At 62.1% G+C, this 211,380-nt stretch overlaps 11 protein-coding genes across 23 annotated transcripts; 6 read left to right on the top strand and 5 right to left on the bottom strand.

Moving 5' to 3' along the window:
• The first annotated feature begins 26,076 nt into the window (after positions 1-26,076).
• LOC120374724 (tubulin alpha-4A chain) lies at positions 26,077-31,499 on the top strand. The gene is made up of 4 exons (XM_039494834.1): positions 26,077-26,203; positions 29,134-29,356; positions 29,984-30,132; positions 30,452-31,499. Exons 1-4 carry the CDS (start codon positions 26,201-26,203, stop codon positions 31,424-31,426), a joined length of 1,350 nt encoding a protein of 449 aa, XP_039350768.1. The 5' UTR covers positions 26,077-26,200; the 3' UTR covers positions 31,427-31,499.
• On the bottom strand, positions 31,406-46,347 carry STK16 (serine/threonine kinase 16). 3 transcript variants are annotated; one of them, XM_039494841.1, is made up of 7 exons: positions 46,219-46,347; positions 35,455-35,674; positions 34,473-34,606; positions 34,043-34,163; positions 33,627-33,722; positions 33,403-33,524; positions 31,406-33,306 (listed from the first exon to the last, which is right to left on the bottom strand). In XM_039494841.1, exons 2-7 carry the CDS (start codon positions 35,557-35,559, stop codon positions 33,168-33,170), a joined length of 717 nt encoding a protein of 238 aa, XP_039350775.1. In that variant the 5' UTR covers positions 35,560-35,674; positions 46,219-46,347; the 3' UTR covers positions 31,406-33,167. The 3 variants fall into 3 exon arrangements, with proteins under 3 accessions (XP_039350775.1, XP_039350774.1, XP_039350776.1); XM_039494840.1 differs by lacking the exon at positions 46,219-46,347 and adding an exon at positions 43,709-43,861; XM_039494842.1 differs by lacking the exon at positions 46,219-46,347 and adding an exon at positions 41,932-42,142.
• Positions 46,348-53,125: 6,778 nt separating this feature from the next.
• Positions 53,126-65,606, top strand: GLB1L (galactosidase beta 1 like). Of its 4 annotated transcripts, XM_039494826.1 has the most exons (18): positions 53,126-53,176; positions 55,834-55,905; positions 56,661-56,833; positions 57,489-57,639; positions 57,986-58,046; positions 58,388-58,482; positions 60,390-60,570; positions 60,942-61,000; positions 61,339-61,460; positions 62,353-62,393; positions 62,788-62,906; positions 63,256-63,330; positions 63,406-63,495; positions 63,660-63,773; positions 64,155-64,286; positions 64,510-64,582; positions 64,649-64,725; positions 64,861-65,606. In XM_039494826.1, exons 2-18 carry the CDS (start codon positions 55,852-55,854, stop codon positions 65,086-65,088), a joined length of 1,845 nt encoding a protein of 614 aa, XP_039350760.1. In that variant the 5' UTR covers positions 53,126-53,176; positions 55,834-55,851; the 3' UTR covers positions 65,089-65,606. The 4 variants fall into 4 exon arrangements, with proteins under 4 accessions (XP_039350760.1, XP_039350758.1, XP_039350759.1 ...); XM_039494824.1 differs by having other exon boundaries at positions 64,510-64,725; positions 64,861-65,604; XM_039494825.1 differs by lacking the exon at positions 53,126-53,176 and having other exon boundaries at positions 55,790-55,905; positions 64,510-64,725; positions 64,861-65,604.
• A 64-nt stretch (positions 65,607-65,670) lies between these two features.
• Positions 65,671-78,916, bottom strand: ANKZF1 (ankyrin repeat and zinc finger peptidyl tRNA hydrolase 1). Of its 3 annotated transcripts, XM_039494809.1 has the most exons (17): positions 78,834-78,916; positions 77,777-77,915; positions 76,875-77,017; positions 76,302-76,411; positions 75,478-75,580; positions 73,462-73,664; positions 72,843-72,958; positions 72,216-72,369; positions 70,720-70,942; positions 70,302-70,403; positions 69,863-70,003; positions 69,559-69,690; positions 68,316-68,640; positions 67,719-67,830; positions 67,230-67,397; positions 67,039-67,109; positions 65,671-66,660 (listed from the first exon to the last, which is right to left on the bottom strand). In XM_039494809.1, exons 3-17 carry the CDS (start codon positions 76,999-77,001, stop codon positions 66,540-66,542), a joined length of 2,208 nt encoding a protein of 735 aa, XP_039350743.1. In that variant the 5' UTR covers positions 77,002-77,017; positions 77,777-77,915; positions 78,834-78,916; the 3' UTR covers positions 65,671-66,539. The 3 variants fall into 3 exon arrangements, with proteins under 3 accessions (XP_039350743.1, XP_039350744.1, XP_039350745.1); XM_039494810.1 differs by lacking the exon at positions 77,777-77,915 and having other exon boundaries at positions 78,834-78,902; XM_039494811.1 differs by lacking the exons at positions 75,478-75,580; positions 76,302-76,411; positions 76,875-77,017; positions 77,777-77,915; positions 78,834-78,916 and adding an exon at positions 74,136-74,195.
• Positions 78,917-78,986: 70 nt separating this feature from the next.
• On the top strand, positions 78,987-92,633 carry ATG9A (autophagy related 9A). Of its 3 annotated transcripts, XM_039494808.1 has the most exons (16): positions 78,987-79,111; positions 80,114-80,249; positions 80,589-80,632; positions 81,208-81,272; positions 81,645-81,806; positions 82,264-82,405; positions 83,463-84,124; positions 84,167-84,211; positions 85,545-85,698; positions 86,125-86,304; positions 86,897-87,142; positions 87,476-87,693; positions 88,301-88,418; positions 88,778-89,000; positions 89,530-89,672; positions 90,317-92,633. In XM_039494808.1, exons 2-16 carry the CDS (start codon positions 80,147-80,149, stop codon positions 90,320-90,322), a joined length of 2,511 nt encoding a protein of 836 aa, XP_039350742.1. In that variant the 5' UTR covers positions 78,987-79,111; positions 80,114-80,146; the 3' UTR covers positions 90,323-92,633. The 3 variants fall into 3 exon arrangements, with proteins under 3 accessions (XP_039350742.1, XP_039350740.1, XP_039350739.1); XM_039494806.1 differs by having other exon boundaries at positions 83,490-84,211; XM_039494805.1 differs by having other exon boundaries at positions 83,463-84,211.
• Positions 92,634-97,391: 4,758 nt separating this feature from the next.
• ABCB6 (ATP binding cassette subfamily B member 6 (Langereis blood group)) lies at positions 97,392-126,240 on the top strand. The gene is given in 21 exon segments (XM_039495856.1): positions 97,392-97,448; positions 101,205-101,736; positions 104,407-104,544; positions 110,502-110,691; positions 113,243-113,335; positions 114,948-115,140; positions 115,822-115,838; positions 115,841-115,942; positions 116,428-116,537; positions 116,870-116,935; positions 117,269-117,394; positions 117,604-117,680; positions 118,388-118,451; positions 118,876-118,961; positions 119,852-119,909; positions 120,219-120,323; positions 121,745-121,919; positions 122,273-122,385; positions 123,627-123,721; positions 125,128-125,196; positions 125,519-126,240. Coding segments are annotated over 20 exon segments (2,535 nt in total). The 5' UTR covers positions 97,392-97,448; positions 101,205-101,220; the 3' UTR covers positions 125,661-126,240.
• Positions 126,241-126,667: 427 nt separating this feature from the next.
• On the bottom strand, positions 126,668-136,366 carry LOC120374803. The gene is made up of 9 exons (XM_039495072.1): positions 136,359-136,366; positions 135,227-135,320; positions 133,217-133,499; positions 130,258-130,458; positions 129,515-129,685; positions 128,921-129,052; positions 128,252-128,424; positions 127,514-127,768; positions 126,668-127,106 (listed from the first exon to the last, which is right to left on the bottom strand). Exons 1-9 carry the CDS (start codon positions 136,364-136,366, stop codon positions 126,909-126,911), a joined length of 1,515 nt encoding a protein of 504 aa, XP_039351006.1. The 3' UTR covers positions 126,668-126,908.
• Positions 135,523-144,207, bottom strand: ZFAND2B (zinc finger AN1-type containing 2B). Of its 4 annotated transcripts, none has more exons than XM_039495921.1 (10): positions 144,154-144,207; positions 143,559-143,638; positions 141,707-141,801; positions 140,502-140,633; positions 139,529-139,680; positions 138,873-138,992; positions 138,553-138,622; positions 137,849-137,925; positions 137,301-137,385; positions 135,523-136,967 (listed from the first exon to the last, which is right to left on the bottom strand). In XM_039495921.1, exons 2-10 carry the CDS (start codon positions 143,611-143,613, stop codon positions 136,923-136,925), a joined length of 831 nt encoding a protein of 276 aa, XP_039351855.1. In that variant the 5' UTR covers positions 143,614-143,638; positions 144,154-144,207; the 3' UTR covers positions 135,523-136,922. The 4 variants fall into 4 exon arrangements, with proteins under 4 accessions (XP_039351855.1, XP_039351854.1, XP_039351856.1 ...); XM_039495920.1 differs by having other exon boundaries at positions 144,104-144,200; XM_039495922.1 differs by having other exon boundaries at positions 137,301-137,382; positions 144,104-144,200.
• A 4,087-nt stretch (positions 144,208-148,294) lies between these two features.
• Positions 148,295-169,534, bottom strand: RETREG2 (reticulophagy regulator family member 2). The gene is made up of 9 exons (XM_039494713.1): positions 169,125-169,534; positions 165,496-165,602; positions 160,186-160,216; positions 159,207-159,342; positions 157,587-157,671; positions 155,354-155,491; positions 154,829-154,923; positions 153,642-153,777; positions 148,295-152,584 (listed from the first exon to the last, which is right to left on the bottom strand). The coding sequence occupies exons 1-9, from the start codon at positions 169,316-169,318 to the stop codon at positions 151,851-151,853; spliced, it is 1,656 nt and encodes a 551-aa protein (XP_039350647.1). The 5' UTR covers positions 169,319-169,534; the 3' UTR covers positions 148,295-151,850.
• Positions 169,535-170,278: 744 nt separating this feature from the next.
• Positions 170,279-181,194, top strand: CNPPD1 (cyclin Pas1/PHO80 domain containing 1). The gene is made up of 8 exons (XM_039495845.1): positions 170,279-170,973; positions 172,483-172,585; positions 173,605-173,686; positions 174,569-174,689; positions 174,773-174,901; positions 176,272-176,333; positions 176,962-177,079; positions 179,306-181,194. Exons 1-8 carry the CDS (start codon positions 170,905-170,907, stop codon positions 179,999-180,001), a joined length of 1,380 nt encoding a protein of 459 aa, XP_039351779.1. The 5' UTR covers positions 170,279-170,904; the 3' UTR covers positions 180,002-181,194.
• Positions 181,195-183,467: 2,273 nt separating this feature from the next.
• On the top strand, positions 183,468-201,029 carry SLC23A3 (solute carrier family 23 member 3). The gene is made up of 12 exons (XM_039495066.1): positions 183,468-183,647; positions 185,194-185,351; positions 185,560-185,645; positions 193,788-193,861; positions 195,290-195,471; positions 195,791-195,914; positions 197,550-197,697; positions 197,789-198,042; positions 198,908-199,013; positions 199,311-199,478; positions 199,823-199,918; positions 200,492-201,029. Exons 1-12 carry the CDS (start codon positions 183,540-183,542, stop codon positions 200,815-200,817), a joined length of 1,830 nt encoding a protein of 609 aa, XP_039351000.1. The 5' UTR covers positions 183,468-183,539; the 3' UTR covers positions 200,818-201,029.
• The last annotated feature ends 10,351 nt before the right edge of the window (positions 201,030-211,380 follow it).

Raw genomic sequence — 211,380 nt, 5'->3', positions numbered from 1 at the left:
CAATATGAAAAAGCTTTTTGTTTGATCAGTTTTGAATTTCCCACCTTTCCATTTCATCCATTGTCCCTTGTTCTTGTTCTATGAGGCGGGAGAACAGACACTCCTTATCTCCCTTCTCTCAGCCAGTCGGTATTGTATAGACTTCTGTCACGTCCCCTCTTCTCCATCTCCTCTCCAAGGGAACAAGCTCAGTCTTTTGAATCTCTCTTCACAGGAGAGGTTTTCCGAGCCCTTGGTGGTTCTTGTCACCCTCCCCTGGGACCCCTGTAGCTGTGAGACAGGGTGAGCAGTGCCGCACTGTGTCCAGATGAGGCCACACCAGCGATTTACACCAAGGCATTAAAATATTCCCCTCCCATTCCTTGGGCTTCCAACACCCTCTGCTTTTCTGACACCAGCCAGACATTCGCAGAGTCAGTGATGTTAAGGCAGAACGGCCCTCCAGGGTCATCTAGTCTGAGCCCTCCTGCATCACACAAACCAGGGACCCTCTCCAGGATTCCTTCAGCCAACCCAGACCTGCTGGCTGAGCTAGGGCAGAGATGTCAGAGAATCCACCCAGGGCCGCCCAGAGGATTCAGGGGCCTGGGGCAAAGCGAGGGAGCTGCAGCGCTTGTACTCACCTGGTGGCGGTCTGGGGCTTCGGCAGCACTGAAGGGCCCCCCGCCGCCGAAATGCCGCCGAAGACCCAGAGCGACAGAAGGGTCCCCCGCCGCCGAAATGACGCCGAAGACCCGGAGCGACAGAAGGGTCCCCCGCCGCCGAAATGCCGCCGAAGACCCGGAGCGACAGAAGGGCCCCCCGCCGCCGAAATGCCGCCGAAGACCCGGAGCGACAGAAGGGCCCCCCGCCGCCGAAATGCCGCCGAAGACCCGGAGCGACAGAAGGGCCCCCCGCCGCGAAATGCCGCCAAGACCCGGGCGACAGAAGGGCCCCCGCCGCCGAAATGCCGCCAAGACCCGAGCGACAGAAGGGCCCCCGCCGAAATGCCGCCAAGACCCAGAGCGACAGAAGGGCCCCCGCCGCCGAAATGCCGCCAAGACCCGGAGCGACAGAAGGGCCCCCCGCCGCCGAAATGCCGCCGAAGACCCGGAGCGACAGAAGGGCCCCCCGCCGCCGAAATGCCGCCGAAGACCCGGAGCGACAGAAGGGCCCCCCGCCGCCGAAATGCCGCCGAAGACCCGGAGCGACAGACGGGCCCCCCGCCGCCGAAATGCCGCCGAAGACCCAGAGCGACAGAAGGGCCCCCCGCCGCCGAAATGCCGCCGAAGACCCAGAGCGACAGAAGGGCCCCCTGCCGCCGAAATGCCACCGAAGACCCGGAGCGACAGAAGGGTCCCCTGCTGCCGAAATGCCACCGAAGACCCGGAGCGACAGAAGGGTCCCCCGCCGCCGAAATGCCACCGAAGACCCGGAGCGACAGAAGGGTCCCCTGCCGCCGAAATGCCACCGAAGACCCGGAGCGACAGAAGGGACACCTGCCACCGAAATGCCGCTGAAGACTCAGAGCGCTGCTGGGCCAGGGCTCGCGGGGCCCCTGCAGAGCCTGGGGCAAATTGCCCCACTTGTCCCCCCTCCCCTCCCCCCCGCAGCCCTGAATCCACCACCTCCTTTGATAGGTTGTTCTGATGCTTAATTACCCTCGCTGGTAAAATGTGCAGCTTACTTCTAGTCTGAATTGTCCAGCCACTGCATCTTGCATCCTTTTTCTGCTAGCTTAAAGAGCCCTCCACTCTCCAAAATCTCTCTGCCACGTAGGTACGGACAGACTGTACGCGGGTCTCCTCTGGACCTTCTCTTGGATACACTAACCAGACTGACCTTCTTTAGTCTCTCCCCTAGGGCAGCCCTCCGAGCCTCTTTTCAGAATCCTTCCCAATTTTCCAATGCCTCTTACAGCGTGGAGACCAGAACTGGCCGCAGGATCCAGAAAAGGCCTCGCTAATGCCGTACACTGAGATAATAGCCCCTCCCTGCCCCCAACGGGGTGCACCCCAGCTTCTCAATCCAAGCATCGTGTTCGCCATCGCAGCTCCAGCACTGCACTGGCAGCGTGCGTTCAGCTGCTTGTTCTGTGACGAGTCTCTGCTGTCCAGGGTACAGCCCCCTCCCGTCTTATACGCATGACCTACATGCTTCGTCCCTAGATGTTTGACCTGGAATTTGCCAGGTGAAGCCACGTGTTGTTCAGATGAGCCCTACCCTGAGCAGACGTCCTGATTGCTCTGTCTGCAGTGACAGCCAGGCCCCTTTCCCGAGCGGATACCGTTCATTTATCCCCCGCCCCGGGAGGTGTCCAAGGAGTTTGTTTTTCCTTCCATTGTGCATGTATTGACAGGACATTTCACGTGTCGTCATGCTGCCCGTGGGCCTGGCTTGGTTAGTTCTCTCTGAAGTTCCTCTCTGGTCCTGACTAACCTAAAGAATTTTGTGTCATCAGCAAATGTTGCTATCTCGCGCCCCCACCGCCCGCTTTCCAGAACGTTAATAAATATATTACACAACAGCCTGGTGGCTCCTGCCGTTACCCTTTGGCCATGATGAACCTCGACCATGTTCTACTCTTTGCTCTGTCTCCTGGCCGGTTTTTGATCTTTGCCTCTCACCCCGTGACGACCTAGCTTCTTGAGTAGCTTCTTCTGCCAGACCTGGCTGAAGGCCTTTTGGAAGCCTCAGTAGATTATGTCACTGGAATCACCTTTATTCACGGCTTTATTGGCATATTCAAGCAATTATAAGAGATTAGAGAGATGCAACTTTCCCTTTGCAGAATCCCTGCTGGTTCGACCTGTCCTGGCATGATCTGCTGGGGCTTTGGTTGTTCTGTTTTTCATCATTATTATGGCTAAACACAGTCCGGAGAAGCCAGAAACACAGGGCCCCAGTACACTCGCAGGGGCTGGGGGAGCTGCACACTCCGGCGGCTCTCTGAGTTCAGGGCCTAAATTCAGCCATTGGACCCGTCTGCTCTGTGCATGTGGCAGGGTCCTTGGATTCTGCTTGCTTCAGGGCTTCCCCCACAGCTAAGGGCTCCAGCCCTGCCCCTCAGTTCCCAATGAAAGGTCCTTTCTGGAGCGACAGGAGAAGCTGCGTCCGTGCTGAGCACTGAGAGGGCTCGAGAGACACAGCCCGTGTCCAGTCGTGGTTCAGTTTCACAATCACCGATTCGTTGTTCAGTGTCAGGACGCTGGCAGTGCCTGGGAGCACCGGCACTGCACCAGGGTGGGAGGTTCTCTTCTCAATGCCACCAGCTAGAGCTGGATGAGATTCTGGAGAACTGCAGCATCTTCAGCAAGGCGCTGGTGCAGCACACCTCATGCTCTGGCTGTTCCCGAGCCCTGGCCCTAGGAGCTAGATCGTCCTGTCTCTGGGGCCCATTCACGCCTCGGCCTCTCTGGGACTCACTACGGGGGCAGCTGGTGCCAGTTGTGACACAGCTGCGCTGTGGACAGCTGCCTGCTAGCTCCGAGACCGAGACGCCCCCCAAACTCATCTCACATGGTGGCCGCCGCCCAGCTACAGGGTGGAAAGGACTTTGTCATGTGGCCAGCACCTCTCCCAGTTCTCAGCACTGGAGCTAGATCCTACTGGGGGAGCAGTCGAGTTCCCCCTTCTCTGCAGTGTTCAGCAGCTGCGTCAGGCTCCCAGGATCCTTCTTACACGCTATGGGGGTGGGAACAAACCCCAGAACACTGGCAAGGGACTCGGACTCCCCTCCCCCGCCCCCCGGGCAGTGCCATCAGCACAGTGCGCACTGGGATGCCCCTCACAGCTGGGCACTGGTGACTGCACGGGGCAGGGCGTCACTTGGCAGCCCTGCGAAGGAGGTGCTGACATGCTCCTTGTCTAGTTTATTCACCCGTCACACCAGGGAGCTCCTGTTTCCAGAGCCCGGTGTGTGCAGATCGCTCTCTGCCCAGCCACACAACACAGCTAGTGACAGGCAATGACGGCAGACTGTGCTGTCACCCCGTGCAGCAGGCCAGCTAAAGGCCTCTGCTCCCCTGAGCACCGATGCGCTCTGCCCCAGAGGAGCTGCACAAGGTGACCAAGCCAGGGCAGGAGAGTAACAGAAATACCCCGGTTGCCACAAGCCTGGGGGCTTCTTGGCCATGCCAGGTGGGCCGGGCTCGGCCTCGTTTGCACAGCGATTCCCTCAGCACGCGGTGACTATGGAGATGCAGCCTGTGATGGGGAAGGTGTTATTCCTGCCTGAGGTAAGGCGGGTGGGGCAGGCTCTGGGTGCTGCCTACAGGCTGGGCAGTGCCCTAGGGTCGGCGATGTCCTCCCAGGACCCAGGGGCCCAGCAGTCAGCATCAGCAGCCTCCCAGTCCTGCTGGGCGGGGAGCACCAGGGTGACCGAGGAGTCCCCACCGGCCAGGAGCCGTGCCTCCGGAGGAGGGGGGCAAGGGCCATGGTTCCTTGCGTGGGGCTGGAGCACCCTCGTGTGGTGGTGAGCAGTACGGTGCCAGAGGCTGGAGTCTGCAGCGGTGCTGAGACGCGTGGGTCCCAGGATACTAGAGAGACAAGGCAGGGGAGGGAATATCTTTGACTGGACCAGCTTCTGCTGGTGAGAGAGACCCGCTGTGGAGTCACCCAGAGCTAACGAGAGCCCAGGGCAGGCTGGAACGCTGGGCTCTCTCCCCAGCAGCAGCTGTTCGCTCACCCACCTTGCCACACAAGGCTGGAGGGCAGCTCAGGAGTCAGCAGATCCCACGGTGCCTGCGCAGGGGTCCCTGTAACGGGAATAAAGGGAAACACGGAGGAAGAAACGTCCCACTCAGCCACTGGGATGTTACTATTGCATGTCTCTCCCTCTCGCTACAGGGGTGAGCCGCTCTCAGCTCCGGGGCTGAGGAGCTTCTAAAGGGCTGGGCCTGGCTTCTGGACCCTTCTCGGAGACAAAACAGCAGCAGGATTGTCCGGCCATGGCTGGTTCGACGCTCACAGGAGGTAGGTTGAGTACCCCCAGGCCTGGCACTGGACAGCAAGTGGCTAGTTATTGCTGATTCTCCGGTAACTTGGCAGCATGGATGGATGGACAGATGTGTCCAGGAAGTCCCCAAAGTGCCTCCCTCAGGCCTGTTCTTGTCTCACTTTTGTGGCCAGGACAGGTGCACGTGGTTCAAGGGAACAGGTGCGTGATTCCTCCAGGGCTGCTCAGCTGCTGGTGCAGAATCATAGACACGTAGCTGGTCCCTGTGGCTAGACTGAGCCCAGCGCCCCGGACTGGAGCAGGGGAGCCCAGTCCAGCAGCTAAGAGGGCTGGGCTGCACCAGGCCCTAGAGAGGGCTGCTCAGGAGCAGCTGGGAAGGAAGAACTGAGAGGCTGAGCCCTGGGGAGGGAAGGTCACGCTGGAGTGGAGCTAGCTCCTGGGGTGAGTCCCTGGAGCAGGGGGCCAAGGGCTCAGGGAAGCAGCCCTGCAGCTGCTGCTCCAGGAAGGGAGCAGAGCCGGCTGAGGCTGGGGGGCTGCCGGGGCCAGAGACCCGTGGGAGGGGCTGCCCTGAAGCCTGGGGCCGCGGATTGAGTGAAGACTGTGTTCTGCTTGTCTGATAACCCCTGGGTGAAGAAATGCAGCTCCTGGGACAAGCCGGCCGCGGCAGAGCAGGCTTTGGAGCTGGGGAGGAGAGATGCCCCAGGGGACAGGCTGGAAGGGACCTCGGGAGGTCATCAGGTGCAGCCCCCTGTGCTGTGATAGGGCCAAGAAAACCTGGAGCAGCCCTGACGGGGGTTTGTCCAGCCTGTTCTTAAAACCCTGCAGCAATGGGGAGCCCACAGCTCCCTTGGGAGCCTGTTCCAGAGCGTAACTACCCTGAGAGCAAGAACGTTTTCCCTGGTATCTAACCTCACGTTCCCTGGCTGCAGGTTAAGCCCATTGCCGCTTGTCCTGCCTCCAGTGGACACAGAGAACAACTGATCCCCGCCCCCTTTAGAACAGCCCGCAGCGTATTTGAAGCCTGTTATCAGGTTCCCCACAGTCGTCTTTCCTTAACACTAACCATGCCCAGGGGGTTTAGCCTTAGGTCAGGGTTTGTAAAGTTTGTATCGTTTTTGTAACTCGTCTCTGGACTCTCTTCCTGCAGTGCAGGGCCCAGAACTGGACACAGGAGTCCAGCTGAGGCCTCACCAGTGCCAAGTAGAGCAGGACAGTGACCTCCCCTGTCTTACCTACGATGCTCCTGTTCCTACTCCCCAGAATGAGATTCGTTTTTTCACAGCTGCATCACATTGCTGATTCATCTTCAGTTTGTGATGCTCTGTAACCCCAGATCCTGCCCAGCGGTGCTACACCGAGCCAGTCAGTCCCCAGTTTGTACCTGTGCATCTGAGTTTTCCTCCCCAACTGTAGTACTTCACACTTGTCTCTATTGACTTCGTCTTCCTGATTTCAGACTAGTTCTCAATTGTCAAGGTCGCTTGGATTCTGATCCTGCCTCCAAAGTGCTTGTGACCTCTCCCAGCTTGGGGTCGTCTGCACATTTCATAAGCAGCCTCTCCACTCCTTTATCCACGTCATGACTGAAAACATTGACTAGTGCCAGACCCAGGACTGACCCCTAGGAGGCCCCCCTAGCTCTTCGTTGAGTGACTGCACATGTGCATTGCACTCTTGGCGTGTGCTCACCTCCAGCATGGGGCTTGGACATTTTTCTCTCAGCAGCACTCGTCGGGGGCGGCTTGAGCACCCTTTGCTGCCACATGCCACTGCAAGCAGGTATAAAGGGCGAAACCATCTGTGATGGGGTACACCAGACCCTCTGAGGCCCCCTGCTGGAGGCCTCGTGGCCCTGCCACACCCTGCCCCAAAAAAGGGCAGTGGAGAGAGTCCTCCAAGCTGCCTAGAGTGGCTGTGTGGGACACAGCCAATCAGGGCCCAGCAGCCTAGTATAAAAAGAGCTGCAGGGCCAGCGGGAGTCCAGTTCCTTGCTGGAGCTGAAGAAGTGTGGATAGAGTGTGGCTGGCCGACAGCTACAGGACCCCAGACAGGGCAGCGCAGCCAGAAGCCAGGGAGAGCGAGAAGGAGCCCTGAGCTGGTTGCAGGGACTCCATGAGGACAAGGCCCTGAGGTACAGGTGAAGATGGCACAGGGAATTAGAGCAGCAGCATGACTTAGATAACAGCAGACAGCTGCTATCTACAGGGTCTCTGGGCTGGGACCCAGAGAAGTGGTGGGCCTGGGTGGGCCTAGCCCCCTGGGGGAAGTGGCCTGGACAGTGAAGCACCCCAGAGGGGGAACTGAACTGTAGTGGCCCAGCTGGAGAGCTGTGGCCAGGAAGCCCCAAGAGGGTGAAGCCATTGTCTCTGGGAGGGAGCCCTGGGGCACTGCTCTATCCCGGAGCAGGGACAAACAGAGAGAGAGAGCGTGCAGGCACATGCACTCGGCCAAGGGGGCACTCACAGGAGGTGAGCGCACCCTGTCACACCATCCCTGACCCCCCTCACTTCCTCCCTACCACCCGTAACAGTTCTTGGAATCTGTTTAACTTGCTTCAGCACGTTTTCTCTGCATCCAGAGGCAGAGTTACCTGTTCATAGACTCCTTTTTTGGTGTTAGTTGTAATAGGTACGTTTTTGTTTAGCAGAAGTTAGTTTCTCGGTTCCCCAGCTCTGGGGCTCTGTTTGTCGGTACCAAGGAACACCTGGGTCACCGGGCTTCAAGCTCTGCCTTCCATGCTGTGAGCCTGTGAGCAACCCCTGCTCTAGTTTTCTAGTGTGCCTAGGTGAGTCCCACATTAGGGATCAGGGCCAGATTTGTATGGACTTCAAGCTGAGGACCAAGAACGAGAGAGAGGCCAGGCCAAAGTTTCCTTTGTTGAAGGCTGCTCGTGAGACCATCTTCAGTCGCAGGGGTACTGAGCACTTCGGACTGTGTGAGAAGGGCGCCTCCAATACTGGCTGAGTCCCAGCACCGCTCACCCTTGCTGGTGCCCAAGAAGGAACATAAGGCTTCCAAGGATGCTGCCAGGAGAGGCAGATCGCCGCCCCTAAATCTACCAAGCAAGGGGACGAAGGGTCGAGTAGAGTGCAGGCAAAATCGAAGCACTCCTGCACTCGCTCATCGGGTGAGATGGCACCATGACTCCAGCGCAGGGCAGGCACTGGCAGACCAGGGCCCAAAGCGGCACCTTCATTGTCTGGGGCACCGTCTTCATCTCTTGTGCATTGGTCAGACTATTCCGGGACTGTCCATGCCAGAGGCATATGCAGCAGCCAGGGACTTGTTGAGTTGTGCCCAGTGGTGCAGATTCCTTCAATGGTACCAGCAGAACACACGGCACCAACCTCCTCAGTGCCGCACCCGGTACCATGTCATCCTCCAGCCTCCCAGAGCTCTCGGCCATCAGTACCATTGTTGATGGCTTCTCTTCATTATTCCCCAGATTCTTGGTACCAGTCTCCAGCACTGAAAGATTTAGTCCCTCCATGGGTGTGAGAAGATGATTCTTCTTCTTCAGATTCTTACGTCTCCCAACCCAGAGTGTGTTTCGCCGCCCCTGTGACGTGTCGTTCCATAGTCCTTATGAAAATATGCTTCTGATATGAATATGACATAACTGAGATGTACATTATGCAAGATGGCTCATGTGAGATATCACTGGAAAGGTTCTGATTTGCTGAATGTGATTATCCTATTTGTATTTCTGTATCATTTCTGTATCTGAAGTTAGGAATATTGACTATGTATCTGGGGGAGGGATGGCTCAGTAGTTTGAGAATTGGCCTGCTAAACCCAGGGTTGTGAGTTCAATCCTTGAGGGGGCCACTTAGGGATCTGGGGCAAAAATCTGCCTGGGGATTGGTCCTGCTTTGAGCAGGGGGTTGGACTAGATCCCTCCTGAGGTCCCTTCCAACCCTGCTATTCTATGATCTGTATTATCAGAGAGGACGAAGGACTGTGAAAAGCTTGGCCTTCCTGTGGACACTCCATATTGCCACTGACTGACGGACGCTGTGACCCTGCAGTCAGGGGATCTTATCCCCTGACCCGAAACGTTACCTGGGACTTCCGGTAACTGTCCACCGGAAGGGAAGGGGGGGGTCAAGTTTGGGAAACAAGATTCTCGCCTCATGTAAATCCTGTTGAAGGGTGGGGAGGGAAGCACAGGGGACGACTCCGCCTCTCCATGGCCTGGCTGCCCAAGAAGGAAACCTGCGGGGAAGGGGGAGTCGAGCCTGAGACCGGGGGCCAGTCTGAAAAGGAACAGAACCGGAACCCTGAACCACAGGAACTTTGCAAACTGCCTGCAACAATATTTAGTCCAGTGGCTCTCAAACTGTGTTACTGGTTCCCCCTTTCACACAGCAAACCTCCGAGTGCAACCCCCCCCCCTTTGTAAGTTAAAAACACTTTTCATATATTTAACACCGTTATAAATGCTGGAGGCAAAGCAGGGTTTGGGGTGGAGGCTGACAGCTCACGACCCCCCTTGTAATAACCTCGTGACCCCCTGAGGGGTCCCAACCCCCAGTTTGAGAACGCTGATCTAGGGGGAGAAATACTCTTTGTAACTAATTTCTTTAGTGAAACTAGCTTAGTTTGCGTGTTTGATTTCATCTGCTTAGTAATCGGCTTTGTTCTGTTTGTTACCCATTTTACCACTTAAAATCTGCCTTTTATAGTTAACATTTGTTTTGTTTATTATTAAACCCAGTTTCTGTCACTTCTAACTGGGCTGGGGGGGTAAGAAGTGTGCACACCTCTCTCCATATAGAGGGAACAGGCAAATTTCATACTATATCTTTGGGTCTGCACGCCAAGGGAGGGGGACGTCCGAGTGCTGCACAAGTCCCTGGAGCCGAGTCTGCCCAGAGCTGATCTGCGGCGGGGGGTGGCCCTGCCTGTGAGGGTTAGAGGAGGTTTGAAGAGCCTGGCTCAGCAGGACAGGTGAAGGGGGCCCAGGCTGGCAGAACAGGCAGACTCAGTGGTATCTCAGCACATCAGGTGGCTTCCCAAGGGGTCCCGCCCATCACAACCCCCTTCTAGACCTCACCACTCGGGGTACTAGTGAGAGTCTTTCTGCCAGCGCTGGCATGGAATCGTGGCAAGGAAGCCACTGGGGTGCAATGCCCTTTCAGTGACCACCCCCCCATTTCCAGATCCTCCCCATGCCATTCACATGCAGTTTCTTCATCTAGACCTGGGGAGTCGTCGCATCCAGCTCCTCCTGACCCTGCGCCGGGCTTGATACCGAGCAGAAGGAAGACGTTCAAGAGGCCCTAAGGGGCAGTTGTCAGAGGAGGCCCAGCCTCACCCCTGTTAGCTTCACCCACCTCCTCCCCGCATGAAGCCGCTTGCTCTGGGGTGTCTTCGCCCCCACAGGAGCTCGCCAGGAGCCCTCAGAAAGTTTACCTCTGCCTTGGGCATCCAAGTAGCGCTGAGGAGTCCTCTCATCATCTCACTGATGTTCCGGCATTGGCTGCTCCATCTTGTGCCGCTCGTCTGATAATGAGGTGATCTTGGAGCCCGCCAAGATTCAGTGGCAAACTCCCTCCCACATCAAATTGTGCAGTGCACAGAGATTATGAACCGTACCGAGGCTTGGAGCATTTTCACCCCTACCCCTCTCCAGGGTCACTCGTCTCGGCTGTGAGTGAGAGGGAAACGCCATGGGCACCAGGCGTCTACCCCTAAGTCAAAGGATGCCAAAAAGCTCAACTTGTTTGGTAAAAACATGTATTTTATGGTGAGGCTACAGCCTAAAATCACCAACCCCGCGGGTGACATGATTTAACATCCAGGACTCTGTTCTGAAACGCAAGGATGAGCCCCCCGAGGAGGAGTTCCTTCTGCTGGTGGAGGAAGGGAAGTTAGTGGCAAGAACTTTCTTTCAGGCCAGTTTGATCACGACTGATTTGGCTGCTAGGACTGTGGCCTCTGCCCTCGCTACGCGCAGCTGCTCATGACTTCAGTCTCCGCGGTTGCCCCGAGAAGTACAGCAGACAGTGCAGGGCCTGCCACCGAAAGGTTGGCCCTCTTTGCAGTGCAGGTGGATGATAAACATCTGAGTTTCAAGGCTCCCAGGAGATGCTGAAGTCTGGGGGTACATACTCCTGCCCTTTCATCCTCAGCAGTCCCACCGATACCCCAGTCTTGCGCCTCGCCAGGACCTATCAAGGCAAGGGAGTAGGAGTTAAAAGCACAGGCTGACCCCTTCTTCTGCAGCAGCTCTTGGTCTACGTAGGCCCACTGGGGGACTCAGCAGCCATTTTGATGGGTCAGTTGAGATGCCAGGCCTGTCTTCCTCTGTGCTTGGTGCCAAATTGCATCAGACCAAAGGGTCTAAAGGAGCGTGGAAGTGGGATACACCCTTCGATATGTTTCTTCCCCTCCTTCCCACCCACCCATGCTTCTTTGGACCTCCTGGAGTGGCCCCCGTCTCCACTCTGGGTGGGAGCCATAGAATAGGCCCCACAGTGTCATAGAGGAATGGGATTGTATTCCTGCTACTTCCTTATCCCAAAAGCAAAGGGAGATCTCAGGCCAATTTTAGACCTATGTCAACTCAACAGGTATCTAAAAGAGATGAAGGTTTCACCTGGTCATGCTGGCTACCATTACCCCCTGCCTGGATCCCGAAGACTGGTATGTCATTCTCAGCTTAAACTGTCCCATGGAAGTATGTTCCTTTATCAAGGCCAGAGGGTGTATCTGATATTCTTGGCAAACCAATCTCATTCCCAGTTCATGGTGCTGCCTTTCAGCCTGTCAGCAGCTCCCTGGGGCTCTACAAAATGAATGGTGTTGGTAGCTGCCTTCCTGAGAAAGTTAGGGGTCAAGTTTGTCCCTATCTGGCCCACTGGCTTGTGAGAGGACTGTGACGGCCTGGATCACGGAACCCTCCCTTGGGAGCTGCCACCTGATGTGCCAAGACTTCTTCTGCCCCTGCTTTTCCTGCCAGCTCAGGACTCCAGCACCATGTCTTGCTGAGCCAGACACGCCTGTCTGCTCCAGCAGAGACCCAGGGTCCGAATTACTTGCCCCAAAGCTGCAGGTTTACCTGAAAGCAGCTCACAGAAGTGTGCTTGTCTTTAGCACTCAGATGCCCAACTCCCAGTGGGGTCTAAACCCAAATAAATCCGGTTTAGCCTGTATAAAACTTACAGGGTATACAGGGTAAACTCATAAATTGTATAAAACTTATACAGGGTAAACTCATAAATTGTTCGCCCTCGAGAACACTGACAGCGAGAGATGCACGGCTGTTTGCTCCCCCCGGTATTAACACACACTCTGAGTTAATTAATAAGTAAAAAGTGATTTTACTAAACACAGACAGTAGGAGTTAAGTGGTTCCAAGTAGTAACAGACAGAACAGAGTAAGTTCTCAAGCAAAATAAAATAAAATGCACAAATCTCTGTCTAATCAAACTGAACACAGAGAATCTCACCCTCCGAGATGCTTCAGTAAGTTTTTTCCTCAGACTAGACACCCTCCAGGCCTGGGCACAGTCCTTTCCCCTGCTACAGCTCCTGTTCCAGCTCAGGGGGTAGCTAGGGGAGGCTTCAGGATGGCTCCTCTCCCCCTTTGTTCTGTTCCACCCCTTTGTGTCTCTTTGGCATAAGGCAGGAATCCTTTGTCCCTCTGGGTTCCCACCCCCTCCTTCTCAATGGAAAGACACCAGGTTAAAGATGGATCTCAGTTCAGGTGACATGATCCCATGTCACTGCAAGACTCCATTGCCCACTTGCCAGCACACACGTCTACAGGGAGCCTTACAGGTAAAACACACCCGTCTGCAGACAATCGTCCTGGTTCATGGGAGTCACCAAGATTCCAAAGCACCGTTAATGGCCCTCACTTTGCATAGTTACAATAGGCCCTCAGAGTTATATTTCTAGTGTCAGATAGAAGAGTGGTACATGTATACAAATAGGATGACCACACTCAGTAGATTATAAGCTTTGTAACGATACCTTACAAGAGACCTTTTGCATGAAGCATAGTCCAGTTGCATTATATTCACTCATTAGCATATTTTTATAAAACCATATAGACTGCAGCGTCACGAGGCCATTCCAGGCTTCAAGTACTGTCCAGTGTAACTCTTCTCCAGTCAACTTTCAAGGCACCGCGACTCTTGATCAGCTCCGAGAAGTCGGTCCTTTCCCCCGTTCTGAGGAGATGATTTATTGGGGCGGTGCTGGGCTCCACTCAGGCCAGAGCTTGCCTACTGGGCAGGATGAGTTTCTTGTGAGAGCTGAGTGTCCTCGATGGGACATCCACACACAGCTACTGGCCCTACTGTCAATGCACCTGGTGGGTGTCACCCAGGAATACAACTCTACAAAGACACAGCCGATAGTCCTGACTTCTGATACAAAGCTGATACAGGGATTTAACCAGGATAATGGTACGTGATAGATTGTAACGTTTCCACTGACACCGGACATGACACTTTGTATAAAATTTATGGAAATTGTGTAGCAGTGGTAACAAGAGTGATAAAAGAGAAGTGACCGTGTAGACACAGCATCCCAGTTTATTTAGCGTGGAGAAGAGAAGACTGGGGGGGGGGACATTGTTTATAGAGGGGAGGGTGATAAATTGTTCTTATCCACTGAGGACAGGACAAGACGCAATGGGCTTATTGCCGCAAGGGCGGTTTAGGTTGGACATTAGGAAACACGTCCTGTCGGGGTGGTTAAGCTCTGGAATAAATTGCCTGGGGAGGTTGTGGAATCTCCATCCTTAGAGGCTGTGATGAGCAGGTTGGACACACACCTGTCAGGATGGTCTAGATAATCTTTAGCCCTGCCTCAGGCAGGGGACTGGACTAGATGACCTATCGAGAGCCCTTCCCGTCCTACATTTCTGTGATTCTAGAGCCGACGCCAGATGTGGGCAAGTTATTATCTTTCAGTCGGTGTTCAGCTAGACTCCCATCTCACCTGCTGATTTGTGGAATGCGCATGTGCCCTCACTCCAAGGAGAAAAACGGTTCCTTAGCTGTCCCATAACTGTTGTTCTTTGAGATGTGTTGCACACCTGTTCCACGACCTGCTCTCCTGCCCCTCTGCATCCGAGTTTTCCAGCAAGACGGAACCGAGGGGGCTGGGGGGGGCTTCTCTTTATACCTGCACAGCGTGGTGCACGGCAGCAGAAGGTGCTCGACGTGCCCCCATGGGTACCGCTCAGGGAAAATCTCTGACAACTGTGCTCAGGGCGAGCCCATGCCGAGAGTGGAGTGACGTGCAACACCTCTTGACGAACAACAGTTATGGAACATGTCTGGAATGTTTTATACGTCCTCCCTGGGTGACAGTGAGCCTGGTCATCAGCCAGTGGTGCACCCACCGGACAGGAATCTCATCTAGACCCCATTCCCCTAGTTCATACAGGAGAATGTCACGTGGGACTGCGCCAAAAGCCGTACTGCCATCCAGACAGATCCCGTCCACTGCTTCCCCCCGCCACCGGCCAGTGACCCTGTCAGAGGAGGAAGGGAGGTGGTTTGCCAGGATTTGTTCTTGGCAAACCCATGCTGGCTGCTCCTAACCCCATTAGCCGCCGGGTGCTGACAAACCGATTGTTTCATACTTTGGTCCAGGATCTTTCCAGGTTTCGAAGTTAGGTTGACTGAGCTATAACTCCCTGGGTCCTCCTCGTTCCCCTTTTTACAGATAGGGGCTGTGTCTGCCCTTCTCCAGTCCTCTGGGCCCTCACCCGTCCTCCCCGAGTTCCCGAAGATCATTACTAAGGATTCCGGGAGTGAGTCCCTCAAGAACCCTGGGATGAGTGTCCTTGGCACCTGCCATCTTCTGTGCCTCTAACTCATCTAAATATTCTTTCACCCGTTTTTTCTATCATAAGCCTGGATGGTTTCTGAGGTCTCCATGTCAGGGAGATCTGAATCTGTGGCTTCCGAAACTGGCTAGCGGAGCTCTGTGGTGTACAGGCCAATCGGCATGAGTCACCACTGCCTTCTCCGGGATGGAATATGTCAGCCCTGCTGCCAAAGCAGGTCACTCACCAGTGGCCCACAGAGACAAGGCCTAGTAGCCGCTACTGCTAACGAAGAGTCTTCTGCAGCTCCCTTGGGGCCGGTGTTTCTGGAACAGTTTCTGTGAGTTCCACCCTGGCTGGTGGCCATGGGCTCCTGGCAGCATCTGGAGTGGGATTTGTAAGTCCTCTCTGGTTAAGGAGGTTAAGCTCTGAGATGAAATGAGGAGACTTCGCTCTCCCACACTGAGCTAGGAGAACAACGGCCAAGTCTGCCAGGGCTCCTGCCTTGGTTCCCAGGGGAGCGCGGGGCTCTCATACTGACCTTGCTGTGGGGATTTCCTGGCCTAGGGCCGGGCCGTTCCTTGATACTCTCTGCAGCAGCGTGGGTGGCCCTGTGCCACTGACCCCTCGCCTGCCATTCCCCTGGGGGCTGACTTCCCTGCCAACCGTTCTCAGCCTGGGGTCAGAGATTCGCATGGTCTGTTCTGTCTCAGGGGCATTGTCCTGCTGCCTCTTACTTGAGGGGCAGCAGGACCGGCAGGTTTCGGGGATGGGGATCATGCCCTGCTAAGGTCTTCAGGACCGGGCAGAGTCCTTGTGCCCTGAAAGGGTAACGAATAATGGCCCCTGGGTGGCTCTGAGTGAGGGCCTTGTCTTTCACCCCTTTGCCCTCAGAGCAGGGGGCCTCGGCCTCCCTGGTCCTGTCACTGTGGCTGTGATAGTCCAAAGGGACGAAAACAGGCTCGGAGGAACCTTGGTTCCCAGGCCTCGTGATCTGCGCCTGGCTATGTGCCAAGGGTCTGGTGCAGCCCTGGAAATGCAGCCCGCTCTGAGTCCGGCTCTGGGGGCTGGAGGTGAGTCACGCGGGGAGGTGGCAGGGCACTGAGGACTCACAGCAAAGCCATCCCCATGCCCAGTGCTCCCCTAGAGATTCAGCCTTCTACATCCCTCGTCCTTTGTGCCCACGTCCCTACGGCAGCGCTGCTCTGCGGGGGCGCCAGTCCGTGTGGCTAGCTCGGGCTAACACCTTCCAGCAGTGGGCTCGTCTGCCCGTCTGCGCGAGGGAGCCAGCCAGTCCCGATGCCCCCCACCCCCACCAGTGGAACCCAAAGCGCCCCCCCCCCTCTGGTTTTCCCTGTGAAATCCTGTCAGTCATTCCTGGCTGGCTGCCAGCACTGCCATTCCAGGCCGACCGGCCAATTAAAATCGTGACTTTCTACACCCCCTTCACACCTGTCTGCAGCTGGCACTCTCCCCACGAGTGGCATCTGCAGGGGGCAGGCTCTGGCCCTGCCTGGCACAGACCCTGCATCCAAGGACGGGCTGGGGAACTGGGCTTCCTTTCTAAGGGCCGGTGCCCTGCCCCCTGGGGAGCCCCAGCCGCTCACCTCCCCAGCCCGCCAGGGAGCGAGCAGAGACAACTTCCCACCCTCCCTGCTGGGCACCATCTACAACCAGCTGGGCAGGAGTTTCTCCTGGAAGCCAGGCGCTCCCAGCCCAGGGGCTGAGCAGGGGCATCACACAGCGCCCTGTGATTGTTCCCACACTGCAGTCGTTCTTTCAGAGGGACCGTTCCCCCTTCTGGCCTGTTTGGCTGCATCGTTCCTGTTCACAAACCTGACACCTTGGACGGTTCCGTGTGTCACGGGCGCGATGAGTCACGGTGAGAAGCTAGAAGCAGAACTTCCTGGCCACTAGGCACCAAGCTCTCGCTAGCTGTCAAGTGAGGCAGCAGGCGCCGAGCCGAGCCGGAGAACGGCCGTGAGCAGGACCAGGTGATTATCACTGAGATGCTGGTGCAGCAGCACCGCTCCCAGACCTAATAAGCAGCAGAGATCTGTGCGCCGCCGGGGGCAGGCTGCACTGACACCGCCCCTCCATGGGGTTTTCTGGGCCCACGACAGAGCTCGCTCTAGCCAGACACTGCTGAGTGGGTGCAAGCCACCCCCAGCTCTCCTCGTCACAGCCTGCAATGCCAGCCCCGCACGCCCCTGGCTTTGGGAGGGGCACCCGGCAAATTCACGCTGCCGTTTTTGGACATAGCTTGGCTAATACACGTACCAATCGTACCGCCGGGAAGGAGCTTTGTGAATTCGCATTGTCCCGAGGCTCCATTTCCAGCGGGGGGGGGCTCAGCACCCTGGGCTCCAGAGTGACCTATTCACCGCATCCCCCGCTGCCCCCTCTGCGCTGACGAGCCCTGGAGTCTCGTCCCAGTCCCAGCCACAAGCGCCCGGATCCCAGGGCCCTGGAAGGGAGAAGCCGGGTCAGCGTTTGTGCCTGTGCTCACCAGCTGGAGCCATTCCCTGGTCTCTAACTGGCAGGATTTCTCCACCTGTTCCAGGGCCTGAGGCAGGGTCAGGCCAACGGTGCGTCCGGGTGTAGAGCTGGGAATTGGTGTCACACACACACACACACACACACACACACACACCCTCTGGGATACGCTCTGGCCCCTGGCAGGAGAACACCCTGGGCTGCAGTTCAGTACCCAGCTGCCATGGGCTCTGAGTGTGGAATCGGGGAGCTCTGCCACCCCCAGCTCGTCTGTCCGTCCCTGGTCCTACTACAGCTCCCATCACGCTGAGGCCAAGGCCCAGCTCCATGGAGTCACCTCGAGGGAACAGAGCCGGGACCCCTCTCCTAGCAGCCCCGAGGCGGAGAGATGGTCACAGCAATAGCAGATTCCAGCCCAGTCACTGGCACATTCGCTCTGGGCGTGACGCTGAGAAACTGACCGTCAAGGGGACGCTGCTGGAGGAGGAGGAGTGGCCTTCGCTGCACTGAAGGGGGCAGGTTCCCAGCGGGTGCCCAAATGGGGACCGTGCAGCCCTTCCCCGAGCACTTGCAGAGGGGCAGGCCCCCGGGCATGGCTGTGCGACACCCAGGCCAGGGCAGCCGCTGAGCCTCCCCCGCAGGGCACTGCTTTTCTGCCCACCACAAAGGCCTGGCCTGGCCTGGCCAGCACAAAATCCACCGTGTGCTCTGGGGGCTTGGCTGGCCCCTCAGCGGCCAGGCCAGGGCTAAGCTCTCTGCCCGTCTCTCTCGTTGTGCCGCAGCTCCAGGCTCCTGCCTGGGGGTGGGCACCAGGAGTGCTCCTGCTGAGCTGGGGACCAGTGAGAGCCCTGGGAGCTCGCTGCGCTCAGCTTTCCGCTAATGAACCATTTCCTCTGGAAGGCCTCTGCCTGGCTTGGCCGGCTGCCCAGCCACTTCCTGCGGCTCCCAACGGCTCTGAGCGCCCATGTGACCGGGCTGGGTGCACCAAAGCCAGGGCTCCCTCTCGCTTCACACCCGGGTCAACCAGCTGTTTGCACAACGGGGCTTCTGCCCAGTCTGCAAAAACACACACACAATAAACGCACCGGGGGGGGGCGGGATCTGGGGTTCCTGCAGGGGGAGGCAGAGGGCCAGGGTTCCTGCGGTGTGGGGGGGGGATCAGGGGTTCCTGCGGGGATCTGGGGTTCCTGCAGGGGAGGCAGAGGGCCGGGTTCCTGCGGTGGGGATCTGGGGTTCCTGCGGGGATCTGGGGTTCCTGCAGGGGAGGCAGAGGGCCGGGTTCCTGCGGTGGGGATCTGGGGTTCCTGCGGGAGAGAGGAGATCCGGGTTCCTGCACGTGGGGAGATCTGGGGTTCCTGCACGGGGATCCGGGGTTCCTGCGGGGAGGCAGAGGGCCGGGTTCCTGCGGTGTGAGGGGAGATCTGGGGTTCCTGCACGGGGGGGGCAGAGGGTCGGGGTTCCTGTGCGGGGGGGAGATCCGGGGTTCCTGCGCGGGGGGGGCAGAGGGCCGGGGTTCCTGCGCGGGGGGGAGATCTGGGGTTCCTGCACGGGGGGGGCAGAGGGCCGGGGTTCCTGTGCAGGGGGGAGATCCGGGGTTCCTGCGCGGGGGGGGGGCAGAGGGCCGGGGTTCCTGCGTGGGGGGGATCCAGGGTTCCTGCGCGGGAGGGGGGAGATCCGGGGTTCCTGTGGGGGGGCGCTGTCTGCAGGATTCTTCTTCCCCAGCAGGCGTTTGTAGGGGGGCTCTGGGGGAGCTCCTGGGGGACTCTGCTTTTGGTTCCTGCCTGGGATGCTCTACACACTCCCTGGAGCTAGGTCAAGGCTCCCAGGGGAGAGAGGCACAGGGTGTAAACACGCTGTAATGAACTGGCTAGTGTGTCTGCGTCCCCTCCGCCTCTGCTGTGTGTCATAGGCCCTGTACTAACGGCGATTCTCCTTTAGCTCAGGTGGGCGGGGCTTATGCCTCTGGGGAAGCAGGGACGGAGTTCTGCCCCTGCCCCCCTCACTGGGATGTCCCACAAGAGCCTGCTGTGCAGCATTGCGACACTGGGGAAGGCCCAAGTGACCACACGTTTGTTGCAATAACAATATCCCAGAGCAATGGAGACCGAGAGGCATAACAGCAACGAGTCCCTGTCCCGCTGCCCTGCTGGAGCCGGCTCCGGCGCCGGCTCCCGGGGAGTTCACTCCCCCACCCCGTGCAGTGCAGGGCTTTCTCCTGGCTAGCCGGACGCAGAGCAGCCCCAGCCCTGCCTCTGTACCTAGTGCTGGGGGAACGCAAATCCCTCGTTGCTTTTCTAGCCCCAGGCAGGCTCTGCTGTCGCTTGTGCGCAGTGAACTCCAGTTCGATTTCCAGTTGTGCGTTTGTGGCCTGCCTTGATGTCACCACATGCTGTGAAACCTGCAAGAGAAGGGGAGAGGGTAGCGTTAGCTCGCCCCATGGCACACTGGGGCCTGCCCCCTCTGGGGTGCACAGAATACGCCGGGGAGCACATCCATCCACTGCAGGGGCCCTCCACTCAGCTGAGTCTGCTCTGGCTCCGGGGGACCTGTCACACGGGGCATGCGCAGAGGAGCCTGACCATGAGCATCGTTTACTTTTCCTTGGAGGTCACTTTCGTTACCCGTTGCCATCTATTGCACTGCTCTGGGCATCCGCCTGCTCGTCCCAGGGTGTCAGTCACACCCAGCCCCGAGCAGGGGAAGGCGTCTGGCTCCCCTGGTTTGTGAACTAGCCCCAACCTATCCTCTAATCCTTTCAGACTGGCCAATGGGTGAGCAGTGTTTCTCGGGTCCCTGCCCGCACCCAGCCTGGCAGGGGTCAGGGGCCAGAGGCAGAGCTGGACATCGCTTTCTCCAGATGTTTTATCATCTCCGCAACTCTCTGCAGATTTCACTCCTGCTTTTACTTGATCTAAACCAGCACTTAAAGCTGCATCTGCTCAGTCTGTGTCCAACAGAGAACGTTACTGGCAGAGCAGGGGCAGATCCTCCATCTCTTGGTGGCTTCAGAGCCAGGCTGGTGCCTTCCTGGAAGATGCTTTAGTCAAACACAAGTTCTTGGGCTCAATATAGGAGTGTCTGGGTGAATTCTCTGCCCTGTGCTATACAGGAGGTCAGACTGAGAAATGGTTCCTTCCCCCCTTAAAATCTATGGGTAACTGGTTTGGTGGATGGGGGAATGCGATGGAATTCAGCAAGGGTTTTGACACAGTCCCACATGACATTCTGATAAGTAAGCTGGAGCAATGCGAGCTCATCAGAACCCCCGCAAACAAAGAGTCACTAGTCATGGACTGATGTCAGGTTGGAGGGAGGGCTCAAGTGGGGTTCCACAGGGATCTGTTCTGGATCCAGTGTTGTTTAACATCTTTATCAATGCCCTGGAGGTAGGACTAGAGAGCAGACTGATCAGATTTGCACATGACACAAAGCTGGGAGCAGGGGCGGCTCTAGCTTTTTTGCCACCCCAAGCACGGCAGGCAGGCTGCCTTCAGCGGCTTGCCTGCGGGAGGTCCCCGGTCCCGCGGATTCGGCGGCTTGCCTGCGGGAGGTCCCCGGTCCCGCGGATTCGGCGGCTTGCCTGCGGGAGGTCCCCGGTCCCACGGATTCGGCGGCTTGCCTGCGGGAGGTCCCCGGTCCTGCGGCTTCGGCGGCTTGCCTGCGGGAGGTCCCCGGTCCCGCGGATTCGGCGGCTTGCCTGCGGGAGGTCCCCGGTCCTGCAGCTTCGGCGGCTTGCCTGCGGGAGGTCCCCGGTCCTGCAGCTTCGGCGGCTTGCCTGTGGGAGGTCCCCGGTCCTGCGGCTTCGGCGGCTTGCCTGCGGGAGGTCCCCGGTCCTGCGGCTTCGGCGGCTTGCCTGCGGGAGGTCCCCGGTCCTGCGGCTTCGGCGGCTTGCCTGTGGGAGGTCCCTGGTCCCGCGGCTTTGGCGTACCCGCTGCCTAATTGCTGCCAAATCCAAATTGCTGCTGAAGGCTTCCTGACTGCTGCCCTCACAGGGACCGGCAGGGCACCCCCCACGGCTTGCTGCCCCAGGCACGCGCTTGGAGCACTGGTGCCTGGAGCTGCTGCTGACTGGGGGCAGGGGGTGCCAACACTTTGGAGGCCAGAGCTAGAATTCAGAGGGATCTGGATAAATTGGGGAACTGGGCTAGAGACGACAACATGAAATTCCCCGCAGCCAAACGGAAGGTGCTGCACGTCGGGAAGAAAAGCCAAATGCACAAATACAGACGGGGGGAGACCTGGCTGGGCAGCAGCGCTGCTGAGAAGGAGCTGGGAGTCGTGGTGGATCACAGCTGCAGCATGGGTCAGCAATGCGATGCTGTTGCAAAAAACTCCAATGCAATTTTTGGTTGGATTAAGAGAGGCAGAGCCTGCAAGTCACGGGAGGGGATAGACCTACTCCTCTGCACTGGTTAGGCCTCAGCTGGAGAACTGGGGCCAGTTTTGGTCACTGATGTATTGAAAGGATGCAGAGAAACTGGAAAGGATCCAGAGGTGAGCGACAAAGATGATCCCAGGGCTGGAATGCAGCCGTACGAGCAAAGGCTGAAGGGACTGGGTATGTTCAGTTTGGAAAAGAGGAGATTGGGGGCAACATCATAGCTCAGTGGTTTGAGCATTGGCCTGCTAAACCCAGGGTTGTGAGTTCAATCCTTGAGGGAGCCATTTGGGGAACTGGGTAAAAAATCTGGGGATTGGGCCTGCTTTGAGCAGGGGGTGGGACTAGATGACCTCCTGAGGTCCCTTCCAACCGTAATATTTCTATGATCATAGAGGTTTTCAGATACTTGAAAAGCTGCAATAATAAGATGGAGAAAAGTTGGTCTCTCTTGCCACAAGGGGCAGGACAAGAGGCGATGGGGTCAAACGACAGCAGAGCAGAGTTAGAGTCAATCTCAGGAGAAACTCCCTCCCCGTAAGAGCAGTCGGACAGTGGCACAGATGCTTTGGGGGGTTGTGGAAGCCCCTTCACTGGAGGTTTTTGAGAGGAGGCTGGAGCCGTCTGTCTGGGATAGGGTTAGACCCCACAAGTCCTGCATCTCATGAGGGGTTAGATGAGATGATCCGTGCGGTCCCCTCTGGGTATTACCCAACCGTCTTGCTGTCTGCAAAATGTGCCAAAGTATTTGATGATGGTGCTTCTGAGCCCTAGCCCATCGTAACGTCACTAGCAGTAGACTAGGCCATTTGCTGCTGGCCCTGTGCACAGGGGCAATTTCACTCAAAAATCCCTGGGCAACGACTCTTTGAAATGCCTCCACAGCAGAATTCACACCAGTGGGGACCTGGGCTGCACTTACAACACCCAAAAGGTATCAGGCACTTGTCAGACTCCACCTGTCAGTGTGTGACCTGCATTGTGCTTCTGAGAGGTTAGCAGCTGCAGCTCCTTCCACAGCTGAGTGCTGTGGGATCCTGGGGGTCAGATTTGGGGGGTTTCATTTACTGCTCACGTACCAGCGCAGCCGGGCCCAGAGGGTCGAGTGTCTGGGAGCTGAGGCATTGCCGTCTCCTGGGCTGTGCAAGACACCGTGTCCCCTGTCTCATACACAGCCTGGTCCCTCCCCAACCAAACCCCCCCCCCATTTCCACCCACAGCCCCCGCTCCTGATTCTCCCCACATCCCAGCTCCTGTTCCCCTCTCGCCCAGCCCTGACAGGTGTGTGTCCAACCTGCTCTTAACAATCCCCAGTGATGGAGATTCCACCACCTCCCCAGGCAATTTATTCCAGAGCTTAACCACCCCGACAGGACGTGTTTCCTAATGTCCAACCTAAACCGCCCTTGCTGCAGTTTAAGCCCATTGCTGCTTGTCCTGTCCTCAGAGGTTAAGAAGAACAATTCTTCTCCCTCCTCCTTGTAACAACCTTTCATGTATTGGACAACTGTTCTCATGTCCCTCTCAGGCGTCTCTTCTCCAGACTAAAGAAAACCAATTTTTTCAATCTCTCCTCATTTTTGTTGCTCTTCTCTGGACTTTCTCCAATTTGTCCACATCTTTCCTGAAATGTGATGCCCAGAACTGGACACAATACTCCAGTTGAGGCCTAAGAGCAGAGCAGAGCGGAAGAATCACTTCTCGTGTCTTGCTCACAACACTCCTGCTAATACATCCCAAGATGATGTTTGGTTTTTTTCAACAGCGTTACACCGTTGACTCATATTTAGCTTTTGGTCCACTAGGACCCCCAGATCCTTTCCGCAGTTCTCCTTCCTAGGCAGCCATTGCCCGTTGTGTATGTCTGCAACTGATTCTTCCGTCCCAGGTGGAGCACTTTGCATTTGTCCTTATTGAATTTCATTCTATTTACTTCAGACCATTTCTCCAGTTTGTCCAGATCATTTTGGATTTCTGTCCTATCCTCCAAAGCACGTGCAAACCCTCCGAGCTTGGTATCGTCCGCAAACTTTATCAGTGTGCTCTCTATGCCATTATCTAAATCACTGATAAAGATATTGAACAGAACTGGACCCAGAACTGATCCCCACTCGTTATGCCTTTCCAGCCTGACTGTGAACCACTGAGAACGACTCTCTGGGAACGTTGTGTTGACTGACTTAACTGCTTATCACCTCGATTGTTATGTTTGCACCCGTTGGTGACATCTGCAGTCCAGCAACCTTCCCTGGGTTTAAATTCATCCTTCGTTGTGTCAGGATGAATTTAAGCATTTCTGGGAAAACATCTCATTGCTGCTAGACCCTGTTCAGCTCCGGCAGCATTCGCAGCACTGGGACCCCCCTGCAGACAGCCCACTGCTGCGTTTTAAGCACCGTGTCCATTAGACCTGCTCTGAGCGTTCATGGCCACAGTGCTGATGGCATGAATGACCTGAGAGGTTTAAATCACTCACGTTCCGCACTTTAATTTTTCCAAAAAAGAAGCAGTGGAGACACTTTTCATGGGGTCCCAGTGACTTAATGAAAAAGCAAACGCTTACAGTGCCTCTGCAGGTCTGGCTTTGAAGTTACGACGCGGGTGTAAATGTCTGCAGAGAGATGACCCAGCCTGTCACTGGAAATTCGTAAGTCAGGGTGCTGAGAAAGGCTGGGGTTGATTTGTAACATGCTGGGTTTGACTGGCTGGTGCTCGGGACAGGTGAGTTATACAGGTCATTGCAAATGGGGGCTGATAAACCTTCCTAGCAGCTGCCCAAGCCCTGCTCACAGAGTCCGAGAGCAGCCTGTATTGCATGGAAACACAGGGCTGCAGGATGTTTCCAAGCGTTTTAGGAAATGATACGTTTTTATTAAGAGTAGGAAGGAATTAGCAGAGTGGGTGAGAAGTGCAGCCCAGGCACCAAACGCAGCTCAGGGAGTGATTTTGGGGGGCAGCCGGGGGCTGCCCTGTCTGCAAGGGGACCTGCCAAAGGAACGGACCTGGAATGGGGCCCCTTTTTATTACCGCCTTCTCTCTGATCTTCAGAGTTCTGGGAAATTCTTCTTTGCTTCTAAAGTGTTTTCTCTGCTTGTGTTTCCTTTGGCAATTCAGGTCTTGTCTCACCTGGTTTTCCTGGGAGGCTCTATGGGCGACTGCAAAACGGGAAGGTTTGTGGCATCACGGATGCCGAAGCAGCGATCCTGGTTAGGTGGGCGAGGGGTAAGTGAAACACATCTCGTTGGCTTTGTTAACCTGCTTGTAACTCAGATCCCCAGCAAAGCTGCCTCGGTTGAAGGCGGAGTACTCCACACCTTCAGTGAGCAGAGGCGGATTAGGATTTATTGGCACCCTGGGCACAAAGAATATTTGGGCCCCCCGACACTCTGAGGCCCCCAAATTGTCCGGGGCCCTTGGGCACAGGCCCTGTGGGCCCGTGTGTCAGGGCCGCCCAGAGGATTCCGGGGGCCCGGGGTCTTCGGCGGCGGGGGGCCCTTCCATTCCGCCCCCCCCCCCCCGCCGCCGAAGTGCAGCCCGGTCTTCGGCGGCGGTAATTCAGCGGCGGGGGCGCCCCCGCCGCGGGTCTTCGGGGCACTTCGGCGGCGGGTCCCGGAACGGAAGGCCCCTCCCGCCGCCGAATTACCGCCGAAGACCGAGCTGCGCTTTGGCGGCTGGTCCGTCTTTGGCGGTAATTCGCCAGCGGGGGGTCCTTCCGTCCCGGAGCGGAAGGACCCCCCGCCGGCAAAGACCGGGAGCGAAGAAGCTCCTGCGCCCGGCCCCGCAAGAGTTTTCCGGGGCCCCCGGAGCGAGTGAAGGACCCCGCTCCAGGGGCCCCGAAAAACTCTCGTGGGGGCCCCTGTGGGGTTCGGGGCCTGGGGCAAATTGCCCCTCTTGCCCCCCCCCCTCTGGGTGGCCCTGCCGTGTGTTAATCCACCACTGTCAGGGAGGGGTGAGAGGATCAGCTCCCTTCCCCGAGAGACCTCCCGGGACTGGGAGACCAGGATTCACACTCCAGATATTTCTAAGCCATATGACCCCAGAAACAGAGGCTGCCCGAAGGTGGGGGTGGCTTTCCCATGGAGCCAGGGCCCGGGGGCTGCGGCACCTGTCATGGCAGGCCATGCAGCCCTCTGCAGGGAGCACGCTGCAGCCATGCACGCTGGGGGCTGTAGTCTCTCCCGGCTGCACCGCTCCCCAAGGCTGCAGGTGACTGCAGCGGGCTCCTCCCTGCTGCCGGCCTGGAGCCAGCGTGGAAGGGGCTCCCCATAGATCCCCTGGTTTTGCTACATTGAAGCACATTCCCCCTGTGCTGTGCGGGGTGGGGCGGGGGAGGAGGGTAACACCATGGGCCTGGGGGGTGGGGGGAATCTCTTTGGTGGCACAGTCTGTTACGAGGCCCCCCGCTATAAAAACAAACCACGCCCCTGTGCAAATCTGGAAGTGGGGGCGTGGTCATACTCGTCATCCCGCCCGTGGGCGTGTCGCAGCCCCCCCCCCCCCGCCGGTATATAAGGCCGGTGCGCCAGGACTGCAGCAGGAGAAGCTTCTCACCGAGACCTCGTCGCGCAGACTCACGTGAGATCCCGGCCACTGCTGCGTCATGGTGAGTGCGGGGCCCGGGGGCCCCCAGGGCGCTCGGCGGGGCAGGCGGATGGGGGGGACGGGCCGCATCCTCTGCGGGACTTCGCGCCCCTCGCCTCTGCCCCGTGCGCTCCCGGCCGCGCTGCCCGGGCCGGGGCGGCAGGTGCGCTCCGCAGCGGGCGCGGAGCGGGGCTGGAGGCGGTGAGCCCCTCTCCCGGGGCGGGGAGCCTGCGGGGGGGGGGGGGCCGCTCTGGGGGGGAGGGAAGGGCCGAGGCTGGCGCCAGCGCAGTGAGGCAGCCCCGTGTGCGGGGACCCCCCCCGCCGCCGCCGGGCCGCGCTTGCCCCTCCAGACGGGCAGGGGCAGCTGCACCGGGGGGGGGCATTGGCGCCCGGCCCGACTCGGGCAGGACACGAGGGTGCGGGGGGGGTTATTAATAGGCCGGGGGCTCTCCTGGAAATAGCTCGGCCGGGCTCCTGGCCAAACTAGGTAATCGCAGCCCTGTCCCGGGGGGGGGGAGCTCGCGGACCCCCTCCTACCCCCCCGTGCCTTGGGGAAGGACCCCGCTGCCCGCCCAGTGGCTGAGCCGGTTTCCCCGCCTCGTGGCGAGGCCGCGGCGTGGGCCCTTCCGAGGAGACTCCGGCACCTGCCCCACCTCCCAGCCGCGGTTCCTGGCCGTCCCTGCACGGGGGCTGGGGGCTGGCCGGGCTGCGCTCCTGGGGTGGGTGCGCCCCACCCCGGCCCCTTTGCTGGGCCCTGCGGGGAGCCCTCGGGGGCCGGCGGCGTGAGTGCAGCTACGCGCCCCTGCCCCGGGCTCCCCCAGCGCCGGGCCGGGGCCCGGGGGTCCCGTTGCGGGCCGGGCGCGGGGGGCTCAGAGCCTGGGGAAGGGGCTCCCCCCAGTGCGGGTGGCGGGAGCCGACGCCTGGCTGCTGGCGGTGGCGCGGTGCGAGGCCGGAGGTGGGGCTGGTGGTTTCCCAACCCTGGTTGGTCTGTGTCTGTTCAAACTCTGCTGCGTAGCGGGGCTGGGACTTCCGCGGGGCGGGGCGGCCGGAGCCGGCTGCGAGCTGGGAGGTGTCACCTCCCGGCAGCGCCCGGGGGATGGCACCGGCTCCGCTGATGGGCCCCCGCCCCCGGCAGAGCGGTCACCCCGCCCGGCAGGCACGGGTCCTGGGACGGGCCGCAGGGTCGCACGGCCCCGGCGGCCGGGCTCGGAGGCCTGGCTGGAGGCTGCGGTTGGTGTGGGTCCATCGAGCGCTGTGGCGCTGCCCCCCGGGGGGGACCCGGTGGGTGACGGGTACAGCGGAGCCCTCCACGGGCTGCAATCCGGGAAGGGGAAATGCAGCTTCGCACTGAGGAAACCGCGGCCGGGGGGGGCTGGCTGCTTCCTCCTTCCTCCTTGTGGCTTCCCATAAACATCTTGAGTTTGGGGCGGATGCTGCGGAGGGGCCTCGCTGGCTTGGGCCTCCGGCTGCTGCAGGAATCCAGGCTCCCATCCCAGACCTGCTAGGGCTCCCCTGCTGCGCCTGCGGCCTGCTTGGGGGGGGCGGCTCCCTGGGAGCCCCATGGCTGGTGCAGCTGCCTCCCTTGCTTGGGGGAGGGGCTGTGACCCAAGGTCTCTAGCCGGCCTTGCCGGCCTGGGGCTCAGAGCTGCTATGGGGCAGGAGCCGGAGGGGGAGGGGAGTGTTCAGCAAAGGGGGATTCTGCATCCCCCAGTTTGGGGGGAGCAAGGCAGTGTCCACCTAAGCTGTGCAGCAGGGCTGTCCCCTGCCACCAGCGCCCCAATGCAGCTGGCTCTGTGCGAGCAGCCCCTGTGCTGGTGTGGGCACAGCTGAGCCCGCTGCCTCTGTCCCCCCGGGGGGCACAGCTCTGCGCCGCTGGGCGGAAGGGCCTTATTGCCCAGTACAGCTCTGGTGGGTACTGGGCAGCCTCCCTGCCCTCGCCACAGCTCTGCCGAGGCCCCTCAGCCCTGCCTGCTGCTGGGTTCCCGGGGCATTGGGAACGGCGCGTGCCCAGGCTGGCTGGGAGCAGTGAGGGTGGGACTGGAGCTCATGCATTAGGTATGTGCCTGTCAGCTCAGCACCTGCCTGACGCTGGAGCCCTGCTGCAGTCCTGCTCCTCCCCTCTTGCTGCAGCCAGCGGCTGGGATCTGCAGGCCCAGAGCTCGCCCCAGGGACAGCCAAGCCTCCCACCTGACCCTGGGGGCTCCAGGCAGCAGTAAGCTGCCAGGGGCCTGGGCACCACCTGGGAGGTCGATCCCAGCTCTGCCACTGAGGCGCTGTGTGGCCTTGGGTGAGTCACTCCCCCTCCCTGGGCTGCTGTGCCTCCCCTGCTCCTGCCCTGGCACGTGCTCGATGCCTGTCCTTGGCTCCGAAGGGGGCAAGTGCCCAGCACGGTCCCTGTGGCAGGGAGCTCCCACAATGCTCTGCGGCACCTTCTCCCGGGGTTCTGCCAGCAGGGTGTGGCAGACACAATCCTCACGTGTGTGACTGCTGCTGGATCTAGGGCAGGGCCTGCTCTGTGTGCCTGCGCGGGGAGGCACTGCTGTGCTCCTCCCCCACACCTGCAGTCTGTGCGGAGCTGCAGCGTGGCAGCCATTCGCAGCCTGCAGCGTTTTCCTCTGCAGCGCTGGGCACCCGGGTCGGTGGCTGCAGGGAGCGAGCAGCCCGTGGTTCCCCCCCACCCCCAGTGAAATGGAATTTCTGTTTGAGAATCCTGGGCTTGGGCGCTGCCCGGGCAGGGGGAGCTGGTAGAGGGACTGGTCTCTTCTCCAGCTGTGCTGAGCAGCAGGCACTAAGTCCTGGGCTGTCTGGAGCCCTCACTGAATGGAGACTGGCTGCTGTGACTCCCCCGGGAGTGTGGGGGAGCTCTGGGCCCCACCTTGCCACCAACGCTGGTGTGGGGCTCTGGGTTCACTGGCCCGGAGAGGCACCTCAATGGCTCTTCTCTCTCTGCAGCGTGAATGTATCTCAGTCCATGTCGGCCAGGCTGGCGTCCAGATGGGCAACACCTGCTGGGAGCTGTACTGCCTGGAGCACGGCATCCAGCCGGACGGGCAGATGCCCAGCGAGAAGACCATTGGGGGAGGGGACGACTCCTTCACCACCTTCTTCTGTGAGACGGGCGCCGGGAAGCACGTCCCCAGGGCGATCTTCGTGGACCTGGAGCCCACCGTGATCGGTGAGCGGAGATGAGCAGGGTGCCCCCCACGCTGACACTAGTGAAGGGTTTAGCCCCCAGTTAGAGCCGTGTCTGCCTCCTGGACTGCCATGCACAGCAGCTGGCTAGTGCGGCTTCGCCCACTCCTGCCAGCTGGGCAGCACTTGCCCAGGCCATTCTGCCTGGGCCTGGCCTCCCCGCTGCAGGGGAGTGATGGGAGGACGAGACGCGCTGTGTACGCTGATGCCCAGATGCTCCTGCAACACCTGGCACTGCTGAGCTCAGCTGAACTCCCTCGGGGCAGCGGGTACCACTCCCTGGTGGTGGTGAAATGCTGTGCTCCGGGGCCTCTGCCATGCCCTGGTGGCTTCCCCAGGGCATCCATCTGGCAGGCTGCCCCGGGCCCTCCTGTTGGGTGGAGGACAGCCATCCCCCACCCCCAGTGCCTAGCAGGCCGGCTCAGCACCCCCCCCTCTGCTGAGGTCAGTGGGGTGCACACAGGAACATTCAGAGGGCATGAGCAACCCTGCTGCCGGGGCCAGGCTGGGCTGTGCAGTAAGTGGGGTGGGGTAGAGACAGACTGGAAAAGTGTGCGCACCAGTGGCCGAGAGTCCTGTCCCACCCCCTCCTCCTCCTGTCTCTCTCCAGATGAGATTCGGACCGGCATCTACCGCCAGCTCTTCCACCCGGAGCAGCTCATCACGGGCAAGGAAGATGCTGCCAATAACTATGCCCGTGGGCACTACACCATCGGCAAGGAGATCATCGACCAAGTGCTGGACAGGATCCGGAAGCTGGTATGCAGCCTGTCCGGTGGGATCGGGGGGGGCCTGCGCTCTGCCCAGCCAAGGAGCTGCTGAGGGCTCCAGCTTCCTGCTGGCAGGCCCAACAAAACATGGCTAAATGGGCTCGAGAGCTGCACTTGGCAAGGGGTTTGGGGGGGGGGATGTCTGACATGGGGCTTGTTCTTCCTGTGGGTCGGGCGGGCTGGCCAGGGAATAGGTGAAAGTCTCCTCCCTTAGCTGGTTCTCTGCCTCAATCCTTCTTGGCCATGCGCTGCAGCCTGGATTGGCTGGTACTTCGTCTAATGAGCTCTGATCTTTGTTTTCCCTGCAGGCCGACCAGTGCACGGGGCTCCAGGGCTTCCTGGTCTTCCACAGCTTTGGGGGTGGCACCGGCTCCGGATTCACCTCCCTGCTGATGGAGCGTCTCTCCGTTGATTATGGCAAGAAGTCCAAGCTGGAGTTCGCCATCTACCCAGCGCCTCAGGTCTCCACCGCGGTGGTGGAGCCCTACAACTCCATCCTGACCACCCACACCACCCTGGAGCACTCAGACTGTGCCTTCATGGTAGACAACGAGGCCATCTACGACATCTGCCGCAGGAACCTGGACATCGAGCGCCCCACCTACACCAACCTCAACCGCCTTATTAGCCAGATCGTGTCCTCCATCACCGCCTCCCTCCGATTCGATGGTGCCCTCAATGTGGATCTGACCGAGTTCCAGACCAACCTGGTTCCCTACCCCCGTATCCACTTCCCGCTGGCCACCTACGCCCCCGTCATCTCTGCAGAGAAGGCCTATCATGAGCAGCTGTCTGTGGCTGAGATCACAAACTCTTGCTTTGAGCCAGCCAACCAGATGGTGAAGTGTGACCCCCGCCATGGCAAATACATGGCCTGCTGCCTCTTGTACCGCGGGGACGTGGTACCCAAAGACGTCAATGCTGCTATTGCAGCCATCAAAACCAAGCGCAGCATCCAGTTCGTAGACTGGTGCCCAACTGGCTTCAAGGTTGGTATCAACTACCAGCCCCCGACTGCCGTTCCCGGTGGCGACCTGGCCAAGGTGCAGCGGGCCGTGTGCATGCTGAGCAACACCACGGCCATTGCCGAGGCCTGGGCTCGGCTGGACCACAAGTTTGACCTGATGTATGCCAAGCGGGCCTTCGTGCACTGGTACGTGGGAGAGGGCATGGAGGAGGGGGAGTTCTCTGAGGCCCGGGAGGACATGGCTGCCCTGGAGAAGGATTACGAGGAGGTGGGCCTGGACTCCTATGAGGATGAAGAGGAGGGAGAGGAGTACTGAGGTGCTGGCTGAAGGACTTTCATGTTGTGTTAATTGCAAAATCCTTTAAACAATAAACCGTCTCAAACGCAAACCCAAGGCTGTGGCTGTTTCTTGCCAGGTGCAGGGCTGTGAGTGTCCCAGGTCTGTGCTGGTGCTGAGTGGCTCGTTATAGCCCTGGGAGCCAGGCTGGGTTGTGGTTGGGAATGGGGTCGTAAGACATCCCGGGCAGCACAACAGCAGGGAGCAACCTGCCCTCCTGATGGCCCCAAACCAGATACGGGGCCCCTAGCTGGGCTGTGGGCGAGTGGTAGCTGCCAAGCCCTAGGCCTGGCCAGGTGCCTGGTGTGGATCTAGGGTCGATCCAGCTCTCGCTGGAGGAGGGGTGGACCCAACTCCAGGTACTGGGGGCTGCTCCCCCCCCATGACCCACTGAGGGCCAGGGCCCACCAGGGCTGCTCCCCCTCCTGGCACAAAGCCAGCGCAGCAGGGCCAGTTCTGCTTAATGATGGGCAGCGTCATTGTGGTGCCAGGACTAACGGAGGGGAGCTCCCTGCCTGTGCCTGGGCTCTCAGGGAGCAGCCCCGGGGCTCGGGCCTGGGCTAGCAGGAGCTACACGGGAGAAGGGGGCATGTTCAGCTCCAGAGGTTTGCTACTGTCTGCCCCGCCCTGCCCCCAGGCCTGGCTTGGGAGGGCTCTTGGCTCAGCAGCTGTAGGACTGGAGCGGTGCCCCTGTCTCCCAGGGGGGGGAAGGTGAGCTGGCAGCTGGCTGGGCCACACCCCTTGTGCCCTGTTCCCCTCCCAGGGCCAGGCTCTGCCCCTGCTCCCAAGGCCCCACATGGTGCCAGCCCCTGGGCACTGGCTCCCCCACAGCCCATGGGGGAGGGGGCGGCCTGGCTCAGGATGGGGGTTGTGGTTAATCCTTGACTTGTGCTCTGCCCCTGCCCAACATGGCCAAGCCCCAGCAGCCTGAGCTGGGCTCCCAGTAGCACTCGCACCTGGAACTACGGGAGGCTGCCTGCCCCCTGGTGCCCAGATGCCAGGGGAGGGCTCTCAGCCAGACCTTCGGGGGGGGGATATTGTACTGCCCAGAGGCTGCTTCATCCCTGCCCTGATGGCAGCCCCAGCCCAGCAGGAAACCCTCCACCAGGCTGGAGTTGCAGCCAGAGATGCTTCCTCTACACCTGTCACCAATTCCATGTGTCGTGTGTCCCCCCACCCCAGTCTCTTCTCTCTGCCCCCACAGCTGCCTGGGGGTCACAGGAATCCCACAGAGCCAGGCCATGTTCTCTGCACACACTTTACTGAACAGACAACCCCTGGGGGGGGCACAGGCTGGGCCCCACCTCCCTTCCAGCAGGAGGAGGTGGCAGCAGCCCTGAGGGAGGGGGAAGGCTGGGCCCAGGGTGGTGCTGGGCAGAGCCCAGCTCTCCCCATGGCCAAGGGAATGCTGTGAAGGCCCCGCTTGCTGGAGGCAGCCCTGGGGAAGGGGAAGTGGTGGCACCATCTTCCCCTCCCCAGCCACATGGAACTCAGGCAGGGCCTGGGCCCCCTCCTGCTCCGGGCATGTGCCCTGGCTGAGTTCCTGGGAGTGGGGCATGGGCCAGCCTGGCACGGCGGGGAGGACTTGGCACCACAGGGCTGGGTTTGTGTTTTCACCTTAAAATTCCCTTTTAAAAGCAGTTCCGTGACCCTGCCCGTAGGGCAGCAGCCCCCCCACCCGACACGCACCAGTCCCTGGGGCTACAGAGCTGGGCAGGGCTCAGATCCGGGTGGTGTCCTGGCCCCTTGGTGCTGGCTGCAGCCCCTCCAGCTGGTCAAGTATGTGGCAGACGTGGGGCCGGTCCTGAGGGTTCACTGCCATCATGGAGGAGAGCAGGTGCTCCAGGGCAGCGGAGTACCTGCAAGAGGCACAGGGGGGCTGTGAGGCAGGGGGCTGAGCACAGAGGGGGGGGGCCCTCTTCCCGCCTGGGCAGGCATCAGTGCCTGTTCCTCACCTGCCACTGGCCGGCACGCGGAGCTGGTTCTGCACGGCCAGAGCCACGCTGTCACCCTTCTGGAAGATGAGGTCATAGGGGCCCTCGCCGAACATCATGCAGTACAGCACGCAGCCTAGGGACTGAACCGGGCCAGGCCAGTCACTGCCTGAGCGCCCCCAGCCAGCATGGGGGGGGCTGGCCCTGGCAGGGGAGGGGAAGGGGTACAGCGAGCAGTTCCTTACCCAGATGTCTGTTCGCTCGTCGATGACGCACTGACTCTCCACGGTGAAGAGCTCCGGTGCCCGGTAGGAGATGGTGCAGCGCTGGGCCGCCCAGTCCTAGGAAGGGCAGAGCACAGGGTGAGCCCAGCACCAGGACCCCTGGGGCCAGCAGGCCCAGACAAGCCATTTCCCACAGGGACTGAGCCCAGCTGGGGAGGGGCCATTCTCCTGCACTGCTCAGAGCTCCCTGCAAGGCTGCACCTTGTGCCCAGCTCTCAGCAGTGAGGGGCAGGGCAGGAGGCCCGTGACTGGTGTGGGGCAGGGTTAGACGGGGCCTCAGCCCCAGGAGTGAGGCTGGAGAGCCCCAGCTGGTGAGCAAAATGTTCTCAGCCCCCACCAGCTGATCCCTGCCCTCCCCCAGGCAGGGAGCCTGGTACCTGCAACGCCATGGCCTCCCGGGAGCTCTTGACCTCGATGCGGGCCTGGTTCATGGAGCCCAGGTCCATCAGCACGGGCTGCTCCTCGTCATCCAGCAGCACGTTGGTGGGCTTCAGGTCTCTGTGGGTCCCAAGAGCCGGCAAGTTCCCTTCAGCTGCCGGGGGGCACAGAGCCTCCTCTGCAGCTCTGCTAGCTCCCCACCCTCCCCCCAGGGCTGGGGCCCTACTCTGACCCAAACCCTCCCCCACAGGTCCAGTGCCCCCCTCTGACCCAACCCCCTGCTCTGACCCAACCCCCCACCCCCGCAGCGGTCTGGGGCTGGCACTCCAGCTCTGCATGTGAGGATCTTGTGCTCCTGCCTTCGCAAGGGGGCCAGGTCCCCGGGGGCCAGACTGGTGGCCAAGAGCACTAGCCCCCAGCTGGGCTCACCTGTGTGCATAGCCCTTGCCATGAATGGCCTCCAGCCCCCGGCAGATGCCAAGGAGAATGGGGACAATCCGCTCCTCGGGCAGGAAGGTGCCTTTGTCTCGCAGAGCTTCCACCTCGCTCCACAGGGTCCCTCTCTGGTGAGCAAACAGGCGGCCGGTTAGTGGGAAAGCAGGCGCTGGCCAAGGGAGCCCAGACCCTGCAAAGGGCTTCCCGCACCAGCTCCAGCTCCCAAGATTTCTCAGGCCAGTGACAGCAGGGGAGCGGGAGCAGCTCTGGAGAGTGACAAACTACAGCATCCTGCCCCAGCCTGAGGCTCCCAGCAAGCAGCTGCTCGAAGCCCCGGGCCCCGTCCCGTCAGCAGCACCACTGATGCTGCCCACGGACACCCGTCACCTGTGGAACTCGCTGCCGTAAGAGACCAGTGGGGCCCAGGGCTCTGCCAGACTCCGCAGGGGCTGGAGGGGTGGCTGGACAGTGCTGGCCCCTTTCTAAAGGCTATTTGCCCCAACTCAACACCTCTGCTGCGGCCATCTGGGAGTTGTACACCTTCCTCTGCAGCGGCCGGGCCCAGACCCTGCTGGAGCCAGGACTCAGCTGCCTGAGCAGTTCCAGTCTCCAGCTCCTGGCCCCAGTGCAGTCCCTCCCAGAGGTGGCTCTGACCCAGGTGGGCAGGGCAGGGCTGGAGTAACAGCTGCCTGGAGGGACAGTAACCACCCCCCTCCTCCCCAACAGAGCCACAGGCTGTCTCCCCAACTCCCTTTGCCATTGGCCTAGAGTGCTGGCCCACAAAGACTACCACTCCCAGCATGCATTGGGCCCCAAGGCCAGCTGCAATCTGACCCCTTGGCTACACACAGAGCCTGGCACTGGCGGCAGGCACGGTGCCCCTGGGGCAGCCTATGGTCAGCAGGAATCCAGCCCCAGGGGATGGGGATGGGCACCTCAGGCTGTGTCTGGGTTCTCCTGTGAGTGGTGGCCTCACCCTGAGAAAGGGCAGCAGCAGCCAGGCCTCGTGCTTGGGCCCTTTCTCCACCATGCAGTGGGCCTCGAGCCGCAGGATGTTGGGGTGCTCGAAGAGGCCGTGCATCTCCACCTCGCGCAGGGCTTCCCGGCGGTCCTCCTTGTCATGGCACAGGATGCGCTTCAGGGCGTAGAAACGGCCGTCCTGCAGCCCCTCCACCAAGTCCACGTAGCTGAAGCCCCTGAGAGGCAGAGAAGCATGAGTGGGGCAGGAGCAGCTCCCTGGGCTCCCACCACCCCAGGGCAGGGGGCCACAGACATCATCAAAACAGCAGATGAAATTCAATGTTGGTAAATGCAAAGAAATGGGGGAAACGTAATCCCAGAAATATCATGTTGCCTCTCTATAAATCCATGGTACGTCCACACCCTGAATACTGCGTGCAGATGTGGTCGCCTCATCGCAAATAAGAGATATTGGAATGGGAAAAGGTTCAGAAAAGGGCAACAAAAACAATTAGGGGTGTGGAACAGCTTCCGTATGAGGAGAGATTAAAACGACTGGGACTGTTCAGCTTGGGAAAGAGACGACTACGGGGGGATATGACTGAGGTCTATAAGGTGATGGCTGGTGTGGGGAGCGTGAAGAGAGAAGAGTTATTTGCCCTTTCCCATAACACAAGAACCAGGGGTCACCCAATGTAATTACTGGGCAGCAGGTTTCAAACAAACAAACAAAAGGACGTATTTCATCATACAACACCCAACAGCCTTTGCCAGAGGATGTTGTGAAGGCCAAGACTAGAACAGGGCTCAAAAAGAACAAGAGAAGTTCTTCTTCGAGTGATTGCTCCTATGCATTCCATGTAGGTGTGCGCGCCATGCGTGCACGGCTCTCCGGAACATTTTTACCCTAGCAACTCCGGCGGGCCGGCTGGCGCCCCCTGGAGTGGCGCCGCCACGGCGCCCCTTATATACCTCAGCCGGCCCGTCCGCTCCTCAGTTCCTTCTTCCCGCCTGTGACGGCCAGTTGGAACAGTGGAGTGCTCCCTTACCTCCACAACCCTAGTGTTTCTCCATAGTTCTAGTGTAGATAGTGTTAGTAGTTAGTTGAGTTCTTGTTATAGTTGTATATATATATAGTGTATAGAGTTAGTAGTTAGGGAATTAGAGGGTTTACCCCTCTTCTTCCGCCCCGGTGCGGGCTTATGCCCGGAGCACCGGGTTTCAAGCCCTGTGCAGCTTGCCAGCGGCCCATGCCGGTTAGCGACCCGCACGACTCTTGTCTCCGCTGCCTCGGGGAGTCGCATCGCCCAGATAAGTGCTCTATTTGCATAGCCTTTAAGCCTCGTACGAGGAAAGAGAGGGACTCTCGGCTGAAGCACTTGCTGATGGAGTCTGCGCTCCAACCTCCGGCGCCAGCTCCAGCGGCACCAAAAACCGCCTCGACGAGCAGCGCTCCGGCTGCACCGAGCCGCTCCGGCACCGAGCCGACACCAAAGACCCGGCACCGCTCCCTCTCCCCGGGGAGGAAGCACAAGGCGCCGAAGACGGCCACCGCGAAACAGCAGCGGAAGCCGTTAGCCCAGCCGCCTCCGACGAAAACGGTGCAGGCTGAGGCAGTGCACGCCGGCGCACCGCCGTTGACTCCGGCGCCGCAAGGCCCGTCGAGTCCGGCTCCGCCCAGCTCCCCGGTGCCCACCGAGGAGGAGCTGAGGATCCCGTCGACGCCGGAGGCGTTCGCGACGGCGAGAGAACTAATCGAGGCGACGGCCCCGTCATATCAGCCGCCGGCACCACCGGTGCGGACATTTAAGTCCCTCGGCAAGCCAGCGATGATGCGCCCTTCATCCCCGGGCGACCGAGGCGACCGCTGCTCCAGAATCCGGACTCGATCCCGGTCCCTCTCGCGGAGACGGTCACCGCCGCACCGCTCCCCATCTCGCCGGAGATCACCATCGCGACGCCACTCAGCGTCTCGGCACCGGTCGCAGTCCCGGCACCGCTCTCCATCGCGGGGCCGGTCGTACTCCCGGCGGCGCTCCAGGTCCCGGTCGCGCAGTCACCGGCACCGCAGCAGGTCCGCGTCCAGGCACCGCGGACATCGGGACTCGCGCAGCCATTCAAGGCGCCGCAGATCTCGATCAAGGTCCGGTTCCCGGCACCGCCGGTCGAGCTCCCGCCGCCGCCGAAGGTCGAGCTCCAGGCGCCGTCGCTCCCCTTCCCGGCACCGGAGATCCAGCTCCCGGCACCGGAGATCTGGCTCCCGGCACCATGCGCAGCGAAGGTCCCGCTCGCCACTGGGCCCCCGAGACGCCCGGCACCGACCTCCGGCACCGGAGGCTCGTCTCACGCCGGCGCTGGACGCCCGCCCAGGCACCGCCACGGCTCCACCCTGGCCTTCAAGGGAACCCTCCGTGGCCTCACCTCAAGGCAGTGCGGTGGACTTCAGAGCCGGTTCGATTCCGCCGGATCATGGACCCCAGTATTGGGGACATTGGGTACCCTGGGCGCAATATGAGCAGGGGCCTCCCCTGCCACCCAGGCAGCCGGGCTCGGCACCGTCGGTACCGGTGGCCACCGTCAGTAGAGCCCCCCCGTCTCCACCGACGCAAGCCGCCGCCCACGGCCCATCTTTAGGGCAGGACTCACTGCCACCAGATCGCCAGGCGGTGGAGCACCAACAGGAGGAGGTGCTGCCGGGCCACTCCTCGTCCTCCTCTCCAGATGAGGCGGTGGCAGGGGCCTCGCCATCAGGGCCCCCGCCCATTGACCTCAGGGCACACCAGGACCTTCTCAGAAGGGTGGCAAAAGCCATTAATTTGCCCATCGAGGAGGTCCAAGAGGTCGAGGACCCTATTACGGATGTTGTGGGAGATGAGGCCCCTGTCAGAGTGGCGCTCCCGTTTATCCGCACCATCCAAAAGAACAATGCCACTATCTGGCAGTCGCCTTCCTCCGTTGCCCCCACGGCGCGCGGCGTGGAAAGGAAATATTCCGTCCCGCCCCAGGGATACGAATACTTGTATGTACACCCCACCCCGGACTCGCTGGTGATCCAGTCAGTCAATGACCGCGAGCGTCACGGACAACCTGCCGCTGCGCCGAAGTCCAAGGACGCCCGGCGCATGGACTTATTAGGGCGTAAAATCTATTCGGCGGGAGGTCTCCAACTCCGCATCGCCAACCAGATGGCCCTGTTATCTAGATATGCATTTAATATCTTGGGGTGCCTCGCAAAATTCACGGAGCTGACCCCTCAGGACTCCCGCCCCGAATTCTCGGCGCTGCTGGAGGAGGGCAAGTTAACCTCCAGAACCCTGATTAAAGCGGCCGTGGACGCAGCGGACTCAGGGGCTCGAACGGTAGCATCCGGGGTGACGATGCGCCGCATTGCGTGGCTACAGTCTTCCACCCTCCCACCGGAGGTCCAGTACACCCTCCAGGACCTCCCGTTTGACACGCAGGGGCTGTTTTCTGAGAAAACGGATGCCAGAATTCAGACCCTAAAGGACGGGAGGGTTGCGATACGGACGCTGGGCATGCACACGCCGGCCACGCAGAGGCGTTCGTTCCGTCAGCAGCCCTACCGCCCCTTCAACCAGGCCAGGGCTCGGCCGTTTAACAATCGCCGAACGGCCCCCTTCCGCCGTAGACCGTCGGGGGGACGGCGCAACCAGGCGCAGAGCTCGTCCAAGGCCCCGCAAGCTCAAAAGCCGGCCTTTTGACGGGACGCCCGAGGACGGCCCATCACTCTCCCCCCAGGATCCATCCCTTTTGTTTTCCAGTCGCCTTGCCCGCTTCCTTCCGGCGTGGTCTGCTATAACATCGGACAGCTGGGTCCTCAGCACCATCCAGCACGGCTACCGCCTACAGTTTATTTCGCCCCCCCCCTCCCACCCACCTTCCCCGTCCCTCTTCAGGGACCCCTCTCACGAGCAAGTCCTCACACAGGAGGTGCAGTCTCTGTTGAGCGTGGGTGCCATCGAGGAGGTGCCTCCCTGCAGGCGGGGCAGGGGATTCTACTCCAGATATTTCCTCATCCCCAAGGCGAAAGGAGGTCTTCGTCCCATCTTAGACCTCCGGGAGCTGAACAGATACCTCTGCAAGCTCAAGTTTCGGATGGTAACCTTGGGGACCATTATCCCTTCCTTGGATCCGGGAGACTGGTTTGCCGCCCTCGACATGAAGGATGCTTACTTTCATGTGGCGATTTACCCCCTCCACAGACGCTTCCTGCGCTTCACGGTCAACGAGACCCACTACCAGTTTGCGGTGTTACCCTTCGGCCTCTCCACTGCCCCGAGGGTATTCACCAAGTGCATGGCGGTCGTAGCCGCAGCTCTCCGTCGTCGCAGAATCCACGTATACCCATATCTCGACGACTGGCTGATCCGTGGACGCTCTCAAGAGCTGGTGACAGCTCAGGTGTCAGAGATACTGCACCTGTTCCGGTCTCTCGGCCTCCTCGTCAACACCGAGAAGTCCCAATTACTTCCGGCACAGCGCTTGGAGTTCATAGGAGCGGTCCTCGACTCCAACCTCGCCAGAGCCTGCCTCCCTCGTTCTCGACACGAGGCGATGGTCTCGCTCATCCGAGCCCTGCAGGCCTTCCCTTCCACGACGGTACGGTCCTGCCTCCGCCTGCTGGGTCACATGGCGGCGTGCACCTTTGTGACCGCGAACGCGAGGCTGAGGCTTCGTCCGTTCCAGATGTGGCTGACGTCGGTGTACCGCCCCCACCGCGACCCTATAGATATGGTGGTCACGGTCTCAGACCCCACTCTCCAGACGCTCACCTGGTGGCTGCATCCGGAGGTGGTCTGCGCCGGGGTTCCGTTCCGCCCCCCTCGCCCGTCGGTCACCCTGACCACAGACGCTTCGGCGCTTGGATGGGGGGCTCACATGGGAGACCTGCAGACTCAGGGTCTCTGGTCGGCCCAGGAGCTCTCCCTACACATCAACGTACGGGAATTGAGAGCGATCCGCTTGGCCTGTCTCGCCTTTCTTGCACACCTCCGGGACCGCTGCGTCGCGGTATACACGGACAACACGGCAGCCATGTTCTATCTGAACAAACAGGGCGGGGCCTGATCCTCCCCGCTGTGCAAGGAGGCGATGCTCCTATGGGACCTGTGCGTGACCCACTCGATTCGCCTCGAAGCGTTCTTTCTACCAGGAGTGCAGAACACGCTGGCCGACCGTCTGAGCAGGTCCTTCGCCTCCCACGAGTGGTCCCTTCGCCCCGATGTGGCTCACACCATCTTCCGGAGGTGGGGAATTCCCCAAATAGACCTGTTTGCCTCCAGGACCAACAGGAAGTGCCACAGGTTCTGTTCGTACCAGGGTCGGGCTCCGGGCTCCATCTCCGATGCGTTCCTCATGCCCTGGACGGGTCCCCTCCTATACGCGTTCCCTCCGTTCCCGCTAGTCCACCGAGTACTGCTCAAGCTGCGGAGGGACAAGGCCCGCGTCATACTCGTCGCTCCGGCCTGGCCGAGGCAGCACTGGTATACCCTGCTCCTCGAGCTCTCGATCCGGGATCCCATTCCCCTACCGTTATGGCCGGACCTCATCTCTCAGGACCTCGGCAGGCTTTGTCACCCGAACCTGCAGTCGCTGCATCTTACAGCCTGGTTCCTGAGTGGTTGACCGACGCAGAGAGGAGCTGTTCCGCGGCGGTGCAGCAAGTTCTGCTTGAAAGCAGAAAACCCTCCACACGCTCTACCTACCTCGCGAAGTGGAAACGCTTTGCCCTTTGGTGCGATCAGCGAGGTCTTAACCCCTTCTCGACCCCGATCCAGACGGTCCTCGACTACCTCTGGTACCTGAAAGGCCAAGGTCTCGCGATCTCGTCCCTGAGGGTACACCTGGCGGCACTGTCGGCCTTTCGGCCCGCTGTAGATGGTCGCTCCGTGTTTTCCAACCCCATGGTTGCCCGCTTCCTCAAGGGGTTAGACCGCCTCTACCCTCAAGTGCGTCCGCCTGCTCCAATGTGGGATCTGAACCTGGTTCTCACCCAGCTGATGCGCCCGCCCTTCGAGCCCCTGGCCACGTGCTCTCTGCTCCATCTCACCTGGAAGACGGCCTTCCTCGTGGCAATCACATCCGCCAGACGAGTCTCCGAACTCCGCGCCCTGACGGCGGGTCCCCCATATACCGTCTTCCACGGGGACAAAGTGCAGCTTCGGCCACATCCGGCCTTCCTCCCAAAGGTGGTGTCGGCCTTTCATCTTAATCAGGAGATCTTCCTCCCGGTCTTCTTTCCAAAGCCGCACGCCTCACCTCGTGAACAGCAGCTCCACACCCTGGACGTCCGTAGGGCCCTCGCCTTTTACATCGACCGGACTAAGTCCTTCCGGCGTTCCTCCCAGCTCTTTGTGGCAATGGCGGAGCGCATGAAAGGCGAGCCTGTTTCCTCTCAACGGATTTCATCCTGGGTGACATCCTGCATAAGGGCGTGCTACGAGCTTGCTCGCGTCCCCCCGTGCCGACTCACCGCACACTCGACGAGGGCGCACGCCTCGTCAGCCGCCTTCCTGGCCCATGTTCCCATCCAGGACATTTGTAGAGCGGCCACCTGGTCTTCCGTCCACACCTTCGCTTCCCATTATGCGTTGGTACAGCAGTCCCGAGACGACGCAGCCTTCGGCTCTGCGGTGCTACACTCCGCCACGTCTCATTCCGACCCCACCGCCTAGGTAAGGCTTGGGAATCACCTACATGGAATGCATAGGAGCAATCACTCGAAGAAGAAAAGGCGGTTACTCACCTGTAGTAACTGGTGTTCTTCGAGATGTGTTGCTTCTATCCATTCCAGACCCGCCCTCCTTCCCCACTGTCGGAATAGCCGGCAAGAAGGAACTGAGGAGCGGACGGGCCGGCTGAGGTATATAAAGGGCGCCATGGCGGCGCCACTCCAGGGGGCGCCAGCCGGCCCGCCGGAGTTGCTAGGGTAAAATTGTTCCGGAGAGCCGTGCACGCGCGGCGCGCACACCTACATGGAATGGATTGGAGCAACACATCTCGAAGAACACCAGTTACTACAGGTGAGTAACCGTCTTTTCCTGGAGGACAGGTCCGTCAATGGCTGTTAGCCAGGCTGGGTAGGGATGGGGTCCCTGGTATCTGTTTGCCAGAAGCTGGGAATGGGCGACAGGGGATGGATCACTGGATGATTCCCTGTTCTGTTCATTCCCTCTGGGGCACCTGGCACTGGCCCCTGTCGGCACACAGGACACGGGGCTGGATGGACCTTTCGTCTGACCCAGTCTGGCCGTTCTGACGTTATCTCCGGGGGTCTCTGTGCCACTCCCGGGTGCAGCACAGGCTGCTGAGGGAGGGGGCGACATGCCAGAGATAACCAGGCCCCTTCCCCCCAGCCGCACAGCAGGTGGGCACATCACCCACTGCTCCAACCCCCTCCTCTGCCATCCACTCCCTGGCCTCATGGCCAAGGGACCCCGCCCAGCTCCGTGCCGCCTACCCGTGGGCAGCCTCCCCTCGTGCCCGGCGCCCCACCCGAGCGCAGCCTGGGGCCGGGTTCAGGCACGGGCGAGCCGCAGCGGCTCCTGTCCTGCCGGGCTGGACCCGGCCCCACTCGAGGTGGTGACTGGCCCCTGGGCTCACAGCCCGGCAGGCAGGAGCTGCTGGGGCCTCCCCCCGCCCCCGGGCTGGGAGCCAGGCAGGTCAGCCTGGCCCAGGGAGGGTTTCTGCTGGGGAGCCCGGGGGACCCCCCTTCCCAGAGACACGCCAGGCCCCAGGACCCCCCAACACGGAACACGCGGCCGCCGGTCCCTGCTCAGTGCCCAACGTGGCACCTTCCCGCCTCAGTTCCCCCATCTGTGCAGTGGGGGAGGGGGGCCCCGCGCTCACCCCTCCCCCAGGCACCTTCCCGCCTCAGTTTCCCCGTCTGTGCAGTGGGGGAGGGGGGCCCCGCGCTCCCCCCTCCCCCAGGCACCTTCCCGCCTCAGTTCCCCCATCTGTGCAGTGGGGGAGGGGGGCCCCGCGCTCACCCCACCCCCCGGCACCTTCCCGCCTCAGTTTCCCCGTCTGTGCAGTGGGGAGTCCCCAGGCACCTTCCGCCTCAGTTCCCCATCTGTGCAGTGGGGAGGGGGCCGCTCACCCTCCCCAGGCACCTTCCCGCCTCAGTTTCCCCGTCTGTGCAGTGGGGGAGGGGGGCCCCAGGACCCGGCCCCCCCGCGCTCCCCCCGCCCCCAGGCACCTTCCCGCCTCAGGTTCCCCCTCTGTGCAGTGGGGGGGGGGGCCGCGCTCACCCCTCCCCCAGGCGCTGCAGCAGCAGGTAGCGCTGCCCCTCGATGCTCAGGCTGCCCCGCGCGCAGGCGCAGAGCGCGTGGCCCATGGCCCGTCCCGGGCCCGGCGCTGGCGGCGGCTGCGGGTGGGGCGGACCCCGGCGGGGACGTCATGACCCGCACGCCCCGCCCCTTCCCGGCCGGCGCCTCAGCCGGAACTACCGCTACGTCATCACCCTGCGCCAGCGGCCCAGCAACCGGGCGGGGCTGTGGGGGAGGAGAGGAGGGGAGGGTGCAGGAGAGGAGAAGGGGCGGGGTCTGGGAGGGGCAGAGGAGAGGAGGCGGGGCTGGGCTGTGGGGAGGGAGGGGAGGGTGCAGGAGAGGAGAAGGGGCGGGGTCTGGGGAGGGGCAGAGGAGAGGGGCGGGGCTGGGCTGTGGGGGAGGGAGGGGGAGGGTGCAGGAGAGGAGAAGGGGCGGGGTCTGGGGAGGGGCAGAGGAGAGGGGCGGGGCTGTGGGGAGGGGAGGGAGGGGAGGGTGCAGTAGAGGAGAAGGGTGGGGTCTGGGGAGGGGCAGAGGAGAGGTGGCGGGGCTGGGCTGTGGGGAGGGGAGGGGAGGTGCAGGAGAGGAGAAGGGCGGGGTCTGGGGAGGGGCGGAGGAGAAGGGCGGGGCTGGGCTGTGGGGAGGGGAGGGTGCAGGAGAGGAGAAGGGCGGGTCTGGGGAGGGGCGGAGGAGAGGGGCGGGGCTGGGCTGTGGGGAGGGTGCAGGAGAGGAGAAGGGGCGGGGTCTGGGGAGGGGCGGAGGAGAGGGGCGGGGCTGGGCTGTGGGGAGGGGAGGGGAGGGTGCAGGAGAGGAGAAGGGGCGGGGTCTGGGGAGGGGCAGAGGAGAGGGGCGGGGCTGGGCTGTGGGGAGGAGGGGAGGGTGCAGGAGAGGAGAAGGGGCGGGGTCTGGGGAGGGGCAGAGGAGAAGGGGCGGGGCTGGGCTGTGGGGAGGGGAGGGGAGGGTGCAGGAGAGGAGAAGGGGCGGGGTCTGGGAGGGGCAGAGGAGAGGGGCGGGGCTGTGCTGTGGGGCAGGGAGAGGGGAGGGTGCAGGAGAGGAGAAGGGCGGGGTCTGGGGAGGGGCAGAGGAGAGGGGCGGGGCTGGGCTGTGGGGAGGGGAGGAGGGTGCAGGAGAGGAGAAGGGGCGGGGTCTGGGGAGGGGCAGAGGAGAGGGGCGGGGCTGGGCTGTGGGGAGGGGAGGGTGCAGGAGAGGAGAAGGGGCGGGGTCTGGGGAGGGGCAGAGGAGAGGGGGCGGGGCTGGGCTGTGGGGGAGGGGAGGGGAGGGTGCAGGAGAGGAGAAGGGGCGGGGTCTGGGGAGGGACAGAGGAGAGGGGGCGGGGCTGGGCTGTGGGGGAGGGGAGGGGAGGGTGCAGGAGAGGAGAAGGGGCGGGGTCTGGGGAGGGGCAGAGGAGAGGGGCGGGGCTGGGCTGTGGGGAGGGGAGGAGGGTGCAGGAGAGGAGAAGGGGCGGGGTCTGGGGAGGGACAGAGGAGAGGGGCGGGGCTGGGCTGTGGGGAGGGGAGGTGCAGGAGGGGAGAAGGGGTGGGGTCTGGGGAGGGGTAGAGGAGAGGGGCGGCTGGGCTGTGGGGAGGGGAGGGTGCAGGAGAGGAGAAGGGGCGGGGTCTGGGGAGGGGCAGAGGAGAGGGGCGGGGCTGGGCTGTGGGGAGGGGAGGGTGCAGGAGAGGAGAAGGGGTGGGGTCTGGGGAGGGGCAGAGGAGAGGGGCGGGGCTGTGCTGTGGGGCAGGGGAGGGGAGGGTGCAGGAGAGGAGAAGGGGCGGGGTCTGGGAGGGGCAGAGGAGAGGGGCGGGGCTAGGCTGTGGGGAGGGGTGGGGAGGGTGCAGGAGAGGAGAAGGGGCGGGGTCTGGGGAGGAGCGGAGGAGAAGGGGCGGGGCTGGGCTGTGGGGAGGGGAGGAGGGTGCAGGAGAGGAGAAGGGGCGGGGTCTGGGGAGGGGCAGAGGAGAGGGGCGGGGCTAGGCTGTGGGGGAGGGAGGAGGGTGCAGGAGAGGAGAAGGGGCGGGGTCTGGGGAGGAGCGGAGGAGAAGGGGCGGGCTGGGCTGTGGGGAGGGGAGGGTGCCGGAGGGGAGAAGGGGCGGGGCTGGGCTGTGGGGAGGGCAGGGGAGGGTGTAGGAGAGGAGATGGGGCGGGATCTGGGAGGGGCAGAGGAGAGGCGGGGCTGGGCTGTGGGGAGGGTGCAGGAGAGGAGAAGGGGTGGGGTCTGGGGAGGGGCAGAGGAGAGGGGCGGGGCTGGGCTGTGGGGAGGGTGCAGTAGAGGAGAAGGGGCGGGATCTGGGGAGGGGCAGAGGAGAGGGGGCGGGGCTGGGCTGTGGGGGAGGGTGCAGTAGAGGAGAATGGGTGGGGTCTGGGGAGGGGCAGAGGAGAGGGGGCGGGGCTGGGCTGTGGGGGAGGGTGCAGGAGAGGAGATGGGGCGGGATCTGGGGAGGGGCAGAGGAGAGGGGGCAGGGCTGGGCTGTGGGGGAGAGCCCACAGGCAGAACCACTTACCATCAGTCCCCTGCTTGGGCTGCCACCTTGCCGTGGTGGAGAAGCTTGCGTATACTTAAGACCCTCAGAGCGATGCCATCTGGAGTCTTGGTAGGGTCACCGAGGGCGGTAAGGTCGAAGGCGAGGTACCAGACAAAGTGCAGCCCAGCACAGCACAACCCAGGATAAGACCTCAACGGCAGAACAGGTGGATGAAGCAGGATCACCTGTCAACGGCTGTGAAGGCGAGCGAAGTCTACAACGGAGGAGAAACCCCTAGTCATCTCGGAGCTCCTTGCCACTGGACACAGGTGCCTCTTCCGCCAAGATTTGTGTGGCTGCTGCTGTGCATCAGCTCCCCCACATTAAACTACTCACGCGCAGGCTTCTTTCCTAGGAAGACCATTTTTCCCCACCCCATCCATAAAAGTCCTGTGGCGATGGGCGAGTGGCGATGGGGATAGGTGAAATGATCACCAGGAGTCCCTAGTCACAGACCCACACGCAGGAGGTGACTGTAAGATGGGCGTCATGTGCCCCTGGACTGGGATAGGGGGCATTTTCGGCATCAGCGGTCACGACTGAGCAGGCCTTTTTAGGAACCCCTCTGCTCACCCCATACGTGGAAGGGGCTAGAAAAGGTGCCCACATAGGCTATCCCACCATACCCAACTGGATAACTGCTGTGATGGGTTCAGTCACAGAGATCACCTTGGGACTGTCACCTGATGTGCTGAAATGACCTCTGAGCCCATTTTCCCTGACAGCTTGGGACTCCAGAACCCTGCCCTGTTGAGCCAGACACGCCAGCCTGCTGCAACCCAGACCCAGGCCTGGGCCATGCCCCCAAAGCTGCAGACTTTAACTAAAAACAGCTCAGCACCTGTCTCCAGACACCCAGCTCCCAATGGGATCCAAACCCCAAATAAATCCGGGTTACTCTGTATAAAGCTTATACAAGGTAAATTCGTTAATTGTTCTGCCTCTGTATCACTGATAGAGAGACATGAGCAGCTGTTTGCTCCCCAGGTATTAATCACTTACTCTGGGTCTATTGATGAACAAAAGTGATTTTATTAAGTATAAAAGTAGGATTTAAGTGGTTTCAAGTAATAACAGACAGAACAAAGTACTGTAAGTCACCAAGCAAAAACACACAAGTCTGAGCCTAATACATTAAGAAACTGATTACAGGTAAATCTCCCCCTCAGAGATGTTCCAATAAGCTCCTTTCACACACTAGACTCCTTCCTAGTCTGGGCCCAATCCTTTCCCCTGGTACAGTCCTTGTTAGTTCCCGCAGACACCTCAGGTGGTCAGCAGGGGTCTTCTCATAACTGGCCCCCCTGTCCTGCTCCACCCCTTTTTATAGCTTTGGCACAAGGCGGGAATCTTTTGTCTCTCTGGGTCCCCACCCCTCCCTCTGAATGGAAAAGGACCAGATTTTAGATGGATTCCAGGATCAGGTGACATGGTCACATGTCACTGTGAGATCCCCCCCAGTCTCCATTCCCCACGGGCTGGCCCCCACGTACACAGGAAGGCTTTCACGTGACTAAGGCAATTTACAACTGGTTGTTTCTGGAGCACCCTTAATGGCCTCCACTTAATATGTTTACATCAGTGATACAAGTTTATATCTTATTCTCCTAACTCTAACTATAGAAATAATACAAGCAAACAAATAGGATGAACACACTTAGTAGATTACAAGCTTTCTAATGACACCATGCAAGGGGTATTTAGTGTAAAGCATATTCCAGTTATGTCATATTCATAAGCATATTTCCATGAAGCACATGGAGTGCAAGGTCACAGCTGTGGCCAGAGGGATCACTCCCGATGCACAAGGTACCCACTCTACTAAAGGGTTTATCTCCTGAATTCGTGATTGCAGACCTTTGTATGCCCCTGATGTGTTACTAGCATTGTCATAACACTGACCTCTGCAATTTGCTCTGTCAATGTCCTTCTTCTGCAAAACTGGCAAACCTGAATTACAAAGCGATTCTCCAGTATGACTCGTTATTGCGAGAAATTTAAGAAAACGCTCTTGAATGTGCCTCTCTTGCGACACATAGTGGACAATGAATGTAAGTTGATCTATGTGGGATACGACAGAAGTGGAATCTACAATAATTTAAAAGTATTTTGCAACCTGCAACTGTCTGTTTATTTCTGAAAGCACCCCTTGTCCCATTACAGTTATACATTCCTCACAAATCACTGAAGAAAGGTATGAAGGCCTTCCTTTATCGGGGTGCCCATATTTTTTATAGGTTCATTTAGAAAAGGATCAAAGTGACTCAATAATTCCAAGGTGCCCAAGTAATGCCCGTTACTGGGGGATCCAGCAGTTTCGCTGGCTGTCTCCTCTGACAGAAAGCCCACACTCTGCCAGGCACTTAACAGCCCGTCTGAGGCCTCTTCCCAATAAGCAAGGTCAGTTTCAAACTGGTTTTTCAGTTCTGAGGCAATTTGCCCTTTGGCTTGTGTGCGAGAGATCCAGGTGAGCGTTGCATTTCTGTGACAAATGTTGCTCTCGTGCTCAACAACATGAACTCCAGCATGTTTCCAGTCATTAAAGCTACAACCACTAAATGCCGCTGTATCTCCAAACAAGTGACACACAAAACAAAAACCAGACCCTGTCAATGGAGAATAAAGAAGCCGCTCATGAGGGACAGATTCTCCATTGTGAAGAGGGTTTTCAATAAACGCCTTTTCTGCTGCTTGTATTGTTTTTCAGACACTGAAAAATCACAGTTTTTGTTTTGGCAAAGTGTTGGCCCTTTTGTGATCCAGTAAGATCGCACCATTTCATTTATTGGGCTCCAGCATGCTGCATCGGTCAAAGTTAGCTGCGTTTTTACCTTCATCACCTACAGCTATTTCACTCTAGTCCAGAACTGACTGGCTGGCTGACTGTTATGGCTGCTGTTGTTCCCTCACGTGAACTTGTGACGCACGTTGACTTATTTTCCAAATCACTGATATCTGGTGCATTTATTGGTGGGTTACTGAAACAGCCTGTCAAGTCTGGTATTTTGTTTAACAGCTGTTCCTCATGATTCGTTTTTAACTTCTGCACTTTCCTCTTTTCAGCTCCACTGTCATATTTTCTAGGTGCACACGCACCGGCAGCCGACATTTTTATGAAACCCCTGCACAGACGCACAGATCCAAGCAATAAGAAATGCCACATGATTGGATTTTATCACATGATAATTATGATCAGGAAGGAAGTTGTTTTAATAGGATATGTTGGTAAAATAGATTTGTTCTATGCTCTTGTTTCTTTGGCTATTTGCACATGTAATTGCAATAACTGCCCATGTAAATTGGGTATGCAAGGACACATGCATTTTGCATGCAGAATTGTCCCATCTATGCTTTCAGAAATTCAGGCCCTGGCTCCAGGTTAACATGTCATTTAGATAAATTTTGGGTGGGGGAGAGGATTTCACATCTCTCAACGCTGTAGCTTCACTCTAAGACCATGCTACATTGCTTGATGTTTGTTAGGTTTTCTTAGTGACTGTAAGAGCCAGAAAGTTTTATTTTTAAAGAAAACCTGGAATTTGGCAGAATCTCAGTCTGCTATGAGGACCTAATAATACATTACATAGGCCCAGTCTGATCTGCTTACCCCATACCATAGTTCATACATTTTTTCAATATATGGGGTCGGCAACAACCTTTAGCCAGTTGCCCATCAGGATAATCCGCTGGCGAGCCGCGAGACAGTTTGTTTACCTGACGGGCCGCGTCCCATTTTTTCATATACACCTCTACCCCGACCGAACGCGGGTTCGCAGACAACGCGGTAAAGCTCTGACACACTGCTCTGAGCAGTGTGTTAAGGGTGCCGGGCCAGGCCAGGGCTGAGGGGTTCGATAAGGGGCAGAGGGTCTCGGGGGTGGTCAGGGGCTCCCCCCCCAGGGACTGGGGGGCAGGAGCTGTGGGAGGGCACTTTTGGGGGCCCCACAGTCCCAGAGTGGCCCAGAGGATTAGCAGGAGGCCGGGAACAGCCCGCTCTGCTTCCTTTGCCCTGGCCCCAGCCATGTCGCTCGGGGCAGGGGGCTTGGGGGAAGGGGTCCCCGCCCCCCGCTCTCCAGCAGCGGGAAGCAGAGCAGCCCGGCCCCAGCCAGCTCCCAGCTGCAGCGATCTGCTTCCCACCGCCGATGAGTACGGGGAGGTTGGGGAAAGGACGCCCCCCGCACTCACCTGTGGCGGGAAGCGGAGCGCTGCGGCTGGGAGCTGGCGGAGTGGAGCGGACTGGGTCCTGCTGCTGCCAGTGAGTGCCTGTCGGGGGGCGGAGCAGTCAGGAGACAGGGGGATTGGGTAGGGGGTGGGGTCCTGGGGGTGATTAGGGATGGGGGTCTCTGGGGGGGGCGGCCAGGGAACAAGGAAGGGGGGGCAAAGCAAGTTTGATATAACGCGGTCTCACCTATAACGTGGTGAGATTTTTGTCTCCAGAGGACCGCGTTCTATCCGGGTAGAGGTGTATATAATGGGATTTATTTTTGTGGGGCTGGGGCTCCCCTTAGCCCAAGGCCCTGGGCTGCAGCCCCTAAGCCCCTGCATTAATCCGGCCCGATACCAGTGTCCTCACAGAGGCCAACTTCTTCAGTGTTGAGGCCCTGATTAGCCAGCACCGGCTGAGGTGGAGCGGCACTGTGTGCGCTTGGCTCATGTGCGCTTACCAGAACAACTGCTGTATGCCCAGCTCACCAAAGGGGAAAGGAAACGAGGAGGCCAAAAGCGCTATAAAGACACCCTCAGGCTGATCACGCGGTGTGTGGCATCGAACCACACACCACGAGACAGCAGCCCAGGAGACGGGTAACTGGCCAAGACTTGGCAGAGAGGGAACGTCCACTTTGGAGGAAAATCGCCGTGCCCTGGTCGCAGAAAAATGCCAGAAAAGAAAGGACAGAGAACGGTCACGCAGCAATCACGGGCCAACCCTGTCTTCTAACACCACCTGCAATGTCTGCCAACGAGCCTGTGGCCCAAGGATCGGACTCCTCAGTCACCAAAGGACCCATGAAAAATAAACCCTGTGACAGATCATCCTCGAGGGATCATCGGCCCCCTCACTTCCACAGTCCCTCCCAGTCCCAGGTGCTCTGCTCGTTAAGGAAAAGGAGGCAGAGAGCGAGGATGCAGACACCCTCCCTGTATACCTTCGGCTCCAAACATCAGAGAGGTTTCAGGGAGGTGGGTGTTAGCCCTTTTGAATTCAGATCTCCTTTCTAGTCAGGCTGTTTTGAAGCCCTTTTCTTTGGACTCAATTCCCTCCCCTGGGAAGGAAAACTTCCCCTTGCTACTGGGGAATCATGTACCTGCTGCAAAACGAGCTAGAAGACAGTGTGATCTGAGCCAAGTGCAGGGTCACCCGCCCCTAGCATTGAAAAAATCCCCCGTCAGGCCCCCAAAATCTGAAGCGTGGCTTAAAGATCACAAGATTGTTGTTAACAACAAACCACCTTGGGTTCTTTCTGTTTAGCCCCTGGTTTTTGAGCCACGGGGGGTGGGGTGGTTTTAAGCTTTTCTCCCCATTCAGGAGGGCTAGAAACATACTTATTTTTCAAACAGAAGCTGAGATTCTCCCATCATCAGCTGACACTGGGGCTTTAAGAAAAACATAGACTGTCCCAAGACTCCTGCTAAACTCATGAGAGTTGGCAGCCTGCAAGTGTCACCTCTTGCCCAGAAGTGCTCCGGGAACTCATGGCATGAGTGAGGGCCGGCTAGTGAGAGCGGATGGCACCGAAGGCCCCAGCGTAGAACCCTCCGTGTGAACACGGCAGCACCTGTCAGGCCGGCAGCACCCAAGGGCCTGGCTCTCACGGGAGCTCCCATTAGTGAGAATGGAAATCTACCCGCCTGTGCTGTACAGTGCGAGAGCCCGGAGGGCTGCTCGTGTGTGGCCCTGCCGGCTCCAGCTGAGCTGGGATTCTCTTCTCCTCGCCAGGGATGGTCACGGCCCCGGGTGCCTGTTTCAGCCAGGCTCCGCTCTCACCCTCCATGGGGCTGCATCCAGTGGCCTTCTGAACATCACCACTTGGCTGCTTTCAGCTGCATCCTGCAGCTGCCAGTTCCGGCTCTGCACCCACCCTTCCCGCTCTGGATTGAGAATTGTTTGCTAATGGGGGTGGGGGTGGATGGCAGCAAGGCCGTGTGTCAGCCAAAGATGCTCTCCTGGGGGTGGCCCTATGTGGAGACCCACTCTCTGCTGTGGCTTCATGATGGCAGGACAGCTGCTTGCGGGCTGGGAAGGGTGGGCTACCGGGATGCAAGAAGCACAGTGTGTGAACCTTCAGCATCTCTGCTCTCTGCTCCAGAAGGACCCGCTCCCTCACCCCGTTCCTGTCCCTTACAGGTCAGTGAGCAGGGGCAGACCCCGCCCAGTGGCACCGTGCCCCACTCTGGCTGGGCATGTCTCCTGAAGGGAGTGTACATTTGGTCTGGAGCTCCAGCCTTTTGCCAACCCACCCCGAGGTGCTGGGAATGGCGGGTTACTGGCTGGTGAGAGCGATGCCTTGGGGCCGGTTTTGGCACCGCGGGTAACGGCGTCCCAGGCAGCACCACGTTCCAGGCAAACAACGCAGGAGCTTAGAAGGGCGAGGCTGGCAGAGCGGGTAATCCCGGCCACAGGCCCCACTGGTGATCGGTGCTGTCGTAGCACCAGGCGCGCGTTGTGCTCAGTGGCCAGCACCCCCTGGCCTTGCTGCAGAGCAGCTCGCTACTTACCAACGGGAGCGCGAGGGAGGGGAGTGGGGGAGAGGAAAGGGGGCAGAGACGGGCAAAGAGCCACGTCCTGGGGGATGGGAATCTACCCCGGCTGCGCCCCCATTGTGAGCTGTCATGGAACGTGGTGATGCCCTGCTCTGGGGGGCACCAGGCAAAGGCACCGGGCAGCGTCCAATGGAGTCATGGGCCTCCCGCTCTCCCGGGAGCCAGCCTCGACCTGGTGAGTAACGGGGCAGCGCCGCTGGCCAAGGGGCTGCCCCACCCCAGCCGCTGGGACACAGGACTCCATCCAGGGCACAACCCCCTTCACCAGGCAGCTGGGCTTCACCTGGCACTGCCCAGAGGGACACGTGTGCCTACAGCGCACTGCCTGTGGCTGGCACCTGGTTACCAGCCCTGCCCCCGGGAGAGTCCCAGGGGATCCCCAGCAGAGGGAGCCCCCTCCCCGTCTGCCCCCAGCAGAGACCCCCCGCAGAGATCACTGCTCCCCTGGGCCCCACATGGGCCCCCAGCACAGACCCCCCAGAGATCACTGCTCCCCTGGGCCCCCATTGGCCCCCAGCACAGACCCCCCAGAGATCACTGCTCCCCTGGGCCCCCATTGGCCCCCAGCACAGACCCCCCACAGAGATCACTGCTCCCCTGGGCCCCCAGCTGCCCCCAGCACAGACCCCCCAGAGATCACTGCTCCCCTGGGCCCCACATGGGCTCCCAGCACAGACCCCAGAGATCACTGCTCCCTGGACCCCCATAGCCCCAGCACAGACCCCCCAGAGATCACTGCTCCCCTGGGCCCCCATCTTCCCTGGCACAGACCCCCCCCAGAGATCACTGCTCCCCTGGGCCCCCATCTTCCCCAGCTCAGACCCCCCACAGTGTTAAAGGCTCCCCTGGTCCCCAATAGCCCCCGGCACAGACCCCCCCCAGAGATCACTGCTCCCGTTGTCCCCCATAGCGGCCAGAAGAGACCACCCCCATAGTTCACTGCTCCCCTGGGCCCCCATCGGCCCCCAGCACAGATACCCCCAGAGATCACTGCTCCCCTGGGCCCCCATCGTACCCGGCACATACCCCAGAGATCACTGCTCCCTGGGCCCCAGCTGCCCCCAGAACAGACCCCAGAGATCACTGCTCCCTGGGCCCCACATGGGCCCCCAGCACAGACCCCCCAGAGATCACTGCTCCCCTGGGCCCCACATGGGCTCCCAGCACAGACCCTCCCAGAGATCACTGCTCCCCTGGGCCCCCATCTTCCCCGGCACAGACCCCCCCAGAGATCACTGCTCCCCTGGGCCCCCATCGTCCCCGGCACATACCCCCCCAGAGATCACGGCACCCCAGGGCCCCCATCTGCCCAGGCACAGACCCCCCCAGAGATCACTGCTCCCCTGGGCCCCCATCTTCCCCGGCACAGACCCTCCCAGAGATCACTGCTCCCCTGGGCCCCCATCTTCCCCAGCACAGACCACCCCAGAGATCACTGCTCCCCTGGGCCCCCATCTTCCCTGGCACAGACCCTCCCAGAGATCACTGCTCCCCTGGCCCCCATAACCCCCAGCACAGACCCCCCCAGAGATCACTGCTCCCCTGGGCCCCCCATTGGCCCCCAGCACAGACCCTGATGCTGGGACCGGGACATTCCCTCAGTTGGAGTCCCTGGGGGCCCGGGGGCTGCAGCTGCAGGCGTGTCCCATGGTTCTCAAGCCGGGGCGCACAGGGGGTTTCCGGGGGGACATCGGTTCCCCTAGAGATTTGCCGAGTTTCAGACGCACGAGCGAAGTCAGCGCAACCTGACATTTCCTTCCGACCGTGGCTTGTTTGTGGGGCTCTGGCCAGGCCTGGGGGCGCTGCCCGGTGGGTGGGCAGGAGCCTGGGGCTGGACACTCTGGTGTCCTTATGCAGGGCCGCCCAGAGGATTCCGGGGGCCCGGGGTCTTCGGCGGCGGGAGGCCCTTCCGTTCCTGGACCCGCCGGCGTGCCCGAAGACCCGCGGCGGGACTTCCGCCGGCGCAGCCCGGTCTTCGGCGGTAATTCGGCGGAGGGGGGACCCGCTGCGGGTCTTCGGGGCACTTCGGCGGCGGGTCCCGGAACGGAAGGGCCCCCCGCCGCCGAATTACCGCCGAAGCGGGACCCGCCGCCGAAGCGCAGCCCGGTCTTCGGCGGTAATTCGGCGGAGGGGGGGCCCGCCGCGGGTCTTCGGGGCACTTCGGCGGCGGGGCCCGGAACGGAAGGGCCCCCCGCCGCCGAATTACCGCTGAAGATCGGGCTGCACGTCGGCGAAGACTGGGAGCGGCAGAAACTCCTGCGCCCGGCCGCACAAGAGTTTGCCGGGCCCCCCGGAGGGAGTGAAGGACCCCGCTCCAGGGGCCCCAAAAAACTCTGGTGGGGGCCCCCGTGGGGCTTGGGCCCTGGGGCAAATTGCCCCTCTTGCCCCCCCTCTGGGCGGCCCTGTCCTTATGTCGGAGTTTCTCAGCAAGTCGTTTTGCAGGGAGGTGAAACGTGGGGTCCGCCAGACAAATCCGCCTCCTGCCGGGGGGCTGAGAGTGGGGGGCTGGGCCCGGCTGGCACCGAGGGGGGGCTGCTGTGGGGGTCGCGGTGCCAGCCGGGCCCAGCCCCAGAGCCCAGGACGGGGAGCGGGGGGGGGAGCTCTGGCCTTGGCAGCAAGGGTGAAAAATGGGGGCGGGGGTGGGGGTCGTAGGAGCCTATGTGAGAAAAATCCCCAAATATCGGGACTGTCCCTTTAAAACCAGGACGTCTGGTCCCCCCCCCGCCCCCCGCGTGGGGCTGGTGCCCGGGACGCGCCTGAGTCTAGGACCCGGGGGGAGCGCGGGGCTGGAGCCGCCACGGGCGGTCACGTGACGCTCCCGCTTCTCCCCAGCTGCGCGGGGCCGTGACCATGGGGCCCGCGGGCCGCGTCCTGCTGCTGGCGGCGGCGCTGCTGCGGCTGGAGGTGAGTCGGGCCGGGAGCCGGGAGGGGGAGCCCGGGAGCCGGGAGCCGGGAGCCGGGAGGGGGCGGGGCTGGATCCGCTTTATCAACAGACCCGAGTCTGGGTCCGTCTGTCCCCGCCCCCCCCCCGCCACTCCGGGCCCCCAACCCGCCCGAGCCTGGGGGCGGCCGCAGCCCTGGGGGCCTGACCCGTGCCCAGTCCCGGGTAAATCCCGGGGGGGGGGCATCGCCCTGTCCCGGCCCGGGGCAGCCCCAGTAACACGGGGGAGCGTTTCCTGCTCAGCTGGATCCGGCTTTTCCTACAGCCGGTTGCGGGGATCAGCGCGTTTCATGGGGAATGAAGTAACAGCGGCCCCGACGCGGCCTGAGCCCCCTGAACTGAGCGGGGCCAAATCGGGGCGGCACCAGCACAGCCGGGGGGGCTCTGCCGGCACCGCGAGGGCGGCGGGCGGGTTCCCTTCCGCGGCAGCCTGCGGAGAGTCCGCTGGTCCCGCGGCTTTGGCGGACCTCCCGCGGGCTCCCGCCGCCGAACCCGCGGGGCCGGGGACCTCCCGCGGGCTCCTGCCCCCGAAGGGAACCCGCCTGCCGGGCGTGGGGCGGCAGAATGCCTAGAGCCGCCCCTGGGCAGCCGGCAGCGTCTGCACCTTCCCTTCGAGCCTCCCATCCGGGGCGCCCCCCCCCCCCCGCGGGAACGCCCGCCCCCCGGGTAGCGCAGCCGCCCGGCCCTCGGCCGTGTGCTCACAGCTCCCGGGGGCCAGGCCTGTGCCGGCGCCCGCTCCTTCCAGGTGGATTACGCCCACGACTGCTTCCGCAAGGACGGCGCCCCCTTCCGCTACATCTCGGGCAGCATCCACTACGCCCGCGTCCCGCGCCCCGCCTGGCGCGACCGGCTCCTCAAGATGTACATGAGCGGCCTCAACGCCGTGCAGGTGTAGGTGACCCGCGTGCCCGGCCGGGCCCCCACGGGGAGCGCGGCCCCCAGGGCGTCACTCACATGGTCTCTCCGGGTCACGGCTCTCGCCCTGGGGTCCCCAGTTCCTGCCCCAAAACCAGAGCCTCGGGCGGGGCCGACGTGAGCGCCGGTCCCTGAGCCGGGGGCTCTGATCCCAGCCCTCAGCTGCAGCGTCCAGCGGAGCCGCCGTGGCCCCTTGCGGCTGGTGACAGCAGCTTGGCACTGGCCGTTGTGATGGCCAGGCCCCTCCAGCTGGGCTGGGGCTCACAGGGGACACGTGCCCCCCCCCCAGTACCCCAGTATGGCCAGTCGGCCCTCGGATCCAGAGAGTTAATGCACCAATCACTGGATCAGGGCCCCCAGTCCTGCGCCACGACGGGACCCGCCTGTGTCCTTAGGGATCTCCCTGCCGTGCTGTGGTGCTCGGCCTTCGGCCACGTCCCGGCCCCCCCAGGGCGGGCAGACCCCGGAGGCTGCGCCCCCCCCCCTTCCCCCCAGGGCGGGCAGACCCCAGAGGCTGGGCCCTTCCCCCCAAGGGCGGGCAGACCCCAGAGGCTGCGCCCCTCCCCCTTCCCCCCAGGCCGGGCAGACCCCAGAGGCTGGGCCCCTCACTGATCCTGACTCTCGTCCCCAGCTACGTCCCCTGGAATTACCACGAGCCGCTGCCCGGGGTCTATGACTTCTCCGGGGACCGAGACCTGGGACACTTCCTGGACCTGACAGCAGAGCTGGGCCTCCTGGTGATCCTGCGGCCCGGGCCCTACATCTGCGCCGAGTGGGAGATGGTGAGGGCTGGGCAGGGGCTGCTCTGCCCTGAGTCTGACCCCAGCCCCTGTCTGTCTGGCCCAGGCCCCCCACCTCTGCTGGTGCCCCTCACTCCCGACCCACAGCCCCTGCTAGCCCAGCCCTGCCCGTCCACCCCCCAGCTCTGCCGGCGCCCCTCACTCCTGACCCGCAGCCCCCTGCTAGCGTAGCCCCCTCCTAGCTCTGCTGCTGCCTCTGAATTCTGACCCCTTCATGGTGGGTCTCTGATGCAGGCCAATGAGACCTTCCTGCTCCTTCCACTTGACCCAGATCCGCCAAGTCTCCGGGGACTGACGAGTCTCTTTGTCCTCTGGGCTGTTTCTCTAGGGCGGCCTCCCTGCCTGGCTGCTGTGGAAACCAGACATTGTCCTGCGCTCCTCTGACCCAGGTAAGGGGCGTCCCACGGGGACCAGCCCACTGGGCTCCTGCGCTCAGCCACACAGGGCCACTTAGTTGGTGCCAGGACGCTGTGGGGCTCTGGCATTTACCTGCTAGGCCTCTCCCCATCCTCGGAGCCCCGAATGCAGAGCAGCTGGGCTCCTTCTCGTCCCCGCCGCCCCCTGGAGACGGGCATCAGCCTCCCACCCTGGGCGAGCTCGGCGAGGCTGGCGGGCTCTGCCAGCGCCCTGTGCACAAACCACGGTGGGCTCATGGCTCTCACAGGAACCCTGGGCCTGCCAGTGCAGTCAGAGACGGGGGGCTGAGCCCAGTTGCTGTCTCTGCTCCCAGATTATCTGCAGGCCGTGGATTCCTGGCTGGACGTCCTGCTGCCCAGGATCAAGCCCCGGCTGTACCAGAACGGAGGGAACATCATCAGCATCCAGGTGGGTGGGGTGGGGGGCTCAGGGTCCCTTCCCTGGCTCACTGCTTCTTTCCAAGCCTATCCCAGCACCCAGAGCCCTCTGTCCTGTCCCCCACGGAGCCCCCTGCAACCCCCATTGCTCTGGAGTCCCCTGTTCCCCACAGAGCCCCCTGGCCCTGTTGTTACCTGCACAAAATTCTCCGTTACTCGCACTTTCTGGGACATCCCACCTCTACCTAGTCCCTAGGGCTCAAGGTGTAACCCGGTTCATTTAGGCACCCCCGCCTTTCCCAGTTCCTAGGGCTCCAGGCGCAAGGCACCGAACTTTACCCCTCCGTGGGCCCCGGGCTCAGAGCACACACCCACTCCCTGGCCACTCAGGGCGTAATCCGTTGTGGGTTTAGGGTCTTTTACCAGTGAAAGAGCCTCACATAGTAATATCCCACCTAACCTGTAGCACACGCTACACGTACGCTGCTCCCCACTCCCAATAGGACAGATGAACTCTTCCCTGCTGGCCAGTCAGGATCGGGTCCATCTGGGGACTCCAGTTTCTGCCCAGTGTCACTGGCAGGTGTTGAGGCAGCTCTGGGAGCTCTGACCTGGGGCTGTGTCCTGGAGCTGGTTCCCAAGAACTTCCTTTTGGAGCCCAGGTTCTAGAGTGAAACTTGAGTCTTGCTTAGCTGCACCTGAACCAACCATGATACTAACATTTTACTCACCAACCCTCACATTGTAACAAAATTCTCTAACCAATCCTGCCCCAGCGCCTGCATGGATTCACACCAGCCACATTAATCATGTAACAGACAGAAACAATCAAAGCACCAGACGGATGAACCATAGGGAAGTGGGGACCGTAAAGATAAAACACTGAAGAAATGAGGATTTCACACCCACAGCTACTGCTCGGTGGTTTCTGTAACCAGCTTCAGATCCGTTTCTGTATCTGGTGACGTGGGGGGGCCATCGGACGGAGTCTCCTTATCAGCCCGGTGTGACATTGTTTTAACGTAATTAGATAGAATGTGAGGACGAGACTTCCGCTCATGGCTGCTGCTCTCCTAATATGGCAGCAGACAAAGGCCGTAGGCCGTGCACTGTAACCCCAGAGCCCCCTGCCCCTGTACCCCCCCCCCCCCCAGGCTGAGCTGAGCCCTCCAGCTGCAGGTCACGGTACATGAGACCGAGAGGCTGGGGCTGTGCAGGGGGAGCCATGCGTGGGGGGCACTGGGATGGGAGCATGAACCGGAGCTATTAGCCAAAGCCTGCCCCTCCCCCCATCTGTCCCTCTCTGGGACCTGGATTCACCTCCAGCGGGTGGAGGCAGGAACCATCGCCCGGCCATAGGGAGGGACTGAAATAGCAGGAGGGATGGGGGGGGCTGCAGGTCGGGAGTGAGGGGCATAGTCAGAGCTGGGGGGAGCCCAGAGCTGGGCTCGCAGGGGCTGAGAGTCGGGAGTGAGGGGCACCGGCAGAGCTGGGGGAGGGGAAGCCCAGGGCTGGGGCAGCGGGTCGGGAGTGAGGGGCACCGGCAGAGCTGGGGGACGGGGGCTAGCAGGGGGCTGTGGGTCGGGATTGAGGGGCGCTGGCAGAGTTGTGGGGGGAGCCCAGGACTGGGCTAGCAGGGGCTGCAGGTCGGGAGTGAGGGGCACCGGCAGGGCTGGGCTAGCAGGGGGCTGCAGGTCGGGAGTGAGGGGCAACGGCAGAGCTGGGTGGGGGGTCAGGGCTGGGCTATCAGGGGGCTGCGGGTCGGGATTGAGGGGCGCTGGCAGAACTGTGGGGGGAGCCCAGGGCTGGCAGGGCAGCGGCAGTGGGGCTGAGTGGGGGGGACTCGTCCTGTCTCTTAGCTGGGACCGTGCAGGTCGCCCCCCCCAGCAGCGGCCCAGGTCCCACGGTGCCGCCCCCTCACGGCTGCCCGCCCCGCAGGTGGAGAACGAGTATGGGAGCTACTCCGCCTGCGACTACGACTACCTGCGGCACCTGCTGGCCGCCTTCCGCACCCGGCTGGGGCCCGACGTGCTGCTCTTCACCACCGACGGCAACAGCGCCGCCGAGCTGCGGTGCGGCACCCTGCAGGGGCTCTACGCCACCGTGGACTTCGGGCCAGGTGCCCCTGGGCGGGGGCTGGCTCGGGCAGGATGGCGGGGGGGCTGCCTCGGATGGGGGACAGAATGGCAGGGCCTGGCTCAGAGGAGGGGCAGGAGGGGGGGGCAGGACGGTGGGGGGGCTGGCTTGGACGGGACAGGCCGGGGGGCCTGGCTTGGAGGGGGGGCAGGATGGCGGGGGAGCTGGCTCGGATGGGGGCAGGATGGCAGGGGAGGTGGCTTGGGCGGGGCTGGCTTGGATGGGGGCAGGATGGCGGGGCTGGCTCAGATGGGGGCAGAACGGCAGGGGCTGACTAGGACGGGGGTGGAGGGAAGGGGGCTGATGGACGAACCCGATGGGGCCCGTTCTGACCTGCCCCCATCTGTCCCCCAGGCCCCAACGTCACAGCCGCGTTTGCCCCTCAGCGACTCTATGAACCCAAGGGACCTCTGGTGAGAGTGGGCCCCGTGGGGGGCAGGTGCTGCCTGGGCCTCTGGGGGCTGTAGGGCTTGGGGGGCTGGTTGTGGCAGGAGCTCTGTGCTCAGAAGGGCTCTGGGGATGGGCGGCTCTGTGGGGTGTGGGGCCTGGGCTGGGGGCTCCGTGGGGCACAGGGGGCCTGGGCAGGGGGCTCTGGACTCCCTTGTCTCAGAAGCCCCTGCTGCAGGCTCAGGGCTGGGGGGCGGCGCTGCCCTGGGGCGTGGGGGGCCCTGGGGCGGGGGGGGCCCGGGGGCGTGGGGGGCCCTGGCTGGCCGGCTGCCGGGGGCGGTGGGTAACGGCCCGTCTGCCCCAGGTGAACTCGGAGTACTACACGGGCTGGCTGGACTACTGGGGAGAGCCGCACGCCGGCAGCAGCCCCGCGCAGGTGGCTCGGGGTCTCCAGGACATGCTGCAGCTGGGAGCCAACGTCAACATGTGACTGTCCGGCCGCGGGGGGGCTGGGCCGGGCCAGGGGGGCCCTGGGCAGGTCACGGCCGCGGGGGGGCCGGGCCGGGGGGGGGCAGAGCCCCAGGCCATGCGGCGCCTGCTGCTGCTGCTGGATGCCAGCGGGCGCCAGGCCCCCAAGGCCTGGGGGTTCCTCTGCCCAGGGCTGCGTGGGGAGGTTCTGCTGGGCCCGGCCCCAGGGCTGTCGTGCTGGAGTTGGGGGGCGGAATTGGCGCTGCCAGGGCCCTCCTCTGCTGGGGGTTGGCCAGCCCCCCATGAGCTGCCCTCGGCAGTGGGGTGCGGCTGGCCCTGCCCCGGGAGCCCCATGCGGCCGGTGCTCTGGGGCTGCTGCCCGGCAGCCCAGACGTTCCTTTATCCCTGGTTCCCCGTCTCTGCGCCACCCCCCGCGCCCAGGTGTCCCCTGGCTGAGCCAGGTGCCAACCCTGCCGTGCTGGTCGGTGCCACAGCCCTGGCACGATTCTGGCCCACGCTGCGCTCCCTGCACGGGGGCTCCCCCTTCCCTGCCCTTGGCAGGAGGCCCCAGTGCAACCCGTCCTCTCCTTCCTGCCTCCCCTCTCCCCCACCCCAGGTCTCTCGGTCCCCTGCCCCCTCCCCCCTCCCATGCTCCCCAGAGGCTCTGGCCCTTTGCCTTGGGCAGTAGCCGGTTTACGGGCTGGCTGCATTTGGTGATTTCCAGCCCACGGTGCTGGCTGGGTCCCTCTGGGAACCGGGGTTCCCCCGTGGAGTCAGGCCGGGTGGGCTCAGGCAGGAGGGGGGTGACGGGGGGAGCTGGAGGGAGGGTGGCAGCCAGCCCTGGGCCTGTCTGGGCTGGTCGCTGGGGGCTCGGCTGGGCTCTGATGGCCACCTCTGGGTTATCACCTAGGTACATGTTCCAGGGGGGCACCAACTTCGGCTACTGGAGCGGTGAGTCCACCCCTCCCCCGCCCGTGTGGAGCAGGGGACCCATGGAGGTCACAGGGCTGGTGGGTGCTGCCTGGCGGGTCCCTGCAGGGCTGTGGTACCTGGGCATTCGCCCACCCTACCGAGCCCGTCTCTGCCCACCCCTGGGTGCTCTCGGCTGTCAGCAGCGCTGCACGGGGGCTCCTGCGGCCCATGCCAGCCCCGGCCCCCTCCTCCCGGAACGCGCCAGGCCACGGTCCGTGTGGTTTCCGTGCCGTGGGCCAGGCCCCGTTCCCAGGGAGCTCCCAGCAGCCCCTGGTCCTTGCCCCCATCTCCCTGGGCGCGCCTGGCTGCAGCCCCGAGCCGGTGGGGGGCACGGCAGGGCCCAGCCCTGGCTCACGGCACCTGCCTTGGCCAGCTGCCGACTACAAGGGCCGCTACAAGCCAGTCACCACCAGCTACGACTACGACGCGCCGCTCTCGGAGGCCGGCGACCCCACCGAGAAGCTGTTTGCCATCCGGACGGTCATCGGCCAGGTACCGAGCCCAGCGGGCTGGGGGGGGGGAACCACCCTCGCCACCGCCTGGCACCTCGGGGAGCCCCGGGCAGAGCTGCTGCCTGTGTCGGGGGCAGGGCCCTGTCCTGCCAGCGCCAGCGGTGCCAGCACCGTAAGGCCCTGCTCGCTGCAGGGACCGCTGGGGCGAGGGCAGCTCTGCCCTGGCAGGGCAGAGGGAGGGGGGCGCCCCCGGCAGGTGCCCTGGGCTGATGACTGAGCCTCAAGAGCTGGGGTGTCAGGCATGGCTCTGGCCCCCTGCCCCCCTTCCATGGCATCGGGGGGGTGCCCCGACCCAGCCTGGCTGGCTCCTAACGGGGTTTGCTGTTCAGTTCCAGCCCCTGCCTGAGGGTCCGATGCCGCCCGCCACCCCCAAGTACGCCTACGGCCCCGTGCCCCTGCGGAAGGTGAGTGGCTGCCCTGGGAGCTGCCCCCCCACCCCAGGAGGCCCCCACCCACCCTGCCCCTCTCCTCTCTTGCAGCAGGGCGAGGTGCTGGAGCTGCTGGACGTGCTGTGCCCTGGCGGGCCCATCCGGAGCCGGTTCCCCCTCACCTTCGAGGCCGTGAAGCAGGTGAGGGGGCAGGGGTGGGCCCAGGCTCCTCGCCTCTGCCAAGGCTTTACCTGGGCAGGCAGGAGCTGGGCCTGCTGCAGATGGGAGGCCCTGGAGAGGGTTTCCCATGGGCAGCTCCTCGGCCCCCTGCTCCCATGGGGCTCTCACCCTCCAATCTGCTGCAGGCTCACGGCTTTGTCCTGTACCGGACGCGCCTGCCCCGGGACGTCTGGGATCCGGCCCCTCTGAGCGCCCCTCCCACCAGCGTCTGCGACCGCGCCTACGTGCTGCTCAACGGGGTGCGTCCCGTCCTGCGCCGGGCCCCGTGGGGCCATGCCCAGCCCCTCTGTGCTGCAGGGGGGTTAGTGCCTGTGGGGCGGGGGGTGGCAGTGCTGGAGCCAGCCTGGGGTGGGGACTGTGCCACCCTTGCAGGGGTCCCTGCTTCTTGGCCCCCGGTGCCTGTTGGCCTTTGCCCTGGTCCCATCTCCGCTATGGGGCGGATCTGTCGGGGGCGGTCACCCCACGGGGTATCCAAATGGGAGGGAGCCCTGGGAGCTGGTTCCGCCGGCCCCCTGCTGGGGAGAGTCCGTCGGGTCGTGCCGGGGGGGGGGGCAGACCGAGGGGGCTCTGGGGAGGGGAGGCTGGCGCTGACCCGATTCCCCACCCCTGCCTGGCGCCAGGAGTACCAGGGGAGGCTGGAGCGCGACGGGCAGACGACACTGAACCTCACGGGCCAGGCTGGCGCCAGGCTGGACCTGCTGGTGGAGAACATGGGCAGGATCAACTTTGGTGTGAACGCCAGCGACTTCAAGGTGAGGGGCGGGCGCTGCTGCCAGGTGCCCCCTGGGCCGGGCATCCTCAGAGCAGAGCTAGGGCGGGGCTGGGCAGCTCCCAGGTGGGAGGCCCCTCCGGGCATGGCCAGGGAGCGGGGTTCGCCCTGTGCGGGGAGCAGGGGGCATGGGGCAGCCGAGGGGGGCAAAGCCCCGGGCAGGGCCCTCAGCTCCCTCCCCACTGGCTCCTGTCCCGCGTCCGCAGGGCCTGCTCCAGAACCTCTCCCTGGACTCGGCTCTGCTCAGCGACTGGCTGATTTACCCCCTGGACGTGGACTCGGCGGTGACAGGGGGCTGGCCCCTGCCCCCCCCCCAGGCTGAGGGGAGCAGGGCCGGGCTGGGGCCAGCGCTCTACACTGGGGCCTTCCAGACCCCTGGCGTCGCCTGGGACACCTTCGTGAAGTTCCCCGGCTGGAGCAAGGTACCGCGGGGGGCGGCTGGGGGCAGTTCTCCCACTGCCGGGGGGGTCAGGGGAGAGGGCGCCGGGGGGGCACGTGGGGTGGGGGCAGAGGGCAGGATGCCCCCGCACACTCATGCCCCCCCTCTGCCCCTCCAGGGCCAGCTCTGGATAAACGGCTTCAACGTGGGCCGGTACTGGCCGGCGTGGGGCCCCCAGCAGACGCTCTTCGTGCCCGGCTCGCTGCTGAGCGCCTCGGCCCCCAACAACATCACCCTGCTGGAGCTGGAGGGGGCCCCCCCCAGGCCCTTCGTGCTGTTCCTGGACCGGCCCCTGCTCAACCAGACCGTCAGCGGCCAGGCGGGGACTGAGCCGCGGCCTCCCTAACGCACCCCCCCCCCCCAGGGCTCAGACGGCTGCAGCTCAGGTGCCTTTGGGCATCCTGCCCTGGCGGTGCCCAAATCCCCTGGCCGCACCGGGCAGGGGGAGTCCTGCCGGCTGAGCAGAGCCCAGGGGCTGCGGGCTGCCCCCTCCCTCCCTCGCAGCCAGAGGAGGTGGACAGCCTGGCTCCCGGTGACGCAGCTGGTCCTGGCTGGGGCAGGGCTGCCCAGAACAGCATCACGGGCCCCCAGGGCCGGGCCGGCCCCCAGTGGCAGAGCCCGAGTGTAGCCCCTGGGGATGGGCAGGGATCGGTCCCAGCTGCCTGCAGCAGGCCGAGCCGAGGCCCCGCCGAAGGGAGACACGGCGTTCGCTGCCGGCAGCTTGCCCTTTATTGCCAGGTTCAGGGTGCGTTGTGGCTGTGTGCCGGGGGGGCAGAGGCAGCACGGCCGGGGAGCCGGTTTCCTGCCTGCCGGCTCGTGCCCCCCAGGCTGGGCACCAGGGGTTACATTTTATTACCCGTTAAAAATCTTGTGCCTTCCCTGCCCTGTCTGGCGTGTTCTGTCACCCTGGCGTTGCGCCCACCCCAGCGTGGTTCACAGCAACCCTCATGGGCCGTGAACAGCTCTGACTGACCATGGGGGGCCCGGGGGGGCTGGCCGAGCTGCTCTGAGTCAGAGCCTGGGGTCAGAGCCCTGGGGAGCACACGAGGGCCACTGGGGGGCTTGCTCGGGGTACTGCACCCTGGGGAAGAACCGGGCACCCGTCTGCAGCATGGCCCCCAGCATGCAGGGGGTGACGGGGGGGGGGGGCTATAGCACCTCCCCCCCTTCCCCAGGCAGACGCAGGCTGGGCTGAGCTGCGGGCAGCGGCCCGAGTCAGTCACTTCAGCTACGCCAGCCCGGAGCGGGGAGGGGGCCAGCGCACCCCCTGGCTAAAGGGGAGGGGTAACGGGTGCCAGGCAGGGCCCGTGGTGCTGCAGCGAGCTCCCACCTAAGGCAATGAGCTGCTGCCCATGGGGGGCGCTGTTCTGAGCCCAGCTGCCCGTCCCTAACCACCCACTCCCTGGCTCGTGGGCCCCACCGGTGCCTGGCCCCGGGAGCTGGAGCCGGAGCCCCTCAGGCGTTTGCACAGCACCAGTGTTGTGCCCACAGGGCACGGCTGCCTGGTCCCTCCCCCAGCTGCAGCCTCTCCCCCTGCCCCAAAACAGGGCCCTCCCCCGTGTGTGACTGTGACACTCCTGCCCCAGGGGTGGTGCTCATCCCCCCACCAACCCCCCCTGGGCTCTGATCCCCTGCTCCTCTAGGCAGAGGCAGGGGGCTGCCCCCTGGTCTGGGAAGGAGGCTCAGCCCCCCCAGGAGTGCCCAGCGCCTCCCCCCCAGCAGGCAGGAGGCAACTGTCCGTTTCCACCTAAGCCCCCTTGTGCGTGGCAGCCCCCTGCCTTCCCGGCGGCGCGGGCGCTAGGGGGGGCCGGCGCGGCCCCGGCGGTGAGTCTGCAGGCAGGCCGTGGAGCAGAAGGAGAAGTCAAGGTAGTGGAAGGGGATCCGGCCCAGCAGGGACTCCCCGCACTGCCAGCAGCGCCTGCACAAACCAGAAGGGGCAGCGTGGGCAGGGCCCTGCCAGCAACTGGAGAAGGGAGCTGGCAGCCCCCCCCGGGGAACGGTGCCTGCCCGGTGCCTGCCCGTGGCCCCAGCCCCGGTGCCCCCCCAGTAGCTCCTCCCCCCGGTGCCTGCCCCGTAGCTCCTCCCCCCGGTGCCCGCCCCGTAGCTCCTCCCCCTTGGTACCTGCCCAGCCTCCCCCCGGTGCCGCCCGTCCAATATCGCCTCCCCCAGATACCTCCCAGCCCCACAGTGCCCGCCCTCCTCCCAGGTACCTCCCCAGCCCCCCTGGTGCCCGCCCAGTATCTCCTGCCCCCGGTACCTCCCCCCCAAGCAGGTTCAGTGCCCAGGGCCCCCTTACCTGGTGTTGGCAAGAGCTGCGCCCGTGTCCGGCAGCTGGGCAGCCAGTCTCCGCTCGGCAGCGAGGGCCCTCTGAGGAGCAGAGAGCCGGAGCCTCAGTGAGTGGGGTGAGCCCTGCCCCCCCTCGGGGCCCTGGCTGGGGCAGGGTGCCCCCCATGCGGGGACGGGGAGTCTGGGCGCCCCAGGCCTCACCTTCTCTCTGTCTGGCAGGGCCGCAAAGCGCCGCTTCTCCTCCTGCTCCTGCGCCAGCCGCTGCTGCTGCCCCCTCAGCTCCTGCGCCCGCTGCTTCCGCTGCGCTTTCTGTGCCCGCTGCTTCTCCAGCTGCCTGGCCTCCATCTCCGCTGTCAGGGGCCCGGGCACCTGGGGCAGGACGGGCTCTGTCACCCCAGGCGGGGGAGGTCCTGACAGCCCCTCCTTGTCTCTGCTAACAGCCCCCACAACCAGCTTGCACCAGACGGGCTGGGTTCCTCGCACTGCTCCCTCCCCCCAACTCAGAGCGGGGCAGGTGCAGCCGAGGGGCAGGGCCCTCGAGTGGGTGAGGGGGACCAGCAGCCTGGAGCCGAGGGTTGCTCCCCAGGGAGGGCTCAGGCACCCCGGGGTGGGGGGATTTGAGCTCCCCCCAGCTGCCCTAAGGTGCCAGGGAGGGATCTCAGGGCTGGCAGGGCAGCGGGAGGCACCCACCTTGGCCCGCCCGTAGTCGTACTTGGCTGGGTGATCCACCATGAACTTGCGGAAGACGTTGCGTGTCGACTTGTCGGCAGAGACACAATACGGGGGCCGCTCCTGCCAGTCCCTGGGAGCCAAGCGGAGAGCGGCTCAGGGCCGGGACAGGCCAGGGCTTGCTGCTTCCCTTTGGCAGGCGGCCCCCCCACCCCCCACAGGACAGGCAGCCCCACGAGCCGCTGAGTTCTGGGGAGAGCTGGGAAGGGGACCCCGCCCCACCCAGCTCCCGGACCAGCCCACCCGCCCAGCTCGCTAGAGGCCCTGGGGCGGGGGAGGGTGAGCTCAGTGGGTTGAGCATGGGCCTGCTAAACCCAGGGCTGGGAGCTCAATCCTCGAGGGGGCACAATCGGTCAGGGCCAGTCCTTGGCCCTGCTGTGAAGGCAGGGGCTGGACGCGCTGACCTCTCAGGGTCCCGTCCAGCGCTGAGATTGGCATAGCTCCGTCGATGTATTTTTGAAACAGGCTGCAGGCAGAGGGCAGCTTCCCGCCGGCCCCCGGCCCACCGGCAGGGCCAGGGAGCGCCCCCCGGCCAGCCTTAGGGGTGGGTGACTGTACCTGAGCGCAGGGTCGGCGCCAGCCTCCAGCAGCAGTCGCACAGCCGCCCCCTTCCCTGCCGCAGCCGCCACGTGCAGCAGGGTGAAGCCGGTCCCGGCGATGGGCTCGCTGAGCAGCGAGAGGAGCCCCGGGGCTGCGCGGTTGGGCTCCGAGCCCTCACTCTGCACCCTGCCAGGGTGGCCTTGGGGCTGCCCCATGGCACCATCCTCGCTGCCTGCCGGGGGTGCCCCGCTCTCTGCCACACCCAGGAGGCGCCGCAGCGTCCCCACGTCCCCCGTCTTGCAGGCCGTGAACAGGGCGTCGCGGAGCTGGCCCAGGAGCGGAGCTGGCAGGAAAGGACAGATGGGATCAGAGCCAGAGCCAGCCCCAGGGCCCCCCCCAGCCCGAGCAGCACAGGGCCTGCACCTCTGGCACTGCCTGAGCCGGCTCCTCCCCGACCCCAAAGCCAGGAATCCCCCCAGGGAACAACCTGCTCAGGGACCCACAGAGTCTGACCCGCGTGGCACACACCAGAGTGCCCCCCTCCCGTCACCCTGGGTGTGGCTAAAGCGTGGTCCAGGATGGCACCAGGCCGGATGCGAAGCCAGTGAGAGACGCTGTGGTTAAGGACCCGCAGGGTTAGCGAGGGGCACCAACTTCTCATTTGTCTGGCCACTGGCTCTGCCTCTGCCTGTCTGGGCGGGGCTCTCCCCCAGGGGGTGACACCCCGCGATCACCACCTCTCCATAAGGGATGCAGACAGCGCTCCCTACAGGTCTCAGTGCAAGGGAGCGTCAATCGTTTCTGGAGCTCTTCTCTGCACCGCTCCAGTTTTTCCACGTCCTACTTAAAATGTGGACCCCCAGAACTGGACGCAGGACCCCAAGGTCAGTCTCCCCAGGGCCGTGTACAGAGGTCAAATCCCCTCTACCCTGTTCACCCCCCAAGGCTCACGTTAGCCCTTCACTCAGCCCTTTACCACTGACCCCCCAGTCCTTTCCAGAGGCCCAGCTGCCAGGCTCCAGCCCCCCCGGCACGGCGTGGCCTGCAGCCCTTGCTCGCAGGGGTGGTATCACAGCGCAGACTGGGCGAGCCGGATCGCTCTGTACAGTCACCGATCTGCCTCTTTGGCTCCCCAGCCCCTACTCGCAGCCAGCAGCACATGGCAGGGGGGAGCTGGGGGAGGAGCAGCCTGTGCCCACGTAACCCCAACGTGGCACACGCGGGCAGGGCAGAGGCAGCAGCACGGCCCGGCCTGACTTACCTCCTTTCTCCCAGGGAGCAGGCTCTGGCCCAGGCCCTTCCTGGGGGTCTGTCACCGTCTCTGCTGCTGGCTGGGGTGCTGAGCCCTCAGGCTCCTCCTGGCCTCCTGGCCCCTCGGCGCGGGCCCCTGCTCCTGGAAGAACGGGAGAGGGATAGAAACCGGGTCCGGGGCCAACACCTCCCTGCCATCCCAGGGGCGTGTAGCTGCCCCCAGCCCCGGGGCAAAGGCAGGGAAGCCAGCAGCTTCCACCTGCTCACACTGCCGCCACCACACCAAAGGACACCCATGTTAGCCCCGTTCTCACCTCTCCCCACTTTGTCTTTCCTCCTCCTCCTCTTGCGGCTTCGCTTAGGCGTCACCTCAAACTCCCGGAGCTGCAGGGTGCTCAGCGTCACCTCCACCGTCTCCAGCTCCCCAGCCTGGCTCTCCTCCTCCTCCGACGGGGCTTTGGGGGAGACAGGTGGGATTGGGGCTGCTGGGCCCGCCCCAGTGCGCTCTGCCAGAGGCCCCACCCCTTCTCCGCAGGGGAGTTGAGGAAAGGGCCCGCTGGGGATGACTGTGCCCGGACCAGAGCTGTCCACGACTGCCCCCTACCTCCACCCCCACCCCGTGCCCTGCAGCAGCTGCTGCCACACAGGGTCCGGTGCTGGGCACCCTCCCCCATCCAGGAAACCCCCATGAGGGTGGGGGGGCGAGTCAGCCAGTGCCCTCCCCACACGCCGGCGCCCTTCCCCCTCACTCACTGCTGGCGTCACCCTGCTGGGGCTCTTCCACCCGCGCACACGGCACTTTCCTCCAGCCCTTCCGGGGGGAGCCAGCAAGATCTGCCACCGCTGTGTCCTTCCCTGCGAGACAGGAGCCTTGGGTCTGCGAGCCGCCAGCTGGGCCCCGCAGAGACCACCCCCAGACAGAGCTGAGAGCCACCCCACCCCCTTCCATAGCGCATGGGGCGTGGCAGGTGCTGCAGACAGAGTGGGGGGAACCCACTGCCCCCCACCTAGGAGAATTCCTCTGAAGTAGGCAGCTTGGCACTGATCCCGGCCTGGGCAGTCTAGAAGCAACGCAAGCCTGGCCTGGTGGCCAGGGGAACAGGCCATGGGGAAGCAGACCACTCACACCTCACCCCCCCCAGCACCAGTGTCCCCACGCCCCAGTTCTCACCATACACCTGCAGGGTGGCCAGGGCCGCGTGCACCCGCAGCACCTCCCTGAAGGTGGCTCTGCGGGTGCTGAAGGGGATGTTGCAGACGCGGGGGTCGTCCTTGTGCAGAGGGGGGTTCCTGCCACTGAAGAGCAGTGCCCGGTTGGCACGGGGGGCACGCAGGAAGATGCGCTGGGCTCCCTGCAGATGCTGCGCCCAGCTGGCCAGTAGGTCCTGGATGTCCTGGGGGTGGAAGGGGAGAGATCACCACTAGCTCCCAGGCCCCACCTGCCAGCCCTCCTCTGCACTGGGGCACGGCCAAGCACAGCCAACCCTCTGCAGCTGTGGGGTGCTGGGGCCGTGGGGCCGGGGACTCAGGCGTACAGCTTAGGGGTTCTGACATTATCAAGGCATCAGTATGGTGGTCGCTGCATCGTGGAATACCAGGGTGTACGTGCAGGATCCCCCCCCCCATGTGCTGCCCCCCAGCCTAGGGACAATGGGACGACGGCTCTGATGCCTAATGGGTACGCGAAGGCGCTTGGCTGAAGCCAGGCGGGGGTTTTCTCCACAGCCGCTTTGGAGAGTGGGCACGTCCCAGAGGCAGAGGTGGCAAAGCAGGACTCCTGGGGAGAAGCTTTGGAGAGACAGACCCAGGAAGACAGGGCAACAGGGGGCCCGGTGCAGCGGTGGGACCACCCGAGGACTGCGAAAGCAACCTGGCCATGACGGGGCGAGAGCGCCGGCCTGGAAGTGAAGCCAAGCTCTGCAGCAGGAGGATGCTGGACCCCGAGGAGCAGGGCCCTGCAGAGTGCGCTGCAGCAGGGAGATGGGAGAAGGGATTATCGGGTCGATCTAGATCTCGTGCTGTGAAGTGAAGAGCAGTGGTGGGGTAGGATCCTGTGTGGGGTGCGTGGGGGTGACCCCAGAGCGCAGGGCAGGAGATCTGCCAGGGGCGGAGTTTAAGCGATGGGGCCGTCGGAGGGGCCAGCAGCGGTCCCCAGGGGCTGGGCAGGGGCCCGTGAAGTCTCAGCTCTCGGGAGGGGGCGCTAGAGAGGGCTCTGTATTTCCATTGTGCGCTGGACACCCCAAGCCGGGTTCAGATGCCAGCGTTTGAACCCCTCACAGCAGCCTGGGGAGCTGGCCTGGGATTGGGGCGTGTTATCCCTAAATGCCTCTCTCAGGCACTGCCAGAGAGCCTGGGGAGGGATCCCCAAGCACAGGGGCGCCTATGTCATGCCCCAGCCCCTGAGCAGAGGGACTGAAAACCAGGGTGGCATCCCAGTGGGGAGCGTGGCACTGTACCAGCCCCACGTGCCCCCTCCATCCCCACTCCCAGGCGCTCCAGCCACAGGACACCCCCTGTCCTGCCTCGACCCACGGAGCCAGCGGCAGCCAAGGCCTTGGAGGGGCTGCTCACTGCCTAGGCACCCCCGCCCCAGAGGCTGCCACAGAACTGTGGCGTGGCCAGCAGCGAGGGCCCAATCCTGAACTGGGCCCGTGCGCTTGCCCTCACCTTGAGCAGAGCCGCCTCGTTGTAGCGCCGCAGCGAGGCGCCGGCCGATTTGGGCATGGAGGCCTGGCCCTGGGCATCGCGCGCGCCCTGCACCGTGCCCCGGCGGGCACGCACCGTGTACCGGTGGAAGGTCTTGTGATCCAGCACCTCAGGCCTGGGGGAGAGAAACCTCAGAGTGGGCCAGGGCCTAAGCCCCACTCGGTGAGGGCAGGCCTGGCCATGGGTCTGAGCTGGGGGTCAGGACTCCTGGGTTTTCTTCCCAGCTCTGGCACCGACTCGTTCTGGGACCCGGGTGAGCCCCTGCCCCTGCCTCCGTACAGAAGGGAAATGAACACTCCTCCTCCAGCCAGAGCACACTGCCAGCTTCGGGGGACGGACCGGCACAAGAAAGGTATCCCAGGAGCTGCTGCTGCCACCCGGGGCCCGTGAAGCCTCTGGCAGTGCCACGTGTCCCTGAGGAGAGGAGAGACACCTTCTGGGCCACCCCCACAAGCAGACAGGGGGCAAGGGCCCATCTCACCACATCCCCTCTGATCCCCACATCCCCAAGCCACAGAGCGCTGCTTCCCACTCCAAGCAGCAGACCCTGCCCCAGCCCCATGCTCAGGGCCAGCCTGGGACACTCACCCCCTGAAGACGGCTCCTGCGAAGTGTCCACCGCCTGTCATCAGGATAACCCAACAGGTGCCTGCGCCCATGCTCTGCAGAGATGCCACCAGCTCTGCCTGCTGCTCACCACCGCCCTGGCACAAGGAAACCCTCCTGTTAGCAGCCTGGCGGCACACCCCCTCCCTGGCCATCAGCTGCCTCCCCCTGTTGGAGCCATTAGCCAGGGGCTCTTGAGGCAGTGGGGGAAGGGGCAGTCTGGGGACTGAGCCACGTGGCAGGGGCTGGGCAGGGAGCAGGGGCTGCCCCTGCCTGCTGGGGCCAGACAGGTGATCATGGCAGCAGCAGCTCTTCAGGCACCAAGTAAAGCCTTGGTTCCGCCCGGATGAGCTGGGCCCGGGCCCCACCCCCTGCACCTGGGCAAGGACCCTCTGGCTCAGCCCGGATCCCGACAGAACTGGCGCTCGGCTCCCCTGCACACGCGTCCAGCTGCCCGCAGGATCACGGGGGCAAGGAGGGGTCGGGGTCCCAACCAAACTCCGCGTGCCGGCCCAACAGGGCTATCCCGGACCACGACCTGCTCCAGGACCTCCGGCAGGTCACCGGGGATGGGGCTCAGCACTGCCGGGCCACCACTTGCCTTCTTACCGCCCAGCACACAGCGGTAGGCGGAGAGCAGCTGGCCCTGGGAGTTGCGGAACAGGACCTTCGCTGAGCGGGTGCCTGGGCAGAGGCTCTGCTGGCTGCTCCCTGGGTCTGTGTGGTCTTGGGGAGGGAGCAGATCGGACTCGCTGCCCGAATCGAAGTCATCAGAATCGGACCCAGAGATGCTGGAGACGTCACCTGCAAACCGGGCAGGAGGGGGACAGGGGTGTCAGATGCTAAGGTGCCCGAGGAAGGCATGAGCCCTAAAATGAAGAGGAGGGAACAACTCCCAGTCCACTAGGATCACAGAGCCCACCTCCTCCACGTCCCAGCTGGAGACCTAGAGATCTCCCGAATGTCCACTGTCCCCTTTACTCCCCCCACAGCCTTCTAGGACACGTGAGATGGCCTCTCGCAGCCCAGCCGATGTGAACAGTGTGGAGACAGCCCATCTGACGCTCCAGGGGCAGCGAGCCAGGCGGATGCTGTGGAGGGAGTGCGCCAGGTTATGGGGTGCAGCAGGATCCTGGGGTGGGGGAGGAGTGTTTGAGGGGAGAGGCATCTGCAGAACATACGATTCTCACTGAGGTACCCGCCCATGGCCTGGCCCCACTTGACAGGTCAGAGCCAGCCAGCTCCAGGGGGCAGAGGGGCTAGAACCAACCTCACCACAAGAGCGTAAGAGCAGCCAGACTGGGTCAGAGTGAGGGTCCATCTAGCCCAGTATCTTCCGACAGTGGCCAGTGCCAGGTGCCCCAGAGGGAATGAACAGAACAGGGAATCAAGTGACCCATCCCATCCCCCATTCCCAGCTTCTGGCAAACAGAGACCAGGGACACCATCCCTGCCCAGCCTGGCTAATAGCCATTGATGGACCTGTCCTCCAGGAACTTCTCTAGTTCTTCTTTGAACCCTGTTATAATCTTCACCTTCACAACATCCCCTGGCAGGGAGTTCCACAGGTTGACTCTGTGTTGTGTGAAGAAGAACTTCCTTTTGTTTGTTTTAAACCTGCTGCCTCTTAATTTCATTTGGTGACCCCTAGTTCTTGTGTTATGAGAAGGAGTAAATAACACGTCCTTATCTACTTTCTCCACACCAGTCATGATTTTGTAGCCTCTATCATATCCCCCGTAGTCGTCTCTTTTCCAAGCTGAAAAGTCCCAGTTTTATTAATCTCTCCTCGTACGGAAGCTGTTCCATCCCCCTAATCGTTGTTTTGCCCTTTTCTGAACCTTTTCCAATTCCAGTCTCTCTTTTTTGAGATGGGGCGACCACATCTACACGCAGTATTAAAGATGTGGGCGTCCCAGGGATTTATACAGAGGTAATCTATGATAGGACAGGACAGGACCTGAACTCATCCCAGAGGAGCCTCCCACATGGGGCAGGAAAACAAAGGGACCTGGGAAGCAGGCAGCTGCTGGGGAGAAGGTAAGTGTGATTGGTGCTCGGAGCTTCTCCACCCGGTCAGGTGCCACCAGAGAGGCTTCCTGCTGCCTATGTCCCTGCTGAAGGGCTGCGGTGATGGGGCGTACCACACATCTGATGCCCCCGCCACACTGTCATCTCTCCATCCAAAGAAGGCATCCTCTTTGGGGAGAAAGAAGCAGTGAGTTTAGACCTCCAAGAGCTGCCTAGAAAGGCCACCCCTAGGATCAGCTGCTAGTGGAACCAACAAGAATTGATCCTCCAGCAGGTAGAAAGGTCAGGAGTGGGCAAAACCCAGCAGGCAAGATAAAACCAGCCAGCTGCCTCCTCCAGTGGCCAGTTCTGGGTGAAGCTAGGACGGGGAGGAAGGGTTGCTCCAGCTGATCCCAAAAGCTGGTCTGGTCAGGGGCCTAACCCCAACCGCACCTTTGGATTGAGTCAGTGACAGGATTGTTTTATGTTGCAGAATTTACAGCACAGGTGACACCTGGAGTTGGATATCAACTGGTAATTAAAGGGTGCTTGCTTCGTGCGGCACTCCACCAGCTCAAGCGAGCCCATGACAGCAGTCCCCCCTCACCTGCACAGGTCTTCTCCTCAAACTCCTCTGCTGCGAGTGCCCGGCGCCCCAGCAAACGCTGCTTCAGGTTAAAGCGGTGCCAGTCCAGGCGGTAATGCTCCGTCTGGGGAGGAAACGGAGTGAGAAGGGGCATCCCATACTGATGATCCCCCAGATCAGATGGATGGAAGTGCACCAACCCATGCCCCGGGACTGGACAGCGCAGAGGTCTCCTCAGCCAGATGCCAGCCTGCCGGAGACTTGGGAATCAGCAGAAGCTGCCTTGCTTTTCTGGCATGTCATGGTCACTGGTTAGCTAATGCCCTTACTGCCAAGTTCCCATCCTGCCCCCAGGACTGCAGAGACATGGCACCAGCTTTACAAGAGACGGTCTGACCCCCTGGGCCAGGGCTTTGCAGCGTGTGGAAGCTGGTAATGTGGCTACGCCAGAGCACCCAGACCCTGCCCAGCCGAGAGCTGCATCCGCAATTTACCAGGGGCCTGAGGAATGCACTTGATTGGCTTAAAATAGAATCAATTGCAGCCTCCCTCATCCTATGGGGGCGGTTGATGGAGGCGACAAAGCCCAGCATGCAATACTCCACCTCGTGACAGGTGGGTAAGCCCAAAATGGAGCACTGCATCTCAGGACCAGTAGTCTCTGGGCTGCATCTCTGCGTATCCAGGCCACAACCACAGAGCTCCATGGTCCACATTTTGGCCAGTCACATACCCATTTCACAGCACCCTGCTTCCCCAGCTCCCTGCTTGCTCACAGTGCTGCCTGCTGGTGGCAACGGAAAACACATCACCCATCCGCCTCCACCCCTCCGGCTGCTGCCTACCTGCTCCTCCCTGCTGTCAAACACCCGGGAGCAGGATGAGCAGCACATCCGGTCCGATATCTCTGGGACCCCTCGGGCTCTCTCCTCCCCGTCGGCCACCACTGGCTTCTCTGAAAGAGGGAGAGGAACTCAGGGAAGATATGCCACTTCCATTGGAGAGGGATAGAGGGCTATAGGACAGACAGATCACTCCAAAGTGTGGCTAGAGCAAAGGGTGAAGAGTCAGTTTGACTGTTCCTGACTCTGCCACTCACTTGATGCATGGCCCTGGGCAAGTTATTTCACCTCTGTGCCTCAGTTTCTCCACCTGTAACACAGGGATGATACTGACCCACCAAACAGGATTAGTTTCAGCATGTGAAGTGTTTTGCGCTCCTCAGGCTGAAGGCTCTTGCCTGGGGCAAAGCAGCTCACAACCAGAGCCCATCACCCCACCAAGCCCCAGAGAGTGGGATACCCCCTAGGGTTGGACTGCAGTGAAATCTCCCTACTGGACACTCTCCCGCCCTCCCCAGGAAGCCCTTGGCTGGCTCTACTGCCCCTCTAGCCAGCTCACTGGCCTTTAGACACTACCTGGCTTTATGGCATTAGAGTCTGTGGATGGCAGGTCCTCTGAAGAGCAATTGACGAGGGAGAGGCCATGCAGGAAGGTGGGATCCTGGGCAGCCTCAAACACAGACCTGACCTCGAGGGGCTGCATTGCTTCCAGCAGGAGTCTGCAGAAGGAATGAGAGTGAGGTAGAGAGAGCCATCGACAGGCTCCTGTGACCCGGCAGGGGATGGGCAGGAGCAAAACTGCATTTGGCCTCATGCCTTGGAGCACACAGCGGATGTGCAGATGGGCCATGGCCAGCCTGCTGCAGCACGGGCAGTTATGCCGCCCCGTTAGCTGGGGGACACAGGGCAAAGAGCCGGCAGTGCTGCTCTTGGCGATGGAGGTCCCCCTCCAGGGCAGGGCCGCTGGCTTTGGAGCGAAAGGTCCCAAGTTCTAGCCCTGCAGCCATGTGACCGGCAAGCCTGCCACGGGCTGCGCCACGGACACCAGGCACCAACCGCAGCGCGAGGCCAGCGCCCCACCGCAGACCTGCCAACTCTTGGGAGTCGGGATTTCTGAGTAAGAGAATGCTCACATGGCAGGATGTTTTTTTCCAGACAAACAGGAGTTACCGGGCCCTGAACAAAGGAATGTGGTTCCTCCAGCAGGCAGCTAATTACAAGATACTTTCAGAGACAATGAGAATTCATTTACGCCTGAGATACACAAAGCTGTCAAGCTAACAAGAGACAGGAGCCTACACTCCAGGAGGGACGAGAAACTTCATCTGACATAGAAAGGGTGGGAGGGCAACCCACAAAAAAACAATTGAATCAACTGGGGGGAAAAATGAGGAGTCCTTGTGGCACCTTAGAGACTAACAAATTTATTTGAGCATAAACTTTCATGGCTAAAACCCACTTCATCAGCTTAATTTTACCTTGAAATCCTGTCAGCCACCCCGGGCGTGACCGGGGCTCCAGCTGTCAGCCCAGGTGGCTGCTCCCCTGCTAGCCTGCGAAGTGGGAGAGTGGACCTCACTGCAGTCCTCCCCCCAGGTCTGGGGAGGGTGAAGAACCCTAAGGAGCAGAGGTGAGATGGGGGGCTGCAGTGAGGAGGGGGAGGGCTGATGGGTGGGAGGGCTGTATTAATGGGGGTTCTGGGCAGATGGAGTGAGTGCTGGGAGGGTGAACTGAGGGCAGTGGGAGGGAATGGGGGAGGGAGACTGAACTGAGGGGGGTTGAAGGGGGGGTTGGGTGGGGAGAGAACTGGGTGGGGCTGGGGGACAGGATAAAGAGCTGGGCAGGAGACAGCAGATGTGGGGGTGAGAGCTCCTGCAGCCGGGTATCAGGGGGTAGCCGTGTTACTCTGTAGCCACAAAACCAAGGAGGAGTCCGTGGCCATATCCAGCCCATGTGGGGGAGCGGGCGACACTAATTGTCCCACACACGCAGCTTGGGAACGGACGGGGGCTGAGACTGGCCAAAAACACACAATTCAATCTGGGTTAAATTTCACGATTTGGGGGCCAATCTCTGGGTTTCTGAGGGTCCGACACACGATTCTCGATCTCCTGAAGGTGGCAAAGTGGTTAGAGGGGCCAGGGACGGCCCACAGGGATCATGTGCCCTGACTGCCCAGCAGAGCCTGGGGGATCCCACACACACTCCATTGGCCAGGGGATCCCACACCCTCCCCCACTGGCCAGCGCAGCCGGGGAATTCCCCCCCCATTGGCCAGGGGATCCCACCCCCTCCCCCATTGGCCAGCGCAGCCGGGGAATTCCCCCCCATTGGCCAGGGGATCCCACACCCGCCCCCACTGGCCAGGGGAGCCGGGGAATTCTCCCCCCACCATTGGCCAGTGGATCCCGCCCCCCATTGGCCAGCGCAGCCGGGGAATCCTGCCCCCCTCCCCATTGGCCAGCAGTTTCCGACCATGCCCCCTACGGGGCTGGCGGGGCGCTGAGAGCTCCAGGCCGCGGGGGCGGCGCTCACCTGTCCCGGGGGGCAGCGAAGACGGTAGCGCCTCACCCGGAAGCCAACAACAAACGCACCGTACGTCACATCCGCCCACTACGGAGCGCCGCGGAGGACAACCCTGTAGCCCCGCCCCCACCGCCTCCCCCCACCCTCGGATTGGCCCCCGCGGCGCCGCCCGCAGGCCCCGGTTGGCCGCCGGAGCCGCCAGTTCAGAGGTGGTGACACAGGAGGCGGCGGCCCGGCCTGGCGCTGGGAGGGGGCGGCAGGGGCCGGTTACCGGGGAGACCGGGCAGGTGAGGGGGGGGCTCCGCGCGCCAGAACCCAGGAGTCCGGCCGGGCTCCGGCCGGGCAGGGGGGGCCCGGCCCCGAAGGGCTGTTGGGCCGGCGGGGCCCGAGCGGTCCGGTCCGGTCCCCCCCGCGCTGACCCCCCTCTCCCCGCAGCGCCCCGCGCTCCATCCGGTCCGGTCCGGTTCCCCCCCGCGCTGACCCCCCTCCCCCCGCAGCGCCCCGCGCTCCTTGCGGCCCGGGCCGGTCCGGTCCCCGCGCTGACCTCCCCGCAGCGCCCCGCGCTCCATCCGGTCCGGTCCCCGCGCTGACCTCTCCCGCAGCGCCCCGTGCTCCATGCGGCCCGGTCCGGTCCGGTTCCCGCGCTGACCCCTCCCCGCAGCGCCCCGCGCTCCATGCGGCCCGGGCTGGTCCGGTTCCCCGCGCTGACCCCTCCCCGCAGCGCCCCGCGCTCCATGCGGCCCGGGCTGGTCCGGTCCCCGCGCTGACCCCTCCCCGCAGCGCCCCGCGCTCCTTGCGGCCCAGGCCGGTCCGGTTCCCCTGCGCAGCCCCGGCTCTCACCGCAGCGCCCCACGCTCCATGCGGCCCGGTCCGGTTCCCCCGCGCTGACCCCCCTCCCCCCGCAGCGCCCCGCGCTCCATGCGGCCCGGTCCGGTTCCCCCGCGCTGACCCACCTCTCCCCGCAGCGCCCCGCGCTCCATGCGGCCCGGTCCGGGTCCCCCGCGCTGACCCACCTCGCCCCGCAGCGCCCGCGCCCATGCGGCCCGCTGGTCCGGTTCCCGCGCTGACCCGCCTCCCCGCAGCGCCCATGCGGCCCTGGCCGGTCCGTCCCCGCGCTGACTCCCCCCCAGCGCCCGCCCGCTCGCCCCGCCCAGGCCGTCCCCGTTCCGGTCCTCCGCAGCGCCCACGCCCATGCGGCCCGGTCCGTTCCCCGCTGACCCTCCCCGCAGCGCCCCGCGCTCCATGCGGCCCGGTCCGGTTCCCCCGCGCTGACCCACCTCTCCCCGCAGCGCCCCGCGCTCCATGCGGCCCGGGCCGGCGCCATGGCCCACTTCGACACGCAGTACCAGCGCCTGGAGGCCTCCTACAGCGACTCGCCCCCAGGGGAGGAGGATCTGCTGGTGCACGTCCCCGAGGGCAGCAAATGTGAGCGGGGCCCGGGGGCGGCTTGCCGGGGCGGGGGGATCCCCCTTCTCCCGAGTCCTTCCCTCCGCCGGGGGCGGGGGGTGTCCCTCTCTGGGCCTCTGGGCCTTGGCCACTGCCACAGGCCAGACACTGGGTCTGATGTGGAGTGGTGACTCCTGTTCCGTGCACTGTGTAAACCCAGGAACAGCCCTGTGGGGTCTGGGGGGACCCAGCCGCTGTGTGCCCTGGGCTGTGTCACAAGGGTAACTAGCCAGCAGCAACCAACTGCCCCCCCGCTGCTGGGCAAACCACTGTGTAGCGAGCCCCACTCACCCCCTTTGCCTCCTCTCTTTCCTGCAGCTCCCTGGCATCACATAGAGAACCTGGACCTCTTCTTCTCTCGCATATCCTTGCTGCATGCAGGGGGACGGGAGGCGGCTGCTCCAGCCCAGCATCAGCTTGACACCGTCTGTGCAGGTCCCATCTCATCCGGGGCTGGATTGCTCCCTGTCCCGTGGAGTGGTGTTTCCACCCCTTCCCTTGGGAGATGGAGCTGGAGGGGGACAGAAACGGGTCCCTCCAGCCCTTTGATGATGGCCTTCTGCCCGTTCTCTGTCCCTCTGATTGCTAGGCTCTGGATATGTCTTTACCTCCCTCTGTGCTGGCCGGGTCCTGCCCTTGCAGACTTTGGAGAGGGCTCGGGGGGTCTGTGAATGGAGTGTTCACAGTCCCGTGCTGGGGTGTGGTGGGGGCTTGGGTTTCTGTGACAGGCTAGCGTTACCCGGGCATGGAGGCCAGGTCCCAGGAGTATTTTGTAGCTAAGCAGAGAGTGCACTTGCCTTGCAGCCATCCATCCTGACTGGTGGCTAGGGGGTGGCTTGGCATGGGAGGGGTTTTCTCTCAGCTGGTGGACGGGGGGCTCAGCTGGTGGCTGGAGAGGAGGGGTTGCCAGGCTGTTCTCCTTGACTGCAGCTCCCACGTCTATAACCTGCATCAGAAGAACGGCTTCACCTGCATGCTGATTGGCGAGATCTTTGAGCTCATGTATGTCTTGAGTCCCCCTGCTCTGGGGATGGGGAGGCCAGGGAGGGGGCAGGTTCTCCACATGCTCTCGCTGCCAGGGCCTTGGGCCCCAGTGTTCCTGCTGTCCCTGCACAGCCATGGCTGAGAGTTGGGTTTCAGGGGATGAGGTGGGAGGCGGTCAGGGCCACTCCCCTTTCAATCAGGGCTTGTCTCCCTCTCCCCCTCTTCTTTTTTGGCCATCTCATCCCCAAGAATTTGTCTCCCTCTCCTCAGAATCTGCCTCCGTCATGCCACGGGCCGTGGGGTGTGACCCAGTAGCCACTCCTGGCTGTGGTATGTTAGGAGTTGGGGGCAGAAGGAGCATGTGCCTCATGGCTGCTGCCTTTCCCACAGGCAGTTCATTTTCGTGGTGGCCTTCACCACCTTCCTTGTCAGCTGCGTTGACTATGACATCCTGTTTGCCAACAAGATGGTGAATCACAGCCAGCACACCAGCGAGCTTGTCAAGGTGACACTGCCAGATGCCTTTCTGCCTCCCAGCGTGTGCAGCGCAAGGTAAGGGCAGCAGCCACACCTCCGCCCCCAGCCCTGGCAGCCTGCCACCCTCCAAAGGCCATGTTAGTGCGAGCTCTCCAGACAGGAGCTAAAGATCCGGAAGGAGGACACTGGGACTGGCCAGACCTCACCCACGGGCAGTACACAGCCCTTGTCCTCATCGTCAGTCGAGGCATGTAGCCTGCCAAGATTGCAAGTCCCTGGTTTGTCTTGGGCTGAGTGGCCAAGCTGCATTGTACTCTGGGTCATGTAATCCCCAGGAGTTGCGTCTCTGGGTATGTACTTGATGCTTGATGGCAGTGTTGCTGTGTGCTGTTACACAGCTGGTGCATCCCTCCCCAGATGTGCCCACATTCTGGTGGTGGGTGAAGCGATCCCTTGACAGTGCATATAGCTTGGGCTCCTGTGGGATGAGGCTCGGCCGTGGGGCATGCCGAAAGTCTCTTCTCCCTTGCAGAATCCAGCAGAACGGCTTTCTCATTTCCATCCTGGTGATAGCGGGGGTTTTCTGGATCCATCGACTCATCAAATTTATCTACAACATCTGCTGCTACTGGGAGATTCACTCCTTCTACATCAACGCCCTCAAAATCCCCATGGTGAGCGACCCTGGGGCTGGAGGACTGGGCTGTTGTGGCTGAGCTGGGAGCTCCCGGTGCCTCTACCCCCAACTCGGGGCTGCCTTGCTGAAGCTGTAGGAGAGGGTTTCACCTGCCCATTGCCATCTCTCCCTCTTTCGGACCTCCCTTAGGAGCTACACCGGATTATGTAACTCCCTACAGCTTGTTTTCGGGCAAACCCGCCCCGGCACAGTGTGTGTCTGGGTGTGTTGCGGGACAGCTGTGTTCTGCTGACTATCTGCCAGCCAATCACTTTGCTTCATAACCTCTAGGCTTTTCTTCCCATGCTCACAGCAGTGTCCCAGCCTCAGAGGTGTAAAGCAGTTTATTCTCATGCCTTCCTGGGAGGTGGGGCAGGGTCTCTCCCCCATGTACAGGTAGGGAACCGAGGCACAGAGCAGCTAGGCGTTGCCCAAGGCCATGGGGGAGTCTGGCAGAGCTGGGTATTGAGCCCTGAGTCCCAGCCCAGGGTCTCCCTCGGAGAGAACTTGGGTAACTCGAGTAACAGCAGGATCCTTTACATTAATGTTTTGCAAGACCATAAGCCTGTGGAATAGGGCAAGGGCTTGGGACTCGAACACCTGGGTTCTCCTCCCAGTTGGCTGCAGGCTCCCCACTGGGCACGTCCCATCACTTCCCGGTCTGGGAAGGGCTCGGAGCTCTCGGTGGGCCGAGTGCCTCGGTGGTAACGGAGACATCAGAGCGCCCCCCTTTGGGAGCGTGTGGTGATGACCTGTGTAGTTCTCTAGCTCTTTCTTGCCAGCCCAGGAGGGGTGAATGAGGCTCCCCCCCTCCCCCCCCCCGAGGGCTGCGTTTATCTTTCCCTGGGAACCCCAGAGCAGCACACAGCAAGCATCACGCTGAGCCGGGTGCAGCATTGATGGGAGACTGGAACTCCCAGCATGCAGCATGGCCTGTGTCTGTGGAACGTTGGAGCAGTGCATGCTGGGACCTGTAGTTTGTGTTGCATCGCTGTCTGGTGGGCCCCCGTTGGTCTCCCCCGGATTCTAACACTGCCTCCTCTCCTCCCGGCCAGTCCAACCTGCCCTATTACACCTGGCAGGAGGTGCAGGCTCGCATTGTGCAGATCCAGAAGGAGCATCAGATCTGCATCCACAAGAAGGAGCTGACGGAGCTGGACATCTACCACCGCATCCTGCGCTTCAAGAACTACATGGTGGCCATGGTGAACAAGTCGCTGCTGCCCATCCGCTTCCGCCTGCCCGGGCTGGGCGACACCATCTTCTACACCCGCGGCCTCAAGTACAACTTCGAGCTCATCTTCTTCTGGGGGCCCGGCTCGCTCTTTGAGAACGAGTGGAGCCTCAAGGCGGAGTACAAGCGGGGCGGCAACCGCCTGGAGCTGGCCGAGAAGCTGAGCGCCCGCATCCTCTGGATCGGCATCGCCAACTTCCTCCTCTGCCCGCTCATCCTCATCTGGCAGATCCTCTATGCCTTCTTCAGCTACACCGAGATCCTGAAGCGGGAGCCGGGCAGCCTGGGCGCCCGCTGCTGGTCGCTCTACGGCCGCTGCTACCTGCGCCACTTCAACGAGCTGGACCACGAGCTGCACTCCCGCCTCAGCAAGGGCTACAAGCCGGCCTCCAAGTACATGAACTGCTTCATCTCCCCCCTGCTCACCATCGTGGCCAAGAACGTGGCCTTCTTCGCCGGCTCCATCCTGGCCGTGCTCATCGCCCTCACCATCTACGACGAGGACGTGCTGGCTGTGGAGCACGTCCTCACCACCGTCACCCTGCTGGGCGTGGGCGTCACCGTCTGCCGGTGAGACGGGCTGGCGCGGCCTGCTTGCCCTGGGGCAGGGGGAGGCTGCGGGTCTGTCCGTGGGCCACAAGGGAACAGAAGTCTGCCTGGGGGGCCCAGGACTGGAAGTGGGGAGCAGTGGGTCGGGCCAGGAGTGAGGGGCACTGGCAGGAATCTTGCGGGGGGTAGGGAAGGAAGAGCCTGGGGCCAAAGTGCTGTGTGTGGGGTTGGTTTTTTTTGTGGGCTGGGGGGGGGGTTGCATATCAGGACTGAGGGGCATCGGCAGGGCTGGGATAGCAGGGAGCTGGGCTGTGGGTCAGGACTGAGGGGCACCGGCAGGGCTGGCGGGAGGCAGGGCTGCAGTAGCAGGGGACTGCAGGTCAGGACCATGGGGCGCTGACAGGGCTGGGGCAGGGGCAGGTCAGAACTGAGGGGCACTGGCAGGACTTGGGAGTAGGCAGGGCTGGGGTAGCAGGGGGGGGGTCGGGGGGAGAGAGGGGCACAGAGTAGGCAGGGGGGGGGGGGGGGGGGGCTGCGGGTCGGGACTGAGGGGCACCGGTAGGGCTGTGGTGGGAGCCAAGGGCTGGGGTAGCAAGGGCTGCGGGTCGGGATTGAGGGGCACCGGCAGAGCTGGTGAGGGGAGCCCAGGGCTGGGGTAGCAGGGGCTGCGGGTCGGGATTGAGGGGCACCGGCAGAGCTGGGGAGGGGAGCCCAGGGCTGGGGTAGCAGGGGCTGCGGGTCAGGATTGAGGGGCACCGGCAGGGCTGGCGGGAGGCAGGGCTGGAGTAGCAGGGGCTGCGGGTCGGGAGTGAGGGGCACTGGCAGGGCTGTGGGGGGAGCCCAGGGCTGGGAGCAGGGGCTGCGGGTCGGGAGTGAGGGGCACCGGCAGGGCTGGCGGGAGGCAGGGCTGGGGTAGCAGGGGGTGCGAGTCGGGACTGAGGGGCACCGGCAGAGCTGTGGGGGGAGCCCAGGGCTGGGGTAGCAGGGGCTGTGAGTCGGGACTGAGGGGCACCGGCAGAGCTGTGGGGGGAGCCCAGGGCTGGGGTAGCAGGGGCTGCGGGTCGGGATTGAGGGGCACCGGCAGGGCTGGGGTAGCAGGGGCTGCGGGTCGGGGTTGAGGGGCACCAGCAGGGCTGGGGCAGGGGCAGGTCAGAACTGAGGGGCGCTGATGGGGCTGGGGGTAGGTAGGGCTGAGGTAGCAGGGGCTGCGGATCAGGACTGCGGGGCACCAGCAGGGCTGTGGGAGAAGCTCTCCCAGCCTTTCTCTAGGCATGATCTGCCCCCGGCATCAGACTCCGGGCCGGGGTTCTCTGGGAAGTGCCGTCCGTCCCATCCTTGTCCTGCCCCCCTGCAGGTCCTTCATCCCAGACCAGCACCTGGTGTTCTGCCCAGAGCAGCTGCTGCGGGTGATCCTGGCACACATCCACTACATGCCTGACCACTGGCAGGCCAACGCCCACCGCTACGAGACCCGGGACGAGTTTTCTCAGCTCTTCCAGTACAAAGCGGTGAGCCCGGCCCCCCTGGCTAGCTTGGACCCGGGGCAGAATTGGACTGGCTCCTGCGCGCCTCTGCTCAGCTAGGGGCACTCGCGGTGCCCGGGGGGGCAGGGCTGGGGTCTCTGACACACGGGTGCCACCTCAGGGCCGCTGTCTGTCGGGCTGCGATGCCCAGAGAGAGGCTGGTTCATGCGAAGGGGCTGGACTGGGGACCTGCGTGTGCCTCCCTTCCCAGGGCCGTGGGTGTGATGGTTCCACAGCTCCTGTGTGGTTCCCCAGAGCAAGGGACGTGGGTGCGGAGGGGATCGTTGGTCAGCTGGGGGCAGAGCACATGGGGCGATACTGACATGGGGCTGCTGTTCTGGGAACATTCCCTGGGTGGCCCCTCGGCTGCTCTCGGCGCTGCCTGCTGAGTGCCCCCCTCTCCCTTCCCAGGCGTTCATCCTGGAGGAGCTGCTGAGCCCCATCGTTACCCCCTTGATCCTCATCTTCTGCCTGCGGCCCAAGTCCCTGGAGATCATCGACTTCTTCCGGAACTTCACCGTGGAGGTGGTGGGCGTGGGCGACACCTGCTCCTTCGCACAGATGGACGTGCGCCAGCACGGGCACCCGGCGGTAGGGCCCGCCTGCGGCATGGGCGTGTGCTGGCGCGGTCCCTTCCCCTCCCCCCACACCTGGGGGGTCCTGCCCGTGGCTGGAACCCAGGCGTGCTGACGTCCCCCACGGAGTTCTGCCAAGAGAGCTCTTACTCCCAGTCCCAGAATGCATGGTGGCCAGGCTGCACCAATCAAGCTGAAGCGTTGCATGCTGAGGCCTGTAGTCTGTGGGCTGTGTTGTTGCAATCTCGTATCTAACATCCGGGCACGCTCCGTGGGGTGTCCCGTTCAACGGGTGCATGAGCCCAGCTGGCCAGGTGAGGGCTCGTGCCCTGGAGTGGGGGCATGTGATGCTACCCCGGGCGCTGGAGGGCCCTGGAGCTGGGCGTGCTGGGCTATGGCGCGTCTGCTCCAGCGAGCAATGTCCCAGGCCGTCTGCGGGAGGCCGAGCTGCAGCTGCTGGGGAGTTCCTGGCATTGTGCATTGATGGGTTTTGTGCAGCCTGGCCCTTTGGGGCTCCCCAGACCCCCCGGTGGGTGTCTGGCAGGCCCTGGGGGGGTCCAAGGGTGGGTTTGGAGTGGCCCCCCTCACTTCACCTGTGTGCTTTGCAGTGGATGTCGGCGGGGAAGACTGAGGCCTCCATCTACCAGCAGGCCGAGGATGGCAAGACTGAGCTGTCCCTCATGCACTTCGCCATCACCAACCCCAAGTGGCAGCCGCCCCGCGAGAGCACGGCCTTCATCGGCTTCCTCAAGGAGCGCGTGCTGCGCGACAGCAGCGTGGCGCTGGCCCAGCAGGCCGTGCTGCCTGACAATGCCCTCTTCACCTCCATCCAGTCCCTGCAGTCGGAGTCCGAGGTGCCCCGGCTGCGACGGGTCGCGGGTGGGCGGGAGAGGAAGGGGCTCTGGTGTCCCAAGGCTGCCTGGAGGGCAGGGGTCTTGCTGGCTCAGGCGGCCGGTGCAGTGAGTTTGCTGGGTCTGAACTGGGCTTGGGTTTCCGGGGAGGGCTGGGCCCGTCTCCGAGGGTGTCAGCATGTGATCAGGCTGGAGGGGGGTGGGGGTGGGGGGTTCTGCCCTGCGGCATGGGGGCGCTGTAGGATCTGGAGTTCCCCCGAGGAGCTGGGTTGGGAAGGGGCCCTGTCCTGGTGGCTGCCTGTCCCGGGCTGTGACTCCCCTCACTTCCCATTGCAGCCTCACAGCCTGATTGCCAATGTGATCGCGGGCTCCTCAGCCCTGGGGTACGTGAGCCACGAGCTGCAGGCCTCCCGCCAGCTCTCCGAGGTGGCCTCTGCCCTGCGCTCCTTCTCCCCGCTCCAGTCTGCCCAGCAAACTCACAGCAGCTTCCAGACGTCCGGGTCCCACGTGGAGGGGGCACCGCCCCGGACCCACAGCACCATGACGGCTTCTGGGTAAGTCTGCTGAGCTGCGCCAGGCCACCTACTCCGTGATCAGGGACCTTGCAAAGCCCAGGCTCTGCTCCTGAGGTGCTGGGTGCCCCTCGTGTGCCTGAGACCGAAGGGATTGGTTCACTGGGCACTGCTGGGAGCAGCTCACAGCGCCTCCTGCTGGCACGCTCTGCGGTCTGTTCCTCGCCCACATGCTGGGAGGAGTCCCTGCAGGGACAGGGAAACGGGGCTGCAGTGGAGCAGGTTACACAGGTGGCTAGAACAGGAGTTGACTCTGTAAGTGACTGCTCCGCCCCAGGAGGGGGCGCTGGAGCGCTCCTGCCCCCCTGTGATGGGGATCTGTGGCCCTTGGGGGTGCCTGTGTTGGGGCTGGACCCCACTGAGCAAAGCCCATGTGTCTGGGCAGAGGCTGCATGTATCTGGGGTGCAGAGGGGGGCCCAGGGCAGGGAGTGGGCGAGGTGGCACCATGGGACACCCCATAGCCCAGCAATGCAGTGGGGCTGGGCAGGGGATCAAGAAGGGCTGTGTGGATCTGATGTGGGGCCTGCTGGGCCATGCCCCTGGGCAGCAGACCCCCTCCCCCAGCCCTTCTCTGTGTCCCGGCTGCAGCACGGATGCCAGAACAGCGAGCTCAGGGAGCAGCGCCTGGGAGGGCCAGTTACAGAGCCTGATCCTGTCGGAATACGCCTCCACCGAGATGAGCCTGCACGCACTCTACATGCACGAGGTGAGAGGGCAGCTCGGGGGGGCAGGCTCGCGGCACGGGGGGTGCAGCTGGAGAGAGGGGTGCTGTACCCAGGCGGTAAGGGAGGTCCCGCAAAGGCAGCCAGGCCCATATCCTTCCCCTGCAGGGCTGTCTCTGCAGGTCCCCGGAGCGCAGGAGGGCCTGGTGCAGAGCGGCTCCCATCCTGCACTGGAGGGGCAGAGGGAGCAGTGGCGCCGGGAGCTGGCAGTGCAGGAGAGAAGGAGCCAGAACTACTGTGGGGCTGCCACGGGGGCTCCTGCAGGCTGGCTGTGGGGTGGGGCTGCAGCTCTGTCCCCGTCCCTGCTTGGCTGACCCGCCCGGTTGTGTTGTGTTGTGCGCAGTTGCACAAGCAGCACACGCAGACAGAGCCCGAGCGGCATGTGTGGCACCGGCGGGAGAGCGACGAGAGCGGGGAGAGTGCCCCGGAGGAGCCGGATGCTCAGAAGGGAGCCCCCGCCGTCATCCCCCGCTCTGCCAGCTACCCCTTCTCCTCGCCACGCCAGGCTGTGGAGGAGTCGGCCACCCTGCAGACGGGCTTCCAGCGCCGATACGGCGGCATCACAGGTTCGTGCCGTGGGACTCCCCTCCAGACAGGGTCCCCCACTCCAGATGGAGCCTGGGAGCCTCCCCACGCATTCCCTGTCCCGCAGGCCAAGGGGCGCTGCCTGTGGAACGTGCCGTGGGGCCACACGCTGGTTTGTCGTCGTCGGGTCGCTGGGTAATTGTTTAAATGCCAGTGAAGCATTTGAGACTCCTCCCCCACACGCCAGGAGATTGGCTGGGGCAGGTGGCTGGCAGGTGCCACTGCGCGGTAGCGCCTGCAGGAGGCGCCCAGGAGCCCTGCTCATCCATGGCTGGCAGTGTGTGTGTTCAGGAGAGGCTGGGCTCCCGCTGTGATGTTCCCACGTCACCCTGCGTGCTGTGGGGAGGAGCTGTCGGCTGGGGAAGGCTGCACAGGCTCCCACCCACTCACTTGGAGGGTTAGACAGATTGGCTTAGAGCCCCCTGAGTGGTGCCCTGCTGGGAGCTGGCACCAGAGCCTGTCTCACCTGCCTCTACGCGTTCTTCTGACTCTTCTGTGCCCATGCCGCAGATCCGGGCACTGTGCACAGAGCCCCGTCGCACTTCTCCCGCCTGCCTCTAGGGGGCTGGGCTGAGGACGGACAGTCGGCACGACACCCGGAGCCGGTTCCAGAGGAGAGCTCGGAGGATGAGCTTCCGCCTCAGATACACAAGGTACGGCCCAGGCGCCCAGCGGTGTGAGCAGGGCATTACTGTCCTGGGTAGTGACTGGGTGGGCTGGGGCTGGTGGCGGGCCAGTGGCGGTAACTCCCTCCCCAGGAGAGATGAGAAAGGCGGGAGCTTTTCAGCTCGGAAAAGAGCTGACTAAGGGTGTCTCTGGTAGAGGTCTATAAAATCGGGACTCGTGTGGAGAAGGTGAATAGGGAAGGGTTATTTACCCCTTCCCATAACACTAGAGCCAGGGGTTAGCCAGTGACATTAACCAGCAGCAGGTTTAAAACAAACACAAGGAAGTACGTCTTCATACAACGCACAGACAACCTGTGGAACTCCTCGCCAGGGGATGTTGTGAAGGCCTAAACTATAAGCGGGTTCAGAAAGGAACTGCATGGGTCCAGCAATGGCTATTAGCCAGGATGGGCAAGGATGCAACCCCCTGCTCTGCGTGTCCCTGGCCTCTGATTGCCAGAAGTTGGGAATGGGCGACAGGCTGGATCATTCGATAATTGCCCTGTTCTGTTCATTCCCTCTGACGCACCTGGTCCTGGCCCCTGTCAGAGGCAGGGCACAGGGGTGGATGGCCACTGGCCCGACCCGGCAAGGCCGTTCCTAGGTAATGGCTCGGCTCTCTCCTCCAGGTGTAGCTCTGGGGGTGAGGATCTCGTGGGATTCCGGACTCTGGAGCAGCCTGGGCAGCAGGACCCCGGGGTCCCGGCCCCCTCCCCTGTCCCGCAGAGGTGGGGCGGGCAGAGGTGCCTAGCGCTGGCGTTCATGCCGAAGGGACAGAACCACCACGTCAGCGCCTTGCGGTGGAAGCTTCTGTACAGACGTGTGTCAAGCCAACATCACTCTGACTCGTACTCATGTTGGGTGAATGCGTGTGTGAGTACATACGTGTATCCGTGTCCGCATATGTGTTGTCCGTGTCGGGAATCGGCCAAGAGCTGCACGGAGCACCGCAGAGCCTGCGCGAGGCCAGCAGGGGAGAGCTCCGCGGGTTCCGGCTGCCGGCGGGAGAGGCTGCTGTGGAGTCCCTGAGCAGAGCCAGCGACGCCTCTTCCACAGTCCAGCTCAAGACCCTCCTTCGAGCTGCAGCCGGCCTGGCCCGGCCCGGCTTCCCGCCGGGGGAGGGACGCACCAGAATCTATTTTTGTAACAAGGGTGGAGAGTTGGGTTCCCCCGAGGAGGCGTGTGCTGGAGTCTGACCCCTGCTGGGGCCTTTACAAGGCCGCGCCCTCCCCCAAAGCCCAGGCAGCTCCGTGTGTTCTGGCTCCGAGCTGCCCTGTCCGTGGTGCGGGGGCTGCCACTGCTCCTGGCACAGGGCTCCCCCCAAGTGACCCCACACCCCACTTGCTGCTATTGTCCGTGGGTCCCTCTAGCCTCCGAGCGCAGACAGCCTGGGCAGCAGCAGGGGAGCCTCCCGGCTGCCAAAGCCCTGCTCGTGGCTGGCCAGCGGCTGCTGCTCACAGTGGCCCTGGCCCCCTCGAACTAACCAAGCCCCCCTTGGACGGCAGAGCGGGGGGGACGGGGCCCCCTCGGTCAACACTAATGGAGCAAGTGAAAGGAAAGAATCAGGTGACTCGAGTAGCTTTGCTCCCCCTTCCCCTCCCCCGCCCAAGGGGGAGTCTGGCCTGGGCCCCTGTCCTGGGACTGGACCCCTTGCTGGGGAGCTGGGCCAGGCGGTGCCTCCCTCCTTGTAAATCATTAGCACATGGGCGGCCAATCACAGCACAGGGGCGGGGGCGGCTCCGGCCAATCAGAGTACAGCTCTACTAGGTTATTGAGTGACAGCGGCAGCTCCCAGAGGCCGGTGACATTCTCCCCCCTTCTCCCTGCATCGCCCCCAGCCCTGCTCCCACAGCGCCGAGCTAGGGGTCGGCCCCACGGTGCTCTGCTCTGCACTGTACGGCTGGGGGGCAGGACACCTGGGATCTCCCCCCCTGGCCCCCCCGCTCCTGTGGGCCTCAGGCTGGGGGCCCTGCTCCCACAGCGCCCAGCCTGAGCTAGGGGTCGGCCCCACGGTGCTCTGCACTGTACGGCTGGGGGGCAGGACTCCTGGGGTCTCTCCCCAGCTCTGCCAGGGGCTTGCTGTGTGATGGGGGTGGGTCTCTTGGCTGACTAAAGCTCCCCTGCAGCCTGGGCTGCTCTGGCATCCTGCCTGGCGGGCAGAGCACTGACTATTCCGGGGGGGGGTGGGCTGTCCCTTTAATACCCCTGCCCGGTTCTCCTCCCCCTGCCTCGCCGTGGGGCAGGCCCTGAGCGTCACTAGCCCAGCCTATTGGTGCTTTACAGGTTTGATGAGGGACAAAGCGCTTCAGTGGCCTTTGAAACGGGGCAAGTCTCAGCAAAGCAGCGCCAGGCCGGCCCCTCTGCCCTGGCGCCTGGAACAGGCAGACCTCAGGCTCCCTTCGCAGCAGGAACCAGGCGTGGCCAGAGCGCAGCCTGCAGAGGTGCAGCCCTGGGAGAGGGCAGGGCCCAGCGGGCAGTTAGTTCTGTCTCAGGCCAGCGTGGCTGGGAAATGTAGTTCCCGGGTCGCACCTCTGCATTAGTGGCTGTGCTCTGTACAGACGGGCTGGCGGAGACTCTCTTGGGCGACGCCCTCAGCCCGGAGCTCCTGTTCCTAGCACAGGGTCTCCAAGCCTGAGCCGCAGCCCCCACGTGAGAGCTCTGAGCCCCGGGGAACGCTGGGCCTTTCTGAAGGGGTGACTGGCAGCTGCTCCAGGCTGCGGCTCCTGGAGGCGAGGCCTGGAGCAGCCGGAGAACCTTGCCACGTGCTGTGCTTGTGTCTGTCCGTCGCCTGTGTGCATGGCAAGCTGCCCTCCCCCGCCTGTTCCGCTTGTGCCACCAGCGGGGGTGTGCGGGCGCGGAGCTCTTTGGGCATGTGCTGACTAGCCGAGCTCGCGCCCCTCGCTGTAAGCTGTAGAGCCATTTAATAAAGAGGGGGCATTTCATTCACGCTGGTGTCTGGGCCTTTGTGGCAAGGGGAAGCTGCTCCCCCTGTGGACTGGGAATCCAGCCGTATCTGGGCTGCTCACGGGGTGTGTGCCCCTGGAAACCCCTCCTCTGGCTGTGCCATGAGCTCAGGGCGGGAGCTGAGCTCTGCAGGGCTGGGGAGCTCTGCTGGAGCCTGGGTGGAGCCCAGGGCTCCGGCTGTAGCCTGGAGGCAGAGCAGGGCCTGGCTCTGCAGGAACAGCCGAGAGCTGCAGGGGGGCTCTGACGTACTGCTCTGGGTGGAAGAGCAAGAAACACTGTCCCAGTCTGTGCCCTGGAGCCCAGCTTGGCTGCGGCCTGTCCCGTTTCTCTCAGCCTGCAGGGCCTGGGCCACACCGGACCTCCTCCCGGGACCCAACCAGCACCCAGTACGCAGGCTGAGGCTGCTCTGCCGGGGCTCGGCCTGGGGGGATTCATACTGCAGCCCCCTCCCTCTTCCGCTCCCTGCCAGCCGAAGAGTGCAGCCCGTGCTGCCCCCAGGTCTCTTGCGCACACGGCTGCTTCAACGCAGAATGACGAGAGCCCCGCGGTGCTCGCTGGTCAGTCCGCGCTGGAGAGCAGCAGGCTGGGCTCATGGGGGCAGCTCTGGGAGGCCAGAGAGCTGCCTTCTAGTCTCTGCTCTGATGGGCCCATCTCTTGATCCCTCGGTGCTAATGGGGCCCTGGCAAGGCGTTTGGGGGACTCAGCTCGCAGAGTGACAAGCACCAGCAAGGAGCCACCAGCTACCTAAGAGACAAAGCAGTGACCTGCCCTCCTGCGAGGGGGCGCACGACTGCTGCTCCGTGTGGTCTCGTGTTTACTACACAGGCACTGCAGCGGCATTAACCCGCCTGCGTTCTCAGCCCTGTCCCCTCAGCTGCCGCATCAAGGACGGCGCACACACAAGGGGTCAAGGCCAAGCACTGGAGAGTGAGGAGACGGCAGATCAGCAGCTGCCCCTGCAGTCGGAATTCTATCCCCTCGTGTGTCCTACCTGTGCCCTGGCTGAGGCTGGGCCTCCAGACACAATATGAACCGGCCTTAGACAAGGTCATGGTGCTTTTGCACAAGGGCAGGTCTCTGTCAGGGACGGGATTAGGCACAAATAGAACATCCTGCCAGCTCCGTTAATGTTCGTCGGTGCTCAGAGGCTAGAGCAGGGGTAGGTAACCTGTGGCACATGCACCGAAGGCGGCACGCGAGCTGATTGTCAGTGGTGCTCACACGGCCGGGTCCTGGCCACCGGTCCGGGGGGCTCTGCATTTTCATTTAAGTGAAGATTCTTAAACATTTTAAAACCTTATTTCCTTTACATACAACACTAGTTTAGTTCTATATTATAGACTTATAGAAAGAGCCCTTCTAAAAACGTTAAACTGTCTGACTGGCTCGTGAACCCGTAACTTAGAGTGAATGTCTGAAGACTCGACCCAGCACTTCTGAAAGGTTGCCGACCCCTGGGCTAGAGGGATGATGCCGTATAATGCCTACAGAGGGTTAAATCCCTTCCCTGCCTTGTGCTGACAGCTGAGCCCCAGGACTGCGCTCACTTTTTTCCAAGTCGATGAGTCAGTTTCCGGTTCCCCCAGGAGAGGGGTTTGTTTCTGTGCTCGCTCTCGGAAGGGGAGGACCAGGTTCCTTAAGGCTACTGAGCATCTGCAAATCAGACCCTCTGTGCGTCCATGTCCCAGCACTGGCCGTTCTGGGCATTCAGCGAGGCCGTGCGGTGGAGGCTAGGCCCTAAGGGGGATGAGAGGTGTGGGCTGGAGGGCATGGGTCTGTTTTTCATGCTGGTTCTCATTACTGATTACCCACGCTTCTAGGGTGCCTGGACTTTGCCTCCGTGCTGCCCTGGGTGTGTCCGTCCCATGCGATCAGAAGGTTTCCAGGCGCAGGGCATGTCACACTGTAGTTGCCCCGTGTGGGAGGATTCCCAAGTCAGAGGCATGGCCGCTTGGCACATGGAGCCCTCTTAGACCCCAAGTCCCTTCTCCCTAAATGAGACACAAACTGCAGCAATGCCCTGGGCCTGCCGTGTGGGGGCAGGGCTGCTAAATATACCCTGGCAGAGAGCCCGGCCGGCGGCTGGGTGCCTCCTGCCCTACACGACCTTCTCCGGGGGCGGGGGTGCAGGTCCCGCTCGCTCACCCTGCGGTGGGCAGGCGCTGCACGACTAGCTGGGATCGCTGGAGGCTGGTTGGAGCAGGGATCTGCTTTAACCAGGAGCCCTTCCCCCGGACCAGTTCCCTGCTCTGGTGTGAATTCCCCAGGGAGGGCTGATGCCCTGGCCAGGTGCATGAAGGGGCAGACAGGGCTGGGGGCCTCCCTGCTCCCCCATCCTCCTCCAAGCCCAACCTTAACCCTAACACCACCCCCTGTCCCGGGCTTTCTGCCTTCCTCCCACAGTGGAGTCCGTGAACTTCCTCCAGAGTGCAGCAGCAAAACCAGCCCCTCCCCAGCAGCCGGACAGGCAGACGGCTGGCTACACTCGAGGGGGCCCTCACCACTGCCGTCCCTGGCTCTGCCCCACTGCCCCCTCTGCCCACAGGGCGCTAGCACATGGGCCCTGCCTTAGCCCACCCCTGAACTGGGGGCAAATTACCTACATGGGATTTCCTGTCCAGCGAGCGTGCCAGGCTGAGTGGGAAGGGAATGGTGTCGAGTGGGTAGAGCAGGGGCGTGGAGGCTGGGAATCCTGAGTTCTCCTGGGAGTCCCTTGGCCACAAGGCTTGGGGTGATGTCCCGGCCTCTGCCCCATGCCGCGACGGCGCAGCCTTGGGGTTGTCGCGCTGCTGCTGAGGTGGCAGCAGGGATTCTCCCCACACGCTCTGCACCCTGCTCCCTTCAAGTGACACAGGCGATGGCAGCTGTTCCCTGCTGTGACTGCCTCCCTCTGGGCTGGGCAGCAGGGCGCTGACGGGGCTTCTCTGGGCAGGCTGCACCGTGGTGGTAACCGGTTCACAACGCGCCTGGGGAGTCTCCTGCTGTCCTGGGCGCTAGGCTGGCCCTGCACCAGCGTCAATGGGACGCTTTGATGTGGGTGGCTCGGTGTGAATGGGCACACGAAGGGGATAAGTCCCCCCCCACACACACATCTGCAGCTCTGGAGGTTGGGTGGTGGGGGTCGGCAGGGGACTTGAAACCAGGACTCCTGGGTTCTATTCTCCGCTCGGGGAGGGGAGGGGTCTCTAATGGTTAGAACACAGGGTAGGGACGGGGGACACTAGAATTTGGGGGACCAGGGTTCTATTCCTGGCTCTGCCACTGGCTTTCTGGGTGAGCTTGGCCCCATTCCCCCGCTCTATGCCTCAGTTTCCCCATCTGTGCAATGGGCTGGAGATCTTGGCTCAGCCCGGTGGGTTGTGGGGCTCGGTTACTAGTAGTTACGGGGTGCTGTGAGCCTGGCTCTGACCGCGCTAGGGCAGGGCCCACGCCTGGGCCTGGCTCTCCTGGTGGGGTGGGGGCCGCCTCAGCCTTGCTGCGTGGTCTGGGCAAAGATCTGTGGGGCCAAACACCCCCAGAGCCCCAGGAGCGGGGCCAGCCGAGCGCACGGCTTGCGGGCAGCCCCATAGCGCAGACACTGAGGCTGCTGCGCCGGGCCCAAGGCTGGCTGAACAAACACACCATGCACGGGGCCTCGCCACCCTGGAAACGGGCTCCGAGCAGAGGCAGTTCCTGGGCAGGGCTCCCGGAGAACGTCCTGCCCCCAGGCCCGTGCGAGCGGCTCTGGGAGCCCCAGCCATCGCCATGGGGCCTTGGCAGCAGGAGCCTGACAAGCTGGGACCTGGCGTCGCTGGAGTCCACCCCAGGCACAGCCGGGAGCTGCACTGGGGAGCTCTGTCCATGCATTAATGTGCACAACCCCCGGCACCTGCCCCCCGGCACCCGGGCTGCAGGAGCCACCACACCTGGGGCCTGAGCCGGAGCCTTGTCCCTATTGTGTTCACAGGATCAGGGCCATGGCCCCAGTGTGGGGACAGGCTCTGGGAGGCCCTGTCAGCGGCCCAGGCCCCCGAGGGGTCTCACACCTCCTGCAGGGGAAGCTACACATATTCACGGCCTCCTGGGGCTGGATCCCGGGCCTGCAGCCCCCCTGCTCCTGCTCCCATGAGCCCCGGGCAGCGAGTCCCCCTGAGACAGACCCTGAGGGAGACTTGTACCATCTCGGGGGGCAGCGCCCCCCACCCTGCCAGCGTCTGCAGGGACACGCAGCCAGCGCGGGCCGACAGGCGGGTGATGAGTCACCTGGACCAGCCCTGGGAGCCCGGACACAAGAAGGTTACAGCCTCTGGTCCATTTGGGTTAGCCCAGAGCCCAGCCAGCAATGTCCCCCCCTGTCTTTGCTCAAGTTCCCAGGCCAGTCCCCCGGCCCCTCCTCGGCCTCCTGTTGAGGGTGGCCAGCCACGGTCATTAGTTGCTAGGTACCAAATGTCCCCAAGCACCGTTTGCATGGACTCTCCATTGACTGGGGGAATGTGGGGGCCTGGGGGGATCAGGTCCCGGGGTGTCCGGGCAGAGGCTGCAGGGAGGTTTGGGGGGAGCCAGCGGGGTCTCAGGGCACGTGGGGGGATCAGGTCCCGGGGTGTCTGGGCAGAGGCTGCAGGGGAGCTCGGGGGGTCCCGGGGACAGGGCCCGTGGGGATCAGGTCCGGGGGTGTCTGGGCAGAGGCTGCAGGGGAGCTCGGGGGGGCCCTGCGGGGTCCATACGCCAGGGCCAGTCACCGTCCGGGCACTAGGACCCGGCGGGAGCCGGCAGGGCCGCAGCCTGTGCGCAGCTGGGCTGGGAGTCGGAGCGGGGCAGGTGAGCGGGACCAGGCAAAGCCCCCGTGCGGGGCCGGGGCCGGGGGCGGGGGCGGACCCCTGTGGGGCCGGAGGCGTGGAGTGTGTGACGGGACTGATCCCCCATGTGGGGCTGAGGGGGGGTTGAGGAGGCCGAGGGTCCGGTCCCCCCATCTGGGGTTGAGGGGGGGGGAGGAGGCCGGGGAGGCGAGGGGGGCCGGTCCCCCCCATGTGGGGCTGGAGGGGAGGCGAGGGGGCCCGGTCCCCCCGGTCCATGTGGGGCTGGGGGGGTTGAGGAGGACGGGGAGGCGAGGGGGGCCGGTCCCCCCCATGTGGGGGTGGTGGGGAGGCGAGGGGGGCCGGTCCCGCCGGTGGGTGTGGGGGGGGGGGGGTTGAGGAGGACGGGGAGGCGAGGGGGGCCGGTCCCCCCATGTGGGGCGGGGGGGGGAGTCCTCCCTGCAAGCAGCTGCGTCCTGCGCCCGCCGCCAGCTTGGTTTGATTTGTTTCAGCTAGGTCTGTCAAACGATTACAAAATGCATCGTGAGTAATCGCAGCTTTGATCGAATGATTATAAATATTTGTGGCTGTTTGTCTGTATTGTGCAGGATTTCGATTTCAGTGACAGCGCAGGATACAAAGGGTACAGGGCTCACTTTGTGGTGGTGTTTTTCGTTACAAATAGTTGCACTGTAAAAAACGTTAAACAGAGGCGAGCGCGATCTGCAAGTCGAAGCTCAAAGGGGCGTACGAATGTTTAGCGCATCTGGCACGTAAATATCTCGCAATGCCGGCTACAGCGGTGCCATGCGAACGCCTGGGCTCACGTTCAGGGGACATAGTGACCAGAGTGTTTGTCTGAGCGATTGGCTGAACAAGAAGTTGGACTGAGTGGACTTGTAGGCTCGGAGGTTTTACATGGTTTTGTCATGGGATCTCACCCCCACTTTGAGCTTGTGGGTTCAAAGATGGGGACCCGCATGTATTCTGCCACCATGTCATAGGGTCTCACCCCCACTTTGAGCTTGTGGGTTCAAAGATGGGGACCCGACTTGGTTTCCCTCTAAACTAAAATCCTAGTTTAGATCTAGTAAGCTGCCGCCACTCAATCAGGGAATGTGGATTGAGACACAGTCCTTCCCCAAAATCCTAGGGGATTCCAAGAGCCCCAAATCCACGGAGTTCTTACACCCAGGAGAAACAAACCATTCCCCCTGCTTCCTCCCCCCTCCCTTTTCCTAGGAGAGAGATACCTGATTCAAACTGCTTGAATCAAACCCAGGAGGAACTGTCTCTTCCTCCCTCCCCTTCCCCTGAATTTCCACAAGAGAAGGAATTAACCAAGTCCAAAGAAAAGAAAGAATTTATTAAAGAATAAAAAGAAAATACAGAATCTCTATGAGCCCAAGCTGGACACTCATAGGGTATAACCTTATCAATCTCTGGAGAGAATCCCCTCTCCCCCTTTCTTTCTCAGTGAAAGCAAAGTGGTTTTGGTTTTGAGAGCGGTTATGGAACAAAGATAATTCCACATTTGTAAGTTGCACTTTCAGGCCAAAGAGATCTCAGGACAGGACTTGTAGGAGGTGAACTGAAAAATACTGTTTCTTTTGTCTGTCTTTATTACAGTGCAAATATTTGCACTCAAAATTAATAGCCCAGTGCGCTGTGTGTTCTGCCTGGTCATTGCATTCAATACACTGGAAATGTAGAAAACCCACAAACATTTATAATCCGTTTCTGGGGCAGCCGATTGTTTCACACTGCGAGGAATCGCAATTTGTTTTTTTAATCGTGTTAATTTGTTTTGAGTTAATTGCTTGAGTGAACTGCCCTCGTTCCAAGGCCTCCCAGGAGCCATTGCTCTGGGGAGCTGGGTAGAGAATGATGGGATATGCACTGGGGGAACACAGGCCTCTGCCCCCACCCGGTGTGGCTAGCGTGGGCCCGCTGGCTGGCTGGGGCCACTGGAGGAATGGCCACTGCCCACCCTTGGCCTCCAAGAAGTGCAAGGCCCGGCCTCTGGAGACGTAGAGCTCATCTCCTGGGGGGCCGTGTTGGTTTATAGCCCCCTGAGGGGCATGCCCCTGTGATTACCACCCCCCTCCCTGCCTGCAGCCCAGCAGGGTTTGAGCTGGTGCAGGGCCAGACCAGGCCAGCGCTGTGTCCAGGGACGGCTGCTGGGAACCGCAGCTTTCAGATGGGCCCAGGCCATAATCTCCCCAGGAAGCTGTGGGGAGGGAGACCCAGGGGACTGTGTCTCTCCACGCGTGTGCCAGGGCGCTGAACATGTAGTGCAAGGGTCTGTGCACACGCGTGGGCTTGTGGCCTGGTATTTGCACATGTCTGTGTGTGCATTTGCCCACCCATCAGACAAGATGGCTGAGTGGTTGCAGCACTAGATTGCTAATCCGTTGTGCTGTGCACGCCTGCCTGTGCATTCCACTCTTGACAGAGCCCGTCTTCCTGGGGGCTGAGTTGCTGGGGTGATGAGAGTGGTAGGAGAATATGTAGAATAGAATATGATTGTGTGCGTGTGAGTGTGCTTGTGAGTGCTCACACTCGTGTGTCTGCACAGCTGTGTCAGTGTATTTGCACACCTCGGTACATGGGTGCTCACATGTGTGTGTCTATGCACAGCCGCGAGTGTATATTTGCACACATCAGTGCATGCATGGGTGCTCGCACACATGTCTATGCACAGCTGTCAGTGTGTATTTGCACACCTCGGTGTGGGTGCTCACATGCATGTGTCTGCATGCATTGGTGCATGGGCACTCACATGCGTGTGTCTGCACAGCCATCAGTGTGTATTTGCACACCTTGGTGCATGGGTGCTCACACACGTGTCTGTGCCCAGCCATGCCAGCATGGATTGGTGCATGGGCACTCACACGCGTGTGTCTGCACAGCCATCAGTGTGCACACCTTGGTGCGTGGGTGCTCACATGCCTGTCTGTGCCCAGCCGTGCCAGCATGCATTATGGGGGGAGGGATAGCTCAGTGGTTTGAGCATTGGCCTGCTAAACCAGGGGTGTCAGTTCAATCCTTGAGGGGGCCACTTAGGGATCTGGGGCAAAAATCAGTACTTGGTCCTGCTAGTGAAGGCAGGGGGCTGGACTCTATGACCTTTCGAGGTCCCTTCCGGTTCTAGGAGATTGGTATAGCTCCAATTACTATTATTATTTATTATTGGTGCATGGGCACTCACATGCGTGTGTCTGCACAGCTGTCAGTGTGTATTTGCACACCTCAGTGCGTGGGTGCTCACATGCATGTCTGTGCCCAGCCATGCCAGCATGCATTGGTGCATTGGCACTCACGCATGTGTTGGCACAGCCATCAGTGTGTATTTGCACACCTCAGTGCGTGGGTGCTCACATGCATGTCTGTGCCCAGCCGTGCCAGCATGCATTGGTGCATGGGCACTCACGCATGTGTCTGCATAGCCGTCAGTGTGTATTTGCACACCTCAGTGTGTGGGTGCCCAGCTATGCCAGCATGCATTGGTGCTCACACACGCGTGTCTGTGCCCAGCCGTGCCAGCATGCATTGGTGCTCACACACGCGTGTCTGTGCCCAGCCGTGCCAGCCTGCATTGGTGCATGGGCACTCACGCATGTGTTGACACAGCCATTGGTGTGTATTTGCACACCTCAGTGCATGGGTGCTCACACACGTGTCTGTGCCCAGCCGTGCCAGCATGCATTGGTGCACAGCAGCTCGTGTCGGTGCCAGACCCCTGCTGAGCGGTTGTGTCTGTGCCGTTGTGTCTCCGCAGCCTCTCGCCCGGCAGGATGGTGGTGCTGGGGAGTTACTGCCCGGGGAACGGCACCGTCTCCCAGCCATGGACGCAGCAGGGGTTCTCCCCCTGCTTCTACTTCACGCTGGTGCCCACGGTGCTGCTGAGCGTCTGCCTCCTGCTGGGCGCCCTGCAGTACGCCTGCTACGCCCGCTTCGGCCGCGCCATGGAGCCCAAGCACATCCCCCGCTCGCGCCTCTACCACGCGCAGGTGCTGCTCTCGCTGCTGATGGCGGTGCAGCCCCTCGGCGCCCTCCTGTGGCAGGCGCTGGCTGCGGGCCCGCTGCACGGCTACGCGCTGCTGTACGGCTGCCTCTCGGCTGGGGGCTGGGGCTGCGCCCTCGGCCTCCTGCAGCTGGAGCACACCCGGGTGCTGGCGCAGGACAGGACCAGAGGCCACGGCACCGTCCTGCTGCTCTTCTGGGCGCTGGCCTTTGCCGCCGAGAACCTGGCCCTGGTGTCCTGGAGGAGCCCCCTCTGGTGGTGGTCCCTGGGAGACGCCCCTCAGAAGGTAGGGCGGGGGGCGGGGCATGGAGGGTTGGTGGAGCCCGGAGTGGGGGGCTTGGGGCTGCTGCTGGGTGCACCCCAGTCCCTCTTTGTGGTCCGGCCGCCACGCCCATGGATTGCACCCCCCGAGACCAGGGCAGAGCAGAGCCCTGCTGCCCAGGGGTCTGGAGCCCCGCTTGGCCCCATAGATGTCACTGGTGTTGGCTGGTCCAGCCCCTAACGCCAGGGCACCGGAGCCCGAAGGGTCCCCCCTCTGCCAGGCTGGCTGCCTCTGACCCCCCTTCCCCAGGCAGCCCTGCAGTGAGAGCTTGGGGGCTGCTCCCAGATGCCCCTCCCCCATTGCCAGGGCTGGGCCGGTTGTGCCAGTCACCGCCAGTGTCCAGCCGTGGGGAGGGCACCTGGCTGGCTCTACGAGCACTAGCTCCCGTGGGGGCGGGGCGGGGCGGGGCCCCTTAACTAGTTAATTGCGTCTGACTCCAGCGTACGCCCAGGGCAGTGCCCGGCTTGGACTGGAGTGCCCCAAACGCCAGGGCCCCGGCCCTTCCCGTGGGGACAGGCCCAGCGCAGCCACCTCCCATCTGGGGTCAAGTATCAGAGGGGAGCCGTGTTAGTCTGGATCTGTAAAAGCAGCAAAGAGTCCTGTGGCACCTTATAGACTAACAGACGTTTTGCAGCATGAGCTTTCGTGGGTGAATCCCCACTTCGTCGGATGCAAGAGTCTCTTGCATCTTTGCTGCCTCCCATCTGGGGAGTCTGGCCTGCTCTCCGGTCCGTATTGTTCATAATTCAGTCCCCTGGAATCCCCCCCCCCCCGCCTACCCCTCCAGGGCGTTTACCCTGCAGCCGCCGGGTACTCTGGGGAGAGGGAGCCCCTGTATCTCTCCCCCACCCCTGGGCCTGGGATTCCTGCTGAGTCACGGGGGGGTGGGGCTGGCAGTGGGGCAGGGATGTGGGGGGCGGGGCAGGGCTCCCGCTGGCTGTGTCCTGCTGAGTCACGGGGTGGGGCCGGCAGTGGGGCAGGCATGCGGGGGGCGGGGCAGGGCCCCCCGGGCTGTGTCCTGCTGCGGCCCGGGGGGGTGGAGCCAGCCGTGGGGCCGGCATGTGGGGGGCGGGGCAGGGCTCCCACTGGCTGTGTCCTGCTGAGTCATGGGGGTGGAGCCAGCAGTGGGGCAGGGATGTGGGGCCGGGCTGGGCTCCCGCGGGCTGGGTCCTGCTGAGTCACGGGGGGGTGGAGCCAGCAGTGGGGCAGGGATGTGGGGGGCAGGGCAGGGCTCCCGCTGGCTGTGTCCTGCTGAGTCACGGGGGGGTGGAGCCAGCAGTGGGGCAGGCATGTGGGGGGCGGGGCAGGGCTCCCATTGGCTGTGTCCTGCTGAGTCACGGGGGGGTGGAGCCGGCAGTGGGGCAGGCATGTGGGGGGTGGGGCAGGGCTCCCACTGGCTGTGTCCTGCTGAGTCACTGGCGGGGGGGGGGGTGTCTGCATTCTGGGTCCCCAGGGCTGGATGGGGGGCCCCCTTCCCTGCAGGGAGCTCATTCTAGTCCTGGGGCCAGTCACACAGCACTGAACCCCCAGGTCCTGCCCCCCCCCCATGGGTCGGGATATCTGTCCCGTCCCTCTTTGGTCCCACTGCGCAGATGGGGGGTAGCTCCCAGGGGAAGGGGGGGCTTTAGATACCCCCCCAGCCAGCCAGCTGCTCCCCCTTCAACCCAGCCCCGATATCTCATCTAGGGGCCCCTCGCTCCCCACAGCTCCTCCCGGGGTGGGACCCTGGCCCCTCTCCCCCAGCCTCACCTTGCAGCCATGGAGGGGGAGTCCCCTGCTGCGGGGTGCTAGGGGTACCAGTTCCCAGGCGACGGGAGCCCCCAGCCACATCCTAGAGCTCCAGCTGGCCAAGCTCCCCCACCCCTGGCTGGGGCAGGACGGCTCCCCCCAGCCTGGGCCGTGGGGCCCCTGTCTGCGCTGGGAGGGAGGTGGCTCCCAGACCTCACCGGACACAGAGGGGAGAGACTAGCTGGAGGGGGAGCTGCCAGGACGTGGCATGAGCCCCCCTCCCCCCATGGCTTGGTGCCCCCCGGGGCCTGGTCCTCAGCGGGACCCACGGTCCCGGATCCCGAGGATCCCTGGCCGTTGAAGAGTCCCTGGGAGGATCCGTCAGTGCGCCAGGCCCCAAGGGTCCCACTCCCCTCGGGGCAGCCCACGTGGCCTCCAGTGCTGAGCCTCTGGCCCCAGCCCTCCTGCTTGGCCTGTCAGCTCTGCCCAGCGAGCGCAGGCTGCGGTCGGAGCTGTTCGTGCTGCGCCGGATCCGTGCAGGCAGCCTGGGGAGGCCGCGAGTCGGCACGGGGCAGCGGAGGCTCGGACGAGGCCAGAGCGGCCAGCGGCAGGAACGTTTGGGCTCCGGCTCCCTCCCACCTGGTTCGTGGGCCTGCCACCCCGAGACATCGCCCGGTCTGAGCCCATCCACGCAGGCACGACCCAGCCCAGCCCAGCCCAGCCCAGCCCAGCGTCCTGCCTTCGCCCACGCACCTGGGCCCTTCCCCCTCCCAGTGCTGCCGGGGGCCCGCTTGTCTCTGAGCCCCGGGCCTGTTCTCCAGGTCTCTGGCTCGCAGCTGAGGGCTCCCACCTGCGGGGGGCTGGGATCGCGGGGGTGCAAATGGCTGATCTGTGGCCCCCTCGCAGGTGCAGTTCAGTCTGTGGGTGCTGCGATATGTCTGCACCTTCACCCTCTTCGTGCTGGGGATGAAGGCCCCCGGGCTGCCGCACAAGCCCTACATGCTGCTGGTGAACGAGGATGAGCGTGATGTGGAGAACAGGCAGGTGGGTCCCCCTGTCCCTCGCAGGTGTTGGTGGGGGGGCCTGCAGGGGGGCGGGGGGCGTCACCACAACAGGGCAGTGTTGGGTTATCGCAGTGGTTTGTGAGGTGTCAATCCTGCTGGCTCACTGGGGTGGTGGCTCAGTGCCCCACTTGGACACAAGGGAGGTGGGAGCAGCTCCATGAGGTGGGGAGGATCTAGGGTGTGGGCTGAGCAGGCCAGAAGGAGGAGCCCTTGTAACAAAGAGGCCTTTGGCGGGACACAACTGAGAGTATCAGTTTAGGACAAAGTAATTAGAGCAGGGCAGTCACAGCCCAAGGCTGGGGTCCTTCACTACTGAGGCACCAAACCAGCCAGACAGGGAGAACTCCGGTCTCACCCCACTGGCCAACCATAAGTCACACAAGCAATTCCCTCAGACACTCCAGTTACCCAGTATCACCACCAGCACCACTCCTTGTGGGGATGAATGGTTATGAAAACCAACACCCCAGTAAAAGAAATACGGTTCTCTAGATCCCAAAGGACCAAGCCCCAGACCAATATACAAGTCAGATCTTACCCACAAATCACACTTTTGCCAGTTCTGTAGAATCTAAAATCTAAAGGTTTATTCATAAAAAGAAAGAAATAGAGATGAGTTAAAATTGGTTAAAGGGACTCAAATACATACAATTATGGCAGAGTTCTTAGTTCAGGCTTGATGGGATCACTGCTGATTTAAGCCAGGCAAGTCTCTGGAGTACAAACATCCCAGCTGGGATGGGTCCTTCAGTCCGTTGTTCAGAGCTTCAGTTGTAGACGCCAATCTACATCTGAGCTTTCCTGGGAACGTTCAGACTTCTGACATCAGAAGCAGGATTGAAGACAAAATGGAGGGGTTTCCAGGGCCTTTGATATCCTCTGCCCTGTGGAAGGACCCCCCCCCCCTTTGTTCTAACTGTGGAAAATCACAGCAACAAGATGGAGGTTGGAGTCACATGGGCAAGTCACATGTCCGTGCATGACTCAGTTTGCAGGCCGAGGCCAGTGTTTCCGTGTTAGTTTGAACGTTCCCAGGAAAGCTCCGATGTGGGTTGGCGTCTCCCAAGGTCCATTGTCAGTGAAGTGTTTCTTGGTTGGGCACTTACTGAGAATTGTCCCTTCTCAAGAAGCTGCCCAAACGCTTCACTCAGGCTACTTAGAATCAAACACGCTGAGAGACGAGTACAGAGCCAATCGTCATAAGTTCAGCTACAAAGAGGATACAGACCTAGAGAGCATCAGAACCAGCGAATCGTAACCTCCCCTAGACACCTGACCCGACAACCTGTGACAAGAGTTGGTGCCACTACAGGACCTTGGTTGCAACAATGATCCTGTACGGTCCCAGTTCACGTCAATAACAGCCCAGCCCAGCCTGGACTGAGTTGAACTTTCCCTGGGTGCTGGGCAGATTGCAGGGCTGGAGGTGGGGCAGCAGGAGGGGAGCCAGCCCCAGGCTTTGGGGGCAGTTGGACCCTGCAGGATGGGGATTGGGGCTGCTGATGGCTCTGAGTGTGTCCCGGTCACCCGGCCTTGCCATCCGGCTGCAGCTCCCTCCTGAGGGCATGAATCGCGCCAGCTTCAGTGCACAGCGGGTGCGTCTGTCCCCCAGCCAACAGCGCCGGGCACCAAGCTGAACCCTTCACTAGGGCACGTCCACACGGCACTCAGCCCCACGGCTGGCCCGGGTCAGCGGGCCACGGCTGCGTGGCTATAAACCACAGTGTTGGCATCGGACACGTCCGAGAGCCCGGAGGTCTGCATGCCGTGTTATAGCCCCGTGGCACCCCACACACTCCCCTCCTGCTGCCCCATGCCCAGCCCCGCCCCCAGCTCCCCACTCACTGCCCTCCTGCTGCCCCACACCCAGCCCTGCACCCTGCCCCCAGCCCCACACTCACTCCCCTCCTGCTGCCCCACACCCAGCCCTGCACCCTGCCCCCAGCCCCACACTCACTCCCCTCCTGCTGCCCCACACCCAGCCCCGCCCCCAGCTCCCCACTCACTGCCCTCCTGCTGCCCCACGCCCAGCCCTGCCCCCAGCTCCCCACTCACTGCCCTCCTGCTGCCCCACGCCCAGCCCTGCCCCCAGCTCCCCACTCACTGCCCTCCTGCTGCCCCACGCCCAGCCCTGCCCCCAGCTCCCCACTCACTGCCCTTCTGCTGCCCCACACCCAGCCCTGCAATCTGCCCCCAGCCCCACACTCCGTCCGCACTGCCCTACGCCCAGCCCTTCGCTTCCCCAGGAAGCACCCAAAGCCTGTCTCCAGCCCTCACCTGTCCTGGGGGGTGTCTGGTGCCCCCTGCTCCACTTCTCCCTGGGGCGAGGAGTGTCCGGTGCCCATGGACACTGAAGGACTGCAAAGGGGGGGAAGCCAGCGCACAGGGTTGCAGCACTGCTCAGATTTGACCGGGCACCCCTCCATCATGCCAGGAGGGAAGGGGCTTTGCCATTAAGCCACCCAGCTCTGGTCAGAGAGCTGCGGGGTGGGTGGGGGCTTGCTGCACCCCTGGTATGTGTAATCTCGTCTAAGGCCCCCATCGCCTGGGAGCTCAGTATGCATTACTGCCCCCCGCTCGCCCGTGCCTTGGTGTGATGGGCACCGCACCCCCAAAGCATGTAGCAAGGTGCCCCCACCCCAGCCCTCCAAGAAGAGGGGGGGGCAGATGCCCTGCCTGGGGTGACGATGGAGCTGGAGAAGTTTGTGAGGGGCTGGGAAAGGTTCCCACTGTGGGTTTGTAGTGGGCAGGGCTGGGGTGAGCCGTAGTTCCAGTGAGTTCCTCCCACGGCCTGGGGCCGGCCCTGAGGTCTGGCCCGCTGTCCCCTGCCCAGACGAGAGCAGAACAACCAGGGGGCCCAGGAGGCTGTATCTGTGGTCTCCAGCCCGGATCCCTGGGCACGGCCCATGGAGATCAGGACCGGACCCTGGGACTTGCCTCAGTACAGTCCGTCCCCGTGCCTAGGATGGGGACTAGGGGGACGCAGGCCTCGATGGGACCCCCTGGACCATCGAGTCCAGCTGCTGCTCTTGCAGCCGACAGGTCAGCGCACTCAGACATGCCTCACGCTCCATCTTCAAACCAGTCAGGGGGCCCCGCTGCTCCAAGGGGAGGCTGTCCCAGAACCTCCCTCCCCGTATCCAGGCTGCGGGTCCTGCTAGCCAGTTTGTCCCATTGCTCCTGAGTAGCCCCCTGTCACGGCGTCCCCGGGCGCTGCTCTGGAGCTGCTCCCCACCAAGCCAGGCAGGACTCTGGGGAGCCTCCTCTCCCTCGGAGCAGCCTGTCTGCAGGGCAAGAAGCTCCCACGGCTTCACCTCCTGGGTCTGACCTTGGAGCATTCAGCATCCTCTGCCCCTCCGTGCGCTTCCCCCAGCGAGTCTGCCCAGGCGGGGTCCTGGGGGGCCACAGGGTCCTGCCCCCCCACTGCGCAGTCAGACGTGACTCTCAGCCAGCCAGTGACACAGAGGTTTATTCGATGACAGGAACAGGGTCTAACACAGAGCTTGTAGGTACCGCGAACCGGACCCCTCAGCCGGGTCCATCTTGGGGAGACAGGAAGACCAGACCCCGTCTGGGCCCTCCCTCCATTTCCCCAGCCAGCTCCAAACTGAAACTCCCTCCAGCATCTCACTCAGCCCCCCCCCCCCCGCCTTTGTCCATTTCCTGGGCAGAGGTGTCACCTGGCTCCACCCCCCCTCCTGGGTTCTCATGTTACGTGCTCAGGTATCTTCCCTCAAGGACAGTCTCCCATCCCCAGTGCAGCCAGTCCCAGCAAAACTCCCCTGCCACCTTCCCAGGCCAGCTCTCCCCTCCCCCTGCGCGTCACAGGCCCCCACCCAGCATTCAAAGCCAACATTAAGAACGTTCCCACTTGGTCACCCCCAGCCCAGCCCAGCCCAGCCCAGCGGCTCTGCCAGGCCCCAGGGCTCAGGCTCCGGAGGAGGAACCGTGGTGGGAATGGAGCTCTCCATGGGGTTTATTCTGTCGTTCGTTTCAGTCCTTCCCCCGCCCCCAGCCCAGGGATGACCCTGGCAGGGGCTGGATCTAGTGTGTAAACGTGACCCAGCAGAGAATGGGTTTGAGCGAGGAGTGAAGCTGCCAGCAGATGGTGCTGCCGGCTCGGTGTCCCTGCTGGCCTGTCCCTTGGCAGGGGATGTGAGCTGCCAGGGCCGCGTTGCCAGCAGGCCGTGGGTCACTCCGGCGCAGCGGGGGGCAGCCGGACTCTGGCTCCCTGCCCTGGCGCTGCGGGAGCGGAACCCTGGGGTCAGGGGTCAGGGCCCCCCATGGCTGAGCACAGCACAGTCTGCACTCCTGAGGTCAGGGCCCCCCCATCAGTCCTCTCCCCTCCCACAAGCCCGGGGTGCTGCGCACCTGTGCCAGGCTTCCCCCCACGTCCCCACTGCCCCATACGAGCAGCAGGACTCACACTTCAGCCTCCTCCTCCAAGGCCTAGGAGCACCTGCTCCCCCGCGCCCCAGTGCCAGGGTCACCCCACACCCCCATTCACCCCACACCCCAGTGCCCCGTTCACCCTGTGCCCCAGTGCCAGGGTCACTCCATGCCCCAGTGCCCCATTCACCCCAGTGCCAGGTTCACCCCGCACCCCAGTGCCCCATTCACCCCAGTGCCAGGTTCACCCCGCACCCCAGTGCCCTGTTCACCCTGTGCCCCAGTGCCAGGGTCACCCCGCACCCCCCATCACCCCACACCCCAGTGCCCCCTTCACCCCATACCCCAGTGCCCTGTTCACCCTGTGCCCCAGTGCCAGGGTCACCCCGCACCCCAGTGCCCCATTCACCCCAGTGCCAGGGTCACGCCGCACCCCCATTCACCCCACACCCCAGTGCCAGGGTCACTCCATGCCCCAGTGCCCCATTCACCCCAGTGCCAGGTGTCACGGAGTGTGGGGGAGTCCGGCCCTGCACCCCTCTTCCTGGGACTCACAGTGACTCTCAGCCAGCCAGTAAAACAGAAGGTTTATTGAACAACAGGAACACCGGATACAGCCCAGCTTGTGTTCAGAGCCAGGACCCCTCAATCTGGCCTTTCTGGGGGGTTCAGGGTGCTTGGATCCCCGCCTAGGATCCCCTGGAAACCCACCTCCCAGCTCCCAACCGAAGACTGACTTCACTCCACCCTTCCCTTTTGTCTAGCCCCAGCCAGAGGTGTCACCTCCCCTCCCCCAGGCCTAGCTCATGTTACAGTCTGAATACCTGCATCTCACCTAAAATCGTCCCTGCTCTCCCATCCCCCATACAGACAGCCCCTGCTCCACCACACCAGGGTCACCCCACACCCCCATTCACCCCACACCCCAGTGCCAGGGTCACCCCACACCCCAGTGCCCCATTCACCCCAGTGCCAGGGTCACCCCACATCCCAGTGCCAGGGTCACCCCACACCCCCATTCACCCCACACCCCAGTGCCCCGTTCACCCTGTGCCCCAGTGCCAGGGTCACTCCACGCCCCAGTGCCCCATTCACCCCAGTGCCAGGTTCACCCCGCACCCCAGTGCCCTGTTCACCCCAGTGCCAGGGTCACCCCGCACCCCAGTGCCCCATTCACCCCAGTGCCAGGGTCACCCCACACCCCCATTCACCCCACACCCCAGTGCCCCGTTCACCTCAGTGCCCCATTCACCCCAGTGCCAGGGTCACCCTGCACCCCCGTTCACCCAGTCCCCCATTCACCCTGTGCCCCAGTGCCAGGGTCACCCCACATCCCGGTGCCAGGGTCACCCCACACCCCGGTGCCTCATTCACCCCGGTGCCAGGGTCACCCCGCGCCCAATGGGATCAGCACCCCAGGCCTGGGAGCTTTTGCCCCCTGCCCGGGTACCCCCCGTCCCTTAGTGACTCGTGCTGCTCGGGGGCCGGGGGTGAAGGGACGGATCCCCCTGGGCACACACCCCTCCTCACCCCCTTTCCCCGTCGCAGCCCCTCCTGGCTGGAGACCGCGGCAGCCACTCCACCTGGAAGGATTTGGGCCGGAAGCTGCGGCTGCTGGTGCAGTACGTGTGGCCGCGGGGCAGCCCCCTGCTGCAGGGCCTGGTGCTGTTCTGCATGACGCTGATGGGGCTGGAGCGCGTCATCAACGTCTTCGTGCCCATCTACTACAAGAACATCGGTGAGGCCCGTGGGGAGGGCGGGGGAAGGGGTCGCGCCCCCAGGGCAGGCTGGCACGGCCCTGGCGCTGTCCAGGGACCCCTCTGGCAGACACAGCTGCGTGGAGCTACGGGCTGTGGGAGGGGTGGCTGAAGCTTGGTGGCCAGGCCCAGGGGACCCTCCCCTTGCCCCAGGACGCGCTGGTTCCCATGGCCCATGCTCTGTCCGCAGCCCCCTGGGCAGAGGCCCTGTGTGGAGGGGAGCTGCTGCACGTATTGGGCAGTGCCGGGGCTTCTCCACCAGGGGGTGCTCCCCTATGGGGCTTTATAGGGGGGCTGGGATGAGCCGGTGTTTCGGGGGGAGGCAGCCCTCAGCCAAAGGCCAGCCAGGATCCACTGCGGCACTGGGAGGTGCAGCTCAGTCCCTGCCCTGCGTCCAGCCCGGGGCAGCCCCTGGGGCCCAGCCTGGCTCTGCTGCGTGCCCAGCCAGCTCGGGGGGTCATAGCGGGGGCCTTGTGGGACGGAGGCAGCAGCTTTGGGGTCTGGAGTCTCTAACCCGGCCTGGCAGGAGAGTGTGTCCTGGGGCTGAGAGGGGACCTGCCTTCTGCACCCTCGATCAGGTGCTGCTTCTCTGGTGTGTCCATCCCGCAGGCACCCAACTCACAGGGATCCCTCACCCAGCGCTGAGATGCAGCCACCTCTGGGTGGGGTGAGGGTGCTGTTTATACAGGGATCCCTGACCCAGTGCTGAGATGCAGCCACCTCTGGGGTGGGGCACAGCAGCAGAATAACAGCAGGCTGGCACAGGAGGCAAAGGACAGGTCTGCCTCCAGTGGCAATTGCAGGGGGCTCAGGGAAGCAGGATGCTGGGCCTGACGCCCTGACTCAGTGGGCTGATGGGCTCCGGGCTCCACACTTCGTGCTGCTCTGAGTGGCTCCGATCTGGGCCGGGCTGGAAGGTGGGAGTCCCTGGCCGGCTCGCTGCCAGAGCCGGCCAGTGGGGCTGGTGGAGCGCGGGGCCCCTTCCTTTGTTGCTGCTGGGGCTGCTGTGTGCCAGGTTCCCAGGCCCCGGCGGGCGGCCCGGGTGCCAGCTCCCGGCGCTAGGTCAGGCATCGAGAATGGGAGAGGCCGGCCCTGGCGCCTGCCTTTCAGCCTTGACTTCTAGACTTACAAAGGCGTCGCTAAGCGGTGCTGGCAGGAGGCTCCGGGGCGGATAATGGGGGGTCTGAATGGGGGGGAGCGGCCCGTGGCCTGCATACAAAATGCCTGCCCCCCTCCCCCCCGCTACGGGTGGGGGCAGGGAGGATGCTGCTGTCCAGCCTCCCATCAGCCCCAGGCCGGAGGCTGCAGTCTCGTCTCCCCATCCCAGCCCTGCGCTGGCCGGGGCCCCAAGGCCCCCCTTGGGGGGCTCCCTGGGGTTGGGGGGAGCTTGGTCCCAGATTGCCCAGCCCCGGCGCTTGGCTGCCCCCTGCAGGCCTCCTCTGGCCACCCCTGTGTTCTCCCCAGGCCCCTGGGTTACGTGCAGCGGGTGCCCCTGCCTGTCCCCAGGCTCGGGCGGCTGGGGGGTGAGGGGTCCGTCTCTGAGCAGTGGGAAGCAATGCGCCCCCCCCGCAAGGCCCCCCCCGCTCCCCGGCTCACGTGGACAAAGCCCAAGCCAGGAACAAGGCCCCTTTGTGTGCGCTCCAGGCCCCTGCCACCCGCCAGGCTCTGCAGCTACCTTAAAGTGTGTGTGTGGGGGGGACGGACGGACGACAGGGCTAGTTTGGGGGGGCAAAGAAAGGGGGGAGTGACGGGAGAGGGGCTGAGTACGTACTGGCACGTTTCTCATTGGTGGGGAACGAGAACCCTGGGTAGCAGGTGGGGGGCAGGGCTAGGGCCTGGGCTGGGGGGCAGGGCTGGGCATTGGGGGCAGCCCTCCTCTCCCCCACAGCTGCCCTGCTGAATGCCCTCCCTGCCCCAGTCGTATTAGCTTTGCCCCATGATAACGAGCCCACACACGCCAGACCCCTCCTGCCCCCGAGCCTGCCCCGTGTTCTGCCCGAGCTGCCCCCCCAGGCTGTGGGGAGTGAGGCGCTTGGGGGAATTCTCTGGGGCAGTTCCCCCACATGGTGCTAGGGGCCACGGTCTCTCAGGGCCCCCCACAGACCCCCTGCATTCACTGCTCAGCCCAGGGCCCTTTCCCCAGGGTCACAGCTGGCCCCGGTGTCCCCTTCGGCCTGCCACAGTGCCAAGGGGCCCAGGAGTCGCCTTCACCTGGCCTAACCGCACCGGGGCTGTTGGGCCCCACCCCAGAAGAGGCTGCAGTTCAGTGCTGGGTGCTGCTGCCTGGTGGTCGGGGGTGTGGGCCGTGTTCTCTCTAGCAGCGCTGAGCCCAAGCTCCTGCCTAGCGGGAGGGCGCCGGCTGGGCAGTGGCACCCTGGCACGTGTGGGGGAGCAGCACCGTGAGAAGATGGGGGAGGGACGGCACGGGGGTTGGGGTGCCACGCAGGCCCCAGCTCCCTCGCTCGGCTGCAGGGAAGTGCTGCCAGCCGCCCCCGCCCCCAGCGCTCTGATCCGGGTCTCCCATCTCCCCAGTGAACGAGCTGACGGAGGGCACCGCCTGGCACACGGTCGCCTGGACCATCTGCACCTACGTGTTCCTGAAGTTCCTGCAGGGTGGAGGCGCCGGTAGGACCTGCCTTGGGGCTGGGCCTGGGGGGCTCCCGGCTGGGTGGGGTGGGGCTGGTGGAGATGCTGTCCCATGGGAGGGTAGCGGGCAGTGCCCTGCACTCAATTCATCCTTAACCCCCTAGCCAGGGACGATCCCCGGCTGGGCCCCCCAACCCTCTGGACCTGGCAGGGGGCAGTCCCTCGGGCAGTCCTGGGGGCACTGTCCTGCCCAGACTGGGGCTGCTATGGCAGGGGCGTGGGCAGTGCTGGGCACAGAGGGGCACGCTGGAGGGCAGCAGGGGGCTTGGGGAATTCTCTGGAACAGGCCAGCAGAGGGAGCAGATTAGCCAGCCCGTGCCCAGCTTTGGCCCAGCTCCCCTTGGCTGCCAGGGTTTGGGAGCTGGGGGCTGGTGTCTAGGCATTGGGCTCAACGGGTCGTGATCAACGGCTCCATGTCTAGTGGGCAGCCAGTATCAAGCAAAGTGCCCCAAGGATCGGTCCTGGGGCTGGTTTTGTTCAATATCTTCATTAACGATCTGGAGGATGGTGTGGGCTGCACCCTCAGCACGTTTGCAGATGACACTAAACTGGGAAGAGTGGTTGATACGCTGGAGGGTAGGGCTAGGATACAGAGGGACCTAGACAAATTAGAGGACTGGGCCAAAAGAAACCTGATGAGGTTCAACAAGGACAAGTGCAGAGTCCTGCACTTAGGACGGCAGAATCCCAGGCACTGCTACAGACTAGGGACCGAATGGCTGGGCAGCAGTTCTGCAGAAAGGACCTAGGGGTTACAGTGGACGAGAAGCTGGATATGAGTCAGCAGTGTGCCCTTGTTGCCAAGAAGGCTAATGGCATTTTGGGCTGTATAAGTAGGGGCATTGCCAGCAGATGGAGGGATGTGATCATTCCCCTCTATTAAGGACTGGTGAGGCCTCATTTGGAGTACTGTGTCCAGTTTTGGGCCCCACACTACAAGAAGGATGTGGATAAATTGGAGAGAGTCCAGCAGAGCGCAACAAAAATGATTAGGGGGCTGGAGCACATGACTTATGAGGAGAGGCTGAGGGAACTGGGATTGTTTAGTCTGCAGAAGAGAAGAATGAGGGGGGATTTGATAGCTGCTTTCAACTACCGGAAAGGGGGTTCCAAAGAGGATGGATCTAGACTGTTCTCAGTGGTGGCAGATGACAGAACAAGGAGCAATGGTCTCAAGTTGCAGTGGGGGAGGTCTAGGTTGGATATTAGGAAACACTATTTCCCTAGGAGGGTGGTGAAGCACTGGAATGGGTTCCCTAGGGAGGTGGTGGAATCTCCATCCTTAGAGGTTTTTAAGGCCTGGCTTGACAAAGCCCTGGCTGGGATGATTTAGTTGGGGTTGGTCCTGCTTTGAGCAGGGGGTTGGACTAGATCCCTCCTGAGGTCCCTTCCAACCCTGAGATTCTGTGATTCTATGATTTCCAGGGGCCCCTTGGCGCTTGGGGTGGGGCGGGAGCTGCCCCAGGCCTAGCCTAGGGGGTGGCTCTGGGTGCCACGTACCCCCTCGCCCCGGTGGGCCCTGGCCGTACCAGCTGTGGGCAGTGGGTGGGGGAGGTCTCTGCTGATTCATCTTGTGTCATTCTCCCTGCAGGCTCCACCGGCTTCGTTAGCAACCTGCGCACCTTCCTGTGGATCCGGGTGCAGCAGTTCACCAACCGGCAGGTCCAGGTGCGTCTCTTCGCCCACCTGCACGGCCTGTCCCTGCGCTGGCACCTGGGGCGCAAGACGGGCGAGGTGCTGCGCAGCGTGGACAGGGGCACCAGCAGCGTTAACAGCCTGCTCAGGTACCGCGCGGGGCGGGGGACCTGCCCGAGGGGTCCGGCCAGCCAGGGGAGCCTCCTGCAGCCTCACCTCCAAAGCCCCCTCCCCGCCCAGCAGGGTCACCAGTACCAGGAGCGGGGCTGGCCCAGGTGGGGGGTGAGAAGGGGATGGTGCAAGGGGGATACGGTGGGGGTTGGCTTTGGGCAGAAGGAGAGGTGGGGGGTGAGGGTGGGTCGGGGGAAGATGGGCAGGGCAGAGGGACTGGTAGGGGTGGGGATGAGGGTGTGAGGGGTGGGCAGGGCTGTGAGGTGGGGAGGTGGATCGGGGTGGGGATGGGGAGGGCAGAGGGTGTGAGGGTGGGCACGGCCATGGGGGGAGGAGGTGGATCGGGGTGGGGGTGGCCTGGGCCATGGGGCGGCGGGGGGGAGATGGGGCGGGCAGAGGAGGGGGGGGGTGGCCCGGGCCATGGGGCGGCGGGGGGAGCTGGGGCGGGCAGATGGGGTGGGGGGTGGCCCGGGCCATGGGGCGGTGGGGAGATGGGGCGGGCAGAGGAGGTGGGGTGGCCCGGGCCATGGGGCGGTGGGGAGATGGGGCGGGCAGAGGAGGTGGGGTGGCCCGGGCCATGGGGCAGCGGGGAAGGGGGTAGGGATGGGCAGGGCAGGGTGACCCTGGGCTGACGTGACCTTCCTGTCCCCGCCCCACAGCTACATCATCTTCAGCATCTTCCCACCATCGCTGACATCGTCATCGGCATCATCTACTTCAGCTCGGCCTTCAGCCTCTGGTTCGGGCTCATCATCTTCGTCTGCATGAGCCTCTACCTGAGTGCGTGCGGGGGGGCCCGGCGCTGCTCGGCCCAGCGAGGAGGGGGGAGGGCGGTGGGGGGCTGTGCAGCTTGGTCTGGCGGGAGGGGAGGCGGCGGGGGCCCTGCGCTACTCAGCCTGGCGGAGGGTGGAGGGCGCGGGGGGGGGCCCTGCGCTACTCAGCCTGGCGGGAGGGTGGAGGGCAGCGGGGGGGGCCCTGAGCTGCTCGGCCCGCGGGGTGGGGGCCGGGCGGTGTGGGGGGGCGGGGCGTGGCGGGGTGGGGGGGGCTGTGCTTCTCGGCCTGGCGGGACAGGGAGGGCAGCGGGGGGGCCCTGAGCTGCTCGGGCCGCTGGGAGGGGGGAGGGCGGCGGGGGTGCTGCCCGGGATGGTTGTGCTGGGATCCCTCCCCCACCCGCACTCGGTGACCCTGGTGCACAGATCTGGGGGAGCAGGGGCTGAGGGGCCGGGCGGCAGGACCCAGTGACATGCGACACCCCCCCTCTGTAGCCCTGACCATCATCATCACAGAGTGGAGAACCAAGTACCGGCGGGACATGAACTCCCGCGACAACGAGGCCAAGGCCCGGGCCGTGGACTCGCTGCTCAACTTCGAGACGGTACCGACCCGCGGGCGGGGCCTTGGGGAGATCCGCCCGGGGGCTGAGCTCCGGGGCGCTGGCGGAGTGGGGGGGCTCCGGGGGCATGGGGGCGGCTCTCCCGGGAGGGAGCATGGGGAAGAAAGTGTGGAGGTGCTGAGCCCTGGGGGCAGGTGGGGGGCCGGGGCTGGGCAGTCTCTGGGGAGGGGGGGCGGGAGGCTGGTGCTGAGGCGTGCGGGGCCGGTTCTCAGCCGGGGGCTGGGCAGTCTCCAGGGAGGGGGACAGGGAGCGGTGGGTGAGTGGGTGGGTGGGAGATGGATGCAGGTGCTGAGTCCCGGCTCCGTGTGTTTCAGGTGAAGTATTACAACGCGGAGAGCTATGAAGTGAATCGATTCAATGACGCCATCCTGAAGTACCAGGTGCTGGGGGGCTGGGAGGGGCGCCCATCCCTGGGCCTAGCTCCCCTCACCGCCCTGCACTGGGGGATGGGGCAGTTGGCAGCCCCAGGGGGCTAAGCATGAGCCCAGCCTGCCCCTCTGCATTGCAGGGGGGGCAGCCCTGCAAGGGGAGCCTCAGCTGCCTGCACCCCAATGGGGTTTAGAGCAGATACATTGTAGGGGGGCCAAATTCAGCTCAGAGGTGGGGGAGGCACTGGGGGGCCAGTGGGTTGAGCATGGGGCATGCCTATTGCTGGGGATGTGGCTCTGGGGGGAAGGGGGACCCTGACACTCCCTCCCACCGCCCCCCGGCAGGTCTCGGAGTGGAAGGTCAACGCCTCGCTGGCCCTGCTGAACCAGACCCAGAACCTGATCATCGGCCTGGGGCTGCTGGCCGGCTCCCTGCTCTGCGCCTACTTTGTGACTGAGAAGAAGTTCCAGGTGAGTCTGGGGCCAGCCCATGCCCCCCAGAAGCCCTGGCATGTTCTGGGCCGCGAGCCCCCCGTGGACAGAGATGCCCCTGGTCAGCTCTGCCCCAGCCCCCACTGCTGCACCCCAGCTGGGTGCCCCTGACCCCTGCCGGCCTGGGGGAGCCAGGGGTGGGGGCCCTGGCTCCAGCTCTGATGCGCGTCTCTCCCCATCTCTGCCAGGTGGGGGACTTTGTCCTGTTCGGCACCTACATCATCCAGCTCTACACGCCGCTCAACTGGTTCGGCACCTACTACAGGTAACGCCAGCGTGGGAGAAACCTACCCGAGCCAGGCCATTGGGCCAGCTAGCCTGTAGCCCCGCCCCTTGCTGCATTCGATCAGGCCATTGGGCCAGCTAGCCTGTAGCCCCGCCCCTTGCTGCACTGGATCAGGCCATTGGGCCAGCTAGCCTGTAGCCCCGCCCCTTGCTGCACTGGATCAGGCCATTGGGCCAGCTAGCCTGTAGCCCCGCCCCTTGCTGCACTGGATCAGGCCATTGGGCCAGCTAGCCTGTAGCCACGCCCCTTGCCGCACTGGATCAGGCCATTGGGCCAGCTAGCCTGTAGCCCCGCCCCTTGCCGCACTGGATCAGGCCATTGGGCCAGCTAGCCTGTAGCCCCGCCCCTTGCCGCACTGGATCAGGCCATTGGGCCAGCTAGCCTGTAGCCCCGCCCCTTGCTGCACTGGATCAGGCCATTGGGCCAGCTAGCCTGGTAGCTCCGCCCCATGTGGCAGATCAGGCCATTGGTCCATCTAGGCTGTGGCCCCGCCTCCTGCTGCACTGGATCAGGCCATTGGTCTGCCCAGCCCACCCTGTTGCTGCTGGCACTTTGCTGGTGAAATCCCCCTTGAGGTGTGGCCAAGGTAGCTCCCCCCTCCCCACACCATGGGGGTGGGAATGGCTGGGCTGAGTGGGGCAGTGGCCCCCTGTCCCATCTTCACCTGCCCTGTCCTCCGCCTGCAGGATGATCCAGAGCTCCTTCATCGACATGGAAAACATGTTCGAGCTCTTCAAGGAGGAACAAGAGGTGGGTGCCCCGCCCCCTGCCTTCAGCTCCGCCCCCAGGAGGGGGCCACACCCCCTGCCACGCCCCCTGCCTTCAGCTCCGCCCCCAGGAGGGGCCACATCTGCCACACCCCCTGCCCTCAGCTCCGCCCCCAGGAGGTGGGTGCCCCACCCCCAGCAGATCAGCTGCTCCTCTCCACAGGAGATGAGGGTGACTCCCCCCAGCCATCACCCTCACACATGTTCAGGCCGCTCCTCTGGCTCCGCCTGGGGCTCTGGTCCCCCTGCGCTGGTCCATTTGCTCTGCCCGGGGCCCCAGGGCCCGGAGCTGTAGTGTGGGGTCTCCTCTGCGCCCCTTTCCTCCCCACTGCGTCCGGGGAGCGACTGTGCAGGGGCCGGCCCCCGGGGGGGGCAGGGCTGTGAGGCTGCGTGTCTCTGTCCCGCAGGTGAAGGACGAGGTGAATGCAGGGGACCTTCGCTTCCGCTCAGGGCGCATTGAGTTCGAGAACGTGCACTTCAGCTACATGGACGGGTAGGGGGGCATGGAGCCAGCGTGGGGATCGGGGGCGGGGCAGGGATGGAGACTACGGGGTGCAGTGGGGATGGATGGGAACAGGGATCAGGGCTGGGGAGTAGGGAGTGGGGATAGGATGTGGGGCGCATACAGGGCTGGGACGTGGGGCGGGTACAGGGCTGGGGCGTGTGGGGTGGAGGGAGGAGGGGCGAGGGGCGGGTACAGGGCTGGGGAATGGGGTGGAGGGGATGGGGCGCTTACAGGGCTGGGAATGGGGGTGGAGGGGGTGGGAGGGTACAGGGCTGGGGAATGGGGTGGAGGGGGTGGGATACAGGGCTGGGGAATGGGGTGGAGGGTGGGGAGGGTACAGGGCTGGGGAATGGGGTGGAGGGGGTGGGGAGGGTACAGGGCTGGGGAATGGGGGTGGAGGGGGTGGGGCGCATACAGGGCTGGGGAATGGGGTGGAGGGGTGGGGAGGGTACAGGGCTGGGGAATGGGGTGGAGGGTTACAGGGCTGGGGAATGGGGTGGAGGGGGTGGGGAGGGTACAGGGCTGGGGAATGGGGTGGAGGGGGTGGGGCGCATACAGGGCTGGGGAATGGGGTGGAGGGGTGGGAGGGTACAGGGCTGGGGAATGGGGTGGAGGGGGTGGGGCGCGTACAGGGCTGGGGAATGGGGGTGGAGGGGGGTGGGGCGCTTACAGGGCTGGGGAATGGGGTTGAGGGGGGGCGCGTAGAGGGCTCGGGCCTGTGGGGTGGAGGGAGAAGGGAGCATAGGACACGTAGAGGGCTGGGGCGTGCGGGGGGGAAGCAGGTCTGCAGGGCGGGACGCGGGAGCTCCCGGTGCCCCACGCTGAAGGCTGCGTGGGGGAATGGGGAAGGAAGCAGCTGAACCCCTCTCTCCCCCCAGGAGGGAAATCCTGCAGGACGTCTCCTTCTCAGTGATGCCCGGACAGACCCTTGCCCTGGTGAGAACGGGACCTTTGCGCTGGGCTCTGTGTGGATGGGATTGGCCGATGGCAGTAGGGACCGGTCCGTATGGAGCCTGCCCCTGCCCCATCCTGGCTCCCTGTGCCCTCCCGTGCCAGTCTGCAGAATGATGCCTGGTACTGGTCTGTACAGAGCTGCCCGTTCCCGGGAATACTGGGGTCTCCATACGGCATATTCCCTTTACTCAGGAACCTGTGCTGGTCCATACAGTGCCTCCTCTGTGCCCCCAGCCCCCACCGCTCTGAGCAGCACCTTGGCCTGCTGACCCTTGTGCTCCTCATGCTCAGGTGGGTCCGTCCGGCTCAGGGAAAAGCACCATCATCCGCCTGCTCTTCCGCTTCTACGATGTGTGGGGCGGCTGCATCCGCATCGACGGGCAGGACATCGCCAAGGTGAGGGGGCAGTGCTGGGGGTGCCTGGGGCAGGGTCCAGGGAGGGCGTGAAGGGCTCTGGGGGTGCCTGGGGGCAGGGTATGGGGAGTACCTGGGGGGCAGGATCCAGGGAGGGCGTGAGGGGCTCTGGGGGTGCCTGGGGCAGGGTCCAGGGAGGGCGTGAAGGGCTCTGGGGGTGCCTGGGGCAGGGTATGGGGGTGCCTGGGGGGCAGGGTACAGGGAAAGCGTCTGCCCCACTGCCGAGTGCCCGTCGTCCCGGTGGCTGGCGAAGCTCTGCTGGGCCGGTCCCTCCCCATCTCGCGTTTCCCGGGTGGGTCCGGGATGCCCTGTGGCTCAGGGCTGGCTCGTGTTTGCTGCTGCTTGCGGGGTACCAGGGCTCCGCGTAGAGCCGGAGCCGAGGGGAGAGTCTGCGCACCCCCCCGCAGCCCCCGAGGTGCAGCCCCCCCCGGTCACGCGCCTGGCATGGACGCTGTCACCTCCCGGCAGCCCCAGCGTTGGAGGGAGGGAGCCCCGGCCGGCAGGGGGGTGAGAGAGCCCCTGGCTCCCCGATGGGGTGGATCCATCCGGGAGCCCCAGCCCCCAAGGGTGCTTAGGGCAGCCAGGCCTAGTGCTGGCATGTGGGGAGTCTGCCAGGACTTCGCCATCTGGGTTTGTCCCGCAGCCCCTGGTGCCAGCGCCGTGGGGGCCCCAGGGGGGGTCTGAGCGTCTCCTGCCAAGGGCAGGTCGGGGGCCACCTGCTCCCCCAGGAACTCGGCCTGCTTTGTGGGACCCCCCCACTACGGCTGGAAATGGGGGGGCAGAGCCCAGCCAGGGCGAACGGGACAGGCCGGCTCCCAGCCTGGCTTCAATTAGCTGCTGGGGAGGGGGAGGGGGCCCAGGCGCGGGCAGCCCCCTTGGAAGTGCTGAGGGGGGCAGATCAAAGGCTTCCCGTGTTACCGCAGCCCCCACGGGGGGAGGGGGGGGGCTTCTTTCATTTGTGCTCCGTGGGCAGGCTGAGGCGAGGGGCTGGAGGCCCGGCTGGGGGGCCCCGGCGATGGGTCACTGACAGCTTGGCCTCCCTGTGGGGGACCGAGGGCCTTGGGGCTCCGGCTCGGCCAGGCTGGGGGGGAGCAGGGCCGGGGCCGGCTCGGCAGCTCCTGGGGGAGCCTGGCGCTGCCCCCAGAAGCCCCGGGCTCGGCCAGGCCGGGGGGGAGCAGGGCCGGGGCCGGCTCGGCAGCTCGGGGGAGCCTAGCGCTGCCCCCAGAAGCCCCGGGCTCGGCCAGGCCGGTGGGGAGCAGGGCCTGGGCCGGCTCGGCAGCTCGGGGGAGCCTGGCGCTGCCCCCAGAAGCCCCGGGCTTGGCCAGGCTGGGGGGGAGCAGGGCCGGGGCCGGCTCGCCTCCCCCCGTGCCCTGCTGACGGGCACGGCCGGGGCTGTCCTGCAGGTGACGCAGGCCTCGCTGCGCGCCAACATCGGGGTGGTGCCCCAGGACACGGTGCTCTTCAACGACTCCATCTGCAACAACATCCGCTACGGGCGCGTCGCCGCCTCCGACGAGGAGGTGCGCCAGGCGGCCCGCGCCGCCGACATCCACGACCGCATCCTCTCCTTCCCCGAGGGTGAGTCCGTCCCGCCGCGCGCGGCCTCCCGGGCCCTGCTGCATCACGCCCAGGGCTGGCCGACCCCGCCTGGAGCCCCTGGACCCGGCTCCTGGCAGCTGGGACGTGCCGTTATCCCTGCCCCCTTCCCGGGGGCTCAGCTGGGTACAGTGGTGCCAGCTGCTTTCCCTGGGGACTCCCTGGGGGCGGCCCTGCCCCTGCCTGGCTGGGGGGCGAAGGGCCTGGCTCCCTAGTGCCCAGGGGAGCAGTGAGGAATCGGGGGGCACGAGGGGCGAGGGAGGAGAGGCCAGCCTGGCCCCATGGCGCTGGCTGCGGGGAGCCGGGTCCCACGCGTCTGGCTCTGCGCCCCGCAGGTTACGAGACCCAGGTGGGGGAACGAGGCCTGAAGCTGAGCGGGGGGGAGAAGCAGAGAGTGGCCATCGCACGCACGATCCTCAAGGGCCCGCAGATCATCCTGCTGGACGAGGTAACTGGGACCCGGCCCCCCATCGGCCCCCTCCCTGCCCCCTACGGGGCCCTGCTCCCCATCAGCCCCTCTCCCTGCCCCCACAGCCCCCTATCTGCCCCCACAGCCTCTGCCCCCATCACCCCATGGCCCCTGCCCCCATCAGCCCCCTCCTTGTCCCCCTTGGCACCTTCCCTGCCCCCCACAGGCCCCTGCCCCCTGTCACCCCATCAGCCCCTCTCCCTGCCACCCACAGGGCCCCCTCCCCCCATCAGCACCCCCACCCCCATCACTCCATCAGCAATCACCATCCCACATCCCCTTCCCACCATCAGCGAACGCCAGACCCCCCGAGTGCCCCACTTCCCTCCCATGTGCTTCTCACTCCCCACATCTCCGCCCTCATTGCTTGGGGCACCGGCTCTGAGCGAGGCCTGGGGCCGGCGGCCGACCCTGCTCACAGCGCTGAGCCGCTGCACTGCGGGCAGCTTCTGCCAGCCGCTTGGCACCATGGCTGGGCGGGGTATGGGCAGCTGCAGCACGGCGGGGGGTACAGCAGGGCACAGAGCAGTAGAGGGTGGGTACAGGGCAGGTACAGCATAGCACTGGGCAGGTACCACGTGGCACAGGGCAGGTACCGCGTGGCACAGGGCAGGTACAGCGTGGCACCGGGCGGATACATCGTGACACAGGGCAGCACGGTGGGTACAGGGCAGGTACCGCGTGGCACAGGGCAGGTACTGCGTGGCACTGGGCAGGTACCGCGTGGCAGTGGGTGGGTACCACGTGGCAGTGGGTGGGTACATCATGACACAGGGCAGCATGGTGGGTACAGGGCAGGTACAGTGTGGCAGTGGGCAGGTACAGCATGGCAGTGGGTGGGTATAGCGTGACATAGGGCAGCACAGGGTGGGTACAGGGCAGGTACAGTGTGGCAGTGGGTGGGTACAGCGTGACATAGGGCAGCATGGTGGGTACAGGGCAGGTACCGCGTGGCACCGGGCAGGTACAGCATGGCACCGAGCGGGTACATTGTGACACAGGGCAGCACGGTGGGTACAGGGCGGGTACAGCATGGCAGTGGGTGGGTACAGCGTGGCACCGGGCAGGTACAGCGTGGCAGTGGGCGGGTACAGCGTGACATAGGGCAGCACAGGGTGGGTACAGGGCAGGTACCGCATGGCACAGAGCAGCACAGGTTGGCACAGGGCAGGTACCACGTGGCACCAAAGCCCCTCCCACACGCTGTGCCTGGCACGCAGGCGACGTCGGCACTGGACACCGAGACGGAGAGGAACATCCAGGGTTCGCTGGCCAAGGTCTGCGCCAACCGCACCACCATCGTCGTCGCCCACAGGTGGGGACGGGGCAGGACTTTGCACGGGCTGCCGGGATTGGGGGATGGGGGTGGGAGCCCTGCAGGCCCAAGGGCTGGGGGGGCATTTCCTGGGGGGGGCTGTCACCGCCCCCTGGGGGGGTAGTGAGAGTTGTGCTGTGCCACAGCCACACTGGGGCTGGCACTGACTGGGGGGGTACCCCCTAGTGACCCCTCCCTGCAGCACAGCGCCCCCTAGCGCCACACTGCGGGGGGCCTCCGAACAGCCCTAGTAGAGAGGGGACTGGCCCAGGGGTCGGTGGGGCCCGACATGCTGGGGGGTCGCTGCCATGGGTCGGGCTCTGGCTGGTGTCTGTCTGGGGAGGGGTCTCCCGTGTGACTGGGTGGAGAGCAGCTGAGGAAGGGGGGTGCTCGGAGCCCCCGTCCTTCGGGATCCAGCCTGGGTGGGGGTCAGCATTGCCCAAAGCCCCGTGTCTGGCGGGGGGGGGGGACAGAGCCCAGCTGTCACTGCCCCCACCTCCGATGGGAAACACATGGTGTGAGCTGGGCTGGGCTGAGACGGAGCCGGACCCCTCTGATCCTGTCCCTGGATCCATAACCCTGCCTGGGCCTCCCTCTTGGCCGGGCCTGGCCCCACGGCGTGTGCTGGCCGGGGGAGGGAGCGTCACCCTGTGAGCCGCTGGGCCTGGCTGCACGGGGCCTCCCACGGAGCTGGGACATGGGGTGTTGGTGCCCTTCTGTGGGTGCTGGGCACGTCTGCAGTGTCTGCCCTGGGGGGCACGGTGGGGAGTGAGCAAAGGAAGGAGGTGGGGGCAGCGGGCACGAAGCCCTGGGCCACAGCTCGGCCCAGAGCGTGGGGCAGGGTCCCACCCTGGCCCCTGGCAGGCGAGCGGAGCGTCTCCAACCCGAGGTGACAGTGACTGATGGCCTCGCTGTGCCGTGGCTGGCCGGGAGCCGTAGCCAGCAGCTGCCGGGCGCCGGCAGTGGGTCCTGGAGCCAAGGAGGCTGGGCAGGCCGTGTCACTGGGGCGGAGCAGCGTGTGGTGCTGGTGCCCGCGGCCACACGAGCGTGGGGGCGGCTGCGCTCTCTGGTGTCGCAGCGCCCATTGTCGGGAGCTGGGGTGGGCAAGGCTGGCACCGCTGGCTGTGTGGGGAGGGGGTGGTGCAGGAAGGGGCCGGCGAGTTCTGCAGGGTGCCCCTGGTGGGGCAGGAGCAGAGGGGCTGAAAGGACAGACTGGGTGGGGCTGGGGCACAGGACTGGCTGGGGGCTGTGACCTGTGCAGGGCACCCCTGTGCCAAGCGGGGCGTGGGCATCGCAGGCCCTAGGAGCTTGGGCACCTTGAGCCAGGTGTGGCTGGTGGTGGCTAGGATTGGGGCGGGCAGGGGGGGCTCTGCTCATGCGCTGGTAACGAACTGTCTCCCCCACAGGCTCTCCACGGTTGTCAACGCCGACCAGATCCTGGTTCTCAAGGACGGGCGCATTGTGGAGCGCGGAAGGTAACGTACCGACACAACCGCAGGCGGGTCCCAGGCCCACCCTGGGAGATGCAGCTGTCCCTGGGCTGGCACCAGGTGCCCGGCTGCTCCCTGGTCCCATGCTGGCCATGGCGGGTGGCTCGTGCCCGGTGGGATGGTCACAGCATGGGCCCGTCGGCCGCTGGCCAGGGGTGGGGACTTCGCCAATGTGCCCTGGGCTGGGCAGAGCCCATCAGCAGGGAGAAGGGCAGGGCACAGAGAGGGGTAGCTGGCCCCTGGGCTGGGGCAGGGCAGGGCAGGCTGGAGCTGCAGCCCCCCTGAGCCCCGGCTCTCCCCCCCGCAGGCACGAGGAGCTGCTGCAGAAGGGTGGCGTCTACGCTGGGATGTGGCAGCAGCAGCAGGCTGGGGACGCGTCCGACTCCGACACGGAGAGCAAGGACCGCAGCTCCGAGAAGCTGCCGGCAGCCCCCAGGAAGGGTCCGTGAGCGCAGGCAGGAGCCAGGGGACTTTGGGCAGCGCCAGCAGCACAGAGCTGCCCCCGACCCCCGAACTGTGGCTGGCATCGGGCGGCACGCCAGCCCCCCCCGGCTGTGTTATCTCGGCTTGTTTCAGAGCCGTGGCACCTTCCTGGAGCGGGGGGCAGCGGGGGGCTGGCTCCACTGTTCCTGCTGTACGGCGAGCGGCCAAACTGGACGAGTCGCGTCCTGGCCCAGGGACCCCCTGTGAGCCTGGATCCCTGCTGGGCACACGGGCACCCCCGCCATGGGTGGCAACGGTGCAGCTGGCAGAGCATTGCATGCTGGGACTGTGCCCCCCACAGTCCCAGCTCCAGGGCCGCTGCCAGGCTGCCCGTGGGCAGGACGGGGGGAGCCCTTCTGGCTGGCCATGTCCCAGGGCACCACTCTTTACAGGAGGCTCCCAGCCGCACTGGGGAGGGGGGAGGTGCTGCCCCCCAGTACGGAGCCCTGGAGGGGGGCACTAGGGGGGCAGAACAGGGAGTTGGTTGGTTTTTAAGTTTTGATTTGATGTCTCTTGTTGCTGAATCTTGTAAACTGCTTGTGGCCAGCTCTGGGCTCCAGCTCTGTGTTGTCTGCGGGGGCAGGCCCAGCTCTCTGGATTGGGTCGGGGGAGGCCAGGCCCGGCTCCAGACCCGGCTTCTGGAGAATCTGCGCTCAGCCTGGGGAGGGGAGGGAGTTCAGCAGGTCACCCAGCGCCGTTCTCAGGGTCCCTGCCCCAGACATGCTGGGGGGGCCCCCGCAGTTCTCACAGGAGCAGCGTGGAAGGAGGGACCCCCCCCCCACAATTGGCAGCTGAAAGCGCTTTTCAGGTGTTAACCAGCAAGTGAGGGACAGTGCCCCCACGGGGGCTGAGAATGGAACCCAGGAGTCCTGCCCAGCCCCTGCTTCTCAGCTGTGCAGGAGGAATGGCAGCATGTGCAGAACCCCGGCGTCCGGGGGCAGGCGCCGAGAGGGTTAAATGGCTCCACATGGGCGGCCAGAACTGGTTCTTTATTGAGGGAGTGGGTGACGTACAGCGGGTCCCCTCCCTGCCCCCGCCTGGCACGCGCCAAGGGCCCTTTCGGAGCCCGAGCGCTGCCCTCCTGCCCCGGCTGCTCATCCCAGCTGGGCCTGGCGCTGTGGCTGATGCCTGGGAGAGGGCACGGCCCCTGCGGCTGGCTCTGGGTGGGTGTGAGGGGCTCAGCAGGGCGCAGGAACCAGGGACGGGACCTGGCTTCAGTCGTCGTCCTGCTGCTGCTGCGTGTGCGCGGCCTGGTACCAGAGCATGGTGGGCAGGTTCTGGCAGCCCAGGAACTCCCTCCTGCGCTCGTCCTCCGTCAGCGCCGGGGTGCTGTGGCAGGGCGCCCCGGCCAGGGTCACGTTGAGCAGCTGCAGCGTGGCCCCGGGGGAGGAGCTGGCTGCCCGCGGGCCTGCCTGGGGGAGCGAGGGAGCCAGCGTCAGGGCCCAGGGGGCTCCTGGGGGTCCCCCGGGTAGGTGCCCAAAGCCTGGGGAACCAGCGCTACCCCTGGACGAGCCCCCAGCTGTCCTGACCCCCGGCCCAGCACCAGAGGCTGCTCACGGACACCCGCTCCCTGGACGTGCTGCCTCCCAGTGGGGGGGGGGCCAGGGACAGGGGACCCCCTGGTGTCGGTGCTGCAGACTTGTCCCACCCATCCCCCCGCATGCTGGAGGTTGGTGTCATCCCCCCGACATGCCCAAGGGGCAGCTCCAAGGCGGGCATAGGCCTGCACCGTGTGCCGTGGGCATCTCCTGTGGGCTTGGTGCCACCTGCCCTGCGGTGGCATCTCCCTTGGCGCTGCCCCCCCGCCCCGCGGACCCACCTGCAGGAGGTGCTGCAGCAGGCACTGGTCGGGCTGCAGCCGAGCCCAGAACTCGCTGAAGGCCGAGCCCCGGGCGAAGTCGGAGCCCCGCTGGCCGCTCACCAGCACCACGTTCCCGTGCCGCCCGGACGCCAGCAGCTTCTTGGCCAGCGGGCCCGGGTAGCTCTGGTCGAGGAAGAGGAAGACCCTGCGGGCGCTGCAGCCCTCCAGGTCGGCCAGGAGCTCGGCCACAGGGTAGCGCTCCTTGGGGTCGGCCTGCAGCGGGGGGGCAGAGCGTGCCCGTCAGTGCCCTTCGCCCGCCTGCCCGCAGCACAGAGGGGAGGGGGCCGCCCCCCGCCCTGCCCTCCCCCACCCCACACATGCCAGCTGCATGGAGACTCCAGGCAGGAGATCAAGGGAATTCCAGCAGCCCAGCACTTGAAAGGGGGGATTAAGGGGGCGAGGGCGGGTTCCCACCCAGCGCAGATGAAAGCGCCAGATCAGCGGCAAGGGGGGAGGGCAGCGAGCTCACCTCCACCTGGAGATCAATGGGGGGGGGCTGGTTCTCTCAGCCCCACCCCGGGGGCAGCGGAGGGACCCCGCATCCCCTGGCTGCAGAACCCCTCCCCGCCCCAGGGATGCCGGGCGAGGGCACAGCGGGGTCGCTGGGGGCTCCGCTGGCACCGCCTGGCAGTGCGGGCCGGGAACCTCAGGCCCAGGGCTCCCAGCTGGGGGGTGCCCGGGCAGCGCCCCACTCACGATGCCGTTCTTGTTGGTGTCCCACAGGAGCATGGTGCCGTCGCTCCGGGCGGGGCTGTTGAGGTAAAGCACCAGCGAGTCGGCGCAGTGCCGCGTGCGGCACACCAGCGCCAGGTGGCTGCGGATCAGCAGCTTCTCCGTGGCCGGATACACGTCGCCCACCTCTGCAGCCACTGGGGGCAGAGGGCACAGACACCCGTCAGGCCTCAGGCAGCACCTGCCCAGAGCCCCCCCTCTGGCTTCCTGGGCCTCCCCCAGCCTCCTCCTGCCTGTGATACAGCCCCAAGCCTGTCACCACACCCTGCGTCATGCCCCCGCCGAGCCCCCTCCTGCACCCAGCTCAACCCCCTGCGACCTCTCCCCTGCCCTGCGGGGCTGCGCCAGTCTGGGGCTGAAGGGGGGAGGGAGAAGGCTGGTGCCAGCTGCAGGAGGGGGAGGGGCTGTGCCAATCAATGCCCTAAGCGATGGTTCACTTGGGCCCAGTCCCCGGGGTCTCCACCCTGCACCTGGAGGCAGCGCCCTGAGACCCGGCGTCGGCCAGCGCTGGTGCCCAAAGCCCCTGCCAAGGGGTCGGGGGTGACCCACCGGGGTTCCCCATGGCATGGTACCCATCCCCCCCGCCGGGGAGTCCCTCGAGCCCCCAGCCGCCCCGGGGCCGCATGCCCTGACCTGGCGCCTGGCCGTCGCCCGCGAAGAAGGCCTTGATGTGCTCCTGCCGGAAGCCGTTCCGCCGCAGCATCTGGCCGAAGAGCCGCAGGTTGCGGGCGTGGTGGGGGTAGGTGATCTGGTCCTGCCAGCCGCCTGCGGGGGGGGGGGGCACAGCCTTAAGGGCAGCACGGGCCTCAGCTGGCTGGGCAGGGAGGGGCCAGAGCCTGGCAGCACCTGCCAATGGGGTGTGGGGGAGGCACCGTGCCACTCTCGCCAGGAGAGGGCATGAGCAAACCCCGTTCAGCCCCAGAAAAGAGCCCGGGGCAGGCCGCCCCCCCAGCATGGCCAGGGGGTGAGACCCACTCAGCCTCGCGCCTCCCTGGGGGCTGATAAAGGGAACTGGCCTGGCAACGCCCCAGCCCAACCCACGGCCCACAGGGCCCCAGCTGGGCCATGCCTTTAAGCCCCGGTCTATGGGGCTGGCTCAGAGGAGAAGGGCCCTGTCTCCCATTCCCTCCCCGCTGAGCCAGCCAGGCCCCTGCCCTGGGGCCGCATCAGAGCCAGCGCCCGCTAGAGGGGAAGGCGCGTGGCCCGTTCCCCACCCTGGGGCCACACCTGAGATGAGCACGGCGTGGTCGCAGGTCTGGTACATGCGGCAGGACGGGTGGGAGGGCAGCTGCTGCCGGTGGCACCGGCGCGTGTTCTTGTCCAGTTCGCAGTGAGCGGCCGCGGGGCCGGGGCTGACCACGGGGAGCGGCTGCGGACACGGGCTGAATCCCGGCAGCTCTGCCAGGAAAAGCAACACGTGAGATGTGGCAGGACAGGCAGACAGACGGGGAGAAGGGCAGGGCCCACAGACGGACAGATGGGGGGGCAGGGCCCACAGACAGACTGACAGACAGAGGCGGGGCAGGGCCCACAGACAGACAGAGACGGGCAGGGCCCACAGACGGACAGACAGACGGGGGGCAGGGCCCACAGACAGACGGGGAGCAGGGCCCACAGATGGACAGACAGGGACGGGGACCACAGACAGAGGGGGGAGGCGGGGCACCCGCAGGCTCATGGCAGCGCGCTGGCTGAGTGAGAATGGGGCAGAGGAGCACTGGGGGCAGAGCGCCGGCCGGGGGTGCCCAGGGAACAGCCTCCGGCACTAGCAGAGCGGGGCCAGTCCCGCAGGGCCTGGGAAGGCTGGGGCCAGGAACCCGGGGTGGGCCCCACGCCCCAGCAGCCGGGAACCCGGGGTGGGCCCAGCACCAGCGCCCCTGGCGGGGGAAGCGCATTCCCTGTGCAGAGGAGTGGAGCTGGTGCCAGCGCTGCCCCTCGCTGCCGCCCCCCCAGGGTCCCCGCGCACCCACCTACGCAGTGCAGCCTCTGCTGGCGCTTGGGGTCCTGCGCCGCCACCACCAGGGGCAGGAAGTGAATCTCGCAGCCCCCCACCAGCGGCTCCTCCCGGCGAGCGCGCCCGGCCTCCCGCGTGCCCTGCCCGCCGCGCCCGCGCCGCTTCGTCTGGTTCTCGCAGCGGCTCCGCAGGGCCAGGGTCAGGCACTCGTAGCGGCCTGTGGGGCGAGCGCACGCTGTGGGGGCCGGTCTGAGCACGGGGGGGCAGAGCTGAGCGACACGGTGACCCACGCGGCCAGAGCCCGGGACGCATCGCGCCAGCCACGGTGTGGGGCAGAACCGGCCACTTCACACCTAGCGCTGGAGAGCGCCCCCCTCTGAGCCCCCGCCCGCCCCCTGCGCCCCCTCTGAGCCCCCGCCCGCCCCTGTGCCCCATCTGAGCCCCCGCCCGCCCCTGCGCCCCCATCTGAGCCCCTGCCTGCCCCCTGCGCCCCTCTGAGCCCCTGCCCACCCCTGCACACAGCGCCCCCATCTGAGCCCCTGCCCACCCCTGCACACAGCGCCCCATCTGAGCCCCTGCCCACCCCTGCACACAGCGCCCCATCTGAGCCCCTGCCTGCCCCTGCGCCCCATCTGAGCCCCCACCTGAGCCCCGCCTGCCCCTGCGCCCCCATCTGAGCCCCGCCTGCCCCTGCGCCCCCATCTGAGCCCCTGCCTGCCCCTGCACACAGCGCCCCATCTGAGCGCCCGCCCCTGCGCCCCCATCTGAGCCCCCGCCTGCCCCTGCACACAGCGCCCCCTCTGAGCCCCCGCCTGCCCCCTGCGCCCCCCTCTGAGCCCCCGCCTGCCCCCTGCACACAGCGCCCCCATCTGAGCCCCCGCCCACCCCTGCACACAGCGCCCCCTCTGAGCCCCCGCCTGCCCCCTGCGCCCCCCTCTGAGCCCCCTGCCCGCCCCTGCACACAGCGCCTCCTAGCACCCCCCATGGGCACCGGGCCAGCCCTGACTGCCAGGGAGAGCCCCCTCCCCCCTGCGCTCAGCGCCCCCATCTGAGCCCCCGCCTGCCCCCTGCGCCCCCATCTGAGCCCCCTGCCCGCCCCCGTGCCCCATCTGAGCCCCCGCCTGCCCCTGCACCCCCATCTGAGCCCCTGCCTGCCCCCTGCGCCCCATCTGAGCCCCCGCCTGCCCCCTGCACACAGCGCCCCATGTGAGCCCCCGCCCGCCCCCTGTGCCCCATCTGAGCCCCGCCTGCCCCCTGCACCCCCATCTGAGCCCCCTGCCGCCCCTGTGCCCCATCTGAGCCCCCGCCTGCCCCTGCGCCCCTCTGAGCCCCCATCTGAGCCCCTGCCTGCCCCTGCACACCCCATCTGAGCCCCCTGCCCGCCCCTGTGCCCCATCTGAGCCCCCTGCCTGCCCCTGCACCCCCATCTGAGCCCCTGCCCACCCCTGTGCCCCCTCTGAGCCCCCATCTGAGCCCCCTGCCTGCCCCTGCGCCCCATCTGAGCCGCCCCTGCACCCCATCTGAACCCCGCCCCCTGCGCCCCCACCTGAGCCCCCGCCTGCCCCTGCGCCCTCATCTGAGCCCCTGCCCGCCCCTGCGCCCCATCTGAGCCGCCCCTGCACCCCCATCTGAGCCCCTGCCCGCCCCTGCGCCCCATCTGAGCCCCCTGCCTGCCCCTGCGCCCCATCTGAGCCGCCCCTGCACCCCCATCTGAGCCCCCTGCCCGCCCCTGCGCCCCACCTGAGCCCCGCCTGCCCCTGCGCCCTCATCTGAGCCCCCGCCCGCCCCTGCACACAGCGCCTCCTAGCACCCCATGGGCACCGGGCCAGCCCAGACTGCCAGGAGAGCCCCTCCCGCCTGCCCCCTGCGCCCCACCTGAGCCCCCTGCCTGCCCCTGCACCTCATCTGAGCCCCTGCCCGCCCCTGCGCCCCACCTGAGCCCCCGCCTGCCCCTGCACCCTCATCTGAGCCCCCGCCCGCCCCCTGCACACAGCGCCCCATCTGAGCCCCGCCCCTGCACACAGCGTCCCCTAGCACCCCCTCACGGGCACCAGGCCAGCCCTGACTGCCAAGGAGAGCCCCCTCCCCCCTGCGCACAGCGCCCCCATCTGAGCCCCCGCCCTGCCCCCCCATGGGCACCGGGCCAGCCCTGACTGCCAGGAGAGCCCTCCCCTGCGCACAGCGCCCCTACTGAGCCCTCCTCCTGCGCACAGCGCCCCTACGGGCACTGGGGCCAGCCCCTCCCCGCGCTCTCTGCAGCCCCCGGGGGAGGCAGCGGCCGCCGGCTGCGCACTCCCCGTCCCTGGGCTACAGGCACCAGCCCCGCCACTGGCCGGGCCCAGCTCCCAGGGCAGGACACGGGGCCATTTCTCGCCTTGGCCCGGGTGGCCCCAGCGCCGCGGAGCCGGGACCTGCCCAGGCGGGGCGGGAGTAAGTGCAGCCCCCGGGGCCCGGCTGCCCCATGACAGACAGGCGGGGCAAGGGGGCTGCGCTTCCCGGGGCGCGCCCGCGATCTGCCCCATCGCTCTGAGTCGGGGGTGAGCGAAGGGGCCACGGGCACTGCCAGGTCGGAGGGGACCGGACCGGGCCGGGCTCGGAGGCAGAAGGGGGGCAGGGAACCGGATGCGGACGCAGGCCCGGACGGGCTGGAAGGGGGGCGGGGAGCAGGGCACAGAGGGGACATGGGGCTGGGACCGGACAGGGACACAGAGGGGACATGGGGGGCGGACGGGGAGCGGGGCGCAGAGGGGACATGGGCTGGGGCGGGACCGGGGGCGGACGGGGAGCGGGGCACAGCGGGCGCTGCAGCCGGACCGGGGAGCGGGGCGCCCAGGGGACATGGGGGGCTGGACCGGGACCGGGGACGGACGGGGAGCGGGGCACAGCGGGCGCTGCAGCCGGACCGGGGAGCGGGGCGCAGAGGGGACAATGGGCGCTGGGGCGGGACGGGGGCGGCCGCGGCCGGCCGGGCTCACCCAGGGAGACGCGGTCCGGGCCCCGGCAGCGCCGCGGGCTGACGCCGAAGTCCAGCTGGAAGAGCCGCAGCGGGTGGCCGAAGCTGGCGCCGGGGCTCGGGTCCAGCAGCAGCAGCGCGTCGTGCGCGGGGGGCGCCCCGGGGCCGCCCCGGTTGGCGCCGCTGGCCGCGGCCGAGCCGTCGGGGAGCAGCGCCCGCAGCTTGTGGCCGGGCCGGGCCGGCTCCGACGCGTAGAGCGCGGGACACTCGGGCTCGGGGCCGCCCCGCGGGGCGCACGGAGCCGCCTGCAGGTGCCGCAGGGCGGCCGCCCCCCAGCGCCGCAGCCGGGGCTGGGCGAAGCGGCCCGAGCCGCCCAGGGGCAGCGGCAGGGCGGCCAGGAGGAGCAGCAGCAGCGGGGCCATAGAGGGGACCGGTGCCCGGGCCGCGTCCCGCTCCCTCTGGGGCTGCCCTGCCCGGGCGGTCCCCCCGGCTCTGCCCTCCCGGGCCCGGCCGCTCCTGGAGGCAGGAGCCCCGGCTGGAGGGACCCTGGGATGAGGCGCGGCCCGGGAGCCCCGCTGCTTCCCCCGACCCTGCCAGCGCCGGACCGGCTGGAGGCGAGGGGGGAGCGGGCGGAGTCAGGCCCCCCTGGGCGCCGGGGAGGAGTCGGGCGGATGCAGCTTCGGTCCCTGCTAGTGTCATGAGCGGGATGCTGAGGGCCCGCCCCGGGAGCGAGTCACAAGTGACCCAGGGCTGGGGCGGCGCGGGGGTGCGGATGGGGGAGGCGACCAGGGCTGTGGGGCTGGGCCGGCAGGCGGTGGGGGGTAGGAGGGAACCCAGGGCTGGGGCGGCGGGGGTGTGGGGAGAGCCAAGGGCTGGGGCGGCGGGGGGGAGCCCAGGGCTGGGCCGGCAGGCGGTGGGGGGCAGGGGGGAACCCAGGGCTGGGGTGGCAGGGTGTGGGGTGTGGGGAGAGCCAAGGGCTGGGGCAGCAGGGGGAGCCCAGGGCTGCGGGTGTGGGGCAGCCTTCGCAGTGTTTCCCCCCTGCTGGACACCAACCAGCCGGGCACCGGGAGCCAGGCAGCCACTGGCAGGAAGGGCGGCAGGTGTTGGGAAGCCGCGTGCAGGGGTGGCAGCCCCGCACCCTGGAGGGGCAGCGAGTGACGCAGTCTGGCTGCCCCTAGCCAGGGTTCTCTGCCATGGTGCCAGGTGCCCGCGGGTTGCCAGTGCTGCCTGGGGACCCGGGGCACCGCGCTCCCCTGGGGCAGTGTGACAGCAGCCGCATCGCTCGCCCGTGGGGTCAGGAGCAGCCGCCCGGTGGGTGACTGGAACAGGCCCGGCCTGGGGGGGTCGGCTGCCCATCCCCACAGCCTGGTCCAGCTCTGTCAGCCGCAGCTACACGGGGCCCCTGGGGCCAGCTGGGCACAGATCAGCTCAGCGCTCCCTGCCCGTTGTGCGTGGCTGTAGCCAGCCCCTGGGGGCCTGGCAGTCCAGAGCCCCGGCACCGCCGGAGCGTGGTGGAGCCAAGCCCTGACTTGTGCAACGCAGGCAGGGGAACAAGGCTGCAGTGCAGCACCAGCCCAGGGAGGAGATCCGCTGGCACTGACTGCCAGGCGGGAGCTGCGCTCAGGAGAAAGGGGGCAGAGGCCCTGCCCCGAGGTCAGTGACCTGCTCCTGGAGAGGCCCTGCCAGGCCCCTCGCTGCAGATGCCCCCAGCCCTGCACACAGCAAGGGCCACCCCGCCTGGGGGGAAGGCCTGGGCTTGCCCCTGCAGTCCTAATGGGAACAAGCTGCTCAGAGGGGCTGCCCGTGTCCCCTCCCCACCACAGGGCAGGAAACGCTCCCTGGGACATTTCCTGAGCACCAGCCGCTGGAGTCTGCACCGACCAGCAGCAGCTTCGCTTGAACTGAACGCAGGCCAAGGCCCGAGGAGACAAAGCGACTGGCAGTGGGGCTGGAGGAGCAGCCCTGGATGGCACCCACGGCCAGGGCTGCTCAGGGGAAGGGGGCCAGGCCAGGAGCCGCACCTGGCACTCACCAGCTGCGGCAGGACACGGCCTCCGCTCTGTGGTGGCACCTGCAGCCACCTGGGCCCCTGCTGCTGGCAGCCATCACCCCAGGCCGGGCCAGAGCTGGGGCAGCGGGAGGGGGAGATCAGAGCTGGGGGCTCAGGCCCCTTCCTGCCGGCTCCTAGTGAGTGCTCTTGGCCCAGCAGCCCTGGCAGCAGGCCAGGTACTGCTTGTGGGGTGCCTGGGCCAGAGGAGTCGGGCTCTTGGACTGAGCGCAGCCCACGGCAGGGCCCCTCTCCCCTGAAAGAAACCAAGGACCCCCCGCTTTGGGGTAGGACTTTATTTCCCTCAAGGCAGCACTTAGTAGCCAGACAGCTGGAGCCCTGCAGAGAGTTCCCTTTCGCCACCCCCCCCCCAGACACACAGCCGGCCCAGGCACACACTCAGGGCACAGGGAGATGGTGCCCACAGGCCCGTGCCCGCTACCTGCCCGGCTGCAGAAGGTGCAGCCGTTACCCACTACACAAGACCCCGCAGCACCCAGAGCTGGAGGGGAAGCAGCTCCCAGCGTGTCCAAGCGTCTGCACTGAGCGCCTCAGGCAGCGGCTGCCGGCGAAAGGCCCCGGCTGGGGAGAGCCCCCCCACCCCCACCCAGCAGCCTGCTGGCAGGGCCCCAGCCTCACACCAGGCCGGCCCCTAGCCCTGAATTCAGCAGGACTAGAAGGGGCTGCTCTGGGGAAGACTCCCGGGGCCTGGTCCCTGTAGCCACGGGAGACGCTCCAGCAGGGCTCCCCGGGGCGGTCAGTGATGCCTTAGGGCAAGGGCTGTGCTGGCTTGGGGGGCGGGGGGCTCTTGGCAGAGGCAGTGGAGCAGGCAGTGATCACTGTGTGGAGGGGCTGTGCTCCCATGGGAAACAGGGCAGCTGCTTTTCCCGCTTCCTGCCCCACATCCAGCACCCGAGTTCAGGGGAGGGGCTGAGAAAGGCTGGCCTGGCCCTCAGCTGAGCCCTGCCTGGAGGACAGCGGGGAGCCACTCCCCGGGGATTGTGGCACAGCCGGGCAGGTGCCAGGCCTTGTGGGGCAGGGGGCTCTGCTACATAGTGTGGACAGCGCGGCACCTGATGTGGACAGGGCTGTCTCCATGGGGGGAAATGAGTGTTACCCAGCCATTGAGTGAGGCTACAACCCCCCTACCCCACTGGGCACCCAGGGAGCGAGCCCTCGCCCCTGTGTAGTGTGTGGGGCAGGGGGTGGACATGACCCAGCATGCAGCCAGCCTGGGTCAGAGCGAAGGTATTGGGGTCAGGACACCCCGGCTGGAACACTCCACCTCCAGGCCAGAGGTGCCCCCTCAGTTCACCCCACTCGCGGCACTGTGCCAGGCGGGTGAGGAACCGAGGCACAACGCCCACCCTCGATCCCAAGGCTGCTGCCACTGCTAAGGCCGGCCTGCTGGCGGCTGCAGGTCGCACCTCCCACGTGGCTGCAGCCGGCTCTGGGCTGGGAGAATGGGGTGGCCCCGTGCAGCTCAAAGCGACGGTGGGAGCTCGCTGTTCAGCTCCGGTCTACTGTACAGGGAGCAGGAGCAGCCAGCCTTTGGGCAGTTGTTTCCAGCTGTGGAAGAGGCAGGAGAAGCCCCCGCTGGCCCTCTGCAGGGCCTGGCAGAGCTGGGCGATGGTACCCGGCGGCACTGCAGACAGGCCCTAGGCATTGTGGTGCTCCCAGCCTAGAACATGCTGCAGTCTGATGGCCTCGAACTTCGGCTCTGGGCCTGCAACGTGAACACGGCACGAGTGAGCAAGCGCCCCCCCGCCCTGCCCTGCCCCCCAGCAGCACTCAGGGGGCCTCCAGGGCAGGGATGGGGCAGACTGGCCAGGGGTTGCTGCAGTAATCCCAGGCCTCGCCCCAGCAGGGCTGACCCCTCCCCTAGCCAGTGGGGTCTCTGCACTGCCGGAGGTCAGGCTGCCCCCAGGGACGGTCCTGCCTTGGCTCACAGCAGCCTGGAAGCGGGGTGCAGAGCTCCAGCCGGCAGTGCCGAGGAGTGGGGAAGAACCTGGTGAGAGCTGGGCCTCAGCACGGAGCTCCAGAGCCCAGCTCAGCTCACCTGCTGCTGCTGCCGCCTCTGGTACTCCTCCTCGCTCGCGGCTAGCGCCCGCGCCAAGGCCAGGTCCTCCTCCTCCTGCGCGCTGCTGGAGACAGCGTCTGGTCAGGGGCACGAGACCCCGCAGCCCAGCCGCCCCAGGGACGGCTCCCCGCAGCTGGGTACCGAGCCCAGCGAGGCCGGGGGAGCCGTTGGGACAATCCCCGTGCAAACAGCACAGGGGACTTCGGGAGCCAGGCTGCAGGCGTCCTGGAGCCCCCCCCCCCCGAACCAGACTGAAGCACGGGGCTCAAAAGGGCGCCACCTGCTGGACTGCGCCACTCCCTGCAGCAGCCTGGCCCCTTCTATTCCCACCTATTAGTTGGTAAGATGTGAAGGGATCCCAGCCCAGGCCAGTTAACGCGCCCCGCGCCCAGCCTGGCCCCTTCCGGGATTCGCCCCCACAATGGTGCCCTGTGCAGGCTTGTGGGGGGCGGTTCTCAGGTGAACGTCAGCATGTCCGATGCCCTCCCCAGTGCACCCTGCTGTGCTGCGCCAGGCCCGGACCGTACCTGAGCGCCCGTGCCGAGCCAGGCGCCGATTCTGCCAGGGACATCTCCAGGGCTCGCTGCAGCGCCTCCTCTTCGCTCTGGAACGAGAGTGGGGTGTGCCCACGGCACTGCCCGGCTTAGCCACACCCTGGAGAGAGGGCACTGCAGGGACAGTCCTACCCTGACCCCCAGCCATGGGGGGGGGGGGTGTCTGCCCCACCTCCCACCCTAGGCCCAGCTGTAGGCCTGGGAGTCGGACACAGTCAGAGGGAAGGTGCCCGGATTCAGAGCCTACCAAGCAGCTCCTCGCGCCCCCCGGCCTGTGGCAAGGGGCTGCTGCTTTCGCCCGGCTCCACGTTCACACAGCAGAGCGAGGGAGGCAATGGCGGGTGGAGAGAGCAAACTCGCCCGGGCCTGGTCCCCCAGGAGCCTCCAGTAGAGCCCAGGCTCTCACGTGCAGGCTCTGTCATGGCATCACTCAGCCCACGGGGGCCCCACTGCCGAGCGCCAGCCCAGGTGTCCTGGGGAGCGTTGGGCCTGGTCCTGCCATCTAGGAGGTGGGTGACGGAGCTGGCTCCAGAACAGGGCTCCTGTGCCTGGCTCTGTGTCCTGCTCTGGTGGGTACCTCACACACAGGGCAATGAGGCTGTACAGCTTGGGAGCAAGGGCACCCGGTTCTCCGTGCCATGGCACCCACTGGGAGAGGTTCGCGCCGGGCCACTCACCAGTCCATTCTGCAGCGCAACGGCTGGGGGCGAGGTGCTGCTGGGCTGCGGTGCCGCCATCACGCCGCCTCTGGGCGCAAGAGGAGGAGCAGGGTTAGTGGTAGCACGCGGAGCAGCTCAGGGGGCCAACACCCAGGCGGGGGGACCCCCCCAAAAAACTAATGGGTGGCTCCGTGCCCCTCCCAGCTGGCCAAGGGGATGTGCCAGACCCGGAGGGGGGAGGGGAGGGATTTTGACGCACCAGCTCTCTGGAGGGGCTGCTGGGTCTAACCACTCCAGCCAGGCCCTGGGGGTGAGAGGAGGGGTGGGCATCACCGTACCTGCTTGGGGCTGGAGCAGGGGGGCCGGCTGCCGGCCTGGTTGCTGGTCTGGAAGCTCCTCTGCTCGATGTCCCGGCTGCCACAGAGGAGGATGCTTGGGCTCTTGCGACCGCAGCGTGTCTGCAACAGACGACGTCCATCAGTAACAGCTTCCCCCTGCCCGGGGGCTCAGCATGGGAGGGGGCTTGGAGCCCTCTGCATCCCTGGATGTCCCCCGCCCCTCCCTCAAACCGTGGGCCCTGCATCCTTCCTGCTTTCCTGTGTGCTCACCTCCCGCGCGGGCCCTCACCCACCCTGCTCTCTGGGCAGTCACTCAGTGCCACGTGCCCCTAGGCAGACCCGCCAAGAACAGGAGCCGGAGAGAAGAGCAGGAACGTCGGACGTGCTAGCGGCTTGCACCGCAGACCAGCGTCAAGGGACTGGGCACTTCCTTGTGGCTGCAGCCCTGCGAGGGGGTCTCCTGGCACCAGACCGCAGACCCAGCCAGCGTGGGGCAGGGAGGGGGTGGGGCCGGGCTGCCCGGCGCAGACCCAGCCAGCGTGGGGCAGGAGAGCTGGGACACGAGGCAGGGCGAGCGCAGCTTATGCAGTTCTCCCGTCATCAGCACTGTGGTGAGCACGGCTCTGCCCTGGCGAAGCACTTCTCCCCCCCGTTACCCGGCTCTGGAGAGGGGGCGCCCCGCCCCATTGCAGTCGTGATCCAGGGGGTGCCGGTGCTTGAGGCAGAAGTTCCCGTGGCACTGGTCGCAGATCACCTTCATCATCTCCCTCTGCTTGCAGCCGGGCTTCAGACACTTATTGGTGAAAATCTAAGCAGAGACAAGGCACCCGGTGAGCAGCTGCGAGCTCGCGGCACACAGGGCCCCGCAGCCATCCCCGACCGGGACGGAGCAGCCCAGCAGCAGCGCCCGGGCGGACGGAGCCCTGGCAATGTACGTTCCGGGAGCTGGCCGGGTCAGACCCCAGGTCTCTGTGTCCCAGCTCCAGCCCCCAGCCACGCTGCTCTCTCGGGGGTGGCGGGCACAGGCCAAGTGCTGCAGCGGGAAGAGCTCACTTTGCCCCCTGAGGTCACCTGAGCTGCGGGGCACAGGCCAGAGCGCTGCACACCGGCATCCTGCAGCCAGGACCTGTCCTCTCCTGTGCCGCAAGGGGCGCTACAGAGCCCAGCAGCTTGCGGCTAAACGGGGGTGGGTCCAGGCTGGTGGACTGGGAAGCTGTTCCCATCACAGATCGCCCCCCCCGGGGGAAGCGGCTACTTCAAACCGATGCATTTTTCTCACTTTCGCTTCCCTCAGTTCCTGTCACAGCAGCAGCACCCCAGCCCCTGCTGTTCCAGGCCTGGGCTTCCTGCACCCAGCTCTCCTGCTGCCCCCCAATCCCAACCCCCAGCCCCCCCAGCTATTCCAGGCCTGGACACTGCCTGCCCCAGCGCCCCCTCCCCCATCCTGATTTCCAGCCCCCCGCATGTCCATCCAGAGCCGAGCAGCACGGTGCAGCACGGTGATTCAGCCCAGTCAGCGGAGAGCAGCAGACCTGGCCCAACGCGCCCAGCCGGCATCGGGCGAGTGCCGACCGGAGCCCCCCCTCCAGGCCCCTTGGGCCAGGCGGAAGCGAGGTCACAGCCTCCTACCTTGCGCTTGCGCTGGGCGGGGTCGGATTTGCAGTCTCGGTCGATGTGCTGCCCCACCACCACATCAGGCATCTGCCCCTTTTGGACAGGGATGGGGATGCTGCAGAGGGGGCACACGGGGACCTGCACGTCCTGTAACGCAGCAGAGGCCAGGCTGAACAAGCTCCCCAGCCCACCCCGTGCCGTCCCCCCAGGGGCAGGAGCTGCCTCGCAGATGATGGTTCTCTCATGTGGTATTTTCTAACCCTTCGGATGATTTCTGCCTTTGCTAAGCAAGCAGGCTGGGGGCAGGGCCACCCCCCGGGAATGCTGGCAGCTTGTTAACCCGTGTGCAGGGACAGGGAAGGAACAGGTGTTAACGTGCAAAGGCCGGTTCTGACCGTCCCTCCCGAGCCCCTGCACAACACAGGCCACAGAACCTCACCCAGCCACGCGAGCGGAGCTAGGACAGAGCCTGGAGAGCAGCTGCCGGGCTGGGATTAAAGACCCCAAGGGACGGAGCCGCTACCCCGTCCCTTGTGAACCGCAGCTCAGGCCTGGGCTGCATGGAGGGGTGATGCTAAACGCCCAGGGGTGTAAAGGCCCAGAGCCAAACACCGCAGTCACATCGCCTGAGGGAGCTCTGGCGAGGTCAAGGGATGCACGCTGCTCGGGGGGGATGGGAAAACCCCTTCCGCTGCTGGACGGCTACAACGCCCCAGCTCTACGGGTCACGCCCCGGCCTGACACCAGCCCCCCGGAGCTGAGCGCCAGTCGCTCTGCTCAGAGCGTGAGCTCGCGGGCAGCGCTCTGAGCCAAGCCCCTGGGAATTAGTTCAGCAGAGACGACGTGGCCCTGCTGTGATCCCTCCATCCCCCAGCGTCGGGGTTCTAGAAACCGGGCAGCTGGCCTGGCAGACGTCGCCACCTCGTGTTCTCCGCCCCATTGTGGGGCTGGCTGCTGGAGGATTCCAGGGACCGCCCGGCACCCTCCTGTCACTGGCCAGGCTCGTCTCGCTCTCAGACTAGCCAGACACAGCTACGCCTCAGGCAGCTCCCCTGGCTCCACCTGCCCCTCGTCCCAGGCTTGACCTGCACATGCGGGGCCTGATCCTGAGGTTTCGCCGGGAGCTGCTCAGCAGGTCTCAGAATGAGGCTGCCAGGTAGCGCCAACTCCGCTGGGAGCACAGCACTCGGAGCCACCCCCAGCCACCGCGCCCCACTTACCTTCTTGTAGGCAGAGGTGCACTGGTGCTGGGTGTAGGTGATGTGGTCGGTGCAGAATATCTGCTCACACGCGTCACACTTCAGAGGGAGAAAGTCTGGCAAGACAGGAGAGACGGCAGGTGGGTGAGGGGCCAAGGAGTCGGCGCTTCCCACTGCACAGCCAGGGCCAGCCCAGCTACGCACTGCCTGGGACAGCCAGCCCGCAGGGGCCCAGGGCTGCAGCAACTGACAGACCGAGCCACTCCAGACCGCCGCTCCCAGCATGCACTGCTCCAGCTTGAAAACAAAACCCACATTTATGGCCTACGCGAAACGTTTGTAGCTTTTCAAAGTTGTTTAACTGATCTGGAATATTTCCTAGCAAGCCAAAGGCACAGCTTCTCCAGGCGCCTTCAGGGATGCCAAGGACTCGACCCCGAAACAGTCACCGCGGTAGGAGACAGCGAGAGACAGTTTTCATGCCAAAGCTACACGCTCCTGACAACAAGGGTTTGTAACCGCAGCGCCCGCCCTTCCCCCTCCCAATGAGGAGACTAATGCTGAAATAAGAAGGGGGCACAGAGATCTGCAGGTCTCCGCCGCAGGAGACAAGCCACTGAGAAATCGATACACAGCACTCGTGAGCAGTACGAGCGAGAGACGAGAGCAAAGCCGAGCCAGCTCCCGCAGCGCGAGTGATCCCGCAAGGGAGCCACCCCACCCCCCTGCGAGCTCTGTGACACAGCCACGTGCCATGGGAGCAAGCCCTGGACTGGCCAGTTAGCACCTGTTTGCAGCCATTTCACGTTCCCTTTGGCAGGGAGACCCCAGACACTAAGGTGGAATTTCTGCTCCTCACACACACTTTGCAAGCTGTGCGGCTGAAGCGCCCTGGCGTGACGATGCTCAGCACTTGCTTTCCGACCATCACCTAGGGGGACCGGGGCACCGTGCGCTGGAGTCAGACTGATCATTTGTCTGGTCCCCACCATCCTCCAGCGGGTCTGAACACTTGGGACACAGCCCACCAGAGAGACACGTGGGTAACAGACAAGGGCTGCGTCTGCTTCGATAGCATCAGAGCACTCCTGAGAAAGGCACTCGTTCCCCGGTTTGAGGTGGGCATGCCAACATGGCCAGCTCCCTAGGCCCGAAGCCTCCCATCACCCCCTGCTCCCCTAGGGGGCTGCAGTCAGACCCAACTGCCCGGGTCGCTGCCCCTCGCTCCCACCCCAGAACGCGCAGTGCCCCTCACGGTAACAAAGCAGGGCCCAGTCTCTGTCAGGAGGTCTGAAGCACGAAGGCACCGAGCAAGCAAAGGAACAGGATTTAGAAAGTCACGGCTACTACGCCCCAAGTCATACACATGGTCCCAACACCACTGCAGAGAGGCACCTCGGCTGTAGCTCCCCGAGCCGCCAGCAACAACAGCAAACTCCTTGGGGAGTGCAGTCAGCTCCAAACCTGCACAAGCCCAGCGCTGTAAACAGCGGCAGCGTATTTCACAGGGCGGTTCTGAAACTGGCACAAGGTCCCAGAGCCGGGGAGAGAACCCAGGAGTCCTGGCTCCCAAACCCCCCTGCTCTAACCCCCCAGCCCCCACTCCCTCCCAGAGCCGGGGAGAGAACCCAGTAGTCCGAGCTCCCAGCCCCCCCGCTCTATCCCACCAGCCCCATTCCCCTCCCACAGCCAGGGAGAAAACCCAGGAGTCCTGGCTCACAACCGTGATGCTGCAGGGCACTGGGCAGTGGCAGGGCAATAAACACCCACAACCCCACGTGCTCAAGCCGGGGCAGCCCCCCGGAGGGCAGAGGCATCCAAGGGGAGGCAGGTGGTCCCAGGCTCTGCCCCGCCAGCGGGCTCGGGGCCTCACCCAGGCGCTTGCAGGTCGGCTCGGAGCAGTGCGCGCCCAGGTCCGGGAACTCCATGGCGGTGGGGCCGGCGCCAGGTCCCCTGCAGCAGCGAGAGGGAGAGAGGGAGTGGGGGTGAATGGGGGGCACCCACTGGGGGATGGGGGGCAGCTACTGGGCAGGAGAATGGGCACCCAATGCACGTTGGGGGGGCCAGGGGAACAGGGTGGAGGGCACCCACTGGGGATGGGAGGCACCCAGCTATGGGGCAGGGGAACCCAATGGGGGTCGGGGGCCTGGGAGCAGGGTGGGGGCACCCAGCTATGAGGCAGGTTGGGGTCAGCAGGGGCACCTAGCTATAGGGTGGGGGCACCCAATAGAGGGGGCCCAGGGGAGCAGGGGGCACCCTGCTATGGGGCGGGGAACCCAATGGGGGGTGGGGCCCCTATGGGGTGGGGGGGGGGGGGGGCACCCAGCTATGGGGTGGGGAACCCAATGGGGGTGGGGGCACCCTGCTATGGGGCGGGGGCCGGGGGGGGCCCCCTGCTATGGGGCGGGGGGAACCCACCCGGCGGCCGATGGGGGCCGGACCCCCCACCAGCCCGGACCCGCGCCTACTTCCGCGGGGCGGACGCGCCGACGCGATGACGTCAGCGATACGCAACGACGCGTCCGCTCCCGGCTCCTCCCGGCGCTGAGCGGGTGGGCGGGGCTAGGGGCAGCGGGGCTCCCTGGCCTCGCCCCGGGTCCTAGCGCCCGCCTGATCTTCGCCCCGCCCGGCAGCGCGGCCGCTGGGCCCGGGTCCGGCCCGGCGCTGAGCCCAGCCGCTGGGGCGCGGAAGGGGTCGCGCCCCCATGTCACAGAGACCAAAGCCGGGCGGGACCAGCCTGGCCCCCCGCACGCCCCGGCTAGGGAACAGCCCCACAATAACGCCCGGGGCAGAGCCCCCCCAGGGGGGCTAATAACACCCAGGGCAGGGCTCCCCCAACGTGGGGCTAATAATGCCCGGGGCAGAGCTCCCCCCGGGGGGGGGGGCTAATAACACCCAGGGCAGGGCTCCCCCAACGTGGGGCTAATAACGCCCGGGGCAGAGCTCCCCCCGGGGGGGGGGCGAATAACACCCAGGGCAGGACAGGGCTTCCCCAGCGTGGGGCTAATAACGTCCGGGGCAGAGCTCCCCCGGGGAGGGGTAATAACACCTGGGGCAGAGCTCCCCCGGGGGGGGGGGCTAATAACACCTGGGGCAGAGCTCCCCTGGGGGGGGGGGGCTAATAACGCCTGGGGTAGGGATTCCCCAGCGTGGGGCTAATAACGCCCAGGGCAGAGCTCCTGGAGACATCCCAGCTTGACTTAAAAGCTGCCCGCACTGGAGAATCCACCGCAGCCCCTGCTATCTTATGCCAATGGTCAATGACGCTCCCTGTTTAAAAATTGCACCTTATTTCTTGTCTGAATTTGTGAACTTCAGCTCCGTAGAGTCCCAGACCCGTGGGGCTGGGGGACCCTCCGCACGTCCAGCCCCCCGCTCCGAGGCAGACCCACGTAAAGACCAGGACTGACGGGTTTGGTTCTGGAAGGCTGCAGCGACAGGGATTCCCTAGCCCCTGGAACCCTGTGCCAGAGGTGACTGCCCAGCGCTAGAAAGCTGCTCCCACTATCTATCCTCAGTCTCCCTGGCTGCAGCTTCAGCCCATTCCTGCAATCCATGCCACTGAGAACCATTGAGCACTGTCCTTTTTATAACAGCCCTTCGCATATTTGAAGACTGGTATCAAGTCCCCCTCCCCAGTCGTCTTGTAGCCTTTTCTCACAGCTCAGGTTTTCTAAACCTTTGATCAGGTTTGTTGCTCTCCTCCGGCCTCTCCCATTTGTCCACATCCTGCAGTGCAGCGCCCAGAACCAGACCCAGGACTCCAGCTTTGGCCTCACCAGTGCCAACTAGACCAGGACAATTGCCTCCTGTGTCTTACATAGGACGCTCCTGTTAATACACCCAGAATGAGATTGGCCTTTTTTGCAGCCATATCACCCTGTTGACTCACTTTGTGATCCACTATAATCCCCCGATGCTTTTCAGAGGTTCCACCCCCAGCCAGCTATTCACCGTTTTGTCTCAGTGCATTTGATTTTTCCTTCCTAAGTGAAGTACTTTGCATTTGTCCTTACTGAATTTCATCTTGTTGAATTCAGACCAATTCTTTAATTCGCCAAGGACCTTTTGGATTCTGATCCTGCCTCCAAAGTGCTTGTGACCTCTCCCAACTTGATGTCATCTGCTAATTTTATAAGATTCCTTTCCACTCCATTATCTAAGTAATTAATGAAAATATTGAATAGTGCCTGACGGAGGAATGACCCCATGGTATCACGGAGTTGGGGAGACAAGGCCCTGCACCTCCGGCTTCCTGCGATTCACCAGGACTCTCAGCCAGCCAGTAAAACAGAAGATTTAGACAACAGGAACACAGTCCAATACAGGTCTTGCAGGTACAGACAACAGGACCCCCTCAGTCAGGAGCATCTTGGGGGGGCCAGGGGAGGCCAAGAGGTGTCTAGTCTCCCCTCCATTTCCCCAGCCAGCTCCAAACTGAAACTCTCCAGCCCCTCCTCTGCCTTTGTCCCTTCCCCAGGCCAGGAGGTCACCTGATCTCTCTGTTCTCCAACACCTTCAGCTGGCACCTTTGCAGGGGAGGGGCCCAGGCCATCAGTTGCCAGGACACAGGGCTTCGGCCAGATGAAATTCAATGTTGATCAATGCAAAGTAATGCACATTGGAAAACAATTCCAACTATACATATAAAATGATGGGGTCTAAATTGGAAACAAACATTATTAGGGCATGGAACAGCTTCCAGAAGAGGCGAGATTAAAAAGACTGGGACTGTTCATTTTAGAAAAGGGACAACTAGAGGCGATAGGGTAGAGGTCTAAAAATCATGAATGGGGTGTGGAGAAAGTGAACAGGGAAGTGTTAGTCACCCCTTCACATAACACAAGAACCAGGGGGCACCTGATTAAACTGATAGGCAGCAGCTTTACAATAAACAAAGAAATATTTTCTTCACACAACACACTCAACCTGTGGAATTCAGTGCCAGGGGATGCTGTGAAGACCAAAACTGTAACTGCTTTAAAAAAAGAATTAGATAAATTAATGGAGGCTGGTCCAGCAATGGCTATTAGCCAAGATGTGCAGGGACACAACCCCCTGCTCTGGGTGTCCCTAAACCTCTGACTGCCAGAAGCTGGCTCTGGATGACATGGGATGGATCACTTGATAAATGCCCTGTTTATTCCCTCTGAAGCATCTGACACAGGGCTAGATGGACCCTTGGTCTGACCCAGTGTTGCTGTTCTTATGTTCACCTGATAGTAAGTTAATCTAGACCACATTTCCCTTGTTTGCTTCTAAGAACGTGGGACTGTGTCAAGACATAGGCCTGGTCTACACCAAGGAGGGGGGTCGAACTAGGGTAGGCAAATTCAGCTACGTGAATAGCGTAGCTGAATTCGAAGTACCCTCGTTCGACCTACTCACCCGTCCAGACGCGGCGGGGTCGAACTCCGCAGCTCCCCCGTCGACTCCGCCACCGCCGTTTGCAGTGGTGGAGTACCGGAGTCGACCGCAGCGCTTCCGGAGTTCGAACTAGCGCGTCTAGATCAGACGCGATAGTTCGAACTCCGAGAAGTCGAACTCACCGCGTCGACCCGGAAGGTAAGTGTAAACCTACCCTTACTGACATCAAGACATGATGTCTGCCGCCCCCCCCCCAAGCCAGTACCCCTGTCAAAGAAGGAAATCCAGGTAGCTTGGCATGATCTGTTCTAGACAAAGGTGCGTGCAAGTTGATTGTTTCATCATTTGTTCCAGTATCTCTCCAGGTACCAAAGTTAGGCTGACTGGTCTATAAGCCCCAGGTCCTCTTTGTTCCCCTTTTTAAAGATGGGGCTGTGTCTGCCCTTCTCCAATCCTTGCCCAGGTCTCCCAGCAGGCCACTGCCAGAGCCAGTAGAATCCAGGTCACCTGGGGCCCACCCCCCCTCTACCACTGTACGTTAACTAGCAGGAGGCTTGTGCTCGCCCAGCTCCCTTAGCTGCAAGGGCAGAGGGCTGCAGTACTGGAGCCTGCTCTCATCAGCTCTAGCCTTGCTCCTGCCCATGCCCCGCAGGCACAGGGCACAGATTCCAGACAGCGGCTTCTGAAGGCTGGTAGCAGCTGCCCTGGGGATTTCGTGGCCAGCAGAGCGTCAGACTGGGGAGGTGTCAGTAAATGTGGGACTTGACACTAGAGCATCTTAGGCCACTGCAGAGCAGAGGCTGCCAAGGTTTCCAAGGAGAGTGATGCTGAAGGGACAGCCAGAGGCCAGTGAGCATTAAAGGCATAGTCACCCATCCCCTCATTGTCATTGCAACAACTCTGCAAGGCTGCTTGGCTGAGCAACTGCGGCAGAAAGGGGTTGTCCTGAGCAATGAGTGATCTGGGCAGGAGAGGAGAATCCAAGCTGGTAGCCAGCCGGCTCTGCCCCACCCCCAACATTACCTCCCTGGGGGGCCTGCTCACACCACCCTGCAGCTGATAGGCGCCAAAGCTCGCTGCTAGCTCTGCTCTGAGTGTACAGCACCACCACTGACAGACAGACATCTCCTGACAGGTTGAAAAGAAGTGATTTCTCCCCCCATGCCTGGGGCTGAAGGTCAGATTGACACCCCAAGCGAGGAGAGCGACGTCTGTAAGACAAGCTAGAAAGACTCCATCACATACAGCCAACAAACTTTATTGCCCAAAACTTTCTCCTCTAACTTTTTTTGTTTTTATTTTTTATTACAAATTCTACATTTTGCTTTTAAATATAGCCATAGAATGAACACTGGTTACAAGGACCCATTCCCCCACCCCACTTTTCCTGGATGTTCTTAGGAAGAGATTAACACATTTTTATCACCAGGTCTCCTACAGACCTACCAGCAATGAAAAGCCACCCACTGCTACCAGCACTGGTGCCTCAAATTCTCTTGCAGACACAGTACTCAGGGAGAGGGCGGGCATATGAGCACACGAATACAAGATCCCTTCCCTGCCCCACATCCTGAAAGAAAATTTGGGGTCCAAATTGTTGTGACCCATTTGTGCTCCTACCATGCAACAATGCCTTGGTTAGCAATACGTGGCAGCCTGTTCGCTGGACACGTTGGCGGGGGCTTTTGGGAACAACGTTAGCACCATTTGAACGTGGGCGGCTGCCATGTGGGCCACGCACACAACCCTGTAGACCGCAGGATGCTGCGCTGCGCACGGGATTCCCAATGCAATGCAGGACAAGGGGGCCGACATTTTGCTTTGGCAGCCTACCAGGAGCTTATCTAATTTACATCAAAGCAGACTGCAGCCACCCTCATGAGACATGGTGTTCTCCGAGGAAGGACACTGCTTGCTAGGGGCTACACTGCTCTGGTAAAGGGGGTGAGAACAGGCTCCATTTGGGCCAGTTTGGCATTCACTGGACTAGGAGGAGGTTTTTGGGAAGTGCCTCTATATTATCTACTCAATAAATAATCTAACGCTTCCCAAACCTGGGATTTGAAAGCAGATCCTCCTAGCTCGAAAGAGGCCAGGAGGGGCTACCATTAAAGAATTCATAGACCCACAAGCCACCACTCCCCTGCTCAATGGAACACTCCATGGAAGTCATACAGAGTGTAGAAGTGTCCATCTAGTCCATGCTTTGAACTGTCAACCAGTGACAGAGCTACCAACGCCTCTGGAGTCTGCCCTGTCCCACACCGGCAGGGAAAGGGGGGATTAGCCCACACACAATACAGGGGCACAGCCGAAGCCCAGCTCCAACTGCCGTCGTGGGGCCAGAGAACTCTCCAAAATGCTCTGCCCAAGGGGTGCAGCAAGGAAATCACTGGGCCTCTGCTCCCATCCCCTGGTTATCTCAGCTGAGTTTTCTGGAGTACAATTGCTGCTGATTTAAAAGCTCTGCTGTCAGTTATGAGAAATCCAGTCAAGGGGCTGCGCCTGGGTGCATGCCGAGCTGACAGTCTCAGCTCTGGAAGAGAGAGTGCTGTCTGGGAGGCAGGGGAGCACGGCAAGGCATCCTGCCTCTGCACTCAGGCTAGACAGACCCGCCTCCGGGCCCATATTCCAGGGACTGGTGGCCACGGCCATGCAGCCTCTCACTTTCCATACGCTCCTCGACTGTAGCACCCCAAGTAAGAACTGATAGGAGAGGCTGCAACAGCCCTGTACATACAGGCAAGTCTCATCTTACGCTGGGGTTCCGCTGTCAGCGCGTAAAGCGAAAATCGCGTCTAGTCAAAACGACATTGAGTGTAATGGCGGGCGGAATCGCCTGCACTACAGGTACAGGATTGAATTGTGATTTTGCTTTTTTTGTTTTTGCTGACCATGCAAAGCTGAATTTGCGTGTTAAATGCGCGTAAGATGAGACTCACCTGTACATAAGATTCCCGCTCCTCCACTTCCGCTAGCCAAGGACCCTCACGCTGCAGGGTCTACGTGCAATGAGTTCCCTGCTCGGGCAGTCTCAGCCAGTACGAGGGTTACGCAAGTGAGAGGGGTTGTACGTACTGGGTGCGACGACAGGCAGGACTCCAGGCAGTGTTGCTCTTGGGCGTGTTGGCCTATATGCCCAAGGCAGAGCCCCAAGTTCCACTGCCACCATTTCAGAGAGGCCCTTTCCACATACACCTGTGGAGCTCCGCTGTCTGTGCAGAGACAGAGCTACCCCGAACAGGCCTAGGGTACGTGCTGAGCCTCCACCCGCTGGCTGAGACACTTCTCTGGGTTGTGCACACAAGCTGCCAAGTCAGTTTACAGCTCCCCCATGAGAGTCAGCAGAGCCTCTCTTGTTCCCATGCCAGAGCTATGGCCAAGGATGCCCATTCCCTGCTCCAGGAACACAACAGGAGCCTTTTCAGGCAGGGACTAGAGCTAGGATGGCCTGTGGCTGCGAGCCCAGAACCTAGTCCACGGCACACTCTGGGACAGTCCCAGGAAGCGCTGGGTACCCAACTGGGCTAGGATAGGAGGTGCTTCCAACAGGCCTGCTTGCGAGGACAGGACCTGAGGCGGCTCTTCAGTCCCCCTGCTCTGAAAGCTCCCAGACCCAGCTGGGGCAGCCCTGCCAGAGGAGGCGCAGGTTCACTGGGCAGCAGTGAACGATCCTGCGCTGGGACTGGAACTGAGATGCCAAGTGCTCACAGCAGGGACAAGCCAAGGACAGGTGGTAGAGTGGAGTTGTAGTGGCCCGGCCTTGGGCGGGGGGCACTTGGGACGTAAAGTGCAGTAAGAGATTACAGAACCCTGCCTAAAAACAGCCTTTAGTTATCTAAAAAATTAGATTTGGGGGGGGGGGGGTGTCCCTCTCACACAATTACTGTCTGCGCAGCCCCTCGGACTAGGGCCACAAAACAGTCTCATCCATAAAACAATCAGACTCTTCTCTCCTGCACAAGCCAAGTGGATAAACTCCTCCCAAGCCAGCGGAAAGCCGCCAGCTGCCACAGCGAGACACTAGACAAGAGGAAGCGGCACTCGGGGCTCTGGCTTGGTCACGCTTATTTAGAGCACGATGGTTTGAGGAGCCATCCGTGTGCCGCAGAGTTAAAGACAGGAGAAAACCGGGGCAAGGTCCAGCCCGGGAAGCTGCTCCACTCCCAGCCGTGGTCTCCAAGGCAGCGAGGGAGCACAATTCAGGCCAGACACACAGGGAAATGCCCGACGCTTGGTTTGATGGAGAGGACACTACAATCTGGTATCAGGCTCGCAGGCCCCTTCCTGCATCCACCCACCTTTTCCTTGCTGGTAGGAAGCGGCCTGCCTCTGCTCCTCCCCCCACCCGGAGATCTGAGTTGTAGTTCCTTCCCCTCCCCCCATCCAGCTCAACCAAAGACAGTTAAAATTATTTACACTTTTAGCCATTTAAAAACCCAATAAAATAAGATTGCATCTGTCCTACCGGGGATGTGGGGATAGCAGCAGCTACATCTAGCTCAGCACTCTGCGTGCAAAACGAAAGACAAACAGAAGACAGACCAAAATACTGCACCATCACTAGGAAGCTTTTGCTGGGGTTGGTGTTACAACTGCGGCCTGGTTCCTCTCCTCACTCAGACCGAGGAAGGCTGGGCAGGATGGGTTATTCCAGACACAGCGCATGAACACAGCCTTGCCGCCATCCTGGTCAACACGAATATCTAAAACGGACTGGACATCACTGCACGAGTCCGTCCGTCCGTCCGTCCATCCTTCCAGGGAGGACGAGGAAAGAGGGGGCGACAGAGATGACCTAAGACAAAGACGCTGCTGACGCTGCCTCCTCTGGATCCTTTCGCTTTGGCAGCTCGGAAAATGCGGGCTGGGAGGAAGCTGGAACTGGAGTGATGGGCGATTCCTGCACTTCCTGCTCTCCTCCAAGCCCCATCTCTACATCCATTTGCTCCAGCTCCCTCTGATCCAGTAGCTCAAAGTCATCCACTTCCCCCTCCTCCTCCAGGGGAGCTGCAGTCTCCGTCCCCACCACCTCGGTCTCTGACAGCTGCGCCTGGAAGTTCAGTTTCTCTTCGGGATCAGTGGGGAGGAACTCGGAGAGGGAAGGCCCCTCGCTAGCTTCAGAGGAGCGCAGGAGGGCCGAGAGGGTGTTCTGCACCACCGTGGTGATGGCAGTGGTGACAATCTCCTCGCTTAGCGCATCGATGCAGATGCCCAGGCTGGGGGCAGCAGCAGTCTGCGGCTCTGTGCTGCCTGGCGCCCCTTGCCCGTTCCCATTGAAGTGCGTATTTACAAAATGGAGAGGAGAAGCTAGATGGAGAACGGGGAGGTCAGAGTCCACAGCTTCCTTTTCCACAGAGTCCAGCTCGTGGGCTGCATGGGCAAGCTCAGGGCCCAGTGGCAGGCCGAAGGCATCGTCGTCGCTCTGTGGCCCCAGGTCTCTGGAATGATACTCTTCTACGGAGGGGAACTCTGCCAGGTCCTTGGCGAAGGTCTCCTCCGGCTCGCTGTGCAGGCTCTGCTGATCCAGGTCTGAAAGGCACAGCCGGGCAACGGCATGAGCTGCAGCTCTCGGGTGCTTCTCCCACCCTCCACAGTCCCAGCCCCTTAGACCCAGGCTGCGCGTCTGCCTGCGCCAGCGGAGAGAACAGCTGATCTCTGCCCCCCGGGCTGCTCCATCCTGGGGAGTGTGGAAGCAGGAGTTGCCCTGTACTCCCACGAGGGAGTTTGGGTTTGGATTCAAGCTCCTCCACAATTCAGCTTCTTCCTGCCTAGGAGCCACCTCCCTTCACTCTGCCCCACACGTGGGGTGTCACCTGACCACCCCCTTCTTGCCATCCTCCACCTGCCACTGGGCCTGTTCATGGCCAGAACTCCTGTCACACTTCCACTCTCTCAATCCCTCCTGAAAGCCACCCCGAAGCGTCTGACGAGCTACACTCCCGTGGATTACCCAGTCCCCGCGACTGCTCCTGCACACACCCAGCCAGCCCCGTGCTCCTGCCGTCACCAGCACACAGCCCTCATCGGAGCCAGCGAGCGCGGCGGGCAAGGCCTCTGGCTTTGTTTTGTACAATGCCACGCACAGCTTGGGCGCCAGAGCACACGTCACCACTTGGCTGGGCTTGCCTGCGCCTCTGCTCGTTGGCAGAGCCCTTGAGGACTGCGCTGCCTCCCTTCCCAGAGTCAGCAGGGAGCGGGATCATCCGGGCAGCAGAGATCAGATAGCCAGAGCAGTCATGGCTACGGGGGAAGCCCTGACAAGATGTGCTGCTGCTAACGCCTCCCCGCCCAAGGCAGCAATTGGGCAGAGCCCATCCCCACGGGGGGCTAGGAGAGTTCCAAACACCCAGAAATGACAACATACAGATGCCCAGCCCAGTGATGGGGGAGATGGGGCATGCCACCTTCACTGCCAAGTGAGGGTCTCCTGGCTCCCTTCCGGCCCTTTCCCCCTGCAAACAGCCTGCTTCTCCCCCTGCCCTCCAGGGGCCTGTCCCAGCTCCAGGGGCGGAGGAAGGGACAGTGATGGCCTGTTCCTACCAGACAGGTGTTTCAGGACAAAGCGTGGGGTGAGGGTGGGAATTACCTTCAGACACATCAGTCAGCTGCGGGGTGGTGGCCCTGGAGACAGAGAAGCCCCCACTCTCCAGGATGGAGGCCTCCTCGTCAGAGAGCTCAGAGTCTGTAATCGCCAGTGCTAGAGCGGTCTTCTTCACATCCACCTGGGGCGGAGGAGAGCAGAGGGGACAGTTAGATTTGGGTGCCCAGCTGGCAGCGCTCCCTGCTGGCTCCTCTGCACAGACCAGAGCCGCAGGGGCAGACGGTATCTGCCAGATGAACTGTTACACGGGGTTCTCACGCTGTAGGAGCAAGGGGCTGGGCAGAATCCTCATTACGCCGTCCACACCCAGGCTCATCCTTGCTGCTCCTGGAGTGAGCTCGGATGGGTTTGCATCCTGCCAGCGCCCCACATGGAGGGCCCAGTGAAATCCTGCAAGCCCTAGAAATCCCCACAGCAGGGGATTCTCCCCCATCCTGCGGTGGCTACAGCACTGTCGCAAAGGGCAGGGCCCCCTTTCACACTAGTGCCAACAGACCATGCCAAAAAGGACGTCCATACATGCAGCAGCAGCGGGCACTGCACATGCTTCCATGTAACCCACAGCTTCCCACCTCCCAGCCCAGCTTCTCCTTCCACTGGCAGCTGCAGCAAAGCCAGACACCTGCCTTGATGACCCCATCAGTGTGGAAATAAACGGGACGACACATCTCCCATCTACTGAGCAAGCGCGGGTGGCGGGGAACAGCTCCATGACCCTTTACCCTGGGCGTGGTCAGGGTTCCAGGAAATAGCAAGCCCTCTGCACCACCAGCACCGCTGCCTGCAGGCCGGCAGAGACAGGTGCAGCGTGACTCCCTCCTGAGCCCATCGGGGCTGCTCGAGGGGGCAGGAGAGCGGGGCAGGGCATTCCCTTACTCCAGGGCTCGAGTGCGCCACTTCCACAAGGGTCCCTGGGCTTTGCACTCCGCCACACTGCTCCCGGGGCCACCTGACAAGCAGGCTCTCGGTGACAGCCCCTCCACAGAGGCAGCTCGCACCTTCCCTTAGCACCCACTGGTGACTTTCCAATCCCTGCCAGGGCCCGGAGGCCAGGGACGACTTGCACAGCTCTGCTGCTGGTTACCAGTGTGGCTGCATTCTGACCAACCCTCTGTTCCTGGCTCTCTGGGGAGGCGCTGGCAGGGAGGAGAGGGCTCCTCTGCAGCCCTTACCACCGGGGAGTAGCCAGACAGCTCCGCCTCGCTCTCACTCTCGGTCTCTGCCATTGGCTCATCGCCGGCCATGGGCTCACTCTTTCCTTGGCGCTCTGTGTGCGGAAATGGAAGAAACGTCACTGAGTGGCACCGGGCTCAGAATCCTGGAAAGGGAGGGAAGGAGCTGGTCCATCCCACCCCTGCCCAAAGAGCCAGGCCAGGTTTGTTCCCTTCAGCCCCTTCGCTAGAGTTCTGCCCAGCCCAGCCCAGCCAAGCGTCCCACGTAATGGGGCTCTCCCCCCTTCCCCTAGGAACCTCTTTCATGCTTGACAGGTCACTGCCAAGCAGTCACTCCCCATACTTTGCTCAGTTTTACCCCATCAGCCCTAGTCACAACCTCTAGGATGACCCTCCCTCCCCCGGCTATTTCCCCCTCCTGCTCGGGGAGGACATTCCTCGGGCATTCCACACCTATTCCGACTTGCCAGTGCTGTTTTCCCAGCCAGCCAAGGCAGAGAGAACCGAGAAAAGGCATTGCCTTACTTCTCTTCTCGTGCTTCAGGTGCAGGGTCTCTGCTTTCATACTGTAGTCCAGTTTCATCAGGACAGGTTCCAGCCGAGTGTACATCCTCTGAATCAGCTCATGGTAAACCACCAGCGGCCAGAGCAGAATGCTGAGCACTGGAAATGCAGAGAGAACCCAGAACATGTTAGCCATTCGGAAAGGGGTTAAGAAGACAGAAAATATCATAACATCACGATATAAATCCATGGCACGCCCACACCTTGAATACTGCAGGCAGTTCTAGTCACCTGATCTAAAAAAGATGTACTAGAATTGGAAAAGGTACAGCGAAGGGCAACAAAAATGAGGAGGGGGATAGAACAGCTTCCATATGAGGAGAAAACAGACAGATTGGGTCTGTTCAGCTTGGAAAAGAGATCACTAAGAGGGGATATGTCAGGTCTGTAAAATCATGACTGGTGTGGAGAGAGTGAATCGGGAAGTGTTATTTACCCCTTCACATAACACAAGAACCAGGGGTCACCCAATGAAATTAACAAGCAGCAGGTTTAAAACAAACATAAGGAAGTACTTCTTCAGTCAACCTGTGGAACTCACTGCCAGGGGATGTTGTGAAGGCCAAAACTACAACTGGGTTAAAAAAAGAACTAGACAAGTTCCTGGAAGGTAGGTCCATCAATGGCTCTTAGCTAAAATGGCCAGAGGTGCAACCCCAGGCTCCCAGTGTCCCTAAAACCTCTCACTGCCAAAAGCTAGGACTGGATGGCAGGGGATGGATCAGTTGATAATTGTCCTGTTCTGTTCATTCTCTGTGAAGCACCTGGTATTGGCCACTGTTAGAGACAGGATACGGGGCTGGGTGGACCTTTGGTCTGACTCGCTGTGGCCGCTCTTACTCTAGGAAAGGAACAATAGGCCAATTCTCCCAGTAGCCAGGCACATGAGCGCCAGGAATGGAACCCGATGTCAGCTGAAGAGCAGTCTGATGGCACTGGCTTCACCCTTACAGGTCTGCCAATGCACCTCACTCCTGATCTGCAGCACCACCCTATTATTCCAGGGCTGCTTTCATCCACAAACAGCTTTGCCCATGCACAGCAGTCCTTCCCTGTCACACCTGCTACTCCAAAGCCTGAGCTCTCTGTAGCTCACTCAACACACCTCATTCCTGACCTCTGAGCTGGAGCTATAGCTGGGGGTTAATTCAAGTGACTGACTTCTGAAAGGGCAGCAGCAGCCTAGGCCCTACAAGCAAGGCTGTGCCCCATGGGAAGCCAGCGTGCTGAACACCTGAGTGACCCGATAAGCTAACACGTCCACTGGAGCAGGGGAAGAGTAAGCAGATCAGCAGTCCAAGTTTCCAAACTGTTGCCCTGACTATGAAGTTCTTTAGGGTGATCTTAAGATAGCCAAGTACTTACATTTCCTTCCAATTTTACCTCCTGCTGCCTGTAACGCTTTGGGAAGGTTGAATACACATTTTCTTTCCCCAGCAATTTTTTCCTTTCAAACCTGGTAGCCATGGACTTGTTCTCTGCTGAAGTTTCAGAGTGACACTGCATTTCTCTGCTTCCCTGCAGGAACACCTGCTTCACTGAGCAAGTGTGAGAGACAGGGCGGGTGAGGTAATAGCTTTTACTGGACCAACACCTCGCCCACCGTGTCTCTCTAATACCATGGCCAACGCGCCTACAGCTACACTGCATGTAATCACCGAGCGAGCGGTGCAGAGCTGGGAAGAGGGCTCATTGGTTGACCTTGGCCCCCTCTGCTGGCTTTGTGCGGTACTGCATCAGGGGTAGGCAACCGAAGGCGGCACGCGAGCTGATTTTCAGTGGCACTCACACTGCCCGGGTCCTGGCCACCGGTCCCGGGAGCTCTGCATTTTAATTTAATTTTAAATGAAGCTTCTTAAACATTCTGAAACCTTATTTACTTTACATACAACCATAGTTTATAGACTTGTAGAAAGAGACCTTCTAAAAAGGTTAAAATGTATGACTGGCACGGGAAACCTTAAACTAGAGTGAATAAATGAAGACTCAGCACAGCACTTCTGAAAGGTTGCTGACCCCTGTATGCGAGCGAATGACCTGAGGCGGCAGGGAGGTGAGGGGTTATGCACCTCACTTTATCTGGTATGGGCTGTGGGATATGAAAGAATCAGGAGCACACTTCTACCAACTTATCAAATGACTCTGGCAAGTCACGACTAGTCTCAGCTGACACGAAGGGGCCACTTATACTCACAGATGATGGAGGAGATCATTATGCCTGGAACATAGTGTCCGACCATAGCCAGGATCAGGCACCCCGAACAAACCCTCGCACAGAACTGAGGAAACAAAGGGGTGAGGGATTAACAAAACAGACAAGAGGCAAAGACGCCATCCCTACAGCGGGGGCAAGAGACTCGCTCGGCGCCATTTCTCACCTTAAAATATTGTAACGCAAATTTAACACACAAAAGCCTGATCCAACCCAATGACTTATTCTGGCCTAGCTTTGTGCTGAGCTCCCGGCACTAACGGTCAGAACTCAAACTTCCCAGCCCTGGGGAGAAGCAGAGTGAAGTGCAAAAAAGAAAGTCAGTGTAGATGAGACCTAGGGAAACCTAAGAACCTGTGACCACCCCTCTGCCCCCCGACTAAAGAACCTTTATGGGAATGTCCTAAACTGTCTCACTTCCGAAGCTCAACAAGGTCTCCTGGACGTAAGATAGGATATATTATAATTAGGCGTTAGATAGTGCTGTTCATTTGTAGATTAACATTTTATAGAGGAGTCTATACTGTCCCTCCTGTTACCAGATGGGGAAACCGAGGCAGAGAGATGTTAGATGATTTGTTCACAATCCATGGTGCCCTGTCCACTCCCTGGTATGGCTCATCTGGAATTGGTGGGCGTGTGACCGTCCAGCCCAGACTCTTCTGCTCTTTGCAACGGGCACAGGCCCTTCTCACGGGTTAGATGATGGTTCTAGGGTACTGGAGGGATCAGGGCTGGAGAGACTGGCGCTCAGCGGGAGCTGAAATGCTGCTTCGCCAAGTAAAGGAAGCCACAGAGGAGAGTTTGGTGCACTCTGAGTCTCAGCTTCTAACTAATTCAAGCTCAACACTAGAGGAAACCAGACTAAGTTTACGGCATCTGTCTTGAGTTGCCTTCTCCCCTGCTTCTGGCTGAATATTGTAAGTGTGGAGTCACCTGTCTGAGACGGGGGTATAGCCAGCAATGGAAATAAACATAGTAAAACCCCACTTGTTTCTATAACTTGAGCGCACTGGATTCTGCCAAGCCTGCTACAAAGGTAGCCTGTGTGGAGGTCATTGATCTTCGGTGATGTCGAGGTCCTAATACAGGCCAGAACCAAGACCTGGCTACAAGAGGTAATTCCTCTCTGAACGACATCTGGCACATCCATCAACCCCTAGGTTCATGCCAGATTCTTTCACGCATTCAGGAGCCCTGCCCACCACTGCACGATGGGTTTGGAGAACAGCAGCTTGAGGGTGCTGCTTGCAAGAGAGCTACAAACAGCTTCCAGAGCTGAATGGAGCCTATGACAGGGCAAAAGCCGTAATCGGGCAAACTTCCTACTCAGCCTAGAAATCGAGGAACAAACGGAACAAAGAGCTGGCCACTCCCATAAGGGGTTAAGCTTGGCCCCAGCTCACAGGTGCTGGGAACACAATTATTCCTTAGCAAAGCTTCCCCTCCCTGAAGTCTGGGCAGGGTGGGATGAAAGAAGAGCACCCGCAATCACCAGTGAAAATCCTGCCCTAAGACTCCTCCCATCCCCCAGGCCATCTGAGGAGCCCGACGACAAGAGGAACACCTCCGGCAGAGGGGAGTGGCATGGCCCAAGTTTACCTTGGCAGGGTTTTGCCTCTTGTACTGTAGCAGCTCCTGCAGGTACAAGTGGAAGGTGACCCAGCTCTCAGCCAGGCAGTAGCACAGCTCGGGGACGCTGAGAAGGTGAGGCTGTGCTCCGGCCGTCACGCTCTCACTAGAGAAACAGATACAAGTGTCAGGACAAACCTTCAATGCGCCCCCACTTCATTGGGGGATACAACAGCAGCAGGGCAGCAGGGCTCCCTTTCAAGGGCTTCATACTACTGAGGTGCATCTCAGATTTAACTTCACTCATGACACCTCTCAGATTTGCCCATCCCACTCCAAGCTCAGACAGGGTCTGACGAGGGACAGCTGAACCATGCTGAAAGAGCAGGGGCCCAGGCACCTTGCTGCAAAACACAGCACCTCCTCGCAAACAGCAACATCCCGTGTCACAGGTCAAGAGCTGGGATTAAACCTCAGGGAGCTCCTAGCATCCAGCCCTGGGCAACAAACGCCCTGGAACGCTGGCTGACCATGCTGCCCATAACCAATGGCTAAGCACTGGGGGCCAGAAGCATGCAATTACAGGTGGCGCATACACTCTACAAAAGCCAATCCCAGGGATTTCCTCTCTCTGGGGATTCTTAAAATAGCTTGGGACAGATCCTCTTTGCCTGAGCTTTAGGGAAAAATCCTGGACATTCCGAGTGCCAGAAGCACACAGACATTTGAAGGGTATCAAGGTTTCCTGGAATCTCAAAATGCTGTTCCTGCGCAAATGAAGCAAACAGCTCCCACTGCGGAAGGAGGAACCATTGCAAATCCTGCTGTGTGTCAACTAAAGAACAGGCATTTCAGGAACCATGCACACAAACACATTACAGTGTGAGGGGGGAGCAATCCTGAGCAAGGGCAAAGGGGGGGCCAGGCAGAGAGAAGGACAGACAAAATCACCACACTGAACTCACCACCCCCACTGCCCCCTTTCCTAAGAGGGCACAAGTGAGCCTACCTGTCCCCTCCCGGCTCCTCCGAGGGCTGTGCTGTAGGGACAGAGCAGGAGAGATTCGTTAGCCAAGTGAAAAATAAAACACGACAGCTTAATTGCTAGGAGCTGAGCAGAGAATTAGCCTGGGGATCTCCCTGCGCGTAGGAATCAGGCTAGAGATGGCTTTTGGGTTTGCATGTGTTTACGTGCAGAGATAAGCGGGAACGCTTCCTGGTAAAGGGTCGCTTTCAACACCAGAGTGGCTGAAGCATTGCACACAGCCCAGAGGTCTGTAATGGGGCCAGTGGCTGCACTTGTCTCAGACCCCAGCAGGCAATGCAGTCAGGCCACACATTCCATCTCCACTCGGGACACCAATACAGATTGACTGGGAGTCCTGAATGCTGGGCCTGTCGCTTCCATAGGCTGCAACACTGTATTAAAGACAAGAGCAGCTGCACTCTCAGGTGCATCCCTTGAACTCCTAACAAGGTACCAATGAGGCTCCTGAGCTGGGCCAAATAGGAGCTCAGAGGCTGTTTGAAAACTGAATGGCGAAGTCCCTGAACATGGTTCATCTGATGCCCTGGGCTGCCAGCTACGTGCTGCATTTCCTTTAGCACCTGCCACCCTAGATTCATCTGCTGAGAGTGTTCCAAGCAGGCTCCTCTCCGCAAGTCATGGCGGGATGTTTGCATGCTAAAAACATCCCCCTCCCCGCAATTGGGTACCAAATAGCACAGACCTGCTGTATAATTCACTAGTTGCAGGGTTCCTGGGTGTAACTCTGACCCCCCTGGGAAATCGACATTATTTACTATTTGTCCTACCAAAGTGCCCAGGGCCCCACTGTACTGATGCAAGTCAGGCTATTGGAGGGCTTGGGAATCTGACAAACGCTGACTGGCCGAGACATCTCTCCAGCCCAGCTTGGGGGACAGACTCAGGGACAATGAAGCAGGGCTTCTGTGCAGCACTGAAGGCATTTCCTGATGCTTGCACAATTCCAGGCTCCGACTGGATTTTTCCCCTCAAACATCCAAAAAGTGCAATACAAATAAAGGGCCGTTGTCGGCTGAATTCAGGCCTGGAATTCAAGCTGTATGCAAAACAGGTTCCCAAACCCTGTATGAACCGAAGGGCTTTGGAATCTCTCCCCAGAGTCTTGTCCGCCAGGAAGTGGAAGTGGTTGGTCTAGTCCAGTCTCACCTCCCAGCTGAGTGAGATGCAAAAAGAAACAAGCATTCTTCCCCGTGGCGAGTGCTAAGTGAGACTTGGACTTCTCAGACTTAACTCTCTCCAGCGGTCCCGACGCGGAGATGGAAGCTGCTCTGTTTAACAGATCTGTTCGCTGTACACTGGCCCTAGAAATGACAGTGGTGGGCAAGTCAGTCAAACACTTCCCTTTGCTGTAAGTCCAAACCGACAGGCCCTTGAGCTGTGCACTGGAGTGGGAGACAGCGTGCGGAGGCGAGGAGGCAATCCTTTGAGTCTGTGACCCAGATTCCCGTAATCAGCCCTGTCAGCTGCCCAGTCACTCTCCTTGCCAGTCTGCATTCTGGCAGCTATTTCATCAGCTCAGCAGGCACACACCGAGAGCCATGGTTTTCTGCCACAGCATGAGATGTAAGCATCATTACTTCAGCCGTTTTGCTGTGCTGGGAGTCTACCTCTCTCTTGTAGTAGACGCAAAACGCTTGCTGTCTATCCCGTCTCCATGCTGAGACGTCTCAGAGGTGCTGCTGCATCACAGCACAGAGAAATCCAGCTCTCTGAGGTGCAGCTGCCACCTGCACTACGCCAATATCACTCCGGAAGTTGTGTTTGGCACCGGCATTTTTTTGTTTGCTGCATTAGGTGATAGCGCCTGCACTGTTATCGCACAAGTGATACTGCACTGGCCTACCTCTGCCACCTCTCCTATTGCCTGGAGCATAGCACCAGGGCTGTGAAATTCCCCAGGATCCCAATGCCGGCAGTGCAGCCGACCCTGCCACAAGCAACGGCAGAGTGACTGAATCTATGGCAATGGAGGGCGTGACAGGCTCAGTACAAGATCCTAACTCTGTACACCCACTGATTGTTCTCTACCAGGGGATTTCGGTTGCCACATGACTGGTGAATATTGGGGGGCCAGGGTGTCACAGGGGGAATGAGATGACTCCTTCCAGAACTGCTGACTCCGAATGATTTTGAACCCAGCTCCAAATCAATGGTGGCTCTGGGAGATGCAGAATGGCAGCGTATTCTCGGTGTCTACCGCAGCCGACCAAAGTGCAACTGAAATCTAAGAACTAGGGGTCACCAAATGAAATTAAATAGGCAGCAGATGGGTAAGGAATGGTGTCCCTAGCCTCTGTTCGTCAGAGGATGGAGATGGATGGCAGGAGAGAGATCACTTGATCATTGCCTGTTAGGTTCACTCCCCCTGGGGCACCTGGCATTGGCCACTGTCGGTAGACAGATACTGAGCTAGATGGACCTTTGGTCTGGCCCAGTACGGCTGTTATGTTCTTCCTGAGATATCATCCGCCATCATCCCAATTAAATCAGTGGGAGGTTAGAGAGTGTATTCAGGACAGCCAGCGGGCCTTAAACATCTGTCCAGAACAGTAATGCCTGCTGACATTTCACAGTAAACATTTACATTAACCTACAATCAGTGTAAACACAGCTTGACACACCAGATTCCATCTAAGAGACGCAACTGCCAGTATTCAGGTCAGGAGATGGCGCCTGCAGTTCCTCAGCTCTTAGAAATTCCCAATGCAAACTCCGCTAGAAAGCAGGCCCCCTTTTTAAAAGAGCACCAGGCACTCATCTGTGTCCTAGTTATTGTCCATACAAAATGCAGCTACTGAGCCAGGCCTCCACCCTGGTGCTGGAGTGTGACTTGAGGTGTTTTCCAGTCACAAGAGGATCTGGACCCTGGGAGAAGTGAACTTCACGGATGGAGGCAGAAGCGTTAACCCCAGATGCAGCTCCCACTACTCCCAGTCAGTCATGTACTCTATTCAAATCCCTCCTTGTACACTTATGCATAGACTTTAAATATCAAGACCAAAAAAAAAAAAATGTAGGAATGATCTGCACCTCCTTCAGCTCTGCCTGTCGTCTGGTCGGCCAGCAGATTGTAGTTCCAGCGTGTTTGCACTAACAGACCACAAGATCCTGGAGGCAAGTGTCTCTCTCTTGGTTCTGTACAGTGCTCCAGTAATGATCCTTATTTGATCCTCATTGCAGGAAGCACCTTCATGTTTCTGTGACATTGCAAGAGTTAGTTTTGAATGGAATGGAAAGAGAGGGAAGTGCGCAGAATGCACCCATTCCATTCTGATACAGCTCCTAACATGCTGTGCGTCTCTGTGCTCATGTTGTGGTCCATGATTGTGGCGGGTGAGTCACTGAAGAATAAAAGCTGATGTTTCGTACCAGCTTTCATCCACAAGTGGAATTACTGAGGACGCTCAGCCTCCCATGCTGCTCCAGACTGACACATACTGGTTTTGAGGAGTGTGCGTGTGTGTATATATGTAGAAACTCGTACAGGTGCCGTACTGACCTGTTTCTTGCTCTGCAGGAAGTACGAGGCCTGAAGCTACCAGGCTGCCATTCCGTGTTTAAACTGGAGGCCAGACTCGGACAAGAGCCGTTACACGCTCAGTTGTGGCACATGGCACTAGGAGGCCCCTTGGTGCCGGAACACGGATCTTCCCTCGCGGGAGCTAAGGACATTTGGTACAACGGCCTACACTGAATTCCAGGTTGTGACTTAAGTGGGTAAATCAGGAAGGCTAAGGTTGGCTTAACGATGTCTCTCACGGGTGTGAAAAATTCATACCCCTGAGCAAGGTAGCTAGGTTGTTCTAAGTTTTAGGTGTACACTAGGCCTCAGAGTAAGGTGTGATTGGCTGCCATCTAGTTTGAGCCCCTCCTTCAGCTACATACAAAACTGTTTCCTAAAGTCTATTCATTTAATAAATGTAGCTGAAGGAGGGGCTCAAACTAGATGGCAACCAATCACACCTTGCTTGAATATTCTTCCTTGCTGCTACTCTGAGGCCTAGTGTGGAGTAACAAAAAACAATTAGGGATATGGAACTGCTTCTGTATGAGGAGAGATTAAAATGAGTGGGACTGTTCAGCTTAGAAAAGAGACGACTAAGGGGGGATATGATAGAGATCTATAAAATCCTGACTGATGTGGAGAAAGCGAACAGGGAAGCGTTATTTACCTCTTCACATAACACAAGAGCCAAGGCTCACCCAATGAAATTAATCAGCAGCAGGCTTAAAACAAACATACATAAGTATTTCTGCACACAACGCACAGTCAAGCTGTGGAACTGATTGCCAGGGGATGTTGTGAAGGCCAGAACTATAACTGGATCCAAAAAAGAACTGGATAAGTTCCTGGAGGACAGGTCCAGCAATGACTGTTAGCCAGGCTGGTCAGGGTAACAACCCCCTGTTCTGGGTGTCCCTAAACCTCTGACTGCCAGAAGCTGGGACTGGACGAGAGTGGATGGATCACTTGATAATTGCCCTGTTCTGTTCACTCTCCCTACTGATCTGCACTGGCCACTGTGGGAAGACAGGCTGCTGGGCTAGCTGGACCATTGGAAAGGACAGTACCTCGCATTGTTTGACACAGACCCCTGGAAGCTGAAGAAGGCTGTTCAGAAAAAGGGAGGATTAACAAAGTGATGTTGGTTCAGAGAACCTGGGCTCTGAGGAATTTCCCATCTGAACTGGCAGAGGAGACCCAGAGTCAGAATAATCCTCGTGTTCAGCAGAAACACACTGTACCACCCCAGTCACTGTCCTTTTGACATGCTGGGCCTCGCCAGGCCCCATAGAATCATAGATTATTAGGGTTGGAAGGGACCTCAGGAGATCATCTAGTCCAACCCTCTGCTCAAAGCAGGACCAATCCCCAAATCCCTAAATGGCCCCCTCAAGGATTGAACTCACAACCCTGGGTTTAGCAGGCCAATGCTCAAACCACTGAGCTATCCCTCCCCCCCATCAAACTGAACTGCTGTCAGCAACTTCCACCTGACTGAGGCAGTTGTATCAATCCCCAGACAGACATTCTGACTGCACCAGCCATTGTTGCCTCCTATTTGCACATGCTCCAACCCGCCAAGGAGTCTGCCCAGGCTGGTTTGTGGATTTGAGCACGCTCAATGCAACGGAGGCAAAACAAGGCCCTGAAGAAAGGGAAGGAGGGGACCTACAATACCCATAACGGTCAGGGAATACCAGCATTTGTCCACGACCCAGCAGTTGTAGCCCCATGATTTCCCAGCTACAGCAATATGCATCACCTACCAGAGAAGTCAAACAGGAACCTGGGCTTCCACCTCTCCAGCAAGAGAATTCCAAGCAGAGAGATGCTGAGGAGAAAGAGAGGTCGCAGAGAAGTGGAGGAAAACAACCTGGGAAACCAAACAGAGCCATCGTTAGCTGATGCACTGGGAAGAAAGCTGTGAGCCCCCGTTACTAAGATGAATCCGTAACTGCGGCTTTGTGGGCAGACGGACTTCCCCCTCTGTGCCAGACTTCCTTCCCCCGCTGCAGAATAAGGACAGCTGCACAAGTACAAATCCTCACAGCACTACACACGGTATAACTGACTCTTTAGGAGGTGCGTTGGGAAGACTAGCTCAGTTTCGAAAAGAGCTGTGGTGACAGATGAAGCATCGGTTTCTAAACCGTTGTCAGATAGCATTCGATGGCAACAGAAACTGATCCAGAATCTGCTTCCAAACACTAGTTCTTTTGCTGGTCCTCTCCCTCACTGATCCGAGCATGGGTCACATGCAGCATGTGGCCCTACCACTCAGCTGATGTAGATGGATTGGATCCCAGGCTCTTCCATCTCTCTCGCCGACATTCTGGCCTGTACCCAACAGCCCCAGAGATCCATGCTCACCCCTAGCTAGAGGGGCTGTCTCCTCCCAAGGCAGAAATCAACACTTCATAAATTCAACAGCAAAAGGTGCTCATGAAACACATGCCACCCCCCAACTCCAGCCCCATTCTTCTTGGTTTCTCACCCCCCCAGCAGCAAGTAAAGAAAGGTTAACGTCTCCTTCCAGAGCCGGTCAACCCCATCCTTGGGCCAACCACAGGCTGAAGAGGGAGCGAATACACTCCTCGCCCTCTATGCTTTCAGGCTGAAAGTGCTCTCAGCCCAGGGAGCACAAAACCACACTTGGCTTCACCTTGCTAGAAACACTTATCAAGAGATTAATCTCAAACAGGGAAGTGCACTAGAAATACAGACTAGATAATCAGGAGGTGCACACATCTCACTGTGCAGAGCAACAGAGAGCTGAACGCCAGGGTAAACCAAAGAATCAGACGTTAGAGAGCTCAGAAGAGAGATTAGGTCTTATCAAGGGCCATGCAAAACAACCTCCCTTTCCCTTCAGTGAGGCCAAGACAGAACTGTTCCCTTCTTTTCCCTTGGGGGGATGATTCTACAGCTAGAAACACCAGCTCAGGAAGTTTTTCCTACTGTTCACCTTAAATGTCTCTTTTCTGAATTTCAGCTCATAATCACCAATCATAGCCCCCGTGGGACTGTACTCAGGCCTCCCCCCACCTGCGGAACTTAAACCAGTCTCTGTGTGTGTCACACCCCATTTTAATCCACTGTCATTGTTGCTTAGCCAAACTAGACACATTTAGCGCCTTTAATCTTTCCTCATACACCAGCCTCCCAAACACACCAGCCTCAAAGCATAGCTCCAGCTTCAAAGCTCTGCTTTGGGTTTACCCTCTATATTCAGCACATTAGTTCATAGTCATTTAAGGAGATGCATATTATGCAAGTTTCTAGCTGGGTAATTTTAAGGAAGAGGGAACAGTAATAGAAGATGATTTAAATGAGTGACTGGTCAAGTACCTTTTTTCTTCCCATAATTTTAGATTCAATTGTTTCGGCATTTAAAAAAAAAAAAAAGATTTTCTGACCAATTTTGTCCTTTTCTGTTTGGAAGACCACAGACTGAACGTTTTGCCAAAAAAAATCAGACTCACTGTTTACATGAGTAAACAGGATGTTTTTCATTCCAGTCCACAGCTTGGTTCTGCCACTCATCCTCCAAATTTGTTAATGCTGCTGCTGTGTGTGCGGGGGAGGAAACAGGCAGGCACTCAGGGCGGGATGAAAGGAATGTGCCAGGACAGAAATACAGTGCAGCTATAGGCTTAGCAAGAGACCAAGGTCCCCAAACACTGAGATGAATTAGTGGAGGGACCAAGGTGGTGTGTAGCGCCTCCTTCCAGCCCAGAACATTACTAGGGTGACCATAGGATGAAGTGCACTAATATAGCAAGGACAAAGAATTTAACTAGAAACATGCCTGGGCGAGGCTCCAATTAGCTACAGCTGCCAGCAGGAGCAAGCACTTTATCATCATAGGCCAAATCCTGTAGAAGCCCTTGGCACCTCCCTGGCAGCAGGGAGAGGCCTGTTTGTGCTTGTCAAATGAAAGCAGCAGGGTTACTCCAGGCTAAACACAAGCCACACACTTCTGTGTTATGGACTGTGGCTGACCTCATCGTGGATACAGAAGTGCAGTCCATGGACCAAGGGGGCATTAGACAGACAGAACATCTGCGCAGAGGCTGCCTCTTTGGAGGAGATGGCATACTGTATGCTGGGACCCCTACTATCCATGGTTTGCACCGCCATACTCAGGGCAGATGCAAAGGACTGTTTTATGCAAGCTAGATGCCAGCTGGTAAGATGTTAGCGTAACTCCTGGATGGGCACATTTTGGATGTTCCCACAGCGAAGGGTATTTGCTGCTTCATCCTCCCTCCCTGCTCACTATACCATTGATTTTTTACAGTCTCCCACATTAGGTACATCCCCCCAGGAGTATACAGAGCACTTCTCTTGGGATCACATCAGCTATTAAACACATGCAATAGGGACAGAGAAGAGTCTTGTACTTCGGTCTTTTAAAAATATTTTGGAGAATTTTATTTCTCAGAAAAGGTGAGACTTCGTACTCAGAAAGGCAGTGTAAGCTCTCACCACCCCACCTACACTGGGGCAGAGAGCCCCACTCTTCACAAATGCACAAGATCTGTATCGCATCTCCCCAGAGAAACAGGCTGAACGCAGCATCTGCTTTTCTGGGCGGTTTCTACTACTTTCCGACCTTGTGTTCCAGTAGGAACAATCAACTGAGGTACCAGGAGACGAGGAAGATGAGAACAGCAGCTCGTGAAATCCTTAAAAAACCACTCAGGCGATGCACTTCAATAGACGCATCACTGCGGGGCTGAATTCCCCTACTCCACCTTCCCTCCCGAGCAAGGCTGCCAGCTCGAATGTGAACTGCCAGGCACGCGTAGCTCACAGCAAAACGGACCTGGGCAGGAACCAGGGACCCCGACATTAGCATCACCCCCGACAGCATTTAGTGCCAGTTAGTGGGGAGCTCCCCTGCTCACACTGTGGGGGCTCCAAAATCCCCAGCACCCTAACCTCCCCTCTCCCCCCCCAGCCTCGCGCCCCCTTCCCCAGCCTCGCGCCCCCTTCCCAGCCTCGCGCCCCCCCTTCTCCCCCGCCCCTTCTCCCCCCCAGCCTCGCGCCCCACCTTCGCCACCGCCCCTTCTCCCCCCAGCCTCGCGACCCCCTCTCTCCCCCCCGCCCCTCTCCCCCCCAGCCTCGCGCCCCCTTCTCTCCCCGCCCCTCTCCCCCAGCCTCGCGCCCCCGCCCCTCTCCCCCAGCCTCGCGCCCCGCCCCTCTCCCCCAGCCTCGCGCCCCCTTTCTCCCCGCCCCTCTCCCCAGCCTCGCGCCCCCTTCTCCCCAGCCTCTCCCCAGCCTCGCGCCCCCTTTCTCCCCCAGCCTCTCCCCAGCCTCGCGCCCCGCCCCTCTTCCCCCAGCCTCGCGCCCCCTTCGCCGCCCTCAGCCCTGGTGCCCCGCCCCCTCTCACCACAGGGCCCCCCCGAGCCCGCCGGCCGTGACCAGGCTGAGCAGCGGCCTCTCCCAGACCAGCAGCCGCTGCGCCGCCGCCAGCGCCGCCTCCCAGCCCCGCAGCCGCTGCCTCAGCGCCGCCGCCAGCCGCTCCATGGCCTCCTCGTGCGCCTCGGGCCCGGCCGCCTCCTCCGCCCGGCCGCCGCTCGCCATGGCGCCTCGGCTCCGGGCCCAGCGGGGGGAGGGGTTCTCAGCCGCGGGCGGAAGGAGCCGCGCGCTGAGGCCGGCCTGGGCGTTCCCTCAGCACGTGACCCAGGAGGTATGCGGCGCGCTAGCGCACAGCTCTACATCACGTGTTACTGCTTGGCTAGCCCTCATCACGTGACACTGGTGACTGCACTGCGCATGCTCCAGTTTAGCTCTTCCCAGTCCCTCATAGGGGGTAGCGGCGACGGCGGCACCCTTATCCAACTGCGCATGCGTGCTACTTGCTGCTGGGCAGGGCTCATAAGGGGCGGGACACAGGGCAGGTGCGCTCCCAAGCCCCGCCCCCTCGCATGGCCTTTAGCATTGAGTTGGGAGGGGAAAGCAGGGACAGCACCCCAGGGAGTCCCTGCAGCCCAGGCTGTCTGCACCCCTCTGGGCCTTTCCCTGGGACCAAACTCGGGCTGCTGCAGCCTGTCGATCCCACTAGCGGGGATGTTACAGGCCAGATAACTTGGGGCCAGGCCCCAGTCTCCCTCACAGGGCCGTCCATCGTCGTCCCTTATCCAATCCCTCCGGCATGTCTGTTACCACCAGGGGCCCCTCAATTGCTCCTTTCCTGGCCAGGGGGTGAACAGGGGCCATCACCACTCCGGCTGCTGTTTCTGAATGTCCCAATTTCCTCACTGCAATCTCACCGGACATGGGGGTTGACATAACACCATCTCGCTGTGGCAGGCCCGGATGTCCTTGTGACAAAACTCACCATGGGCGAGTTTGTCCCCAAAAGATGGCAGCTTGAAGTGGAGAGGGAACTGCTGTTCCCCGCTGGTTACTGGGCATCTCTCAGTCACTGGGATGACACCGGCCCTGGGCCCAGAATGTGACATTTAATCCCTTGGTCACTTCCCTGCACTTGCCAAAGTGACAGTTTCTCATCATGTTTGTACCTACAAGCAAGAATGACCCCAGGGTCAGGTTTGTCCTGGCAGATAACGGGGGAGGATCTTAACCTCTCAAGTCCTCCAGCTGCTTATGAGCTGCCAGGAGGTAATAATGTTCCATCCTTTACCCCTGTGTCCTGCCATCCAGAGGAGCAGGAAGCATTTCACACACATTGATCAGGTTGCGCAGTCCCCAAGTAGTGAGCTGCTGTCCCCAGTTTGCAGAGAGGGGAAACTGAGGCCCAGCGGGGGAAGTGACTCAGCCAGGGTCACAGCCCCCGGAGCTGGAGGTGCGAACAGAACCCAGGAGTCCTGGCTCCCAGCCCAGTGCTTGACCCGGCCCATCCTGCTTCTCACTCAGCTGCCCGGTGGGATGGGGGCTCGGCGCTGTACTCGTGGGTCCCCCAGCTGGCTCCGCCCCATCAGACTCAGGGTCACAAGCACTAGGTGACCCATCCCCGCGGTATCCGGGCGCTGAGTAAGGAGGCCGCAGAAGAGCCCGGAGCTTCGCTGGCTGGTGAATCACCGCCGGGAGCTTCCGGGCCGGGCTGCCTGAGACACTCCCCCTGCCCCGGGAAGAGGAAGGGAGAGAGACGGACCCTACCCCCGCCCCGCCGCGGTACGGACCGGGCCCCCAGCACCCCCCGCGGGATGGATCTGGACGGGCTGCTGCTGGACGAGGAGGGGACCTTCTCCCTGAGCGGCTTCCAGGAGTTCACGGTGAGCGTCCCCCGCGCCCCCCCCACCGGCTCCCAGCTCGTGCTCCCCCCTCCCCGGCCCGCCCCCCCCCGGCTCCCCGCTCGTCCCCACCCGGCTCCCCTCCCCGGCCCGCGCCCCCACCCCGGCTCCCAGCTCGTGCTCCCCCTCCCGGCCCGCCCCCGGTTCCCCGCTCGTCACCCCCGGCTCCCCTCCCCGGTCCGCGCCCCCGTTCGCCCCTTCCGGCCCGCGCCCCGACTCCTGCTGCCGGCTCCCCGCTCGCCCCCCTCCCCCCCCCGGCTCCCGTGGGCCTCGGGGCGGCGCTGGGCAGGGCCGCGGCGCGGGCCGCTCTCTCGGCTGCGGCACCTGCCGGAGGACGCGGCGCGGGCGCGGCCTACACCCGCCGCTCGGCTCCGCCGGGCCCGTCTCCAGCCCGCGGCCCAGCAGCGCCCAGCCCTGCCGGGAGCCGAGCCGGGCCCGGGGATGAGCGCGGGACCCCCAAACCCAGGGACCCTAAACCCCCCCCCGCCGCGGGCTCCCAGTCCCCTCCGCCCCAGACCGGGTCCGCCCAAGGGTCCGTCCGGCCAGGGCCGGGCAGTGACCCAGTGACCCCCCCCCGGTCCTCCAGGGCCAGGGGCCCCCAGCGCAGGGGATTGTGTCCCTGCCCAAGCGCCATGGCTGGACCGTCCCCCAGGAACTTCTCGGGGGCCAGTTACGCTTCTGGCCTTGCCCCGTGCCCTGGCGAGGAGCCGCGCAGGCAGGCTGGGCGCGGGGCGAAAGCGCCTCCTTGGGCCTCTCTTAAACCCTTTTGGCCGACCCCTGGTTCTTGTGTTATTTACCCCGTCACACAACACTTCCCAATTCACTCTCTCCACACCAGCCAACACCTTATAGACCTCTGCCATATCCCCCCAGTGCGGTCAGGGACCCAGCCCCATGCTGCAGGGATCCCGAAACCTCCCATTGCCAGGGGCTGGATGACAGGATGGATCAGTCGACAATTACCCTGTATTGCTCATCCCCTCTGAAGCATTTGGCGCTGGCCACTATCAGAGACAGGGCACTGGGCTGGAGGGACCATTGGTCAGACCCAGTGCGGATGTTCTTCTGTTCTTAGCCATCTCTCTCCTAAAATGAACAGTCCCCGACTTTTAAATCTCTCCCCGTATGGAAGCTGTGCCATCCCCTAATCGCTTTTACTGGCTTCTTTGCACCTTTTCCAATTCGAATGTATCTTTTTGAGATGGGGCAGGATTCCAGGTGTGGCCGTATCATGGATTTCTATAGGGACATGATATTTTCTGGTTTCTGACCTAGCCCTTTCTGCCCATGTTACCCCCCCTCCCCCCCTCCACCCCCCTCAGTCCAGGCGCCCATATGGCACCAGTCACCGTGGTATCGGAGTGCTCGGCAGGAGCACCCAGTTCCCGCTATCCCTGAGCCTGCAGTTGTATTGAGGACCCAGCACATCTTTCTGGGACCAGGGCTGGGTGGTCTGCAGCTTTGTTCTCATCCTTCCCATCCCATCTTCAGTTTCTGCCAGGGCACCAGCAGCTGAGCGAGAGGGTGCGGAAGCGCTTGTATTATGGCTGGGACAAAGACTGTAGCCTGGACAATCTCTCCAGCCCGGTGGCCGGTGAGTGGTGCCTGTCTCTGTGTGGCGAGGACGTGTGCTGAGCCAGGGATTGGAACTACCCACGGGCTGAATGAACTCAGTCATCTGCTAAGGCCACGTCTACACTTGAACCGCTACAGCTGCTCCGGTGCAGCACTTCAGTGCAGATGGGAGGGTGTCTCCCAGTGCTGTGCTTAACCCACCTCCCACGAGGCGGTGGCCAGGTTGACGGGAGTATTCTTCTGTCGCCCTAGCGCTGGCTGCGCCTGGGGTTAGGTCGGCGTAGCAACATCACCCAGAGGGGTGGATTGTTCACACCCCGAGCGACGGAGCTGGGTCGACCTCCCTTTTTGCTGGCAAAGGCTCTGGCCCCCTTTCCCCACAGATGTGTGCACGCCCAGGGGTGTTTCTGCAGGAGCAGTGCCCAGCAGGTCTCCCTTCTCGTTACGCTTTATTAGCTGTGTTAGGGTAGAGCCTGGGGGCCACTGTGCTGGGGGCTCTACAAATACAACGAGGAGCCCGTCCCTGCCCTACAGCTTGCTTCTGCGCTCATGCCCCCTGGAATAGCCGTAGCAATCCAGCGGGGGTGGCGTGGCACAAGGGACCCACCAAACTGAGGCTGGGTTGTGTTTGAGAACCAGGGTGTAAATTTCAGAGCTGTTCGGGCCTTTCCCGTAACGACTGGGGAGCCCATCTCTGTCTGACCTTCTGCCAGCATCTCTGTAAACCCCTGACTACTGAGCGAGGTAACAGATGCTGAACTTGGTGGTTGATTTCTGGCTGCCCGGCATGAGACGCACTCTCAGGGGCTGGTTTCCGAGGGCAGGTGCCTCGAGCCAGGCACCATAAATTACTCTTGAAAATCTTGCTCCAGGAGGGGAGGGCATCCATTCCCTGCTGAGCTCCCTGCCTCTGGGTAGAGGGGTGTTGCTCCCGGCTGGGTGCTGGCGTTGGTTGTTCATTGGGAGGGAATCGAGGGGGGTGGACGGGGGTGGCATTATTGCTGGTGTTAATCCCTGTGCCGCTCTCCTCTGTCCTAGACATCGCCGTCGAGTTGCTCCAGAAAGCAGCTCCCAGCCCCATCCGCAGGCTGCAGAAGAAATACGTTTGCCATGTGTCTCGGTAAGACGCGACCCCTCCTAGCCCGTCGTCTGCAGCAGGCGGGGGCCTCTGGTCTGGCTCGACACTTCAGCGTGGCTACCAGCCACATGGATGGGGAGCCTCTTGCCGGAGAGCATCCCCACCCCAGGCATCGCCCCTGTGCTGTCGTGCTGGATTTCGATGGCCCTGCACTGAGCTTCTCTGGGCCTTTTCCCTTGTCTGCCTCTCTGATGCTCTCCTGGGTCGCTTGTCCTGGGTCACTGTTTGACTGATGTGCACAGCCAGTCCCTGAGCTATATGGCAGTGCACGCCATGCCTGTCTGGTCTGTATTTCAGCCTGGGGTAGCTCCCTGGGACCTGGTGCTCTCAGGTTTCTGTAGTGCCAAAGGTGAGCAATGAGGCTTCTGGGTTTTGCACCTTGGCGGGGCAGGGAGCCAGCCGGTACCACTGCCTGTGCAGCTCTGTCCAGGCGGTTCCTGTCTCTGTGTGAGGGATTGAAGGATTTCCTGACACAGGCAGAGCTCGACGCTGGTGGGCTCAGAGCCCTGCGGCTGGGCCGCTCTGTCCACTAGAGAAAGCCGTGACCTTTGTGAATGCCATGACACTCAGGGCAGCTCTGCAGGCACAATCTGGGCCTGTTAGCGCCTGCCTGAGGAGCCAGACGCAGCTTCACTAGCAGGAGGAGCCGAGCCACCTGGTGTGATCTGTCCATCTGCCAGGGGCAGTTACGGGCGTGCCGACGTGCACACAAACCTTGTTCTACCCAGCAGCAGGCAGCGTATGCCCTGCCCTGCCCATTACGTGGAGGGATGGGAGCAGCCAGGCTGCCTTGGCAGTGGTGGGACGCTGTGTGTGCCGGGCCGCAGAGGAACCCTAAGTCCTGCTCTCGCCCCGCGGTCACAGGGAAGCCTGCATCTCGCCCTGCTCCATGATGCTGGCTCTGGTTTACATCGAGAGACTCCGGCACCGGAACCCCGAGTACCTGCAGCAGATCTCCTCCTCGGACCTCTTCCTGATCTCCATGGTGAGCCAGGCCCTGAGTGGGCTGGGGCAGGGCGGGCTCTCCCTGGGGGCCGTGCTGACGGGCGTTGTGCTCCTGGCTTGCAGATGGTTGCCAGCAAGTACCTGTATGACGAAGGGGAGGAGGAGGAGGTGTTCAACGATGAATGGGGCGCAGCCGGCAAGGTGGGGGTGCAGACCGTTAACACGCTGGAGATGAACTTCCTGAGCGCCATTGTAAGTAGTGCTGATGTAATCGCTGGAGTGCCTGTGTCCTGAGCCCACTGGGGGGCCCCTTTATCTCTCTCTCTCTCTCTCACACACGCGCACACACGATCAGGGTCCTGTTGCACCGGGCGCTGCACAGACCCAGAGCGAGGTGACAAGACCAGTCCGGACGTGCTCGCTCGGCGTCTGTCTGTGTCCGGGTGAGAGGCACTGGGCAGAGGAGAAATGGCGCGTCAGGGCGCCGGGGTAGCTCGTAGTGCTGAGGGTGACCCAGCTAACTAGCAGAGGTGGGCACGCTGCGAGAGCTCAGGGCTGGGCCTAGCACTTGGGGTGCCTGTTAAGCTTCCAGGAGGCGTCTGACCTGGGCAGCCGGGCCAGGGCCTGCTGAGGTGCTGCACTCAGTGGGGCGTGGGGTGAAATCAGAGGCTGCATGGAATGGGATCAGCTGACGGAGGGGGAGAGGGCTTCCCGCCTGGGCGGGAGCAGCTGGCCCCTTTCCCAGGGTGCAGCGGGACTGTTGCCCCCATGAGCCAAGATCAGACATGGAGGAATGTGTCTGCTGTGGGGCCCACCCTGGTGTGGGCTGCTCCATCCCCATTCAGCCTGGGCTGGGAACAGCCTGCTCCCTCGCGCACAAACTATACCCCTAGTTCTGCCCCTGACTGTTGCCCGACCCCCGCTCCCGGCCAGGAGCCCCCTGGGCTGTCAGCAGTGCAGTGTGCACAGCTGACCAGCAGGAGGCGCTCCCGGCCCACCCGAGAGTGCAGGTTGGAGCATCTCAAAGCGCGTCAGGGGCAGCTGGGGGTGCTGAGCCGAGGCTGGTTGCGGGGCCGGGGGCTGGCGTGCAGAAGGGGAGATTGGCCTGGGGCCCCGGCTGGCGTAGCACATTCCCCTGTGGGAGGGGCCAGCAGGGGCTGGCGCAGAGTTGTTCCGTTGTGGGAACGTAGCATTTACTGCAGCTCGTTAGGCTTTGGCTCTGTCCAGCCTGGGATCTGCCTCCCCCATGAAGTCCCCCCCTCCTCCTTTGGCTCCTGGCCATTGTGCATGCGACTGCGGCCCTGCTGGGCTCCCCGGGCCAGCCGTGTCTGCGGAGGGCCAGCGAGAGTGTCCCTTTGGGGGCAGCACGACGGGGACTCCCGCTTGCAGGCGGTGATTGTCCAGGCTCCCGTCTGAGCTCTGGCTGGGCAGAGCAGTGATCACACCACGAGGGGGCTAGGGCAGGGCGGAGGGGGCAGGCTGGGCAATGGGCCAAATGGAGCTGGAATTCCTCAGCTGGCTGCCCAGCCTCTCTTGACCCCGCTCAGTCCATGCTGGGGGCGCCTGCCTGCCCAGGCTGTTACCGGGCACCCTCCGCCTGACCGGTGTTTCCCTTCCTGCAGGACTGGACCCTCTACACTGACCCCAAGGAGCTGTTTGAAGTGCTGAGCTGGCTGGAAGGATGGTAGGGGTTTGGGGCACCGGGGTGAGGGGGTGTGTTCATGGCAGGGGTCTGGCTCCGAGGCAGATATAGCACCTCTGCCCTGCCATGCCCGGATCTGCTGGGGTACGTGTCGGCCAGCCCCTGCTCTGGGCTCCTCGCTCCCCACTCGCTGCATTCTGCAAACCCCTCCCACCAGCCGGAGCTGTCCCAGGAGCAGGCCGTCCACTTGCCCAGGGAGCTCTAGGCTGGACTTGGGTGAGGCCTGTGCTAGTCACAGCTTGTCCGAGGTGGCCTCGATTACCCGGCAGCGGAATCCCTTTGGTGTGTGGGGCGGGGTCTGCACCCTCTTCCCCTGGTGGGGCTTTGAGGGGAGTCAACATGCCAGGCCCCAGGGCAGAGAGGGGGAAGGCAGCTCCTCCTTGGCCTGGGCTCGCCCTGAGCAGAGCCGCACATGGCACCAGTGCACTTCAGCCGCCAGGGACCTGGGGCTCGTCAGTGGCACGCTGAACCCGCGGGCAGAGGCACAGAGACTCTGCCAGGAGCTGCGAGGCAGGCAGCCACCCATTCACCGATGGCAGCTGCAGGCACAGCCAGGGCAGGAGAGGGTCTGTGCCCAGAGCACACAGCTAACTGCCTTCCTTCCCCTCAGTGTGGCAAGGAGACAGGGCACTCAGCGTGGCTGGTTCACCTACACGGACCTGTGCGTCCTGCTGGAGCAGTCCCTCTGGCAGCATGCCCTGGGCCAGTTCTACCAGCAGGTGGCAAAGGTAAGAGCTGGCCAGGCCCCGAGGGCACAGGAAGCCTTCCCGTAAGGAGGCACCACAGGAGGGAGAGAACCAGGAGGCAGGGCCGTCCCTAGGCATACGCAGAATACGCAGCTGCGTAGGGCACCATGAAATTTCATGGTGCCCTAGGCAGCTGTGTGCATACGCAGCAGCACCAGCTCCAGCGACCAGCCCTATCCCCCGGCCGGCCCCCTGCAGGCTGCGCCCACTGCAAGGGACAGGCCGTACCTAGGGGCTGTGGGGCCCTGGACAACTCCCTCCGCCCCACCTCTTAACCTTCCCCCCCTGCTCCGCCCTCATTCCACCTCTTTCCCCAGCGATCTCGCACTCACTGGCAGTGGTGGGAAGCAGAGCAACGTGGCCCCAGCCTGCTCTACTCCGCCAGGTCCCAGCCACGGCGCTCCGCTTCCCGCTGCCGGTGAGTGTGGGGGGGTTGGGGAAAGGACGCACCCCGTGCTCACCATCGGCAGGAAGCGGAGAGACGCGGCCCCAGCCGTGTCGCTCGGGGAAGGGGGGGTTGGGGAAAGGACGCCCCCCGCGCTCACCATCGGCAGGAAGCGGAGAGACGCGGCCCCAGCCGTGTCGCTCGGGGAATGTGGGGTTGGGGAAAGGACGCCCCCCGCGCTCACCGGCGGCGGGAAGCGGAGAGACGCGGCCCCAGCCGTGTCGCTCGGGGAAGGGGGGGTTGGGGAAAGGACGCCCCCCGTGCTCACCATCGGCAGGAAGCGGAGAGACGCGGCCCCAGCCGTGTCGCTCGGGGAAGGGGGGGTTGGGGAAAGGACGCCCCCCGTGCTCACCATCGGCAGGAAGCGGAGAGACGCGGCCCCAGCCGTGTCGCTCGGGGAATGTTGGGGTTGGGGAAAGGACGTCCCCCGCGCTCACCGGCGGCGGGAAGCGGAGAGACGCGGCCCCAGCCGTGTCGCTCGGGGAAGGGGGGGTTGGGGAAAGGACGCCCCCCGCGCTCACCATCGGCAGGAAGCGGAGAGACGCGGCTCGGAGGTGGCAGAGTAGAGCAGGCTGCTGCTCCGATTCCTGCTGCTGCTGGAGAGTGCGGGGGGGGGGGCGCTTTCCCCAAGCCCCCTCCCCTGAGCGACTCGGCCGGGCAAGGGAAGCGCAGTGGGCTGCTCCTGGCCCCCCGCTAATCCACTGGGCCTATGGGGCCCCCCAAAGTGGCCCCCCACAGCTCCTGCCTCCTGGGCCCTACGGGCCTTGAGCGTAGCCCAGACCCTGGGGGGAGGAGCAGATTTCCCCCCACCCCGGAGGCCTGGGGCCCCACACAGCCCCCGTGGGGGCGAGGGGGGCTGTGTAAGGCACCCAAATGGCTAGTGTCGGCCCTGCCAGGAGGCCATGGGCCAGAGCCAGGAGCCATGTCCATGAGTGCACTGCCCCCTGCTGGAGGGCATGAGAGCTGCTTTCCATCAGGCAGGTTTTGGGCAGAACATTTTCCAGGGAAAATTCCAGTTTTTGTTGAGAAACCAAACTCCTGAAAACGGAATCGTTTTACCGTGGAAGTGCTGCCGCAAAGCCTCTTGGGAGATGTGCCTCAGTTGCCTTTTCTGCTTGCTGGACTTCATTTCCCATGATGCACCACAGCATTCACTCTTGGGGGGGAGGTGGTGCATCATGGGAAATGTAGTCCAAGGGCGGAGCCTGACTGATTGAGGGTATGTCTCAAGCCACAGCGGCAGCACTTCTGGGAGGAAACAGGCTTTTTTGCCAAACATTTTGGCTTATGAAGATGTTCCTGGGCAAACTTGGATGAAAGTGACGACCCTCCCCCCCTTTTTGGACCAGGGCGGAGTGGTTTGTGCATTGCTGCCCCCGGCAGGACAGAGCCAGTGGTCAGCATGGGTCACTCCTGCTGGCAGGTGGGTGGCAGTCTGTCACCCCTCTCCCCCGCGCCAGCTGCTGGTCAGAGCCTGGGGCGGAGGGCTGCAGCGGAGAGCCCTGGTTCCAGCCCCGACGTCCTCTGCATGGCGTTAGCTGGCATCTGGTGGGGCCGTTTTTGCTCTGCCAAGGGGTACTGGCGTCACAGCTGGCCTGCCCCCTGCGAAGGGCACTGGGGTGACTGTCTGTGTGCCCCCCCCCAGGCACTGGGTGACCAGTCTCTCTGTCCCCACAGCTGGCCTGCCCCCTGCGAAGGGCACTAGGGTCACTGTCTGTGTGGCCCCCCCGGGCACTGGGTGACCAGTCTCTCTCTCCTCACAGCTGGCCTGCTTGCTGGGCGTGATGTACCTGACGGGCATTGCTGCAGTTTTCGCCTCTGTCACTGTGGTGCACCAGGTCGTGGGTGTGAGGAGTGCCGGCCCCGCTGCCCTCCGGCCTCTGCTGTTCCCCATGGATGGTGGGCGCCCGCTGGGCTCTGGGGCACCCCTCGCCCCCTGTGTCACTCAGCTGCCAGATCCTGGGCTGGGGCTGCCTGGCCCCCTTTCCCCCTCTGGCTCCGATAGCAGCTCCTGTTGTCCGGTGGAGAACGAGACGGAGGAGGAGCAGTGCTGCCCTGGTGGTGGGGTGACGGCCACGGCACTGTACCTGTGGGGCAGCGTGCTGACGGCACTGTCCTACACGGAGGCCCCAGGCTCTGCCATGCAGACTAGTCCCCAGCAAGTGCCCCCTCTCTGCCCAAACTGCCTGAAACTCCGCAGAGGGCGCAGCACCTGTGAGAGATCCAACCGCACGAGCCCCAGCCGCCCCTTCACCCCGCCTGCCCCCTTTGGACTCGGCCTGGGCCCCGCTCGCCCGGCGCTCTGCTGCAGTGGCTGCTCGCCCGGCCCCAGCTGGGGCTGGCATCCGTCCGCAGCCCTCAGCCCCCAGGACTGGCCCGACCCTCTGGCACTGAAGCAGTGCTCCTTGGAGGCAGCCATGGATCTGGGCAGAATCAAGACCTTCATCTTCCCCAGCTAGGGCTGGCCTGGGAGGGCCAGGCCCCCGCGTTAGTTCCAAGCCAGCGTTTGTACCCCGTGGGTCGGGCTTCTCTTCACCAGACCCTTCAGGCTTTACTGGGTGGGGGCAGGGTGGTGGGGCTGCCTGGGGCTGGCACGTGGGCTTGGCGGCTGTGGGGTGCAGCGACACTGCTGGGGGATTAGGGTGCCCCCAAGCAGGGGTGCCAGTCTGGGGAGGGCACTGTTCACCCGCACCCATTGCTGCCTCCCAGTGAAGCTGGGATCTCAGCCCCCTGCTGCATTGGGCAGCATGGAGGGTGGGGGGAGTGAGGGGGCACATGAGGTTCTGGGTCCGTGGGCTGCACAATGGAGGGTCGGGGGGGGAGGGGCAGGGGCACGCTCTGACAGGGCTGTAAGATCCAGAGGGGAGTTAGGGGCCCTGATGGCCTGGAGTGGATCTGCTGGGCGTGGGGAGAAGGGGCTGGTTCTGCTGCCCAGCCTCACCTGCTGTGCCAGCTCTCGCCCCGCCCAGCACCAGCTCTTTTTACGCTGGATTTTAAATCCGTTTTTCACTCTTTTGTAGCTGAAAATCTCTTCCAATAAAGGTAGCTCTGGCCGTGCGCCCGTCTCGGCCTTTCTCCTACTGCCTCTCGCCCCAGCGGGTCCCAGGCCAGGGGCGCTTCCCCCACCACTGAAATGCAGCCACCTCTGGGCCGGGGCACGGCGGCTGGTTCAGCCCCCAGCAATGCAGGACGGTGCGTAAGGAGGAGCCTGCTGAAGGGGGAGGGGAGGGGAGGAATTGCCCCAGCTGGCCTGGGCCTGGGCCCGGGCCCAACATCTCTGCCATGCGGCAAGGCAGCAACTCTCCTCCGCTTCCTGCCTTGCCACCCGAGAGGCTGCCTGAGACCTGGAACGTGATTGCTCCTTGTCTCCGTGGCCCAGCCCCCATTCTAGGTGTGTTCTCTGCCCAGCTGCCTGCAGCAGAAACACCCCCCCCCCCATGCTTCACCCCTGCCCCGGCTTCCCCAGGGGAGAGCAGGAGAAAACAGACGAGGCACGTTGCCTAGTGCCCTGTGGAGGGGCTGCTCCCACCGTGGCACAGCCTGCCCCCCTCCAGGTCTGGGTCAGCAGGGCAGAGCGAGCTGAGCCCCACCCCAGGGTGTCTGAGCCCCTGTTCTGTGTCTCTCGTGCAGGGCGGTGAATATTGTTGCTTAACTGCTGGTAATAGTGACCCTAAGGGAGCGCCCCCCCCCCGCATGATAGTGGCCCCTGGGTCCAGCACTGAGTGGGAGAGCACCCCATAGCACCCCCCCACTCCCATTCCCTGGGGTATGGGGCTCCCGGCAGCAGTGCACTGCGATCACTGACTCGGAGAGCACCCCATAGTGAGGCCTCCCCCAGCACAGTGCTGCCTAGTGAGTCCCCCAGCTGCTCCCTGCAGTACGGGGCTTCTGGCATCACTGCACTGTGATCACTGACTTGGAGAGCCCCCCCCCCCCAGCACAGCACCACCTAGAGACTCCCCCAGCCGCTCCCTGCAGTACCATGTCCCTGGCAGCGGCACACCGCGATCACTGGCTCAGAGAGCGCCCCCTAGTGCCCCCCGCCTCCACCTCCAGCATAGCCCCCCTAGTGAGCCCACCACCCGCTCCCTGCAGTACCGTGTCCCCGGCAGCGGCACACCGCGATCACTGGCTCAGAGAGCGCCCTCTCCTCAATCCCCAGCGGTACTTTCTGGAGTCACTGGGAGGTCCCAGGAGGTCTCCCATCCAAGCACAGTCCCTGCTGCCCCCTGCTTAACATGAGCGGTCGGGAAAGGTCCCAGCATCCAGGACTCCCATGGCCTGGTCCCCTCTGACCGGCCCAGGAGCCTGCCCCCAGCGGGGGTGCCCGGTTTGGGCTGGTTTTGCTGACAGTGCTGGGATGGCCGGTGTGGGGGTGGGGAGAGGAGCTGCCGGTTGCCCCCTGAGGAATGTGGGGAATGCACGGCTCCCCTTTGCCCTTTGCTCCCTTCACAGCGTCCAGTTAATAAGTGAACTCAGGGAGCGAGCAGGGGCTGGGTCTGCAGCTCCCCGCCCAAGGGAATCGCCAGCCCCCGGCGCTGCACCCACCCAGGGCTGGGCACAAGGGGTGTGTGTGGAAGCACAGGGAGCTGTATTCACCTCAGTGGAATAAATAGGCCCAAAGAGGCACCGGTGTTACCGTGACCCAGTCACTGTCCAACATTAACCAGCGTTAGCCACGTTGGGGTTTGGTAGCCAGGACCTGAGCCGCGTTAGCACCCGGCAGACGTAGCTGCCGGTCATGCGAGCCCTGCACTGAGGATACGGAGAAGGGGAAAAGCCGTTAGAGCCTTTGGACTAGACGGGAGTGAATGAGGCTCTCCTGGTAGCAGCAGCCCTGTCCCCTCTCCCTGGAGCTGGGGAGAGAGAGCCCAAGTCTGACAGTCTGTTAGATGGGTGGAAAGATGGTGAGATCTGTCCTGGGGGAGAAGGTAGCTGAGATGTGGAGGGGGCTGTTGGTGCTGTTAAAATCTCATCCCCGTTCCTCAAGGACAAACCAAGCCGAACACGCACGAGGGGAGCCGCAGCGTCGGCCTCAGGTGCGGACGTTCATTTGCAATGTCACTGCGGGCAAACCCCAGGCCTGGTGCTCGGCTCGGCTGCCCTGCGACCTGGCAGATTCAGAGCAGCATCGGGCTGCTCAGGGCATGGCTCTCTGTTGCAGCTGCAAGAGATGCTGTCTTGGCCGGCTGAGCCAGGCTCCTGTTCGACAGAAGGCGAAAGGAGAGAGAGAAAAAGGGCCCCTGGCAGTTTGGGGGTGTTTGGGATGCAGCCAAGGCCAGTGGAAGTGGCGGTGTCGTGTGGGTCCCTCGGCCCAGCCTGCTCCCACACCTCTCGGGATCCAGACAGCAGAGGCCCAAGGGTGTCTCAGTAGCCAGGCTGGGACAGCTCACTCCTTCGCTGCCTTCCAATCGGGGCGTTCGCGTCTGGCCAGCTTTTCTCCCAGTCTCTTCTTGTGAGGCTGCGCTGGGCGGCCCTGCCCGGCCCCTCCTCAGCTGGGCTGCTGCAGGGGGCACCCGGGCTGTGGGCAGGGAGCAGCTGGGCTCTGCCACTGCCTGGGGGGGCGTTTGGCTCCAGACGTCTGGGAGGGTCCTCAGCCAAGGGGGGCAGAGAGCCCTGAGGAGCAGCTGTCTGCAGCGGTGCCCGTCCCCCAGCCTGGCACAGGGATGGGTGATTCCTTCTACCGGCTGTGCCCAGAACTCCCCTGCACAGGCGCTGGGGGAGCGAGTGCGGATCGGACCAGGGGCTGGGGCTCGGGTGCCCTGAGCGTGGCCCGAGCGCTGGTACCATGGCAGTGCCTAGAGGCCACAGCACGGAGTCTGGGGGGGGGGGGAAGGGGGCAGTGAGCGGTTCCTTGCAGTCGGGTTAATGGCTAACCGGCCGGGGGCTCGGGCAAAGGTCACCTCCACTCAGCCTGAACTCCCAGCCCTGCTCTGGCCTCCCCCGGCTGCCATACCCTGTGCCAGACGGAAGCAGGGAGCATAGGGAAGGGGCAGCATGAATGGGGGCTGCTGCGCGAGCCCTGCCTCCCGGAGCCCTGGGCGCGCCTCCTACTCCCTGCTGAAGACGCCCCCCTGGGGCTTGAGCTGCTGCTTTGCCCTGCAGGTGAGAGCTGCCGCAGGCGCTGGCAGGGGATGGGCTCGCTGCCTGCGCTGGGGCAAGGGACAACCCTGACACCCCAGGGTGGGCGGGGGCTGGCGGGACGGTCCCTGCACCTCCGAGAGCATCGAGGGCACCATGGCACAACACCCAGACCCTGCAGGATCTAAGGGAAATCCCCAGGAGGAGTGGGGAGCCGGTTCTCTGCCCGTGGAGGGGGGTGGGGCAGGCGTTAGGGAATGGGAGCCGGGTCTGGCCCGGCGCTTCCTGCAGCTCAGCAGGGCAGGTGCCAGCGTGGTGCTGGGATCCCCGTCGGCGCTTGGGGAAGGATGTGGTCAAGACAGCTCCCCCCAGGCCTCCGCTGCAGTGCCAAGAGTCCCAGGGACCGTCCAGCCCCACAGGGCACAGCCCCTCCCTGGCCGCCGGCTGCACCCGCAAGGAATGAGACGGGGCTGGCTGGTCCCCCCAGCCCAGCCCAGCCCTGGCACCAGCCTGACGTGATCAGGCCCCAGCTCTGCGGTACGTGTTCCCCCAGCGTTTCACTGAAGCCTCCTGCAGTCCGACCGCCTGAAGCTGGGCAGCTCACCCTGTTCCAGGAACCCCCCCCCCACACCACCTGCCCTGGGGCTTGGCCCCTCACCCCCATTGTGTGGGGGGAAACTGAGGTACAGGGAGGGGCTGGCCAGATTTTCAGTCCTATGGGGCCTGGCCCTATGTGAGGCGCTGTGGGTCTCCCAGGGTGTCGCCAACCGAGCAGGGCTGGGACTTTGCCGGCTGCTCTAGCTCCGAGCTGGCTCTTGGGCAGATTCTGTTACAGCCTCTGTTTCTACAAAATCAGACTGTTGAGACTCTAGCTGCTGATGGGAGTGTTAAAGGGGCCAGGTGTGCTGGGCAGCACAGGGCTGATGGAGCCAGTTGGGACTGAGGGGCACTGGCACAGCTATGGCGGGAGGGAGCCCAGGGCTGGGCTAGCAGGGGCTGTGGGTCGGGAGAGAGCCCAGGACAGGGATGACAGGGGGCTGCGGGTTGGGATTGGGGGGAGCAGAGCTGCAGGGCTGGGGGCAAAGCCCAGGGTCAGGAGTCAGAGCCCCAGGATGGGGGGCAGAGCCCCGGGGCAGGGGGCAGAGCCGCAGGATGGGGGCAGAGCCGTGGGGCGGGGTCAGAGCCCCAGGACAGGGGCAGAGCTGTGGGGCAGAGCCCGGGGCAGGGGCAGAGCCGTGGGGTGGGGGTCAGAGCCCCAGGACAGGGGGCAGAGCAGTGGGGAGGGGGTCAGAGCCCCAGGATGGGGGGCAGAGCCCCGGGGCAGGGGGCAGAGCCGCAGGACGGGGGCAGAGCCCCAGGACAGGGGGCAGAGCCGCGGGGCGGGGCGCAGAGCAGCGGGGCAGGGGTCAGAGCCCCAGGACAGGGGGCAGAGCCGTGGGGCGGGGCGCAGAGCAGCGGGGCAGGGGTCAGAGCCCCGGGGCAGGGGGCAGAGCCGTGGGGCGCCCTATGCTGCACAGTGGCACAAGCCAGTGCCTGCTGTGACCCGACCCCCCGGCCTCACTCTCTCCAGCACCTGGCTGTCCAGGCCTCTCTCCTCTGCATCTTCCACCTGCTCCTGCTCCCAGCACCCCCCGTCCGGGACCAGAACCGGAACTGGAACGAGCTGCTGGCCCGGAGCCTCTTTGCCTGTGGGGTCTCCACGGCGCTGCAGACCAGCCTGGGTAGCAGGTGAGTGAAGGGCCCTGGGGACTCCTGCGGGTTTGGGATGGGCAGGAGGGGGCACCCACCTCTCCCTGAACCCAGGCACCCGGGGAGATGGGAGCCTGCACCTGGGCCAAGTGGGTTTCTCTCCCTGCTCCCGCTCCCCTGCCGGGTGCAGACGTGTTAGCAGCCCCCTCCCCACTTCCCAGCTGATCTGTCTTTGCTGTTCCTGCAGGTTGCCTTTGGTTCAAGCGCCATCGTTCGAGTTCCTGGTCCCCGCCATGGTGCTGAGCCACCACACGCCCCACACGGCCAGGAACGGTGAGCGGAGCCCCCAGTATATCGTCCCGGCCCAGCGGGGACCTGGCCACGTAGGAGCCGGGCCTGGCCCAGGGGGGACGTGGGAGCGCGGGAGCCAGGCCTGGCCCAGGGGGGACGTGGGAGCCAGGCCTGGCCCAGGGGGGACGTGGGAGCTTGGGAGCCAGGCCTGGCCCAGGCAGGGATGTGGGAGCCAGGCCTGGCCCAGGGGGGATATGGGAGCTGGGCCTGGCCCAGGGAGGACATGGGTGCCGGGACTGGTCCAGGGGGGACGTGGGAGCGTGGGAGCCAGGCCTGGCCCAGGGGGGACGCGGGAGCCAGGCCTGGCCCAGGGGGGATGTGGGAGCCAGGCCTGGCCCAGGCAGGGATGTGGGAGCCAGGCCTGGCCCAGGGGGGATGTGGGAGCCAGGCCTGGCCCAGGCAGGGATGTGGGAGCCAGGCCTGGCCCAGGCAGGGATGTGGGAGCCAGGCCTGGCCCAGGGGGGACATGGGTGCCGGGACTGGTCCAGGGGGGACGTGGGAGCGTGGGAGCCAGGCCTGGCCCAGGGGGGACGCGGGAGCCAGGCCTGGCCCAGGGGGGATATGGGAGCCGGGCCTGGCCCAGGGGGGATGTGGGAGCTGGGCCTGGCCCAGGGGGGATGTGGGAGCGTGGGAGCCAGGCCCGGCCCAGGGGGGACGTGGGAGTCAGGCCTGGCCCAGGGGGGACGTGGGAGCCTGGCCTGGCCCGGGGGGGACGTGGGAGCCGGGCCTGGCCCAGGGGGGACGTGGGAGCCGGGCCTGGCCCAGGCAGGGATGTGGGAGCCGGGCCTGGCCCAGGGGGGACGTGGGAGCCAGGCCTGGCCCAGGCAGGGATGTGGGAGCCGGGCCTGGCCCAGGGGGGACGTGGGAGCCGGGCCTGGCCCAGGGGCGATGAGGGAGCGTGGGAGCCAGGCCTTTTGCCCGATGGCCAGCCCAGCGCTCTGCTCCTCCCCCCGGAGGGGAGCGACTGAACTTGGCTCTCGTAGAGGCAGGGGTGTTAGGCAGCCAGAGCCCGTCACCCACAAGTGCTGCCTCCAGCCCAGGGACGCTGCCCTGATGGTCCGTCACCCTCCCCGATAGGCTGCCTCTTACTCCCAGGCTGGCTTGTCTTGCTCCAGTTGCCAGCCTCAGGCTGCTGGGTCAAGGTCCCTCTGGTCCTGAGTGACCAGGGCCTGCTGTGTTCAGGGAAGGAGAAGCAGGGACCGGGGGATAGGGAGGGGCTGGGGGCTGTGTTCCTAGTCACGGCTCTTTCTTGTTCCTTCCTCTGCTGGGGACGCATCCACTCGGTGTTACGACCCCCCCCCCCCCAGGGGCATCTCCTCGCACCCGTTCCTTGGCATGGCAACTGAGCAGGGCACGTACCAGCTGCAGGGCAGGGCACCTGGCTCGTGGCCCCAGAGCACCCACTGATGTGCTGCCACTACCCCAGCCTGGCAGTGCAAGGAGTTTGGCATCTCTCTGCTTCTGCCCCAGCATGGGGCTTTCATGGCTGACATTTCAGGACTCAAAGCAGCTTCAAACCCAGCCTTAAGAATGTAAGAACGGCCACACTGGGTCAGGCCATTTGTCTGTCCAGTCCAGGGTCCTGTCTTCCTGTAGTGGCCAGCGCCAGGTGCTTCAGAGAGAGTGAACAGAGCAGGGCAATCACCGAGTGATCCATCCCTTGTCGTCCAGTCCCAGCTCCTGGCAGTCAGAGGTTTAGGGACTCCCAGAGCAGGGGGTGGCATCCCTGGCCATCCTGGCTAATTGCCATTGTTGGACCTATTCTCCAGGAACTTCTCTAGTTGTTTGGAACCCAGCTATACAGACGCTCCCCGACTTACGCAAGTGTTCTGTTCCGGAACGCCTTGCGGAACTCAAATTTCGCGTAAGTCGGAAACATATCTCTGACCATTACGCAAAAAAACCCCAACCCGAGCCTCCTATTTCGGAACCAACCCATGCAACAAAACTCGATGATGCCAACTCTGCCCACATCTACACCACAGCAACACCATCAACAGACCCAAGCAGATTCATCCACCCATCACCGTCTCATTCACCTGCACGCCCACCAATGTAATATATGCCATCATATGCCAGCAATGCCCTCTGCTATGTACATCGCCAAACAGGACAGTCTAAGGAAAAGGGCAGAATGGACACAAATCAGACATTACAAAAAACACAGCACAAAACCTGTAGGAGAACAACTCAACCTCCCCTGGCACATAATAGCAGATTTTAAGGTGGCCATCCACAGCAAAAAAAATCTAAAGACCAGACTCCATGAGAGAATGGCTAACTGTTCAGCCCATCTGGCAACACCACCTTCCGCTTACAATACTACAAAAAGACTGCATGCTTACACAATTACAGAACCAGAGTTTCTGCTCTTCACACCTCAAAAGCTGCACAGCCCTGGCCCCATCCTCCCTGATTGATTCGTCCTGCTTCTGCTGCTTCTTGCTTCTTGCTTATTGCTTATATATACACTCTCCTATTTCTAGTTTATGGAACATTTTCTGTAAGCTCAGATTTGCGTACATCGGGTTTATGTAACTCGGGGAGCGTCTGTAGTCTTGGCTTTCACAAACTCCCTTGGCAAGGAGTTCCACAGGTTAACTGTGCATTTTGTGTGAAGAAATACTTCCTCTTGTTTGCATTAAACCTGCTGCCTATTAATTTCATTGGCTGACCCCTGGTTCTTGTGTTATGTGAAGGGGGTGTGACAATGCGGTTCTGGCAGGAGCCAACTGAGGTGCCAATTCAGGACCAATTGCTTAAACAGGGCAGTCACAGCCCCAGGCTGGGGTTTTTCCACCTCTAAGGCACCAAACCAGCCAGACAGAGAGGACTTCGGTCTCACCCCACTGGCTAACCACAAGTCACACAAGCAATTCCCTTAGACACTCCAGTCTCCCAGTATCACCACCAGTGCCACTCGTCCTGGGGATGAATGGTTATGAAAACCAACACCCCAGTAAAAGAAAACGGTTCCCTCGATCCCAAAAAATCAAGCCCCAGACCCAGGTCAATATACACATTAGATCTTACCCACAAATCACGCTGTTGCCAATCCTTTAGAATCTAAAATCTAAAGGTTTATTCATAAAGAGAAAAAGGTAGAGCTGAGAGCTAGAATTGGTTACATGGAATCAATTCCATACAGTGATGGCAAAGTTCTTAGTTCAGGCTTGTAGCAGTGATGGAGTAAACTGCAGGTTTAAATCAAGTCTCTGGAGAACATCCCCTGCTGGGATGGGTCATTCAGTCCCTTGTATAGAGCTTCAATTTGTAGCAAAGTCCCTCCAGAGGTACGAAGCAGGATTGAAGACAAGATGGAGATGAGGCATCAGCCTTATATAGGCTTTTCCAGGTGTAAGAACCTCTTTGTCCTTACTGTGGAAAATTACAGCAAAATGGAGTCTGGAGTCACATGGGCAAGTCCCTGCACTTTGCTGAGTCACAAGGCGTGTCTGCCTTCTCTCCATGGGTCAATTGTAGCTGATGGTCCTTAATGGGCCATCAAGCAGGCTAGGCAGAGCTGACACCAACTTGTCTGGGATGTTTCCCAGAAGCCCAGCACAAGTTTGAAATACAGACAGTACAGAGCCAATATTCATAACTTCAACTACAAAATGATACAGACACACAGACAGCATCATCCTAACCAGCAACCCATAACCTGGTCTTAGACACCTTATATGACCCCTTTACATAAGATTTGGTGCCACTACAGGAGCTTGGTTGCAACCCTGTTCTATATGGTCCCAGATTATATCAATAACCTCACAAGGGGTAAATAACACTTCCCAATTCACTCTCTCCACACCTATCCTGATTTCATAGGCCTCTGTCATACCCGCTCTCAGTGATCTCTTTTCCAAGCTGAACAGTCCCAATCGTTGTAATCTCTCCTTGTGTGGAAGCTGTTCCATCCCCTTGACAATGTCGTGGCTGGGTTAGACCCAACAAATCCTGCATCTTGGCAGTGGTTAGACAAGCTGACTTGTGGGGTCCCCTCAAGCCCTATGGGTCTCTGGCTCTATCATCTTTGGTGCCCTGCTCTGAACCTTTTCCAGTTCCACAATATCCGTTACTGAGATGGGCTGACCAGAACTGCTCACTGGATTCAAGGTGTGGGTGAACCAGGAGTTTGTACAGCAGCATTGTGATGTTTTTTGCTTATTTTCTATCCCTTTCCTAATGCTTCCTGGCATGCTGTTAGCTTTTTTGACCACTGCTGTGCACTGAGCTGAAGTTCTCAGAGAACTCTCCATGGTTAAGGCTAAATTTTAGTCACGGGTATTTTTAGTAAAAGTCATGGGCAGTAAACAGACATTCACGGCCCGTGACCTGTCCTTGACTTTTACTATATACCCCTGACTAAAACTTGGAGGAGGGGGGCTTCCCAGGGGCACCGTGGGTTCTGGAGGGGGGGCGGGTAGCGGCACACGGCCTGGGACCCCTGCTGGTGCTGGGGGGGGGGGGTTTGGCGGGGCCAGCAGGTTCCCTACCTGGCTCTGTGCCTCCATCCCCCCAGCAGCAGCAGAGTTAGGGTGTGGGAGGGGGTTGGGGCATGGAATGGGGTGAGGTGGGCTCTGGGTGCGTTTACCTTGGGGGCTCCCTGGAAGAGGGGACATCCCCCTCCCTTGGCTCCTAGGCAGAGGCATGGCCAGGCAGCTCTGTGGGCTGCCTCCACCCAGAGTGCTGGCTCTGCAGCTCCCATTGGCTGGGAACCACGGCCAATGGGAGTTGCGGGGGCGGTGCCTGCAGGCAGAGGCAGTGCACAGAGCTGCCTGGCCACGCCTCCGCCTAGGAGCCAAGGGAGGGGGATGTCCCTAGTTCCGGGGATACCCCCAAGGTAAGCACCGCCCAGAGCTCGCCTCACCCCTGTCCCGTGCCCCAACCCCCTGCCCCCTCCCACACCCTAACTCTGCTGCTGCTCGGGGGCGGGGCGCAGGGGCCCGAGACTGCCCTACCAGTGGCTGGCGAGACTGGCGCAGGGGCTGCCTGAGCTGCTCCCGGGCCAGGCGCATCAGCCCCTGCAGAGATCATGGACAAACTTGCAGCCTTATGCCTGGTGAATCCAAGCTCTGTCTGGAGTGGTAGGAAGTAACTTAGACCCCATCATTAGGTATTGCAGATGGGATGATGTTTTCCCACGTGCGTTACTTTGCACTTATTAATTGTGAATTTCATCAGCCATTTTGTTGCCCAGTCACCCAGTTGTGTGAGATGCCTTTGTAGCTCTTCGCAGGCTGCTTTGGGATTAACTATTTTGAGGAATTTTGTATCATCTGCAAACTTTGCCAGCGGTGATCACCATTTACCCCATTTTCCAGACCTTTGGTGACTATGTGGGATAGGCCTGGGCCCAGTACAGAGCCCTGGGGGACCCACTATTTACCTCTCTCCATTCTGAAAACTGGCCCTTTTTTCCTACCCTTTGTTTCTTGTCTTTCAGACAGTTACTGATCTATAAGCAGGGCCGCCGGGATGGGGGGAGTGGGGCAATTTGCCCCAGGTCCCGGGGCCCACAGGGGCCCCGCGAGCCCTGGCCTGGCGGCGGTCTGGGTCTTTTGAGGCATTTCGGCGGCGGGGGCCCTTCAGTCGCTCCAGGTCTTTGGCGGCATTTCGGCGGCAGGGGGCCCTTCGGTGCTGCTGAAGACGCGGAGCGACTGAAGGGCCCCCCGCTGCCGAAATGCCACTGAAGCCCCAGACCCCCGCCGGGTGAGTACAAGCGCCGCAGCTCCCCTGCTTTGCCCCAGGCCCCCTGAATCCTCTGGGTGGCCCTGTCTATGAGAGGACCATCCCGCTTACTTTGCTTTAGAGCCTTTGGTAGGGACCTGGTCAAGGCTTTCTGGAAATCCAAGTACACTGTAGCCCCCTTGTCCACCTGCTTCTTGACCCCTCAAATGATTCTAGCAGAGTGGTGAGGCAGGGCACATTAGCTGTGCTCCAGCCATCTGGTCCAGAGGCTTGTTTCGGTGATCGGTTCCACAGCGCTGTTAATAGTTCTGCAATTTGATAGTTGAGGTTCTTCAGAACTCTTGGGTGATACCATCTGGGCCTGGTGACTTACTGCTGTTTATCAATTTGTTCCAAAACCTCCGCTGTTAACACCTCACTGTGGGACAGTGCTTCAGATTTGTTTCCCAAACAGGACAGCTCTGATGTGGGGGTCTCCCCCATGGCCCTTCACACGGTGAAGACTGACGCAAAGAATTCATTTAGCTTCTCTGCAACACCCTGGTCTTCCCGGAGGGCTCCGTTAGCACGTTGGTGGTGAAGTGCCCCTGTTGCCTGCTTGGCCGGCTTCCTGCTCCTGTTACACTTCAAATTCTTCCTGTTCGTTTTTGTGCCTTCAGCAAGTTGCTTCTCAGATTCTCTCTTGCCCTGCCTCATTCTACCTTTCCACCGAACTGGGCAGAGTTTGTGCCCCGGCCTAGTGTCCTCACTAGGATCTGATGTCCAGATTTTAAAGGGTGCCCTTCTGCCTCTCCCGGCATCCATTGCTCTGCTGTTTAGCCCTGGGGGGGGGGGGGTCTTCTGGTCCCCTTACAAGCTTTTCTGATTTGGGGTCTGCATTTCATCTGAGCCTCTGTTGTGGGCATTTCACCCTTGTGACAGCTCCTCTGAATTTGGGTTGTTCCCCTTTTGAAAGTGAAAAGTCCCCCCCCCAGATGTTAAATTTAATTACATGATGGTCACTGTTACTGAGCAATCCAGCTATAGTCACCTCTTGGACCAGATCCTATGCGCCACCTAGGACTAAATCAAGACGTGCCTCTCCCCTTGTGGGTTCCAGGACCAGCTGCTCCAAGAAGCCGGCAGTAACGGTGTCTAGAAATGTTCTCTCTGCATCCTGCCTGGAGGTGCCATGTTCCCAGGCAATATGGGGATAGTTGAAATCTCCCGTCATTAGTGAGTTTTCTGGTTTTTGTAGCCTCTCTAACCTCCCTTAGCATTTCTCAGTTGCTGTCACCATCCTGGTCAGCCAGTGGGTAGCACATCCCCACTGCCCGACTCTTATTATTCAGGCCTGGGCTTTCTACCCACCGAGAGTCTATGGGACCGTTTGAGTCATTTAAGATTTTTACCATATTCGACTGTGTGGTGGTTTCTTTCACACACGGCGGCACCACTCCCCAGCAGCGCGGCCTGCTCTGTCCTTCCTGTATATTTTTACCCTTTGATGATCATCCTTCCAGCACATTTCTCTGATGCCTCTTACATCACTATCCTCACGCAATGCCAGCCCCTCTGCTTCACCCAGCTTGGTATTTAGACTTCCGGAGAGACAAGGAGGGGGAGGTCAGATCTCTGACTGGCCCAACTTCTGTCGGTGGGAGAGAGAAGCATTTGAGCATCACAGAGTTTTCCTTCCTTGCCTTCCTGTGTTATACTGACCTAGGACTCCGTCTCCGCTACCTTTGATTGGTCCTCACCAGCTCCCACCTGGACTTCCCCGACCTCTAGCCTGTCCTCTTTGTTAGGTTACAGAGTTCCGCCGTTAATCAATTCATCCCTAAGAGAGGCCTCTGCCTGAACCTTGTGGTTTCCCACCAGTCGGCTTCCCCCAGCCCTTAATGTAAAACCTCCTCTGCGACCTTTTTAACTGGTTCCGTTTGGTTTCGGTGGAGCTCGTCCTTCCTGTATAGGCTCCTCCCTCCCCAAAAGATTCCCCAGTTCCTAATGCACCTCACCCCTCGTCCCTACACCATCGCCTCAGCCACGCACCGAGACCTGGCAGCTCTGCCTGGCCCTGCACGGGGAGCTGGAAGCATTTCAGAGAACGCTGCCATGGAGTCCTGGACTTCAACCTCTTTCCTGCCAGCCTCCAGGACCCCTCTCCTGCCCTTCCCTATGTCACTGGTACCTCCATGTGCCACGGCCACCGGCTCCTTCCCAGCACTGCACATAAACCTGCTGGAGTCCCCTGCCACCCATTGCCTGGGCACCCAGCAGGCAATTCGCTGGCCGGGTCTCCTGCTCATCACAACCCCACTGCTGACATGTCTAAGAATCGAATGCCCCATTCCTGTTACCTGGCTCCTCCTAGTAACTGGGGTCCCTTCCCCCTCCAGGTACCGCTCAGTCCCGATGGCTGCCCAGTCATGTCTGTCCGTCCTTCCCTTCCAGGTACAGACGTGCCTGCTGAGTGTGCTGGGCAGGACTGTGCCGCCCCTGGGAGCTGGAATCAGTCACTCAGAGAGGTTGGTGCCTTTGCTATCCCAGCCCTGGGGAGCATGTAGAGGAGTGGGGTGGGGGGGGTGCAGGGGTGAGATGAGGGTGTGGGGATGGGGGCAGTGGGGGTGCATGGGTGGGTGGGGCGGTGGTGTGTGTGTGTGTGTTGGGGTGGGATGCAGGGTGCATGGGGTGTGGGGGATGTAGGGGTGGGATGTGGAGTGCATGGGGTGGGGTGCATGGGAGGGTGGGGTGGTGGGGTGTGGGGTGTGGGGATGTAGGGTGGGATGTGGAGTGCATGGGGATTTGGGTGCATGGGAGGGTGGGCGGTGGGTGTGTGTGTGGGTAGGGGTGGGATGCGGGGTGCATGGGGGTGGGGTGCATGGGAGGTGGGGCGGTGGGGTGTGTGTGTGTAGGGGTGGGATGCAGGGTGCATGGGGTGTGGGGTGTGGGGATGTAGGGGTGGGATGTGGAGTGCATGGGGATTTGGGTGCATGGGAGGGTGGGGCGGTGGGGTGTGTGTGGGTAGGGGTGGGATGCGGGGTGCATGGGGTGGGGTGCATGGGAGGGTGGGGCGGTGGGGTGTGTGTGTAGGGGTGGGATGCAGGGTGCATGGGGTGTGGGGGTGTGGGGATGTAGGGGTGGGATGTGGAGTGCATGGGGAGTTGGGTGCATGGGAGGGGGGGGCGGTGGGGTGTGGGTGGGTAGGGGTGGGCTGCAGGGTGCAGGGGGGTGGGGTGCATGGGAGGGTGGGGCGGTGGGGTGTGTGTGTGTAGGGGTGGGATGCAGGGTGCATGGGGGTGTGGGGATGTAGGGGTGGGATGTGGAATGCATGGGGATTTGGGTGCATGGGAGGGTGGGCGGTGGGGTGTGTGTGGGTAGGGGTGGGATGCAGGGTGCATGGGGTGGGGTGCATGGGAGGGTGGGGCGGTGGGGTGTGTGTGGGTAGGGGTGGGATGCAGGGTGCATGGGGGTGGGGTGCATGGGAGGGTGGGGCGGTGGTGTGTGTGTGTGTGTGTGTGTGTGTGTAGGGGTGGGATGCAGGGTGCATGGGGTGTGGGGGATGTAGGGGTGGGATGTGGAGTGCATGGGGTAGGGTGCATGGGAGGGTGGGGTGGTGGGGTGTGGGGTGGGGGATGTAGGGGTGGGATGTGGAGTGCATGGGGATTTGGGTGCATGGGAGGGTGGGGCGGTGGTGTGTGTGTGGGTAGGGGTGGGATGCAGGGTGCATGGGGGTGGGGTGCATGGGAGGGTGGGGCGGTGGGGTGTGTGTGTGTGTGTAGGGGTGGGATGCGGGGTGCATGGGGGGTGGGGGGTTTGCAGACATCAGGTCCCAGGAGCAATAGGGAGCAGATGAACCCAGTGAGTGGCTGAGTCGCTCTGGGAGGGGCTGGGGGTCTAGCTGGGGGAGGCCATGGGGCCGCTATCACCATCTTCTCATCCCTTGTTCTCCGCAGGTCTCTGGAGCCGTGGTGGTCTCGGGGCTGGTGCAGCTGGCTCTGGGGGTGTCTGGCGTGGGGGGATGGGTAGCCCAGCGCTGCGGGCCCATGGTCCTGGCCCCCAGCCTCTCCATCATCGGACTGTCTGCCTACAAAGAGGCAGCCCATTTCTGCTCGGCCAGCTGGGGGGTCGCCCTGCTGTACGTGAGTCTGGGGTCCTGCCGCTGGGGCGGCCTGCGGAGCCACCTGGTCACACCCACAGCGGGGTTCTGGCCAGTCTCTCCCAAAGGGGGGTGCTGTGGGGAGTGGTGTCCGGGGAACTCCCCGCTACTGCATTCCCAGCAGCAGGCACTAATGTGAGCGCTCTGGTCCCCAGGCTCTCCCAGCAGGAGGCGCTGGGGGAATGGCACATGCACATGTGGGGAAGGAGCTCCCAGCTCTTCCAGGCCCACCCTGTCCCAGCAGGGGTGATCCATTGGAGCTGGGTGCATGCCGTGACCCGGGCTCCGTCTCTCCTAGGCTCGTGCTCCTCGCCATCCTGTTCTCCCAGCACCTGGGGTCCTGCCGCCTGCCCCTTTGCACATGGACCTGGGCCAAGGGCATCTCCGTGGAGACAAGCATCCCAGCCTTGCGCATGTTTTCGGTACGAGGCCCCAGCTGCGCGCGGCACTTTCGTTCCCCGCTGGCTCCGGGCAGCCTGCCTGGGCACCGGCCCCTCAGCGACTTGAGCATTTCACCCTCTTCTTTGTGACTGACCTAGACCCAGGGGATTTGGGTTAGTCGGCAGCAAAGGGGATTGTGAGGGGCATCGGGGAGACGCAGCCCCTCCAGGCAATGGCTGTGCTAGGGGAATTCGTATCGACACAGGCCAAGTAGTGCACACGGAGGGGGGATGTCAACGTCGGGTGCACCGTCCGGGCTCTCCCGGGGCTGTATCTGCTCGGGGAGGGAGCTGGGCCCGTCTAGACAGCGCGAGCAGACCTCTGGTCAGTGCAAAGAAAGGACAGAGCAGAACTGGACGGGCTCAGAGGACAGGAACGAGAACCATCAAGGACCTGGGAGAGTGCAAAGACTGGGGATGTGATCAGTGTCTATACAACACTGCCTGGTCGAGCGAAGGGAGGTGAGGAGTGTCTCTTCTCCCGGCTCACGGAGCAAGAACAAGGGGCTGCTGGACGAGAATGACAGGTGGGAGATCCAAAAGAAAACACTTTTTCACACAATGTGCGATTAGCCTGTGGAACTCACTGCCACAGGAAGTCACGATTCAGAAAGGGGCTGGACATTTCTCTGGATAACAGGACCCTCCAGAGTTGTTCTAATGAATTATAACACAAATTCTGGCAGGGCTATCACCCCTCCTGCATCAGAGCTTGAGCGGATCTCTAACTGTCACAGACTGGGGGGGGGGATATATGGGGGAGATAGAGAGGGGAAGAGCAAAAACAATGATGAAAGGTCTAGAAAACATGAGCTATGAGGGGAGATTGAAACAATCGGGTTTGTTTGGTCTGCAGAAGAGAAGCCTGAGAGGGGAGGTGATACCAGTTTTCAAGTACATAAAAGGTTGTTACAAGGAGGAGGGAGAAGAATTGTTCTTCTTAACCTCTGAGGACAGGACAAGAAGCAATGGGCTTAAACTGCAGCAAGGGCGGGTTAGGTTGGACATTAGGAAACACGTCCTGTCGGGGTGGTTAAGCTCTGGAATAAATGGCCCAGGGAGGTTGTGGAATCTCCATCACTGGGGATTGTTAAGAGCAGGTTGGACACACACCTGCCAGGGCTGGGCTAGATAATACTTAGTCCTGCCCTTAGTCCTGGACTAGAGACCTCGCGAGGTCCCTTCCAGTCCTAGGGTTCTATTATTTTATGATTATCCCCATCTGCTGCTGCAGGGTTCTTCCACCTTCCTCTGCAGTGATGCTGGGCGCTGCCCCAGGCAGGAGACTGGGGGAGCTGGAGCTGGGGGCTGACCCAATCTGCCAGTGCTGGTGTCCCATTCCGCTCCCTGGGCCAGACCCTCTGTCAGGGCAGCTCCACTGACTTGATGCTGATGGGTCTGCCCCCTTGCCCCACAAGCAGATCAGTTGCGGGGTGGGCGCCCTGCTCCGGGGAGTGGCACTGGCCTGGCTGGGGCAGCCGCATTGGCTGGGCCGGGTTTCGAGCCTGTGGCTGTCATCGGTGGGCACTCTGGAGGGGGCAGGGTGTGTGCCCTCGGGACGGGGCTGAGCGAGGGCTTTCACGGGCCCGTCTCAGGCTCCCTTCGCTGCCTCTGCAGGTGCTGCTGCCGCTTTGCTGTGCCTGGATTGTCTGGGGAATCCTGAGCCACCTTCACGTCCGCTGGGACCTGCTGGGCCCTGCCACGTGGCAGCTGCCCACAGCCAACGGCACCCTCCACTCCCCTTGGCTCCAAGTCCCCTACCCAGGTAGGATGGGGGACAGCGCGGGCCCTGCCTGTCCACCCTCTGCCCCTGGCCCCCGTTCGCCAGTGACCGTCTCTCCCTCCCTCCCTTGTAGGTGAGCGGGAATGGCCGTCCCTCAGCTCCCGGGCTCTGGGCGTGGGCGTCGCCATGGGCATCACTTCCAGCATGAACTCCGTGGGCTGCTACCTGCTGTGCCCGCGAGCACTGCGGGCCCCCGCCCTTCCTCGGCATGCCTGCAACCGCGGGCTCTGCACGGAAGGGCTGGGCAGCCTCCTTTTGGGGGCGCTGGGGGGCGTGAGTGGCACAGCTTCCAGCATCCCCAACGCCTGCACCAACAGCCTCACCCAGGTACGGCGGGCGACTCGGCTGGGGGGCCTGTGGGCGTGCCAGGCCAACCCAGAGCTGCCACTGCACTGTGGGGCACCGGTCTGGCCAGCTTGTGGGGCAGCGGGTAAAGGGGTTGCAGGGGCCATCCCGGGGCTCAGCTCACGCCGGCGAGGGCCTGGATCAGATGGCTCAGGTGGCGTGGATGCCCCCTGCGGCGCTACTGGCAGCTCGTTAGAAATGGTTCTTGTAAAGGGGGTATGGCAGGCCTGGTGGGGTGCCCTGGCGCCCATGGGATGGCACTGGGGTACGAAGGGAGACCCTACAAGGGCAGCTGCTGGCACTGGAAGGCGACTCTCCCGCAGGCTGTGCCATGTGAGCAAGGTGGTCTGGGCAGGCAGGGCAGGGTGCCGGGAATTCAGGAGGCCTCAGAGCACTGGCAGAGGGATAACGTCACGACCCAGCAGACACCCAGGCTCTGCCCATCTGTGCTGGTAGTGTGGCGGGAGCCCAGGGGCACGGCCCAGAGCAGATCCCTGCTGCCCTGCTTGTCACAGAGGTGCAGCCCAGGGCGACAATGGCTCCCAGCATGCACTGCACGCTGGCCATGCGTAGGACATAGGGTGCTGGAGGCCGCCTTGTGGGACAGTCTGGGCTGTCTGGGTCCCCTGGTCTGCCCCAGAAATGGGGGGTTCAGGCCAGAGTATGGAGCGCTGTGGCAGACAGATGCCCCCTACCCCAAGCGCCAGGCCCCACCAGCTGTGAGGGGGCCGGGGTGCATGGCAGGCCAGAGTGGGCAGAGGCAGTCGGGGGGTGCAGGCTTGGGCAGGGCGCTACTGGGGCTTCCCCAGCCCGCCACACCTCCCCATTCTCTTCTCTTTGTGCCCAGGCCAGCTCGCGTCACTCCGTGCAAGTGAGTGCGTTGGCATGTGTGTTCCTGGGCATGTCCCCCCGGCTGGCAGAGCTCCTCACCACCATCCCACTGGCGGTTCATGGTAAATAGCCCCCCGGAGCCGGGGCTCCAGGGAGAACCCCCTCCCCCCAGGGAGAACAGAGCGCTCTGGACGGGGCCACGTGCAGGCCTGACAGCTGGGAGGACAGATCGGCCTGTGAGTGTGGGTGGGAGAAGGGGAGAAGTGAGGCCAGGCCCCCAGAAGCAAAGCAACAGCAGGCCTGGGATTCGCACACCTCTCCACCCCACCCCCCATCAGGATTTGCACACTCACCTTCCCTGTCTGCAATGGGCACACAAGCCTGCCCGCCCGGTCTGACCCCTCCGCTTGCTGCTGCAGGTGGGGTGCTCTGCGTGACATACACCGTTGCTGTCGGCACCGGGATTTCGTATTTCCAGTACGCGAACATCGACTCGGGGAGGAACATCTTCATCGTCGGCTTCACCATGTTCATGGCGCTGCTGGTGCCGCGGTGGCTCAGCGCGGCCCCCGGATACGTGGCCACAGGTGCCGTATGAGCCGCCTTCTCTCGGGCTGGGAGCTGACGACCCTGGGAATCACATTCCCTCTCATGTTCCCCCCGGGACGCTGGACTCTGGGTCACCATGTGCTGTGTGAGTCCAGTCCTGGTGGCTGGCTGCTCCCCCTCTGTGCCATTCGGCTCCAGCCGCTGATCCCTGGCAGGGCTCTGAACCCTGCAGCGGGGCTCCGAACCCTCCTTGCTCTTTGGCACCTGCTTATGGGCCGATCTTCCCCTCGGAGCCCTTGGCTGGAACGTTTCAGTGTGATGGACGCCTGGGGGCAGGCCGGTGCTGCTCGTGGTCGGGTAACTCTGCTGTTGTTCCCCCTAGGCTGGGTCTGCCTGGACCTTTTCCTCCTCTCTGTGATGATGGTTCCAGTCTTTTTAACCGGCCTCTTGTCCTTCTTCTTGGAGAACACGGTCTCTGGTAAGAGGACGTCCCCACCCATTGCCAGGCGCCCTCGTTTAAATCTCTCTCTGCTGCAGGGGCAGCAAGTCTGGCTCCAGGCGAGTCGCTGCAGCTGGATTCTGGTGTTAGTTACTGAGGGATGTGGAATCCAGTCCTGTGCCTCCGGCCAGCGGGCGCATGCGGGAGGGAGGCCCCTGTGGGACTGCTGTGAGGGAGCGTCATGGGGACTGTCACCGGGACAACAGCCCCGTGAGACTGACGGCTCCAGTCCCCACAGTCCCCGCCTGGGGCGGCCGTAAGGACGGGGTTTTCTGCAATCCCGACTGTGCTGGTGGCCAGTGACCGGGACACCTAGGACCCTGGTGATATTTATTGTCACTATGGTGGTAGCGGTAAAGCCAGTGCCTTGCGCCCCTGCAGCACCTTCCATTGCCCTGGGGACCGGAGCGTAGCTTAGTGGCTAGGGAGGGCGTAGACGTGGTGAGTATTTTTACCAGTGCCAACCTCCAGCTGCCAGCTGGATCTCAGAGGGTTCTCCTCCAGCTGCCTGTGGGCGGGTTCTCTGACCACGTCCCTCCTCCTTGGTTGCAGGGACTCTGGAAGAACGAGGACTGCTCACTGAGCTGGCAGCGTGGAAACCAGGCGTGGGCCAGGACGCTCGTCAGGGGTATGGGAGCGAAGCCAGCCAGGTGTACGGGCTTCCCCCGGCCATGAGAAGGCTTCTCCCTCCCTCCAGGTGTAAGGCCTTTCCATTCTGCTTCCTCTGCCCGGGGAGGGAGGAGAGCCACGCTTTGGAAGAGGGGTCAGCTCCCCTGGGGGAAGCCACAGGCCTGCTGCTGAAACCCAGCGCTATGGAGGTGGAGTCAGACAGGAAATGGAGAGAGACCGAGAGGCGCAAATGGGACAATGCTGTTTGATGCTGGGAGCCCTGCTCGGAGGGAGCACGGCTGGGAAACCTTCCCAAGGAACCTGCTCTGCATCCCGCTGAGGCAGGCACCGGAAGTGACGTGGGTTTCACCCGGTTATTTTGCTCCCTGCATTTCAAGCTTGTACCGACTGGAGGATGCGATTCCGCCCCACGCTCCCAGCACAGACCTTGTTCCTCCCCAGCTGGGGCTGTATAAAAAGATGCAACCACCTCTGGACTTCTGGGTTCCTTTCCAGCCATCTCCACTGCTGTGTGTTTGTGTTAGTAGAAGAGAGGAGAGAGCCCGGCTCCTACTGGCTGCCTCTAGGAGAGAAAGTGCCCTGTGGTGCTGGAGCCGGGGCAAAGGGCTGCTCTGGACCGAGGCCAGATTCACTAGGGGCTGAAAGCGGAGCCAGCAGCCAGCTGGGCTGCTTCAGTCTCTGTGCGCTTCCCCCTTTGGGTCGCACTGTCTGAGGCTGTCCAGAGAGAGACGTGCTGTCATAGGTTTCTCCCCCATTTGGAGCTGTTGGGTTCCAAGATGGGGACCTGCCTGGACTCCCCTAAACTAAAATCCTAGTTTAGATCTGATACGCTGCCACCAGTCAGTTTTCTAAGTGTCTGACACACTGCCTGTTTCCCCAAACTTTCCCTGGGGAACACAGATTCAATCTCCCTGAATCTCTACACACAGGGAAGCAGCCCACTTCCCCCCTCCCTCTCTCCTAGCCACTCTGGAGAGATACACACCGATTCAACTCTGTGAATCAACCTCAGGAGGAACTCACTCTTCCCCCCTCCCCTTCCCTTGAATCTCCACAAGAGAAGGAATTAACCAAGTCCAAAGAAAAGAAAAGAATTTATTAAAAAGAACAAAAAAAGAAAGTACACTATCTCTGTCATACCAGGATGGAACAATACACACAGTCTAAATTATAAACCTGGAGAGAACTCCCCCTCCCCCTTTCTTTCTCAGTAAAAGCAAAGTACAGCAATAGAAATAAAGAGATTACTTCAGCAAAACACACAATTGCCAATGCAGAAATAAAAGAAAAAAAATACTAGTTCGCAGTTCTAATACTCACTAGACTGAATAGAAGAACAATACTGCAGAAACCTGGGAGGACTTGATTAAGATGTCTGGACTCCCTTAACTCCCAAGAGAGACTCTCTAAAACAAAGAACAGAAAAAAAAAACTTCCCTCCACAGAGATTTGAAAATATCTTGTCCCTGATTGGTCCTCTGGTCAGGTGGTCATCAGGTACTGCTTGTTAACCCAGTACAGGTAAAAGAGACGTTAACCCTTAACTAACTGTTTATGACACGTGCTCCCGCAGAGCAGGCCTGGCAGGTGGGCTGGCGAACCTCAGCCAGTTTGTGCACTGATGCTAAGTAGCTGCAGTGCTGTTGGTGCCATCGCAGCCATGCCGGGAAGTGTCTGGGACCCCGGCTTTCACCATGCTGGGCGGGGCATTGCTCCTGGCCATTGCTGCAGGCGCCTGTGACTCATTAGGGCAGTGGTCCCCAACCTTTGTTGTCTGGCGGGCGCCAGACGACGAGCCATGGAGGACCATGGCAGCGGACGAGCATCTGCCGAAATTCCGCCGACAAGTGGCAATGTCGTCAATAGGCCTCGCCGCCGACAAGCAGCGTCCTCCAGAGGCATCGCCGCCGAAAATCAGTGACGCAGCTTGTCAGCATTTCGGCAGATGCTTGTCCGCCAGCCAGTACGCGGGCGCACTTAGACACCCCGGCGGGCGCCATGGCACCCGCGGGCACCGCGTTGGGGACCCCTGCATTAGGGGGTGGGGGCAGGGCAGTTGCTAACCCCTTATAATAACCTTAATAAAAACCGCCTCTCGGTCCTGGCATGCCTGGAGGTAGCTGCACCCAGGAGTCGTGTGGCACTCTCCTGTGGACACACACAAGGGGTAGCCTCAGACTTCTCCGCCAGCTGGCAGAAGTCTCTACAGGTGCCCTGAGCAGGGCCCCTCTGCTCCATGTACACCAGCCCCTGGGAGGCTATTTCTCCCCAGGATTTGGAATCCCTCTGCTTTTCCCCACTCCCTCCCTTGCCAGGAGAGGGGACTGTAACATGACACTTCAGGGGGCATTGAATACTAGCCTCTCTGCCCTCCCCTGGGACAGAACCCTAGTCCGTAATCTCTTACCCCGGCCGAGGGCAGCGGGAGGGCCCCAGCGGTTAACTCCAGCTGCGCCAGGAGCTGGGGCAGCCTCCTGCTGTGTGCAGCGCTGGAGTTGTTCTGGTGCCATCCCAGGGGGCAAGCAGGGACCCAAGGGGTCACAGAGGCTGGTCATTTTTAAATCATGATGTTTTTCTAAAAGCTCTGCTCTAGGTCTCTGGCCTGGGCTGTACAGGAACCAGCTTAGGTGATCCAGTGGTTCCTTCCGGCCTCGGGGCCTATGGGTCTAAGCGGGGCATTCCGGCCATGGCAGCCATTTGCAGAGGCGTTAGCACGAGCGGCTGTGGAAGGCTGGTCCCCAACCCCCTTTGCTGGAATCAGCCAAGCCACAGAGAGGTCAGCCCTTCGCCTTCCGACTTGTACAATAGTGAGTTGCAGGTCAGCAGAGAGCACCCGCGCGCCGCAGCCTTTGGGAGGGGAGAGCTGGCTCGAGTCCGGATTTCGGGGGCAGCACCCAGCACTGTTGTGATAAACGTACCCGAAGGGTGAGCGCAGCTGTAAAGAGAGGGTGAAAGTCCTGGTGTGTCACACAAACCGTCCTGCTCCAACACATGTGGACTGGGAAAGGTGCCCAGACAATGAGGCTGTCTGATATCATTCACATTCAAGGCCCGTGTTAGGATCAGGCCTGGTAAACAAGAGCTGCGTGAGACTGAAAAGGAATGAACCAAAAGGGGTGTGTCAGATACCAGGCCTAACTGGTGGACAAAATAATGCAGGGAGGGGCTATTCCGCCATCACTCCCCTTTGGGGTCCTTATACAAAGAGACCATGGGGAGAAAAATTGGCTGCTGGAGTGAGTTTCACCATGATGGCTGCCTCCCCCACCATCTCCTGGGGCCCCGTCATCCTGATCCTGAGAGCTGTCCTGAGCAGACCAGGCCAGAGAGCAGGACCCAGATGACTCTCCCAGCTCCAGGTGAATCCCAAACACCATGTGGGATGTGAGACCTCCCTCCCATGTGTCTGTTTCCTTCCCCTCCTTATTTCTTCTCTTTTCCATCCCTCTCCTTCTGCCGTCTGTCCAATAAGCGTCTGGCTTAGCTGGCCGAAGCTGCATATTTTGCAACACTGCCGGGAGCCTGTGACCCGAAAGATGCCACTAAAAGCAATGCCTTAAATAGCCTGATGCTGGTACGAGTTTGCCAGGTCTCAGGGTGGCTGGTCAGCCTGTGGGCTGCGCCTGTGTTTTTCCAGCAGGAAAGTTGGAAGTGAACATCAATGCCAGAGACAGAACGAAGCTGCATCTTCTCCCTTTGCTGTTCTTGTCTCTTCCCTCTTGTGTGTGTTTGTCCTGTTTCGTGTTCTAGGAAACAGGCTCAGACTTCACCAGCAACAGTCACAGCTCAGGTAACTTCTCTCCCACACCCCACCCCGCCCAAATGACAGTTACCACCATCCTCTCTTGCAAAACTGGGTTACGCTGCTCAGCCACGGGGTGGAGCTGTGTGTAAACACCTTATTGAAGCTGACCTGAGCCACACCTGGCAGAGCAGTCAAGGAGCTGACCATGAACACAGCTGGGGTGTGTAGAACCACAGACCCAGAGGGTTAGAGGGAACTGGTCATCTAGTCTAACCCCTGCCAATGCAGGACTTGTTGGGTCTAACCCATCCCCGACAGACGGCTCCAGCCTCCTCTCGAAAACCTCCAGTGAAGGGGCTTCCACAACCCCCCAAAGCATCTGTGCCACTGTCCGACTGCTCTTACGGGGAGGGAGTTTCTCCTGAGATTGACTCTAACTCTGCTCTGCTGGCGTTTGAACCCATCGCCTCTTGTCCTGCCCCTTGTGGCAAGAGAGACCAACTTTTCTCCATCTTATTATTGCAGCTTTTCAAGTATCTGAAAACTCCTGTGATGTTCCCCGCAATCTCCTCTTTTCCAAACTGAACATACCCAGTCCCTTCAGCCTTTGCTCGTACGGCTGCATTCCAGCCCTGGGATCATCTTTGTCGCTCGCCTCTGGATCCTTTCCAGTTTCTCTACATCCTTTCAATACATCAGTGACCAAAACTGGACCCAGTTCTCCAGCTGAGGCCTAACCAGTGCAGAGGAGTAGGTCTATCCCCTCCCGTGACTTGCAGGCTCTGCCTCTCTTAATCCAACCAAAAATTGCATTGGAGTTTTTTGCAACAGCATCGCATTGCTGACCCATGCTGCGGCTGTGATCCACCACGACTCCCAGCTCCTTCTCAGCAGCGCTGCTGCCCAGCCAGGTCTCCCCCCGTCTGTATTTGTGCATTTGGCTTTTCTTCCCGACGTGCAGCACCTTCCGTTTGGCTGCGGGGAATTTCATGTTGTCGTCTCTAGCCCAGTTCCCCAATTTATCCAGATCCCTCTGAATTCTAGCTCTGGCCTCCACAGTGTTGGCACCCCCACAGCTTTGTGTCATGTGCAAATCTGATCAGTCTGCTCTCTAGTCCTACCTCCAGGGCATTGATAAAGATGTTAAACAACACTGGATCCAGAACAGATCCCTGTGGAACCCCACTTGAGCCCTCCCTCCAACCTGACATCAGTCCATTAATAGTGACTCTTTGTTTGTGGTTGTTTAAACAATTATGTGTCCACTTAATGGTAGTTCCACCCAGCCCGCACTACTCCAGCGTATTTATCAGAATGTCATGTGGGACTGTGTCAAAACCCTTGCTGAATTCCAGGTATATTATGTCCACCGCACTGCCGCATCCTCCAAACCAGTTACCCTGTCAAAGAAGGAAATCCAGCTGGTTAGGTATGATTTGTTCTCTGTATAAGGAAGCTCTGTAGCCAGGCTAGATCTGGTACAGAAGAACATGTCGATCTGAGACACTGTCAGATAAGGGGGTTTTCCTCTAAAAACTCTCTGCAGCTAAAGGGAACAAGGGATGTTGTTACAATGAAAGCCTTGTGTAATCCTTGAGAGACAAGCTGGGTGAGGTCATATCTTTCATTGGACTGACTTCTGTCGGTGAGAAAGACAGGCTTTGAGGCTTACACAGCACTCTTCTTCAGGTTATGTAACTTCCCATTGTGATGGGTTCCCCCCGGGGTGCCACTTGGAACTGGGGTCCCACCAGCCTGGGTTCCCCTTACTCTGTGCTGCTGTGACTGGCTTTCAAGTCCCCTTCCTGCACACACACAGGTAGAGACACACCCGGCTGCAGCTGTCTTCACACAGATTCTGAGATCAGCTCTGCCTGGGAGAGCTCAGCTAAGAACTGCCCAGCATGCAAGTGCACAACCCATCTGGAGGGTAAACCCAGAACTGCACCGTCTTGCGCTGCACAGAGAACTGCACAGCGTAAGCTCATTGAAATCCGCCCCCTCCCTCAATGTGGAGAGAGATGCAACAGCTTTGTGCCCCAAGTATGAGTTCCACGCTGGCTTCAGAGACAAAACAAATGTTTATTAACTACAAAAGACAGATTTTAAGTGGTTATAAGTGATAGAAACAGAGCAAAGTAAATAAACAAAAAATGCAAACTGAGCTTAGCACACTAGATAGGTAGGCTATAAATTAGCAAATTATCTCACCCATGGGCGGCAGGTTAGATCCGTGTGCGGTGCCCGGGCTCCAGGAATAGTCAGGGCTGGGTGCCCTGCTCCAGCAATATTTGGAGCTGGGTCTCTCCCCCGGCCCTGCCTGGATCGGGCCCCAGCCCCCGTGGGTCTCCCCCCTCCCCCCCGCCGCATCCCTGCCTGGAGCAGGTCCCAGCCCCCGCCTGCCACCCCCCCCACATGTCCCCGCCACCGCGCTGCCCCTTGTCCCTGCCTGACAGAAAGCAGCAGGGCCTCTCCCCTGCCTGCTGGAGCTGTCGGAGATCGGCTCCCGGCAGAACTGCTGTCTGCTGCCCCAGGGTCCTAGTGCCTGCCCCCCACAGATGGCGAGGCAGGCTGCCCTTACCCTGAGCTTCTCCAACGCCCCAAACCCTCTGCCCCAGCCCTGAGCCCCCTCCTGCATCATGAATCCCTCATCCTCAGCCTCACAGCCCTCACCCCTGTATTCCCTCCTATCACCAAACTCCCTCCCCACAAGGTGCACCCCCTCCCCCTTCCCAACCCCAAACTCCGTCCCAAAGCCTGCACCCTTCACCCCCTCCTGCACACCCACCCCTGCCCCAGCCCAGAGCCTGCACCCAGCATCCAAACTCCATCCCAAAGCCTGCACCCTGCACCCCTCCTGCACTCTAATCCCCAGCCCAGGATCTGCACCCCAGACCTCCTCCCCCAAGCCCCCTCCCAGAGCATTAGGCAGGTGGGGGCACAGTTTGGGGGGGCGGAGTTGGGGGGCAGGTTCTGGGCACCACCAAAATTTCTACAAACTTGCCACCCATGATCTCACCCTGAGTGATAAACAGGCTGGCAGATTCTGAAGGCACAAGTTGCCTTGGCTTTCCCAGGTTTTCATACACAGGCTAAAGATCCTTCTAGCTTGGACCATCACTTCCCACAGTTCAGTCCTTGTTCCTCAGGTGTTTCCAGGTGTGTTGTTGTAGGGAGAGTGAGGACCCCCCCATAATGTCATTTCCCCCTTTTATATCTTCTCGCCCTTGCTGGAAAGCTCTTTTGCTGTGACCTGGGTCAAACAGTTCCCATTGTGCAGTGCTGTCTCTGAGAGGTTTCTATTGTACACAGTTCCTGGAGTAATCCCCGTGCTTGGGTGCATTTCCTCAATAAGCCAGTAACATTGTTTGGCCTTTTTACTGTCGTACCCGAAAGGCTGCTTGTGGCTGTTTTCAACCTCACAACATGTTTCAGTAACACATAAATAGCCAAACATCATACAACGATAGCACATACAATCCAGCGAAATATTACTCTCTAGCAGATCAAGACTTTTAGAATGACACCACGTAAGGCATACTTTGTATAAGGCATATCCTAATTATATGACAGTGGTGAATATTGGGGTGTCAGGGTGTCACACCCATTTCAGAGGCTGTAATTCTTTTTCCTTCTTTCCCTGTATCTGTAATGAAAGGTTAAAATGATGTTTACTGGTGTGTTAGCCATGGTACTAAGCAGGCTGAGGTCTCTGCACGCCAAACCTCAAACCTTGTTTAATGCTGGGCAGTGAATGCCTTTAACTCTTTGGGCTCATTTATTCCACTGAAACAGCATTTGGGTGATTTTTGTGTGTGTTACGAAATGGCTACGGGTACAAATGAAAGTGAATGACAATAACTCAGAGCAACAGAACAGGGCATGTGACAAGTAGTCAGCCTGACTTAGCCAGGTCTCCATTTCTGGGCCCCAAACTCTGCTATTGGCACCTGCCAAATGGAGACCAGCATTTGAAAACGTGCAGCTGTGTTTACAGGAAATAGAAGGGGGAAAAAAGGCTTTGAGGGTAAAAGGAGCCGCTTGGTCCCATCTAGCCCCTCCAGAGTGGACAAAGAGCAGAACCTCTCCCATTTAGAGCTATACAGAGAGGACTCTAGCTCTGTGCCCTGACCCCATTAGCAAAGCCTGCCCTTGGGTGAGGTCCATCGTTCTCCATTTTGGATGGATCCTCTGAACAGAAGCAGTTTCTACTGCAGTGCGGCAAGCAAAAGCAAATAAAGAACTTGGAACGCAGGACGAGAGAGGGACGAGGGGGCAGACGCAGCGAAGCTCCTTGGAGTTCTCTAGGACTAAGAACATAAGAATGGCCATAATGGGTCAGACCAAAGGTCCATCCAGACCAGTATCCTGTCTGCCGACAGTGGCCAATGCCAGGTGCCCCAGAGGGAGTGAACCTAACAGGTAATGATCAAGTGATCTCTCTCCTGCCATCCATCTCCACGCTCTGACACACAGAGGCTAGGGACATCATTCCTTACCCATCCTGGCTAATAGCCATTAATGGACGTAACCTCCATGAATTTATCCAGTTCTCTTTTAAACCCTGTTATAGTCCTAGCCTTCACAATCTCCTCAGGCAAGGAGTTCCACAGGTTGATTGGGCGCTGTGTGAAGAACTTCCTTGTATTTGTTTTAAACCTGCTGCCCATTCATTTCATTTGGTGACCCCTAGTTCTTATATTATGGGAACAAGTAAATAACTTTTCTTTATTCACTTTCTCCACATCACTCATGATTTTATAGACCTCTATCATATCCCCCTTTAGTCGCCTCTTTTCCAAGCTGAAGAGTCCTAGCCTCTTTAATCTCTCTCCGTTCTCTATCCCTTTTTTTATTATTCCTAACATCCGGTTTGCTTTTTTGACTGCTGCTGCACACTGCATGGACGTCTTCAGAGAACTATCCACGATGACTCCAAGATCTCTTTCCTGATTAGTTGTAGCTAAATTAGCCGCCATCATGTTGTATGTATAGTTGGGGTTATTTTTCCCAATGTGCATTCCTTTACATTTATCCACATTACATTTCATTTGCCATTTTGTTGCCCAATCATTTAGTTTTGTGAGATCTTTTTGAAGTTCTTCACAGTCTGCTTTGGTCTTAACTATCTTGATCAGTTTAGTATCATCTGCAAACTTTGCCACCTCACTCTTTACCCCTTTCTCCAAATCATTTACGAATAAGTTGAATAGGATTGGTCCTAGGACTGGCCCTTGGGGAACACCACTAGTTACCCCTCTCCATTCTGAGAATTTACCATTAATTCCTACCCTTTGTTCCCTGTCTTTTAACCAGTTCTCAATCCATTAAAGGATCTTCCTTCTTAGCCCATGACAACTTAATTTGCGAAGGAGCCTTTGGTGAGGGACCTTGTCAAAGGCTTTCTGGAAATCTAAGTACGCTATGTCCACTGGATCCCCCTTGTCCACGTTTGTTGACCTCTTCAAAGAACTCTAATAGTAAGACATGATTTCCCTTTACAGAAACCATGTTGACTTTTGCCCAGCAAGTTATGTTCTTCTATGTGTCTGACAATTTTATTATTTACTATTGTTTCAACTAATTTGCCCGGTACTGATGTTAGACTTACCGGTCTGTAATTGCCAGTATCACCTCTACAGCCCCTTTTATATATTGGCGTTACATTAGCTATCGTCCAGTCGTTGGGTACAGAAGCTGATTTAAAGGATTTAAAGCTCAGCGCTCACAACCCAATTACTGAGGGACACATGGGCTGTGCTAGGAAGAATACCAGAACTGCAAACATACCTCCTGTCCTGCTGCCATGCTGAGAAGGAATCTTTGTTACCCACCAGTTTAGCACCCAGGCTGCTGGCGCCCCAGCTCGGCACCAGTCCCAGGGTCCAGTTGTGATTCTCACCCTGCTCTGAGTGTAAGTAATTGGATAAATGTTACATGATTTAGTCCTGCAATTTCCACACATATTTCTGCCCCCAGTACTGATGTAATAATAAATAATCATCTCCCCTTTTGTTCTTCTGAGTGCCTCTTATCCCAAAAGAGCTCATCTCATATCTCATACATATGGATCACCCAGACATTACTGAAATGCATCCCCCTCTGAGGTAGATGGCAGCAGTTCTTTAACAGCACACAGGAATGCTACCCAGCAGTCTAGGGTAGGAAATTATGAACACTCCGAGGGTGCAGAGGAAAGTACCAAAGGGATTTAATGAGGCAGAGTGGAAGTGCACAAGTTGGAATCGTGCCAGGATCCCGAGGTAACATCCCCGGGGCAGGTGCAGTCCCCTTTAGACTGTCACACTCCACGGGAGTGGGGTGTGCACTTCCCAAATGTCATTACAGGGGCTGTCACTCCTTTCAGTCCCACAGTTACTTCCATTCCTCACAACCTTGGGGCTCCCCCCTCACGTTTGTTGTTGGAAAATATTCAGGTCAGAAACAAAGAATCATGAAACTGGCATTACAGTCAGCTCCGGTTCTCCAACCGTGTCACGCACAGTCAGCTGGGGGCTCGCAGGGCACGGATAGGTGGCACATGGGCTGGCAGGATTACGGCAGTGATGCCAAGGATGGAGGTGGGCTGCCAAGCGCTGCTGAGACTCAGGTGTGATAGATCGGGCCTTGAAGGCTGGGAACTGCTGCACCCAGGAGCCGCACATTGCATTGCACTTTTCTCGCAGGAATAGTCTTTGTGCCTCCGTCCTGTGGCACGTCCCCCATTTTGGGCCTCGGCAGGCTGAGCATGTGCAGGGGTGCACCCCAGTGGGGGAACAGTCACCAGTGGGGCAGGGCCCTGTGGTTTTGGCTGGAGACCTGGGATCAGTCGCTGCCCTGCCAGGCTCCCTGTAGGGCCAGAAGAACGGCCCTGGTGGGTCAGAGCCACGGTGCCCCCCTGGGGCTGGTGCCGGAGGCTGCAGGGGGAATGACCCGACCCCCAGCCCGTGGGCGGCTCAGGGACGCCCCGTGGCAGGCAGTTCCGCAGGCCCCACGCGCCCAGGTAAGCGGGGCAGGCCCGAGCCCGGAGGACCCGCCCAGCGCGAGGGGCTGGGGTGAGGGTGGG

This window comes from Mauremys reevesii, linkage group 11 (genome assembly GCF_016161935.1).
Source record: "Mauremys reevesii isolate NIE-2019 linkage group 11, ASM1616193v1, whole genome shotgun sequence".
In the NCBI taxonomy this organism is placed as follows: domain Eukaryota; kingdom Metazoa; phylum Chordata; order Testudines; family Geoemydidae; genus Mauremys; species Mauremys reevesii.
This window is presented reverse-complemented; position numbering and strand designations above follow the sequence as displayed.

Excerpts from the sequence above, each read along its gene's own strand:
- SLC23A3 (XM_039495066.1), top strand. The coding sequence starts at position 183,540 with ATGAATGGGGGCTGCTGCGCGAGCCCTGCCTCCCGGAGCCCTGGGCGC. Across the intron at positions 199,014-199,310 it reads CATCCCACTGGCGGTTCATG|GTGGGGTGCTCTGCGTGACA; the intron begins GTAAATAGCCCC and ends TTGCTGCTGCAG. Across the intron at positions 199,919-200,491 it reads CTTGGAGAACACGGTCTCTG|GGACTCTGGAAGAACGAGGA; the intron begins GTAAGAGGACGT and ends CCTTGGTTGCAG.
- ATG9A (XM_039494805.1), top strand. The coding sequence starts at position 80,147 with ATGGCCCACTTCGACACGCAGTACCAGCGCCTGGAGGCCTCCTACAGC. Across the intron at positions 81,807-82,263 it reads CCCAGCGTGTGCAGCGCAAG|AATCCAGCAGAACGGCTTTC; the intron begins GTAAGGGCAGCA and ends TCTCCCTTGCAG. Across the intron at positions 88,419-88,777 it reads ACGCACTCTACATGCACGAG|TTGCACAAGCAGCACACGCA; the intron begins GTGAGAGGGCAG and ends TGTTGTGCGCAG.
- RETREG2 (XM_039494713.1), bottom strand. The coding sequence starts at position 169,318 with ATGGCGAGCGGCGGCCGGGCGGAGGAGGCGGCCGGGCCCGAGGCGCAC. Across the intron at positions 155,492-157,586 it reads AATGATCTCCTCCATCATCT|TGCTCAGCATTCTGCTCTGG; the intron begins GTGAGTATAAGT and ends CTGCATTTCCAG. Across the intron at positions 154,924-155,353 it reads CCTGAAGCACGAGAAGAGAA|AGCGCCAAGGAAAGAGTGAG; the intron begins GTAAGGCAATGC and ends TTCCGCACACAG.
- ZFAND2B (XM_039495921.1), bottom strand. The coding sequence starts at position 143,613 with ATGGAGTTCCCGGACCTGGGCGCGCACTGCTCCGAGCCGACCTGCAAG. Across the intron at positions 140,634-141,706 it reads GCACCTCTGCCTACAAGAAG|GACGTGCAGGTCCCCGTGTG; the intron begins GTAAGTGGGGCG and ends GCTGCGTTACAG. Across the intron at positions 137,926-138,552 it reads TTGCGCTGCAGAATGGACTG|AGCGAAGAGGAGGCGCTGCA; the intron begins GTGAGTGGCCCG and ends CTCTCGTTCCAG.
- LOC120374724 (XM_039494834.1), top strand. Across the intron at positions 29,357-29,983 it reads CCTGGAGCCCACCGTGATCG|ATGAGATTCGGACCGGCATC; the intron begins GTGAGCGGAGAT and ends GTCTCTCTCCAG. Across the intron at positions 30,133-30,451 it reads TGGACAGGATCCGGAAGCTG|GCCGACCAGTGCACGGGGCT; the intron begins GTATGCAGCCTG and ends TTTTCCCTGCAG.
- STK16 (XM_039494840.1), bottom strand. The coding sequence starts at position 43,794 with ATGGGCCACGCGCTCTGCGCCTGCGCGCGGGGCAGCCTGAGCATCGAG. Across the intron at positions 33,723-34,042 it reads GGGAGGCCATGGCGTTGCAG|GACTGGGCGGCCCAGCGCTG; the intron begins GTACCAGGCTCC and ends TGCCCTTCCTAG. Across the intron at positions 33,307-33,402 it reads CGCGTGCCGGCCAGTGGCAG|GTACTCCGCTGCCCTGGAGC; the intron begins GTGAGGAACAGG and ends TGCCTCTTGCAG.
- CNPPD1 (XM_039495845.1), top strand. The coding sequence starts at position 170,905 with ATGGATCTGGACGGGCTGCTGCTGGACGAGGAGGGGACCTTCTCCCTG. Across the intron at positions 174,690-174,772 it reads ACCTCTTCCTGATCTCCATG|ATGGTTGCCAGCAAGTACCT; the intron begins GTGAGCCAGGCC and ends CCTGGCTTGCAG. Across the intron at positions 174,902-176,271 it reads TGAACTTCCTGAGCGCCATT|GACTGGACCCTCTACACTGA; the intron begins GTAAGTAGTGCT and ends CCCTTCCTGCAG.
- ANKZF1 (XM_039494809.1), bottom strand. The coding sequence starts at position 77,001 with ATGCAGCCCCTCGAGGTCAGGTCTGTGTTTGAGGCTGCCCAGGATCCC. Across the intron at positions 73,665-75,477 it reads TGAGGAGAAGACCTGTGCAG|GTGACGTCTCCAGCATCTCT; the intron begins GTGAGGGGGGAC and ends CCCGGTTTGCAG. Across the intron at positions 67,831-68,315 it reads GGCGCCGACCCTGCGCTCAG|GGACTGGCAGGAGCGGCCCC; the intron begins GTACAGTCACCC and ends CTTGGCTCCCAG.
- GLB1L (XM_039494824.1), top strand. The coding sequence starts at position 55,852 with ATGGGGCCCGCGGGCCGCGTCCTGCTGCTGGCGGCGGCGCTGCTGCGG. Across the intron at positions 62,907-63,255 it reads TCCGGACGGTCATCGGCCAG|TTCCAGCCCCTGCCTGAGGG; the intron begins GTACCGAGCCCA and ends TTTGCTGTTCAG. Across the intron at positions 64,726-64,860 it reads AGTTCCCCGGCTGGAGCAAG|GGCCAGCTCTGGATAAACGG; the intron begins GTACCGCGGGGG and ends CTGCCCCTCCAG.
- LOC120374803 (XM_039495072.1), bottom strand. Across the intron at positions 129,053-129,514 it reads CCACGCCGTGCTCATCTCAG|GCGGCTGGCAGGACCAGATC; the intron begins GTGTGGCCCCAG and ends CCCCCCCCGCAG. Across the intron at positions 127,769-128,251 it reads ACACCAACAAGAACGGCATC|GCCGACCCCAAGGAGCGCTA; the intron begins GTGAGTGGGGCG and ends CCCCCGCTGCAG.